This window comes from Gigantopelta aegis, chromosome 6 (genome assembly GCF_016097555.1).
Source record: "Gigantopelta aegis isolate Gae_Host chromosome 6, Gae_host_genome, whole genome shotgun sequence".
Classification (NCBI taxonomy): Eukaryota; Metazoa; Mollusca; class Gastropoda; order Neomphalida; family Peltospiridae; genus Gigantopelta; species Gigantopelta aegis.
In genome coordinates this window covers 920,268-1,202,936 of record NC_054704.1, presented here as the reverse complement: position 1 = coordinate 1,202,936, position 282,669 = coordinate 920,268, and the positions used below count along the sequence as shown (strand labels likewise).

The 282,669-nt window shown below is 39.2% G+C and overlaps 6 protein-coding genes and 1 long non-coding RNA gene across 12 annotated transcripts; 3 read left to right on the top strand and 4 right to left on the bottom strand.

Moving 5' to 3' along the window:
* Positions 1–6,913: 6,913 nt before the first annotated feature.
* Positions 6,914–10,874, bottom strand: LOC121376421 (uncharacterized transmembrane protein DDB_G0289901-like). Its single transcript, XM_041504284.1, has 5 exons — positions 10,725–10,874; positions 9,470–9,728; positions 8,972–9,172; positions 7,408–7,653; positions 6,914–7,086 (listed from the first exon to the last, which is right to left on the bottom strand). The coding sequence occupies exons 1-5, from the start codon at positions 10,872–10,874 to the stop codon at positions 6,914–6,916; spliced, it is 1,029 nt and encodes a 342-aa protein (XP_041360218.1).
* A 13,229-nt stretch (positions 10,875–24,103) lies between these two features.
* Positions 24,104–30,068, top strand: LOC121375314 (membrane progestin receptor alpha-B-like). Of its 2 annotated transcripts, none has more exons than XM_041502708.1 (2): positions 24,104–24,290; positions 29,010–30,068. In XM_041502708.1, exons 1-2 carry the CDS (start codon positions 24,267–24,269, stop codon positions 30,060–30,062), a joined length of 1,077 nt encoding a protein of 358 aa, XP_041358642.1. In that variant the 5' UTR covers positions 24,104–24,266; the 3' UTR covers positions 30,063–30,068. The 2 variants fall into 2 exon arrangements, with proteins under 2 accessions (XP_041358642.1, XP_041358641.1); XM_041502707.1 differs by having other exon boundaries at positions 24,105–24,290; positions 29,007–30,068.
* A 9,575-nt stretch (positions 30,069–39,643) lies between these two features.
* LOC121374861 (regulator of chromosome condensation-like) lies at positions 39,644–116,212 on the bottom strand. The gene is made up of 11 exons (XM_041501968.1): positions 116,079–116,212; positions 94,743–94,821; positions 86,819–87,006; positions 70,449–70,628; positions 66,403–66,550; positions 62,673–62,744; positions 55,513–55,671; positions 47,220–47,336; positions 46,610–46,768; positions 46,024–46,132; positions 39,644–45,149 (listed from the first exon to the last, which is right to left on the bottom strand). The coding sequence occupies exons 2-11, from the start codon at positions 94,816–94,818 to the stop codon at positions 45,080–45,082; spliced, it is 1,278 nt and encodes a 425-aa protein (XP_041357902.1). The 5' UTR covers positions 94,819–94,821; positions 116,079–116,212; the 3' UTR covers positions 39,644–45,079.
* A 122-nt stretch (positions 116,213–116,334) lies between these two features.
* Positions 116,335–124,371, top strand: LOC121374336 (splicing factor 3B subunit 5). The gene is made up of 2 exons (XM_041501404.1): positions 116,335–116,490; positions 123,393–124,371. The coding sequence occupies exon 2, from the start codon at positions 123,400–123,402 to the stop codon at positions 123,655–123,657; it is 258 nt and encodes an 85-aa protein (XP_041357338.1). The 5' UTR covers positions 116,335–116,490; positions 123,393–123,399; the 3' UTR covers positions 123,658–124,371.
* A 21,570-nt stretch (positions 124,372–145,941) lies between these two features.
* On the bottom strand, positions 145,942–179,600 carry LOC121374880 (TATA box-binding protein-like 1). Of its 3 annotated transcripts, none has more exons than XM_041501999.1 (6): positions 179,378–179,600; positions 173,164–173,427; positions 164,591–164,673; positions 156,078–156,245; positions 150,432–150,526; positions 145,942–147,147 (listed from the first exon to the last, which is right to left on the bottom strand). In XM_041501999.1, exons 2-6 carry the CDS (start codon positions 173,413–173,415, stop codon positions 146,900–146,902), a joined length of 846 nt encoding a protein of 281 aa, XP_041357933.1. In that variant the 5' UTR covers positions 173,416–173,427; positions 179,378–179,600; the 3' UTR covers positions 145,942–146,899. The 3 variants fall into 3 exon arrangements, with proteins under 3 accessions (XP_041357933.1, XP_041357932.1, XP_041357934.1); XM_041501998.1 differs by having other exon boundaries at positions 179,382–179,600; XM_041502000.1 differs by lacking the exon at positions 156,078–156,245 and having other exon boundaries at positions 179,382–179,600.
* A 24,140-nt stretch (positions 179,601–203,740) lies between these two features.
* Positions 203,741–256,239, bottom strand: LOC121375136 (acyl-protein thioesterase 2-like). Of its 3 annotated transcripts, XR_005958278.1 has the most exons (9): positions 256,020–256,236; positions 243,629–243,660; positions 237,485–237,550; positions 223,202–223,249; positions 218,881–218,951; positions 215,547–215,725; positions 210,686–210,844; positions 204,170–206,019; positions 203,741–204,117 (listed from the first exon to the last, which is right to left on the bottom strand). XR_005958278.1 is itself a non-coding variant. In XM_041502392.1 (8 exons), exons 1-8 carry the CDS (start codon positions 256,089–256,091, stop codon positions 205,981–205,983), a joined length of 666 nt encoding a protein of 221 aa, XP_041358326.1. In that variant the 5' UTR covers positions 256,092–256,239; the 3' UTR covers positions 203,741–205,980. The 3 variants fall into 3 exon arrangements, 2 of the variants coding, with proteins under 2 accessions (XP_041358326.1, XP_041358325.1); XM_041502392.1 differs by lacking the exon at positions 237,485–237,550 and adding an exon at positions 237,366–237,431 and having other exon boundaries at positions 203,741–206,019; positions 256,020–256,239; XM_041502391.1 differs by having other exon boundaries at positions 203,741–206,019.
* Positions 256,240–256,780: 541 nt separating this feature from the next.
* Positions 256,781–262,565, top strand: LOC121373891. Its single transcript, XR_005958150.1, has 3 exons — positions 256,781–256,973; positions 261,890–261,955; positions 262,349–262,565. It is a non-coding gene; the product is annotated as an uncharacterized LOC121373891 (long non-coding RNA).
* Positions 262,566–282,669: the final 20,104 nt, after the last annotated feature.

The following is a 282,669-nucleotide window of genomic DNA, read 5'->3' as shown; positions in this document are numbered from 1 at the left end:
TGAAGCTGTCTGTATTAGCAAGGTAGCAATTTGTATTATTGTAGCTTGTGGTATGGGTGAGTGAATAGATGAGTGATAAGCTGACTGGGTGAATATAGTGTGGAACTGGGCTATTGAGTGGATGATTTGTCATTAATCGCTGAGAGAGAATCATTGAACATTCAGTTTGGGAAAGACTTGGTAGAAGTGTAAGAGACTTTGTGGAAGTTCGGGTTATTGTTTAACCGTAAGTAAATTAAATATTTTACACATGTATTGTGTTACAGAGGTGTGACATATGAATGTTATTTTGGTCTGTATTTAGTTTGCTATATTAAATGTATATATTTAGCAAATGCTCAGTGTAACTTGTGAATGCGGACATTGTGTAAAGTAATGAAATTGTTTGCTATATGTATTTATGTGTTTATTAAATGTATAATGTGAATTGAATTATGCACATGAAGTAAGTTGTACGTGTTATTAACGTATACGTTGTGAAACCTGTATAATGTGGACCTCCCATCACTGGCTCCTAGCACTCTCCCATCACTGGCTCCATCACTCTCCTATCACTCCCATTACTGGCTCCTATCACTCTCCCACCACAGGCTCCTATCACTCTCCCATTATAGGCTCCTATCACCCTCCCACCACTGGCTCCAATCACTCTGTCTCTCTCACCACTGGCTCCTATCACTCTCCTATCACTTCCATCACCGACTCCTATAACTCTCCCACCACTGGCTCCTATCACTCCCATCACTGGCTCCTATCACTCCCATCACTGGCTCCTATCACTCTCATCACTGGCTCCTATCACTCTCCCATCACTGGCTCCTATCACTCTCCCATCACTGGCTCCTATCACTCTCCAACCATTGGCTCCATCACTCTCCCATCACTGGCTCCTATCACACTAACATCCCAGGCTCCATCACTGGCTCCTATCACTCCCACCACAGGCTCCTATCACTCTCCCACCACTGGCTCCTATCACTCTCCCATCACTGGCTCCTATCACTCTCCCATCACTGGCTCCTATCACTCACTCCCATCACTGGCTCCTATCACTCTGTCATCACTCTCCTATCACTCCCATCACTGGCTCCATCACTCATCACTGGCTCCTACCACTCTCCCATCACTGGCTCCTATCACTCTCCCATCACTGGCTCCTATCACTCTCCCACCACTGGCTCCATCACTCTCCTATCACTCACATAACAGGCTCCTATCACTCTCCCATCACTGGCTCCTATCACTTCCATCACTGGCTCCTATCACTCTGTCATCACTGGCTCCTATCACTCTCCCACCACTGGCTCCATCAGTCTCCTATCACTTTGCCATCACAGGCACCTATCACTCCCATCATTGGCTCCTATCACTCTCCCACCACTGGCTCCATCACTCTCCTATCACTCACATAACAGGCTCCTATCACTCTCCCATCACTGGCTTCATCACTCTCCCATCACTGGCTCCTATCACTCTCCTACCACTGGCTCCTATCACTCACCCATCACTAGCTCCTATCACTCTCCCACCACTGGCTCCTATCACTCTCTCATCACTGGCTCGTATCACTCTCCCTCACAGGCTCGTATCACTCTCCCATCACTGGCTTCATCACTCTCCCACCACTGGCTCCTATCACTCTCCCACCACTGGCTCCTATCACTCTCCCACCACTGGCTCCTATCTCTCATCACTGGCTCTTATCACAGGCTCCTATCACTCTCCCATCACTGGCTCTTATCACTCTCCCATCACTCTCTCATCACTGGCTCTTATCACTCTCCCATAACAGGATCCTATCACTCTCCCATCACTGGCTCCTATCACTCTCCCACCTATCACTCTCCCACCACTGGCTCCTATCACTCTCCAATCACTGGCTCTTATCACTCTCCTATCACTGGCTCCTATCACTCTCCTATCACTCCAACCACTGGCTCCTATCACTCTCCCACCACTGGCTCCTATCACTCCCATCACTGGCTCCTATCACTCTTCCATCACTGGCTCCTATCACTCTCCCATCACTGGCTCCTATCACTCTCCCATCACTGGCTCCTATCACTCTCCCATCACTGGCTCCTATCACTCTCCCATCACTGGCTCCTATCACTCCCACCACTGGCTCCTATCACTCATCACCACTGGCTCCTATCACTCTCCCATCACTGGCTCCTATCACTCCCATCACTGGCTCCTATCACTCTCCCATCACTGGCTCCTATCACTCTCCCATCACTGGCTCCTATCACTCTCCCATCACTGGCTCCTATCACTGTCATCACTGGCTTCATCACTGGCTCCTATCACTCTCCCCTCACTGGCTCCTATCACAGGCCTATCTATCACTCTCCCATCACTGGCTCCTATCACTCTCCTATCACTCTCCATGGGATTCCTATCCTCTCCCATCACTGGCTCCTATATCATCACTCTCACTCACTGGCTCCTATCACTCTCCTATCACTGGCTCCTCACTCTCCATCACTGGCTCCTATCACTCTCCCATCACTGGCTCCTATCACTCTCTCATCACTGGCTCCTATCACTGGCTCCTATCACTCTCCCATCACTGGCTCCTATCACTCTCCACACTGGCTTCTATCACTCTCCTCACTGGCTCCTATCACTCCCATCACTGGCTCCTATCACTCTCCATCACTGGCTCTATCACTCTCCTATCACTCTCCCATCACTGGCTCCTATCACTCTCCCATCACTGGCTCCTATCACTCTCCCATCACTGGCTCCTATCACTCTCCCATCACTGGCTCCTATCACTCTCCCATCACTGGCCTATCATCACACCATCACTGGCTCCTATCACTCTCCCACCACTGGCTCCTATCACTCCCACCACTGGCTCCTATCACTCTCCATCACTGGCTCCTATCACTCTCCCATCACTGGCTCCTATCACTCTCCCATCACTGGCTCCTATCACTCTCCCATCACTGGCTCCTATCACTCTCCCATCACTGGCTCCTATCACACTCCCATCACTGGCTCCTATCACTGACTCCATCTGGCTCCTATCTCCCATCACTGGCTCCTATCACTCTCCCACCACTGGCTCCTATCACTCTCCCATCACTGGCTCCTCCATCATCACTCTCCCATCACTCCTATCACTCTCCCATCACTGGCTCCTATCACTCTCCCATCACTGGCTCCTCCCATCATCACTCTCCCATCACTGGCACTGGCTCCTACTGGCTCCTATCACTCTCCCATCACTGGCTCCTATCACTCTCACTGGCTCCCATCACTGGCTCCTATCACTCTCCCATCACTGGCTCCATCACTCTCCCATCACTGGCTCCATCACTGGCTCCTATCATCACTGGCTCCTATCACTCTCTCCCATCACTCTCCTATCACTCTCCCATCACTGGCTCCTATCACTCTCCCATCACTGGCTCCTATCACTCTCCCATCACTGGCTCCTATCACTCTCCCATCACTGGCTCCTATCACTCTCCCACCACTGGCTCCTATCACTCTCCCATCACTGGCTCCTATCACTCTCCCATCACTGGCTCCTCATCACTCTCTCCATCACTGGCTCCTATCACTCTCCCATCACTGGCTCCTATCACTCTCCCATCACTGGCTCCTATCACTCTCCCACCACACTCTCACATCACTGGCTCCTATCACTCTCCTATCACTCTCCCATCACTGGCTCCTATCACTCCCACCACTGGCTCCTATCACTCATCACTGGCTCTTATCACTCTCCTATCACTCCCATCACTGGCTCCTATCACTCTTCCATCACTGGCTCCTATCCTCTCCCATCACTGGCTCCTATCACTCTCCCATCACTGGCTCCTATCACTCTCCCATCACTGGCTCCTATCACTCTCCCATCACTGGCTCCTATCACTCCCATCACTGGCTCCTATCACTCTCCCATCACTGGCTCCACTCTCTCTCCTGGCTCACTCTCCCATCACTGGCTCCTATCACTCTCCCATCACCTATCACTCTCCTATCACTCTCCTATCACTGGCTCCATCACTGGCTCCTATCACTCTCCCATCACTGGCTCCATATCACTCTCCCATCACTGGCTCCTATCACTCTCCCATCACTGGCTTCTATCACTCTCCCATCACTGGCTCCTATCACTGTCATCACTGGCTCCTAACACTCTCCCATCACTGATCCCATCACTCTCCCATCACTCTCACATCACTGGCTCCTAATACTCGCCCATCACTGGCTTCTATCACTCTCCCACCACTGGCTCCATCAGTCTCCTATCACTCTCCCACCACTGGCCCCACCAGTCTCCTAACACTCTCCCACCACTGGCCCCATCAGTCTCCTAACACTCTCCCACCACTGGCCCCATCAGTCTCCTATCACTCTCCCATCACTGGCTCCTATCACTTTCCCACCACTGGCTCCATCACTCTCCCATCACTGGCTCCTATCACTCTCCCACCACTGGCCCCATCAGTCTCCTATCACTCTCCCATCACTGGCTCCTATCACTTTCCCACCACTGGCTCCATCACTCTCCCATCACTGGCTCCTATCACTCTCCCATCACTGGCTTCTATCACTCTCCCATCACTGGCTCCTATCACTGTCATCACTGGCTCTATCACTCTCCCACCACTGGCTCCACCACTCTCCTATCACTCTACCATCACTGGCTCTATCACTCTCCCATCACTGGCTCCTATCACTCTCCCATCACTGGCTCCTATCACTCTCCCACCACTGGCTCCTATCACTCTCCCACCACTGGCTCCTATCACTCTCCCATCACTGGCTCCTATCACTCTCCCATCACTGGCTCCATCACTCTCCCATCACTGGCTTCTATCACTCTCCCACCACTGGCTCCATCACTCTCCTATCACTCTCACATTACAGGCTCCTATCACTGTCATCACTGGCTCCTATCACTCTCCCATCACTGGCTCCATCACTCTCCCATCACTGGCTCCTATCACTCTCCCATCACTGGCTCCTATCACTCTCCCATCACTGGCTCCTATCACTCTCCCATCACTGGCTCCTATCACTCTCCCATCACTGGCTTCTATCACTCTCCCACCACTGGCTCCATCACTCTCCTATCACTCTCACATTACAGGCTCCTATCACTGTCATCACTGGCTCCTATCACTCTCTCATCACTGGCTCCTATCACTCTCCCATCACTGGCTCCTATCACTCTCCCATCACTGGCTCCTATCACTCTCCCACCACTGGCTCCATCACTCTCCTATCACTGGCTCACATCACAGGCTCCTATCACTCTCCCATCACTGGCTCCTATCACTCTCCCATCACTGGCTCCTATCACTCTCCCATCACTGGCTCCTATCACTCTCCCATCACTGGCTCCTATCACTCTCCCATCACTGGCTCCTATCACTCTCCCATCACTGGCTCCTATCACTCTCCCATCACAGGCTCCTATCACTCTCCCACCACTGGCTCCATCAGTCTCCTATCACTTTCCCATCACAGGCTCCTATCACTCCCATCATTGGCTCCTATCACTCTCCCACCACTGGCTCCATCACTCTCCCATCACTGGCTCCTATCACTCTCCCATCACTGGCTCGTATCACTCTCCCTCACTGGCTCCTATCACTCTCCCATCACTGGCTTCATCACTCTCCCACCACTGGCTCCTATCACTCTCCCACCACTGGCTCCTATCACTCTCCCATCACTGGCTCCTATACCACAGGCTCCTATCACTCTCCCATCACTGGCTCTTATCACTCTCCCATCACTGGCTCCTATCACTCTCTCATCACTGGCTCCTATCACTCTCCCATCACTGGCTCTTATCACTCTCCCATCACAGGCTCCTATCACTATCTCATCACTGGCTCTTATCACTCTCCCATCACAGGTTCCTATCACTCTCCCATCACTGGCTCCTATCACTCTCCCACCACTCGCTCCTATTACTCTCCCACCACTGGCTTCTATCACTCTCTAATCACTGGCTCTTATCACTCTCCAATCACTGGCTCCTATCACTCCTATCACTGGCTCCTATCACTCCTATCACTCCCACCTCTGGCTCCTATCCTTCTCCCATCACAGGCTCCTATCACTCTCCCGTCACTGGCTCTTATCACTCTCCCATCACAGGCTCCTATCACTCTCCCGTGACTGGCTCCTATCACTCTCCCATCACAGGCTCCTATCACTCTCTCATCAATGGCTCTCTCCCATCACTATCACTCTCCCATCACAGGCTCCTATTACTCTCCCATCACTGGCTCCTATCACTCTCCCATCACAGGCTCCTATCACTCTCCCACCACTGGCTCCATCAGTCTCCTATCACTTTCCCATCACAGGCTCCTATCACTCCCATCATTGACTCCTATCACTGTCCCACCACTGGCTCCATCACTCTCCCATCACTGGCTCCTATCACTCTCTCATCACTGGCTCGTATCACTCTCCCTCACAGGCTCCTATCACTCTCCCATCACTGGATTCATCACTCTCCCACCACTGGCTCCTATCACTCTGCCACCACTGGCTCCTATCACTCTCCCATCACTGGCTCTTACCACAGGCTCCTATCACTCTCCCATCACTGGCTCTTATCACTCTCCCATCACAGGCTCCTATCACTATCTCATCACTGGCTCATATCATTCTCCCATCGCTGGCTCTTATCACTCTCCCATCACAGGCTCCTATCACTATCTCATCACTGGCTCTTATCACTCTCCCATCACAGGTTCCTATCACTCTCCCATCACTGGCTCCTATCACTCTCCCACCACTCGCTCCTATTACTCTCCCACCACTGGCTTCTATCACTCTCTAATCACTGGCTCTTATCACTCTCCAATCACTGGCTCCTATCACTCCTATCACTGGCTCCTATCACTCCTATCACTCCCACCTCTGGCTCCTATCCTTCTCCCATCACAGGCTCACAGGCTATCACTCTCCTATCACTGGCTCTTATCACTCTCCCATCACAGGCTCCTATCACTCTCCCGTGACTGGCTCCTATCACTCTCCCATCACAGGCTCCTATCACTCTCTCATCACTGGCTCTTATCACTCTCCCATCACAGGCTCCTATCACTCTCCCATCACTGGCTCCTATCACTCTCCCATCACAGGCTCCTATCACTCTCCCACCACTGGCTCCATCAGTCTCCTATCACTTTCCCATCACAGGCTCCTATCACTCCCATCATTGGCTCCTATCACTGTCCCACCACTGGCTCCATCACTCTCCCATCACTGGCTCCTATCACTCTCTCATCACTGGCTCGTATCACTCTCCCTCACAGGCTCGTATCACTCTCCCATCACTGGCTTCATCACTCTCCCACCACTGGCTCCTATCACTCTGCCACCACTGGCTCCTATCACTCTCCCATCACTGGCTCTTACCACAGGCTCCTATCACTCTCCCATCACTGGCTCTTATCACTCTCCCATCACAGGCTCCTATCACTATCTCATCACTGGCTCCTATCACTCTCCCATCACTGGCTCTTATCACTCTCCCATCACAGGCTCCTATCACTATCTCATCACTGGCTCTTATCACTCTCCCATCACAGGCTCCTATCACTCTCCCATCACTGGCTCCTATCACTCTCCCACCACTCGCTCCTATCACTCTCCCACCACTGGCTTCTATCACTCTCTAATCACTGGCTCTTATCACTCTCCAATCACTGGCTCCTATCACTCCTATCACTGGCTCCTATCACTCCTATCACTCCCACCTCTGGCTCCTATCACTCTCCTATCACTGGCTCCTATCACTCTTCCATCACAGTCTCCTATCACTCTCCCATCAGAGGCTCCTATCACTCCCATCACTGCCTCCTACCACTCTCCCACCACTGGCTCCTATCACTCTCCCATCACTGGCTTCTATCACTCTCCCATCACTGGCTCTTATCACTCTCCCATCACAGGCTCTTATCACTCTCCCATCACTGGCTCCTATCACTCTCCCATCACTGGCTCCTATCACTCTCCCATCACTGGCTCCTATCACTCTCCCATCACAGGCTCCTATCACTCTCTCATCACTGGCTCTTATCACTCTCCCATCACAGGCTCCTATCACTCTCCCACCACTGGCTCCTATCACTCTCCCATCACTGGCTTCTATCACTCTCCCATCACTGGCTCCTATCACTCCCGTCACTGGCTCCTATCACTGTCATCACTGGCTCCTACCACTCTCCCACCACTGGCTCCATCAGTCTCCTATCACTCTCCCATCACTGGCTCCTATCACTCCCACCACTGGCTCCTATCACTCTCCCACCACTGGCTCCTATCACTCTCCCATCACTGGCTCCTATCACTCTCCCACCACTGGCTCCTATCACTCTCATCGCTGGCTCTTATCATTCTCCCATCACAGGCTCCTATCTCTCTCCCATCACTGGCTCTTATCACTCTCCCATCACAGGCTCCGATCACTCTCCCACCACTGGCTCCATCAGTCTCCTATCACTTTCCCATCACAGGCTCCTATCACTCCCATCATTGACTCCTATCACTGTCCCACCACTGGCTCCATCACTCTCCCATCACTGGCTCCTATCACTCTCCCTCACAGGCTCCTATCACTCTCCCATCACTGGATTCATCACTCTCCCACCACTGGCTCCTATCACTCTGCCACCACTGGCTCCTATCACTCTCCCATCACTGGCTCTTACCACAGGCTCCTATCACTCTCCCATCACTGGCTCTTATCACTCTCCCATCACAGGCTCCTATCACTATCTCATCACAGGCTCCTATCAATATCTCATCACTGGCTCTTATCACTCTCCCATCACAGGTTCCTATCACTCTCCCATCACTGGCTCCTATCACTCTCCCACCACTCGCTCCTATTACTCTCCCACCACTGGCTTCTATCACTCTCCAATCACTGGCTCCTATCACTCCTATCACTGGCTCCTATCACTCCTATCACTCCCACCTCTGGCTCCTATCCTTCTCCCATCACAGGCTCCTATCACTCTCCTATCACTGGCTCTTATCACTCTCCCATCACAGGCTCCTATCACTCTCCCGTGACTGGCTCCTATCACTCTCCCATCACAGGCTCCTATCACTCTCTCATCAATGGCTCTTATCACTCTCCCATCACAGGTTCCTATTACTCTCCCATCACTGGCTCCTATCACTCTCCCATCACAGGCTCCTATCACTCTCCCACCACTGGCTCCATCAGTCTCTTATCACTTTCCCATCACAGGCTCCTATCACTCCCATCATTGACTCCTATCACTGTCCCACCACTGGCTCCATCACTCTCCCATCACTGGCTCCTATCACTCTCTCATCACTGGCTCGTATCACTCTCCCTCACAGGCTCCTATCACTCTCCCATCACTGGATTCATCACTCTCCCACCACTGGCTCCTATCACTCTGCCACCACTGGCTCCTATCACTCTCCCATCACTGGCTCTTACCACAGGCTCCTATCACTCTCCCATCACTGGCTCTTATCACTCTCCCATCACAGGCTCCTATCACTATCTCATCACTGGCTCCTATCACTCTCCCATCACTGGCTCTTATCACTCTCCCATCACAGGCTCCTATCACTATCTCATCACTGGCTCTTATCACTCTCCCATCACAGGTTCCTATCACTCTCCCATCACTGGCTCCTATCACTCTCCCACCACTCGCTCCTATTACTCTCCCACCACTGGCTTCTATCACTCTCTAATCACTGGCTCTTATCACTCTTCAATCACTGGCTCCTATCACTCCTATCACTGGCTCCTATCACTCCTATCACTCCCACCTCTGGCTCCTATCACTCTCCCATCACTGGCTCCTATCACTCTTCCATCACAGTCTCCTATCGCTCTCCCATCAGAGGCTCCTATCACTCCCATCACTGCCTCCTACCACTCTCCCACCACTGGCTCCTATCACTCTCCCATCACTGGCTTCTATCACTCTCCCATCACTGGCTCTTATCACTCTCCCATCACAGGCTCCTATCACTCTCCCATCACAGGCTCCTATCAGTCTCCCATCACTGGCTCCTATCACTCTCCCATCACAGGCTCCTATCACTCTCTCATCACTGGCTCTTATCACTCTCCCATCACAGGTTCCTATCAGTCTCCCACCACTGGCTCCTATCACTCTCCCATCACTGGCTTCTATCACTCTCCCATCACTGGCTCCTATCACTCCCGTCACTGGCTCCTATCACTGTCATCACTGGCTCCTACCACTCTCCCACCACTGGCTCCATCAGTCTCCTATCACTCTCCCATCACTGGCTCCTATCACTCCCACCACTGGCTCCTATCACTCTCCCACCACTGGCTCCTATCACTCTCCCATCACTGGCTCCTATCACTCTCCCACCACTGGCTCCTATCACTCTCATCGCTGGCTCTTATCATTCTCCCATCACAGGCTCCTATCTCTCTCCCATCACTGGCTCTTATCACTCTCCCATCACAGGCTCCTATCAGTCTCCCACCACTGGCTCTTATCACTCTCCCATCACAGGCTCCTATCACTCTCCCACCACTGGCTCCATCAGTCTCCTATCACTCTCCCATCACAGGCTCCTATCACTCTCTCATCACTGGCCCTTATCCTTCTCCCATCACAGGCTCCTATCACTCTCCCATCACTGGCTCTTATCACTCTCCCATCACAGGCTCCTATCACTCTCCCGTGACTGGCTCCTATCACTCTCCCATCACAGGCTCCTATCACTCTCTCATCAATGGCTCTTATCACTCTCCCATCACAGGTTCCTATTACTCTCCCATCACTGGCTCCTATCACTCTCCCACCATTGGCTCCTATCAGTCTCCCACCACTGACTCCAATCACTCTCATCACTGGCTCTCATCATTCTCCTATCACTGGCTCCTATCACTCTCCTATCACTCCCACCATTGGCTCCTATCACTCTCCCACCACTGGCTCCTATCACTCTCATCACTGGCTCCTATCACTGGCTCCTATCACTCTCCCATCACTGGCGATAAACATTCACTAGTATAAAACACACAATCCACTAGTGTATAACACAATCCACAAATGGACAACACACAATCCACTAATTTATAAGACAATCCATTAACGTACAACACACAATCCACTATCCTACAACACACCGTGCATTATCTTACAACCCCCCCCCCCCCCCCCGCACACCCACCCACCCCAGATGACTTTTTTTTTATTGTTTTACTGTATTACATTTTATAAAATCTAACAGAATCACACCCCCAAAAAAATCCAGTTGTTTGATGTTTGCCGCATCCCCATATAAAATCCTGGCAGTGCACGCGTGGACAGTGGTTTTGCTGAAACACGTGACACGTGTTCGTACTAAACAGTTAGCGGTCATCGGATAACATGTGTCGAAGCGGGTGTGGATAACTAAAAGGGATAACTCTGATCGCGGCTTTGGACATCATATATATAAAAAGAAGTGATGTTTAGGCGGACTACCCCTTTTTTGTGTATACTATAGGAAACGATACGAGGCGGACTACGTGACAATGGTTACGGTGATTCGTTGAATCATGGCTTGTATTAGTGGTGTCAGCACGCTCATCTTACCTGGTGCTTGGTCGTGGGTCCACACAGCCTTTTAACTACACTTTATTTTAGAGCCTTCCCACACTGTCGCTTGCAGATACTCACACTTATAAACATCCAACCTGGCCGTTGTTCGGTCGTTACCGTCATGCTTTCTGAGCACAAACGTAACCATGTATATGGGTTTCCAAAATAAAGTCCTCGTGACGACAGAGGTCAGCGATGTTTACCAAGCCGTCATTCACAAGTCCTACTCACGTTGGTAGTCTACGTACAACTTGAATTCTTTACCATAGATAATAGCTGTATAATGAGGGATTCATTTAAATATAGATGGATCATGCATTCTATATTTCGTATGTTAATAGATAGTGCTATAATCAGGGTGAATCCTGTCCTGGACGGGGGGGGGGGGGGGGGGGGGCGGTGTAAGTCGACACCTGCGCCCATATCAGGTGTGCGCTACAACAGTTGCTCAGACTGTGCGCTACAACAGTTGCTCAGACTGTGCGCTACAACAGTTGCTCAGACTGTGCACGTTAAGTCCTATCACCTGACCTGACCTGATCATTGTGAATCCTGTCCTGGACGGGGGGGGGGGGGGGGGGGGGCCGGTGTAAGTCGACACATGCGCTCATATCAGGTGTGCGCTACAACAGTTGCTCAGACTGTGCGCTACAACAGTTGCTCAGACTGTGCGCTACAACAGTTGCTCAGACTGTGCACGTTAAGTCCTATGACCTGACCTGACCTGATCATTGTGAAAAAGGCAATGAAACTAATTTTTAATCTCACCTAAATTACACAATTACATCTCTTAGATAAGTACATATTAATTAGAAACTCACCTTGAAATGTTTTAGCACACAGGCACCTGAAATTATTAAAGGTCGACATTTATCAAAAACGTTATTCACTATTGTTTGGTATCTACGTATACCTTTTACAATATATATGAAGTATCAATAAAATACATTTTAACAAATTTACCCGTTTTTAATATATTCGCAATAAAAAGTCGCGTTTTTCCCACCGCTTGCCAAAACGCCTGTCGACTCGAAGAGCCAAGTGACTTGACCCCGTGACTTGCTAACCGGCTTAAAGTTACAGGGTCTGGTTACCATATTATAACATCATGTACAAATATGAAATACAAGCTCAAATGCATTTTTTTAAAACTCGTGTGTGTTCGCTATGAACGGCGATCGTCAAAAGTATACGCTCGATTCGTCGCCTGTGGGGCCATTGCTCGGCAAAGGACAAACGACAGCCTGTTGTCAGTTACAGTTCAAAAAATGAAATGAGAAATCTTGCGCTGTACAAAGAACGTTCGGTTGAGGATACGGTACTAGAGTCTTTCGTTAAAACCGGTTTGATCTTGACAATGTATTATCGACAATCGTACCTTCCTATTTCAGAATTAATATTTTATATAGATCTTTTAAATCAACTATACTTTTAGAAAAACGTTTGGATTGGAATATACATCATTTTAGAACAATCTAATTAAAATTAGCTCCACTATTACATGTGGATCTAACAGCAGCCAGTTGTAGCTCATGTCCACCAATCAAAACCTTACTTGCAGAATCATGCCAGTGATTTGAAAATAATTTGAAAACTTTCCGAATTATCCTGAGGGTATACGACATGTTTTGTGTGAATTACGAATGCCTTAAAACATGTTTTATTTTATAAAATAAATAATTTGTAATGTAAAACTGAAGACTGATTTAGTTGGGGTTTTTTTAATAAATAAATAAATAATTTTTAATGTAAAATTGAAGACTGATAACCCATCCCGTACGTATTGGTATGGTTCGCTGTACTGCGGCCACTAAAATAGACTCGCCCGATATTTTTAGAATTTGTATGCTCCCAAATAACGTTATAAAAGGCGAAGTGTGATTGGTCAATATTTAAATTATTATTTACAGACGAAATGTTACCTGGACATTGGAGACTATGCAGTGTTGTTAGCAATCTGATTAAAATTTGTTCTACTGGTCTAAATAAGGCATTCGTAATTCACATGAAACATATCGTATACCCTCAGGATAATTCGGAATATTTTCAAATTATTTTCAAATCACTGGCAAATCACTGAACGAACTATACCGTCAGTTATAATTTAAGATTTAACAACACAAAGTGTCACGTGACACGATTCGAACCTGTTGCACCGATTAGCAGGTATGTGACGGCCCCCGACATTAACCACTCGGCCAACGGAGACCTCCACAAAAAGAAAGCAACCTACTACCATGTGTTTCGTCATTTCACTTACAATATTACCTGTAATGTGTAGTGGTTCGTTTGCAACACTATATAGCTGTTTGGCAATACGAATAAATGTTATCCAGATTCGGGCATTTTTGTTTAATTCGGGCAAAGATCGGACTGCCCCATCCCCCGACAAAAATGGGAGCCCGTACGCCTATGATAGTAGGTTCCAACCCCTGATTTTAACATACAAAAAGATCAAGTTGCCCGTACACTGGGATTTTCTCCCATGTTAAAACCGCCGTGTAGATAGTCAGCCCTGATTTTCCAAGGCTATATACACGGCCAAAACAGCCCAGCTACTAAACTACAAGTCAAAACAGTCCAGTTGTAATTCATATTGGTACTAAACTACAAGTCAAAACAGTCCAGTTGTAATTCATATTGGTACTAAGCTACAAGTCCAAACAGCCCAGTTATAATTCATATTGGTACTAAACTACAAGACAAAACAGCCCCGCCGTAATTCATATTGGTACTAAGCTACAAGACAAAACAGTCCAGTTGTAATTCATATTGGTACTAAGCTACAAGACAAAACAGCCCAGTTGTAATTCATATTGGTACTAAGCTAAAAGACAAAACAGCCCAGTTGTAATTCATATTGGTACTAAGCTACAAGACAAAACAGCCCAGTTGTAATTCATATTGGTACTAAGCTAAAAGACAAAACAGCCCAGTTGTAATTCATATTGGTACTAAGCTACAAGACAAAACAACTCTGTTGTAATTCATATTGGTACTAAGCTACAAGACAAAACAGTACAGTTGTAATTCATATTGCTACTAAACTACAAGACAAAACAGTCCAGTTGTAATTCATATTGGTACTAAGCTACAAGACAAAACAGCCCTGTTGTAATTCATATTGGTACTAAGCTACAAGACAAAACAGCCCAGTTGTAACTCATATTGGTACTAAGCTACAAGACAAAACAGTCCAGTTGTAACTCATATTGGTACTAAGCTACAAGACAAAACAGCCCTATTGTAATTCATATTGCTACTAAACTACAAGTCAAAACAGTCCAGTTATAATTCATATTGGTACTAAGCTACAAGACAAAACAGTCCAGTTGTAATTCATATTGGTACTAAGCTACAAGACAAAACAGTCCAGTTGTAATTCATATTGGTACTAAGCTACAAGTCAAAACAGCCCAGTTGTAATTCATATTGGCTGAAAATCCTACTCGATATATGATTGGCAAGACCATTGTAATATCAAAGAGAGATTACTTTCTTGTGGGAACAGTACGTTTTGCTTTGCATGTTTCAACACTGTTTAACACTCCACATCCCCCTTCCACCTCAAGAGACAAAGGAAGAAGCTGAAAAGTCCCATTACCATAAGATACTATACTGCTTTCACTGTTCACACATGAGCTCAACATCAGCGGGGTTTTGTTTTATGTTTTGTTTTTGTCTCATGGGCTGATGGGAGTGACAAGCCAGGTTTGGTCCCTTGTCAGATCTAAAGATTTTACTGGCAGCCTTCAGAGGCGCAATACATATTTGATGGTGAAACGCTGAACAGCAAATCCTACACAGAGCAGTGATAAAAGCAAAAGCACGGCTCAAGTCAATGGTCATTGCACGAAGGAACAGATAGGAAAGTGCAGCATTTGCTCCTGGTATGATAATGAATTTAGAGAAACAGTTCCTTGAAAATTCCACAAATAAAATGTTGGCGGAGACAATGATATCAAGACAGAATAGGCAAAGGGACAGCTGTCATATTTGCAATGTTCAGCAATGGGTGTAGGAGAGAAGACAAAGTATGTTAGTATTACTCCAACATACAGAGTAATGTTATAAGTATGTAAGGGTTGGGGTAAAACGTATGATAAAAGGTTTGGAACATTAATGCAAAACAGGAATAATTTGGTGAGTGTGTGTAAGGATAGTTTTATATATCCATGCTATGTTAGGATACGACACAATTTCGAGGATGCATGGCATTGGAAAAGGTCCCCGAAAGAGTTCAAAACTGATACAATGTTTTGAAGTCATGTCGGAGCCATTAAGTGTGTCTAGTTATAAAAGAAGGTATTGGTGATGCAGGACATAATACTTTAGGTAGTTTGCATTGTGGAATTTCTGAACACTATTAGAATTAGTAAATTCACTAATAAAGTAGACATAGGTGTAAAGTGTGTAAATCGTTATATTAGGTGCAGATGTGGAAATAAGATCGGATTGCACATGAATGGTATAGTCAGTGAACCAACAGAAGCTAATTGATTGTTCAAATCAAGATAACAGCTCCAGGCGGTTTACTATTAGCGGGTGTAAAGCAGGTTGTCAATCAACACGATGAATGTGCAGAAAACTTGGGAGTATTTTGTGATGATTGCTTAATTATGTTTTATGAATTTGATCAAATGGACCTCAAAGTGAACAGCCATGTAAATTAGTAGTAAACAGAGTAGTATTTAATTACAAAATATAATAACAGTTTTATGGCTTTGTAATAGTAGTATATTTCACCAGAACATATAGTTTATGCATTCTGCCAGCATACAAGACGATAAATGCAAGGGCAGATCTATGATTTGTGAGGGCTGAACATTATAAAAAGGGACCCCATGAATCCCTGAGATCTGTAAGACTATTTCAGCCTGATAATCTAAACTATTACGAGATGTACGAAAACTCTACGTTTAAATGCAAACTGGAAAGTGTCAGCGTTTCAGTGAAAGTGAACTAGGAGTGAATCCTGCATAGCGTCTTCTATATGGAAAGTGTCAGCGTTTCAGTGAAAGTGAACTAGGAGTGAATCCTGCATAGCGTCTTCTATATGGAAAGTGTCAGCGTTTCAGTGAAAGTGAACGAGGAGTGAATCCTGCATAGCGTCTTCCATAGGCCCACTCAAGTGAGGGCCAGCACTGCTCATATACTATATAATCATTATACAAGTGATATATGGCATTATGACCAGGGTGGTGGCAAAATTGGTTTGTGTGTATTTTCAACAGTGTGATAGGCAAACGGGATTCGTCATCTCGGGTGGTGGTCTAATTACCCATGTCACCCCTTAGATCCGCACCTGTTACGGATAATTTTCTTTACATTATTTCACACTTTTTCAATATTGATATACTTAAATTTTATTCTAATGAGCACAAAATAGCTAATGTTTGGCACCCAATAATAATGTGGTACACTTACTGGCAGTGAAAATGGACGGCAGATTTTCCGGACAGGGGTGTTATAAAAAGGTAAAAAACTTGACTTTCCCATTGTCAGATTTTGGTAGACTTTTAGTATGTTGTTTGTAAGATAATACCATATATTAAACAACCCCACCAACATGTTTCTGTTGCAATTTTATCCGGGTTCGGCGTAGATTGACTGGACTATAAATATAGAGAGAGGCCTTAATATAGGCATTGGGCTGTTGGCCAGTGTTAAATGTGGGGCCTGTTGGCCAGTGTTAAATGTGGGGAGAGGCCTTAATATAGGCATTAGCCTGTTGGCCAGTGTTAAATGTAGGGAGAGGCTTTAATGTAGGCATTAGCCCGTTGGCCAGTGTTAAATGTAGGGAGAGGCTTTATAGGCATTAGCCCGTTGGCCAGTGTTAAATGTAGGGAAAGGCTTTATAGGCATTAGCCCGTTGGCCAGTGTTAAATGTAGGGAGAGGCTTTATAGGCATTAGCCCGTTGGCCAGTGTTAAATGTAGGGAGAGGCTTTATAGACATTAGCCCGTTGGCCAGCGTTAAATGTGGGGAGAGGCTTTAATGTAGGCATTAGCCCGTTGGCCAGTGTTAAATGTAGGGAGAGGCTTTAATGTAGGCATTAGCCCGTTGGCCAGTGTTAAATGTAGGGAGAGGCTTTATAGGCATTAGCCCGTTGGCCAGTGTTAAATGTGGGGAGAGGCTTTAATGTAGGCATTAGCCCGTTGGCCAGTGCTAAATGTGGGGAGAGGCTTTAATGTAGGCATTAGCCCGTTGGCCAGTGTTAAATGTGGGGAGAGGCTTTAATGTAGGCATTAGCCCGTTGACCAGTGTTACATGTGGGGAGAGGCCTTAATGTAGGCATTAGCCCGTTGGCCAGTGTTAAATGTGGGGAGAGGCTTTAATGTAGGCATTAGCCCGTTGGCCAGTGCTAAATGTGGGGAGAGGCTTTAATGTAGGCATTAGCCCGTTGGCCAGTGTTACATGTGGGGAGAGGCTTTAATGTAGGGATTAGCCCGTTGGCCAGTGTTAAATGTGGGGAGAGGCTTTAATGTAGGCATTAGCCCGTTGGCCAGTGTTACATGTGGGGAGAGGCTTTAATATAGGCATTAGCCCGTTGGCCAGTGTTAAATGTGGGGAGAGGACTTAATATAGGCATTAGCCCGTTGGCCAGTGTTACATGTGGGGAGAGGCTTTAATATAGGCATTATTCTTTTCGCCAGTGTTAAATGTAGGGAGAGGCTTTAATGTAGGCATTAGCCCGTTGGTCAGTGTTAAATGTAGGGAGAGGCCTTAATATAAGCATTATCCTTTTGGCCAGTGTTAAATGTGGGGAGAGGCTTTAATGTAGGCATTATCCTGTTGGCCAGTGTTAAATGTGGGGAGAGGCCTTAATGTAGGCATTAGCCTGTTGGCCAGTGTTACATGTGGGAAGAGGCTTTAATATAGGCATTATCCTGTTGGCCAGTGTTAAATGTGGGGAGAGGCCTTAATATAGCCATTAGCCTGTTGGCCAGTGTTAAATGTGGGGAGAGGCCTTAATATAGGCATTAGCCTGTTGGCCCGTGTTAAATGTAGGGATAGGCTTTAATGTAGGCATTAGCCTGTTGGCCAGTGTTACGTGTAGGGAGAGGCTTTAATGTAGGCATTAGCCCGTTGGCCAGTGTTAAATGTAGGGAGGCCTTAATATAGGCATTAGCCCGTTGGCCAGTGTTACATGTACGGAGAGGCTTTAATATAGGCATTAGCCCGTTGGCCAGTGTTAAATGTGGGGAGAGGCCTTAATATAGGCATTAGCCCGTTGGCCAGTGTTACATGTGGGGAGAGGCTTTAATATAGGCATATATATAATACATGTAATACATAATATTTTAAAAGCCACTTAACATACAGTTATGAGATACGAGATACAACCAAGAGAACATTAAAAATAGCTAGTAAAGCAATAAAATAATAAAATTACTAATTTTTAAATAAATAAACTGTTCTTTTTTTCTAAAATCTTCGCACTCTAAAATCTTGACAAGCAAAGGATCTTTTATATGCACTTTCACACGGACAGAAAACACATACCACGACCTTTGACCAGTTGTGGTTCACTGTTTGGAACGAGAAAACGCAATATTTAGCACGAAATATCCCCACTTGTGCAAGAAATGTATGACCGTGTAGATCACTCTTGCAACAAAGTTGGACAAGATGGGACAACCCGCAACATGTTGCAAGATTTAGCTGCATGCTTCATCTTTTGGACAAATGTTGCAGCTTGTCACTACTTACAATCAATCAGACACTTTTGATGTGCCATGTGACCAAAGTTCTACATCACATGATATCCAAAAAGGCAGTATTAACACAAGAGGAGAAAGCATGGTCTCACCAAGAAGTAATGAAAGTGATTAACTTTTATGGTCAAAATCCCTTCCTTTTTATAACGTTTTAGTACATGAACAGTCATAAATTTTAAGGCAGAGATGAATTTTATTTGTAGAACGCAGGAAATTGCATCTCGGGACATCTAGTTTTAAAATTTTTACTGGGGAGCATACCCCCGAATTCCCCTAGAAAATTTGCTTTGCGCCCTCTCAATCTCGGTCACCCCACCCCCACCACCACCACACAGACACACACACAATGTCTACTTGCTTCCACCGTGCCTGATGAATACAAAGACAAGAGAAAAATAGCTATAGCTTGGAATGGGGGATGGCTTGGTAATGATCAGTGTTTTCTACGAGTGTTGTTTGTTTTAAAAAAAACAAAAAAACATGCTGAATGCCCTCTATATTTTCCGTTATCATGCCAACATGCTTCCTATAGACCTGATAACCCCTACCTGATAATTCGAATCGTTATCATGTTACTAGGAAATGAGTTGTGCGCATGACGGGTATGTGCTCAATTTTCAGGTAGGTTGTTTTCTCATTTTTCAAACATCCATTTACAGCAATAATTGTTGAACTGCATAAATAAATATAACATTTACATTTCCTGTAACGTCAAATTACCTATTATTTTTTTAATTCTCCATTATTTGCTCCCATTCGGACCTAACCAGCGTTTTGAATTAAACATTTTGAAACAAAAAAGCAAGTAGCTTCCTGCAAAGAATGTTTACACTGGAACAGCGTTTGACGTCACAGTCACTAGCAGCCAGTGGTGTAGATCTCACACATAAAGTTGAGTTTATTTTCACAGAAAAAGGTACAAAAAATTATAATGTTGTGTATATAATCAAAATATTTATTTAAAATTTTTAGGTTCGCTATGCTTTCGGGCACCTACTATTGTCCGACTTCCGGTAGTATTTTCTACACGATAAAACTAATAGTATATGGGAAAATAAACCAGAACAAATAAAACGTGAAACTATAATTGAAGATTATCGAAACGTAGGATTTAGAATGATTAATATTTCAATCTATATAACAGCTTTAAAATCAACATGGATAAGAAGATTACTTACAAATGATTCAAAATGGATACATCTTTTTTCATCCATCACAAATGTATCAGTACAGGATTTAATTATATATGGAGATCAATTTGTTAGTAAGAAAATGCAAAATATAAATAATCCTTTATGGAAAGATGTTCTTGAAAGCTGGAGAAAAATTCAATGTGAAGAAATCATAAGTGTCGAAGACATAGTTAGTATCAATATTTGGTACAACAGTAAAATATTAAAACTACATTCCCTGGAATATTTTTATTATTTAATCATATAGAACAGAAAATCCAATTACGTTTGGTGCATATATGACGCCGCACTCCGCATTGGTTTCACTACGCTGGCTTATCCAGGTCAAAAACAAAGCCATGATTTTGAAAGTGGAACACTTTTGACGGGCTCGTACCGATCTCGGTTTTCATTGGCTTATCACAAGTATAGAATTCCCCAACAAGAGATCACGTGAGATTTCGCAATTTTTGAACAAATTTAACTGTCTTAATTGAGGGGTCGTCTCATATCTCCAAAACATATTTATATCCATAGAGGTATGGTACAACGCCTTTCCAGGGGTCGGTGAGTGGGGGATTTGCCTTGAAATTTTGACAGTGGCCAGCTGTGGGCATGCGCGTTACATGTAAGGGGGTGTTACTAATTACGTAACGCTCTAGGGGTAGAGGAAGAGGGCACTGTGTTCGATTTACGTAAAAAAAATTAAGACTATATGTTATTTTTATTCATTACTTAGACCTAAAAAGGTGTTTTTTGGAAATGCGCGGTCAGTCTAGGATCGATCCCCATCGGCGGGTATACAAAAAGACCATGGTATGTGATATCCTGTCTGTGGGATGGTACATATAAACAATCCCTTGCTAAAAAAAAATGTAGCGGGTTTCCAAGGCGCGTGTGCAGGGATTTCAGCGGGGTTGGGGTTATAGACTGTGTTAAGCGAAGTTTATATGGGGCCATGCTCGCCCAAAAAATACATAAGCTTGGGCAAGTAAGGGTTTCGACCTCCAATACCCTCCCCCTGCACATGCACCCGATTCCTCTCTAAGATTATATGTCAAAATTACCAAATGTTAGACATCCAACAGCAGATGGAAGGAAGGATAGGATATGTTTTATTGAACGACGCACTCAACACATTTTATTTACGGTTGTATGGGGTCGAATGATTATTAAATCAATATGCTTTACTTTGTTGTCGTTAACCCCCCCCCCCCCAACTTTACCCTTTCCAAACGAAATAATATTTATTTGAATTTGTCGATTTTAACACGTAAAATTAAGAAGTGAAAACGTTCATTGTCTACTTTAGTATATTTTATTTTAAAAATATATTCATGATTAATGTGTTACTAGTATACAAACTAAACTTTGAAAGTTCTACTGATACTTTATAAAATATCAATTCTGAAATAGGAAGGTACGACTGTCGATAATACGTTGTCAAGATCAAACCGGTTTTAACTAAAGACTCTAGTACCTTATCCTCAACCGAACGTTCTTCGTACAGCGCAAGATTTCTCTTTTAATATTTTGAGACGAACCCTACAATTTGAAATCGGCAAACGCACGTGTTAACTGAAACTGACAACAGGCTGTCGTTTGTGCTTTGCCGAGCTATGGCGGCACAGGCGACGAATCAAGCGTATACGTTTGAAGTTATCCATTCATAGCGAACACACACGACTTTTTTAAAAGTGCATTTGAGCTTGTATTTCACATTTGTACATGATGTTATAATATGGTAACCAGAGAATGTAACTAAAAGATTTTTAAAAAAAACTATTTTCTACAAAACGTATGCCGAAAAAGGAATTATTTTTATAAATGATTTAATTGGAGTATATGGCGGCTTTCTAACTGTTGACGAATTTATGGTGAAGTATAATATAATAACGAATTTTTTAGATTACACGCCTTTAATTAAAGCAGTAAAATGTTTTATTGAAAAATATGGAAAATTAAATTGTCAAACTCTGGATTTGTTTTCCTAATTATAAACCAGTTTACCCCCAAAAGTTAAAGCAGATTTTAAAAGAGAAACAAGGTTGCAAGGGACAATATGCTATGCAATACATAAAAAAATCCAAAATTACAATTAAAATATCAGGAAAAATGTTTTAACTATTCATTAAGGGAATGGAAAATATATTATAGCATACCCTTTAAATGTACCAGAATACTATTCACTATAAGATACCAATAAATGTACTTTCTGTAAGCTGCTGCCAGAGACCATAGAACATTTATTTCATGATTGTCATTTTGTTAAAGAACTATGGAAATCTATTGCAAATTGGATAACAAATACTTTGGGTGAACATATTACTTTTGATAAACATACCGTTATCTTAGGTTTGCCTAATGAAGCAAACAGCAGTGTAGTAAACTGGATGATTATTAATATAAAATATTATATTTATTCTATAAAAATGCAAAAACAAAAGTTGAACTTACGATCATTACAACGGACAATTAAAAACAAATTAGAAATTCAAAGGTGTATTCTGCTTAAAAACTGAATACGAATATTTAGAAAAATATTGGAAGAAATGGTATAATTTATTTAATGACAATTTTTCGTGAACTTTTTCAGCTGTAGTTCAACATACTGGCTTAGAGACAAACATTAAAGGAGAAAATTTGCTGCACCGTTATTATTTTCTGACTCTTCTGATATTTCTTGTTTCCCCTTTCTTCTTTGTCTTCTAATTACTGACAGGTATGAAACTGATGTACATGAATATTTGTGTGGGGGTCACTAGGTGAGTAGGTGACTAGGTGAGTAGGTGAGTGGATGAGATAGTTTTTGAATGCAATAGTATATATTTTAAACATGAACATTGTGTACATGTAAATAGTCTGTATGTATATGAAATATATTTAAAATATGTGTAAGTCAGTGAGCTCAGGGCTCCTCAAACCTGACATTGACAAGTATTCCTGGGGACAATAAAATTTACTTAAAAAAAAAAAGCAAAAACAAAAAAACACACAAGAAACCCCACGTAGTAAAACCTGATATTCTATATTTAATGGCTTATTTAGGATAGCATATACAACGGCTTTTGATATACCAGTTGTGGTGCACTGGCTGGAACGAGAAATAGCCCAATGGGCCCACCAATGGGGTTGAATCCCAGACCGACCGCGCATCAAGCGGGCGCTTTACCACTGGGCTACATCCTGCCCACAACATTGAAAGGTAAACATCGGGTCGTGAGTCGTGACGTGCAGTTGAGACCCTAACCCTGCCCACAACATTGAAAGGTAAACATCGGGTCGTGACGTGGAGTTGAGACCCTAACCCTAACCCTGCCCACAACATTGAAAGGTAAACATCGGGTCGTGAGTCGTGACGTGCTGTTGAGACCCTAACCCTAACCCTGCCCACAACATTGAAAGGTAAACATCGGGTCGTGAGTCGTGACGTGCAGTTGAGACCCTAACCCTAACCCTGCCCACAACATTGAAAGGTAAACATCGGGTCGTGAGTCGTGACGTGGAGTTGAGACTAGCAACAACAGCCCTTCATACTGACATCGAGCGACAATGTAGTGTGACGTCACAGGTATGGTTCACTAAGGTTCGCCGACTATTTGATTGGTTCTCGAGCGATGTAGTAATTCCGTTTGACGTTAAGTGCATCAACCAGTTCAGCGAACGTTGTCCGCTCTGTTTGGCTAAAACGTGACAACTCGGAGACATTTGAATAACAGACGACTCAAGCCGACCTCAGTGGGAGCATGTGACAACAGTGCGATGAGCGCTCACGTGACACACGAGGTGAGTTGTACATGCTTGTAATGTGGCTACGAAACGTCTCTAAAAACCACACACACCCTCAGTCAGTTGTTTGTTATTTGAGTCGTAACGACGCGCGAGCTATTCATCCTGAACGGGCGCGTTTCCCTGGCCAGGTAATACGTATGCCGAAGCATTGTGAAAATTCCTTTTGAAAACGTAAATGTGTATTTTAAAAATAAAGTTCTCACTGTATACAAATTGCTGATCAGTCACAGACCTATAGTTTACAACCGACAAACACTGTTATCGATTGTTGTCAAAGAGATAGCCGTAACGGGAAATGTTCAGGGCACTGTTGTGTCACTGTTTGCCTCCAGTCAGTGACCTTAGTTACCAGGAAGTATTAAGTACCGTATTTCCTCCAATACGCGCCCGAGCGCTATTTTCTTAAAAATAAAGTTTGTTTAAAGTTTGTTTTGTTTAACAACACCACTAGAACACATTGATTGATTAAACGTCGGCTATTGGATGTCAAACATTTGGTAAGTTTGGCATATAGTCTTAGAGAGGAAACCTGCAACCGTTTTTATCGATTAGTAGCAAGAGATCTTTTATATGCACCAATCCACAGACAGGATAGCACATACCACGACCTTATATATACCAGTTGTGACGCACTGGCAACTTTAAAAATGGTCCCAGAACCGACGTTTATAATATTAATGTATTCAAGCACATTTTAGAAATAGAAAATATAATTATACAGCTTTATTTATTTCGAAACAATACATTCAAAGTGAAATAAAAATCCAAACGGTAACCAACAAAAACAAAAGATGAATGAGTAATATCTGTATGAGAATTTGTTTTGTTTAACGACATCACTAGAACCAGGGTTGCAGAAATAGAAAATATTTCACTAGCCCGCAGAACCAGAGTCAACTAAAATTTATTCGCTCGCCAGAATTTCTACTATAGTAGTGTCGGAAATAGAATAAAACTGATTTTCGTCGATTATGTCTTTCATGTCTTTGGGTTCTCATTGATGTACAAGGTGGTGGTTACTCTTGAAATTAAAAGAAAGATGTTAGTAAGCAGGTGATTTGTGCACTTTATTGGAACAAACTATAACACATTTTGATCGGCATGTGTCAATTTCATTGCTGTTGCAATATGTGAGGGGCTGTCGCTGATGACGGTTTACCCCTTTCCAAAACAAAAGATTTGTAGACATTTCTAAGTAACTTTTGAGCAAAACTGTCAAATACCATTCTGAGTGTGTGATCTATTATACCGGTATTAAAAGTGCTATGTATTAAAGGAGCTATCTCCAAGTTCCATAATGACAGCTATTGCAAATAATTTGTTTAAACTAAATTTTGCTTTAAAATTTAAAGACTACACCTTCAACTATATCCCCATAAATGATTCTAACAAAATAATTTTATCTACTAGTAGAAAATACATTTTTATTGGAGAATTTTTATCACAAACAGATGCTCACATATATCTATGATATTGCACCTTTAAAGGGACACACCCTAGTTACGGCTATTTGTTAACCATTACGGCGTTGTTTTTCGCTATTAAACCCCATTTTTCACAAATAAAATTGCACTTTTACTTACATTTTATTATTTAGAATACACATTTCCATTCACCTGAAGTGCTTTTTGGTAATCCTGATGTTTGTAAAACCACGAAATTCATTTGCATTTTTTCACAAGACGTGCTGTCGAGAAAAAACCGTTAAGCAAGCGAGGTCCAATCTATTTTTAGAGGGGATATTTCTATTTCAATGTCACAGACGTTGGTATATCACGTGACCGTTATCATTTTGGTTCGGTTTGTTTTCTCGTGCACGGTTCGCGCAATCAACATCCGATTTGTTGTTCATTTGTGAGATTTATCTTCACAGTTCGTGAATATTTTCAGTAACAATAAAGTTCAGACAAGTAAGTGTCTCAATACAAAACGTTACAAACCCTTAAAACCAATAATTTTGCTAAGTCTTACGATATCTGGAGAGGGGATACAACCAGGACAGAACAGTTGGAACATGTCCAGGAGAGGTGAAACGAACGCACCCCAAGTCTGTGAAATTTGTCGTGACGTAGGCATTGTGCTTCGAGCGACATCTACCGGTGACATCAGAATACTAACTTTCAAAATTATTTCAAGCAATTGGGACATGGGGATTCCCATGGTATTTATCGATATAAAACCTGCTTTTTCACTCCATTTGATAAAAACGTGATCTAAGTGTGTTACAGGTTTGTAGATTAACCAAATTATAATTTATTTTCGCTGGATGGAACTAGGGTGTGCGGCTTTAAGTGGTTGCAAGATTGTGTAAATTTCTAATGTACTTATATGGAATTTATATTCACTAAATATGCTGATAATAATTAATAATTTATGCTGCAATTCAAAATACTCAGCTAACTTGAAGTTTTAAATTAAAAGTTTGTTTTAGGGTAAATGAAACTGACACATGTAGGTAGAGTATCATTAAATAGATGTTTATAAAACATTTACCTGCTAATTTAATATGAAAGAAATAATCGACGAAAATCATTTTTATTCTATTTCCGACACTACTTTAGTCGGCCTGCCTATATAATAATATAATATATATATATATATATTCTTAAAACAAAGTAGGGGAACCTGAAATATTAAAATATTAATGTTAATATCAACTATTAGACCGAACACACGTTTTGACCGCAGACATCCTAGTAAAGAACGTTCAGGTCTGTTTATCAACACACCGAAACACATTCCATAGTTTGCACACGCATCACGCAGTTGCCCCGTACACGTGCGTGGGGTGTCATTCTTGATTTTGCCAATTTCCAGGAAGGTCCATTAATGACCGTGGAACATTATTTCTGTCAATCTATTCATTCTGTTGATCATATAGTTGTTACTGTTTTTGTTTTTAGTCATTTTTTTTGTTTGAATTTGCGATTTACTGATAAAAAAACGTCAACTTTCAAATTTCACTTCTGACCCCAATCGTCTTTCAAGATCTTTGGTGGTCATAAAACCTACTGTAATACTGAACACAGACCACATAATGTTTACGTTAATTACTGCTTGGGCCATACTCATTGAGTCCTTCGGATCACATAGTGTTTACGATAATTACTGCTTGGGTCATATTCATTGAGTCCTTCAGACCACATAGTGTTTACATTAATTACTGCTTGGGTCATACTCATTGATTCCTTCAGACCACACAGTGTTTACGTTAATTACTGCTTGGGTTATACTCATTGAGTCCTTCAGACCACATAGTGTTTACATTAATTACTGCTTGGGTCATACTCATTGATTCCTTCAGACCACACAGTGTTTACGTTAATTACTGCTTGGGTCATACTCATTGAGTCCTTCAGACCACATAGTGTGTACATTAATTACTGCTTGGGTCATACTCACTGATTCCTTCAGACCACATAGTGTTTACGTTAATTACTGCCTGGGTCATACTTATTGAGTCCTTCAGACCACATAGTGTGTACGTTAATTACTGTTTGGGTCATATTCACTGAGTCCTTCAGACCACATAGTGTTTACGTTAATTACTTCTTGGGTCATCTTCATTGAGTCCTTCAGACCACATAGTGTTTACGTTAATTACTGCTTGGGTCATGCTCATTGAGTCCTTCATACCACATAGTGTTTACGTTAATTACTGCTTGGGTCATGCTCATTGAGTCCTTCAGACCACATAGTGTATACGTTAACTATTGTTTGGGTCATGCTCATGAGTCCTTCAGACCACATAGTGTTTACGTTAATTACTGCTTGGGTCATGCTCATTGAGTCCTTCATACCACATAGTGTTTACGTTAATTACTGCTTGGGTCATGCTCATTGAGTCCTTCAGACCACATAGTGTTTACGTTAATTACTGTTTGGGTTATATTCATTGAGTCCTTCAGACTACATAGTGTTTACGTTAATTACTGCTTGGGTCATGCTCATTGAGTCCTTCAGACCACATAGTGTTTACGTTAATTACTGCTTGGGCCAAATTCATTGAGTCCTTCAGACCACATAGTGTATACGTTAATTATTGTTTGGGTCATATTCATTGAGTCCTTCAGACCACATAGTGTTTACGTTAATTACTGTTTGGGTCATATTCATTGAGTCCTTCAGACCACATAGTGTTTACGTTAATTACTGCTTGGGCCATATTCATTGAGTCCTTCAGACCACATAGTGTATACGTTAATTACTGTTTGGGTCATATTCATTGAGTCCTTCAGACCACATAGTGTTTACGTTAATTACTGTTTGGGCTATATTCATTGATTCCTTCAGACCACATAGTGTTTACTTTAATTACTGTTTGGGTCATATTCATTGAGTCCTTCAGGTATACATGCGGCGAAAAATGGGTTACACCTGCTGGACCACTTTGTACTCCCCCTATCATGGGATATTTCCACAGCGACAAGACGGAATATTTTCTTAGATGGCCAGACTTACTGTCGCCATTCCGCTAGGAATACAAGGTCGTAAAACAGAACTCGCGGAGGTATTACGTAACCACTGGCCACATGGCCTCCACATCTGGTCTGGGTGTGTATTGGGAACAGCTCGACCACCGTCGCGCGGGGGTATTACGTAACCCAGCCGCACACGGCCCTCTAAAACAATTAACATCGCCACAGGCGAAAAGATAACAGCATGTTCCGTCACAGTTTGTTTTGTGACTACCTGATTATTTTATTTCAGAAGATGAAGCATCCACACGGTGACAAGTTATGCCGACCGATGCATAAGTTGGAGTTGATCAAACAGGGCCTGTCCTGGCCGGGGAAACAGAGGACTCTGCACGTGAGCCGCGTGCCCCTCGTGTTCCGAGAACCGTACGTTGCCACTGGCTACCGACCGCCCGACAAGCCGTGGAGCTACTACCTGGTGAGCGTGTGTGAGCTGCACAACGAGTCGGTGAACGTGTGGACGCACCTGCTGGCCTTCGTCGCCGTGCTGGCTCAGCTATACCGCCTGTCGGGCCGCGTCCACCTCACGCAACACAAAGACGCGCAGACGCTCATCGGCTTCAGCGTGGGCTGCCTGCTCAACACTCTGCTCAGCGCAGCCGCCCATCTCCTGCACAGCAAGTCTGCGTGGTGGCACTACGTCTGGTTCCTCATAGACTACGCTGGAGTCACCTACTATAGCTTCGCAACAGTCCTAGGCTGTGTTTATGTGTCGTCACATCCGCTTGTGTACAGCGTCATCGAGCCGTGCGTACTACCAATCAATATTGCGTTAAGTTCATTTGGATTCCTAACATGCTGCCTCGCAAAGCTGCGCTTCAGTGACCCCTACCAGCCCCAACGACAGCGACTGATGGTGGCTGGTCTGGGCGTGCAGGCGCTGGTGGGCGCCTCGCCGGTCCTGGCTAGATTCGTGCACTGCCTCCACGATGACCACTGCAGCTTGTCCTCGCTCAACCACATCTCGGTCGTCTTCCTGCTTCTTGCCGTGTGCGCAGTCACCTTTTCTGCACATCTGCCTGAAAAACTATGGGTCGGTCAGTTTGATCTGTTTGGACAAGGGCACCAGATTTTCCACGTGGTCAGCATGGTAACTATGGTAATGGAACTAGAAGGCATGTACATCGACATAAAAAATGGTGCTGCACAACACACATCGCCGGATCTGAAGAAAATGCTAGCAGCTTACCTCGTGCTTGTCATCATACATGTAGCTATTTTAGTGTCTTTAAAAGGACACATACAAAACAAGGTCAATGATGTATTGGAACACATTAAAGATGAATAATATCGACCCGTGATGTCAGTTTGTTTTTAAAGATTTTGTTTTGTTTTTGTCTCTTCCCCCCCCCCCCCCCCCCTTTTTGTTTAACAACATCACTACATCACATTGATTAATTAACCATTGGGTATTGGTTGTCAAACATTTGATAACTCTTCAGAGCAAACCCACATATATACTTAGCCCAAAATGTTTAGCAATTTGGTAAATGTGTTTAAAAAGGGAGGACACGCCAAATATGAGCCTTATGCGTTGGAAAGATGCATACCTGAACCACCAACACATACTGACACTTTAAGAAATTAAAAACGCGTAATTTTAGAATGTAACATGGGGCAGCCATTTTGTTTCTTTTTCGTTGCGTCCGGTACTCTAGCTTGGAAGTGACGTCTGCTCCTACCAACTCCTGTATGCAGTGTAAATAAACGCAGTAATCTACGACAAAGCGCCTCCCTTCCTGTTGACTTTATTTTCCCCCTTGTGATAGGGCCCCACCCTCGTCTGAAATAGGGTATATATTGTATAGTAGGGTATATAGTGTATAGTAGGGTATATAGTGTATAGTAGGGTATATAGTGTGTGTGTGTGTATATATATATATATATATATATATATATATATATATGTATATATAGTGTATAGTAGGGTGTATAGTAGAGTATATAGTGTATAGTATTGCATGGGAGTGTATCGATACCCAAACCCAATATGGTTTAATAAATATAAATATAATATGAGTTTTATGCAGGTCTTCGGAATACACAACAGTTTTAACCAATCAAAACGGCTATAGGTCGTGACGTCACGGTTTGTTGACAAATACACTGTACATGCTTATACAAATCTGAACATGTTTCATCTTGTTCAGTTTTTAACAGCCGGAAAGTATATAAATTCGAGGTTTTACCCTACATTAGCATTCGATCGTCGAACGTGCTAGTCGCAAGTCACACAGAATCTTACAGCATCTTACAACTCATATAGGGTGTATATTACCAAATCAAATCCCATAGACAACAATAGTAACATATTTGGCTGAAACTCCTACCTGCAGCGGATCAGTCGACATAAATGCCACAGATATAAATACTACCACCCCTCACCCTTGAAGTGAATCAGAAAAAAAATGTGGGTCAAGTTGCTCATTTCTGAGATAACGAGTAGCGTCTATGACTACCCTAGTTCCGCACAAAATTCGAGTACTTTTTGTTACAGGTACCCCATACATGTTTCAAGTACAAGGCTACTTAATACAGTGGTACTTGTTTAAATAAAATTGCATACATTTGTTGCCCCGATGAAACTATTTTGTTTTTACAACCAACACACTCACATTTATCATCAATCACAGGACTTGTGGCGTTCACTTCTCTATCAAAAGTCCGGTGCACCTCGAACTTTGACCCAGCCGGACGTTATTTGGTTTAGTACTACCTATAGACTTAAATATAGCGATTTTTGTCTACATTACCTGTGACATAATTATAAGACGTCTCCTCTATGATGTTGACAGCTTGACAGACAGTTCAAAATAGTCCGGAGAGACGTAGTAAGTGTGGTTTTTACTACGTCCGGATCTTGTTACATGCCTATATATAGCCTGTATTCAAAACTTGTGGCACCATGTTTCAACAGTTTTTCAACCGAAATAGTGCAACACATGGACACACAAACCAAAACTGTTTAACCTAGCGCCATACGGCATATGATTGACACTAGTCTTATAGTTAACAGTTATATTATGTTTGTGTTGGTTTTGTCATTCACTTCTGTTCTTCACGGCGGGACGTAGCCCAGTGGTACAGCGCTCGCTCGATGTGCGGTCGTTCTGGGATCGATCCCGGTAGGTGGGCCCATTGGGCTGTTTCTCGTTCCAGCCATTGCACCACGACTGGTATATCAAAGGCCGTGGTATGTACTATCCAGTTTGTGGGATGGTGCATATAAAAGATCTCTTGCTGCTAATCGAAAAAAGTAGCCCATGAAGTGGTGACAGCGGGTTTCCTCTCTCAATATCTGTGTGGTCCTTAACCATATGTCTGACGACATATAACCGTAAATAAAATGTGTTGAGTGCGTCGTTAAATAAAACATTTCCTTCCTTCCATGACATTGGTGAGCCAGTTTTCACGATAACTGGTTGATGAATAATACAGCACGTACAGGTGGTTCAAAATTAATTATTAACAATATTTCATTCAGTGACTCAGTATGGCAAACGTCCGTGCACCAAAGCTGTGGTCGTTGAGTAAAAGGGAAACCATTACTTCTTTCGAGGCTCGGCGATAAAATCTTCAAAACATTTTGTCTTTGGACCCAGACTTTGCAGATTGTTTGGTAGATGGTTTCGTATGAATGAAGAAAACCAACCAAACCTCATTACGTGGCCTTCTAGACGATAATGATGATGTTCCACAAGCACACAGACGTATGGCAGCCCAAAAAGTTGCTAATTTAGATTTAATGCTGGGACAGATAGCCAACTACTGCCCTGCTATTTCTCGCAATACAATAGTTAAAAAGTCTGTATCTCTGACTTCCATTTGGCAATCTATTCGTCTCCATTACGGATTCCAAACAACTGGAGCACATTGTTTGGATTTCAACAACATTCACCTTGAAGCTGGAGAACGTCACGGAGATTTATATCAATGCCTCATCAGTTTTGTGGAAGATAACCTCTTAGTAGCAAATGGCACAATCCAACACCATGGTGCTGTTCTTGTTCACGATGAAGAATTGTCTCCTTAGCTGGAAAATATTGTTGTACTTACCTGGTTACGGCTGATACATTGTGACCTACCAAATCTTGTTAAACAGCGTTATGGAACAGAATTACGTTCACAAAGATTAGGCACTTTAAAACCAGAAATATTACAGGCTCTTGGTAGTCTTTTGGAGGAGATACATGCATCAGCTGATGCCAAAGTGTTGAGATCTTCTTTCAGACAATCTGTATATTCAGATCCTCACCAAGTAACACAGATATACCAAAATCGACGTCAGGACTTGCCCAAACGTACACTTGCAAAAACTTGTCCATTCTGCAAGCAGGCAGACCATGCTCATTTTCAACATTATTCAAGTCGGTGTCCATTTCTTCTCAAAGAAAACAAACGTTATTTTACTAACACGGCAGATATTTGGGATTGACAACTTTATTCAAAATGAGTGTTCTGAAAATACTGATGCACATAATGTTCAAGAACTTTATGAAGAACAGAACATCACCATTTTCCACAACTATCCTGTCATTCCTTCACGTCGTGTCTCAATCAAACATTCACCTCGACTAAAGGTCTTCTACAGACACCATCCACTCCAGTTGACACTGGATACCAGAGCCGAAATTAGCATGATCAGGACATCTACTGCCAAACTCATTGGAGCACAAATAAGAACAACAAATCAAAGTGCCCTTCAGGCAGACGGTGTTACACCTTTGTCAGTCAAAGGAGAGACCCATGTCATTGTTACCAAAGACAACACTGGTCTTCAATTTGATGCATTAGTTGTTGATAATCTGGATGTTGATGTCCTTGCTGGAACCCCATTCATGGTTGCAAATGATATTTCAGTTCGTCCTGCACAACAACAAATAATAATTGCTGGTTCTACCACTACATACTATGGCTCAGTGACATGTAATACATCCGAGGACAACATTCGGCGTCCTCAGGCCACAGTCTTACGCCCATCTGTGTCTACAGTTGTTTGGCCTGGAGAATACTTAGAGGTCGAAATACCCTCGTTGACTAACAACACTGCAATTGAGCCACGTTCTGATAGCACAAAATCTGACCATAGTTGGCCATCTCCACAACTTGATAGAGACTGTTAGTGGAACAATTCGTATATTGATTCCTCTGTGCCACATTCCTTCAACAAATATGATAATTTCTGCCAGGTTCGAGCCACTTGCATTCTGAACCTTACAGAGTTGGCATTACCTACGTGCTGTTCTACAAATGCAAAACCCAGAAATAGCGCTATGTCCCTCCACTCTGATGCTGTCAGGTTAGATCCAGATAGTACACTACGGGCAGAAACACACACAATGTTCAAGAATTTGTTACATGAGTATGATGATGTATTCCAACCCAATATAGATGGCTATAATGGTACTGTTGGGCCCTTCGAAGTGGTTGTGAACATGAGTCCTGTACAGCCACCTCAGCATAAGGGGAGAGTACCGCAATATGCTCGTAACATGCTGATCGAATTGCAACAGAAATTTGATGACAAGGAGTCTTCAAACGTCCTGAAGATGTTGGTATTACCGTTGAATGCTTAAATCCGTCATTTATTGTTAAGAAATCATCTGGTGGACATCGCCTTGTCATTGCTTTCACCGATGTTGGACGACATAGCAAACCACAACATTCCTTGATGCCGAATGTCGACTGTCTTGCGAACAATAGCTCAGTGGAAATACATTATTGCCAGTGACCTGACAAGTGCATTTTATCAAATACCTCTTTCCAAGTCATCCATGAAGTACTGCGGTGTCGCCACTCCATTTCGAGGTGTAAGGGTGTACACCAAATGTGCTATGGGAATGCCTGGATCTGAAACGGCGCTTGAGGAACTTATGTGTCGAGTGTTGGGAGATTGTATTCAAGATGGCATTGTTACTAAACTAACGGACGACTTGTATTGTGGTGGTGGTAACTCTCTTGATGAGCTTCTACATAACTGGAAGTAAGTTTTAAGTTCTCTTCAGAAGTGCAATATTAAATTATCTCCATCCAAAACAGTCATATGCCCACGGTCCACTACAATATTGGGTTGGGTTTGGTCTGAAGGTCGGCTATCAGCAAGTCCTCACCGTATTGCTCCATTGTCTACCTGCTCGCCACCTGACACAGTGTGCGGCTTATGGTCTTTCATTGGTGTGTACAAAGTTCTTGCTCGTGTTCTGCCTGGATACCGTCACCTCTGGACAACGCTATTGCTGGACTACAATCCCAAGATAAACTAGCATGGAATGACTCCTTATATTACATCAACATTTCTATCAAGTCCAGAAGTATTTGAAGTCTCACGGATCAATTGTCCTGCCACAACCTGGTGACCAACTATGAATTGTTACAGATGGTTCAGTATCCAAACAAGGTATTGGTGCCACGTTATATGTCACAAGGCATGATAACCCCTCATTAGCTGGTTTCTTCAGTGCCAAAATCAGAAAACATCAAGTCGCCTGGTTACCATGTGAGATAGAGGCCCTGAGTATATCGTCTGCAATCAAACATTTCAGTCCATGTATCATACAATCTACTCACTAAGCTTGTGTCCTCACTGAGTCAACCATGTGTACAGGCCATTGCAAAATTATGTAGAGGAGAGTTTTCTGCTAGTCCTCGTATCACATCTTTCCTGTCAGCAGGTTGTCAAGTCAACGTACGCCATCCTGCTGGATCAGCAAATGTACCATCTGACTTGTCCAGTCACAATGCTCCAGACTGCAATGAACCCCATTGTCAAATCTGCTGCTTTATCATTCGTACAGAGGAGTCGGTGGTTTGAATCTCAACAGTACAAGGCATTAAATACCTGCAATACTTGCCATTCACAACTAGATCTGCATGGTCCAACATTCAATACCTGCAACACCTGCCATTCACAACTAGATCTGCATGGTCCAACATTCAATACCTGCAACACCTGCCATTCACAACTAGATCTGCATGGTCCAACATTCAATACCTGCAACACCTGCCATTCACAACTAGATCTGCATGGTCCAACATTCAATACCTGCAACACCTGCCATTCACAACTAGATCTGGAACGAGGAAAACGTCCTTCAAAGAAACTCACCAACATTAAAGATGTGAAACGTTATCTTACTGTTGCATCTATTGCCAAAGATGGTCTACTAATAGTCCGTCATGATGAGCCGTTATTTCCATCCACAGAACTAATAGGTGTTCCTCGTTCTGTTCTTGGTGGTCTAGTCACTGCATTGCACATAAAGTTGGATCATCCATCCAAGCATCAGTTACAACAGGTCATGAAGCATGTCACATATGTACATCTCTCTGGAAGTTTCCAGATTCCCTCGTCAAACAATCAACAGATGATTCGCCAGAAGTTCTGGGCATCTCTTTCGCAGCTGATGTATTAAAAGCAATTACAAGCAACTGATACTGGTTCTTCGTGAAAGCAACATCATTCACATCTGCCTGTATAATATCTGATGAAAACATAAAACACTTCGTGATGAACTTGCAAGCCTATGTGTTGGTTTATATCCATCGGATGGTCCACCTGCTGTCATACGAGTTTATCCTGCACCAGGATTCGTGGCCTTGAATGATGACACTACACTAAAACAGTTCCGAATTTGCCTCGAGTTTGGCCGCATCAAAACAAAAACAAGAACCCTGTTGCTGAAAAAGCCATTGGGGAGTCAAGAACTTGGAGGTGGTCCAGTTACCAGCCTTGGTTTGGTTATAGCTATTGCCAGATTGAATTTACGTATTCATGGTCATGGATTGTCATCACGTGAGTTATGGACTCAGTGTACTCAGTTCACACATATTCATCTACCCCTCAATGACAGAATGAATGAATGAATGAATATTTAACGACACTCCAGCACAAAAAAATACACATCGGCTATTGGGTGTCACAAATGGTAAGTATATGAAACTATTATTTATATATATTTATGTAAAACCACAGTGTAAGGAGCTGTGGGTGAAAAGTATAATACAATACACAAAATCAACGTAAGTATATTTTAAAACTCTGTATACAAGTCAAAGTGTTTTAAAAACTTTACAATTAATTCTGGATGGAATATTGAAACAACATGATCAACGGATTCGTAATTATCCATACAGTGAAAAGTAAAAAAAACATAATGGTGTTGCTTCGCCCCAGCCTTCAATACAGGTTGGAGACTTGGTATACTTGTATTCGGATCGTGACAAATCACGCGCTCGCAACAGATAATTAGTTGTTTCCATTGACGGTGAATGGTGTTTCATAAAGAAGTTCTCTGGCAACCAACTCCGTGCTTCATCGTACAAAGTTAAATTAGAGTGAGTGTCATTTAGTACCAAGTGATGTCTTACCTCGATCCTTACCAGTTTGCGGTAACGACGATGATCTTACCAATATGAGGTCACCACCTCATCTACCTGAACGTGCACCGATACCACCAACATTGACATTACCTATGCAACATACAAAGATTGTTCAATCCCAAGAAGTGACTTCCAGTACCTTTACAAAGACTCCTTTGGGTCATGATAGAGACATTGTAAACAGTAACAGTGACCATGGTGTGCCTTCAATCACAACGCCAGATATTCTGGCTACTGATGTGCGATCTGAATCTAGACCTCAACGCTCTCACTGACCTCCAAAATATTTAGAGGATTGTGAAACATAAACATTTGTAACATAAACAGTTATATTATTTTTGTGTTATAGTTAACAGTTATACTATGTTTGTGTTATAGTTAAAAATTATATTATTTCTGTGTTATAGTTAACAGTTATATTATGTTTGTTATATTATTTCTGTGTTATAGTTAACAGTTGTATTATTTTTGTGTTACAAATCTCGGGAGATGTGAGATTTTGGTTTTGTCATTCACCTCCGTTCTTCACGGTGTGTTGGCCAAAACGGTTATGTCAATAAATGACAATTCATTTCACCAAAGTTATCTTGTCTTCTACTGGCGTACCGTACTCACAAAATCTTGCATCATTATTAACAAAATAAATCTTCAAAGACAACCTCAAAAAATATTCCCGCCATAATACATTTGCTAAGCAGAGGGAAGCAACTCGCCATGCACGTTAAGAAAAGTATTGATTTAACGTGCCCCGTGCACTAAGTTCACAAATGAGTTCATTTTGATAAGACTTCCCATATTTGTAGTTTCTACTGCAAAGCATTCTGGGTAATTCTCTAGAGATCATACGCCAGACTGGTCACCCCATCGTCCAAGAGATATCATCAAATGGAGAGAGAGCCCTAGCTTGTTGAGATCAGTGTTGTACAGTTGGTGTCTGTAATTCTCCAGTGATCATACGCCAGACTGGTCACCCCATCGTCCAAGAGATATCAAATGGAGAGAGAGAGCCCTAGCTTGTTGAGATCAGTGTTGTACAGTTGGTTTCTGTAATTCTCCAGTGATCATACGCCAGACTGGTCACCCCATCGTCCAAGAGATATCATCAAATGGAGAGAGAGCCCTAGCTTGTTGAGATCAGTGTTGTACAGTTGGTTTCTGTTTCTGCATGTGGACAGAAGCTATTTCTCAACAGACCCATCTACGCTGGTCTCACCATTCTTGACATTTCGAAAATCTTGATGTATGACTTTCATTAGAACTACATCAAGGCAAAGTATGGATATAAAGCCCACCTCCTGTTTACGGACACCGACTCTCTGTGCTACAGCATCCAAACAGGGGACATCTATGAAGACATGTTAGGTGACTATCACTTGTTTGATACCTTTGACTATATTAACCATCCACTCTCCAGTACAGCAAACAAGATGAAAGACGAAATGCATGGCATCCCCATTTAAGAATTTGTCTGTCTTAAATCAAAGATGTATTCTCTCATCTACGAGAAGGGTCATGTGATGGAGAAGAAGACTGCCAAAGGAATAAAGAAAAGTGTCATAATGAAAAAAAGAACACGAGGCACAAAAACAAGCAATGTCGGTTTAACCGACAGATCCATATGTTGTCCATGACTCGGATCAGGTGCTATGGTCACCAGTTGTTCAACATCCAACTCAACAAGCATGACCTTTTTGTCAGACTTTAAACCTTTGTTTATTTTTTGTTATAAGTAGTCAGACACTCTTATTTTTGGCAGTCCGTCTAAATTGCTCCAATCACCTTCGAACTTAGGATGAACAGTCTAATTTTTTTTGTTTGGCCAGACATGGTCATTCTCAACTTCACAAAAAGTTTCAAAATTCCGTCCACCTCAAGGTCTGTAGGATGTGATGCCACTAAGGTGTTTAGGTCAGGATATTATTGAAATTAATAGAAATGGAGGGGGGGGGGGGGGGGTAATTATGGTTTGGGGTTATGTGGTCCATGGATTGCAATTTTAAAGTTTTTTATACTATGAATTTGTGTTACATGGTTGGTTTTATTATATATTTATATTATTTCTGGTTAAGAGTTTAATCAGTTTAGATTGCAGAATACTCCCATACATTTGATTAAAATAGCTATACATTTACCACAATACCCTAACGATAATAGTGAAAACAAAAATAACATGTCCAGGTCAGAATTTAGTACCCTACCCTGAATAGTTTCAGGTGGTGACATTGTATTCAAAATGCATAAAAACATTCTGCAGCTTTCCATATCACGTATATCTCAAAAATGGGTTCTGGAGCTTGGACCAATATGGAAGAAACCTGGAGCACAATATGTACATGTAGTTATGGAATTCAAGGGCAGACATGAAGCAACATAGTAAGTGTGTGACAACCGGAGCACAATATGTACATGTAGTTATGGAATTCAAGGGCAGACATGAAGCAACATAGTAAGTGTGTGACAACCGGGTAATATATAAAAATGAAACCAGGCTTTTTGATTCATTGCATCACCAGTACACATACAGTAGAGGTGATGGGACTTTATTAAAATATCATACAATGGTCATTAATAATGGTCAGTGAACAGGAGCAACAAATTAAAAAAAGAAAAAAAAGAAGAAAAAAAAGAAAGAAAGGTAACAAACAATACATTTAAATGACCAGATAAAACCATTTAAGATATAGTATACATCAAATATGAGAAATCATCAAACAGAATGGTGCAGATGTTTTAAAATATGGTACTAATCAGTAGGCCTGATACTAAAAGATCATCATTACTATGGGCCTCAAACAGAATTCCTATATTACTGTAGACTTAACACTCAAAGATAATTTCTATATTACTGTAGTCTTGACACTCAAAGATAATTCCTATATTACTGTAGACTTAACACTCAAAGATAATTTCTATATTACTGTAGTCTTGACACTCAAAGATAATTTCTATATTACTGTAGACTTAACACTCAAAGATAATTTCTATATTACTGTAGTCTTGACACTCAGTGATAATTTCTATATTACTGTAGACGTAACACTCAAAGATAATTTCTATATTACTGTAGTCTTGACACTCAGTGATAATTTCTATGTTACTGTAGGCCCGACACTCAATGATAATTTCTGTATTACTGTAGTACTGACACTCAATGATAATTTCTATATTACTGTAGTCTTGACACTCAATGATAATTTCTATGTTACTGTAGGCCCGACACTCAATGATAATTTCTATGTTACTGTAGGCCCGACACTCAATGATAATTTCTGTATTACTGTAGGCCCGACACTCAATGATAATTTCTATGTTACTGTAGGCCCGACACTCAATGATAATTTCTGTATTACTGTAGTACTGACACTCAATGATAATTTCTATGTTACTGTAGGCCCGACACTCAATGATAATTTCTATGTTACTGTAGGCCCGACACTCAATGATAATTTCTGTATTACTGTACGCCCGACACTCAATGATAATTTCTATGTTACTGTAGGCCCGACACTCGATGATAATTTCTATGTTACTGTAGGCCCGACACTCAATGATAATTCCTATATTACTGTAGTCTTGACACTCAATGATAATTCCTATATTACTGCAGTCTTGACACTCAATGATAATTCCTATATTACTGTAGTCTTAACACTCAATGATAATTCCTATATTACTGTAGTCTTAACACTCAATGATAATTCCTATATTACTGTAGGCCTAACACTCAATGATAATTCCTATATTACTGCAGACCTGATGTTAAACCTTAAGACTACCGCCGTTTGATTACTAGTAACATATCGATGTCAATGCCTACCTTGGCTGTTCAAGCATTTTGTCTTTCATCCATTTAGTGAAATTAAAATTTAATCTATACAATTTGATAATTTGTTAAAAAAAACATTTTTATTTACATAATGTTTTCTCTCTATTTCTGGTAAAAAATGTTATGAGAGTTGATATGGGTTTATGATGAAATGTCAATATTTGTAAAGAAGAAACAACTTGGGAGTACAGAATGCAGTATTCAAGACAATAGAAATGCTCTTCTGCAGCTGTATCAAACATGATGTGAAAATTACCACTGTCATATTAACTATTACAATTTTAAAATAATAAATAAAACTACAAAAATTTAAAATAATAAAAACGATTTACAGCATCCCCCCAACCAAAAAATAAAAAGAAATAAAAAATAATTATAATTTTTTTTTAGATAGTATGTACAAATAAAAACTGAATATTAAGTGTATAAGACTGTGGTTTCAAAAGATACCTACACCAAGTTCCAGAAACAACTGTACTTGTTGCACATGAACACCCATCATGACATTAGGCTCATTAAAACATTACTAAATACTGAGTACTCTTTTGAGGTCAGTTGCTAAATACTGGGTTCTAGAATGTAGTGTAGAAATTAAGTGAATAAAATAATAAAATAAAACCAGTTTGATACATATAAAATGGTTACTTTCATAAAACATAATTTTCCCACTGTCAGTGTTCTATGAATTAACTCAGGGTTCAGTATTAGACCTAGCTGTTCTGAAGAACTTCTTAAAACAAATGTTTGTAAACATTATACAAAGACTGAGTAAACGAAAATACATCTAAACATAAAATAAAATGTGGAAGTCAAATGACATTCTATTATTGGTAAAGTTGTGTAATATTTAAATGTATTTCATTAACAAATTGAAAATCTACCTAACGACCACCCCGGTTCTAAGACCACTCTGCTATAAAGACCAATATTTTAAAGACTGCAATATTTTATGATTATTTTATAGAAACAAATATTCCGGTGCTAAAATCACCTGGTTATTACATTTTGAGCCCAAAATGCAACCACAACCATGTCAGACAAGCAACAAACAATAAATAATGTATAATACTTTGCATGGTGGTCCTCACCATGGTGTTAAGTACATGTATTGGTCAAACAAGTAATTATATCGTATGTTTATTTAGCTTTATACAAAGAAGTAATTATATAGTGTAGGTTTGTTTAGCTTTATACAAAGAAGTAATTATATAGTGTATGTTTATTTAGCTTTATACAAAGAAGTAATTATATAGTGTATGTTTGTTTAGCTTTATACAAAGAAGTAATTATATAGTGTATGTTTGTTTAGCTTTACACAAAGAAGTAATTATATAGTGTATGTTTGTTTAGCTTTACACAAAGAAGTAATTATATAGTGTATGTTTGTTTAGCTTTACACAAAGAAGTAATTATATAGTGTATGTTTGTTTAGCTTTACACAAAGAAATAATTATATAGTGTATGTTTGTTTAGCTTTACACAAAGAAATAATTATACAGTTGTATGTTTATTTAGATTTACACAATGAAGTAATTATATAGTGTATGTTTATTTAGATTTACACAAAGAAGTAATTATATAGTATGTTTATTTAGATTTACAAATAACCATGGTATACTTAATTTCATAATGTACAGCAGTCTTTTACTGTATACAACTTACTGAAAAGTAGCAATTACGCAGAGTAACATGTTTTTACTGTATACAACTTACTGAAAAGTAGCAATTACTCAGAGTAACATGTTTTTACTGTATACAACTTACTGAAAAGTAGCAATTACTCAGAGTAACATGTTTTTACTGTATACAACTTACTGAAAAGTAGCAATTACGCAGAGTAACATGTTTTTACTGTATACAACTTACTGAAAAGTAGCAATTACTCAGAGTAACATGTTTTTACTGTATACAACTTACTGAAAAGTAGCAATTACTCAGAGTAACATGTTTTTACTGTATACAACTTACTGAAACGTAGCAATTACGCAGAGTAACATGTTTTTATGGAAGCATTGTAGGGCTTTGTTTCACAGAAACTGTCCACACATGCAATGATTAGCAGAAATCAGTTATGTGATCCACATGTCAGGAGTATTTGTATTGTCTTTTGGCAGTGAATGCTCTAAATACTGGAAGTGCCATTTGTCCAGTCAATAATGGGCGAGTCTGACAAATAACTGAAGTAGAGTTAACACTCAATTGTTCTTGCACTTCAATGTAAATACCAATACACTGTCATCCCCATCAATGTTATCAGTTGAGATAATGTTGACGACAACCAGGAAGTTGGTGGGAGTAGGATGCAAAGTACATAATATTTACAAAATAATCATCATCCTGAATTTTGTTAATTCAGTATTAGGACCACCTCACTGTTAAGACCAAATTAATAGTGCCGCTAATGGTCGCTATAGCTAAGTTTCATTGTGTATAGTTATAAAAGATTCACATAAATGCAAATTTTGTCATGTCTATTAATGCACCTTTTTCGATTATGTAAAAATATTCAAACATTATAAAATACTTGTTTAAACTGGATATTCTTGAAATCTAGTCATACTCCAAATAAATGGAAAAAACAATACTTTAGGCAAGCATAATTTTTTTTTTTTTTAAAAAGACAAAAAAGAAACACAATTTTTAAAAATCCAGTTATAATGTTAATTGCCAAACAATATACATATCAATAAAAAGACACAAGTTAACATATATTAACTGAATTCCAACATAAAGATTATACTTTTACAATATAGAAGAGCAATTAAATTTGAAATTAAAAATGAATACATGGACAAAACTAATTGTATAGAATGAAAATTGTTATGTGTTTATATTTTATAACTATTTACAAATAGTTTATTTTTTAAAAATATACAGAAAGAATTTACAGATTTATGTTGACTTTACGTCACACAGGAGAGCCTTTATACCATATTAATACATTCTTGCAGGTTTCTTATATCAACACGTTTCTATTGTATTGTGCATGCTGTATATTCCAAGGGAAAAAAAGGTCTGTAGCCAAATTCAAGTTTGAGTTAGTCAAAGAAATGATGAGAAAACTAAATCTCTATAAAGAATAGGTTTAACTTCATTTCCAATTTAGCATTTTGGCAATTTAAAGGGACTGTGCCGAGTTTACAGCACTTTTAAGATGTTTCCAACCAACAGTCATGTTGACGGCTAAAATTAAACATTAAATTCATGTTCTTGTTTAAAATACCAGTGTCAATGTGTCTGCGGCCATGAGCTAATGTTTGTAGCAGTCACTTTTCATTTTACTTCATAATACATAATTGTTTGTACATAACAAGTATTACAATGACACCAAACACCTTGTTTATAAATACACTGATATTCTAAACAAGGAAATCTGTTTAATTTGTCATGTCCGTCATCAAAACGTCTTCATACGTTGTATTCAGTGGCGGAAAACGCAGGAGAATCACTCAATAATAAAAATATAGGTCAAATTCAATGTAAAGGTCAACTATAACCATTGTAACTATGATCTGCACGATTTAATCTATTTTATGGCATTGAGTGGAGTTCAATGTATGACATTAGCTGTTTGTGACAAGACAATGGGCTATTCTTGTACATGGCACTTTTGTGTGATGTCGCCTTTACTGTATACTTTGTATTCCCAATAACGAGTCAAAAGTCTTACTCCTACTTATGCAAAGTGCCATACCAAATGTTGCCAACTTTATTACAAAATAGGGTTGACTTATCGTTATTTATGTGTGTTGTCGTTCTAGATCACTTTCACTCTGAATGCAATCGAAGTGACATCAGTCACACATTACTGAAATAATTTATTTCCCGATATCAGAGCAATAGAAGTGACACCACTGACGTATACATTACACGAATAGTTTGTTTCTTTGTATCAATGTCAACAATGCAATCACACCAATGTGATCCACATACACATTATTGAAATATCTCGTTTCTCCGGTATCAAGGCACTCTGTCTAGATCAATAATCGTGTCCATATGACCAATCATTCGTGTCCAGCAATACAACTGGGACAGTTACCCACAACATACAGAGAGAGAGAGAGAGCAATTTTTTGTTTCTTATCCACAGATGGGTGTCAGTGTCCATTCTTGTCTCGAGCGAGTAGGACCATGTGCTGCCCTCCAGCGTCCACCATCACCACACATCTGAAAGAAAACGGAAAAAACATTAAAAGACAGAAAAACCTCCATGATAAGTACCTGTCTGAAAGCTGTGAGGTACCTGTCTGAAAGCTGTGAGGTACCTGTCTGAAAGTTGTGAGGTACCTGTCTGAAAGTTTGTGATTTTGAGTTGCCTGTCTGAAAGCTGTGAGTTTGAGTTACCTGTCTGAAAGTTGTGAATTACCTGTCTGAAAGGTGTGAGTTACTTGACTGAAAGTTATGGGTTTGAGTTACCTGTGTGATAGCAGGGAGTTACCTGTCTGAAGGGTGTTAGTTACCTGTCTGAGAGCTTTGAGTTACCTGTCTAAAAGGTGTGAGTCTGAGTTACCTGTCTGAGAGCAGTGAGTTTGAGTTACATGTCTGAGAGCTGTGAGTTACCTGTCTGAAAGCTGTGATTTTGAGTACTGTGAGTTACCTGTCTGAAAGCTGTGAGTTACCTGTCTGAGAGCTGTGATTTTGAGTGCTGTGAGTTACCTGTCTGAAAGCTGTGAGTTTGAGTGCTGTGAGTTACCTGTCTGAAAGCTGTGAGTTACCTGTCTGAGAGCTGTGATTTTGAGTGCTGTGAGTTACCTGTCTGAAAGCTGAGTTTGAGTTACCTGTCTGAAAGCTGTGAGTTACCTGTCTGAGAGCTGTGATTTTGAGTACTGTGAGTTACCTGTCTGAAAGCTGTGAGTTACCTGTCTGAAAGCTGAGTTACCTGTCTGAGAGCTGTGATTTTGAGTGCTTTGAGTTACCTGTCTGAAAGCTGTTAGTTACCTGTCTGAAAGCTGTGAGTTACCTGTCTGAGAGCTGTGATTTTGAGTGCTGTGAGTTACCTGTCTGAAAGCTGTGAGTTACCTGTCTGAAAGCTGTGAGTTACCTGTCTGAAAGCTGTTTTCCTTCCACTTGTTTGGGCACGTACACATCGTCCTCCTCTTCGCCTGTCCCCAACTGTCTACTGGTGCCCATGCCCCAAGCATAGACAGATCCTAAAACAACAAGTTATAATTACACATCTGTCTACTGGTGCCCATGCCCCAAGCATAGACAGATCCTAAAACAACAAGTTATAATTACACATCTGTCTACTGGTGCCCATGCCCCAAGCATAGACAGATCCTAAAACAACAAGTTATAATTACACATCTGTCTACTGGTGCCCATGCCCCAAACTATAAAATTAATTATAAAATACACATGCTACACCACGATACTGATTAATTATAAAATACACAGATCCTAAAACACTATACTGATTAATTATGAAATACACAGATCCTAAAACACTATACTGATTAATTATGAAATACACAGACCCTAAAACACAATACTGATTAATTATAGAAAACTACTTTATGATGCCAATGACCTGTAAATGCTGTACACAGATCCTCAAACACAATACTGATTAATTATAGAAAACTACTTTATGATGCCAATGACCTGTAAATGTGCGACAGATGTACCTTGTGAATCAACAGCGAATGACACGCAGCCGCCCGCACCGACCTGCACACACCGCTGGTGAGCGAGACTGGACACCAGTGTGGGAACATCAGCCTCTCTTGCATCTTCGCCAATTCCCAGTCGACCATAGTCCGCTCGACCCAAGCAATACACTTTACCTTAAGGTAGAACAACAAGAACAATAACTACCATTTTAAATCTCTTCATATATGTCCTGGAGACTAACAAACCTTTCAGGTCGAGTAGAACCATCCCCCAGATATTAATATATAACTAACAAACCTTATTAATATAGGACTAACCAACCTTCAGGTCGAGTAGAACCATCCACCAGATATTAATGTAGGACTAACCAACCTTTCAGGTCGAGTAGAACCATCCACCAGATATTAATGTAGGACTAACCAATCTTTCAGGTCGAGTAGAACCATCCACCAGATATTAATGTAGTACTAACCAACTTTTCAGGTCGAGTAGAACCATTCCCCAGATATTAATCTAGGACTAACAAACCTTTCAGGTCGAGTAGAACCGTCCACCAAATATTAATGTAGGACTAACCAGATATTAATGTAGGACTAACCAGATATTAATGTAGGACTAACGAACCTTTCTGGTCGAGTAAAACCGTGTGGTGCTGTCCACCAGAGATCTGAAGCCAGGTCTGACCAGAGTTAAAAACATCCACTCGTTCTGGATGGAACCGGTTTTCCATGTCTTTGAATCCTGAAAGACACCAAACCCATTCTGTTGTTAATAATCATATTTATCTCGGATACAGTTTACCGTATACGCAAATATGTTTGCGAATAAAATATACCGCGAAAATCCCGAACACGTTGATAGCACCGCAAATTTAATTACACGTGAATTTAATTACGCACGAACTTATTTCAGATTTGGTATAATATTATTTACCTTATAATATATAGTGTTATCTCTACACGCCCAACCCATATCAGAATCAAGCAGTCAGAGGTCCACAAGGTCACGTGATTCTGTAAACCTGCCTGGTCACGTGGATTTGATTGAAATGACATATATTTGGGTGCAAGTCTGTTGTTACGTAATCTCAGTTTTGTTCGTTTTCTTTGTAACCTTGAATGGAAGTTTGTGGGTACCACCAATAATGAAAAGGTATTTCTTATGATATTTACATTTTTCAATGTTCTGTATCGTACGTGCGTGTTCTATCGATAACATGACAATAGTTTTATCAGACATACATACAACATTGTCTCGTTGACAGCATGGTGAACATGTCCAAGTGTGTGCGTGAAATCATCATTGAAATGTGTTTGGCAAATGAAATATGGGTAATTTTGATTTTATTATCGGGGGACACTGTCGCGAAAATAATTCCTCGCAAAAAGTAAAATGAAAGCCCGATCGTGAATTATTTTAGCCGCGAAAATATTTGCGTATACGGTAATATAATTATGGTCTTTCCATTTATCAGTAACATTACCAGTGTAAATATGTAACTCACAGTAGTTATATATGTAACATATCCAACTGACAGTAATTATATATGTAACATACCCAACTGACAGTAGATATATATATGTAACATACCCAACTGACAGTACATATATATCTAACATCCCCAACTGACAGTAGATATATATATGTAACATACCCAACTGACAGTACATATATATCTAACATCCCCAACTGATAGTAGATATATATGTAACATACCCAACTGACAGTAGATATATATATGTAACATACCCAACTGACAGTACATATATACTGTGCCAAATAAGTTTAGCAATTACGTACAAGATATGAAATACAGACAACCTGATTGGATGTTGAATTTATTTGTACACATTATTTCATTGATACAGCATTTCTGAATGTAGCCAGCAGTAACACGTTGTCAACGTCGTCACTTTAATGTCAACTGATGAAACAGAGGAGTACATCTACCAAAATGTTGAGAGAGGCTCAATAATGTGTGTGTGCACCAGTGGCATTGATGGCAGCAGTACATCGTCATCTCATGCTTCTAATGAGACCATTAATCTCAGGAACAGTAATTGCGTTCCATTCCTGGTTGAGAGCAATTTGTAGGTCATGGACATTAAGGATATGAGGATTGTTTTCGCGTACCCTACGGCCCAGTAGGTCCCATGCATGCTCAATTGGGGACAAGTCAGGGGACTTTGGTGGCCAGTTCAACACTTGGATGTGGTTCCACTCAAGAAGATGAGTGGTTAGCCTAGCGGTATGTGGTCTAGCGTTGTCATGTTGAAACAGAAAGCCAGGATGCTGCTGCAGGAATTGAATGACCACTGGTGTAATGATCTCGTCGCAGTAACGTTGAGCAGTCATGTTTCCGTGAATAAAAACGAGATCTGTTTTACCTCCACCATGAATGCCAGCCCAGACTATGACGCTGCCACCGCCATATTGGTCATGCTGAATGACGTTGTCTGCATCATATCGTTCTCCCCGTCGCCTCCATACACGACGCCTACCATCTGCAAACTGAACACAAAACCTGGATTCGTCTGTGAATAATGTCTGATCCCATTGTCTGCGTTGCCAGTGTTGGTGTATTCTGGCCCATCTCAGACGTTCCTGAATGTGACGCGCTGTCAGGGTAACAGCAACAACAGGGCAACGTGCATGTAATCCAGCAGCATGGAGACGGGTACGGACAGTTTGAGCATGAATTAAAGTGCCTGTGGTTTGCTGCAAAGTACGGGCTAAACGAGGAGCACTTTCGAACCTGTGACGTCGAGATGACGTCACTAAATACCTATCTTCCCTTGGAGTAGTTAATCGTGGTCTACCAGAACGTGGTCGATCTCGCACTTGCCTAGTTTGGTGTACGTGTTGTCGGAGTCGTGATATGGTACTGTCATGAACACGGAAGTAGTGAGCGACGTCGTGTACGCTTTGGCCGGCGTTAAGCCGTCCCATTGTTTCATGACGTTGATTATCCGTTAAGCCTGGACGGCGACCCATTATAACCCTTTTGGTTTTGGATAATGTTGGTTCAGTGCATCAAAATGTGATTTCAATACATCCGTATTGCACGCTCTTCTGCGACAGCACGAGCGCACCGCGTTTGCACGTGCAGTACACATAGCGGTGTGCGATATGACAAATGGTGTTCTTTTCATTACCCAAAGTTTTATCACTTTATTTTAATTTATTTGGAAGCAAGTCATTTACAAAAACTTGCTGAACTTTTTTGGTTAAGTATATATATCTAACATCCCCAACTGACAGTAGATATATATGTAACATACCCAACTGACGTAGATATATATCTAACATACCCAAATGACAGTAGCTATATATATGTAACATCCCCAGCTGACAGTAGATATATACATGCAACATACCCAACTAACAATATTTATATATGTAACATACCCAACAGACTGTAGATAAATATATGTAACATACCCAACTGACGTAGATATATATCTAACATACCCAAATGACAGTAGCTATATATATGTAACATCCCCAGCTGACAGTAGATATATACATGTAACATACCCAACTAACAATATTTATATATGTAACATACCCAACAGACTGTAGATAAATATATGTAACATACCCAAATGACAGTAGATATATATGTAACATACCCAACTGACAGTAGATATATATACATGTAACATACCCAACTGACAGTAGATATATATACATGTAACATACCCAACTGACAGTAGATATATATACATGTAACATACCCAACTGATAGTAGATATATATACATGTAACATACCCAACTGACAGTTGATATATATGTAACATATCCAACTGACCGTATATATAAATGTAACATACCCAACTGACCGTAGATATATATGTAACATACCCAACTGACCGTAGATATATATGTAACATACCCAACTGACCGTAGATATATATGTAACATACCCAACTGACCGTAGATATATATGTAACATATCCAACTGACAGTAAATATATACATAGACAAAACTACATATATGTGGTTTTCTGAGTTCTGTATTCTATGAGTGTATTTCCTGTAGGAAACCCTGATGCCACAGGCAGAGGGGTTTCCAGCAGGAAATACACAAGTGGAACACAGAAATCAGAAAACCATATGTATGTAGTTTTGTATTTATTACATACCCTAAATTGGAATTTTGTTCCCAAATAATAGTTTAAAAATTGTAACACTGCTAGCTAATGACGGGGATTTCTCAATTTACACAACTGGGTCAGCTGTGTTACTACCAATTATTACACATAGGAATATAGTTCTATTTAAACAATAAACAGAAATAAGAAAGAATGAGTGAAAGTACCTGTAATTTTAATGATATTGTTTGAAATGCCTTTTAAAGACAATGTATTAGCTAAAATTCATGGACAATGAAATATTTAATTTGCTCGTAATATGTCACAAAACCTTCAGCGCACCAGTTTTATCAACGAAGAAAAATGTCAAGAATTGTTCTGTCAATGTCTGTGTCGTCATCGGTGTGTTTTCTTTTATTGATGTTCATGGAATTATTCATTGCTGAAAAGTTGAAGTTTATATTAAATGTGCCTCCATAAATCATCGCTCCATTGAATAATCCGGTTGTCAATTGATCCAAATTTTCTACGTGAGGAGATGGTGCATATGACGTCATTGTTGCTAAAGTCAACGACAGTCACTTTTTGCACCCTTGTTTTGGCTTCGTACATAATAAATATAGCATATCTTACTGTAATTTCACTATCAATCCATATTTTGTGAAAGGCACAGCTTTTTAATCACAAGATTTTGTTCAAACACATTCAGGTGCATTAGAAATATTAAAAAAACAAAACCAATTGGAATTTTTCCTTAAAAAGGAAACGTCATGTTCCCAGTTTATGGTTATTGTAAGGAGATGCAAAGTGACATCATTGAAATTGGAGAACACTTGGAGTGTTTTCTCTTTTATAGAGATATTACCTGTCCTCAAACAAGTACATTTCCCCCCCACGCTAGTGGACCAGTATTGAAAAGAAAACTGACGTCATTCAAATTCAAAATTAGCTATATTACAATGCTTCGCCACATTAAAATAAAAACTGGTCCACTAACCTTGACCCCTGTCAAATTTCTATAACAAGCAGACAACGCTGTTTAAAGGTTTAAAAGATGAAAGAAATAAAAAGTACCTTTTGTCAGATATATCATATCACAAAATTACCATTGGATATGTTTTATTTATTGTGTATGAAGCAAAAACAAGGATCCAAAAACTGACTGTTGTCAACCTTATTCGTGGATTAAAAGCTCGTTGGTGAGTAGTGTTCCCATCTAGTTTTGGTATCGCGCTCATTAAATTGTAAATATTCGTCACCGTTTTCATCTGTTTTCAGTTCAAATGTTCCACAAAATAGCATTTTAAAAATGCATAACAGTTAACTGCTTTAATAGGCAATTCAAACCAAGCACCAACTTTGTTTACATATCGCTAAGGGCATTCCCGGTAACCATGTGCTATAAATAGTAGCGTTGAATACGGCATAGTTCCGGCAGTTGAGTTGAATATGGAAAAGTGTATTTAATTTTTGTATTCAGGGCTGTATTTATATAGTAAGATTTAATGGGTATGTAATAAATGTAACATACCCAACTGACAATAGATATATATGTAACATATCCAACTGTCAGTTGTAACATACCCAACTGACAGTAGATATATATACATGTAACATACCCAACTGACAATAGATATATATATGTAACATACCCAACTGACAGTAGATATATATACATGTAACATACCCAACTGACATATCAAACTGACAGTAGATATATATATATGTAACATACCCAACTGACAGTAGATATATATGTAACATCCCCAGCTGACAGTAGATATACATGTAACATACCCAACTGACAGTAGATATATATGTAACATACCCAACTGACAGTAGATATATATGTAACATACCCAGCTGACAGTAGATATATATCTAACATATCAAACTGACAGTAGATATATATATATGTAACATACCCAACTGACAGTAGATATATATGTAACATCCCCAGCTGACAGTAGATATATACATGTAACATACCCAACTGACAGTAGATATATACATGTAACATACCCAACTGACAGTAGATATATATATATGTGTAACATATCCAACTGACAGTTGATATATATATGTAACATACCCAACTGACAGTAGATATATATGTAACATTCCCAGCTGACAGTAGATATACATGTAACATACCCAACTGACAGTAGATATATATATATATATATATATAACATACCCAACTGACAGTAGATATACATGCAACATACCCAACTGACAGTAGATATATATACATGTAACATACCCAACTGACAGTAGATATATATACATGTAACATACCCAACTGACAGTAGATATATATACATGTAACATACCAAACTGACAGTAGATATATATACATGTAACATACCCAACTGACAGTAGTTATACATGTAACATACCCAACTGACAGTAGATACATATACATGTAACACACCCAACTGACAGTAGATATATATATATATATATATATATATATATATATATATATATGTAACATATCCAACTGACAGTAGATATATATACTCTTCAAAAGAAGAAACGCAAAACCACATTGTCGTAACATTTGGAGAATTTATTTAATTATTGAATGGTGAGTCCGATAATTACCAAATGTTGCAGGATTGTTCACAATTCACTCTAGTCCATTGTGAGTAAGTGATAGGACACACCACCAAGGTCAAGGTCATCTGGAGTCAATACCGGGTGTGGCCTCCGTGTGTGTTGACAACTGCCTGGCACCGCCTGCCCATTGAAGCAACCAGAGTACGGATGACGTCCCGGGGGATGGTGGCCCACTCGGCCTGCAAGGCTGCTGCCAGCTCGGGCAGGGTCTGGGGCTGTGGTTGTCGCTGTCGGAGGTGTCGGTCCAACTCGGCCCATAGATGCTCAATTGGGTTCAAATCCGGTGATATCGATGGCCAAGGAAGGACATTAATGTTGTTGTTCTGTAGGAAAGCCGTTGTGAGACGTGCTGTGTGACGCCTGGCATTGTCATGTTGGAACACTGCGTTGGCGTTGGCCATAACTGGAACGATGTGTGGCCGGAGGATCTGGTCAATGTAGCCCTGTGCATTCAGGTTGCCCTGCACGTGGACCAGGTCAGTTCTGCCAGTGTGTGAGATGGCTGCCCACACCATGACACTACCCCCGCCGAATCTGTCCACTTCCTGCACGCAGTTTGCCGCATAACGTTCACCACGACGCCTATACACGCGACATCTTCCATCATGACGTCGGAGCAGAAATCGGGACTCGTCACTGAACCACACCTGTCTCCATCGCAGTTGAGGCCATTGTCGATGAATCTGGCACCACTGCAGTCGGAGTCGACGGTGTTGTGGTGTTAAGATGACACCTCGAACTGGACGTCTGGCACGAATTCCTACCTCACGTAGGCGGTTCCGTACGGTCTGGTCGGATATCCTGCGCAAACCTGGTATTGCTGCGGCTGTGGAGGTGGCAGTAGTCAATCGTTCCCGAAGGTGGCGTACCCGGATGTAGCGGTCCTGCCCGGGGGTAGTGACCCGTGGTCGACCGGATCTAGGGAGGTCACGTGTTGATCCATGTTGCTGGTAACGGTCCCACAGTCTGGAGATGGTGCTTGGGGACACATGGAATGCCCTGGCAACGGCCGTTCTGGATTCGCCTGCGTCTAGTCGGCCGATGGCATTGTTTCTCTGCGGTTCACTGAGACGTGGCATGTCCTGGATTGTCAACTGTCGGCCAGATACAGAGGCCAGGCAAGCGAACACCCTGCACTTTTATACTGTCGGTGTTCATGTTGCACGTGCAGACAACGCACGTGCAGTGGTGACATGGTTTGCAAGTGGCTGCGTTTTTGCGAATATTCACATTTTGGAACTTTATTGTACAGTAGCTGCGTTTTATCGAATGTAACCGTGGGAATGTGTTTGGGACATGCAATGACCTTATATTCACAAAGCATGAACCGGTAGGAAACATAAAATCGGAATTATAACCCATTTGTACCCTTTTGCGTTTCTTTTTTTGAAGAGTATATATGTAACATACCCAACTGACAGTAGATATATATATGTAACATTCCCAGCTGACAGTAGATATACATGTAACATACCCAACTGACAGTAGATATATATATATATATATATATATAACATACCCAACTGACAGTAGATATACATGCAACATACCCAACTGACAGTAGATATATATGTAACATACCCAACTGACAGTAGATATACACATGTAACATACCCAACTGACAGTAGATATATATGTAACATACCGAACTGACAGTAGATATACATACATGTAACATACCCAACTGACAGTAGTTATATATGTAACATACCCAACTGACAGTAGTTATATATACATGTAACATACCCAACTGACAGTAGTTATATATGTAACATACCCAACTGACAGTAGTTATATATGTAACATACCCAACTGACAGTAGATATATATATGTAACATACCCAACTGACAGTATATATATATATATACATGTAACATACCCAACTGACAGTAGATATATACATGTAACATACCCAACTGACAGTAGATATATACATGTAACATACCCAACTGACAGTAGATATATATACATGTAACATACCCAACTGACAGTAGATATATACATGTATTACATGTATTCCTGATTCACAGTAGATATATTAATTTGAATAAATACAAGTATATGTGTAGTATTACTCTTTTAAATTTTAATTAGCTTAATGAGATGTTTTTGGAATGAAACTGAAAATTTCCTAATTTTGCTAAAACAAGTCAAAGCCATGGATGTCAAATAAAATTTGAGAACTAAAAGCCTGCATACCCAACTGATAATAGTTATTGAGTCCCCAGGCGTAGATCTCGCCCGAATCTTTCTCCTGTGCGTATGTTGCATACTGTGCCGTCCACACATCAGAGAAGCAAACCATCTTCCTTGACTTGTGTTTCTTGCACCTGACCAAACCTGGATTCAAGATGAAATCTGAAACACATCAAAACATAAAATTATAAAAATGTGCATATTGTATAATTATAGAGCATAAACACATGTTATCAGCCCTCTACATTGCCACCGATTTGGTTGCATATACAATCATTTTGTTTTCATTTGGTAACTAAAACATTTCATAAAGTCGGCCCACTGGGAACCGAAACAAAGCTTATAAAAAAGATCAGCAAGGGTCATGCTAGGGTATAATTAAGGCAAAATTCATTTCGCAAGTCAAACATCATCAAATAAATATTATCGGGTTAAAGATATCTCAAAATTGTACATTTTAACATATAAGAAATAAAAAGCCTATAGCTAGCCATCCATTCATAAGTGATCCATGTCCACATCCGTGAAAAATTGCTACATTGGGAAGACGTTGCCAAAGATCCATTGATCTGCTCCGTGTCCGTGAGAAATCGCTACATAGGGAAGACATTGCCAAGCATCCACTGATCCGCTCAGTGTCTGTCAGAAATCGTTACATAGGGAAGACGTTGCCAAGCATCCACTGATCCACTCCTTGTCCGTGAGAAATCGCTACACAGGGAAGAAGTTGCCAAGCATCCATTGATCCGCTCCGTGTCCGTGAGAAATCGCTACATAGGGAAGACATTGTCAAGCATCCACTGATCCGCTCAGTGTCTGTCAGAAATCATTACATAGGGAAGACGTTGCCAAGCATCCACTGATCCACTCCGTGTCCGTGAGAAATCGCTACACAGGGAAGACTTTGCCAAGCATCCACTGATCCGCTCCGCGTCTGTCAGAAATCGCTACATAGGGAAGACGTTGTCAAGCATCCACTGATCCGCTCCGTGTCCGTGAGAAATCGCTACATAGGGAAGATGTTGCCAAGCATCCACTGATCCGCTCCGTGTCCGTGAGAAATCGCTACATAGGAAGACGTTGCCAAGCATCCACTTATCCGCTCAGTGTCTGTCAGAAATCGTTACATAGGGAAGACGTTGCCAAGCATCCACTGATCCACTCCGTGTCCGTGAGAAATCGCTACACAGGGAAGACGTTGCCAAGCATCCATTGATCCGCTCCGTGTCCGTGAGAAATCGCTACATAGGGAAGACGTTGTCAAGCATCCACTGATCCGCTCAGTGTCTGTCAGAAATCGTTACATAGGGAAGACGTTGCCAAGCATCCACTGATCCGCTCCGTGTCCGTGAGAAATCGTTACACAGGGAAGAAGTTGCCAAGCATCCATTGATCCGCTCCGTGTCCGTGAGAAATCGCTACATAGGGAAGATGTTGCCAAGCATCCATTGATCTGCTCCGTGTCCGTGAGAAATCGTTACATAGGGAAGACGTTGCAAGGCATCCATTGATCCGCTCCGTGTCCGTGAGAAATCGTTACATAGGGAAGACGTTGCCAAGCATCCATTGATCCGCCCCGTGTCCGTGAGAAATCGTTACATAGGGAAGACTTTGCCAAGCATCCACTGATCCGCTCCGTGTCCGTGAGAAATCGTTACATAGGGAAGACGTTGCCAAGCATCCATTGATCCGCTCCGTGTCCGTGAGAAATCGCTACACAGGAAAGACGTTGCCAAGCATCCATTGATCAACTCTGCGTCTGTGAGCAATTTTTCACTGACATGGATGTGTTATTTTGAAGCTTAGCATGACCTCAATGACATGACGGTGGGACATTTTTTTCTTTCTTCATTTTTACACAATACAGGGAGAAAAAGGGCGTTTTCACATAGTTGAACACGTATTTATGGATGTTCAATTCATGCACATATGGACACGGATCACATATGAATGGATGGCTAGCTTATCACAACAGTAACATAGACCAAGACTTCGGTCAACCTTTTATATGCAGTACACAAAAACTCTATGATGTAGAAAACCAGTTAATTATGCCGATGAGTTTCTTATACTAGTATCTAGGAGACCTGCACCACTACAGTACTTTAATGGGGTTTATTACCATCTAGGTCTTATGATGGCTTTCAGTCTTATGGTAGAGACTTACAATCTATTTCTAGGAGACCTGCACCACTACAGTACTTTAATGGGGTTTATTACCATCAAGGTCTTATGATGGCTTTCAGTCTTATGGTAGAGACTTACAATCTATTTCTAGGAGACCTGCACCACTACAGTACTTTAATGGGGTTTATTACCATCAAGGTCTTATGATGGCTTTCAGTCTTATGGTAGAGACTTACAATCTATTTCTAGGAGACCTGCACCACTACAGTACTTTAATGGGGTTTATTACCATCAAGGTCTTATGATGGCTTTCAGTCTTATGGTAGAGACTTACAATCTATTTCTAGGAGACCTGCACCACTACAGTACTTTAATGGGGTTTATTACCATCTAGGTCTTATGATGGCTTTCAGTCTTATGGTAGAGACTTACAATCTATTTCTAGGAGACCTGCACCACTACAGTACTTTAATGGGGTTTATTACCATCTAGGTCTTATGATGGCTTTCAGTCTTATGGTAGAGACTTACAATCTATTTCTAGGAGACCTGCACCACTACAGTACTTTAATGGGGTTTATTACCATCAAGATCTTATGATGGCTTTCAGTCTTATGGTAGAGACTTACAATCTATTTCTAGGAGACCTGCACCACTACAGTACTTTAATGGGGTTTATTACCATCAAGGTCTTATGATGGCTTTCAGTCTTATGGTAGAGACTTACAATCTATTTCTAGGAGACCTGCACCACTACAGTACTTTAATGGGGTTTATTACCATCTAGGTCTTATGATGGCTTTCAGTCTTATGGTAGAGACTTACAATCTATTTCTAGGAGACCTGCACCACTACAGTACTTTAATGGGGTTTATTACCATCTAGGTCTTATGATGGCTTTCAGTCTTATGGTAGAGACTTACAATCTATTTCTAGGAGACCTGCACCACTACAGTACTTTAATGGGGTTTATTACCATCTAGGTCTTATGATGGCTTTCAGTCTTATGGTAGAGACTTACAATCTATTTCTAGGAGACCTGCACCACTACAGTACTTTAATGGGGTTTATTACCATCTAGGTCTTATGATGGCTTTCAGTCTTATGGTAGAGACTTACAATCTATTTCTAGGAGACCTGCACCACTACAGTACTTTAATGGGGTTTATTACCATCTAGGTCTTATGATGGCTTTCAGTCTTATGGTAGAGACTTACAATCTATTTCTAGGAGACCTGCACCACTACAGTACTTTAATGGGGTTTATTACCATCAAGGTCTTATGATGGCTTTCAGTCTTATGGTAGAGACTTACAATCTATTTCTAGGAGACCTGCACCACTACAGTACTTTAATGGGGTTTATTACCATCAAGGTCTTATGATGGCTTTCAGTCTTATGGTAGAGACTTACAATCTATTTCTAGGAGACCTGCACCACTACAGTACTTTAATGGGGTTCATTACCATCAAGGTCTTATGATGGCTTTCAGTCTTATGGTAGAGACTTACAATCTATTTCCTCATGTAATACCGTATTTCCTCTAGAATTTCAATTCAATTATTTTTCAAAAACTGACTGCTCATAATTTGTTCCCCAGCAAACATAAAATTTGCTAGTGGGTCCCAATTTTCTAATTTGGCCAAAACCAGACGATCGAGGGCAATCAAACGATTCCGTTATTTGTAATGTGTTGTGTAGGCATTAACTATTTCCATTACTTAATGTTAATTCAGCCTTGTCTTCTAAATATTATCATACTATTCACAATATATTACTTGCAGAAAGAACCACGCTTTACCGTTAAGTAAACTGTTCCACATCCCATTTCTTAATTACAGACTACACATCAGTGGGTAGTAGTAAACCCAACGTATTGGTCTATTTATTCATCTAGCTAGGGCAGCTAACATAATGCAGTGTAATTTACTTCTGAATCAATATTAATAGGAAAACCCCCAAACTGATTTAGATCTTCGCCATATTACACATTGTAGGCTACAATTATGAGTGCTTGACACAATCTCGCCTGTAGGAATGGGAGGGAGACTGGGCATGTGCCCCCATTGAAGACGAAAACGTACATTTGTTTGGTCCTGGCATTTATTTATTTATTAACTTTTAAATAATATAAAAATCTGACTTGTGTCCTCCACCCCCCATTAGAAACTGCCCCCTCAATTAGATTTCCCCTCCCCCAACCACCACTCCAAATACCATTCCTACATCGTACAGGCCCCTTACCTGGCCATCACAGCTTTACTTTTGCTGCTTTGTCAGCTTGTAATTCATGTGATGTTTGTTTGTTTTGTTTTATTCCATATTACACTGTCTTGAAGCCCACGAGAAACAATATATTTAGCAATAGAAATGTTTTCTTTATAGAGAAGTGACAAGTCTGATAAACATATGCATATGTTATCTTTATAGAGAAGTGACAAGTCTTATAAACACTTGAATATCTTTTCTTCATTCTTATTAACCCTGACATGGACTTAATGGCTGTGGGTTGTGCTCATGATACATGCCACCGGTGGGGCAGGATATAATCACCTTTGCGAACACATGAGTGCATGCCATCACAGTATGCAGTCATCGAAATAAGCATTGTGTCTGGTAACCACAAAATATAGCCTGGTAACCTATAGGTTACCACAACTATATAAAAGTTAGAATTTAATTCCTGTTACTACTACTTTTAACGCCCTTACATGTGTGCCAGATGATTATTGTAATATACATGTTTTATGTTGAAATGTTTGTCCAGAACGAAACACCATTCTTGACTTTTCTTACATGTGGTAACCTCCCGGTAACCTCAACGACCGTTCTCGACTTATTTTGATGCCCGAGTATGCCAATGGTATGTGATACATACCTAATCTTTTCATGTCACACTAGCGTATGTGATATGTACTTAATCCCTTTCTACCACCTTAGCGGTATGATACATACCAAATCCTTTCCTACCACCCTGGAGGCCTGAGAAAGAAACCTAATCCCTACCAACCGTCCTAGCAGTACGATACATACATAATCCCTTCCTACCACCCTAGCAGTATATGTACCAAATCCCTTCCTACCGCCGTAGCGGTATCATACGTACCCAATCCCTTCCTGCCGCCCTAGCAGTATCATACGTACCAAATCCCTTCCTACCGCCGTAGCGGTATCATACGTACCCAATCCCTTCCTGCCACCCTAGCAGTATCAAAGGTACCAAATCCCTTCCCACCGCCGTAGCGGTATCATACGTACCAAATCCCTTCCTGCCGCCGTAGCGGTATCATACGTACCAAATCCCTTCCTACCGCCGCAGCGGTATCATACATACCTAATCCCTTCCTGCCGCCCTAGCCGTATCATACGTACCTAATCCCTTCCTGCCACCCTAGTGTACCCAATTCCTTCCTATCGCCCTAGTGGTATCATACGTACCTAATCCTTTTCTACCGCCCTAGCAGTAAATGTACCTAATCCCTTCCTGCCACCCTAGTGTACCTAATCCCTTCCTGCCACCCTAGTGTACCTAATTCCTTCCTATCGCCACCCTAGTGTTATCATACGTACCTAATCCCTTCCTGCCACCCTAGTGTTATCATACATACCTAATCCCTTCCTGCTGCCCTAGAAGTAAATGTACCTAATCCCTTCCTGCCACCCTAGTGTTATCTTACATACCTAATCCCTTCCTGCTGCCCTAGCAGTAAATGTACCTAATCCCTTCCCGCCACCCTAGTGTTATCATACATACCTAATCCCTTCCTGCTGCCCTAGCAGTAAATGTACCTAATCCCTTCCTGCCACCCTAGTGTTATCATACATACCTAATCCCTTCCTGCTGCCCTAGCAGTAAATGTACCTAATCCCTTCCTGCCACCCTAGTGTTATCATACATACCTAATCCCTTCCTGCCACCCTAGTGTTATCATACATACCTAATCCCTTTCTGCCACCCTAGCAGTAAATGTACCTAATCCATTCCTGCCACCCTAGTGGTATCATACGTACCTAATCCCGTCCTGCCATCCTAGTGTACCTAATCTCTTCCTGCCACCCTAGTGTACCTAATCCCTTCCTGCCGCCCTAGCAGTATCATACGTACCTATTCCCTTCCTGCCATCCTAGTGTACCTAATCCCTTCCTGCCACCCTAGTGTACCTAATCCCTTTCTGCCACCCTAGCAGTAAATGTACCTAATCCATTCCTGCCGCCCTAGCAGTATCATACATACCTAATCCCTTCCTGACACCCTAGCAGTATCATACGTACCTAATCCCTTCCTGACACCCCAACAGTATCATACATATGTAATCCCTTCCTGCCACCCTAGTGGTATCATATGTATCTAATCCCTTCCTGCCACCCTAATTCCTTTCTATCACCCTAGCAGTATCTTACGTACCTAATCCCTTCCTGCCACCCTAGCAGTATCATACGTACCTAATCCCTTTCTGCCGCCCTAGTGTACCTAATCCCTTCCTGCCGCCCTAGCAGTATCATACGTACCTAATCCCTTTCTACCACCCTAGTGTACCTAATCCTTTCCTGCCTCCCTAGTGTACCTAATCCCTTCCTGCCACCCTAGCAGTATCATACGTACCTAATCCTTTTCTACCGCCCTAGCAGTATCATATGTACCTAATCCCTTCCTATCACCCTAGTGTACCTAATCCCTTCCTATCACCCTAGTGGTATCATACGTACCTAATCCCTTCCTGCCACCCTAGTGGTATCATACGTACCTAATCCCTTCCTGCCACCCTAGCAGTATTATACGTACCTAATCCCTTCCTGCCACCCTAGTGGTATCATACGTACCTAATCCCTTCCTGCCACCCTAGTGTACCTAATCCCTTCCTATCACCCTAGTGGTATCATACGTACCTAATCCCTTCCTGCCACCCTAGTGTACCTAATCCCTTCCTGCCACTCTAGTGTACCTAATCCCTTCCTGCCACCCTAGTGTACCTAATCCCTTCCTGCCACTCTAGTGTACCTAATCCCTTCCTATCACCCTAGTGGTATCATACGTACCTAATCCCTTCCTGCCGCCCCGGGTTGAGAAGCATTGCGCTACACGTCCTAGTTGTCCTTGCTCAGCACACCCTGTAAGAAAAAAAAATTCTTATTGAACGTCACACCCTGCAAGAAAAAACATTTCTTATTGAACATCACACCCTGCAAGAAAAAACATTTCCTACTGAACGTGTGATGAACTGTGGAATCAAATTGGTTCCAGTTGTACGGGGAAAAAAGAAGAAAACTGCAACACTTTTGGTTTTCTTCTCCCTCAATTAAAAGTGACTGAAACATCAATTGCTTCAAACATACAAAGAACATGGACCCAACCTGTTTATAATATAACTGCTTTCATACTTTGAATGTGTATATGTGTGTATGTGTGTGTGTGTGTGTGTGTGTGTATATATATATATATATATATATTTATTAATATCTTCAAAAAAAGTAGGGGAACTCTAATAAGAATATATATATGATATAATTGTAAAGTATATTAGCTGTGTGGAACGGTTGTGGGGAATGGTTATATGATAATAGTGAATTAATTGGGCAAACATTACAACAGGTAGTTCAGTATATTTATATGTTATTTAATTACAGCAATAATAGACACACACATGAGCCCCCGCCCCAACCCACATACACACACATACTATCACCTAACCAACTACCAAATTTCAATCAAATCGGCCCAGAACTTAAATTAACAAACAACAATAAACAGCCTGGTCGGGCTGCTTGTTTTTTTATATATCTATATATTCTTCAAAAAAAAGTAGGGAAACCTGAAATATTAATGTTAATATCAACTATTAGACCAAACATACGTTTTGATCACAGACATCCTAGTAAAGAACGTTCAGGTCTGTTTACCAACACACTGAAACACATTCCATAGTTTGCATATACATCACGAAGACCTTAGTAACATCAAGTGGTTGTAGATTCAGTTGTCACTGTGTAGTGAGACCTTAGTAACATCAAGTGGTTGTAGATTCAGTTGTCACTGTGTAGTGAGACCTTAGTAACATCAAGTGGTTGTAGATTCAGTTGTCACTGTGTAGTGAGATCTTAGTAATATCAAGTGGTTGTAGATTCAGTTGTCACTGTGTAGTGAGATCTTAGTAATATCAAGTGGTTGTAGATTCAGAGTTGTCACTCTGTGTAGTGAGACCTTAGTAACATCAAGTGGTTGTAGATTCAGTTGTCACTCTGTGTAGTGAGACCTTAGTAACATCAAGTGGTTGTAGATTCAGAGTTGTCACTGTGTAGTGAGACCTTAGTAACATTAAGTGGTTGTAGATTCAGTTGTCACTCTGTGTAGTGAGACCTTAGTAACATCAAGTGGTTGTAGATTCAGTTGTCACTGTGTAGTGAGACCTTAGTAATATCAAGTGGTTGTAGATTCAGAGTTGTCACTGTGTAGTGAGACCTTAGTAACATCAAGTGGTTGTAGATTCAGTTGTCACTGTGTAGTGAGACCTTAGTAATATCACGTGGTTTGTAGATTCAGAGTTGTCACTGTGTAGTGAGACCTTAGTAACATCACGTGGTTGTAGATTCAGTTGTCACTCTGTGTAGTGAGACCTTAGTAATATCAAGTGGTTGTAGATTCAGTTGTCACTCTGTGTAGTGAGATCTTAGTAATATTACATGGTTGTAGATTCAGAGTTGTCACTCTGTGTAGTGAGACCTTAGTAACATCAAGTGGTTGTAGATTCAGTTGTCACTGTGTAGTGAGACCGTAGTAACATCAAGTGGTTGTAGATTCAGTTGTCACTCTGTGTAGATGTATTTTACCGAGGTTCAAAGACAACAACCAGGTACAAACAGTTTTCTTATCTTCTAAGCTCATGGGCAATGCATGTTCCCTTCCGGGCACAAACAGGTTTTTTTTATGTCTTAAGCTCAAGGGCCATAACTCTGTGAAAATGGGTTATTGCCATTAAAGTCAAGATTTATTTGTAACAGTACATTATATAGGTATCCTCAATATCTTGAGGCATTGTGAAAAAGTCGGGAAAACTATTTGTGGGACTACTGGAAAGATGTAGACAAAACAAAAAATCCCCACGGTGGGACCGGTAGGAGACTAAGACTAATAATAATAATAATAATAAATATTATAATAATAATAATAATAATAATAATAAATATAATAATAATAATAATAATAATAATAAATAATAATAAATATAACCGCAAGCGGTAATAAAATATTCCCAAGCTATAATAGCTGTATATTACTCAAACATATTTATATGTTATTTAATTACAGCAATAATAGACACACACATGAGCCCCCGCCCCAACCCACATACATACACATACTATCACCTAACCAACTACCAAATTTCAATCAAATCGGCCCAGAACTTAAATTAACAAACAACAATAAACAGCCTGGTCGGGCTGCTTGTTTTTTAATCATAGTGAACACTGAACATACTGGGGACATTTAATCATAGTGAACACTGAACATGCTGGGGACATTTAATCATAGTGAACACTGAACATGCTGGGGACATATTTAATCATTGTAAACAATGAACATGCTGGGGACTTGTACAACCATAGTGAACAATGAACATTCTGGGGACTTGTACAATGATAGTGAACAATGAACATGTTAGGGACATATCTAAATAATGAATATGCTGGGGACATATTTAATCACAGTAAACTATAAACATGCTGGGGACATATCTTCCCATCGTAAACAATCAACACACTGGGAACATATCTACCCATTGTAAACAATGAACACGTTGGGGACATATCTACCCATCGTAAACAATGAGCATGCTGGGGACATATCTACCCATCGTAAACAATGAACACGCTGGGGGCATATCTACCCATCGTAAACAATGAACACGCTGGGGACATATCTACCCATCGTAAACAATGAACACGCTGGGGACATATCTTCCCATCGTAAACAATGAGTACGCTGGGGACATATCTACCCATCGTAAACAATGAGCATGTTGGACACATATTAGTGAGAAATGAAAATGCTGGACAATCCCAGGCATTGAAATAAGTTGAGAACAGTCGTTCAAGTTACATTTACCAGGAGGTTACCACATGTCAAGAAAGTCGTGAACAAAAACAACATCATATTTGGATCAATTGTGTGCCGTTTATATAAACAAATACAACAAGACTAGGCAGGAAGGAAATGTTATATTTAACGACACACTCGACACATTTTATTTATGGTTATATGGTGTCGGACATATGGTAATGGACCACACAGATATTGAGAGAGGAAACCCGCTGTCGCCACTTCATGGGCTACTCTTTTCGATTAGCAGCAAGGGATCTTTTATATGCACCATCCCACAGACAGGGTAGTACATACCACGGCATTTGATATACCAGTTGTGGTGCACTGGAAGGAATGAGAAATAGCCCAATAGGTCCACCAATGAGGATCGATCCCAGACCGACCGCACATCGAGCAAACGCTTTACCACTGGGCTATGTCACGCCCCTCAACAAGAATAGATGTATGATGTAATAACAAAGTATACATATGTGCATGTCTATCAAATTAATAATGGCAATTGAAAACTTTATGAATGTATCGTATCCTATGCTTGACTAATGATAGCCTATGGGTAACCAATAATTCACGGTAACCTGCACATTGTTACCAGGCTCTATGCTCATTTCGATGCCTGCAATTTCCAGACTGTGACCAACAAAAGGATAAGAAGACAAAAATGCTACAGACCCATGCTGTACAGCTCTCCTTGGCTGGATAGACAAACAAGATGGTCACTTCCAGACACAATTTTCACAACCACTACATCAGCCAATATTAAAACTGGACTCTTCCGGATTCCTCCTTCACTTGACAAGCCTATAGAGCCGTTGGCATCCTGTAAAGATGAACAGAAAAATACAATAATCCTGTACACCATCAACATCCTGTAAACATGAACAGAAAAATACAACAATCTTATACATCATCAACATCCTGTAAACATGAACAGAAAAATACAACAATCCTATACACCATCAACATCCTGTAAACATGAACAGAATACACCATCAACATCCTGTAAACATGAACAGAAAAGTACAACAATCCTATACACCATCAACATCCTGTAAACATGAACAGAAAAATACAACAATCCTATACACCATCAACATCCTGTAAACATGAACAGAATACACCATCAACATCCTGTAAACATGAACAGAAAAATACAACAATCCTATACACCATCAACATCCTGTAAACATGAACAGAAAAATACAACAATCCTATACATCATCAACATCCTGTAAACATGAACAGAAAAATACAACAATCCTATACACCATCAACAACATCCTGTAAACATGAACAGAATACACCATCAACATCCTGTAAACATGAACAGAAAAATACAACAATCCTATACACCATCAACATCCTGTAAACATGAACAGAAAAATACAACAATCCTATACACCATCAACATCCTGTAAACATGAACAGAAAAATACAACAATCCTATACACCATCGATACCGGATTCCTTAAAAAAATTCAGTTGCCACAAATGTCTTTATTTAGTATGTACCGGTAGTTATTTGTCTCGTTACATTGTGACATCATCATTGTAAATATGTGTTGTTGACATCACTATTGAATGTACGTTAATTAATGCTGAGAATTCAAAATACACTGCGAAGTACAAGATAATCTCGCGACATTTGATGCCGTTACCATAGTCAAGGATAGAAAAACTCAAGGCTATGAGATCTGGACATAGAATAACAGACCCGCACACTGAAAACATTAGAAACAATTTGGAATTCCGAAGACAGAGACATGGAAGTCATCTTTAACAGTATCAACAAAAAGAAAGTAATAACAGAAAAACTAGACAATCAAATATTGAAAGCGAGCAAGGCAGAGGAAATGAAAAAGTAGATCATCAATACGGATGAAAATAATTCTGATATAGACTTAGAAATTACCCGCTTGAAGGGACACACCCTAGTTACGGCGTTGTTTTTCGAGTTAAACCCATTTTTTCACAAATAAAATTGCACTTTACTTACCGTTTATTATTTAGAATATACATTTCCATTCACCTGAAGTGTTTTTTGGTAATCCTGGTAATCCTGGTGTTTGTAATACCACAAAATGCATTTTTCGTATTTCTGAAAAACGGACGCACGTTTGAGAAAAAAACATTGAGCAGACAAGGTCTAATCTATTTTTAGACAGGATATTTCCATTTCAATGTCACAGACGTTGGTATACCACGTGACCGTTATCATTTTGGTTCGGTTTGTTTTCTCGTGCACGGTTCGCGCAATCAACATCCGATTTGTTGTTGTTCATTTGTGAGATTTTTCTTCACAGTTCGTGAACATTTTCAGTAACAATAAAGTTCAGACAAGTAAGTATCTCAATACAAAACGTTACAAACCCTTAAAACCAATAATTTTGCTAAGTCCTACGATATCTGGAGAGGGGATACAACCAGGACACAACAGTTGGAACATGTCCAGGAGAGGTGAAAAGAACGCACCCCAAGTCTGTGAAATTTGTCGTGACGTAGGCATTGTTGTGCTTCGAGCGACATCTACCGGTGACATCAGAATACAAACTTTCAAAATTATTTCAAGCAATTGGGACATGGGGATTCCCATGGTATTTATCGATATAAAACCTGCTTTTTCACTCCATTTGATAAAAACGTGATCTAAGTGTGTTACAGGTTCGTAGATTAACCAAATTATAATTTATTTTCGCTGGATGGAACTAGGGTGTGCGGCTTTAACAAAGCAATTTCCAGACAGAAAATGACATCAGCATTAACTCTCAGTTTTCAGGGGATATATTAAAGTGGCAGATTTTCTGGTCTTTTTTGAGACTACAGTTCATTTGAATAATGCCTTTACTGATGTTAAAAAAATTCTCTGGTAAGAGATGCTCCCAGCATTACCACAGGTCTCTCACTGACAAATATTAACCAAACAACAGCCATACTCCTCCTCAGAAAACGCTATGGACAACCCCACAAGTCTCAAAAACATTTATGATCGATCAGAAGCATTCATCTGTGTTTTAGAATCACTTGATCAGAGCCAAGAGATTTATGGACTCCTTATTGTCCCGGTAATTCTCAGCAAACTGCCAATGGTCACACGTTTGAATATCACATACCAGAATGGAAGCAACAACTGGAATCTCGAGTGACATGTTATACTTGTTAAAAATAATTTTTTAACGATACCTGAAGCTGGAACTTCTGAGTCCAACTACACTCCAATCTTAAACTTTTAAATGGCAGCTTCAAAATCAAAGTCAAGCAATAGAACACAGAAGGTAGGGCTAAAAATTTGGCTTCTTTCACGAGAATCCATGTGGATTCCCATGGAAGCAGTCCACTGGAATCCTCCAATTCTAAACATTTTCTGAGAACTTTATCAACAATGTTAGTATATAGAATTATGTGTCATATGCTACTAACTGTATAACTTAACTTTATCAACAATGTTAGTATATAGAATTATGTGTCATATGCTACTAACTGTATATGGATTAGTGTATATAAAACAACCCTTACTATTTACTGGAAAGAATAACTAATTTGTCAGTAACAGTATACCCAAGTTTAAAGCAAAAAACCAACCAAACAAACAAAAATGTTTTTTTACTAACAGTTTGTTTAGTTGTTGGTTCCATTTTTCTTTACAGTCAGGTTTTGTTTTAGGTGTCTTACCAGCCCCAAGTTCAACTAGCAAACGTTTCGCTAACGTTGGCAAACGAATTGATTGGTTCCCAACGTGGCCATTTGGTTTACTGTGAAGCGCATAAACCAGTCTAGCGGATGTTTTTTCACTCGGTCTGGCTGAACGCAGCCCAGGTTACTTTTCTAAGATTGCTTATTCGTAAACAGCTCATGGGATATTTTTGCCAATGTATTTTACACATTGGTTCAATGTTTGTATGGATATTACTGAAGTACGTTTCCACTCCCTACAAAACGATCTGTTGATTAAAAAGAGCAGGTAATTCAAGGTTAGGAACATAATATCAGCGAACTAATAGAAATGTTTGATGTATTACTAAAAGTGTAACACTCCTGTCTATTGTTATTACGTAAGAATTGAACAAACATGTTGCTTTCGGTTCTCTTCGTTGGCAATTTGGTTCATAGAAATGGACCAACCGCTTGGCTCCAGGTCAGACTACATGTATTCTCGATAAACCTCTGTTTCGCACATGCAGATTCGAATGAAAATATTTCACGCGAATCCAGTACATTCCATATCGAACAATCAATGAAATAAAAACTCGGATGACAAAACGTGCATTTTGTGTGATAGGCCCCACCTGAGTATTGATTGCCAGGCATCACTGAGGCCAAACTGATTATGCTTTAACTGCCTGGGTCGTTACAGGGTTTCCAAGTGTAAATCGCAACACAATTGTAAGAAAAGACACCACACATCTTTATACATGGAGAATGGAGCAGAATTATGCGATAATAGGATACATAACACACCGCTTTACGTATTGTCACAGGATGGACAATACACCACTGAGAATCCCACCAACCGATCGGCCGACTACAAGGTAGTACTAAACCAAATAACTTCCAGCTGGGTCAAAGTTTGAGGTGCACCCAACTTTTGATAGAGAAGTGAGCACTACAAGTCCTGTGATTGGTGATAAATGTGAGTGTGATGGTTGTAAAAATAAATAGTTTCATCTGGGTAAAAAAAGCAATTTTACGAGTGTCCGACTCAAGAGGAGGAAGCTACTCACTCTAAATGTGCCCCATGCATACACTCTTCCATCATCAGTGAGTGCCGCCGAGTGGCTGTCGCCCGCACTGACTTGAACTATCTTGTAAGGCAGGTCCACTCTGCCGGGCCACGTCTCGCTCCCCTCCCTGCTGGTGTCGCGGCCAAGAGCCCCTTCGTCATTACAGCCAAACGTGTACACCTGTAAACAACTCAAGTTACATTGATAAACCATCTAATGACATCTATATAATATACATATTTATCATATAATATCTTACATTTTCAGTGCAATCAAAGTATGTGATTTTTTCAGATCACTTACTTTAAGAATTTGATAACTTTGCAAATTAGATGTAAATTAGTCGGTCTCGGCACTAGGTTTATTGACATTTAAGCAAACGTACTTTGGTGACACTCCATGATTGATGTATGCATTCATAGTCATCAAATAAAAACATTTCAATGGCAATTTGACACTGAAAGCTGTCCAGCGTTCAGAAAACAAAAAACGTTAGGCATAACTTTATTTTGATGTAAGGACATCCAAAATGACGTCATTCGAGTTTGACGTCATTTCCATTCAAAAATACACCGCGCCACATATTCTTACATCATTTAAATATCTAGTAATGGCGGACTGGAATTAAAGTTGTGTGTACAGTATACAAAAACACGTTGTATTAAGCTTGAGCTTATATGATAAAGAGATTATTACCCTCGTGTATTTCGGTATCGTCAATATCATATATTAGGAATAAAAATAATACAATTTTTATTCCTAATATTGACGATACTGAAAAACACTCTGGTAATAACCTCTATGTATCATATACGGTCACAACAGCTTTTAATACATCATCAAATGGATGTTAGAAACAAAATGCATTCAGTATTGTAAACACTTCTTCTAGAGTGCAATATATGTACAGAAGTGAAACAAAAGCTTTTAATGCATCACCAACTGCTTAAATTGGTTAACTTTCACTTTAAAAATCAACAGCAGGCTGTATGCCCTTAGAACATTATCACGAAAATACATGTATACAATATATGTACTGTATACTACATACAAATGCATAAACACTGCATTTTACCACCAAGTATGCATACTTTGATTTGATTTTACAGGTTAATAAAAAATATTATATATCAATTTTTTTTTATATTATGTAGAAAACATGTAGGGCTAAATTCCTGATTTCAAGGTCACATGATCCACAAGGTCAAAGTAAAGGTCAAAAGGTCATCACCCTTCAAATTACCCAAATATAAAAAATTAATAGCTGATTTGGGTTCCTTGTGAAATTACCTTTCCAAAAATACCAATTTCAATTAGCAATGGTCACTTGAATATTGGTGGTCAAGCCCATTTTGGCCACAATTGCCAAACTTGAATGTGCCATATCTTGGAAACCATTAGTCTGCTAAAACTTGAAATATCAACATTTTCAGTGACAATAACCGTATACAAGAAAGAAAGAAAGAAAGAAAGAAAGAAAGAAAGAAAGAAAGAAATGTTTTATTTAACAACGCACTCAACACATTTTATTTTCGTTTATATGGCGTCAGACATATGGTTAAGAACCACACAGATTTTGAGAGAGGAAACCCGCTGTCGCCACTACATGGGCTACTCTTTCCGATTAGCAGCAAGGGATCTTTTATTTGCGCTTCCCACAGGCAGGATAGCACAAACCATGGCCTTTGTTGAACCAGTTATGGATCACTGGTCGGTGCAAGTGGTTTACACCTATAACCGTATACAAATTACAAAATCAAAGGTTTGGTTTAACCCATTGGGTGAACTGACACTGAATAACCCCATAATAGTTAGTGCGTTACAACCAAATGTGTAAATCTGTAAACACACCTAGTTACCTTGATAAACCATCTAATGACATCTATATAATATATATGGGCAAGATCAAGCAAAATGTCACATTTAAGAAAATACATTATTTGTGAATTCAGTAACTTGTGTGGTATAATCAGAAAGATATTTATGTCTAGTTTCCAAAACTGTTTACAGTTCTTAGATACACCTAGCCATCAATAAGTTATGCCTATTTGAGTAAATCACATTTTAGACTTCAACAAGAGTACATTTTTGTCAAAAATGTATACCTTTTTTCACAGTATTAGAAAGTAAAACATTATCTAGAAGACATATTAAACAACTTTAACTTGTAAAACATACTTTACATATTTTGCTGAATATTTTCCCTTTTAAATATTATCAGTAATTAGTTAGCTTGATTTCTGTTGTACTAGTTCCAATGTTGGATTCCTAGCACCACAGATACAACAAAACAGCGACAAGTCAGTTTATGTGATGTACATTTTAGGTCCCTCCGTTACCGAATATTAAAGCTCCATTTATGATATTTAAAATAAAGTTGCATTAAATATTTTTATGCAGCAGTGTAAAAGGCCTGTCACACCTAGCCGATTTGGCTCGCCGGAGCTATACCGGAGTACAAATTTGGCGATTTTCGAGGATCTGTACTAGTACGGCAGCGCAACGGTATCACATCGCTAAGAACGGTAGTACTTCGTCAGGACATCGTCGAAAAAATTAGCAACGGCAGGCGACAGTATAAATTTCTGAACATACTAAAACATTTCTGCCGTTGCGCTGCCGGAGCGAGCAACGGGACTACAACGGCAGTACTCCGGTATGGCTTCGTTAATGTCGGTAGAGCACCTGTAGCGCCCCGTAATGGATCGGCGGCTCTCCGGTGGCCTCAATGTGTACCGTACTGGTACAGATGTGATACTGTAGTCCTGCAGATGTACTAACAATGTACTACCGTTCTTAGCGATGTGATATCGTACTACTACCATACTAATACCGTAGTACTACCGTACTGCTACCATACTAATACCGTAGTACTACCGTACTGCTACCGTACTAATACCGTACTACTACCATACTGATACCGTACTGCTACCGTACTGCTACCGTACTGCTACCGTACTGCTACCATACTAATACCGTAGTACTACCGTACTAATACCGTACTACTACCATACTAATACCGTACTACTACCGTACTGCTACCATACTAATACCGTAGTACTACCGTACTGCTACCATACTAATACCGTAGTACTACCATACTAATACCGTACTACTACCATACTAATACCGTAGTACTACGTACTGCTACCGTTGTGCATTTTGCATATAAATTGGGGCACAGATTACCAGCCCGTCATTCCTTCATTTGTCACCGAGGATGGCGGACCTGTGGCTACACGATTATCAAATAGCCGTGCTCCAACACCAGAACCTGGCGACTCAGTTGGCACTTCACCAGATCCAGGCCAGAAGCAGAAGAAGAAGAAGAAGACCTCAAGTACCTTGAGCAATCTGGGTGAGACCATGGATCAGCAGGCGTCGTCAGTTTGGCATGTATGACCAGCTGCTGGTGGAGCTCCGCAGAGAGGACCAGAGGGCCTTCAAGAATTTCCTCAGAATGCCCCCAGAGATGTACGATGAGCTGGTACAGCGAGTTGGTCCGAGGATCACCAAACAAAGAACCTGGTACAGGGAGCCCCTGGATCCTGGTCTGAAGATTGCCATCACTCTGCGCCACATCGCCTCTGGGATCAAGTACGCGGCCATGAAGTTTGGTTGGAGGGTACCCCACATCACCCAGTCACTGGCCGTGAGAGAAGTCTGCCAAGCCATCATTGACGAGTACCTGGACGAGGCGATGACCTGCCCCACAACCCCTGAAGGCTGGCGTGAGATCTCAGACCAGTTCATGGAGAAGTGGAGGCCACTGAGGCGTTGGAGCCCGCTGAAGATTGGGAGGCCACTGAGGAGGACCGGGACTCAGGAGAAGGTTCACGGGAGGAGACATGAAGAGGACTAGGCTATCTTGGGGCAGGTTCATCAGCAGCAGCGTCAGCCAGGGGACCAGGGGCTTGGGGTGTTGTTGAAGTGTTCTTGCCACAACATCGTCGGCCCTTGGGAGCCGGCTTCGCCTTCTTCTTAGGAGGTGACTTAACAGGTCCCTTTCGCTTGGATGACATGACCTGAAAGTAGTAGTTGTAGTAGTATTAGTCACTGTTGTCAGCTCGGCGTCTACGGCAGGAATGGTGAGGTTCTCCAAGAGGGGCCCATATTTATACAGATTGGTCACATAGCCGTGGCGACACTTCAGTATCACATCGGTAGCACTTCGGTAGTGCATCGGCAGTACAACGGCAGCGCCTCGGTATAACATCGGCGGCGCATCGGTAACACTAAGGTGACAGATAAGTGGTATTCGGTAGCACATCGGCTCTTACATCGGTAGGACAACGGTTTCACAACGAGGACAACGGTATCACAACGTGAACGCCGGTACTACATTGGTATTGCTACGGCCAATTGTGATTTTTCAAGTGCTTTCTCGACGGAGCTCTGCCGATTTTCTTGCCGTTGTTAATTGTGCGCTCCGGTTTAGTCCCGGCGAGGTACATCGGTAGTGTGTGACAGGCCCTTAAAGGAACCCATCACCTATAAAACCAATCCAAAAGTAAGTTATGACAAAACCTTAAATCAGTATGAACAATTTTATGTGTAAAAGTTGTTAAAATGTTTCTCCATTACTGGTAGTAGTCTACCAAATAGCATCTCGTCCAGGTCAGAGTTCGAGGTGAACCCAACTTTTGATACAGCACTTCATGGTTCCTTGAATGCCATTGGTGACATATGTGACAGGACTGTTGTAATAAAGTGTTGTTTTATGTGACCAAAAACTTGCTGTGATTTGATTTGAACCAGTGTTAGTGTACCACGTACTGTGATGCTTGAAAGATAGGTGGGATGTCATACAAATAAGCTTGTAAATTTTTGTGTGGGACAGCGGTTGTGAAGGACGCTTCCCGTTATCTCAGAAACTAGCAGCTTGATCCCCCATTTTCTGTGATTTATTTCAAGGGTGAGGTGTTCTAGTATTTATATATGTTGTGTGTATGTTGATTGATACGTTGCATGTAACCGTTATACCCCCATATGTTACTATGGTCGTCTATGGGATTTTATTTGGTGTTATACACCCTATACAGGAATTTCACATTTTGTTGTGGTACATAATTATAATAATTTATTCTGGTTTTCCTTTTCACTTGAAGCAACATTGTTTGTGTCACTTATTATGGAGACTTTTTTCAACACTTGCAATATCTTTTGGATAGGAAAAGCGATTTTCATGTCAGAAAATATGACTGTACAGTATGGTTAGGATCTGTGAATGAAGTTGGTTATGGCAGACAGAAAGTTAATTGGCCTAAAATGGACAAACCAAAAATAGAGAAAGCTCACAGACTTGCCTATCTGATCCGTAACAAGCTACTTCCTTCTGACATGGCTGCATATGCCGGTGTTTTAGAAGTTTCCCATCTGTGCCATAATCGGCGGTGCATTAATCCTGAGCACTTGGTATTGGAGAGTCATGCAAGTAACAGTGACAGGGTACATTGTAAAGACCAGGGTGTGTGTCACAAAGGGCACAGGCCACACTGTCTGCTATGAAATACTAAATTATACTATTTCCATTGTATGTACATTAAGATTGTACATTATTTATTTTATTTTTTTATTATTATGAAATACTAAATTATACTATTTCCATTGTATGTACATTAAGATTGTACATTATTTATTTTATTTTTTTATTATTAATTTTATTTTTCATACTATTTTGTGCGGTTTTCGGAACGAGATTTCGCATAAGGCTATTTTTTTCATACAGTTCATCATTTTGGTGTCTTTCATACATTTTGTAGAGGGCCTTTCTCTTTTCACATCGTTTAATTTTGTGTGGGGGGGTTCTTTTCAGTTGCAGAGTTCGCAGTGTTTCAACTTAGTGAGATCTGCAACAACTTTACTGCCGGCAGAAAACGTATAGCCCATGTCTTTTGAAAGTAAGAGTAAAGATTCTGCAGGCCCATTGTTAATGGTATGGACTGCACTGTGGGCCCTAGCTGCGAAATTCCTGCTGAAGGTGGTGTGTCTGGGTAAAGATTTTCGAATGCATTTGTTCACGGCTTCACATTTTTGTGTGTTTGTGTTAAATTTTGTAAGGTGCAACATTTTTGGGCCGAGACGATAATCAATGCACTTCCTAACGTTTGTGTTGTTTTGTATGGATTTAGGAATTTTGAAATCAGAATTTAGAAAGCTACTCTTTGTGAGCCAGTTTTTGTTTTTGCAAACAAATGAGTGTCTCTTACATTTGTTGTGTATGCTTTGACATCACTAATGTACCTTAATGCATGCATACATTTTTTAGTGTTTCCAGCATGTTGTTTGTAAGCTTGTTCAAACTGCTTGGCACCTCATGGCAATGTCAATGGAGAATCTTATTTGCAGTTTCTTTCTATTAGATGTCTGTCCTGGCATCATGCTTTCGACAAATTTAGAATTTTTTTTACACATTTTCTGTGATTTTCGGACAGATGTCCAGTGTCTAGTAACATCTGAGGTTTTATCTCGCAATTGTTTTCGTTGTACATTTAGAGAGCTCCTTGACATCTGGGTCGGTTGTCATGTATTGTACTTTGAGAGAAACATTTCTTAATTGTGCCAAACAGTCCGTAGCCCATTTTTCTCATCTCCAATAGACATGGGGATGTTACAAGAGCATGTTTCAGAAGTACTAATGTTGTGATGTTTAGAGCATAATTTGTTTTTCGTAGAAATTGCCAACACTTGCTTTTTGTGTGTGTTGTGTTCAACTGCTGTATACACGACCTGGGTCACAGGTTGATAAGGTGTCTTACCAACCCCTGAGTACAGTGGATTGTTGTATATTCCATCGCATTGTAGGTTGACAGTGTTAGGTTTGGAGCCCCTTACTTTGTTGATGTCCCTTAGTGTCTCTCTCCTGGCTTTCATGTCTGCGGTGTTTGATGTTACTATATTTTTACAAACTTTATTTGCAGTTTTTTGGCATCCACTGGCTGATGATGCAGGGATATTCATGCACAAACACAACAGATGGAAGTTTTCAGCACCTATGCGCATTTTTGTTAGCCCAACCTGAACTGTCACATTTGGCTGAGCTGCCCTCTGCCCCCTGGATCTTGCTTCAGTTTTTTCCACTTCGTCATACAAAGTAAATGTATTGGAGAGGTAACTGCATTTCTCACAGAAAACATTCAACCGTGTACAGATGCCCCTCCGTTCTTCCCTATCAAAGTCGAAGCGAAACACACCGCAGCAATTAGGGGACGAGTCGGCATGTTTGACCTGACTGGTGTTAATAAGCTCCTCCAACCTCCCCATATGCAGTACTCTGTAGGTGTTTGACCTGATTGGTGTTAATAAGCTCCTCCAACCCCCCCCCCCCCCCCCCCATATGCAGTACTCTGTAGGTGTTTGACCTGAGTGGTGTTAATAAGCTCCTCCAACCTCCCCATATGCAGTACTCTGTAGGTGTTTGACCTGACTGGTGTTAATAAGCTCCTCCAACCTCCCCATATGCAGTACTCTGTAGGTGTTTGACCTGAGTGGTGTTAATAAGCTCCTCCAACCCCCCCCCCCCCATATGCAGTACTCTGTAGGTGTTTGACCTGAGTGGTGTTAATAAGCTCCTCCAACCTCCCCATATGCAGTACTCTGTAGGTGTTTGACCTGACTGGTGTTAATAAGCTCCTCCAACCTCCCCATATGCAGTACTCTGTAGGTGTTTGACCTGAGTGGTGTTAATAAGCTCCTCCAACCCCCCAACCCCCCCATATGCAGTACTCTGTAGGTGTTTGACCTGAGTGGTGTTAATAAGCTCCTCCAACCTCCCCATATGCAGTACTCTGTAGGTGTTTGACCTGACTGGTGTTAATAAGCTCCTCCAACCTCCCCATATGCAGTACTCTGTAGGTGTTTGACCTGACTGGTGTTAATAAGCTCCTCCAACCTCCCCATATGCAGTACTCTGTAGGTGTTTGACCTGACTGGTGTTAATAAGCTCCTCCAACCTCCCCATATGCAGTACTCTGTAGGTGTTTGACCTGACTGGTGTTAATAAGCTCCTCCAACCTCCCCATATGCAGTACTCTGTAGGTGTTTGACCTGACTGGTGTTAATAAGCTCCTCCAACCTCCCCATATGCAGTACTCTGTAGGTGTTTGCTTCAGGTCTGTTAAATAAAACAATATTAAAAATTGCTTTTCTTCCTGCAGTGCTAAATGTATTTTAATTTACATTGCATTGTCAAACTAGATTATCTCCCTTTGTCCACTTGCTAGATTAGTAGCATGTTACTGTAATCTGACTTCAGTGACAAATATTTGAGCGACAGTTGTTGGGTTTGTGTATGGTTACAGAGAAAGTGTAGTTATCACAAAGAAACAGAAACAGCATGTGACAAGCATTGCAAATAATTTCTTAGGCAAAATGTTACATTTCGGTATAAATTTCCCTATCATTTTGTTAATTGTTTTAGCAATTTTCACCTATAGAATGTAAATAAGTACTATTACATCAGGTATATCAAAATTTGTAGTGTGTCTACTCTAAGACATGAAATCAGTTACCTTGAGCCGGGTACTTTCTTTGAAGTTTTTTCCAATTCAGTTGGTGGGTCTGGTACGGAACGTAGAAGCCGATAGGCGATACGGCTCACCACTCGACATTTCACTCACTTGCACTCCATGGGCATGGCAGTTGATAACCTTTTCAGTCATTGACTTGCACAGTCTGACTGTCCTCCTACTTTTAGCATTAGTTGTTGTTAGTTTCCTACAAGTTCTGTATTTGTTGTTTGGGAGATATCTCGTTTTGAAACCACATTTTCCTTTCGTAATAAGTGGCGGCATTTTTAAATTACTTTTAAGACAATATGGATGCAGTTGTTTTCAATCAAGTACTCTTTGTGAAATGACTGGGGTTACCTGCTTACAACTAATAAACTTAGAGCAGCTGACTTAATTACTAGTGATTATAATTAATGTGGATAGGGGCAGCCATTACTGGGTCAGTGTTTTCAGACTTATCCTGTTGATGACAACAATCTGCCATGCATGTTTGAAACAGACATCGTTTCTCAATTTAGTGTGCATTCCAGCAGTACTTGGTCTTGTACGAGTCAGCACAAGAGAAGTGATCTTTGACACTGGATTAATTGTTTGATTAATATAGGTTAATTTGATCCATTTTTGCCGATTTTTCTCATTTCTGGGTTACTAGAGTAAATTCGATTCTGTTCTGTTAGGAGGTAATGTAGTGCATTCAGTATACACCCTATAGCTTGATCTTGCTCTTATATATTTATCATATAATAGATAGTGTGTTACAGCCAAACGTGTGTACCCATGATACACTCAGCTAATTTGATAAAGTAATCTGAGTAATGGTGGGTTCCATGGAGTGTGATCATTAGAACCCATCAGAAACTGTCTTTCAGTAATCGGGGTAATGGTGGGTTTCATGGAGTGTGATCATTAGAACCCATCAGAAACTGTCTTTCAGTAATCGGGGTAATGGTGGGTTCCATGGAGGGTAATGGTGGGTTTCATGGAGGGTAATGGTGGGTTTCATGGAGGGTAATGGTGGGTTTCATGGAGGGTAATGATGGGTTTCATGGAGGGTAATGGTGGGTTCCATGGAGTGTGATCATTAGAACCCATCAGAAACTGTCTTTCAGTAATCGGGGTAATGGTGGGTTCCATGGAGGGTAATGGTGGGTTTCATGGAGGGTAATGATGGGTTTCATGGAGGGTAATGGTGGGTTCCATGGGAGTGTGATCATTAGAACCCATCAGAAACTGCCTTTCAGTAATCGGGGTAATGGTGGGTTTCATGGAGGGTAATGGTGGGTTTCATGGAGTGTGATCATTAGAACCCATCAGAAACTGTCTTTCAGTAATCGGGGTAATGGTGGGTTTCATCGAGGGTAATGGTGGGTTTCATGGAGTGTGATCATTAGAACCCATCAGAAACTGTCTTTCAGTAATCGGGGTAATGGTGGGTTTCGTCGAGGGTAATGGTGGGTTTCATGGAGGGTAATGGTGGGTTTCATGGAGGGTAATGGTGGGTTTCATGGAGGGTAATGATGGGTTTCATGGAGGGTAATGGTGGGTTCCATGGAGTGTGATCATTAGAACCCATCAGAAACTGCCTTTCAGTAATCGGGGTAATGGTGGGTTTCATGGAGGGTAATGGTGGGTTTCATGGAGGGTAATGGTGGGTTTCATGGAGGGTAATGATGGGTTTCATGGAGGGTAATGGTGGGTTCCATGGAGTGTGATCATTAGAACCCATCAGAAAGTGTCTTTCAGTAATCGGGGTAATGGTGGGTTCCATGGAGGGTAATGGTGGGTTTCATGGAGGGTAATGGTGGGTTTCATGGAGGGTAATGATGGGTTTCATGGAGGGTAATGGTGGGTTCCATGGAGTGTGATCATTAGAACCCATCAGAAACTGTCTTTCAGTAATCGGGGTAATGGTGGGTTCCATGGAGGGTAATGGTGGGTTTCATGGAGGGTAATGGTGGGTTTCATGGAGGGTAATGATGGGTTTCATGGAGGGTAATGGTGGGTTCCATGGAGTGTGATCATTAGAACCCATCAGAAACTGCCTTTCAGTAATCGGGGTAATGGTGGGTTTCATGGAGGGTAATGGTGGGTTTCATGGAGTGTGATCATTAGAACCCATCAGAAACTGTCTTTAAGTAATCGGGGTAATGGTGGGTTCCATGGAGTGTGATCATTAGAACCCATCAGAAACTGTCTTTCAGTCATCGGGGTAATGGTGGGTTCCATGGAGTGTGATCATTAGAACACATCAGAAACTGTCTTTTAGTAATCGGGGTAATGGTGGGTTTCATGGAGGGTAATGGTGGGTTTCATGGAGGGTAATGGTGGGTTTCATGGAGTGTGATCATTAGAACCCATCAGAAACTGTCTTTCAGTAATCGGGGTAATGGTGGGTTTCATGGAGGGTAATGGTGGGTTTCATGGAGGGTAATGGTGGGTTTCATGGAGTGTGATCATTAGAACCCATCAGAAATTGTCTTTCAGTAATCGGGGTAATGGTGGGTTTCATGGAGGGTTTCATGGAGGGTAATGGTGGGTTTCATGGAGGGTAATGATGGGTTTCATGGAGGGTAATGGTGGGTTCCATGGAGTGTGATCATTAGAACCCATCAGAAACTTGTCTTTCAGTAATCGGGGTAATGGTGGGTTTCATGGAGTGTAATGGTGGGTTTCATGGAGTGTGATCATTAGAACCCATCAGAAACTGTCTTTCAGTAATCGGGGTAATGGTGGGTTTCATGGAGTGTAATGGTGGGTTTCACGGAAGGTAATGGTGGGTTTCATGGAGTGTAATGGTGGGTTTCATGGAGTGTAATGGTGGGTTTCATGGAGGGTAATGATGGGTTTCACGGAAGGTAACTGTCTTTCAGTAATCGGGGTAATGGTGGGTTTCATGGAGTGTAATGGTGGGTTTCATGGAGGTTAATGATGGGTTTCACAGAAGGTAATGGTGGGTTTCACAGAGGATAATGGTGGGTTTCACGGAGGGTAATATTGGGTTTCACGGAAGGTAATGGTGGGTTTCATGGAGGGTAATATTGGGTTTCACGGAAGGTAATGGTGGGTTTCATGGAGGGTAATGGTGGGTTTCACGGAAGGTAATGGCGAGTTTCATGCAGGGTAATGATGGGTTTCAGGGAGGGTAATGGTGGGTTTCACGGAAGGTAATGGTGGGTTTCAGGGAGTTTTCACGGAGGGTAATGGTGGGTTTCACAGAGGGTAATGGTGGGTTCCACGGAGGGTAATATTGGGTTTCACGGAAGGTAATGGTGGGTTTCATGGAGGGTAATATTGGGTTTCACGGAAGGTAATGGTGGGTTTCATGGAGGGTAATGGTGGGTTTCACGGAAGGTAATGGCGAGTTTCATGCAGGGTAATGATGGGTTTCAGGGAGGGTAATGGTGGGTTTCACGGAAGGTAATGGTGGGTTTCAGGGAGTTTTCACGGAGGGTAATGGTGGGTTTCACAGAGGGTAATGGTGGGTTCCACGGAGGGTAAAGGTGGGTTTCACGGAAGATAATGGTGGGTTTCATGCAGGGTAATGGTGGGTTTCAGGGAGGGTAATGATGGGTTTCAGGGAGGGTAATGGTGGGTTTCACGGAAGGTAATGGTGGAGGGTAATGGTGGGTTTCAGGGAGTTTTCACAGAGGGTAATGGTGGGTTTCACAAAGGGTAATGGTGGGTTCCACGGAGGGTAAAGGTGGCTTTCACGGAAGATAATGGTGGGTTTCATGGAGGGTAATGGTGGGTTCCACGGAGGATAATGGTGGGTTTCACGGAGGGTAATCGTGGGTTTGACGGAGGATAATGGTGTGTTTGACGGAAGGTAATGGTGGGTTTCACGGAGGGTAATGGTGGGTATCACGGAGGGTAGTGGTGGGTTTCACGGAGGGTAATGGTGGGTTCCATGGAAGGTAATGGTGCGTTTTACGGAGGGTAATGGTGGGTTTCACAGAGGGTAATGGTGGGTTTCATTGAGAGTAATAGTGGGTTCCATGGTGGGTAATAGTGGGTTTTATGAAAGGTAATGGTGGGTTTCACGGAGGGTAATGGTGGGTTTCGCGGAGGGTAATGGTGGGTTTCTGAGGGTAATGGTGGGTTTGACGGAGGGTAATAGTGGGTTCCATGGAGGGTAATGGTGGGTTTGACGGAGGGTAATGGTGGGTTTGACGGAAGGTAATGGTGGGTTTCACGGAGGGTAATGGTGGGTATCACGGAGGGTAGCGGTGGGTTTCACAGAGGGTAATGGTGAGTTTCATTGAGGTTAATGGTGGGTTCCATGGAGGGTAATGGTGGGTTCCATGGAGGGTAATGGTGGGTTCCCTGCCCTGTGATTATTAGAACCCACCAGAAACTGTCTTTCAGTAATTGGGGTAATGGTGGATTTCACGAAAGGTAATGGTGGGTTTCAGAGGGTAATGGTGGGTTTCAGAGGGTAATGGTGGGTAATAGTGGGTTCCATGGAGGGTAATGGTGGCTTCCATGGAAGGTAATGGTGCGTTTTACGGAGGGTAATGGTGGGTTCCATGGAGGGTAATGGTGGGTTCCAGAGGGTAATGGTGGGTTTTATGGAGGGTAATGGTGGGTTTCATGGAGGGTAATGGTGGGTTTCATGGAGGGTAATGGTGGGTTTCAGAGGGTAATGGTGGGTTTCATGGAGGGTAATGGTAGGTTTCATGGAGGGTAATGGTGGGTTTCATGGAGGGTAATGGTAGGTTTCATGGAGGGTAATGGTGGGTTTCACAGCAGGTAATCGTGGGTTTCAGAGGGTAATGGTGGGTTCCATGGAGGGTAAAGGTGGCTTCCATGGAAGGTAATGGTGCGTTTTACGGAGGGTAATGGTGGGTTCCATGGAGGGTAATGGTGGGTTTCATGGAGGGAAATGGTGGGTTTCACGGAGGGTAATAGTAGGTTCCATAAAAGGGTAATGGTGGGTTCCATGGAAGGTAATGGTGGTTTTCACGGAGGGTAATGGTGGGTTTCAATGAGGGTAATAGTGGGTTCCATGGTGGGTAATAGTGGGTTTTATGAAAGGTAATGGTGGGTTTCTGAGGGTAATGGTGGGTTTGACGGAGGGTAATAGTGGGTTCCATGGAGGGTAATGGTGGGTTTGACGGAGGGTAATGCTGGGTTTCACGGAAGGTAATGGTGGGTTTCACGGAGGGTAATGGTGGGTATCATGGAGGGTAGCGGTGGGTTTCACAGAGGGTAATGGTGAGTTTCATTGAGGTTAATGGTGGGTTCCATGGAGGGTAATGGTGGGTTCCCTGCCCTGTGATTATTAGAACCCACCAGAAACTGTCTTTCAGTAATTGGGGTAATGGTGGATTTCACGAAAGGTAATGGTGGGTTTCAGAGGGTAATGGTGGGTTTCAGAGGGTAATGGTGGGTAATAGTGGGTTCCATGGAGGGTAATGGTGGCTTCCATGGAAGGTAATGGTGCGTTTTACGGAGGGTAATGATGGGTTCCATGGAGGGTAATGGTGGGTTCCAGAGGGTAATGGTGGGTTTCATGGAGGGTAATGATGGGTTTCATGGAGGGTAATGGTGGGTTTCAGAGGGTAATGGTGGGTTTCATGGAGGGTAATGGTAGGTTTCATGGAGGGTAATGGTGGGTTTCATGGAGGGTAATGGTAGGTTTCATGGAGGGTAATGGTGGGTTTCATGGCAGGTAATCGTGGGTTTCAGAGGGTAATGGTGGGTTCCATGGAGGGTAAAGGTGGCTTCCATGGAAGGTAATGGTGCATTTTACGGAGGGTAATGGTGGGTTCCATGGAGGGTAATGGTGGGTTTCATGGAGGGAAATGGTGGGTTTCACGGAGGGTAATAGTAGGTTCCATAAAAGGGTAATGGTGGGTTCCATGGAAGGTAATGGTGGTTTTCACGGAGGGTAATGGTGGGTTTCAATGAGGGTAATAGTGGGTTCCATGGTGGGTAATAGTGGGTTTTATGAAAGGTAATGGTGTTTCACGGAGGGTAATGGTGGGTTTCGGAGGGTAATGGTGGGTTTCACGGAGGGTAATGGTGGGTTTCTGAGGGTAATGGTGGGTTTCACGGAGGGTAATCGTGGGTTTCATGGAGGGTAATGGTGGATTTCACGGAAGGTAATGGTGGGTTTCACGGCAGGCAATGGTGGGTTTCATGGAGGGTAATGGTGGGTTTCATGGAGGGTAATGGTGGGTTTCAGAGGGTAATGGTGGGTTTCAGAGGGTAATGGTGGGTTTCATGGAGGGTAATGGTAGGTTTCATGGAGGGTAATGGTGGGTTTCATGGAGGGTAATGGTGGGTTTCATGGAGGGTAATGGTGGGTTTCAGAGGGTAATGGTGGGTTTCATGGAGGGTAATGGTAGGTTTCATGGAGGGTAATGGTGGGTTTCACGGCAGGTAATCATGGGTTTCAGAGGGTAATGGTGGGTTCCATGGAGGGTAAAGGTGGCTTCCATGGAAGGTAATGGTGCGTTTTACGGAGAGTAATGGTGGGTTCCATGGAGGGTAATGGTGGGTTTCACGGAGGGCAATAGTAGATTCCATAAAAGGGTAATGGTGGGTTCCATGGAAGGTAATGGTGGTTTTCACGGAGGGTAATGGTGGGTTTCAATGAGGGTAATAGTGGGTTCCATGGTGGGTAATAGTGGGTTTTATGAAAGGTAATGGTGTGTTTCACGGAGGGTAATGGTGGGTTTCTGAGGGTAATGGTGGGTTTCACGGAGGGTAATGGTGGGTTTCATTGAGGGTAATAGTGGGTTCCATGGTGGGTAATAGTGGGTTTTATGAAAGGTAATGGTGGGTTTCACGGAGGGTAATGGTGGGTTTCTGAGGGTAATGGTGGGTTTCATGGAGGGTAATGGTGGGTTTCATTGAGGGTAATAGTGGGTTCCATGGTGGGTAATAGTGGGTTCCATGGAGGGTAATATAACATAACTGGTAACAGACTACACACTACCAACTTGCAACCAGAAAGGATGCTTTCTATGAAATCCTGTAGCTTGATCAACACATAAATGCCAAATGATCAAGCTCTGTATCATCAAAGATACACAGTAGTATTAGTACCTTGTTTAAAGCATTGATATCGTACCTTTGTTAAAACTGTGTAAGGAAAACAATATCAGTGATACATAGTACCTTTAGGAAAACACTTATACGGTCAGTAAGCTTTGAGTATTGAGACTGTGAGACACCTACCCGACTGTGAGACACCTACCCGACTGTGAGACACCTACCCAACTGTGTGAGACACCTACCCAACTGTGTGAGACACCTACCCGACTGTGAGACACCTACCCGACTGTGAGACACCTACCCAACTGTGTGAGACACCTACCCAACTGTGTGAGACACCTACCCAACTGTGTGAGACACCTACCTGACTGTGAGACACCTACCCGACTGTGTGAGACACCTACCCGACTGTGAGACACCTACCCGACTGTGAGACACCTACCCAACTGTGTGAGACACCTACCCGACTGTGAGACACCTACCCGACTGTGTGAGACACCTACCCGACTGTGTGAGACACCTACCTGACTGTGAGACACCTACCCGACTGTGAGACACCTACCCAACTGTGTGATACACCAACCCGACTGTGTGATACACCTACCCGACAGTGAGACACCTACCCAAACGTGTGAGACACCTAGCCAACTGTGTGAGACACCTAGCCGACTGTGTGATACCTACCCGACTATGAGACACCTACCCAACTGTGTGAGACACCTACCCAACTGTGTGAGACACCTACCCGACTGTGAGACACCTGCCCGACTGTGAGACACCTACCCGACTGTGAGACACTTATTAAACGATAAGACAGCTATTGGACTATTCAAGATTTGTTGTTGATGAGACACCTACCTGACCCTGGGTTGTCACGGTGACAGTATGCATTCCTCCAGCACACACCTGCATGATGGGGTCTGGGATTTTAACAAGCGCGGGTCGACCTCGCTCCAAGATGTCCTCTCCCAATCCAAGCTGCCCCACGTCTCCCTGGCCCACCGCCAGAACGACTCCTGCCACACTGCCATGAGACCGGTGCTCCACTAAACAAATCAAGAAAGTCAGATAGGTCACATCAAGCTGCATACAAAACAAACTAAGACAGTTAGGTCATATCAAGTTTCGTGCTAAACAAACGAAGACAGTTAGGTCACATCAAGCTGCGTACTAAACAAGTGAAGACAGTCAGTCAGGTCATATCGAGCTGTGCACTAAAAACAATCAAGAGTCAGTTAGGTCATATCAAGCTGCATACTAAACAAGTGAAGACAGTCGGTTACATAATATCAAGGTGCGTACTAAACAAACCAAGACAGTCAGATAGGTCACATCAAGCACATGATTACAGACACAGCTACACATAAGAGAGAGTAATATGTTACAAGTAAAGACAAACCATCTAGTGTAGTAAACACTAACCATCTAGTGTAGTAAAAGACAAACCATCAAGTGTAGTAAAAGACAAACCATCAAGTGTAGTAAAGACAAACAGTCTAGTGTAGTAAAGACAAAACCATCAAGTGTAGTAAAGACAGAGTATGACAAATATTTTAAAGTCACTAGCCACAGACCAAATTCTTGATCAATTATAACTGAATTTTTATCTAATTTTTGTAAGATTACACATTTACGAGTATAACAGTAAAATGAAACAAGCACTTAAATTATGTTGTAACTTTAAGTTTTGTCGTGTTGTACGTTTGGTCTTTTGTCAAGTGTGATCTATCGTCATTGTCCCGTTTTCGCTTTTGCCCTTCCCCGGGGAAAAATAATTGATTAAACTCATGGTTGGTATCTAAAACCACTATCAAAATAATTAAATTTAAATGAGGGTACGACAGTGTGACACACGGTAATAGATGGTTCAGTGTATCATACTTTTAGGGCCTACTATTCATGTCGCCACGAACGGTACTGCCAATTGCTCAAATACAGGGCATTATCCCATGTCAGACCGATATCAAAAGAATAGAACGGCGACATCTAATCCGTTGTTAATTGATGAACAAAAAAGGTATTATCTTATATCGGCAGCTGTGAGACATTATCCAAACGTAATAGGCCAAGCCGAGTCATTGCATGTGCGGTTACCATTAAAGTAAATTGTTTTCCTGGTTGCCGATAACCATATGTAAGCGATGTGTTAAATTAGAAAACAATAGGTAAATAAAACAAACACTGAAATTCAAAGCATGACTGGGGTTTACTTGATTGAGATTATCCTGTCGTCGCGATTGGTGATTTCCAAGTTCTTAGACTAAAACATAATTATGTGCGAGATTAACTACCACGTGACGTGTCCAACCGATCAAAACACGCATGTCATTAGACTTATTTCCTGTGCCAGAAACTTCAAAGGGAAAAGTAAATAATGCATGCTGTAACTGTGACGATATAGAGATATCATGTTACTGCAGTTTGCAGACCTAGTTCAAGTGGTTTATTATTATATACTGATGGTGTTGTTGATATTATTCTATGACAAACGTCACAATCAAATTTATTAAACGAAATTTCAGCCGAGAGAAAAAGAAAGAAAACAAAAACAAAAACACGATCGAGCGATAAGGAGAGGGGGTGCGTTTCTCACTAGCCCGAACTTAAAAACCACTAGCCACGGGCGTCAGGCTAGTGGATTTGTCGACCTCTGGTAAAGACAAACAGTCTAGTGTAGGAAAGACAAACCATCTAGTGTAGTAAAAGACAAACCATCTAGTGAAGTAAAGACAAACCATCTAGTGTAGTAAAAGACAAACCATCTAGTGTAGTAAAGACAAACCATCTAGTGTAGTAAAAGACAAACCATCTAGTGAAGTAAAGACAAACCATCAAGTGTAGTAAAGACAAACAGTATAGTGTAGTAAAGACAAACCATCTAGTGTAGTAAAGACAAACCATCTTGTGTAGTAAAGACAAACCATCAAGTGTAGTAAAGACAAACAGTCTAGTGTAGTAAAGACAAACCATCAAGTGTAGTAAAGACAAACCATCAAGTGTAGTAAAGACAAACCATCTAGTGTAGTAAAGACAAACCATCAAGTGTAGTAAAAACAAACCATCTAGTGTAGTAAAGACAAACCATCTAGTGTAGTAAAAGACAAACCATCTAGTGAAGTAAAGACAAACCATCAAGTGTAGTAAAGACAAACCATCTAGTGTAGTAAAGACAAACCATCTAGTGTAGTAAAGACAAACCATCTAGTGTAGTAAAGACAAACCATCAAGTGAAGTAAATACAAACAGTCTAGTGAAGTAAAGACAAACCATCAAGTGTAGTAAAGACAAACCATCAAGTGTAGTAAAAACAAACCATCAAGTGAAGTAAAGACAAACAGTCTAGTGAAGTAAAGACAAACCATCAAGTGTAGTAAAGACAAACCATCAAGTGTAGTAAAGACAAACAGTCTAGTGAAGTAAAGACAAACCATCAAGTGTAGTAAAGACAAACCATCAAGTGAAGTAAAGACAAACATTCTAGTGAAGTAAAGACAAACCATCAAGTGTAGTAAAGACAAACCATCAAGTGTAGTAAAGACAAACCATCTAGTGTAGTAAAGACAAACCATCTAGTGTAGTAAAGACAAACCATCTAGTTTAGTAAAGACAAACAGTCTAGTGTAGTAAAGACAAACCATCTAGTGAAGTAAAGACAAACCATCTAGTGAAGTCAAGACAAACAGTCTAGTGTAGGAAAGACAAACCATCTAGTGAAGTAAAGACAAACCATCAAGTGTAGTAAAGACAAACCATCAAGTGTAGTAAAGACAAACCATCAAGTGAAGTAAAGACAAACCATCTAGTGTAGTAAAGACAAACCATCAAGTGTAGTAAAGACAAACCATCAGGTGTAGTAAAGACAAACCATCTAGTGTAGTAAAGACAAACCATCTAGTGTAGTAAAAGACAAACCATCTAGTGAAGTAAAGACAAACCATCAAGTGTAGTAAAGACAAACAGTATAGTGTAGTAAAGACAAACCATCTAGTGTAGTAAAGACAAACCATCTTGTGTAGTAAAGACAAACCATCAAGTGTAGTAAAGACAAACAGTCTAGTGTAGTAAAGACAAACCATCAAGTGTAGTAAAGACAAACCATCAAGTGTAGTAAAGACAAACCATCAAGTGTAGTAAAGACAAACCATCTAGTGTAGTAAAGACAAACCATCAAGTGTAGTAAAAACAAACCATCTAGTGTAGTAAAGACAAACCATCTAGTGTAGTAAAAGACAAACCATCTAGTGAAGTAAAGACAAACCATCAAGTGTAGTAAAGACAAACAGTATAGTGTAGTAAAGACAAACAGTATAGTGTAGTAAAGACAAACCATCTAGTGTAGTAAAAACAAACCATCAAGTGTAGTAAAGACAAACCATCTAGTGTAGTAAAGACAAACCATCAAGTGTAGTAAAGACAAACCATCTAGTGTAGTAAAGACAAACCATCAAGTGTAGTAAAAACAAACCATCTAGTGTAGTAAAGACAAACCATCTAGTGTAGTAAAAGACAAACCATCTAGTGAAGTAAAGACAAACCATCAAGTGTAGTAAAGACAAACAGTATAGTGTAGTAAAGACAAACCATCAAGTGTAGTAAAGACAAACAGTATAGTGTAGTAAAGACAAACAGTCTAGTGTAGTAAAGACAAACCATCAAGTGTAGTAAAGACAAACCATCAAGTGTAGTAAAGACAAACCATCAAGTGTAGTAAAGACAAACCATCTAGTGTAGTAAAGACAAACCATCTAGTGTAGTAAAGACAAACCATCTAGTGTAGGAAAGACAAACCATCTAGTGAAGTAAAGACAAACCATCTAGTGTAGTAAAGACAAACCATCAAGTGAAGTAAAGACAAACAGTCTAGTGTAGTAAAGACAAACCATTAAGTGTAGTAAAGACAAACCATCAAGTGTAGTAAAGACAAACCATCAAGTGTAGTAAAGACAAACAGTCTAGTGTAGTAAAGACAAACCATCAAGTGTAGTAAAGACAAACCATCAAGTGTAGTAAAAGACAAACCATCTAGTGTAGTAAAGACAAACCATCAAGTGTAGTAAAAACAAACCATCTAGTGTAGTAAAGACAAACCATCTTGTGTAGGAAAGACAAACCATCAAGTGAAGTAAAGACAAACCATCTAGTGTAGTAAAGACAAACCATCAAGTGAAGTAAAGACAAACAGTCTAGTGTAGTAAAGACAAACCATCAAGTGTAGTAAAGACAAACCATCAAATGTAGTAAAGACAAACCATCAAGTGTAGTAAAGACAAACAGTCTAGTGTAGTAAAGACAAACCATCAAGTGTAGTAAATACAAACCATCAAGTGTAGTAAAAGACAAACCATCTAGTGTAGTAAAGACAAACCATCTAGTGTAGTAAAGACAAACCATCTAGTTTAGTAAAGACAAACAGTCTAGTGTAGTAAAGACAAACCATCTAGTGAAGTAAAGACAAACCATCTAGTGAAGTCAAGACAAACAGTCTAGTGTAGTAAAGACAAACCATCAAGTGTAGTAAAGACAAACCATCAAGTGTAGTAAAAGACAAACCATCTAGTGTAGTAAAGACAAACCATCAAGTGAAGTAAAGACAAACCATCTAGTGTAGTAAAGACAAACCATCAAGTGTAGTAAAGACAAACCATCAGGTGTAGTAAAGACAAACCATCTAGTGTAGTAAAGACAAACCATCTAGTGAAGTAAAGACAAACCGTCTAGTGTAGTAAAGACAAACCATCAAGTGAAGTAAAGACAAACCATCAGGTGTAGGAAAGACAAACCATCAAGTGTAGTAAAGACAAACCATCTAGTGTAGTAAAAGACAAACCATCTAGTGTAGTAAAGACAAACCATCTAGTGTAGTAAAGACAAACCATCTTGTGTAGTAAAGACAAACCATCTAGTAAAGTAAAGACAAACCATCAAGTGTAGTAAAGACAAACCATCTAGTGTAGTAAAGACAAACCATCTAGTGTAGTAAAGACAAACCATCTAGTGTAGTAAAGACAAACCATCTAGTGTAGTAAAGACAAACCATCAAGTGTAGTAAAGACAAACATCAAGTGTAGTAAAGACAAACCATCAAGTGTAGTAAAGACAAACATCTAGTGTAGTAAAGACAAACCATCAAGTGTAGTAAAGACAAACCATCTAGTCTAGTGAAGTAAAGACAAACCATCTAGTGTAGTAAAGACAAACCATCTAGTGTAGTAAAGACAAACCATCTAGTGAAGTAAAGACAAACCATCAAGTGTAGTAAAGACAAACCATCAAGTGTAGTAAAGACAAACCATCAAGTGAAGTAAAGACAAACCATCTAGTGTAGTAAAGACAAACCATCAAGTGTAGTAAAGACAAACCATCAGGTGTAGTAAAGACAAACCATCTAGTGTAGTAAAGACAAACCATCTAGTGTAGTAAAGACAAACCATCTAGTTTAGTAAAGACAAACAGTCTAGTGTAGTAAAGACAAACCATCTAGTGAAGTAAAGACAAACCATCTAGTGAAGTCAAGACAAACAGTCTAGTGTAGTAAAGACAAACCATCTAGTGAAGTAAAGACAAACCATCAAGTGTAGTAAAGACAAACCATCAAGTGTAGTAAAGACAAACCATCAAGTGTAGTAAAGACAAACCATCTAGTGTAGTAAAGACAAACCATCTAGTGTAGTAAAGACAAACCATCAAGTGTAGTAAAGACAAACCATCAGGTGTAGTAAAGACAAACCATCTAGTGTAGTAAAGACAAACCATCTAGTGAAGTAAAGACAAACCGTCTAGTGTAGTAAAGACAAACCATCAAGTGAAGTAAAGACAAACCATCAGGTGTAGGAAAGACAAACCATCAAGTGTAGTAAAGACAAACCATCTAGTGTAGTAAAAGACAAACCATCTAGTGTAGTAAAGACAAACCATCTAGTGTAGTAAAGACAAACCATCTTGTGTAGTAAAGACAAACCATCTAGTAAAGTAAAGACAAACCATCAAGTGTAGTAAAGACAAACCATCTAGTGTAGTAAAGACAAACCATCTAGTGTAGTAAAGACAAACCATCTAGTGTAGTAAAGACAAACCATCAAGTGAAGTAAATACAAACAGTCTAGTGAAGTAAAGACAAACCATCAAGTGTAGTAAAGACAAACCATCAAGTGTAGTAAAAACAAACCATCAAGTGAAGTAAAGACAAACAGTCTAGTGAAGTAAAGACAAACCATCAAGTGTAGTAAAGACAAACCATCAAGTGTAGTAAAGACAAACCATCTAGTGAAGTAAAGACAAACCATCAAGTGTAGTAAAGACAAACCATCAAGTGTAGTAAAGACAAACCATCAAGTGAAGTAAAGACAAACAGTCAAGTGAAGTAAAGACAAACCATCAAGTGTAGTAAAGACAAACCATCAAGTGTAGTAAAGACAAACCATAGTGTAGTAAAGACAAACCATCTAGTGTAGTAAAGACAAACCATCTAGTGTAGTAAAGACAAAAACAGTGTAGTAAAGACAAACCATCAAGTGTAGTAAAGACAAACCATCTAGTGAAGTAAAGACAAACCATCTAGTGAAGTAAAGACAAACAGTCTAGTGTAGTAAAGACAAACAGTCTAGTGTAGTAAAGACAAACCATCAAGTGTAGTAAAGACAAACCATCAAGTGTAGTAAAGACAAACCATCAAGTGAAGTAAAGACAAACCATCAAGTGTAGTAAAGACAAAACATCAAGTGAAGTAAAGACAAACCATCTAGTGTAATAAAGACAAACCATCAAGTGTAGTAAAGACAAACCATCAAGTGTAGTAAAGACAAACAGTCTAGTGTAGGAAAGACAAACCATCAACTGTAGTAAAGACAAACCATCAAGTGTAGTAAAGACAAACAGTCTAGTGTAGTAAAGACAAACCATCAAGTGTAGTAAAGACAAACCATCAAGTGTAGTAAAGACAAAGTCTAATCAAGTGTAGTAAAGACAAACAGTCTAGTGAAGTAAAGACAAACCATCAAGTGTAGTAAAGACAAACCATCTAGTGTAGTAAAGACAAACCTAGTGTAGTAAAGTCAAGTGAAGTAAAGACAAACCATCAGTGTAGTAAAGACAAACCATCAAGTGTAGTAAAGACAAACCATCTAGTGTAGTAAAGACAAACCATCTAGTGAAGTAAAGACAAACCAGTCTAGTGAAGTAAAGACAAACCTAGTGTAGTAAAGTCTAGTGAAGTAAAGACAAACCGTCAGTGAAGTGTAGTAAAGACAAACCATCAAGTGTAGTAAAGACAAACAGTCTAGTGTAGTAAAGACAAACAGTCAGTCTAGTGTAGTAAAGACAAACCATCAAGTGTAGTAAAGACAAACAGTCTAGTGTAGTAAAGACAAACCATCTAGTGTAGTAAAGACAAACCATCTAGTGTAGTAAAGACAAACAGTCTAGTGTAGTAAAGACAAACAGTCTAGTGTAGTAAAGACAAACCATCAAGTGTAGTAAAGACAAACAGTCTAGTGTAGTAAAGACAAACCATCAAGTGTAGGAAAGACAAACAGTCTAGTGTAGTAAAGACAAACAGTCTAGTGTAGTAAAGACAAACAGTCTAGTGTAGGAAAGACAAACAGTCTAGTGTAGTAAAGACAAACCATCAAGTGTAGTAAAGACAAACAGTCTAGTGTAGGAAAGACAAACCATCAAGTGTAGTAAAGACAAACCATCAAGTGTAGTAAAGACAAACAGTCTAGTGTAGTAAAGACAAACCATCTAGTGTAGTAAAGACAAACCATCAAGTGTAGTAAAGACAAACCATCAAGTTTGAGTTTCTTGTAGGGACTCGTCTGGTTCGATAAGCTGCCTCCGATCTTCTTCCTCCGCACAGGCATTATCTGAAAGAACAATACATAGGCATCATCTGAAAGAACAACACATAGGCATCATCTGAAATAACAACACATAGGCATCATCTGGAAGAACAACACATAGGCATCATCTGAAACAACAACACATAGGCATCATCTGGAAGAACAACACATTGGCATCATCTGGAAGAACAACACATTGGCATCACCTGGAAGAACACAGGCATCATTTGGAAGAACAACACATAGGCATCATCTGAAACAACAACACATAGGCATCATCTGAAACAACAACACATAGGCATCATCTGGAAGAACAACACATAGGCATCATCTGAAACAACAACACATAGGCATCATCTGGAAGAACAACACAGGCATCATCTGGAACAACAACACATAGGCATCATCTGGAACAACACATAGTAATAGTCATAGGCATCATCTGGAACAACAACTCAGGCATCATTTGGAAGAAAAACACATAGGCACCATCTGAAACAACAACACATAGGCATCATCTGGAAGAACACAGGCATCATCTAGAAGAACACATAGGCATCATCTGGAAGAAAAACACATAGGCATCATCTGAAACAATAACACATAGGCATCATCTGGAAGACCAACACATAGGCATCATCTGGAAGAAAAACACACAGGCATCATTTGGAAGAAAAACACATAGGCATCATCTGAAACAACACATAGGCATCATTTGAAACAACAACACATAGGCATCATTTGAAACAACACATAGGCATCATCTGAAACAACAGTGGGCTATTTGTCGTTCCAGCCAGTGCTCCACAATTGGTGTAACAAAGGTCGTGGTATGTACTATCCTGTCTGTAGGATGGCGCATATAAAAGATCTCTTGCTGCTAATCGAAAAGAGTAGCCTATGAAGTGGTAACAGCAGGTTTCATCGCTCAATATCTGTGTGGTCCTTAACCATATAACTGTAAATAAAATGTGTTGAGTGCATCGTTAAAACATTTCCTTCCTTTTTAGCGATATTTGCTGATCAAAAGTTTGGGTGTAAACATTTTAAACATTATACATCAGAAAGATATGTTTTGAGTATCCAAATTTAAACTTTATTGACCCATGAGGAAGTGAATTGTGCCCTTTATTGTAAAAAAAAGCCAACCTGTATGAAGTAATGACTTAATAGTTAATGTCCAGGCTCCATATTCATAAACGTACTTAAGTGAATGCATGATACTTATCTATGTACTTTAAGTATGTATTTAGGTATCATACATTGACGTAAGTATGTTTATGAACACGGAACCTGAACATTAGTGTTGGGGGGAAATCCTGTATGCTGTGTGTGTGTGGGGGGGGGGGGGGGGGGAGGATTCAAGTCATCAAGTGTGGGAATTTCAAATCCATCAGCCATGCCGATTTTCATAATGGACCATCAAAACCATTGTCAGATACCAATAGTCCTGACTATATTTTATTTATAGCCTACTGTAGTTGGAGGTTTTCCATATTTGTGAGGAATTATCATCCAGCTTTCACATACATATTTTTTATTCATTACTGAAAAAAACCCTGTTTATAAATGATATACAATGTATTTACCCGAACATCTATTTTCTTGTATTATTTTCTAATCTAGTTGAATACAATATGTATATTGGATGTATTTATACAATCTGTAATCCAGTATATTATTTAGCTAGTAACATTGGGCAATTTACAGCTTTAACAATAAAAACAATTATTAGCTTACTCCAAGGCAGATAATTAAATCTGGAAAAATTGGTTCTGAATCTAGTATAAATTTAAAATGCACTTCATGAGAGCAAACTAAGTGATTATTAAAATATATATATTTGATCTGGGAACGCTTCTTTTCATACTATGGAATTTACTACAAGTCATTTATTTCTGCAAAAACAACATTTATCTATTTCCAAAACACTTTTACTTTTCTTCTTACGTCAAACTAAACTGAAATTGTTTTTAAAAAAACACATTTTTGTAGCAGGATGGGAATGGATTATAAACAAATTTGTTACACCTTTTTAGAGATATGCTTATAAAGTAATTTAATTTTATATATATATATATATATATAGTGTCTTATATATATATATAAATATATATATCGAAAAGAATATATATATATATATATATATATATAGTGTCTTAATTCTGTGACTTCCATTACATAAATGTTGATAAACATAATTTCGAAAAGAAAAAAATGCCAACCTCAGATGAAAACAAATTTGTTAACAAATGAAAACAAAGTTTGATACAATTTAATCACACTGATGCAATGTAATCACTGTGCTACAATGTAATCACACTGATACAATGTAATCACTGGTACAAATGTAATCACTGGTACAAATGTAATCACACATACAATGTAATCACACATACAATGTAATCACTGATACAATGTCATCACACCCATACAATGCAATTGCTCTGATACAATGCCATCACACTGATACAATGTAATCACTCTGATACAATGTAATCACACTGATACAATGTAATTGCTCTGATACAATGTAATCACACTGATACAATGTCATAACATTGATACAATGTCATCACACTGATACAATGTCATCACTGACACAATGAAATCACACTGATACAATGAAATAACACTGATACAATGAAATAACACTGATACAATGAAATAACACTGATATAATGTCATCACACTGATACAATGTCATCACTCTGATACAATGTCATCACACTGATACAATGTCATCACTCTGATACAATGTCATCACTCTGATACAATGTCATCACTCTGATACAATGTCATCACACTGATACAATGTAATCACTGATACAATGTCATCACACTGATACAATGTCATCATCACACTGATACAATGTCATCACACTGATACAATGTCATCACTGATACAATGTCATCACACTGATACAATGTCATAACACTGATACAATGTCATCACACTGATACAATGTCATAACACTGATACAATGTCATCACACCCATACAATGCAATTGCTCTGATACAATGCCATCACACTGATACAATGTAATCACTCTGATACAATGTAATCACACTGATACAATGTAATTGCTCTGATACAATGTAATCACACTGATACAATGTCATAACATTGATACAATGTCATCACTGATACAATGTCATCACACTGATACAATGTCATCACTGATACAATGTCATCACTGACACAATGAAATCACACTGATACAATGAAATAACACTGATACAATGAAATAACACTGATACAATGTCATCACTGATACAATGTCATCACACTGATACAATGTCATAACACTGATACAATGTCATAACACTGATACAATGTCATAACACTGATACAATGTCATCACACTGATACAATGTCATCACACTGATACAATGTCATCACACTGATACAATGTCATCACTGATACAATGTCATCACAATGATACAATGTCATAACACTGATACAATGTCATAACACTGATACAATGTCATCACACTGATACAATGTCATCACACTGATACAATGTCATAACACTGATACAATGTCATCACACTCATACAATGTCATCACACTCATACAATGTCATCACTGATACAATGTCATCACTGATACAATGTCATCACACTGATACAATGTCATCACACTCATACAATGTCATCACTGATACAATGTCATCACACTGATACAATGTCATCACTGATACAATGTCATCACACTCATACAATGTCATCACTGATACAATGTCATCACACTCATACAATGTCATCACACTCATACAATGTCATCACACTCATACAATGTCATCACTGATACAATGTCATCACACTGATCAATGTCATCACACTGATACAATGTAATAACAGTTTGTTGTTGTGGGTTTTTTAACAACACAACTAGAGCACATTGACATATTAATCATCAGCTGTTGGATGTCAAACAAATGTAATTTTGACATAGACATAGAAAGAAACCCCGCTTTCATTTTTCCATTAGAGGCAAGGGATCTTTTATATGCATCATCCCAGACAGGACAGCACATACCACAGCTTTTGATATACCAGTCGTGGTGCACTAGCTGGAATGAGAAATAACACAATGGGTCAACCAACAGGGATCAATCCCAAACCGACTGTGCATTAAGTGAGTGCATTACTACTGGGTTACATCTAGGGAGAGTAGTTACATCTAGGGAGGAGACGGTTCAGGGTTTTTATTTTTGGTTTGATTTTTTGTATTTGGTCCACGGTTCGATTTATTTACGATACTTTTCACAAGTAGTACAAGTACGCCAATCATACATACATTTTTATCAACTATTTTAAGAACAAGACATTTTATTTTTAATGGTCATTTGTAAAATAATTGTAAATATAAAATTATATCTGGACTAGAAAACAAAAATTGCATTTTTACCATGCCATGTTAGCGTGTTGGGACTGGGATACTTGAGCAATGTGTTCCCCAGGATTTGTGTTCAGAGGGTTGGCAAAATAATTTGGGTCGAGAATGCTAGGGGGTCCAGGGATAGCCTCTCCGGTATTTTTCTTTTTTAAATTCAGTTGTGTTTAGATGCATTCTGGAGTACATAATATATGGGTGTCATGTACACAGTACAGAAGTCTAAAAGAAAGATATTTGTCAAGACATATTTCTGTAATTATTATTATTTTGATAATGTCAAATCTTTGATGAGAAGTATGGATTACTCGATATAAGCACAAATACATAATATATTAGCCTACAGCTGATTATTTAACTCAACACCAGTTACATAAAAAGGTATCATTGATTAAAAAAAGAAAAAAAAAGATAAGCAGACACAAATACATACACATAATATATAATAGTGAATTATTTAACTAGTTATTTATTTATTTTTTTTGCTCGTGCTGAAAGTGAAAAAAAAACAATCTGCAAAGATAAAAAGACAAATTTTAAATAAAAAAATGTGTACACTGCAGTTCTGGAACTGCAGATTTCGTCTCGATAAAAACTTACAGAAATTAGCGATGTCGAATTGTTTTAATATGACGGAAATTTGGCGCCATTTTATAATTCTTGAAGTTAACACGTGTTTACTTTTTTCAAGTTAGACGTCTGGGACGAAACATACTTAAAATGTTTACTCTCTTGGTGGATTAATCACCAGGGCATAAAATTTGGCACGTACGATTTTGTCGTTCGTCGGTCGGTTATGCAAAACTAATATCGACACGAACGACGGATTGTTTATGCAAAAACTATAATCGCTCGTCAGAAAATGTAAACTGACATGTTTTGGCTAATATAACTATCTTTGGAATAAAATAATAAGAGAATGGGCCTAGCATTGCAGGTGTGAGAAAAAAACAATGTATCCGTTTGAACTCGCCATCGCGGTCAATTACAAAATCGGCACTGTCATTAGAAGTGTCAATAACATTTAGTAACATAGTTGCACGTTCCCTTTGATCATTTCGCTACGTGCGGAAAACAATACGCGGTTTGGAAATTAAAGTGGTTTATGAGTATTTATTAAAAGTGACATCACCTTAGCCCGGCATTTAGTTATAGAGTTGTAAAATGTCAGGACCTAATGCGAAAAAATGCAAAAAGGACACCGTTAGTGAAAAAACTTTTTAAAAATGGTGGTTTTCCGATGATTTCACAGTTAATACAAACAAGAATGGCGACGTATGTACGGACAATTTTGTGGCTACGCGGTCTCGTGGTAAATATTCTTGCGCAAAAGTGTTCCGATTAATAATAATAATAATAACTATATTTAATGATTTACTCCAGCGACAAACTGGCCTTGTAGAAATTTAGTGACCTTCTGATAAACTAGGGGAGGGAATGTTTACCGATACTGATGGAGTTTACTGCCAAATCAAATGATTAAATATGTCAGTAAGATCTCGATACGTTTCGTTATTTTTTGTAAGTGGTCACTGGGAACTTCGCGGGTTTCCGCTAAAAACAGTGTCAGAATGACCATGTGTTTGACGTCCAATAGCCGATGATATTAAAGATAAAAATCAATGTGCTCTAGTGGCGTCGTTAACTAAAACAAACTTTACTTTTCAACATTCATTTGAGCATCCTGATCATTTGCACTGCATTTCTATTCACTGGACCAATTGATTGCTTCAAACCAAATGTGTACTTTAATACCGAATGCATACAGAATAAAACTAATATTGCAAATTATAAAATTGGTAAGTCTACCATTTCTTAGATACACTAGTAAAGATAATATTCATAACATTTTTTAAAAATGTTATTGTTGGACAGATAAATATAGAACCCTTCTTTTCAGTTTTCATTAAAAGAAATTGTTATAACTTATTTACTGGTTTCTATCCAATTAAGGTTCAACCAAGTCTGTCCTAGACCAGTACAGAAGTTAAGTGTTAGTATGAGAGTAAACCTTCTGGCTATTATTAAACAGCAAGGGGTCTTTTGTATGTACTCTCCCACAGATAGGTTAGCACCATGTTGCCCTCAAAATCAAAATGCCTTGCCTTTTATAAATTTATAAGTTGCCCATGTAAAAAGAAGCCTTTAAACACACCTATGTGAATAGTACTACACATTTCCTTTTTTTAAATTAAGTTATGAAATAGATATAGAAAATAAAATGGCCATAAGGTTTTTGTCCTTTTGAAAATTGTATAATGGAAACAAAAGCCCTTATATTTAAAACTGCACATAAAATATGCCTCCAAAACGTCACTTTACCATGCCTTATTTCATTTCTAGGGAAAACACTGTGATGAATGGTATTGTTGGTTTGATTAATGCATTTCTATACATGCAGAGGTTATTTTGGATACCGGTAGTCAACACCTTTATTTAATATCCATAAATAAAATTATTTTCCAAAATAAAATGTTTTTCCTACCTACCTACCCTATATTTTTCCAGCATGTAATAGGAAACAAGTAAAAAAAAAAATTACGGCCTATTCAATGTTGGGCTAGTAAATAACTACTATTGACATGCCAGACAGGACTTCTATATTATGGTAGCCCCACTCCCATGGCTAGTGATATTCAATGTTGGGCTAGTAAATAACTACTATTGACATGCCAGACAGGACTTCTATATTATGGTAGCCCCACTCCCATGGCTAGTGATATTCAATGTTGGGCTAGTAAATAACTACTATTGCCATGCAAGACAGGACCTCTAGATTATGGTAGCCCCACTCCCATGGCTAGTGATATTCAATGCTGGGCTAGTAAATAACTACTATTGCCATGCCAGACAGGACTTCTAGATTATGGTAGCCCCACTTCCATGGCTAGTGATATTCAATGTTGGGCTAGTAAATAACTACTATTGCCATGCGAGACAGGACTTCTAGATTATGGTAGCCCCACTCCCATGGCTAGTGATATTCAATGTTGGGCTAGTAAATAACTACTAGTGCCATGCCAGACAGGGCTTCTAGAGTATGGTAGCCCCACTCCCATGGCTAGTGATATTCAATGTTGGGCTAGTAAATAACTACTAGTGCCATGCCAGACAGGACTTCTAGAGTATGGTAGCCCCACTCCCATGGCTAGTGATATTCAATGTTGGGCTAGTAAATAACTACTAGTGCCATGCCAGACAGGACTTCTAGAGTATGGTAGCCCCACTCCCATGGCTAGTGATATTCAATGTTGGGCTAGTAAATAACTACTATTGCCATGCCAGACAGGACTTCTAGAGTATGGTAGCCCCACTCCCATGGTTAGTGATATTCAATGTTGGGCTAGTAAATAACTACTATTGCCATGCCAGACAGGACTTCTAGAGTATGGTAGCCCCACTCCCATGGCTAGTGATATTCAATGTTGGGCTAGTAAATAACTACTATTGCCATGCCAGACAGGGCTTCTAGAGTATGGAAGCCCCACTCCCATGGCTAGTGATATTCAATGTTGGGCTAGTAAATAACTACTAGTGCCATGCCAGACAGGGCTTCTAGAGTATGGTAGCCCCACTCCCATGGCTAGTGATATTCAATGTTGGGCTAGTAAATAACTACTAGTGCCATGCCAGACAGGACTTCTAGAGTATGGTAGCCCCACTCCCATGGCTAGTGATATTCAATGTTGGGCTAGTAAATAACTACTATTGCCATGCCAGACAGGACTTCTAGAGTATGGTAGCCCCACTCCCATGGCTAGTGATATTCAATGTTGGGCTAGTAAATAACTACTATTGCCATGCCAGACAGGGCTTCTAGAGTATGGAAGCCCCACTCCCATGGCTAGTGATATTCAATGTTGGGCTAGTAAATAACTACTATTGCCATGCCAGACAGGGCTTCTAGAGTATGGTAGCCCCACTCCCATGGCTAGTGATATTCAATGTTGGGCTAGTAAATAACTACTAGTGCCATGCCAGACAGGACTTCTAGAGTATGGTAGCCCCACTCCCATGGCTAGTGATATTCAATGTTGGGCTAGTAAATAACTACTATTGACATGCCAGACAGGACTTCTAGAGTATGGTAGCCCCACTCCCATGGCTAGTGATATTCAATGTTGGGCTAGTAAATAACTACTATTGCCATGCGAGACAGGACTTCTAGATTATGGTAGCCCCACTCCCATGGCTAGTGATATTCAATGTTAGGCTAGTAAATAACTACTATGGCCCTGCCAGACAGGACTTCTAGAGTATGGTAGCCCCACTCCCATGGCTAGTGATATTCAATGTTGGGCTAGTAAATAACTACTATTGCCATGCCCGACGGCTAGAGAAAAACATTTGTCAAATGTTGCTGTTAAGTATATTTTGTAAATATGAATATCCTGCCCCCACCTCAACCCACCCCCCAATGTTAGTGTTTTTAAGCTCTATCTCCCTCTATAGATGAAATATTTGATTATTGCTAGTATTTAGTAAAATTGTATTAACTTAAAGTAAAGTAGGGCTAGTGAATTTTTAATCGTTGGCTAGTAAATTTTTAAAATCAATTATCCCATGGCTAGTGGATTTTATAAAAATAGGGTAATCGAATGCTGTGATGTACAATTTCAAAACAAAAAAAAATCTAAAAATAACTGTGGTTTGCAAATAGTTGAAACTGGGAAACGGTGCACTGAACTGTGGGCCTAAAACTGTGGTTTTCAGTAACATTGAATAATCGTCCCATCCCTAACTTTCAATACTCATGCTAGTTTAGGGCCGAAAAGCAAGTAGGCTATCCCAAGCAGTCAGTGTGAATATAGGTCACACTTTAGTCAACTGAGACTGCATGTGTCAAGAGACATTAAACAATAAGATTATGCACAAGTAAATCATGATATAAATTTGTAAAAAAACAAAACAATAGTTGTTCACATCAATGAATACTTAACTGCAGTTTTGTTTATGCCTTGTAGTTGTTAATTTTTGCACCCATGGTCAAGAGAAATCAAAATGTATGTAGTATTTATACAAATTAGTTAAACGTACACTGAATAAAATTAATTTACAATTATCAGATATTAGTTAGATAAAATTTTATATTTGTAAGACTGAGGTGATATCTCAAAAGTTAGTTGGATTTTAAATAGATTATAAATTTCAATTTCATTATCTTTTTTTTCTTCTTTTTTTCAAAACTGACGTAAATGGAATAGTTGTAAAGTTAAAGTTTGTTTTACGACACCACTAAATAATATTGATTTATTAATCATTGGAGAATATTTGTAATCACATATGAAGTTAGCATTCTCAGTTGGTATTTCATGGCGCTCAAATCGACAACAACATGGCCTAAATTACAAAACTGTTGGTGTGGAGAATTGATAGGATACTTTATTATAATAATAAGCAATTCAGAGCAACATAAACAATTCTACTTTAAAGAAATAATGAGCTCTATTTGGAAAAATTATTAACACTCAAATTTTTATTTGGAAAAAAGGAAAGAAGGAAAGGAAAAAAACACCCTCCATAAACATCCACTCCCCCCCATATTTGTGTATGTTTGTTGATTTAATGTCATAGGACTTAGAAGCAGAAGTGGGTGGTTGTAGGGGGTACTAGCCTCCAACTCCGAAGATAGTGCACCCCCTTCTCCCCTACTGAAAAATCAAAGTGTTCTCGCTGCTCCTAACCCGCTATTGCATTTTGCCATCCTCCTTTCACGTTCTGCGCCCCTCTTTATTTTCCCGCACCATACTATACTAAAAGGCAAAAGTTATTATGACACACAAAAGACAAAGATAATTGATAAGTTTTTACGCTGTGTATGAAATGTTGTAACAAGGAAAGAAAAATGTCCAAAGATATGGAAACAAGCAATAGTCCATGAAAAGGGCGCACCTGCCATATCATATGCAAGTTAGCCACATCACTTGAGGGGGTTCAGAGCAAAGTTCACAGTCAGTAGCGAGTGTGTCCACCTTGAGCACTGATACAGGCCTGGCACCGTCGTCTCATTGAGGCCACTAAACGCTGGGAAAAGGGATGGTACAGGCTGTGAGGGTTGATGGCTGGAACCTGTTTCGCAGATGCGTTGTTCGGATCCATGTGTCTTGGTGAGGGGTTGTCACGGGTGGTCGGCTGCTACAGGGATGGTCCCTGACCTGGTTGTTTTGTTGATATCGTTGCCATAAGTGCCATATGGTGTTTCTGTGGACGTTGAATTGGCTTGCGACGTCAGGCTGCGAGGTCCCAGATTCAAGCATCCCTATGACTCGCCATCTGTAATTTTCACTGAGGCGTGGCATGAAGAAATTGCATCAAACAGTTGACTAATGGTGTTTTTCTGACTTCTGAAGGCTGCACAGAGTGGCAATGATTTGCAACTGAATGTCTGGCCTTTTATGGTGAACACTGGACAGCACTTCTCCCAAATATTCCATGTTTCTTGCACAAAGCATGCAATCGCTGCAACAACTGCTTGGTTGCATTTCTTTGAGCTGTTTCGTGCACATTTTCTCTGGTTTACATCAATAAATCCATTCACAAATTTATTACTCCAAACAATCCATGTCACAATAACTTTTGGCTTTGAGTATATATTTTACAGCACCTATCTCTGTTATTTCCAAATGCGCACTTTTTCCACACAAAAATAATAGATCAGTATGCACGCCAGACAAGAAAACAAGCAACTCCCATGGCTAGTGATATTCAATGTTGGGCTAGTAAATAACTACTATTGCCATGCCCGACAGCTAGTGAAAAAAATAATTGTCAAATGTTGCAGTTAAGTCTATTTTGTAAATATGAATATCCTGCCCACATCCCAACCCCCAATGTTAGTGTTTTTAAGCTCTAGTTCCCTCTCTAGGTGACATATCTGATTATTACTATTATTTAGTAAAATTGTATTAACTTAAAGTAAAGTAGATTTTAAAACAATTCTAGAAACCACATATTAGGTGCCAAATTTGTCATGTGATCAGAACGGTCATTCTGTCTTTTGTTTCCACTATCATCTGATATTTTGTTTCCACTAACTATCATCTGATATTTTGTTTCCACTAACTATCATCTGATATTTTGTTATCATCTAATATTTTGTTATCACTATCGTCTGATATTTTGTTATCACTAACTATCATCTGATATTTTGTTTCCACTAACTATCGTCGGATATTTTGTTATCACTAACTATCGTCTGATATTTTGTTATCACTAACTATCGTCTGATATTTTGTTTCCACTATCATGTGATATTTTGTTTCCACTAACTATCATCTGATATTTTGTTTCCACTAACTATCATCTGATATTTTGTTTCCACTAACTATCATCTGATATTTTGTTATCACTAACTATCATCTGATATTTTATTATCACTAACTATCATCTGATATTTTGTTTCCACTAACTATCATCTGATATTTTGTTTCCACTAACTATCATCTGATATTTTGTTTCCACTAACTATCATCTGATATTTTGTTATTAATTGAAGATTTAATTGGTTTAACTGATGATTTTTACTTTGTCATTTCTGGGAGGATATCACCGCTTATAAAAACAATGGAAGTGGTAGTGTTTGTCATTAAAATCATTTATCTTTGGTGCCAAATAATATATACACCGCCTTTACAAAAACAAACTACTTTTTTATCAGCTGGCGACATCAAAGCGATTGATTCATTCAATGAATGTCTCGTTTACAAAAATGTCTCTTTTCTTTTTTACGTCTATTATTTTTCTTTTTTTTATCTTTAAAACAATCAAATAATACTAATTTAAATATTTGTATTTCAGCCAGAGGTAAATGAATGTACATCTGTTATTTATATATTATATATGTACAGACTATAATAACAGTAATCATAGCTGACCAGTGCTCTACAAAGCAAGTTCAAATTTACTCTTCCCTGGCCAGTAAAGTACAATATTTTAGTCGCCAGCCACTTATATTTAGTAGCCAGCTAATATATACTTGTAATTAAATTGATTCATCTGCCATTTTACGGCACGTTACTAATGCCGTAATTGTTATTAGGATTGCATTCGAATGAACTCGTGAAGAGGCGATTCCTAGTTGTTAAATAGAAATTACAAGTTACTGTTTGTGTCTGGTTCCACTAAAACAGTGAACGACTATTAACTATCATTATTAAATTCCATACCCAATAATTGTATTAAACGAATTTAAGCGAATTACTATTTTAACAGCACTGCTAAAATATACATTTAAATTGCAGTACTCATTAAAAGTTAAATAAAAGCATTGTGATAATACCTACCAGGCTTCAACGTGTTACTAGTAGTTATCAATTGGCTACCTTACTTTTGGTTTAAATAATATTTATTTTCGTCACATACTGCCTTGTAAATCCATAAATAATGTTTTGTAAATAGTTGTGTCTTTAAAGCCGTTTAAAGTGGAGTCATGAAAATAGAAACATGTTTTCATCCTCCACTGGTGAACATGACTTCCGACGTGATTAAAACGACATTCACGATTGGAGACGCCATTATTGTGGAGGGACCCGTTATCACGATAAGCACAAGATGCAGCATAACACATATACAAATCGACATTTAAAATACTAGTAATTAACATTTGAGTTTCAAACAGACAAGTAAAGACACAGTACTAGTGGCTCAAAAATGTCATTTTAATACATAAATAAAATCGGGCTCTAAATGGAACAGGACCTGGGGCCGAATTATTTCCAAACGCTTGATATTCAAGTTAAGGGAGATAACATCATAACAAAGTATTACCTCCCACTTAATGACACCGTGTTTACTCTTGAATACTGGAAAATCGTTATTCATAGTCCGATTAACATGTCTCAAACTTTTATTTTCAAACAAATAACCGATAGAAAACACGTTTTATGGAAGATAAATTGCTACTGGTCCACAGTGTTTTCCGATGTCCAGTTTTGTTTACAGATTAAAGTCAAATTATTGGACAGTCGCCAACTGGCGAATGTGATTTTATTTTTTAGATGCCATGACAAGTATTTTACTCGCTTTGTAGAGCACTGCTGACTATTTAAATTTTGTTTGTTTCAATACGTTTATCAGAAAGTCACAGACCACCGAGACTGGAACATGATTTGATGCGCAGTACTCTGTGGCATTTTGACCAATTAGAGCTATCGGGGTCAGATTATTTTTACTCTTGGAACTCTGGCTGCATGCACATGCTGGTCTACTTGACAACTTGTTATGCATTTATGATGGTGTCTAAAATTATGGGGTTGGGTTTAAAATTATCTTTATTATGGCATGCCACGTTTGGAATAAAATTCTTGGTAATGACAGATTTTGTCGGAATTTGTATATTTCTTATAAACAACTTTGGGACCATTCTAAATCAATAACGTAATGCTGACTTGGCATCGATATCAGAGCCCTTCATAACTGGTAGTGGTAGCTAGGTCAAATGATGTCTTACAACGTTTTGAGAGAAGAAGACTGTTTGCGTAATTGAATATTTGGTAGTATTATTATGTTTGAGGTGTCGGATAGATTATGTAACCGTTTGTTCACATCAGAAGACAGAAAATGGCTTAGCCCAAATTTTAGCCACTTGCAAATTTTATTAGCCATTTTTTTGTAAATATTAGCCAATGGCTAATTTGGCTACCGACAGCGCGAGCCCTGACTGCCTATGTTATTTATTTTATACTGAGTGAATGAAGGATTTGCAAAAATAAATGCCTGCAAATTTACTCGACAGGACTTTCCTTTGGCACCGTCACGTATAAAGAATATTATAAATACTTAAATAGTTAGGGTTAGTGACAGTGCCAAAGGAAAGTCTTTCCATTTACTCATGTTTATTAAATAGCAAAAATTAAATGCAGCAAAATTAAAGTATTTACAGTATTACTATTACAGGGTTCATACACTTCAAATGGTTTCATTTTCCAGGACTTTTTTCGTTCATTTTCCAGGACTATTTTACCTTTTTCCAGGGGTCTGAATATATGACTTGGAAAGAAGTTTTTGTTTAACGACACCCTAGCAGATTGTTTAGTCAGTGGCTGCTATGTCTCCAACATACAATACTTGTTACACACGGTCTACAGTAGTCACACCCCACTCTGGATATAACTTTTGGATAGTAAAGTTGTAAACTAAAACTGTTGAAATAAAATATTTTATTAACTACATTTGTTGTACATTGTACAAAATAGTGATATAAACATGTATCTAATACTCAAATAGAATACATATATACACACACATATATATATATATATTTATTATATATATATATATATATATATATATACACACACAAACAAGTATGAAACAGCTTGGAACGTTTATAATTATTGGTGTGATCTAAACCGGTCTTGTCCACGCCTCATGTAAATTAGTTGTCAATTATATCCTTGCAGCTAAAGCTCAGCTGCTAAATCAAAGCGTGTTGCACGTGCGCCTTCTGAAATATACATCTCCTTTGTTTTGGCTTGGCTCAAGTAGATCGAATAAACATAGGCGACACCACCAAAAGAAACAAGTGTAACAATGTTACGATTGTTGAAAGGAGACCTTTGCAAATCTCTATGGTGTTAAACTCATTCTTAATCTCACGTTACATCGATGGGATTTATTTAAAGATATGGGCTTCTTTCCGGTCAAATGATTAATCATGGTCACGACTCGCCGCACAGGATTCAGACCCAAGCGGTGGGCCGTTGTTAAAGCGATAGCTCACTTTGCGAGGTGTTAATTCCTACTTAATTATACACTGTTTAATTAACGTTTACAAGCGAAATGGATTTATTCAGTTACTCGAATTTTGTCGGGATTTAACAGGTCCATAAAATTATTTACATGCAAGTAGTCAACTTATATGACGTCAGACGCGTGCTTGTTTTTCTAAAAATAACATTTTTTAGCCACCTGTCGTTAAACGTACACTTTCCGTGATTTACACATCTACCCGTTTTTCTTTTTTTCAATGTCATACTGGTATATATTTTTTATCCGGATTCCATGCTTGAAGAATTGTGTCGCCATCTCAATTAAGATTATCTACTCGTGCTCTAACAAGCACCACTACGCCTATCTATAGACCAAATAAACCAACACAGTATTACCTGCTCAACAACTGACCAATGGCAGTCGACCTCATTATAATCATCGATGCATTTAGGTATTGTTTTTGTGTGGGGTTTTCTTTCTGTCTTTTGGGGGAGGGGTACCTAAGTCAAATGCGATTATTTATGTATTTGTAACATCACTAAAAAAAAATTAAAAACAAAATTTCAAATTTCCAGGACTTTTAAGGACTTTCCAGGGTAAAAAAAAAAAAAAATTAAGCACTTTCCAGGATGCGTGTGAACCCTGTATTAGTAAATGCACTGGTGTAGCTAGTTCATCAAGATTAACTTTGGCTACAAGTGCAAGCACTACCAAAGTTAATCCTGGGGATGAACAACAGCATTAGCAGAGCTCCGAGCAGTTTTGCTCGGAACGGAATTTAATCCCAATTGCAGTCAAACTAAAAGAAAAAGGACTGTCATCACGTTTTTCCACCCAAATCGTGTACTGTGATCTATTTCGAGCATATGGACCAGGGGTGCGGAAAAATAAAATTGTCAATCGGTCCCACTTGATGTCGTCACTACCAGGGGGGGGGAGAGAAGAAACGAATAAAAAAAATAAAAAAACCATTTAAAAAACGATATTTGCCAAATAGTTTTTAAAAAAATCATAGTGATATTTGTATAGTTTTATCTTGAATCATGAATGCGAAACGATAAACATGAGAATTTTTTTTTTTAATCACTTAATAATGATCAGTGAAAAACCCCACAAATTGTATATATTTTACATAATAGAATAAATAATATTAAAAAGGAATAAAAGAATTTTAATTCCCATATATGTATAAAAAGTACGAGTATTCAGTACTGTGTCCTGAAAATTAATAAAAGATGGCACCGTTCGAAACATTTGACAGCCTAAGCTAGCACATGTTTAGACAAAGAGAGTAATAACGTCATCATTGATTGGATGAAATTTGACCTCTACTGGCTCTTGAGATAACAGTACATGTAGCTGTTCTGCTTACTCCCACTTGTTAAAAAAAAGGTGGAAACCTTTTGTTAATTTTAAAATCCTTTATAATTATTGGATACACTACATTGAACAGTCAACAATAAATACATTTATAGATTATTTCATTATATTTTATGCTATTTTAAGCAGTTTGTATTGCACAAAAGCCTCTTGCTTCAGACTAGTAACTAGGACACTCGACCCGACAGAGCTCCGTACACAGGTGTTGACCAGACCTGTCAACCCTCCCGGATTCCGCGGGAGTCTCCCGGTATTTATCAAATCTCCTTTCACCTGTGCGGGAGACAGTTTCTCCTGTTAAATGACATTTTTGTAAGCGTAAAAAAAAAATCGATCCTCTTTTGTCAAAATAACATAAGGGAAGTAACTCTACCTTTTTTTTCTCATTTGGAAAATGTTGACTACTTTCGGTTTCTGAGAATGTAACAGGCCGAATTGTCCCGACTGTTTAACCTTTGCCGAACTGAGAATTGTGGGATAGCCTATTTATAGTGTTAAAAAAGCACATGGAGTTTATAAAATGACGTTATTATAATGTTTGTTGTCATCGTAATGGCTACGAAGCGTGTTGCCGCTAATTCAACAGGCTGTGTATTGACATTCAGTGTTGCATATATAAAATAAAAAAAACTATCCAATTTAGTTCTAATAACACCTCTGAATTGTAAAATGTCTTCCCACTGGATTACATAATGCAACTATGACGAATCTGAACTGCCAGACTCCGAGTTGACAGCGATACACACGATGCATGTTAAAATCACATGTCACAGCAAGACAACGAAAAGACCAATTAGCTGTATAAACATACTTGTGTCAGTTAATTTTGTATGTTTGTGCAGTAAAATGTTGGTTATACGCCGATAATACGGGTACTCTTCAAGAAATTATTTTTGTACAATTAAAAAATGTTGTGTCTGACATTGACATAAAGTTACTCACGGAAATGGGTATAATTCCGGTATATTTCACGCGATGTCCGTAATGAGGTTTTACTTATGATTAATGAAAATACAATGTTTATTGCATCATTATAATGATTTTAAATAAGTACCACGCCACCGTTCCTCATTATAGTAACAACTGAATATTAATTTATAAGATTTATATAAATTTGTCTTTGGTACTTAGGTACACTAACCACAAATAATGTAACGCAACCTTAACTGTAAGGCTGTAAGTGTAATACCGTATATGTACTAATTAAAATTTTTATTTCTTGTTCATGTTCTTAACATTTTTGGATAAAATATTATAATTTTTTTAAATATGTATTAAATCATAATAATATTTAAACTTTAAAAAAAAAAAAAAAGTTTTTATTTTTTTTATTTTTTTTTTAATGCCAAGATCTAAGGTTAAGAAGTATATATGACATTATATAGTATTCATATAACTTATTGTAATAATGTTTTTTTTAAATCTTGCGATTTTGGGTTAAATTGTGTGAATTAAAAAAATCTCCTGCTTTTTGACAAAATCTCCTGCTTTTTCAACACACACCTCCTGCTTTCTCTTGACTAAAGGTTGACAGGTCTGGTGTTGACAGGTGTTGATTGTAACCAGTTGCAAATTCTGGGTCCTTTGTTTTAATTGGAGTGTAATACCTTGATGGCTTTCTAAACCAAGAATGGTGCTATCGTTAATGTCTGTTTAATCTCTTGACCGGCTCTGCGACTTTGATAAATGTCTAGCCTAGTGGCAGTCGATTGACACTACTGTAGGTCCGACTTCAGTGACTGGCAATATACTTAGGCAGACTTTAAAATCATAAACGTCTGAAACACCAGCCATATTGACCACTATTTATTTATTATTTTAAATCATGCACGAGATACCGATATCTGGGCTGGCTGGACCACTTGACCGATAGGAATTTGTTCCAATAATAGAAATGGACAGGTGCTTCGGACCGACAAGAATGACAAAAGTGGGACCGGCAAACGTGCGTTTTTCAAAAATAATTTTGGTCTCAGAGATCAAGAATCGGTCCCAGACCGGGAAAAAAGGGCTTTTCCCCACCCCTGATATGGACACTAAGAAATACTTACTTTGAAACGATCTTCACTTTGAATTAAAGGAAAAACGACCGACTGTATGACTTGTGTTTAAAACGCGCGGTGCATTATGGGAGGAAAATGAAACTGAACAATCTTGTATGTGGAAAAGGATCGGTGAAGTCATTTCTCGTTCCATAATGAATAAAACAAAAACCATAAAACTAAAAATAAATTAAAGTTAATAAAATAACTTAAAAGTAAAAATAAATTAAAGTTAATAAAATAAAATAAAATAAATGAAATTAAAGTTAATAAAAAAAATAAAATAACATTAATTAATAGAAATGAAATAAAAATTATGATTCGGATTGCAGTGTTCTCCAACTTTTATGCGACCAGGTTGGCGGACAAGTGAGGCCTCACAAATGAGTGGACGAAGTCCACATGGGGGGGGGGGGGTTCGCTCGAGAGGGGTTCGCCCCCTCTCGCACCGGAAAATTTTGAAAATCTTAAGTCACAAAAGGTGCTTTTTTTCTGGCATTTAATAGTTGATTTAAATAAAGTTAACAATAATCTATCTCATGATCTGCCGCACCGGCACCGGTCACGCTAAGTAGTAGGGCCTAACCGCAACAGGAATCTGCATGGCGCAGAAAGCCACGTGGTCATTCTTCATTCATAAAACTTTGGCGCCAAAAATGTGTATTTCTTCTGCATAGATTGTTTATTTTCTAGACGCTAGGTACTAAGGCCTATAAATTGTTTCAAACAACGTAGGGTAGGGGATGAATCATTTAATAAAATGATACAATGCACACGGCCTGTTCCAACGCTGCACAGTCCATGCCACCCGCTACCGTATTTTGCGGAAAACACTTTTTTTTCAAGAATAAACATCTCAAATGCATGTTATTATCTGGTGCGTCGAAATTTCAGATGAAAACTTATTTTTTTACTATCATTTTAGTATACAATGGCCTGTCCGGCGAGATCGGCCAGCCAGCAACCTAATGCAAATAAACCTTAGCAGGGGGTAATTAACAATTGTTGAGCACAGTGACACTAATGAAACTTGTTAATTACCGATTGCTATGATTTTGATAATAGTTCTGGAGGCTTTAAAAATCTAAACATCAATCAAGAAAACCCAATGATGAATGGCATTTGAGTGCGACTCAGTTAATTTATCAACAAAATATCCAAGCGGAGCTTACTTTGGTAAAAGATAACCTGACCTCTGGCTTATAACGTTAATTTTAGCAGCGGTTCAACCATCCGCCATGCCCGCCAGTGTTTCCGTGATGAAAGTGCATCTATCGGCCGATGTCAAAATAAAAGAAATGAGGATGAATGTCATTTTTTATGTACATGCCCACAATTCACCATTATACGGAACTAATTTTTAAATTCAGTGTGGCCCCGCCTCCATTGACAACCGCATCAGATTGGATACAGTGAGAAAGGTCGGCAGGTCAGTGGCCACGCGCCCAAATGCTCATGCTGCACGTGGTACTTTGTGGGCTGGGCTTTATTAAACTAGACCTACGTCAAATTTCACACGAAGGCTAGAACCATCACAGAAATCGGTTAAATCGGCGATTAATATCTATGTTATAAAATCAATAAATTACGTTTGGTATCGAATTCGAAATAAAAATATTTTAAATAGGGCCTAGGCTACATGTATACCTTCATCACGGCCTTTATAATCTATCCAGGGGTACTTCTTACGGTAGGCATCTGAAAATGTTGTCCGATGTTTCCTGACTGTGGGGTCTTCTGACGAAGGTCGTTTAGTGCCGGTATTAGGGAGGGGCCTTGAAGCGTTATCGTTGGTACATGTAGGCCTACGGATAAATCCGAAAGCGGACAAATCTTTCTTCCCTGCCATGATTAAATATTACGTCGGTATAAACGATCAGGACGCAATGCGCTTGCCTGTGCAGGATTTTATAGGGAATGGTCGTGACGTCATATCGCGGTAAACTGCATGCTGACGAAACAAACCAGGGATCGTATAGCCTATAGGCCTTGGAGTAATTAGAGGAGGGTGCACAACGCTAATCGCAGTACAAACAATACACTACGAGCATTCAGACATGAAGCCCGAGCTCCTTTGATGTCTAACTTCATGCAATAAATTTTCTAACGTTATTTAGGGGATAACCCTACTGTGTTTTCCGATTTGCGGACGTATACCGGTGGTTTTAGTTAGTTTTATTGGCGACGCGTTAGCAAATCGGAAAACACAGTAGGGTTATTCCTATTCTAATTAAACTGTTTGCTGGTTGATTTTAAATAGGAAATTGTCACATTTGTAGTAAGAATAAGCCTATACCAGCTGGTGACGTCATTAGGCAGCCCATTAACAGACAATGGGTGGTCGGACAGTTAGCTGCTCGAACATAGATGTGTAATTTGACATATATAATCTGTTCTCATGATTAGATAACGACTAATAAAGAATAATATGTTCATTTTTGACATAAAAACTTCTCAAGTAGCCAAAGTTAATCTTGATGAACTAGCTAGGTGGCAAAAAGGGGGGGGGGGGGGCTTTTATATTTATACACTTTTACACTATTATAAAGCAAAATATCTGAAAAGTGGGTGGAACATGTCCCCTCCCCGCTTCCTACGCCAGTGAAATACCAATAAAATGAAAATGTTATGATCCTTTCTTTCTTATTGAACTTAGAAGTGGTCGAATACTGGGGCTTTATCTTCTTCCAAGCTCCTCCACTGTCTTATTTTTACAATTTGTTGTTTTGGTTCAGCAATCAAACTTACCTATATTATAACAAGTATTATCTTTTAGTGATCGAAGCTACCTTAAAAAGAAGTACTAAATTTTGTTTTGTGACTTTGTCGAAATAATACTGCAACAAACGTGGTTTACGAATGGCGCCAAGCTAGACTGTCACTTACTCCTTACTTTTCAAAACGAAACGTTTATATACTATGGCGTATCTTCGCCAATAAAACCAGTTCTGCACACTTTGTAGACTGACTCCCGTGCTGTCACTATTAAACATTAAAGGACATAATGTTAATGTCATTAATTATAGAAAACACAGTCTAAACACTGACTGTGTTAGCTTTAAAAAATCATGTAACAAGCGAATTAAATTGTATTCATATTTTTAAATCCATATAGTTTAAGGGGTGCAAGTTAGTCTGTAAAAGTCAGTCATTGTCTACGGTACGTACGGTAATATTATTATTATGTTAAAGAATCATAGTCACTTCGTACCCAAGTCATATATATAATTATATACTCTCACCCTGTTGAGTGGTTATCTCTACTATTGTCCGAACCAAATTGTTAACAACTACAAACAATTACTCTCCTACCTTTAATTGCTGTTAGATTTCCTCCAAAGTTTGTCCAGACACAAATCGCAAAAAACCCACTACAAATATACAGATTCCACACACGAGACTGCAACGATGTCGCCGATATTGTCTTTGCTGAGATTGCATAGGGAAAAATACATGCAGTTTTCTGCCGTCTGCCATGTTGCTTGTTTATGGAATACTCTTCAAGAGGGGTGAAAGCCTCCAAAGTATGTGACACAATTACTATGAAATCGATGATCTTTAGTGGTATCATTAAAATAATAATAATAATTAAAATAAAAAATATGACGTCATCACGTTTGCTTTTATATCATAACATGTTATGACGTTGTTAGATTAAGTCCTATCCTTTCACCCCTTTTGAAGAATATTCCATAAAAAGTCAAAATGGCAGCTGATACAAAATTACATGCTTTTTTCCCTATGGGCTCTCAGCGAAGTCGATATAGGTGACATGGTTATCATCTGGTATGTGGAATATGTGTCATTGTAATGGGTTTTTTCAAGATTTGTGTCTGGACAAACTTTGGAGGAAATCTAATGGCAATTAAAGGTAGGAGAGTAATTTTTCGTAGTTGTTAACAATTTGGTTCGGACAATAGTACTACTATTATCCCGAGTACTCTGACTGTAAGAGAGCTAGACGGACATTTGGACATAAACACGCTCTCATTACAGTCAGAGACCAAGCTATGTATTTTTTTGGCAATTGCCGACAACCAAAAAGTTGGCAAAGATTTCCGCTCTAATACCACAACAATCCTATGTTTGACGTTAAATACCTTTACATCGATCATTTTCGAGTTAACTGATTTAAAAAACCCCACATATTAATCACTAGTACACATAGTACAGAAAGAAATCCAACAGCATCCACATTCAGCTACGCTTCGTGACACTCCGTCGCAAGAATTACAAAGCTCGGTGACCTATTTCGTGATGTAGATCACGTGATCGCCCACTGGGCGATTTTGCCTAGTAGACAGAATGGCTGAGTGGGCGATCATGTGATGCAATGTCACGATATAGGTCGGCGAACTTAGAATTCTGCTGTCCGGAGTTTGCCGAAGCTTAGCTGAATGTGGGTGCTGTCGGGTTTCTTTCTGTAGTGTGTGTATTAGTGATTAATATGTGGATTTTTTTTAATCAATGAACTCGAAAATTATCGATGTAAAACTATTTAACGTCAAACATAGGATTGTTGTGATATTAGAGCGGAAATCTTTGCCAACTTTTTGGTTGTCGGGAATTGCCAAAAAAATACATAGCTTGGTCTCTGACTGTAATGAGAGCGTATTTGTGTCCAAATGTCTGTCTAGCTCTGTTACAGTCCGAGTACTCGGTCTATACTACTAATAAAGTTACATTCTCTGGTTAGGCCAAGAGAATGAAAGTTATAGATTTGCATCCGAACAATATTAAAAACACATGAGGCTTTTTTTCATTATTCATTATTTTTATTGATCTATTATTTCCATAGTAGATTCAAGTCCAAATGAGGTTGACACATTAAGAGCTCGGCAATTTTCGTCAATGTTTGGAATATAATCCTTCCTGCTTGAGGATTCAATGCTCTACTGGGCTACACTTCAGAATTTATGACGGAGATGGCAGTTTTGGCGCGAAGGACCTCATAGACATTACCACTATTAACGATTTGGAACTTGAATTTGTGTGATGATCATTAAGTGCCTTTTTTGTGCAAATAATGAAAATTTTCAACGGTACCTTTCACGGCATGCGGGCAGTGGACGCAAATCTATAACTTTCATTCTCATGGCCATACCATATTATAACATCATGTACAAATGTGAAATACAAGCTCAAATGCACTTTTAAAAAAGTCATGTGTGTTCGGTATGAACGGATATCGTCAAAAGTGTACGCCTGTATTCATTGCCTGTGTGGCCATAGCTCGGCAAAGCACAAACGACAGCCTGTTGTCAGTTTCAGTTAACACGTGCGTTTGCCGATTTCAAATTGTAGGGTTCGTCTCAAAAAATTAAAAGAGAAATCTTGCGCTGTACGAAGAACGTTCAGTTGAGGATACGGTACTAGAGTCTTTCGTTAAAACCGGTTTGATCTTGATAACGTATTATCGACAGTCGTACCTTCCTATTTCAGAATTGATATTTTATAAAGTGTTAGTAGTGTTTGTACACTGGGCTAGTAACACATTAATCATGTCTATATTTAAAAATAAAATATACTAAAGTAGACAATCAACGTTTTCATTTCTTAATTTTGTGTGTTAAAATCAACAAATTCAAATAAATATTCTTTCGTTTGCAAAGGGTAAAGTTAGGGGGGAGGTGTTTAACGACATCAAAGTTAAAGCATATTGATTTAATAATCATCCGACCCCATACAACCATAAATAAAATGTGTTGAGCACGTCGTTAAATAAAACATATCCTATCCTTCCTTCCTTCCATCTGCTGTTGCTAATTTTGACATATAATCTTAGAGAGGAATCGGGTGCATGTGCAGGGAGAGGGTATTGGAGGTCGAAACCCTTACTTGCCCAAGCTTGAAATTTTTTAAAATGTATTTTCTGGGGGAGCATGGCCCCATATTAACTTCGCTCAACACAGTCTATAACTCCAACCCCGCTGAAATCCCTGCACACGCGCCTTGGAAACCTGCTACATTTTTTTTTAGCAAGGGATCATTTATATGTACCATCCCACAGACAGGATATCACATACTATGGTCTTTTATATACCCGCTGATGGGGATCGATCCTAGACTGACCGCGCGTTTAAAAAACCCACCTTTTTAGGTATAAGTAATGAATAAAAATAATATATAGTCTTGAAAAATGTTACGTAAATCGAACACAGTACCCTCTTCCTCTACCCCTAGAGCATTACGTAATTAGTAACACCCCCTTACATGTAACGCATATGCCCACAGCTGGCCACTGTCAAAATTTAAAGCAAATCCCCCACCCACCGACTCCTGGAAAGGCGTATGGATATAAATATGTTTTGGAGATATGAGACATCCCCTCAATCAAGACAGTTAAATTTGTTAAAAAATTGCGAAATCTCACGTGATCTCTTATTGGGGAATTCTATACTTGTGATAAGCCAATGAAAACCGAGATCGGTAGGAGCCCGTCAAAAGTGTCCCACTTTCGATATACTGGCTTTGTTTTTGACCTGGATAAGCCAGCGTAGTGAAACCAATGCGGAGTGTGGCATCATATATGCACCAAAGGTAATTGGATTTTCTGTTCTATATGCTTAAATAATAAAAATATTCCGGATACTGCCACTTTTAACTAAATATATTTCAAGTTGCATTAACGGAACGAAATGGGCTTATAGTATTTTTCTCTGTTAAATAATCCAACAGAAAAATTTACACTATTAGTTTAGGCCTATTGGTATCCTACGTTGGAGCAAAAATGACCACCCACGATAACCACATGATAATTTTCTTTTCTTTGGGACTACGTAATTGGTCAGTTCTGTGCTTTTAGATGGGGAAAGTCTACTTAATCCTTAGTTTTACAGAACTATTTACAGTAATAAACCATGTCCATTATCATTTTAGGGGCGACAGGTTATTACACAATAACGGTATGTATATTTATGGTGACCAGTATATAGACTAGTTACATATAATTAGTTTTTATCAGGTTACTTGCTGATGAAACTATTCTCTTTATTGCATTTTCAATGACCATACTTCTACAGCCGAAACGCTAAATGAAGACTTAGAATCTACACATGAGTGGTCAACTAGCTGGGGAGTTGAATTTAGTATAGCTAAAACCAAATCAATGTTATTCACAAGAAAACCACATATTGATATTCCTAAGCTATATCTTAATGGAATTCCTCTTGATAATGTAACCTCCCACAAACATCTAGGGCTAACTTTAAACTCCAGTGGTAGATTGACAGATCATATTAATGATATATATATATACTAAAGCTTGCAAACGACTTAATATTCTACGTATGTTAAAATATAAATTAAATAGAAATTCCCTAACTGAATTGTATTTTGCATTTATAAGACCAATCTTGGAATATGGTAATATAATTATGGTAATATAATTTGGGATAATTGTACAGCAGAAGAATCCAGTACAACTGAGTCAGTGCAACTTGAGGCTGCCTGTATCATTACAGGACTTAGGGAAGCAGACCTTCGTTTTTGATGGGCGCAAATGCTATCACGCCCGTGAACCCCCGTTAACTCAATCTGACGGGCGCGAAATAACACACCCCTAAATTGAACCAATCACGCTTGTATTATTGTTTTTAACTCTGCCATTTTAATTGTTTATTGAATCCAAGGCACAACGCCACAACTCTTTCCATTCTGTTTACAATGAACTTCCTAGAATACTTTTTATAAATTGAAACATGATTGGTTGGTTATCTTTACACTGAGCCAATATATATGCATATAATACATAAGAAATCGATAAATGTGTGTTCATGGTGTTTCTTTTTCTTGTGTAAGACTGCAATGGCCCATTCCTTCATCTTTGAGAACAACCATCATATTAGTTAAATTAGGATATTTATTTTGAAACACAAAACATTAACTCTTATGGTATTTAATTTAAAAAGCATTACTCCTCAAACTTAATCATGTTCATGCATGGGAGCAATTCCTCTCGGTCTCTTGCCTCAAATTCTGATTATTTTGAGGGGTGCGATTTTTCCCTCTGCATTTTGAGGAGTGTGATTCCCCCCCCCCATAAGCATTTTGAGGCATGTGATTTTTAGCATTCCTGGGTTTTTCAAAAACGAAGGTCTGTGAAAGGAACATCTGACAAACTATATCATGAACTTGGTTGGGAACCTTTATATAAACATCACAAAAATAGTAAATTAATTCTAATGCTTAAAGGCGAAACACTTCAGTATCTTCTGGATGAAATATTACCATATGTTAATCCCAATAATTGTTTCACACTCGGAAATCAACGTCCATTCACTCCACCAACATGCCATACTAATTTATATAAAAACAGCTTTATTCCTAATATTTTGGAGTTGTGGAATGATCTTGACAGTTTAACTCAAAAGAACCATATCTGCTTACCTATAAACAAAATTAATAAAAAAGGGAAATCCCAATCCTTTATCTACTCTCTATCTTTATGGAAATCGTAAATGTAACGTTATCCATTGTCAGCTTCGTAACTCTGCTAGCAACCTAAACTATCATTTATTTTTAAGCCATCTTTCAGATAAACCAAACTGTGCATGTGGAGAGAACTGTGAAGATAATTTTCATTATTTTTATGTCTGCCCTCTGTTCATCAGACAAAGATATGATTTATTTGCATCCTTAAGGAATTACCGTGATATCTTAGACATTGATCTACTATTATCCAGCTCAATAAACCTACCAATTGAAGAAAACTATTTAATTTTTAAAGCAGTGCATAAATATATAGCTGAAAGTAAGAGATTCAAGTTGAACTAACTTATTTTAGCTCCAACAATAGGATCATCACTATCATAATTGTTCTTGACTATCCCATTTCTATTCTATCTAGCTACCTTTTATTACTATATATTAAATATGTTAAATACTTTATGCCATTGGACATTATGTTAGTATGTTTTATATAGATTGGCTGCGCCCTTAAAGAAAAATATCAACATTCCTAACCTATATAAATTATTAATATAATATATTTTCGGCGCAAATTTAGATGGGCTGGTCTAAAATTAATAATAATTCTTAAACAATATTCGTTAAGCCCATGGGAGGTTAAGAGGAAAGGGGCTGCCAGTCATATTTTAAACATTGGTGTGACCAGGTGAGGGTCGGGAGGGAGGGGAACCTAAGGCCGAACCGCCTACGCATATAGCCCCAAAGAATGCCCTAACTCCCGGCATCCCATCACCCCCACCCCCCACCGTGTCCAACTGCAGTTCAGTCCAATCTGGGCAGCCTACTAGTTGTTTAGGAAGTTATTATAACTTCCCAAACCGACGTCACTTGAAGAGTGACGCCAAAGGGTTGTAAGAGTTTAATCGCTGGTGCCTCTAGGGGAGTGGCGCCAAAAATCCAGCGATGGTTAATTTAGTGTTTCGCTTGTTTAGGAGAGCACTTATACAGGCTCTGCCTGCTGTGCAATCCTAGCTTTTGACTTTTTTTCTGATCAATAAAATATCTCAAAACAAAAAACTTGATTGTGATATGTGAATAATGGGGGACCAGTATATGTAGTTATATAATTAGTTTTCACCGGGTTACTTGTTTGTGATATCACTGATATGTGAACAATGGTGGACCAGTATATAGAACTTTATATAATTAGTTTTCACCAGGTTACTTGTTTGTGATATCACTGATATGTGAACAATGGTGGACCAGTATATAGAACTTTATATAATTAGTTTTATCAGGTTACTTGGTTGTGATATCACCGATATGTGAACAATGGAGACCCAGTATATAGTTATATAATTAGTTTTTATATATAGATATATAATTAGTTTTTATCAGGTTACTTGGTTGTGATATGTGAACAATGGGGACCAGTGTATAGTTATATAATTAGTTTTTATCAGGTTACTTAGTTGTGATATGTGAACAATGGGGACCAATATATAGTTATATAATTAGTTTTTATCAGGTTACTTGGTTGTGATATGTGAACAATGGGGACCTGTGTATAGTTATATAATTAGTCTATCAGGTTACTTGGTTGTGATATGTGAACAATGGGAGACCAGTATATTCATGTGGTTTGTTTTTCAGGTGAACAATGGGAGACAGGTACAATATTCACAGTCAGTTAGAGCACCTGCAGTCGAAGTACATCGGGACGGGTCACGCGGACACCAACAAGTGGGAGTGGCTCACCAACCAGCACCGAGACAGCTACGCATCGTACCTCGGCCACTTCGACACACTCAATTACTTTGCACTGGCAGAAAATGAAGCGAGAGCACGAGTGAAGTTCAACATCATGGAGCGGATGTTGCAGCCCTGTGGACCTCCGCCAAAACGGCCCGAAGATTAGGACACTGTGATCTGGCCCACTCTGACCGGAACTCTGGCACCCTGTGACCTGAGTGACCACAAGACTGGCACTGTTTATTAATTCGCCAGCAGACATGTCTTTTAAACTGTACAACTCTCAGGTAGGCATATGCCTAATTAAGTGACGGCCCACTTGTATAATATTTTGTTAATAAATTCGACATTTCTCAGTTGTCCAGGCTCATACCATCTTGTGGATCACAGTAGACATCATTGCAGTTAAATTAATTGTGTGCTCTATAATTTAGGAAAATCCAATACAGCTGCTAGGGCTCGACCTTCACGGTAATTTCATGGTTATAATCTTAAAAAATACTTGTTTTACAATAATGTTAGCATGTGTAAAGGTTGTACTCTTTGAAAGAAAAATGGGGCTGTTCGACAGTTATGCGACTCACAAACTTGGCCATTGTTGTATACCCACATCCCACTTAACATGCTAAGATTGTTCGGTCTCTTCGAAAATTACGAAATACTATTGTTAACACTCCTATCTCTCTGTGTACTGTGCCTGGTATAATTTGTCCAATAAAATTGCAGGATTCATACAGATTTGAAAAGTGTTTTAATGTGAGTGATTATAATGAAAAGCCCTTGAATTTGTGAAAACTGCTTGAATTTGAGAAAATCGTGAAACGTTCTTAAATCATGGCATATATTACCATTGATAAATATTAAACTTTACCTTCCTCAAGTTTGTTTCCTTGTAATTCCAAAATTTGTCAGCTGGTATTAGGCCTATTGACAGTTTTTACTAGTCGGCAATCACAAATATCAAAATATTTTAATATGCTGTTACGAATACTGACAAACCTATATAGTATTCTACTCAAAGTTTGCTAAGCAATATGAATTCCAGATCCTTTAGCATTGTTGTGTTCAACATTAGTTCAGTCAGTTGAGTGCTCTCTTAAGGTACTTGCGTCGCAGGATCGAACCACCTCTTTGGATCCATTCAGCTGATTTGTTTTTCTCGTTCCAACCAGTGCACCACAACTGGTCAAAGACTCTGGTATGTGCTTTCCTATCTGTGAAAAAGTGCATATAAAAGATCCCTTGCTGTATAGGAAAAATGTAGCATGTTTCTAGCTGATGATTAATCAATCAATGTGCTCCAGTGTTGTCCTTAAAACAAACAAACCTTTTGTGGTCAACATTAATCACCAAATAATATTAACACTAGTATTTAATGAATTTCCAATTTCTCCCACAATTTCAATCTGTATCAACCTTCATCTGTCCACACCATCACCTACCCGTCTCAACGGGTGCAGTTTCTGTGTAGTTCCTTGCACCCACCTTTCCAAAGTGGTCAGATTAAGCACACAGCAAAAATATGATGGAAAATGGCATGCGTGTGGCACAGATGCCCATAAGAGAATCGCCTGTCGTGGTTAGAAGCACAAGGATCTGGATGTGAAGGTGGACAGTGAAAGAAGTTGTAGGATAGGAGGAGCTGCCAGATCGGCAAGAAATAAGATAGATTTAGAAGAGAAAAGAAAATGGGGTGGGGAAGTTTAATGAATGGGGAATTGCAAGAAACCTGTTTAGAGCGGTAAAATTATTTCTGTCCATTATGTCTTTCATATTAAACTGACAAGTAAATATCTATTTAATGATACTCTACCTAATTTAGCATTTACTTGTTTGGGCTCTCATTGATGTACAAGGTGTATTCACTCTTGAAATTAAAAGAAAGTAAACCGGTGATTTGTGCACTTTATTGGAACACTTTTAATTTATAAATCAGTGTGCTCGAGTGGTGTTATTTAAAGTCCCATGCCCTAGTTTCAGCCCACGCCCTAGTTTCAGCCCACGCCCTAGTTTCGTCCCACGCCCTAGTTTCAGCCCGCGAAAATTAATTCTAATTTGGTTAAGCTACAAAACTGTAACACACTTTGATCACGTTTTTATAAAATAGAGTGAAAAAGCAGGTTTTATATCGATAAATACCATGGGAATCCCCGTGACCCAGTTACTTGAAATCATTTTGAAAGTTAGTATTCTGATGTCACCGGTAGATGTCGCTCGAAGCATAGAAATGCCTGTCACGACAAATTTCCCAGAGTGCACACAGACTTTGGGTGCGTTCCTTTCACCTCTCCTGGGCATATTCCAACTTTTCTGTCCTGGACAGCGAAAGGAATGAGTTTGGAACAGGAGGTTACTTTACCAACATGGGTGCTTCTGTTGAGCAAGTGGCTGCTGCAGCAAACATGATACTTGAATCGGAATAAGACGACAATAATAGTCCGTCACTGACCATGTTGACTATACTACAATGTTTGAAATGATAAATTTTATATATAAACCGCAATTAGCCTATATTTGCTATTCGGAACCGGGCTAACCTATTGTTATTAGCAATTTGATGCACCGTTTATTATTATTGTTGGTAGTAGTAGTAGTAGTGGTAGTGGTAGTAGTACAGTCTGTAGGAACCAGAGGTGGGGAGGCATTTCCCCTCCCCAGGACGAAAATGTAAGATTTTTTTTTTCCTACTCTATTTAAATAAAGGTAACAATATAGCTTGTGGCCCCCCCCCCCCCCCCCCCCCCCCCCCAAGGTTGTATCCCCTCTCCAGATATCGTAAGACTTAGCAACATTATTGGTTTTAAGGATTTGTAACGTTTTGTATTGAGATACTTGTCTGAACTTTATTGTTAATGAAAATGTTCACGAACTGTGAAGAAAAACCTCACAAATGAACGACAAGCAAACGACAACAAATCGGATGTTGATTGCGCGAACCGTGCACGAGAAAACAGACCGAACCAAAATGATAACGGGCACGTGGTATACCAACGTCTGTGACGTTGAAACGGGAAGATCCCCTCTAAAAATAGATTAGACCTTGTCTGTTCAACGTTTTTTTTCTCAGACGCGCATGCGTTTTTAAGAAATACGAAAAATGCATTTTGTGGTATTAACAAACACCAGGATTACCAAAAAAACCACATCAGGTGAATGGAAATGTATATTCTAAATAATAAAATGTAAGTAAAGTGCAATTTTATTTGTGAGAAAATGGGTTTAATAGCGAAAAACAACGGTGTAATGATTAACAACTAGGGAGTGTCCCTTTAACAAAATAAACTTTAACTCAACTGACATAACTTCAGTTGGTGGATCTATGCAAGGCGTATCCCGTGACTATATTTGCATGCTGCTGTGCAAGGTTGTCTAATGTCGAGACATGAGCACACCAGGATGTTCAGCAATTGTGGATCAAGTAATGCATCAGTTTTGATAAACCCTACTAATCCAGTGGCAGAAGAGAAAAGCATCTTTTAGGGTATATACAATGGTTTATCATTGTGTCTGGTAGACTGGACCTTGCTGAACATATTGCAGCCGGGTGACAAGCTGTCACCCTTGAGCAATTTCTTCTACAGCCTAAATTCAAAATGGCCACCACGAAATATTTGTTTTTGCCATATCTGTGCTAATAATAGACATAGAAGGCTGATTTTTTAGGCAAACTCCAGGTTTTTATATGCTCGAAACACAATAATATGATTATATAGGGTCTATAATAAAAGTTTCATTGGTACATTTGCGAAAAATATATGAAACAAATGCCCGAAAACAAAATCATAATCATGATTTTGAAGATTACCTTCAGTATGGCAAATGAAAGGATTTAACTACTTTCCAAAACTTCTGAAAGATTTATTTTTCATCTTATCTTACATCTTAAAATACCAGTGAATAATAATAATAATAGTACATGGAATTTATTCCATTGCAGGATATAGCTTGAGTTTAAGCAATGACCTAAACAACCCGGAGGTTAATAAATATGCATATCCATCTCACTGATGCTATTATATTCTTGGTGGAGGCTAATGATATGTACATAGAGTCGACTTTCATGCAGTACGGTCATGGACCTGGTGGCATCATAGGTATCACGCTGAAACCAACTCTAAAAAGATGGGCTCTTGGTCTTCACATCTGTAGTCAGCTAACCAATGATGTAGCAGCAATGAGAGAAGGTGATGACCAGATTACTGTGACAGCTCACAAGGAAGAAATGTCATGTAGGAAACAGGCTGATGTGGCTGATAGACAACACATACTAGAAAAGCTACCTGTGTGCATCGATCCTTTCCAACCAGACAGTCACCCGAAAGGTCTCAACATTGTGACTGGTAAGATTGCTCCAGATAGTGTAAAATGCTGATACCTCAGTTGTGATAGGGAAACAACAGATGAGAGAATATGAAGAGGGTTAGCCTGGCAGTTTTCACAAGCCCCTGACAAAGCAGGTAATCACCATGGCAGCATCAAGGAAGCAGATCAAACTTGGTCAAGTGCCTGTATATGATACCACACTGATATATCCCGATGTCTTAGGTCAACACAAAGTGAGGGATATTGATTTAGAGAGTGTTCTGAAGTACGAACTGGCACCTGTACTCGCCTCCATTTTTGACAACAATGGTGACATGAGGATACCCAAGTCCAAATCAACTCTTAAGAAGAAGTTACGGGTTGAAATATCTGACAGGACATCCCATCCCCCAGACAGCATTATACTGGATGCATGTGCAGTGTTATGGGTGATCAACTGGCCATCACATGGAACTGTCCAGGATTATATCCATACTCTGCTCAGTTACCTTGCACAGTGCCTAAACAAGTGGCAATTCCATGGTAAAGTTGCATTTACACAATGTTTTAATATTTAGTTCACTGGCAAATCACGCATATAAATGAAATGTATAATTATTCCACTTTCTGAAACAAATATCGTGTTCAGTTCATTTTTAAAAAGGCATACTTGAATATTAACACACCATATGCATATGGTTTTTATAAGTATAGCACCTCGTCAGTCACATGTTTTTGTCCCATCAGTTACACTAGAAAATTAAGCAGTATAAACAGTGAAGGAGATATTTCTCTCAAAACTGATCTTAAAGGTAGGGTCAACTCAAACAAGAGCCTTATGTGTTGGAAAGATGCATACCCGGACCACCAACACATACTGACACTTTAGCAAATGAAAAACGCGTAATTTTAGAGTTAATAAAAAACCATGATTATTCCTGCTAACTGGGGGCAGCCATTTTGTTTCGTTTTTGTGACGTCCGGTGGGATAGCTTGGGGCGAAGTGACGTCAGCTCCTGACCATCTCCTGTATGTACAGTGTAAACAAAAGCAGTAATTTTCGACAAGGCGCTTCTCTTTGATCAACCTGACTTGTAAAACAGCATAAATGACGTAATAATATAATAAACTATTTAACTAAATATATTTCAAGTTACATTAACGGAACAAAATGGGGTTATAGTATTTTTCTCTGTTTAATAATCCAAAGGAAAAATGTACACTATTAGGCCTATTGATATGCTACATTGGAGCAAAAACGACAACCCACGATACCCAAGTGATGATTTTTTTTTCTTTGGGACTAAGTAATTGGTCAGTTCTGTGGTTTTAGATGGAAAAGTCTGCTTAATCAATAGTTTTACAGAACTATTTACAGTAATAAACCATGTCCATTACAATTTTAGGGGCGACAGGTAATATTCCACAATACCGGTATGTATTTTTGATTGTAGGAAAGAAAGAAACAGGAAAAAAAAGAAACAGGAAAGAAAGAAACGGAAAAAAAGTAACAGGAAAAAAAGAAACGGAAAGAAAGAAAGAAACTACATTTTTACTAAAATTCCTTTTTTTTTAAAATTTATTTATATATAATATTTCCCAATTAACTTACCCATTTGAGTTTTAATTGTCATTGAGTCCTTGACCTATCCAATGGGTTCTTTAAATGTCTCAATTATCATTGTCTTTAAGAAGCCCTTTAAGAAGCCATTCTCTAATTGACCCATTCAAAGGATAATCCCTTCTCTTTATGTCCTCAGATCTATCTCTTTATCTTATCCCATATATGGCCTCCCAGATGGCTTCCAACTTAATTACCCATGATATCAATATAAAAGATGTGAGGGAGCACCATTCCTCAGAATCATTAGTGCCATCATTAGAATAAATAGCACAAATATATGAAAATTTTACAATGGAGGTCATCAAGAATCAGAAAGGTGGATCAAAAATCCACTGTACGCACCATTCTTCAACAGGATGCAGTTGGCAACCCCCCGAAGAAGCGCAAGAACAAGGGTCGGATTCGCCTCCAGAGGAGACTCAAATCCTTGTGCCAGGACCGTGTCAATGGTTCCAAGTCTATTCCTGAGTTTTTGCATGGAGTCGGACACAACATTCGCATTACCAAGTGCTTATGACCTAAATTATACAAAGAAATTCATATATGAGATAAAATTGTCAACAAAGTATGAAATAAAACTGTTTCTTTCTTTCCGTTTCCTTTTTTCCTGTTTCTTTTTTTCCTAGCCAAAATTGTTTCTTTCTTTCCTGTTTCTTTTTTTCCTGTTTCTTTCTTTCCATTTACCGTATTTTTGTGTCTAGACAGCGTCAATTAATTGGCTCGTCTGGTTACCAATCAAATACACACCTGCCAATCAGGAATTACAGGTACAAGCAACTAACAGCATAGACCAATCAACTAAGAAAACACTCCGTGTATCATTTCAGTACGTAGGTTAATGCATGGGCAAAACATTGTTAATTGTTTCGACTTGTGTAGCCGCTTTGACAATGGTATTTTATTTTGTATTGAATAATAATATATATAGTACTGGATATACGTGTATTATTACAGAACATTGCAATGTATGACTATTTATCATCCCGCAAAAACCAGGTAGATTGTGTTTCTCTAGTTCTAAGGCTCATTCCTGACGTGACGCGTTAAGTATTACGTAACCACCAGCTCGCCAGAGGGCGTACTCACTGAGATGGTACCAAATGGCTGCGCCCGTTATATATAATAGCCGTCACATTTAACCGTTTTATTAATTAACTATACGATTATACGTGTTGATATTGAGCAATAATGTGCATTATATATCGTTAAATATGCATACCAGGCCAAATGCCTTAATTGTCCTCTCGTTTAATGCAGTTGCAATCTGTAAAAAGGTTGTAAACGAAAACCATAGCCTTCAAAGTTGAGATAGTTATTATAACTTGGTACACTCTGTCAAAAGACGTGGTTTGTAATCGTCCATTGAGTCACAATAAGGTTCTAGATGTCTTCTGGACAAGACGAATCAAGTTACCATAAGTTTTTTTCGTCTTTATAAGGTTCTAGATATCATCTTGATAAGACGAATCAAGTTACCCATAAGGTTTTGTCATCTTTATAAGGTTCTAGATATCTTCTTGACAAGACGAATCAAGTTACCATAAGGTTTTATCATCTTTAGAAAGATAAATACTACCCCTGTTAATATGTGATAGACCGCACCATTTTTTTTTTTTTTTTCTCCTACAATTTGGGAATTATTTATCAAATACCCTATAAGTTACGATGGAATTCATCAAATAAGCTACCCAAAATGAAGACAGCTTTAACCCACACAACAGTAATGACACTACATGTGGATACGAGGACGGTAGTATACATGGCACTGTGTACTCAATTTATATATTACTCCCAGGGCTTTTTGTGTTGTGGATTTGTTAACAGTTCATTCATTCATTCATTCATTATAGATGTATAATGACAACAATGTTTACTAATTAAGCAACGATTTGATCAATGGTATATTGTATGTACCTCATCTTGATTTATCATTTCAGATGCACATTTACAATTTTAGGTTAAATTGTGTTTTAGTATTCTTCAAAACATGCCAACCAAATTTATAAACCATCAAACTTTAATATTTAACATAAAAGGTATCTTTCAACACAAATTATTAGATTTTCATGCTAAAAAACCCGCCATTTTCGTCAACCATTGTAACTGCTTAACAACCAATTATCTGACAGTATAACAAACAGTTTTAACGGACTTGCTGGCTCTAAAAACATCAGTTTTGACACCAAAATCACATTTCTAAGTGTTGTAGTTCTAAAGATATACAATTCCGGCCTCTGCTACAGGACTATACACGGCGTATATTGAACGCACCTCTGAAAACTAGTTTTGGCCATCATACTTGAAGATAAATAAGACAAGGAACAACAATGGAACGTCTCCGACTGGTGCACCACAATGTCAATGGAGTTGAATATGCTGATTCCAAAAATTTCCAGCCAAAATTTTTAAATTCAAAATGGCTGCCACAAATACCGTTTTTGTCCATAACACGGCTGCAAGTGCCCCGATTACCACGATCATGGTGTCTATATCCATGTTTTTGAGGTCAAGGAATTGAACAGGACACATATGAAATATAATATAAATCTTAATGGTAAAAATTAAAATAAATTCTCATAACATTATATAATTTGTCACATCAATTTATGTATTTGCACTTCACACTTTGTTCCATTTCAAACCTCGATAACATAGATCACAACCAGTCATCCACTTAAAGTCATGATTCTTTCATCGGCACAGCATTATCAATTACACAGCATATCACAAATGACAATCCTGGTGTTGTTAGGGTACTTAGAAGATTCCTGAAAATGGAGCCCAACCAAAGTCGAAAACTATCAAGTCATTACCAAAGTCGTATATTAATGTGCCACCGATCTCGCTCCCTGATAATATCTTCCAACTGTAACTGATGACCAAGTAACTCCAATATCTGCTGACATGGATAAAGATCAAATGCAAACGCTTTGGTTTGAAAAAGTGAGGACAGCTTTGGCTAATGAAAACCAAAATGATCTGGTGAACATGAACATGTCATGGTCAGCCTACTTTGCCAGCTTACAGTAGTATGTACCCAAGCTTCCTGCAATTATCGCTCTACTTCCATTGTTTCGAGATGGTGCACACTCACCCGCTATGGTTAAGCATGGAATGAACATCATCCAACAGATCACGGTTCGTGTCAATCCAGGCCAGATATAGACTGGTGCATCCCAGAACCAAACTAAGTATTTTTTAGGTCAAACTTCTGTAAGTGGATTACTGTTCATATGGTTATACTAATCAAAATAAGCCTTGGGGCCACCTGGATTTCGACTCCAAATTCAAGATGGCCACCAAAATCCAAAATGGCCACAATACAAAGTTTCTCGTCTTGGAGATTACTTACAAATGAACATTTGGTGTGTATTTAGGGTTTTTCGGGGTCAAGGAAGTCATTTATGAAGATATTAAAATTGTTGGAAGCAAACTGTAGATATTAAATGCCGATTTGCAGCTGTTAAACTGTTTAACAGCTAAAAAAATAGTTCACTATTGACATACTAGCAGTTAAATAATTGAAAGACACATGTACTTAGATATCAACCGTTTATTCTTTATTCAGTAGTACATTATTACAATTTAGTTGACAGAAAAAAGATAAAGATTGTTTATAGTTAGTGTTTTGGTTTTAGCATTCAAACTAGGATCAATATGCTGTATGCAAAGAATGTACTCTAATGAAGTTTTACTTTAAACTAGATCTACTAATTTGAATTAATCTTTGATACAGAGTCAAACACAATTTTAGCCCTAGAAATAAATGTCAGAGTCGGAATCTAAGCATTCTGATTGGCTATCATTCTCAATGTTGGAGGTACTTGAAGTTGTGTTAGTGCTATCACTGTTTTGTAGTTCATCTTCATGTTCACCTAATTAACCAATCGAATCATCAAGAGACTTTACAGTTTCGTGTCTTCTCTTCTTCTGACGAGGTCCAGATAGGTCTCGCGCAACATCTTCTTTGTCTGCTTCATATCCGCCATCCGGTTTCTGTTTTGGTCGTCTGCTGGCCTTAGTCAAAGATGGAGGAAATTGAGGACCAGTAAACCATATTGGTCTGATGCTGTATTCTGTTTGTTGCCAGCCTCGGTCGTCTAGAGCAGGTTGGTAGATGTTCTGCTCCAAGCATTGTCTCCAAATAAAAGTTTGCAAATCACTTCTTTTGACATGCTGTACACAACTGCTCTCATCAGGAATAAGAGTATTGCTGGATTTTATCTTTTGTTTTTCATACATTCTGACACGGGTACCAGCAAATGTTTCACCTTCCCTTCCACCATACATAATTGTTTGCAAAAACTGTTTTGCTGAAGAGAGATCATTCACAGAAATATCGGAAGTTCCCAAAGTAGACAGGAGACAGCCCTTCTTCAGATTCATCATTCTTTTAAATGGTTTTACCTTTCCAATACCAAATGGAAAGGAAGTTGTGTCACAACCTGTTATACTGTGATAGGCTGGCAACAGCCGGCATAACTCATCTTCATAATAGCTATGGATAGTAGATATGTTAACATACCGTTGGTGGTCAATTTTCATCATCTAGATATTGTCAGGCTTGCTGCATGAATACGCATAGCAGAGAAGAATCAAAATATCTGTGTCTGTTGCTACAACAATGACTGGATTTACCGACTTGGAAGCTTCAAGAATCAACCTTGTATCAGCTTCAGGGTGGTTGCATGAAGGCAACTGCTCAACAGCTGAAGGAGTTATTAGCCAAGTCTTTTCTTCTTCTGTTAGCTTAAGTGGAATATGTACACTGCTGTTTTTATAATGGTTAACTAGAAAACTTATCAACTGTGTTTTGTTTTCACTATTTCTCAAAAACGAATCCCAGTCTTTTCCTTTTGGCATACTTTGAGCAGCACTTGTGATGTAGATTCGTCTACCAGGTTTACCACGTATACTTTGAGTCAATTGCTTTACTGTGTTCATGTTGTATGAATCAAAGATGATTCCTACACCCAGTGCATCTACGGTATCCAGTGGCATTCAAAATTTCAGAAGAGCATTTGCATAGTCTCCCCAAGTGTCTTTGGGTGGCACAGATTTTATAGCGGCCATACCATCAATTAACAAATCACATTTCTTTAATGGTTTATTGCAGACAGAATCTGATTCTTCTATCAAATAATTTCTCAGTGCAGCTTTGGACCCCTGCCTTAAGTCATTCTCTGGTGTTGCCAAAGCCAGTGGGATAGATGTCAGTGGATAGGAATGTGCTTCCTCTGGGGAAGTTGTTTTTCCAACTAAAATTCCGAATGCTTGTCTGTCTTCTTTCAGAATGTTGACAACGCTTGAAGCTTTCTTCACTTTCTCCATTCCAGTCTTTATATTTTGTTTGGGTATCTTTGCAAATATGCTGACCTTATTTTCTCCGGTGGTTGTAAGTCTTTGATCAACAAATTCTTTGTAGCAGCCTTCTCCAACATCTGTTGAAGATAATAGTCCTGCAATTACTTTAGGTTCAATTTCGGCTCCAGATTTCATGTGACGGGCAGCACCATCCATAAATGGGTCAAAATACTGTTTCAGCTGAAGAACAAGACTATTAATCCAGTGTTCGTGTTCCCTTCGAGCACTAAGCGTAGTTTCTCTGTGAACTGATGATGTCATGACATCAAGTTTTGCTTTCAGTTTAGTTCGTATTGTGGCCATTAAATGGCTGGTCTTAATGAAGGTATCTGTTGCTGTGTCATTGGTGCTGTAACCTCCTTGCATTGGTCCTCCTCTGACCTGTACTTCTCTGTTTATTGTTGTTTCGGTTATCAGGTCTCCATGAATTGTAGAAAATGGCTCTCCAGATAATGATCCGCCAAAACCATTTTTTACCAGATCATTACATGCCGCATTGTTACTAATTTCACACATTTCAAGATTGACATACTGGAATGTCAAATATCTAGCATAATTCATGTGACCAAATGCAAAACATTTAGGTAGCAAAGCCCGTTCTGCTGCCAAATGTCTTTCAATGCAATTTTCTCGAACAGAGCTAATGAGACATAACATCGATGAAACATCCTTTAGGTACTCAACAACCATCTGTGATTGAGTTCCCGTTGTTTTCATTAATAACAAGCACAGGTTTTAAAATTCTTTATGCTGATGCACAGCCTGGAGTGTTTCTGCAGATGAGTGGTGTCTCAAGTCGGTCTGTAACTGGAGTAACTCAGTGTTAATGCTGTCAGAATTCGTTTGAATTCTAATTCGAAGAAGCGCATTAAATGGCTGCTTGTGAAGGCGGACACTTCTGTAATAGTGACGACCTTCTATTGCTTGATCTACAGAACCATCGGCGATAACTCCTGCATCCACCCACCAGTCTCTGAATCCAAGGCAACCATATTTCTTGTACATTATTTTCAAGCACACAAGAATTGTATGGAATCCGCCAATAAGAGGAATTATCTTATCATATTTTCCATCAAACAGCCACGAAATTATCAACATCTTGCTATTGATAGCTTCATCAGCATGAACAAAGATATGTCCTACTTCAAGGTCATTTGTCATTTCCATTATCATGTCCATGTACCATTTGACGACATAGTCATGTGGAGGCGATGGAACAACAGGGAGATATTCTAATTGGCACTTGGCAGTAACACTATCAGTGACGGACTTCATAAATGCTGTCCATGATCCAACCGGATCCCCTTCACAATCATCACAAGCTACAGAATCCAGCAATACCCAGGCAATGTCACGTGTCAAAGCTTCGTCAAGCAAAGGTGAGTTAAAATACTTATCTGTGAAATTGGAAAATGCTGGAGATATCTTTTTTCTTGGGATTTTATATGACCCATAGTCATTCTGTTCCTCATCTATGATATCAGAGATTATAGGTGTTGTATTCCGACTACCGTCATCATCACAGTTTGGGTTACCAACTTGAAATACAGTACCAGTGGTATGATGTGTTGTGTGAGCGCCTGTCAATGTTTGTTGTCTACCGTCTGAATTGTCAAATGTGACGTGAATACTTTTTCCTTTGGCAAAGCCAGGAGGTAACATTCTTTTGTGCTGCATAGTGACAGTCTTGGCCCATGTGTTATTCAGTAATCTGATATCAGTATATGATATTCCTATGCCACAATGATGAAGCAAAGAGATGGCCTCTTTGCTACCAGTTATTCGATGGAGTGTTAAACTCAGTGCTGTGTTCAGGGATGGGCGTTGGTGGGTAATCAACATTTCCCAGCTATGGCTTATGGCAGATATTTTCTCTGCCTGTGATATACTTGGGATTTTGACATATAAGAATGTGTTTTTGGATCTTTTTGGATCTACTGACCATGCTATTGCATTATAAATGCAGCAAAGAGGACCATTGCTATCGAGCTGATTTAAAAATTCGTCTGGTTCTGGTGGCCATTTGTGTGGTTCTCGTGTAGATATTTTGCGTCGAATTAGAGCTGTAAATGCTTTTGTTAAGTCATCTTCTCGCAGACCGTGTCCCTCGAGTGTAGCTACTGAATACATTAATGGATTAACGTCACTTGAATGTACAACAACACGATTGCCTACCAAGTACAAATCTATTTGAGGACCAAATGTTTCTCTCAATGTTATTTTAAGCTGGGACGTGTGTTTAAATCCTATTGGTGATCCATCAAGGCCATGTTCTTCACTTAATTCTGCAATGTCTTTGATAAGCTCAGTCAGAAAAAAAGCTTCGCGATCCTTAATGACTCTGCGTTCAAACATCTTCATGAAATTATTTACCACTTGCTTATTCATCATATCTCTATCATTATCAAATTGTGCGGGATTATAGGAATAGACAAAACAGTTATAACAATGTTTATGGTAATACAGATCTAGAGCAAATATGTCACAAGCACCATGAAGCAATACATTTAAACGTGTAGCAGCTTCATGGTACTTGTCATCTTCGTTTAACATTTTCATTTCCATTTGGCGTTTAATTTTATCAGCTGCTTTATCTTCGGAACATCGGCCAAGACCACCTTTATTATACGGTTTATTATCACATATCGACACTTTATGGCTTTAGCGTTTTCTTTTGAGAAATATCTTTAGATATATCATCTGTAGAGCTGTCCGACGGCTGGATTTTTTTATTTAGAGCTTCTTTTCTTTTAATTCTATTTCTGAATGTAATTCGGCATGTTTTATGAACAAATGCATGTTCCCTTACGTTAGAAAGTCGAGCCTTCACTTCCCGGAACTCATTATATGGTGGTTCAGAACATAAACTTTCTTCAATACTGAACCATCTATCAGCAAGTTCCTGTAATGAGGTGGTGTCTTCTGCATTTATAGTAGTACATTTTTCAATTCCTTTGCTCCTGTCATTGCACAGTAAGCAGCTTTCTTTCTCAGCCAATCCAAGATTTAGAAATGGCTATTGAGACATTCTGCAATGAAATATCTAGATTAGCAGTTTTGCTAAACACATTCAAGTGCCATATTACCAAATTAACTGAAAGAAACATCCAATAAAATATGCTGATAATCGACGTTTAGCTTTCTGTGTATTCGTACTTCTTGACACTGATTACACCTAATGTTTCAATATGTAACAACAAACTGTCGACGTTAATATTTAAAATTTCTTTCTAAAACTATTAAAATGCTTATAAATGACATCACTGACCCTCAAAACCCATGAAAAGACACCAAGTTTACATTTATATGACAATTACAGGTCAAATCAATGTAGTATAGCAGCCATTTTGGATTTTGGCGGCCATCTTGAATTTGAAGTCGAAATCCAGGTGGCCCCAAGGCTTATTTTGATTAGTATAACTGTATGAACACTAATCCACTTACAGAAGTTTGACCTAAAAAATATTTAGTTTGGTTCTGGGATGCACCAGTCTAATACCAGTGCTCACTGTTAATAAGTCATTATATGCTATCGCCAAGAAAATTCTGTGGAAATGGCCAGATGAGTATGGGGGAAAACAATATGTTGTACTGATGGGGGGTCTCCACAAGGAAATGGCCATGTTGAAAGTAATTGGTGACTGGCTTGACTGAAGTGGTTGGACCTATGTGATAACTTCAGCCAATGTTACAACTGAGGGGCGTGCAGCTGGTATGCAGAAAGGTTCACACACATCCAGAGGTCAATGGACCCATCAAGTAACAGCAGTGGCTCTGTTCACTCTTCTTCACAGGTCACATGCCGAGTATTAAATTAATACAACAGATGATGAACAACTACTCTATGATGAGTGGTGTAAGCAGATGGCGTCGGAGCATCCTCAGTTCGATTACTGGTACAACGTTTGGCGGTTGAACTCCTCTTCCTACAGTTGCTTAGATCACAGTGTGAACAAAGATTTGTTCCGTATGTGGAGTCATTTGGAAAGATTATTCCATGGATGTTCGCTCTTGACCACTATCACTATGCTCGCTGGATGGCGGTTCATGTAAGAGATATACTTGCCCTCGAGGTTAACTGCCCTACCACACATGCACAGTTCCTCAAAGGCAACTTTGTTACACAGAAAACCAGGCACAGGTTCTCGGCGACAGCACATGGTCAAGTTTATGAGCAGCTGAATGCAATGGTGAAGGGGGTGGAGGCGTAATAGGTATCACTGAAAATGAAGTAGCACTGAGGCGGTGGATGGTGGAAGGCTCAGAAAAATCTAGACTATTAACGGAGTATGATGACAAACATTCCACGAAAAAGAAGGGTACATGATGTCACCATGAACACATACCAAGTGTGCAGAAGACTTTCCAATCTCAATTCAAGAGCATCACAGATGTGATGGAGGAACTTGGCAACCCCTTTGCAGACCTCTACACACTTGATACCAAACTGATAATGCCCGACAGTGTGGTACATAACATAAGGACCGCAGAAGACATAGGCAAAACACAGTACCAGAAATTTGTTGTGGAGTGTGTCAATGACAATATCACTGTGTTCAGTGTTATATGGTTAAAGACCACACATATATTGAGAGAGGAAACCTGCTGTCGCCACTTCATGGGCTACTCTTTTCAATTAAAAGCAAGGGATATTTTATATGCACCATCCAACAGACAGGATAGCACATACCACGGCCTTTTATGTACCAGTCGTGGTGCACTGGCTGAAGTGAGAAATAGCCCAATGGGCCCATTGACGTGGATCGAGCGCTTTACCACTGGGCTACGTCTCGCACTAATTGGAATGAAGTCCGGACACCAAACTGGCCACTCCACTGTGGTTTCTTAAAGATATTTATTAACGACCCTACTATACACGGACATCAGTTGAAAACACGATCTAAAGTCTAGATTACATTAGACGACGCAACTTAACGGTAGTGTGTATTGAAAAAACCCCAACCCCAGGTGCCTGCGACTGATCTTTAGTTAGCCATACGGCATTTGACGTGTTCGGTCGCAGTCTTCAATTTCCAGGTGGATGACTGCTCGTCACCCTTGAGCAATTCTCTGGATTAACCCTTTTGTGTTGGAAGCACAAAATAAAAAATTGCCATAAAAATGGGGGCAAGGAACACAGAAAGTCCTCTAGAACCGTTGTTGCAGAAGATAATAGAGTTCAATAATTAGGTCACCAGAGCTCAAAAGGTTACAAATTTTTGGCCTTGCCCAAAATCTCAAATGCTGTTATAAACATCCTTACGTAGGCCAAGAACAAACCTATATTAAAAGACAAAAGTTATTGTGACATGGATTGTTTGGAGTAATACATTTGTGAATGGATTTATGGATGTAAACCAGAGAAAATGTGCATGAAACAGCTCAAAGAAGTGCAACCAAGCAGTTGCAGCGATTGCATGCTTTGTGCAAGAAACATGGAATATTCGGGAGAAATCCTGTCCAGTGTTCACCATAAAAGGCCAGACATTCAGTCGCAAATCATTGCCTCTCTGTGCAGCCTTCAGAAGTAGATAAACACCATTAGTGAATTGTTTGATGCAATTTCGTCATGCCACGCATCGGTGAAAATGACAGATGGCGAGTCATAGGGATGCTTGAATCTGGGACCTCGCAGCGTGACGTCGCACGTCAATTCAACGTCCACAGAAACACCATATGGCACTTATGGCAACGATATCAACAAAACAACCAGGTCAGTGACCGTCCCCGTAGCGGCCGACCACCCGTGACAACTGATCCTTCCTCAGATCTGGAATGGTATTCCCAGGAACTTTCTCCAGCGTTTAGTGGCCTCAATGAGACGACGGTGCCAGGCCTGTATCAATGCTCAAGGTGGACACACTCGCCACGGACTGTGTGAACTTCGCTCTGGACCCCCTCTAGTGATGTGGCTCATTTGCATATGGCAGGTGTGCCCTTTTCATGGACTATTGCTCGTTTCCATACCTTCGAACATTTCTCTTTCCATGTTATAACGTTTCATACATGGCAGTAAAAACTTATCAATTATCTGTCTTTTGTGTCACAATAACTTTTGCCTTTTAGTATAAATTGTCTCTTTTACACCTGAATCTGTTTGATTAGAGAACCTGCTATGATTTTAACCCACCTATGTTCAAATATATTACATAATGACCGCCCTGTATGAAACGAAAGACAACCTATGTCCAAAAAATGCTAAAATTGCTATTTTTGACAGCAAAAAGGAAAATGCCCACACTAATGCAGCCAGACAACCTAGAATAACAAATGACCCCTTTCAAATACTTGGATTGGGGAACTCAGAAAGGTTCATCCCAAATTGTGACGTTCAAGGTCAAATTTTCAAGGTATGCGTAGGAAAGATAGTTGTGGTAAATTGAATTAATAAAATCAAGCAGCAATTAGTAACACACTAAAAACAAAGATGGCAGCACTATAACTATACTTGTGACATTGTTTTATACTTGTGACATTGTTTAGCTCTAATGAGCAGACCTTACTCCAAACAGCTTTCTTTGTTAAATATTTTTTTTACCATAGAAAAATTGGCCCAAACTGGACAAAAAACCCGTAAAATGTATTTACAACATATGCTGGCACTGTTGAGGACTATGTTTCATATGTAAAGCAACGTCTTCAAAAACTATTGCAGGACTATGAAGTGTACGTTAATCTGGAATCAGGCGTGCAAGAGAGGCCGGAGCCAGTCGAGTCCACCAGACTACGCTGTCAGCCAATCAAGTTGGACAAACTGTAACGGCGAACAAGAAGCAACTCATCCAGAGTCTTTGAAGAATTGTGTCAGTACAGACTCTTCTACACGGAAAGCACCAGTCTACACAAGCTAGTGGTCACTGCAGAAAGCAACTGCTTCACATGATAATTGACTTAACAATGTCTGCTAAATCTTTTGACATAGATTGGTTCTGAAAACGAGCATTCTGAGAGTATGATTAAAGCAATACTTCCCTACCAGGCACAACAAATGTTAGTATCTCCTAAATTCAGGAGCCATAACTGTGAAAAATAAGTAAATTGTCATGGAAGTCAAACGTGATCTGTAACAGTACATGCTAAAGCTATACACAAAATGTCTGTTCATTATCTAAAGACACTGTAGAAAAACATCCGGAAAACAAATGTTCGTATCTTCTAGGTTCAAAGGCCATAGCTCTGTCAAAAATAGGTAAACTGCCATGAATTTCAAATTTGATCTGTTACATTACCCATGCCCCCCCCCCCCCCGAAAACAATCAAACTTTTTTTTAACCTGAATTAAATTTTATGAAATCATACATACATACATACAATATGGGTTGGCCCCCTAATAAAACCCTGGCTATGCTGACACACACACACACGCACGCAGAGAGGGAGAGGGAGGGGGAGAGGGAGTGGGAGAGGGAGTGGGAGAGAGAGAGAGAGAGAGAGAGAGAGAGAGAGAGAGAGAGAGAGAGAGAGAGAGAGAGAGAGAGAGAGAGAGAGAGAGAGAGAGAGAGAGAGAGAGAGAGAGAGAGCGCGCGCTAGCTAGCTAGAGCTTGATCCTGTTTATGTAGGTCTAGATAGCTCAGAACAGAACATGGCAAGTTGCGGGCAATTCAGTTCCATAGGTTTGACACCCTGCAACGGCATGGGAAAATTTTTTGAGGCCAGAAAGAATTTAATTATCCTCTGCACCAGTGCATTAATATCTATGTATGTAATAGTCAACCTCGACATACATACAATATATAGATATTCATACATCAATACATACTAGCCAGTGCCAGGTCTGCCCACTGTTTCATGCACGTAAGCGGGATTGACCGCGTAGCTTGTAGGCCCCATGCATATGAGTTAAAGAGCATCCTTTTTATGGATGCCTCAATAGCTCAAAAGGTATTGTGACAAGTCTGCAAGTTGTAAATTACGGAGAATCTTGATATGAAGCTCAATTTATCTCAAATTAATGTTTGAAAATTTTTAGAAATTTTTATCTCAAATTAATGTTTGAAAATGTTTAGAAATTTTTATGTACCATTTAATGGCATTTGGTTGTGTTAGTAATGGGTAACCATGATTATTAACATCTATATAGGGTAAGGTTTAAGGAGAGGGTATGTACTTACATGATGTTGACATTTGAAGGTATGTAAGGTCAGAGTTATACTGACTATGTTTCCCTATAGGCAATGTGACCATTAGTGTTGCTGTATTATTATACTATGTAAGCACGAATGTACGCACACAAATACACTCACACAAATACACGCACAAACATGCATTGTGTGAAGGCTATGTCATGTTCATGTCATCTTTTTGTCATGTCAGTCATTTTCAACATCATCATCATCATCAGAATTATCCTAATTATCATCATCAATGCCTGTTTATCTATAAGACCGTCATCGTGTCTGTCCTCAAGTCCATTCACAAACACTTCACTACATTTATCATACAGATGGATTTTGAACACATGTATAAAGCATGTACAAGAAAGAAATTCATTGATTGCTTCAGCAGCTGGCCAGTAGTCCACTCATCCAGTCAGTTGGCAGTGCACTCGTCTGCTGTGGGTTTTGTTTTATATCCTTGTCCATTTTGGCTGACAATATCTGAACATTGACAAAAGCAGAGTTTCCAAATAAAGATTTAGTGATTAGGTCAATGGATGTTTTTGGAGGTTAATACGACTCCTTGATAGTGGGACCGGCCTCGGTGGCGTCGTGGTAGGCCATCGGTCTACAGGCTGGTAGGTACTGGGTTCGGATCCCAGTCGAGGCATGGGATTTTTAAATCCAGATACCGACTCCAAACCCTGAGTGCTCCGCAAGGCTCAATGGGTAGGTGTAAACCACTTGCACCGACCAGTGATCCATAACTGGTTCAACAAAGGCCATGGTTTGTGCTATCCTGCCTGTGGGAAGTGCAAATAAAATATCCCTTGCTGCTAATCGGAAAGAGTAGCCCATGTAGTGGCGACAGCGGGTTTCCTCTCAAAATCTGTGTGGTCCTTAACCATATGTCTGACGCCATATAACTGTAAATAAAATGTGTTAAGTGCGTCGTTAAATAAAACATTTCTTTCTTTTTTTTCCTTGATAGTGGACAGTTAGTTTTGACAGATCCCTAGTCTGAAAATCAATTCATATGATTCAGTAATACGACCGATTACATTTTGTATCATCCGATGCCAACAACTTAAAATGTTCCATAAACTGAACAACTGAATATTTCCAATTTGTTTTCTTCCTTTTGAAAACCAAAATAGAATTGTTTGGGATTCGTTTTTCTTAAGAGATGAAGAATATCAATTATATAATTTAAAAGCTGATGATTTTCTACCGACTTATTTCAATTAAAAACTCTGGTTGTATAATTTCAAAATGAACATACTGTGGGGGGAAAAAGTTGAGGAAAACTGATTCTTCATTTTTCTTAATCATTATACCCCATAGTGTCTCAGAAAAAACCCACTATGTCTGGGGCTTGGGGAATTTTTTTCACAGCACTTTGAAATTAGGTAGCAAATAATTGTGAATCTACAGCTGAGATTTATGCCTACCAGCCCATGACATCCTAAATGCCCGCCTATGGTTTACAAATAAGGAAAGATACAGGTATTTTTAGTCTCAAACCTTGCAAAAACCCTCGTTTGAATAAAGGTTTAGCTATTCAATTTTTCACAAAATCGGATTGTTTAAAAATTACCCAAAATTATCATGCCCCACTTTTGTCACAAGGAAAACCTGGTGTATGAATACCAAGCATCATTAGAGCTAAACTGTTTGCACTACTGGTGACAAACCAATTGTCATTTTAAAAAATATTTCTTGCATCCCTGGCTATCACTAAGCTTGAGAGAATTTACTTCCCATTACATATAATTAGCCTTCAAACATGGATCTGTGCAAAAACAAAACGTGAACATGAGGGAACTAACTGTAGGCCTATATTGCTACCTTAGGGCCAAGATACAGGGTAGGGCTAACATATTTAATGTTTTGGTCACTTATAGTCTATGTCAATGAAAACTGGCGAAAAGTTATAACAATAATGACCATTTACTGTTGTCTATGGAAGGACTTGATGTGATAGTGATATCATGATAAAATCCAAGATGGCTGCTATTTTTAGGGGAAAAACGAAAATATTGTTTGGTGGTCAGGTCAGTTTTATTTATTTCTATTTCTTAGGTAATTAGATCTGTAGTGATCACTGGTAACACCAGGATTTTATGGGGGGTGGGGGGGGGGGGAAGCAACTCACACTGTGTATATATGTATGAATGTATGCATGCATGCATGCATGCATGATTTTATAAAATTTAATAGTTGGGGCCAACATCTACACGTACCTCGGTGGGGCCAACATCTACACGTACCTCGGTGGGGCCAACATCTACACGTACCTCAGGTGGGGACATCTACACGTACCTTGGTGGGGCCAACATCTACACGTACCTCAGTGGGGACATCTACATGTACCTCAGTGGGGCCAACATCTACACGTACCTCGGTGGGGACATCTACACGTATCTCGGTGGGGACATCTACACGTACCTCGGTGGGGCGAACATCTACACGTATCTCAGTGGGGCGAACATCTACACGTACCTCGGTGGGGACATCTACACGTACCTCAGTGGTGGCGAACATCTACACGTACCTCAGTGGGGCCAACATCTACATGTACCTCGGTAAGGACATCTACACGTACCTCGGTGGGGACATCTACACGTACCTCGATGGGGCCAACATTTACACGTACCTCAGTGGGGACATCTACACGTACTTCAGTGGGGCCAACATCTACATGTACCTCACTGGGGACATCTACACGTACCTCAGTGGGGACATCTACACGTACCTCGGTGGGGCCAACATCTACACGTGCCTCAGTGGGGACAACATCTACACGTACCTCGATGGGGATATCTACACATATCTCGGTGGGGCCAACATCTACATGTACCTCAGTGGGGCCAACATCTACACGTACCTCGATGGGGCAACATCTACACATACCTCGGTCGGGCCAACATCTACACGTACCTCGGTGGGGACAACATCTACACGTACCTCAGTGGGGACATCTACACGTACCTCGGTGGGGACAACATCTACACGTACCTCACTGCTAATACACACTCCACTTTCTAAGACGGGACACGTGAACTGTATTGAGACACTGTGTTTATTACAGACATGTACAACATATCACATGAACATGGCAATGTCACAAGAATCTCACTGAACTGTGTTTGAAAACAAGTAATTCATGTAGTCTGGGTTCGGTAACAGATTTACACAGTCTGCCAAATGCACACAGAGATCCATTGTTTGCTTATACATTTCAAGTCCACAATTTATAGACCACATGTCTGTAACATTTTAGATGTCCATACAGATTTCTAATGCAGTATATACATGTAACTAAATCCATGCCATTTGTTCACAAAGCACAGAACTTTTAACAACTAGAATTATCTACAACACATATGGCAGTTTCCATTAATTCTTTCCACACAAAACAAGTTAGTAACCAGACTGGGTGTATTGTAGTGTGACATCTAACTAGTCGGTAACCAGACTGGGTGTATTGTAGTGTGACATCTAACTAGTCGGTAACCAGACTGGGTGTATTGTAGTCTGACATCTTACTAGTCAGTAAGCAGACTGGGTGTATTGTAGTGTGACATCTAACTAATTGGTAACCAGACTGGGTGTATTGTAGTGTGATATCTAACTAATCGGTAACCAGACTGGGTGTATTGCAATGTGACATCTAACTAGTCAGTAACCAGACTGGGTGTAATGTAGTTTGACATCTAACTAGTTAGTAACTAGACTGGGTGTATTGTAGTGTGACATCTAACTAGTTTGTAACCAGGGTGGGTGTATTGCAGTGCAAGATGGTGGTCAGTAACCACATTGGGTGTATTGCAGTGTGAGATGGTGGTCAGTAACCACACTGGGTGTATTGCAGTGCGAGATGGTGGTCAGTAACCACACTGGGTGTATTGCAGTGCGAGATGGTGGTCAGTAACCACACTGGGTGTATTGCAGTGTGAGATGGTGGTCAGTAGCCAGTGTTAGATGGTGGTCAGCAGCAGTGAACAGAACACAAGACTCTCTCAGTCTTGACTCTCCTCACTGTCAAAACTTTCATCCTCACAAGAATCCGAGTACAATTCTTCCTCATCAGAATCCACTAATAATGCTGGGTGGGTTGGTCGGTGAATTAAATCTTTTGGTGACTTATGACGAAACCTTTTTTCTGCTAACAATGTACTGGCTGGAATCTGTCTTTTTTCTGCTTTGAATTCTGACACAAGAGGATAAATGTGTTCGATAGCAGACTGGACGTTCCCCACACTAGGAGCTGTAAACAGAGAGAACAAACATTGACAGACTGGCATATTAAACTCACTTTCCTTTTTAGAATGGCAATATCTGTATCAACACACTGTTATCAACACTGTTATCAACGCACTGTTATCAACACACATTTATCAACAGTTATCAACACACTGTTATTAACAAACTATTATCAACACTGTTATCAACACACTGTATTCAGAACAGAACGAAACTATTAGTCAGGCTGTTCTGCAACGGCATAATATGTAGTCAGATTACGATAAGATGGTTTACAGGAGGATACAGACAATAGTGAATACATTTCTTGATACCTATATAAATACATTTCATGGTATTACAATATAGATATGTGTATTGACAAGATAAACACATTCTGTGATTTAATAGTCTAGAGAGATATTGTAAAATTAGAACTGTTTTCTACTCATTTTCATTATTATTCATATTTACAAAATGTACCTAGTGCTAGCACAATACCAAAATACTATACAGCCCAGATGTTATAGATACATTCCGTGATGTAACAGACTAGATATATTGTAAAATTAGAAAAAAAATTCTTCCCATTTTCATTATTATTCATATTTACAAAATGCACCTAGTGCTAGCACAATACCAATGTTACAGATGTTACAGCCCAGATGTTTGACATCTAATAGCCGATGGTGAATAAATCAATGTGCTCTAGTGGTGTCTGTGAACAAAACAAACTTTTTAACTGTGTGGATAACAGTGTGTCAGTATCTGTGTGGATAACAGTGTGTTAGTATCTGTGTGGATAACAGTGTGTTAGTATCTGTGTGGATAACAGTGTTAGTATATGTGTGGATAACAGTGTTAGTATATGTGTGGATAACAGTGTGTTAGTATATGTGTGGATAACAGTGTGTTAGTATATGTGTGGATAACAATGTGTTAGTATATGTGGGTGTATTGCAGTGTGAGATGGTGGTCAGAAACCAGACTGGGTGTACTGCAGTGTGAGATGGTGGTCAGTAACCAGTGTGGGTGTATTGCAGTGTGAGATAGTGGTCAGTAACCAGTTTGGGTGTATTGCAGTGTGAGATGGTGGTCAGAAACCAGACTGGGTGTACTGCAGTGTGAGATGGTGGTCAGAAACTGTGTGGATAACGAGTGTGTTAGTATATGTGTGGATAACAGTGTGTTAGTATCTGTATGGATAACAGTGTTAGTACATGTGTGGATAACAGTGTGTTAGTATCTCTATGGATAACAGTGTGTCAGTATCTGTCTGAATAACAGTGTGTTAGTATCTGTGTGGATAACAGCGTGTTAGTATCTGTGTGGATAACAGTGTGTTAGTATATGTGTGGATAACAGTGTGTTAGTATATGTGTGGATAACAGTGTGTTAGTATCTGTGTGGATAACAGTTTGTTAGTATCTGTGTGGATAACAGTGAGTTAGTATCTGTGTGGATAACAGTGTTAGTATATGTATGGATAACAGTGTTAGTATATGTGTGGATAACAGTGTGTCAATATCTGTGCGTATAATAGTATGTTAGTATCTGTGTGGATAACATTGTGTATCTGTGTGGATAGCAGTGTGTCAGTATCTGTGTTGATAGCATTGTGTATCTGTGTGGATAGCAGTATGTTAGTATCTGTGTGGATAGCAGTGTGTTAGTATCTGTGTGGATAACAGTATGTTAGTATCTGTGTGGATAGCAGTATGTTAGTATCTGTGTCGATAACATTGTGTATCTGTGTGGATAGCAGTATGTTAGTATCTGTGTGAATAGCAGTGTGTTAGTATCTGTGTGGATAACAGTATGTTAGTATCTGTGTGGATAACAGTATGTTAGTATCTGTGTGGATAACATTGTGTATCTGTGTGGATAGCAGTGTGTTAGCATCTGTGTGGATAGCAGTATGTTAGTATCTGTGTGGATAACATTGTGTATCGGTGTGGATAACAGTGTGTTAGTATCTGTGTGGATAACATTGTGTATCTGTGTGGATAGCAGTATGTTAGTATCTGTGTGGATAACAGTGTGTTAGTATCTGTGTGGATAACAGTATGTTAGTATCAGGTGTGGATAACATTGTGTATCTGTGTGGATAGCAGTGTGTTAGTATCTGTAGATTACATTGTGTATCTGTGTGGATAGCAGTGTGTCAGTATCTGTGTTGATAGCATTGTGTATCTGTGTGGATAGCAGTATGTTAGTATCTGTGTGGATAGCAGTGTGTTAGTATCTGTAGATTACATTGTGTATCTGTGTGGATAGCAGTGTGTTAGTATCTGTGTGGATACCATTGTGTATCTGTGTGGATAGCAGTGTGTTAGTATCTGTGTGGATAACATTGTGTATCTGTGTGGATAGCAGTGTGTTAGTATCTGTGTGGATAGCAGTATGTTAGTCTCTGTGTGGATAACATTGTGTATCTGTGTTGATAGCAGTGTGTATCTGTGTGGATAACAGTGTGTTAGTATCTGTGTGGATAACAGTGTATCTGTATGGATAACAGTGTGTTAGTATCTGTGTGGATAACAGCATGTTAGTATCTATGTAGATAACAGTGTTAGTATATGTGTGGATAACAGTGTATTAGTATATGTGTGGATAACAGTGTTATTATCTGTGTGGATAACAGTGAGTTAGTATCTGTGTGGATAACAGTGTTAGTATATGTATGGATAACAGTTAGTATATGTGTGGATAACAGTGTTAGTATATGTGTGGATAACAGTGTGTTAATATGTGTGAATAGCAGTGTGTTAGTATCTGTGTGGATAACATTGTGTATCTGTGTGGATAGCAGTATGTTAGTATCTGTGTCAATAACATTATGTATCTGTGTGGATAGCAATACGTTAGTATCTGTGTGTATCTGTGTGGTGTGGATAACAATATGTTAGTAGCTGTGTGGATAACATTGTGTATCTGTGTGGATAGCAGTGTGTTAGTATCTGTGTGGATAGCAGTGTGTTAGTATCTGTGTGGATGACATTGTGTATCTGTGTGGATAGCAATATGTTAGTATCTGTGTGGACCGATGGGGACTGATCCTAGACCGCCCATGAATCGGGTGATAACAGTTCTTTAACACTGGACTAGGATCCTGCCCTATACCAGTCATAGTGCACTGGCTGGAATGAGAAATAGCCCTATTGGTCCACCGATGGGGACTGATCCTAGACCGCCCATGAATCGGGTCATAACAGTTCTTTAACACTTGACTAGGATCCTGCCCTATACCTCATTAAAGTAAACACCATTTCAATATTACATATATTTTGTACATTTCTCTTTTCCTACCAGTAACAGTAATACTTCCTGTTGAAAATATCTTCAGAGTTGCTTTGGGCTCTTTTATTCTGTACGTGACACCAGGGTGCAATTCTGGTTCATAACTGTAAGAAAAAAACTCAATGTTAGTGTCCCTCAACACACAATTCTGGTTTCTAACTAAGAATAAAACTCAATTTTAGTGTCCCTCAACACACAATTCTGGTTTCTAACTGTAAGAATAAAACTCAATGTTAGTGTCCCTTAACACACACTTCTGGTTTCTAACTGTAAGAATAAAACTCAATGTTAGTGTCCCTTAACACACACTTCTGGTTTCTAACTGTAAGAATAAAACTCAATGTCCCCTTACAAAGTTACATACAATTCTGGTTGATAACTGTAAGGACAGACTCAATGTAAGTATCCCCCTACATACAATTCTGGTTGATAACTGTAAGGACAGACTCAATGTAAGTATCCCCCTACATACAATTCTGGTTGATAACTGTGATCTTGGTGTGAAATCCCAAGTTTATGGAGTCAGTGAGTTCATTAAAACTATACGGTTGCCAAACACTCAAATGTGGTCTTTAAAAGACATTTTTTTAAAACATTAGGTTTTGATGGTTGATTAGTGAACACATTTTGAAGAATACTAAAATACAATATAACCTCAAGTTGTAAATGATTGTCTAAAACGATACATCAAGATGAGGTACATGTGATATACCACTGATCAAATGATTGCTCATTGATTTAGCATTGCTGTCATCATATAACTATTAGCACTCACTAGTTATCATAATTAAAATATCAAACCAAAAATAAATGAATGAAAGAAAGAATTAATGAATTATTAGAACAAACAAAGAGTACCGGTGAGGTACATGATACGCCCATCAGGAGTTTGATGGAAAACCATTGATATTAATAAATATGTTACGGGTATGATGCAATTCTAATTATGTGAAATTTTTGCAAAGTAGTGAGGTGGATATGTGACCGGGATATGCACTTCCGAGAAGAAGCATGAAACTTTGCCCTAGGGGGGTTTTGAGTATGAGTTCAAAATTTCATTCTAATGGTTCCTGCCAAATATTTGAAAATTCAAAATGGCCATCACAAAACATGTTTTTGCCAACAAAACTGCTCTAAGTACCCTAATTACTATGATCTTGGTGTCTATAACTATGTTTTGGGGTCGAGGAATCCAACAGAACACGTGAAATAGCATAACATACATCTTCATGGTGAACATTTAAAAAAAATGCTTATAACATTAATTTGTCACATCAGTGTATGTCTTTGCACTTGCCACTTTGCTAACCTAATGTGTTTCGTGTTATCTTCCTGTTCTCTTTCAACAGAGCCCAACTGTAGTATATGGCTGACATTAACATGCATTTTAGGTCATTCACCATGTCTATATAGTGGCACATATCAGTAATAGTGATGTTTCCCGTCAGCAGGGCCCTAAGCAGAAGAACTAGATTTAACTACAAAAATGATACCAGATAATCTTGAAGTATTCAAGGTTTACATGCATCACATAGCAATGATGTACATTCAAGAACTTATATTTTCTGGTTTTCTGCTGACATGGATGAAGATCAAATGCAAACGCTTTGGCTTCCAAACGTAAGAACAACTTTAACTAATGAAAACCAACTGATCTATTGAACGTGAACATACCATGGTCAGCCTACTTTGCCAGCTCACAGTTGTCTGTACCCAAGCCTCCTGCAATTATCGCTCTACTTCCATTGTTTCGAGATGGTGCACACTCACCCGCTATGGTTAAGCATGGAATGAATATCATCCAACAGATCACGGTTCGTGTCAATCCAGGCCAGATACCAGTGCTCACTGTTGATCAGCCATTATATGCTATCACCAAAAAAATGCAGTGGACATGGCCAGATGAGTATGGGTGAAGACAATATGTTGTACTGATGGGGGGTCTCCACAAAGAAATGGCCATGTTTGAAGTAATTGACTGGCTTGACAGACGTGGTTGGACCTATGTGATGACTTCAGCCAATGTTACAACTGAGGGGCGTGCAGCTGGTCTGCAGAAAGTAACAGCACCAGCTCTGTTCATTCCTCTTACAGTTACTTAGATCACAGCCTCAATATGTTGGCTGGGTGACGGTTCATGCTTAACTGCCCTACCACACATGCACATTTCCTCCAAGGCAACTTTGTTACACAGAAAATCAGGCAAAAGTTCTCGTCACTAGCACATGATCAAGTGCAATGGTGAAGGGAGATGGAGGCGTAATAGGCATTGCTGAAAACGAAGCATCATTTAGGCGGTGGATGGTGGCAGGCCCAAACCAGGTAGACTATTAAAGGAGAGTGACAATGGTATACACCCGAGATAACCTTCAGCCATGGTGACAATGGTATACACCCGAGATAACCTTCAGCCATAGTGACAATGTATACACCCGAGATAACCTTCAGCCATGGTGACAATGGTATACACCCGAGATAACCTTCAGCCATGGTGACAATGGTATACACCCGAGATAACCTTCAGCCATGGTGACAATGTATACACCCGAGATAACTTTCAGCCATGGTGACAATGGTATACACCCGAGATAACATTCAGCCATGGTGACAATGGTATACACCCGAGATAACCTTCAGCCATGGTGACAATGGTATACACCCGAGATAACCTTCAGCCATGGTGACAATGGTATACACCCGAGATAACCTTCAGCCATGGTGACAATGGTATACACCCGAGATAACCTTCAGCCATGGTGACAATGTATACACCCGAGATAACCTTCAGCCATGGTGACAATGTATACACCCGAGATAACCTTCAGCCATGGTGACAATGGTATACACCCGAGATAACCTTCAGCCATGGTGACAATGGTATACACCCGAGATAACCTTCAGCCATAGTGACAATGTATACACCCGAGATAACCTTCAGCCATGGTGACAATGGTATACACTCGAGATAACATTCAGCCATGGTGACAATGGTATACACCCGAGATAACATTCAGCCATGGTGACAATGGTATACACCCGAGATAACATTCAGCCATGGTGACAATGTATACACCCGAGATAACCTTCAGCCATGGTGACAATGGTATACACCCGAGATAACATTCAGCCATGGTGACAATGGTATACACCCGAGATAACCTTCAGCCATGGTGACAATGGTATACACCCGAGATAACCTTCAGCCATGGTGACAATGTATACACCCGAGATAACCTTCAGCCATAGTGACAATGTATACACCCGAGATAACATTCAGCCATGGTGACAATGGTATACACTCGAGATAACATTCAGCCATGGTGACAATGGTATACACCCGAGATAACATTCAGCCATGGTGACAATGGTATACACCCGAGATAACATTCAGCCATGGTGACAATGTATACACCCGAGATAACCTTCAGCCATGGTGACAATGGTATACACCCGAGATAACATTCAGCCATGGTGACAATGGTATACACCCGAGATAACCTTCAGCCATGGTGACAATGGTATACACCCGAGATAACCTTCAGCCATGGTGACAATGGTATACACCCGAGATAACCTTCAGCCATGGTGACAATGGTATACACCCGAGATAACATTCAGCCATGGTGACAATGGTATACACCCGAGATAACCTTCAGCCATGGTGACAATGTATACACCCGAGATAACCTAACCTTCAGCCATGGTGACAATGGTATACACCCGAGATAACCTTCAGCCATGGTGACAATGTATACACCCGAGATAACCTTCAGCCATGGTGACAATGGTATACACCCGAGATAACCTTCAGCCATGGTGACAATGTATACACCCGAGATAACCTTCAGCCATGGTGACAATGGTATACACCCGAGATAACCTTCAGCCATGGTGACAATGTATACACCCGAGATAACTTTCAGCCATGGTGACAATGTATACACCCGAGATAACATTCAGCCATGGTGACAATGTATACACCCGAGATAACATTCAGCCATGGTGACAATGGTATACACCCGAGATAACCTTCAGCCATGGTGACAATGTATACACCCGAGATAACCTTCAGCCATGGTGACAATGTATACACCCGAGATAACCTTCAGCCATGGTGACAATGTATACACCCAAGATAACTTTCAGCCATGGTGACAATGGTATACACCCGAGATAACCTTCAGCCATGGTGAACGAGATAACCTTCAGCCATGGTGACAATGGTATACACCCGAGATAACCTTCAGCCATGGTGACAATGGTATACACCCGAGATAACCTTCAGCCATGGTGACAATGGTATACACCCGAGATAACCTTCAGCCATGGTGACAATGGTATACACCCGAGATAACCTTCAGCCATGGTGACAATGGTATACACCCGAGATAACCTTCAGCCATGGTGACAATGGTATACACCCGAGATAACCTTCAGCCATGGTGACAATGTATACACCCGAGATAACCTTCAGCCATGGTGACAATGGTATACACCCGAGATAACCTTCAGCCATGGTGACAATGGTATACACCCGAGATAACCTTCAGCCATGGTGACAATGGTATACACCCGAGATAACCTTCAGCCATGGTGACAATGTATACACCCGAGATAACTTTCAGCCATGGTGACAATGTATACACCCGAGATAACCTTCAGCCATGGTGACAATGTATACACCCGAGATAACCTTCAGCCATGGTGACAATGGTATACACCCGAGATAACCTTCAGCCATGGTGACAATGGTATACACCCGAGATAACATTCAGCCATGGTGACAATGTATACACCCGAGATAACCTTCAGCCATGGTGACAATGTATACACCCGAGATAACATTCAGCCATGGTGACAATGTATACACCCGAGATAACCTTCAGCCATGGTGACAATGGTATACACCCGAGATAACCTTCAGCCATGGTGACAATGGTATACACCCGAGATAACCTTCAGCCATGGTGACAATGGTATACACCCGAGATAACCTTCAGCCATGGTGACAATGGTATACACCCGAGATAACCTTCAGCCATGGTGACAATGTATACACCCGAGATAACCTTCAGCCATGGTGACAATGGTATACACCCGAGATAACCTTCAGCCATGGTGACAATGTATACACCCGAGATAACTTTTAGCCATGGTGACAATGGTATACACCCGAGATAACTTTCAGCCATGGTGACAATGGTATACACCCGAGATAACCTTCAGCCATGGTGACAATGGTATACACCCGAGATAACTTTCAGCCAACTATATATTTAAATATTTAAAGAGGAAACCCAGTGCTGCCACTCTAAGGGAAACTCTATGGGGCTACGTCACGGCCCCAGTGAAGGAAAAAAATGAAAGAAATCATTTTAAAAGCTGTCATATTGTTAAAACACCTTTATATATGTGGTCCAGGGTGTTCAGTACAATTTTAGCATTGACAATTAAATGATAAAAAAAAACGAAATAACGAAATGTTTTATTTAACGATGCACCCAACACATTTTATTTATGGTTATATGGCGTTGATGATAAAAAAGAAAGAACATTTTCACATCAATGCATTAAATCTGTACTAAAAATGTTACTGAAAATGGCCAGCACCATAGTGTAAATGCCAGGTAGTAAAATACTTATCCACACAGTTACCTTGCACTGTTTTTATGTTCTTTTGAAAACAAGGTAATTTTTATTCCAAACGGCATACTGCACGTGCCCAAGACATTGACGACCCTGAAGTTAGAAAACCTCACATTGTAGCCCATCCTCTGTAGACGGCGAGCAAACCGGCGGGCCGCGCGATGGGCATCGTCCTCACTGCAAAACAAACACTTGCTTTAACACACATTCTGTTGAGCTGTGTGGAGCAATTACGGCTGTAGTGTATCTAATAACTTCAGTACAAAACAAACACTTGCTTTAACACACATTCTGTTGAGCTGTGTGGAGCAATTACGGCTGTAGTGTATCTAATAACTTCAGTACAAAACAAACACTTGCTTTAACACACATTCTGTTGAGCTGTGTGGAGCAATTACGGCTGTAGTGTATCTAATAACTTCAGTACAAAACAAACACTTGCTTTAACACACATTCTGTTGAGCTGTGTGGAGCAATTACGGCTGTAGTGTATCTAATAACTTCAGTACTTAACAGTTTGTTTTATTTAACGACACCACTAGAGCACTCATTTATTAATCCAACCCCTGCAGTTGCCCTTAGCAATCGGCAATGTCATGGAGATTTGTTTTGCCATAGACTATATTGGATGTTTTTTTCAAGATGTATTTTTTCCTTATTTTCAAAAATACAATATACTTTGTTAACTGAAAACAGAGTAAAAGTAAATATTAAAACAGAAACTGCACTGTTATTACTATGTATCAGAATCTCAGCACCATCGAGCATGATTGAAAATACATGTAAATTACTAATCGAAAGTTAAGCCAGCAAACATTCCGCTAACTATTTGATTGGTTCCAGACAGAGCTATTTGGTTTACTGTGAAGCTCTTGAAGGTCCACGTTTATCAAAAAAGTAATTCACTATTGTTTGGTATCTACATATACCTTTTACAATATATATGAAGTATCAATAAAATAAATTTCAAAACATTTACACCGTTTTTAATATATTCGCAATAAAAAATTGCTTGCCAAAACGCCTGTCGACTCCAAGGGCTAAGACACATGACCCCGTGACACGCTAACTGGCATAACATGAAAGCGTGATTCGCAGCCTTTCAGACATTTTACTGGGAAGGTGGAACACGTGTATTTTTAAAAGACAAAATTTTTATTCTATTGAATTGAATTGTATGGATGGAATATTCTTTTGGAGATAGTTTTCAAATGTAAAATATGGTGAGTTTTCAAATGTAAAATATGGTGAACCATTGTTTAGTGTTTGGATGTATCAAAGCAGCAGTTTTTCCGAACTTTAAATAAACCGACAATCACAGGGTTTGCATTGAAGTGGTTCTTAAACAGAACCCGTGTTTAATGGAAAGGACCATCACAATGGGATAGGATCTGCAGTGACCACTTCATCCCTGGGAATTACGACAATTATTTAAGGTGGTTGATAAATATGATACCTATGGGTTTTTTTTTAATTTTTAAATATATCTGTTCCAAGCCTGTATTCCCACCGGCACATGTTCTACGATTGCGCATGATACAGCAAACAAGAAACCATGAGCTGAAAAGGGTGAGGGTACCAGAGCAGGGGCGGCAGTGTAAAATATAGTGGTATGGCTCAAGGTTGCCAGACTCTTCTTTCAAATTCAATGGAGGACATTTTCACAGATACAACAAATATAACCCACAAAAGTGCCTGTTTGAAAAGTGTTATGGCCATGCACTGTCCCTGCAGTGGTGTAGGGAGGGGGCACACAGGAACACGCCACCACCCATGAAACTTTTTTTTTTTAAACTATTAAATTTTATAAAATCATACATACACATGTACAGTGAAACCTCTCAAAACCGGACCGTTTGTAAACCGGAATTCCCTCAAAACCGGACCCTTTGTAAACCAGAATTCCCTCAAAACTGGACCCTTTGTAAACCGCAATTCCCTCAAAACCGGACCCTTTGTAAACCGGAATTCCCTCAAAACTGGACCTTTGTAAACCGGAATTCCCTCAAAACCGGACCCTTTGTAAACCGGAATTCCCTTTTTAAAAACCAGTACAGAACGTAACCTCTTTAAACCGGATCCCTCTTATAACCAGACATTTTTATTGGTCCCTAGGGTGTCCGTTTAGAGGGGTTTCACTGTATGAACAGTGTGGGTTATCCTCCCCACCCCAATCCCAATAAAAATCCTGCTAATGCCAGTGGAGGGTACCAAGCCTAGAATGATAAAAAATATGGGGCTTGTATTTCATAATTAAATACAAACTTTTTGTGCATGCTTGTGTGTGTATATATATATATATATATATATATATATACACACACACACAAAGTTTGTATAGATACACACACAGAGTTTTGTGTGTGTGTGTGTGTGTGTGTATGTATACAGAGAGAGAGAGAGAGAGAGAGAGAGAGAGAGAGAGAGAGAGAGAGAGACAGACACACACACAGACAGACAGACACAGAGGGAGGCATTCAGTTGTGGTGATAAGATTTCCAAACAGAAATTATGCCATTATTAAGGAAAATTATTTTAATTCTACATCGCATTAAATATATTCTGCCAGTTTGATGTAATATAATTAAAAGGCAAAGACTGAACTGGGATGTCAATGCGGACTGACAACACTGTATATATAAACTTTCAACCCCATTGTTCTTGATCGTACATGTGTCATTCGCAAATTAACTGTTACATCACTTTCAGTCAACGAATACTGTCACTGGTTTAAATGAATCTTACAGCATATTGGCAAGCAAAACAAATAACAAACACATCATTCAAATTTCCACAGTTGCAAACATGTTAATGGTAAAATTGCTGTGGAAAATGCCGTGGACACTATTTTTCTATGGCAAATTTTTTGCGTGGTCATTTTCTTAAATGTAGTGGTTGTTAATCATCGGCTATTAAAAGCAATACATGTCTCCTACCAGGCCTAACAAATTTCCGTATCTCCTAAATTCCAGGGAGATAACTCTGTGAAAAATGAGTAAATCACCATGAAAAGTAAACATGATCTGTAAATAGTACATATATGATAAATAGTCCATGGGCCAGACCAGAATTTGGTACCACCCAGAGGGACAAAGGTTCATAGGCCTTTTTTGATAGGTCTATGCATGTAGATAATAAAATGAGGTGATAGCCTTCTGTATTGAGTAGCTTTCTGTCATTTTCATCCTGAAAACTGAATAGTGTGCCCAAAAAATTCTGAAGCAAATTTTGGGGGATGGTGAAACTTAATTTCGAATAACTTTCCTTAGAATCACCCTATCATAGCAATTCACGACTCAAAATGTGTTTTGAAGCCCTCTAACGATTACATATCACAATATGAAATGAACCACAAACGTAGGTCATCAGAGGTCAAAAGGTCACCAATTTTGCCTCCTCATCTATTGGGACATTTGCCAAAATCAGGCCTAGAAATGGCTGGAAACTGTGTCAGAATGAATTTCCAACCATTTAAAGGCACCCATGTTCAGCCATCTAGAAAAATATTTAAACGGAAACAAATGAGCCAAGGTCAGGTTTTGCAGAAATTTGATACTTTTATGATATATCAAATTTACCAGCAACATTAACTAACACAACACCCTATTAGAACAACTAAACACTCAAATTGTTTATTATGAAGTGCTCTTGTTATCTGATGTCTTTTTGAGAAAATTATTATTGGCATGTATAAAAGTAGGTCATCAGAGGTCAAAAGGTCACTTTTCAGTTTTCTATGATTTGATGGTACCAACCAAGCTCATCCTGAAAAATAAGTATGGAAACAGCAATGAGAAAGTAATAATAAACACCCGTGGTTGTGTCTGAGCACCCTAATTCAGTTTTTGATTTCAGATTGAATAGGTACAGGCTAGTGGAAATCTTGAAATTCCATCAAAGTTTCATTGAACTGATCTTTAAAAAATGATTACTCCCCATTCAAACTATTATCAATAGATAACACTAGCTGTCTGTTTCACTTTCACCAAATGGAGGTGGAATGTAATCCTTTGTATTTAGTTCAATTTTTAAGTATCTTTGCATCTTTGGCCACATATACTTGGCACTTGCACGCCTGAAGAACATTGCATTGGTGGTGTCTTGTTTGTCTAACACAGAATGTCAAAGTGTCAGTAGTTGGATTGACTATAATATAAAACTCTGGTGTGGCAGGGACGTTGTAGAAGACAACACTGCCTACCTCCCAACAGTAAATGTCTCTGCAACAGACTTGACAACTGTCTATGAAGTACTGAATCGATCCCTGAAAATCATGCACGCTTTGAGACTGAATGTGACTGTATGTGTATTTGATCAGGCACTCTACGCTAAAGCCTCAGAGGTTGCATGGAAACACCAAGATACATTCAATCCCATTGTCTTGCGATTGGAGGTCTTCCACACAATATGTACAATGCTGGCAATAATAGGGAAGCATTTTGGTGATGCCGGGTTGAGAGATGTAGCTGCAGAATCTGTGGTTATTGCGGATGGTTCAATATCTGGGTTGCTGGGTGGTCAAAAGTACAACCGTGCAATTAGGCTAAACAAACTGATGTACGAGGCACTCATGCGACTAGCATGGGGTGGCTTTGAAGCATGGTTAGGGGATAATGAAAAGGATAACCTGACCCAAGCACTGATTATTGTTAAACATTTTGCAGAGGACATATCTGGAGAAAGGTTGGAAAGTTGGAACAGGTGCCATCATATGTGCATATACTACAGCTATTTCAACAATACCTAAACCTTCTCAGAAATGACAATGGCAAGCTGTCTTCATTCTGGTTGTCGTATGTGGACATGGTAGCGATTACCCTCAAGTTGCTGCTTTCTTCAAGGGAAGGAGATTTTCAGCTTCATCTTGCCTCCATCAGGGCCTTAATTCCATGGTGCTTTGCTTATTGATAGGCTGAATTATGCCAGATACCTTCTCCTTTCTACTATGCCCAGATGTCCAATCTCAGCACCGACCATCCTGATGTGTATGATCACTTTATGCAAGGGGGCCTTTCAATCCCGCTTGGAGCCATCAACCCATTTGGGAGAATTCCAGTGGACCAAATCATTGAAGAGACAGTTAACAAAAACACTCAAGCCCCTGGCAGAACTAAGGGCTTTAGCCTGAAACCTGGTGCAGTACAAAAGTACTATCTCAATGCTGAGTACAGAATCGTTTTCCTCAGACAGCTCAGGGAGATGGTGGGGCTTGGGAGCTCTAGGTTGACTCACCCGGATTTGCAATGACCAAGGATACTCAAGGATGAAGCTGACGTTCATGCATTGGTCAGACTAATGGACAACAGCTGGATCAACCCTTCAGGGAGGATCAGGATAACCTTGTGAATCTGGCAACTGCAACTATGGCAACCATGGAAATTGCTAGTGATCTTGTGAATGGTTCCAAAATTGGTGAGGTCGCATATCAGGAATTCAAAATAAATCGTCTAGAAAAGGATGAAGCAAGTCAAGTGGACTTCTTTGCAACAATGAAAAAGCAAAAGCAGATAGAGACTTGTTTGGAAACATAATTGTTGTTGCTCAGAGTAGAGAACTAGATATGAAACAAGTTCTCAGTCAACCAGTCGGCCCAATACCATGGGCTTTGACTAATGGAGATGGGTCACTTAGAAAAACTGACAAGGCAAAGTTCATGAATGACACTGCGCAGAACGTTCCAGTTGCTGAAATGCTTCCTGATAGTCAGCCTGTATCGTAGATGCAATGAGCATATTTCAGAAATTTGAAGGCAACGATAAAACATTCCGTGACTTAGCCAATGCTGCACTGAAGAGGGTTCTTAGAGAAGGACAGAGTTGTCAGAGTTGTATTTGATGTGTATCGAGAACTTCCATCAAGGACACAGAATGGGTGAACAGGGGCGCCGGGTCTGGTGTAAGATTCAACAATATTTCTGCAGGACATAGGATTAAGCAGTGGAGAAACGTCCTCTCTGAAGCCCATAACAAGACCATGCTGATTGATTTCATCATGGAGGAATGGAAGTCGGATGATAGCAAGGCAATAATTGCAAACAAAACGCTGTACGTTACATGTGGTGAAAAGTGATGGAACATAAAGCGTGGCGATACATCCCTGGTCGATGAGTTACAATCGTCACAGGAAGAAGCAGACACTAGAATGCTGCTGCATGCAACGCATGCATCTGACCACGGATACAAGTCTGTCGTTGTTGTCTCTGAGAACACTGATGTTTTTGTTCTTTGCATTGCATTTGCAAAGGACATCAAAAGTTCCCTTTATCAGAAAAAGGGAACTAAAATGAAGACAAAGTACATGGACATAAAACAACTGAGGCCCGTCTTAGGTGATAGGTTGTTACAAGGATTTCACGCCTTTACTGGTTGTGATTCCGTGAGCGCACTCTCAGCATGGAAAGACAGGACCGCTGAAGCAATTGAAAAAGGATGAACAAGCCACAGACACATTCATCAACCTCGGCAAGTCGTGGGATGTTATACAACCAGTGAATGATACTCTGCAGGCCATATGTTTGCATCTTCGTCAAAAACAACCAAAGTGAATGTCCTGTGACATGACATTTGTTTAACCAAGAGAGGTATGTCCTGTGACATGACATTTGTTTAACCAAGAGAGGTATGTCCTGTGACATGACATTTGTTTAACCAAGAGAGGTATGTCCTGTGACATGACATTTGTTGAACCAAGAGAGGTAAGTTAATTCCCGCACTTTTCCACCTTGTGAGGACAGTTCAGCAGCACATACAATGAGCAAATTATCAAGCAGGAGTATGACGGTGACGAGGCATTGGAGTATGATTTAGATCATTCTGATTTAGATGAAGCGGAGGATTAAGAAAATCCAGGACAATTTGCTTTTTAGCATATGTACGTCGGCAAAATATTGCTGTGATAAGTCGCGATATCAAACAGTTTTCTGGGAGTAATGATACTAATTAAGAACAGAGGGTGTCAACTATCTTGACTGAAATGTAATAACATATAGGTAGGAATCAGTATATCAGTACATTGTTTCAAATAGTTTTAATGAAAGCTGCTCCATGTAGGGTCACAGTTCTATGCCACGGGATGAGAATATGGTACTATTATCAGATTTTTATCATAATGTAACTTACACGGCGGCTACAAACCATTGAACCATTTTTTACTAATCCAATTCTTTTTGAAAATTATTAAGTATGGTTTCCGTAGATGTGTCCCAAGCTATTTTGAGTTATTATCTTAAAGGCTGGCCAAATACATGATACTAGCGTGCTGAACATTGACAATTTTCAGCATGACCGAACATAGGTGACCTTTTGACCTCTTTGACCTGCTTCATGCTTCAGTTACTCAAAAAGATACACAACTGCTTTGTAATAAATATTTTGTGAAACTTATTGTCATTACAGTGTGATTTATGGTTGATGTTGGTGTCAGTACTAATATATCATAAAAGTATCAATTTCCGCTAAAACTGACCTTGGCTCGTTTGTTTCTGTTTCAATATTTTTCTAGATGGCTGAACATGGGTGCCTTTAAATGGTTGGAAATTATTTCTGACACAGTTTTCAGCCATTTCTAGGCCTGATTTTGGCAAATGGCCCAAAGGATGACGAGGCAAAGCTGAAATCTGCAAATTTTCAGCTCGACCCAAAATTGGTGACCTTTTGACCTCTGATGACCTACTTTTGAGGTTCATTTGCATATTATGATGTGTATTTGATAGGGGGCTTCAAAACACATATTTTGAGTGGTGAATTGCTATGATAGGGTGATTCTAAGGAAAGTTATTCCAAATTAAGTTTCCCCAATCCCCAAAATTTGCTTCGGAATTTTTTCTGCACACTATTCAGTTTTCAGGGTGAAAATGACAGAAAGCTACCCAATACGGAAGGCTATCACCTCATTTTATTATCTACATGCATAGACCTATCAAAAAAAACCTATCAGCCTTTGTCCCTCTGGGTGTTACCAAATCATGAAAATTTGGCCTCTGGCCCATGGACTAAAAGTTATATACAAAATTTCATCTCAATATCATGATTATGCACAAAATTCTGGGGCGTAGCCAGAGAGGAAAAAACGCAGAGGCAAGCCCAGACCTGTAAAATAAATACCAGTGTCATGGGGAAAATAAAATAAATCTGGGGAAATTCCAGACGAGGCAAGCACCTCGCGTGCCTCATGCTGGCTACGCCCATTGAAATTTCACCTCCATATCTTGAGGCATTGCAAGAAAAAAGTCCAGAAAACAAATGTATGTCCTAAGTTCAAAGACAATAACTGTCAAAAAGGAGTAATTCATCATGAAAACTATAAAAGTATATGTGGGACTTTGATTACTGGTTGTCCTTAACCTGTAGTCAATTATGTATCAGATTATGTTCAATTATCCATTTCTGTTATTACTACTACTTGTTTATATGAATGTATTGGTTTTAAATTCTGTGTAGTTTGGTCCTAATGTAGACTTAAGCCTGTCGACCAATCCCACATCAATAAAGAAAGACTAAATAAATAGTGTTTAAAAGAAGCACCTTGTGGAGCCAGTACAGGTGATCTTCCCTGAGGACCAGATACTCGCGGTGGCTTGAGGACGTCGGATCTTCATGTTGAGCATCTGAAACACGTGAAAACAGGCCTGACCAATGGACCCACACAAACACTGACATGACCAACGGACCCACACAAACATTGACACAACCAACGGACCCACACAAACATTGACACGATCAACGGACCCACACAAACATTCACATGACCAACGGACCCACACAAACATTGACACGACCAATGGACCCACACAAACACTGCCACGACCAATGGACCGACACAAACATTGAAACGATCAATGGACCCACACAAACACTGACACGACCAATGGACCCACACAAACATTGACACGACCAACGGACCCACACAAACACTGACACGACCAACGGACCCACACAAACATTGACACGATCAATGGACCCACACAAACATTGACACGATCAGCAGACCGACAGAAACATTGACACGATCAACGGACCCACACAAACATTGACACAACCAACGGACCCACACAAACATTGACACAACCAACGGACCCACACAAACATTGACACGATCAACAGACCGACAGAAACACTGACACGACAAAAGGACCCACACAAACACTGACACGACCAACGAACCCACACAAACACTGACACGTGCACTGCACTCTTACAACCAACAGAACCACACACAAACACTGACACGGGCACTGCACTCTTACTACCAACGAACTACACACAAACACTGACACGGGCACTGCACTCTTACTACCAACGAACCACACACAAACACTGACACGGGCACTGCACTCTTACTACCAACAGAACCACACAAACACTGACACGGGCACTGCACTCTTACTACCAACGAACTACACATAAACACTGACACGTGCACTGCACTCTTACAACCAACAGAACCACACACAAACACTGACACGGGCACTACACTCTTACTACCAACGAATTACACAAACACTGACACGGGCACTGCACTCTTACAACCAACAGAACCACACACAAACACTGACACGGGCACTGCACTCTTACTACCAACGAACTACACAAACACTGACACGGGCACTGCACTCTTACAACCAACAGAACCACACACAAACACTGACATGGGCACTGCACTCTTACTACCAACGAACCACACACAAACACTGATACGGGCACTGCACTCTTACTACCAACGAACTACACATAAACACTGACACGTGCACTGCACTCTTACAACCAACAGAACCACACACAAACACTGACACGTGAACTGCACTCTTACTACCAACGAACCAAACACAAACACTGACACGTGAACTGCACTCTTACTACCAACGAACCACACACAAACACTGACACGGGCACTGCACTCTTACTACCAACGAACTACACACAAACACTGACACGTGCACTGCACTCTTACTACCAACGAACCAAACACAAACACTGACACGTGAACTGCACTCTTACTACCAACGAACCACACACAAACACTGACACGGGCACTGCACTCTTACTACCAACGAACTACACACAAACACTGACACGTGCACTGCACTCTTACAACCAACAGAACCACACACAAACACTGACACGGGCACTGCACTCTTACTACCAACGAACTACACACAAACACTGACACGTGAACTGCACTCTTACTACCAACGAACCAAACACAAACACTGACACGTGAACTGCACTCTTACTACCAACGAACCAAACACAAACACTGACACGTGAACTGCACTCTTACTACCAACGAACCACACACAAACACTGACACAGGCACTGCACTCTTACTACCAACGAACTACACACAAACACTGACACGTGCACTGCACTCTTACTACCAACGAACTACACAAACACTGACACGGGCACTGCACTCTTACTACCAACGAACTACACAAACACTGACACGGGCACTGCACTCTTACAACCAACAGAACCACACACAAACACTGACACGGGCACTGCACTCTTACTACCAACGAACCACACACAAACACTGACACGAGCACTGCACTCTCACTACCAACGAACTACACATAAACACTGACACGTGCACTGCACTCTTACAACCAACAGAACCACACACAAACACTGACACAGGCACTGCACTCTTACTACCAACGAACTACACACAAACACTGACACGTGCACTGCACTCTTACTACCAACGAACTACACAAACACTGACACGGGCACTGCACTCTTACAACCAACAGAACCACACACAAACACTGACACGGGCACTGCACTCTTACTACCAACAGAACCACACACAAACACTGACACGGGCACTGCACTCTTACTACCAACGAACTACACACAAACACTGACACGTGCACTGCACTCTTACTACCAACGAACTACACAAACACTGACACGGGCACTGCACTCTTACTACCAACGAACTACACAAACACTGACACGGGCACTGCACTCTTACAACCAACAGAACCACACACAAACACTGACACGGGCACTGCACTCTTACTACCAACGAACCACACACAAACACTGACACGAGCACTGCACTCTCACTACCAACGAACTACACATAAACACTGACACGTGCACTGCACTCTTACAACCAACAGAACCACACACAAACACTGACACAGGCACTGCACTCTTACTACCAACGAACTACACACAAACACTGACACGTGCACTGCACTCTTACTACCAACGAACTACACAAACACTGACACGGGCACTGCACTCTTACTACCAACGAACTACACAAACACTGACACGGGCAATGCACTCTTACAACCAACAGAACCACACACAAACACTGACACGGGCACTGCACTCTTACTACCAACGAACCACACACAAACACTGACACGTGCACTGCACTCTTACAACCAACAGAACCACACACAAACACTGACACGGGCACTGCACTCTTACTACCAACAGAACCACACAAACACTGACACGGGCACTGTACTCTTACTACCAACGAACTACACATAAACACTGACACGTGCACTGCACTCTTACAACCAACAGAACCACACACAAACACTGACACGGGCACTACACTCTTACTACCAACGAATTACACAAACACTGACACGGGCACTGCACTCTTACAACCAACAGAACCACACACAAACACTGACACGGGCACTGCACTCTTACTACCAACGAACTACACAAACACTGACACGGGCACTGCACTCTTACAACCAACAGAACCACACACAAACACTGACACGGGCACTGCACTCTTACTACCAACAAACCACACACAAACACTGACACGGGCACTGCACTCTTACTACCAACGAACTACACATAAACACTGACACGTGCACTGCACTCTTACAACCAACAGAACCACACACAAACACTGACACGTGAACTGCACTCTTACTACCAACGAACCAAACACAAACACTGACACGTGAACTGCACTCTTACTACCAACGAACCACACCCAAACACTGACATGGGCACTGCACTCTTACTACCAACGAACTACACACAAACACTGACACTGCACTCTTACTACCAATGAACCAAACACAAACACTGACACGTGAACTGCACTCTTACTACCAACGAACCACACACAAACACTGACACAGGCACTGCACTCTTACTACCAACGAACTACACACAAACACTGACACATGCACTGTACTCTTACAACCAACAGAACCACACACAAACACTGACACGGGCACTGCACTCTTACTACCAACGAACTACACAAACACTGACACGGGCACTGCACTCTTACAACCAACAGAACCACACACAAACACTGACACGGGCACTGCACTCTTACTACCATCGAACCACACACAAACACTGACACGGGCACTGCACTCTTACTACCAACGAACTACACATAAACACTGACACAGGCACTGCACTCTTACAACCAACAAAACCACACACAAACACTGACACGGGCACTGCACTCTTACTACCAACGAACTACACACAAACACTGACACGTGCACTGCACTCTTACTACCAACGAACTACACAAACACTGACACGGGCACTGCACTCTTACTACCAACAGAACCACACACAAACACTGACACGGGCACTGCACTCTTACTACCAACGAACTACACACAAACACTGACACGGGCACTGCACTCTTACTACCAACGAACTACACACAAACACTGACACGTGAACTGCACTCTTACTACCAACGAACCACACACAAACACTGACACGTGAACTGCACTCTTACTACCAACGAACCACACACAAACACTGACACGTGAACTGCACTCTTACTACCAACAGAACCACACACAAACACTGACACGGGCACTACACTCTTACTACCAACGAACTACACAAACACTGACACGGGCACTGCACTCTTACTACTAACAGAACCACACAAACACTGACACGACCAACAGAACCACACAAACACTGACACGGGCACTGCACTCTTACTACCAACGAACCATACAAACACACAGATTAGTACTGTACTGATACCTCACATACTCAGACTGAGTCACTGATTAGTACTGTACTGATACCTCACATACTCGGACTGAGTCACTGATTAGTACTGTACTGATACCTTACATACTCGGACTGAGTCACTGATTAGTACTGTACTGATACCTCACATACTCAGACTGAGTCACAGATTAGTACTGTACTGATACCTCACATACTCGGACTGAATCACAGATTAGTACTGTACTAATCCCTCATACTCAGACTGAGTCACTGATTAGTACTGTACTAATCCCTCACATACTCGGACTGAGTCACAGATTAGTACTGTACTAATCCCTCACATACTCGGACTGAATCACAGATTAGTACTGTACTAATCCCTCACATACTCGGACTGAATCACAGATTAGTACTGTACTAATCCCTCATACTCAGACTGAGTCACTGATTAGTACTGTACTAATCCCTCAAATACTCGGACTAACTCAGTGATTAGTACTGTACTGATACCTCACATACTCAGTCAATTTCAATTCTTTATTATTTGCTTATTGGTACAAACAATATACATGTATAATATAGACCTTGTACAGCACACGCAATTTCAATCTGGCGAGTGTGAAAAATAATGCACGTTATACTTAACAAACAGCGCACATAAAAATAATTTTGTATATAGATTGCTACTATATACCTTATGTAGCTGATAGAAAGAGTAATACCATAAAAATAAAATAAAGTGTGATGAGAACGGTAGCGTCCATGCAAGCTTTTAATATATGACTGGTACTTATCTTTGTTATACAAATCAGAAAACACTTGTTTTATAGACATCTTCGAAACGTACCAATCTGATCAAAACTCCTTTGCCTATTTAGTTTATTATTAATTAGAAACAGTCCACTTTATACGGTAATAGATCAGGTCTAATAGGGCTAACTCATTTATACTGTTGATATAGTTATGAAAAAAAGGAATTGAATTAAATAGTGGTTTCTGAGCCTACACAAATGAACTCATTACGGAAATCAGCGAAGTCGGTAAAATTGTCTCGATTAGTTCATAACTGTTAGCCTACAAAACTTACTTGAGGTCCCGAATATGGCAAACGTGTAACTTTCTACATTCTTTAAAAAGAAATTAAATTTAGACAAAGACAATTCAAAAGTAGACGGAATAATAAAAAGAAAGAAAAAACATTATAATAGGTATGCAGGAATAGGCGTACATATAGGTCTCGTTTAAAATTAAAAACATTATAATAGGTATGCAGGAATAGGCATACATATAGGTCTCGTTTAACATTATAATAGGTATGCAGGAATAGGCGTACATATAGGTCTCGTTTAAAATTTAAAACATTATAATAGGTATGCAGGAATAGGCGTACATATAGGTCTCGTTTAACATTATAATAGGTATGCAGGAATAGGCGTACATATAGGTCTAGTTTAACATTATAATAGGTATGCAGGAATAGGCGTACATATAGGTCTCGTTTAAAATTTAAAACATTATAATAGGTATGCAGGAATAGGCGTACATATAGGTCTCGTTTAAAATGTAAAAAATTATGTCTATTATTTATTTTATTTTGTTTATCTTTAAAAAAAAATCAAATAAAACTTCATTTAAATATTTGTATTTCAGCCAGAGGTTAATGCATGTACATCTGTTATTTATATGTGTATATATGTACAAAATATAGTAACAATAATCAATGATCATAGCAGACTATTTAATTTTTGTTTCAATACGTTTGTTAGAAAGTCACAGACCATGTGACTGGAACATGATTTGATGCGCAGTACTCTGTGACATATTGACCAATCAGAGCTATCTGGGTCAGATTATTTTTACTTCTTACTTGAAACTTTGGCTGCTTGTCTACATGACAACGTGTTTTGCATTTATGATTATGTCTAAAATTATGGGGGTTTTTCGGATTATCTTTATTATGGCTTCCTACATTTGGAATAAAATCCTTTGTAATGACAGATTTTGTCAGAGTTTGTATATTTTTTTATCAACAACAATGGTACCATTCTAGTTCAATAGCGTAACGCTGACTTGACACAGATGTCACAGCCGTTTGTAACAGGTAGTGCGAGGTCAAATGACATGTTACAAAATGTTGAGGAAGAGAGACTGGTTGCGTAAATGTTGAGTTAAAAATGCCACGTGAATGTCAACGCCCCAACCAACACTAACAACTGAACTAACTGTAGGCCTACGATTAACGAGTTATTAAAATAATAATAATAATAATATGAGAGATCTAATTCAGTCGGTAGTGCACACCTGAGATGCTTGAGTCGTAGTTACTCTGAACCAGTGGGGTTTTTCCATCCCAACTATCCTAATCATGTTTGTTGCACACAAGTTTAGCTGCATGTTCATCAAACCATCTAACACTAAAAAGGTATCTATAATTGTGTGCATCAAATTAACTGAATAGTACATATTGTAATTAAAAAATCAAACTGTCTGCATCAGTGCATGTCATAATTATATTTTTTAGCACTGCTACTGAAACTTTTGAATAACTCCATTCCTGAAAGGGAAAAGAAATCAGACTATGTCACTACACTATTTTTCACTCGCCATGGTTTTTCAAAACCCAAGGACTGATAATACATGAGCAATCAATCATGACGACGACGACGTATGGCTAGTGGAGAATATAAACAGACAATTGGAGCAAGATATCTTAATCAATTATTCAATTACAAAATTTCTGTACTTAAACTTAAAGGCTTTGACCAAATATTTTCACAGATTACAAAGCATTTTTAAATTTTAACAGTTAAGCAACTCTATAATGAAACATAGAAGGTCTAGAGCAGTAATAGCATTTTATATATAGTTTTCTTATATCACTAAATGCAGATTTAAACTATCCACCAAGTGGAACATTTTACAGATATAGTCAGCTGATAAAAAAGATTCTGTTTAGTATCTGTACCAAGATATTCCTGATTATCCCATATGTATCCAGAAACCTAATTAATATAATAATGTTCTAACAGATGTCACCCAATTATTCTTTTTAATATGTGTATTTTTTTAACTCACTATACATAATATGCAAAATACAATTTTTAACCAATATTTAATCATATGATAATTATGTTCATAAAGCAGTGGATATCTTCCTAATTCAAAATATATCACAATATTTGTTGTAGATTATTTAACTTTTAGAACAATAAAAAAACGTCTCGGTGTAATTTCTCAATTACCTCTGCTTTCTGAAGTCCCCATATCTCATAACCATAACACAATACACTAGATACATATGTATCAAATAATGACACTAATAACCTGTAGTTCAAAAACAAAGCAATTGATTGACTGAGATTGGTATTGTAATCCCCTCACACACCCTGCCTGAGATTAGTATATAGTAATCCCTCACACACCCTGCCTGAGATTAGTACAGTAATCACTAACATACTCTGACTCATATTAGTACAGTAATCACTCATATACTCTGACTGAGATTAGTACAGTAATCACTTATATACTCTGACTGAGATTAGTACAGTAATCACTCATATACTCTGACTGAGATTAGTACAGTAATCACTCATATACTCTGACTGAGATTAGTACAGTAATCACTCACACACACTGACTGAGATTAGTACAGTAATCACTCATATACTCCGACTGAGATTAGTACAGTAATCACTCATATACTCCGACTGAGATTAGTACAGTAATCACTCACACACACTGACTGAGATTAGTACAGTAATCACTCATATACTCCGACTGAGATTAGTACAGTAATCACTCACACACACTGACTGAGATTAGTACAGTAATCACTCATATACTCCGACTGAGATTAGTACAGTAATCACTCACACACACTGACTGAGATTAGTACAGTAATCACTTATATACTCTGACTGAGATTAGTACAGTAATCACTCACACACACTGACTGAGATTAGTACAGTAATCCCTCATATACTCCGACTGAGATTAGTACAGTAATCACTCGCACACACTGACTGAGATTAGTACAGTAATCCCTCATATACTCCGACTGAGATTAGTACAGTAATCACTCATATACTCCGACTGAGATTAGTACTTACTCCCTGCTCACGGCGGTACTCGACGTTTGCACCAGCTAGCGCAATCTGTTTCAGGTTGAGATGACAGCGCGTGGTGAACGTGCACACCACGTTGTTGATGACAATGTCGATCACAGGCTCAGCCGCTTCTGCCTCACCTGACGCTGTAGAGTCAAACGCACCAGAAATGACATTTTCTTTGTTGCTTTCATTCACTGCTGTTTCATGCACAACTTTGTCTATCAATGAAGAGCACAATGCTTCGGTTGCCATGGTGTCAAGTCGCTGAAAAAAGAACATATTTATTAGAATATTGAAATACACCAAATGTAGAATGTTTTTCTGTTTCAATCATCATCGCATCAATAAAAAGTACAATAAAAAATACCCTGGAGTCCGGTGTGTGGGCATACCCAATGAGATAGCGTACTGTTATTTTGCATGTTGACATTGTCATGTTGTCAGTGATTCATAGTCAGTTAAAGATCAGATCATATTCACATTGTCAGTGATTCATAGTCGCTTAAAGATCAGATCATATTCACATTGTCAGTGATTCATAGTCGCTTAAAGATCAGATCATATTCACATTGTCAGTGATTCATAGTCGCTTAAAGATCAGATCATATTCACATTGTCAGTGATTCATAGTCGCTTAAAGATCAGATCATATTCACATTGTCAGTGATTCATAGTCGCTTATAGATCAGATCATATTCACATTGTCAGTGATTCATAGTCGCTTAAAACTCAGGTCATATTCACGTCATTGTAACATTGTCAGTGATTTATAATCACTTAAAACTCAGATCATATTCACATTGTCACATTGTCAGTGATTTATAGTTACTTAAAGATCAGATCATATTCACATTGTCACATTGTCAGTGATTTATAGTCACTTAAAGATCAGATCATATTCACGTCATTGTCACATTGTCAGTGATTTATAATCACTTAAAGATCAGATCATATTCACATTGTCAGTGATTCATAGTCACTTAAAGATCAGATCATATTCACATTGTTAGTGATTCATAGTCGCTTAAAGATCAGATCATATTCACATTGTCAGTGATTTATAGTCACTTAAAACTCAGGTCATATTCACGTCATTGTCACATTGTTAGTGATTTATAATCACTTAAAACTCAGATCATATTCACATTGTCAGTGATTTATAGTTACTTAAAACTCAGATCATATTCACATTGTCACATTGTCAGTGATTCATAGTCACTTAAAGCTCAGGTCATATTCACATTGTCACATTGTTAGGGATTTATAATCACTAAAAGCTCAGATCATATTCACATTGTCACATTGTCAGTGATTTATAGTCACTTAAAACTCAGATCATATTCACATTGTCACCGATTTATAGTCACTTAAAACTCAGGTCATATTCACATTGTCACTGATTTATAGTCACTTAAAACTGAGGTCATATTCACATTATCACTGATTTATAGTCACTTAAAACTGAGGTCATATTCACATTGTCACACTGTCACAGATTTATAGTCACTTAAAACTCAGGTCATATTCACATTGTCACCGATTTATTCTACCATTTGAGATGTCCTCGATGAAGACGACCCTTAACTGCCAATAAGGAATCACAAATGGAGGCAACTAAATGATAGACCAATTAACTAAAAAAACACTGTTTATCATTTCAGTACATAGGTTAAAGCAAGGACAAAGCACGATCGTTATTTTGACTTGTTTTGTATTGAAAAATAATATATACTTATTGTTGACTTACTGGGATGGATATTATTAAAGAACATTGTGATGCATGCCTGTTTCATCATCCCACAAAAATCAGGTACATTTGTTTCTTCAGTTCTAAGACTTAATTCCTGACGTGATGTGAGGGCGTATTCACTGGGATGGAACAAAATGGCTGCACCCATTATATAAATATATAATAACCATCACATTTAATTGTTTTATTAATTAAATATAATAATATACTTGTTGTATATGCACACCATTCCAAAAGCACGAGCAATCCTTTAATGGCATAAATAGTACTAATACATATAATGCTGCCCACACAAATCACACATAGAAACATAAAAGTAACAAAATAAATAATCAATTCCATTCAGTTCCAATATATTTCTTTTCATCCGATGGACATAAATTTGATGGTGCGAATAAAGGGAAATGAAAGTCTGCATAACCCAAATATGGGTTACACAATTCTTTTTTCAGCTAACCCATTTCATTTTACAGAACTTGTTACAAAAATATCATTATGTCAACAATAACAAAAATTAACAAACAACTAAAATGTAATATTTTGATGATACTACTGTCAGCAATGATCAATGTGGTAAGCAGGCCTCTGGAAATGACGCGAGTATATAAATTCATGCTATAACGTAGAAATGGACTATTAAACACTGCTGGAAGTGAGTTTTTCTACTGGTCTCAATCTGACACACCTAAGCCTAACAGCCTAAGCGAATAAATTAGCTAATATTTACTGTCACACCAATCAGTTTCATTATAATACAGAATAAAACTAATAGATATTATTAAATCTAAAACTGACCAAACGATAGTGTAAAATATTTTTAATGTCTAGTTTTCTCCTCTCTTTTTTTGGCAAGAACGTAAAATGGGTTATGTAAAATTAAACTTGCAGCGCGAGCGATAGATCGTTGGTGCAATTTTCAGAGTCCTGCAAATACAATTCTGGGTTAGGGTTAGCGATAGCTAATAGGGAGGGTTAGGTTAGGTTAGGTTAAGGTTAGGTTAGGGTTAGGGTCTGGGTTAGGGTTAGCGTAGCCCGAGTACTCTGACCGTAAGAGAGCTAGACGGACATTTGGACATAAATACACTCTCATTACAGTCAGAGACCAAGATATGTAATTTTTTGGCAATCGTTGACCACCAAAAAGAAGTCAAAGATTTCCGCTCTAATACCACAACAAACCTATGTTTTACATCAAATACATTTACATCGACCATTTTTGAGTTACTGATTAAAAAAAATTCAGATATTAATCACTAATACACAGGCTTGTGGTATGTGCTATTCTGTCTGTGGGATGGTGCATATAAAAGATCACTTGCTACCAATGATAAAATGTAGCGGGTTTTCTCTCTAACACTATGATAAAATTACCAAATATTTGACATCCAATAGCCGATGATTAATGAATCAATGTGCTCTAGTGGTGACATTACACAAAACAAACTTTTTTTTGTGATTGTCGGGCACTTCTTGTTTTGAGACGGCCCCTGGAAGACGGAATGGCTGAGTGGGCGATCATGTGACGCAACATCACGATATAGGTAGGCGAACTTAGAATTCTGCTGTCCGGAGTTTGCCGAAGCTTAGCTGAATGTGGGTGCAGGGTTGAAAATTAACATGAAAACCATGATCGCCAGCAGGGCCAGTTGAAGAAAAATCTTACTGGCCCTTCTCAAATTCAGCTAGCCCTGCAATTATCACATTGTAATTTAAATCCACAGCCAAAATCAAAACTAGAATATTCTTTGTTGAATAATAATCATGTGATCAATGTACATAGTCTGTTTCCTTCAAAAGGAAACTGATGAATTGGCATTTAACTTCATAATGAATACAGTTAAAATTCATATAAAAACATGTTATTAAGTTTTAAACCCATACCAACTCAACTTCTTTTTTTTTTTAGAAAAAAAAGAAATCTAGTAAAAATAAAATGAATTTTTACAAATTAACATTAAATTATATGTTATTTTTAATACAGGGGTGAAAACAAAATGCTAGAACATCAGAGGTATACAGCTTGACTTGCATTATCTCTGAAGTAAAATACTAAAAACAAATAATGCAATACAAAGAAAATAAAGGAAAAATCACGCATGCTTTAGTATATAAACCTAAATGGGGTGGAAGTCCTCTTTGTGGCGATGCAAGAAGGGGTACGATCTGCAATATCGGATTTCCCCGGGAATGGACGAAGCACACACAGGTATGCGTTTAATTCGGATATTTTAAATGCTCCAGTAGTAGGCTACCAATAAAATAAATATCAAAAGAAAAATAAATCTGTAAAAAAAAACCCAACATTTTACCAAAATATATGATGTACTCAATTATATTACTTAGTATAACGGTGTACTTATTGTTTATTACAGTAATATTTGGACAGTTATGTCATTATGTAAGTCTTGGTATCAAGACTTTAGATCTGATATGTTCTTATTTAATGCAAATCGCTTAAATCTAAAACAATATCAACAACAACAACCAGTTAACTGACCTTTGGAATAAGCCCTGGGCTGTAGTAATGGAAAAGGTCATTGTTATTTGTATATATGTGCATGCGCTCACCTTAGTTTGAGTTAAAACTACAAGGTAGATTTTGATTTTGTCCCAGAATAATGTAAGCTAATTAAATATGATTCCTTTTTGCCATACCATTGAATAACAATTGTCAAATAGGAATCCATGACGTTTCGCTCCCCCAGCCAGTTCGCCCCCAGTTTGACCTGTTCGCCCCATGTACCAGTTCGCCCCAAAGACGATTCGCACCCAACCATTTGCCTGTTCGACCCCAAATATTTGTCAGTTCGCCCCCAACTTTTAGTCAGTTCGCCCCCAATTATTTGTTACTTTTAAACAATTATTGTACTGGGTTTTTTAGAGGATGTTAAAGTGTGTTTGTCATTGTGTGTGTTTCTTTTCTTAGAAGGGAGGGGTTGTTGTCCTTCCACAATTTGGACTGATCATGAATCATGAGAATTGTAATACAGGGTTATATTTTTTCAGATGTAATTAAACGTAGGGTGCTGAATAAGCGTAGACACCGACATTTTTTCACAAATTCACAAACCACATCATCAACATTTATGAAAACATCCATTCCTGCCAGATATGATCTGTTTTAAGAAGAAATAAAACAATGGTTAATCAGCTACATAACCTTGATGATGATTATGCATCTTCGGCTAACACCTAAGAGGGCTTTGAACAGCAATTCGATATGGCCTCTTCTGGTGAGCATTATTCTAATTGAGGGATTATTGCGGGGGTTCTTTTGGCCACTAATTAGTAACCATGAACATCAAAAAAGATGATCATCTTCTAAAAACACTATGACTGATTACAGTTAACAGGTTATCACGTGATAATGGCCATAAAAGCGCGTACGACCAGCCTAGCTTGTTCTGAATGTGCACATAAAACCCTATGACCTGACCTGACTTGCCTAGCCTGGCATTCGTATTCAACACAGAACAAACACTCATGGATATATCAGAACAGAACTTTATTACACTCAGGCCGTTCCATGACCAATATAAAAATTTCATGACTTTCCAGGCCAGGAACATGACCCGAACTGACTGGGGGCAAACTGGTACCTTTTATGCACGTGGGGGCAAACTGACATCCTATTTGGGGGCGAACAGACATCCTATTTGGGGGCGAACTGACTGGGGGGCGAACAGACCTGGGGGCGAATTGACTGGGGGCGAATTGGCTGGAGGGCGAAATGTCTGGTACCCGTCAAATAGTAGCTCTACTAGATAATTATTGTGTATCCAGTCCATTCTAATAAGCCGACGACTTCTATATTTAAAAATACATACAATGTCTTCAATATGTTTTGAGCTCTATTTTAGAAGACCCGGCCCAAAGCCATAGAAGCTGAATCTGGCAGTGTTAAAATATACAGCATGTTCTATGTCTTCTGCTGCTGTAGTTCGCGCCAATACAGACACGATGTGTTTTGTCACATTCGATTCACTTTCAGTGTCTTTGTTTTTTAACTGGTACCATACTCACCAGACCCTAATATCGATGGTCACCTAACGGACTACATTTGTAAAATTCTTAGTCGCCTATAGCCAATAACGGTCTGTGGGTGCTGCCGGGTTTCTTTCTGTAGTGTATATATTAGTGAAATCTTTGACTACTTTTTGATGGTCGACGATTGCCAAAAAATTACATAGCTTGGTCTCTGACTGTAATGACAGCGTATTTATGTCCAAATGTCCGTCTAGCTCTCTCACAGTCAGAGTACACGTAACTCGGGCTAGGGTTAGCGATAGCTGACGGGGAGGGTTAGGTTAGGCTTAGCTTTAGTGTTAGTGTTAGCGACAGCTAACAGGGAGGGTTAGGTTAGGGTTAGCGATAGCTAACGGGGAGTGTGCGGGGGGGGGGGGGGGCGGTCAGAACTCTTTCCGCAGTAATTTCATAACCAAACAAAAACAAAATAAACCCAACCTACTCGCTACTCGTTTGTACTGGCAGTGTTGGTCAAATCTCAACGTCTGGTTCGAACAAATTGCATTGCAATAATCGAAAAGTCTGATAGAATAAATGCTAAACAAATATAACGCCAGTGTAATGTATTTAGTGACCCAAGTCAATCAATTTTAGATTTCACACCACAAACACCAAACTTGTGTCGCCATTAAGGTTTTCTTTTTTAACCTCCGTTCTTACAAGATTTAAAAGGGAGGTAACTATTAAGCTTGTCCGCGTCCAACTGGCCTCGGTGGCGTCGTGGTTTAGCCATCTGACATAAGGCTGGTAGGTACAGGGTTCGCAGCCCGGTACCAGTCTCCAACCCAGACACATCACACACGCACATATATAAGTCATACACACACACACATACACACACACACACACACACACACACAGACGTCATACAATGGGTGTAATACAATTTTAACGTACTTGGCCTCATAGGCGGTTGTAGCTCTCCTTAATACAGGTTTTAAGGGTCATTATCAGATAAAGTCCAAATTCAGGTTTTTTATTTCAAAAATAAAAGTCACGATTTTTGTTTCAATTATTGGGTGACTTGACAGAATAAACATCAGGGGATCATATTATATCAATACAATACAATAACTTTATTTCCATGTTCATATATGTATAATAAAAACATAGTCTGGTTGACCAGCAAAAATAAAGTACATAAAATATTAAACGCTAACATAAAAAACACAAAATTAAACTACAACTCTTGTTTAATAAAGTACATGTAGTGTAACAGGTTCTATTGTCTTTTGTCTGTTCTTCGATATTTGGTTAATTAAAATAAATAAATATTATTAAGTGGCAGGGGGTCTAGTTAGAAGGCTAGTTCGTGCTGTGTCCAAATCTGAGCAGAGTTGTGCGACTGTAATGAGTTGTGTTTTAGGGCAGTTGATGATGTAATAACATTTTTCGTATTTATTTAGTGTTTGGAATATTGGGAATTCTTGTGCGAGTGTTTAGAGAATAACTAACGAGCTACGAGGAATTACGGATTATCTGTCCCGAGTGAATTAATGTTGTAAACCCGAGCCTCGGGGTAATATTTTTTCAATCTCTGCACAGTGTGCAGATTGCTTCTACAGTCACTGATTGGCTAGCTTTAAAAAGACAAGATTTGATTGGCAATTACATACTGCCGGGACTACTTTTTATTCATTCATGATTCCATTTATCGGTCAAACTATTACTACGAACTTCAAATATTTTTATACGATACGAAAATTTACGGAATTAAAAATCAAATTATATGTACAAATGTTTAAAAATATTTTTATTTTATTATTTTGACTGGGGTTTTTTTGGGAACTATTCTTTGGTGGATACTGTTGGGTGTGCACCGGTAACGGCGCGTATGAATATATTGTTATGGCTGGTAGAGTTTGTTAGTTGTTACAGCAGCGAGAACGTAAATATACTTTTAAAATCGTTAAAGATTGATAATGGGTAATAAAGAGAATAACCAACTCACTACGAGGAATTACGGATTATCTGTCCCTCGTGAATTAATGCTGTAAAACATTAATTCACTCGGGACAGATAATCCGTAATTCCTCGTAGCTCGTTAGTTATTCTCTAAATATATCTGGGGAGGCGGAGGTGATCCAGAAAAGGATTTTTGGAGTCTGAATAGGGTTTTAAGTCCTTTAGTTGCAAGATCTGTTTTGGTTGTACTTAAGTTTCCATTGGTGTTAATGGTACAGCCCAAATAGATATATGTGTGTGTCTGTTCGATTTGCTCCATGCCGTACTGAAATGCTACATGTTTTGGTTTTCCTTTCTGTATAACCATGGAGTTTGTCTTTTTTAAGTTGACTGATAAGTGCCATTGTTGGCTATATGTGTGGAGTTCGTCTAACGCTTTTTGTAGACCTTGTTGAGTTTCTGATAAAAGTACTAGGTCATCTGCCCATAATAAATGCGACACACTTTCATTTAGTAGGTGGGGCGAGTGGCAGTCGCTGGAGAATGTCATATCGGCTAAATATATATTAAACATAGTGGGACTTAAATTATCTCCCTGTTTCACTTCTACTGTAGATGGGAACATGTCAGTTATTTGATTGTTAATTTTGACGGCTAGTTTGGTTTTGCTGTACATAGCTTTTAAGATCTGAAAGAATTCTCCGCCAATACCCAGTCTAAGTAATTTTAGGAGTAAGCCGGTTCTCCAAACAGTGTCGAATGCTTTGTGGAAATCAATGAAACAGAGATAAAGCTTGCTTTTTTTGTGTTCAATGTATTTGTTAATCAGCGTTTTTATGATAAAAATGTTATCTGTAGTTCTTCTATTCTCTCTAAAGCCAGTTTGGTTGTCTGCTATTAGGTTTTCTGATTCAATGTGACGTGTTAATCGTTTATTTAATATGGAGGAGAATATTTTCCCTAGACAGCTTGTAATGGTAATTCCCCTATAGTTGTTTAGATCCCTTTTTGTGTATTGGTGTGATATAACCAACTGTCCAAGAGGACGGTAGTGTCCCATACTGGAATACTGTGTTGAATAATTTTGCTATGGGTTGTATGATGATTTCATTTCCATATTTTAACATTTCGTTTGTAACTTGGTCTAAGCCACATGCCTTGTTGTTTTTCAGTGATTGTAGGGCTGTTTTAATCTCTTTGATCGTGATACTTTGGTCTAGGTCATTGTTATTAGTTTGGGTGGATTCCGTTATCAAAAGTTCATCGAGCAATCTAGCATCAGATTCTATATTCACGGTTGTGTGTTGGGTAGGTTCAGCATTTATATCTCTAAAATGTTCGTGTATTTTCTTTGCCATATTTTCTGGCAGGTTGATACTTTTGCTGGTTCTTTCTGTTAGGTTATTTATTATTTTCCAATAGGCCTGTGGGTTACTGTTGTGTAGGTTTTGGAGTTTGTCATACAACATGTTTTTTTCCGATTGTTTGTGTGCTTTCTTTGCTTTCTTTAGTTGTTTTTTATATTGGATGTATTTTCCCCTAATTCTAGTGTTATTAGGTTCCTTAGATAGTGATTTAACAATTTCGATAAATTTACTCTTGAGGTTTTGGATGTCTATTGGCATTTTTTTTAATTTTTAGCTTTTTTGTTTTGTTATTGCAGATGCGAGTTTTGGGACATGATCTAGATGCTGCTCCAATGAGTATGTTGTTGAACTTGTTTACTGCTGTTTCTATATTTGTGTAGGAGTTATTGATAGGGTCATTCATAAAAGTTTGTATTTTGTATTGTGCTTCATCACCTAGGAGACTGTTTATATATGCCATCTTGTTTTTTTCAGACAGTTGATATTTTGTATGTATTGGATGAAGTGGAATAGTATCACTACTGGTATGGGTTATGTTACTGTGTCGGAAAAAGCTCTTAAATTTGTTTCGCCTGTGGCGATTTTAATTGTGTTAGAGGACCGTGTGCAGTTCATTGCACGTAGCCCAGGTGGGCAACTTGTTACGTAATACTTCGCGCGATCGGGCATTCCAATATGCACTTAGTCCAGCTGTGGAGGCCATGTGGCGAGTAGTTACGTAATACCTCTGCGAGTGCGGTTTTTACAACCGTGATTTGGCGACGATGGCGTCAGTAAGTCTGACGATCAGAGAGAATAATACCGCTTGGTCGCGGTGGAAATATCAGATGATAGGGGGAGGTACCGCCTTGTACCCCCAGGCGAATTCTGATTTTATAATAAATAGCTAGTTTTTAGAGATATCGAGAACGAACTAGGAAGGCTCCAGGGGATCACGGACGTCGTCCACTGAACGACCTATATTAGTTCAGACGGGACTTTGGTAATTATATATTTTCTGCTCTGTGTATAACCTTGATGTGATTGATGTGACTTTTAATATTTTAATACTGTATTATACCAATATTCTTTAGACAGTGTCTTCGGTCATCTGACGAAGTAAATCGTAGACTTTTTGTTCTAACATTAGACGAGTATTTGGTAATATAAAGCTTAGCCAGTCATCCTAGAAGACCTAGGTAAACTGTAGGTTATTTTCTTTATTGTGATAGGTACCAGTATTAATTCTGTGTTACAAGGTTACTGAATGAGTAGTTAGGGTTAATTAAAAATTAACCCGTTAGGAATAGAGCTGTAATTCCTTTATTAATTAAGTTCCCCTGGAAGCGTTTCTAAATTATCACACGTTATTGAACGAGTAGTAAGGGTTAATTAAAAATTAACCAGTTAGGAATAGTGTTGTATTTCCCTTATTAATTAACTTCTCCTAGAAGCGTTGCTCAATTATCACACGTGTGGGTGTTGTGTCACGCTGAAGTGATTCGCATATTGTGTAACTAGACACCTAGAGATTAACTAATTAAGTGATCAGTTCTGGGTTGTTATTATTGTTGTTATTAATTAACTACTACGGCTGTACATTTGTCAGCGTAGATTAATACAGATTCCAAAGTGTATTGTGTTTTTGTTGTGTTTTCTAGAGAACTAACGTGCTATAATAATATATACTTTATATAAGATCGTATCTCTGATCATACCTAGAGACGAGCCAAAGCGGGTAAATACCGCCTGTTACAGAGAGATCTAATAGATATACAGTTAGGAGAGATATTTTGATAATCGTGTTTTATTCAGTTACGGGAATTAAAGAAAGTGATAGGACACACCACCAAGGTCAAGGTCATCTGGAGTCAATACCGGGTGTGGCCTCCGCGTGTGTTGACAACTGCCTGGCACCGCCTGCCCATTGAAGCAACCAGAGTACGGATGACGTCCCGGGGGATGGTGGCCCACTCGGCCTGCAAGGCTGCTGCCAGCTCGGGCAGGGTCTGGGGCTGTGGTTGTCGCTGTCGGAGGCGTCGGTCCAACTCGTCCCATAGATGCTCAATTGGGTTCAAATCCGGTGATATCGATGGCCAAGGAAGGACATTAATGTTGTTGTTCTGTAGGAAAGCCGTTGTGAGACGTGCTGTGTGAGGCCTGGCGTTGTCATGTTGGAACACTGCGTTGGCGTTGGCCATAACTGGAACGATGTGTGGCCGGAGGATCTGGTCAATGTAGCCCTGTGCATTCAGGTTGCCCTGCACGTGGACCAGGTCAGTTCTGCCAGTGTGTGAGATGGCTGCCCACACCATGACACTACCCCCGCCGAATCTGTCCACTTCCTGCACGCAGTTTGCCGCATAACGTTCACCACGACGCCTATACACGCGACATCTTCCATCATGACGTCGGAGCAGAAATTGGGACTCGTCACTGAACCACACCTGTCTCCATCGCAGTTGAGGCCATTGTCGATGAATCTGGCACCACTGCAGTCGGAGTCGACGGTGTTGTGGTGTTAAGATGACACCTCGAACTGGACGTCTGGCACGAATTCCTACCTCACGTAGGCGGTTCCGTACGGTCTGGTCGGATATCCTGCGCAAACCTGGTATTGCTGCGGCTGTGGAGGTGGCAGTAGTCAATCGTTCCCGAAGGTGGCGTACTCGGATGTAGCGGTCCTGCCCGGGGGTAGTGACCCGTGGTCGACCGGATCTAGGGAGGTCACGTGTTGATCCATGTTGCTGGTAACGGTCCCACAGTCTGGAGATGGTGCTTGGGGACACATGGAATGCCCTGGCAACGGCCGTTCTGGATTCGCCTGCGTCTAGTCGGCCGATGGCATTGTTTCTCTGCGGTTCACTGAGACGTGGCATGTCCTGGATTGTCAACTGTCGGCCAGATACAGAGGCCAGGCAAGCGAACACCCTGCACTTTTATACTGTCGGTGTTCATGTTGCACGTGCAGACAACGCACGTGCAGTGGTGACATGGTTTGCACGTGTCTGCGTTTTTGCGAATATTCACATTTTGGAACTTTATTGTACAGTAGCTGCGTTTTATCGAATGTAACCGTGGGAATGTGTTTGGGACATGCAATGACCTTATATTCACAAAGCATGAACCGGTAGGAAACATAAAATCGGAGTTATAACCCATTTGTACCCTTTTGCGTTTCTTTTTTTGAAGAGTATATATATATATATATATATATATTTTTTTTTTTAAAGATAATTGTTCATTTAGATGTGTTAAGTTGAGTTTGGTTTATAGAAGACTACGGTTTTGTTCTATTTTGTTCCTCCATGATGTAGATGTCTGTTAATACATAGTAATGGAACTATGAAATATAGGTTATACATTGTTAAGTAACTATACTATGCTAGTATTCGCTAGTATACTAAGAGAAAATGTACTCCAATAAATATTTCCATAAACATGTCTATTACTAGTGTTAGCTAGTCCATAAATGTGTACAGGGCCAGCTCTGGGTTAACACAAGGTTTCGCCAAACTATCGATTAAACTTCAGTGTTAGCAGCGCACTTTTCTTCAAAAAAATTAATAAATGACCGTGAATGAATGAATTAATGTTTAACGATACCCCAGCACGAAAAATATATCGGCTATTGGGTGAAAATGACCGAGTCGAAACTAGGTTCCCCGCTCATTTTGTCAGTTCCGTAGCATGACTGTAAATCAATCACAAATTAATAACAAAATATGTAGCCTATACATCATCAACACTTTTTATCCTAACTTTGAAAGGTTTTCTAGAAGGTGAGCTTCTTGCTTGTTTTTCTAATGGCTTTAAATAATAAATAATGAATTTTGAATTTAAAAAGAAGAAGAAAATATGTTATCACTGATTTCAAGCATGCCACTAACTAGAATTGACTCCTCATTAGCAGACAAAATCTGCTTGGATGTATTATAATGTGCTCCCACTAAAACGACATCTAAAACGTCTCAAACTGTTTCATGAAAAATGTTTTAATAAATATCGACTAGCTGTTCCCCCTAGCCTTTTTATATCGTTTTGAAAGCGTTTTAACGTTAAAGGGACATTCCTGACTTTGCTGCATTGTAAGATGGTTCCGACTAATAACATATTTCTACGAGTAAACTTATATATTAAATATATTTTCTTGTTTAGAATATCAGTGTCTGTATATTCAATGTGTTTCTGGTCGTCTTAATATTTGTGCCCCTGCGTGTGCTGTAACCTCACCGTGGTGCAGGGGTGTAACATTCTCTTTGAGAATGGCCAATACAGCACAAAATTGAAGTTTTGAGTAAAATTCAGTATCCGTAAAATTCTGTGATATTTGTGTTTTTGCACAGTTCTTTACACTGTTTTTGTTTGTCTTGAATTTTTATATTGATGTTGATCATCACTTTATTTATTTGCATTACCATAGTTTGACACCCAATAGCCGATGTATTTTTCGTGCTGGGGTGTCGTTAAACATTCATTCATTCATTCATTCATTCATTCATTAATATTTGTGAGAAGCCCAAACTAGATTTTGTCTTCAAATAATTTCGTACGTACGAAAAAAAATGATATTTTAGGAAATAAAAGTAAATTTAACCTAGTACAAATATTAGAACGACCAAAAACACGTTTAATATTCAGACACTAATTTTTTACGCAGAAAAATATATTTGATATGTAATTTCATTCGTTAAAAAGTCTCCGTTAGTCGATAACATCTTAAAAACTGCAGCAAACTCAGGAATGTCCCTTTAACGCTCAATACGTTTTTAGTATTAGGTCACATTTGATTCCAAGATGCAAACCCATGGTTATACACCATAAGGCTTTCACATGCAATACCTAAACTGTTCCAGCTTATTCGTTTTAGCTTTAACGGTGTGAAACATTTCAGACGCTTTGGGCCGATTTCACACCAGGTTATATGAAAACCTAGGTCTAACACTGGTTTACATAATACACTGAAAACCATGACCAAGACCTACACCCGTGGTGCATTTCACATGTGTGTGTTTTACCCGTGTTTACAAAACCACGCTTTTTACATGGGTTACCCGCAGATCTAGAAAGGGACATAATATAAGCGAGGCTGCGAGGTATAGCTTACACTTGATTACTTTGTAGTTCAAACTCGTTGCTAGTATATTATTAGCATTCGCGTACAAGATGGGGGGGGGGGGGGGGGGGCAGCTATCTCCTCCTCCCCCCCCCCCCCCCCAGTCTGGGGCAAACCTTATTCGGGCAAAAATTATGGAGATGTTTGGCTTGAAAACGTTTCACTGTGTATTTCCATCATTCTACTCACAATATTAGTTATAATCCACGTAAAATGCGTACAGAACCCTACATAGCTGTTGGTAATCATGCACAGATTAATAAATGTTGTTACCCCGAATTGGGCATTTCTCTTTAATTGGGTCAAAAACCAGCCTCACCAACCCCCACTCCAAAACAAGAAAGGGACCCGTACGCCTGAGGGTAACGAGACGTTTTGCTAAAATTTCAAACCCGCCTTTTTCCCCCCCTTTATTGAGATGAGACAAACACGAAAGCATGTCATTATAAGATTGCAGTCTGTGATAGACGTTTAAAGAATTTGCGTTCATGACTGTTTTTAAGTGTCAAAATTATAACAAAATGTCATTTTAATGCAATTCATTATATATATTTTTAGCAGAATAAAGATAACTTTTGTTTTTGAAAATTATCTGTGAGTGTGATTAAAATACAAAGCAATAGCAATACTTAGAACAGTGTGTAAAGTGTTTTATATCGTTTTTATACATGTACGTGCATGTGCGTCTAAAATAAAGGCGTTTAAAGAAAAAATTGCTGGGGTAATAAATACAATAATAAATGAGATACCAGCTATTATCAAATTTATGTCCCTCGCTAAAGTTCATGACAACTAAAAATTATTTCACTCATGAATTTTTTAATAACTAGTTTCTTGTTTATTATCATCTATATATCTCAGGCGCTTTGTTATTCGTTCGCCACGAACATGGTGAATAATTGTTGTGTGAAGGGGTGGATCTAATTTTCTTACACACCCATTGGTGAGAACATGATTTGTTATTTTTTATAACACATACTTGTTAACATGTACGTATGTTAACAATTTCAAGACATATGATTGGCTGCTCCTAATAGGTGATGTCCAGGTCACCAATGCCATTCATCCAATGGAAAAACATCACAGTCGAAATCAATTACACTGTGATGTATAGTTAACTCATTTGTCTGTGACGCGCAACTTAGCTACAGGCGGAAGGGTTGTAAATAACTTTTAGTCCAAAAAGATGTTAAAATTTGCTTAAAACCTGATTTTTGTGGATATGTAAGAAATAAAATAATGCATTCGTGTCCGTTAGATACCATTAACTTACAACTTGCTGATTAAAAACGTATCCAACTCGCTTTCGCTCGTAAGATACATTTTAAAACAACTTGTTGTAAGATAAATGGTATCTAACGGCCACTCATGTATTATTCTCTATATATAGTCGTGCTAAAAGAAAATTAAAAAAAGACAAAAGGGCACCTTGTGTAAAAGAGGGGGGGGGGGGGGGGGTCGGACCCTTTATCTGCTACTGTAGTGGGTTAAAATGGTCTCTAAAAATACGTTCACATTTCATGGCTCTGCGATACTGATGTAAAACACCCTTTTGCTGGCGAAATTATCTATGAAGAAAAGTTATTTTGAGCAAACCCAGCGAAACACCACCTCAAGGGCAGGTTTAAACAAGCAATACAATTGCAACCCAGTGTTAAACTAGGGTTATTGAAAACCAGACATGTGAAATGCACAGTAAACATGACCCAGGGTTTAACCTAGGTTTAACCCATATGTTTCCAAAACCCACCGATAACCCAGACATATGAAATCGGCCCTTTTTGTTTGAAACATTTTCACAATGCTGTAAGGTTAACAGCACTGTAACAAGAACGACCTAACATTGTAACTCGTTAATAATCCACAAGACGAGTTAGGCAAGGAGTAGATATTAGACAGACGGAGGATAAAATAGTTTGGTACAGTGGAGAGCTTGACGGTGTAAATAAAGTTATGAAGGTTTGCGAACGTACTTTGTGTGGTGCCTTATGCCATTAGTTACCATTGATTTTATTGGCCCTCTCAGTCAATTTAATTTGAAAAGCCAAAACTTTGTAATCACATAAGCGATTTTGCCCGCGGTGCTCCTAAAATAGTGGTAAGAACAACTTTCAACTTATCAAATAGTGACCGTATAATCTAGTACATTATGTTCAAAATGTGAAAAATGTGAAAAAAGCGTGAAATGTTGAATACTGGTACAATTTATAATACTCTTTCATATTAAAGCAGGACACACGCGATCCAACCATAATTGCGGCCGCCATTTTGATTTTTAAAATGGTCGCCATTGAAAAACAAATTTGCTTCCAAGGCAAATACATACTTGATTTAAGTTGCTATTCCCATATTTTCACACCCAAGGAATTCAACAAAACTAACTAAAATACCCTACTATCACTTCTTGTATGTCAAAATTAACAATGATTAGCTTTTTGGCCGTTCAAAAAGATCTGAGTGAGGATTGAGAACCATATATATATTTATTGCTAATTTGTTCTGGCAGCAACCCCCCCCCCCCCCCAAAAAAAAAAAACCCCACAAAACAATAACAAAAACCCCCAAAAAGAAACAAAAAAACAACAAACGTGAGTGGGTTGTTAAGTATTCTTTATGTTGATTCGTCTATTCAGTCATAAGTCTGTCAGTCTTTAGAAAAGCCACCAAGTGGCACATAAATAGCAATCGTGGAACATTGTTTTTTTTAAAGAAAAAAAAAAAAGACAGAGAGATCCATAAGCATTTTCAGTGATCATCAGCCGGTTTTTTGGGGGTTTTTTTTAAAGTAATTTTTGGTATAGTCTGGTAATCACTTTGTTTATATCTGCGGATGTTTTTCTGAGAGAGAGAGAGAGAGAGACAGAGAGAGAGACAGAGAGAGAGACAGAGATATATATATATATATATATATATATATATGGGTGCCAGGATATGAGCTATTATATATAATACTAGTATATTAGGTCAGACAATATTAGACAGGCGTCTTGTAAAACTTGATTTGAACTCAGTTACAAAACACGACTTCTAATTGTTGTTTTTAGAAAAGGAGGTAAATTACGAGATAATGAGAAGTGGTACTTTAATGGATGTTAACTAGAGGTTGTAAATGAATTTATTTATCTTGGCGTTTTATTTTTCTATAATGGTAAATTGGCACGTACACAGAAACGATTTGCAGAACAAGGACGCAAGGCATTATTCTCAATATTGAATGTATGTAGGAACAATTTCTTCAATATGGAAACAATGCTTGCTGTGTTTGATACATATATTAACTCTATCCTTAGTTATGGTGCTGAAGTTTGGGGCTTTCACTCGGGTCATGATGTTGAAAAAGTACATATACAATTTTGTAAAATATTATTGGGTGTAAGAAAAGGAATTTGTAACGAATTTATTTATAGCGAACTGGGACGGTTTCCACTTCAAATAACAAAAAAACTGAGAATTTTTAAATATTGGATACAATTACGTAACACTACAAATTGTATTCTAAGGGGTATATATGAAGAAATGGCACACTATAACGATAATTGTTTAATTAACATTAGGCACGAATTGTATTCACTTGGATTAAACTATATTTGGAATTTATCGTATGTTGACGACAGTATCTACATTATAATCAAAGAAAGGATATTAGATACTTTTAAGCAATTATGTTACTGCAAAACAATGACAACGTCTAGAGGACTTTTATATCAACATTTATTAAATGAATTTAGATTACAAACATATTTAAGATTGCCAATGGAAACGCGTTATATAAAAGAAATATGCAAGATTAGAATATGCGCTTATAGATTAAATGTAGAATATGGCAGGTATCGAAACATTGAAAGATCAGAAAAAATATGTACTCTGTGTAACGCTAATGCCATAGAAGATGAATATCACTTTATAATTGAGTGTCCATAATACAAAGATTTGCGTTGTAAATATATAAAAATGTATTATTATAAGCGGCAAGTGTGTATCGTTTTATAGTTATTAACCACCGGTAACAATAAGGAATTGAATAACCGTGGCAAATATTTAGTGCAAGCGAATATAATTAGAGATCGGTTAATGCAGGATAATAGTTAATGTAATAAATGTAACTTATATCACTTCATTTGTCCATGATTATATACTCTTCAAAAAAAGAAACGCAAAAGGGTACAAATGGGTTATAACTTCGATTTTATGTTTCCTACCGGTTCATGCTTTGTGAATATAAGGTCATTGCATGTCCCAAACACATTCCCACGGTTACATTCGATAAAACGCAGCTACTGTACAATAAAGTTCCAAAATGTGAATATTCGCAAAAACGCAGCCACGTGCAAACCATGTCACCACTGCACGTGCGTTGTCTGCACGTGCAACATGAACACCGACAGTATAAAAGTGCAGGGTGTTCGCTTGCCTGGCCTCTGTATCTGGCCGACAGTTGACAATCCAGGACATGCCACGTCTCAGTGAACCGCAGAGAAACAATGCCATCGGCCGACTAGACGCAGGCGAATCCAGAACGGCAGTTGCCAGGGCATTCCATGTGTTCCCAAGCACCATCTCCAGACTGTGGGATCGTTACCAGCAAAATGGATCAACACGTGACCTCCCTAGATCCGGTCGACCACGGGTCACTACCCCCGGGCAGGACTGCTACATCCGGGTACGCCACCTTCGGGAACGATTGACTACTGCCACCTCCACAGCCGCAGCAATACCAGGTTTGCGCAAGATATCCGACCAGACCGTACGGAACCGCCTACGTGAGGTAGGAATTCGTGCCAGACGTCCAGTTCGAGGTGTCATCTTAACACCACAACACCGTCGACTCCGACTGCAGTGGTGCCAGATTCATCGACAATGGCCTCAACTGCGATGGAGACAGGTGTGGTTCAGTGACGAGTCCCGATTTCTGCTCCGACGTCATGATGGAAGATGTCGCGTGTATAGGCGTCGTGGTGAACGTTATGCGGCAAACGTGCAGGGCAACCTGAATGCACAGGGCTACATTGACCAGATCCTCCGGCCACACATCGTTCCAGTTATGGCCAACGCCAACGCAGTGTTCCAACATGACAACGCCAGGCCTCACACAGCACGTCTCACAACGGCTTTCCTACAGAACAACAACATTAATGTCCTTCCTTGGCCATCGATATCACCGGATTTGAACCCAATTGAGCATCTATGGGACGAGTTGGACCGACGCCTCCGACAGCGACAACCACAGCCCCAGACCCTGTCCGAGCTGGCAGCAGCCTTGCAGGCCGAGTGGGCCACCATCCCCCGGGACGTCATCCGTACTCTGGTTGCTTCAATGGGCAGGCGGTGCCAGGCAGTTGTCAACACACGCGGAGGCCACACCCGGTATTGACTCCAGATGACCTTGACCTTGGTGGTGTGTCCTATCACTTACTCACAATGGACTAGAGTGAATTGTGAACAATCCTGCAACATTTGGTAATTATCAGACTCACCATTCAATAATTAAATCAATTCTCCAAATGTTACGACAATGTGGTTTTGTGTTTCTTCTTTTGAAGAGTATATATAAACCACACCCACCATTGTTTTGCACGTGTCTATTTTTATAACTATGTTGTATTATTTATGTTATGTATCCAGCTGATGAGTTGTAAAACTCAAAGCAAATAAAGAACTTGAACTTGTAAAAAGAAAACCCCAAAATATTGGCATATTGTTTTTTCGATGATAGCCATTTTGAAAGTCACTTTTCGGCTTTGGGCAAGGATGTTTAGCTTAGTTTGCAGCAGTTTGGTGATATGGTCTGTGTGTTCTGATGAAAGTGACTGGAATGCAGACAGGGAGTCAGTGAGAAGCACTATGTTATGTTGTCCTTCCTCGGTTAGATGTTCTGTTAGATGCTGAGGGCTGGCACTTCTGCTCTGTTGTTTTGAGCTTAGCTCTCCAACTGGGGTAGAAAAGGAGACCGAGGATCCATCTGGATAACTGATATATGCTCCACATCCACCATTTCGTATAGCATTCTCTGCTGAACCATCTGTGAAGGCATGGATCCATGCATCTTCATAAATCAAGGCTAATATTCGTTCCTCGTATTCAGCCTTGATACATGTCGTCAAGAAATCGTGCCACAAAATGCTTAAATTTCATTGGATGCAATGAGATCCGATTGCAACGAATCGCAACGCTCCTTATAGATTCCCTTGTTATTGTAAACAAAGATGGCAGCGTCAGCGTCCGTGGAAACGTGTCGTGTTTCGGCGGTTAATTTTTGATATTGCTTTCAAGATTGTCACATGTTACCGATGCTGTGATTGGTCAGCGATGTTATCGTGTAAGGGACATAATCGGTGTTACACATTTTCTTCCAACAGAGGGCGCTAGTAGTGGATATAAGTAATCTTGACTACATGTATCAAGGCTGAATACGAGGAACGAATATTAGCCTTGATTTATGAAGATGGGATCCATGTTGACTTTGGATAACGCTCATGAATCATTTCCATGGTGAGGGCTGCTCCCCCTTTTTGGCAAGTTCTGGAATATCCAGCCTGATTTCATGAAGGCGTGTTTGCACCCAGACATTTGGGGACAGTTTTTCACACTGCAAAGCATTTTGGCTGATGCAATCATTTTTCTTTTGCAAGTTATATGTCAGGTGGTTGAGACTTTGTCGTTTTAGTCTGTTCTTTGGGGGGTTTTCTGGAGTCTTTGATGCAGTAGATGTGAATGCAGTCGTGTCATTGTTTCTCCCTGGCTAAGGACCTTGCATTGTTGCCTGGATTCCAGAGGTTCGAGGGCTGGGGTGGGTTTTTTTTTTACATTTTCGCTGATTGGAGCGCTTTTCAAGGCCCCAAGGATAATTCTGAGGCCCAAGTGTTGTACTTTATTTAACTTGTTCTTTTGTGTTTTGGAAGCTGTTATCAAAGTTGTAGAGGCATAATCCATTGTAGGTCGAATGGTTTCTGTATACACCTGCTTGAAGATCCTGGAGTTAGCACCCCAGTTGGATCCAGCAAGTTTTTTCATCAGGGAAATGTTTCTTAACAGCTCGTGTTTCCATGGTTTCAATGTGAGGCTTCCAAGTTAATCTCGTCTAATTATAGTCCAAGGAAGGTTGATGTATCTACTTGGGGCACTAGTTTGTCTGAAAGCTTGAAAATGACCTTTGTGGATAGGGAGAAGTGTTGAGACGGTCTTTGATTGGTCAAAGAAGACTGCTAGACTGTTGGAGATAGGATAAAGTTGGATTCTAGGTGCCAGAGAAGTCTTTTGTTGATGATTCTTTCCATCAGTTTTCCTACACAGCCGAGGAGACTGATTGGCCTGTAACTTTTGGCATCTCTCTTGTCCTTTCGCTTCTTGAGAATGGGTCTAATGTGGGCTTCTTTCCACTTTTCTGGAAACTTACCCATATGTCAGCTCTGGCTGAAAATGTACAGAAGAGTTCGCTTTGCTCCTGATCCAAGGTGTTTCAGCATTTCATTTGTGAATTCATCAGGACCCGGAGCCTTCTTCTGCTTTAGCTTTTTGAGAGCGTCTTCCAGCTCAAGGCGACTCAGGTGTTTTCCCACGTAAGGGCTAATCTCGGGGCCAGGCATGTTCAGGATTTCTCTGGCCTGATCTCTCACTTCCCTTGGTCTTCCAGTTGGGAGCTTGATTTCACTTTCTGCTTGGTAGACTCTGCCAAAGATGTTTGCAGCCGCTTTTCCTGTCGCTTCTCCTAGATCTGTTTTCAGTGTTATTTTGCTCCTCCGAGTGTTATCTTCATTCAACATGTTTGCCAATTGCCAAAGTTTTTTTGTGTCCTTTTCTAGATTCAAGAATGCAGGGTTTTTTAGTGTAATATATTTAGGAAAGTGCAGATATACATTTCAACTCGATTTATAATCCTTCTTGTGTGTACATGTCTAACTATTATTTACCTATATGCTAACTTAAATATTGTTGCCCTGACTGAGCATTTATGAAAACAATTTGTTCAGTAATTTTTAATGTGTTATGTAATGTTAAATACAACTGCCTCGTAACGCTACATAACGTTTGGACCTACACCCACCCACCCCGTCAAGCATTACGTAATATTTGAATGACCCCTTATATTCTCCACTAGACCTTCTGTCACGGTTGATTGCTCTATGTATTATATGCTGTTTGTAAAGAATTGAAAAATTGAATTAAAGTGTAATTAGCCCATGATCGTTGCTCTCCTAAATAAGTTAAAGTAACAGACCCTTGTTTATAAACACTACAGCATAGGGTCCACTATGAGAGCCTGATTTGATAATTGAGGTCAGATGTTAGATGTTCTGGATGGAGTGTTGACAGATAGTCTGAGTAGTCTGGATGGAGTGTTGACAAATGGTCTGAGTAGTCTGGATGGAGTGTTGACAGACGACCTGTGTAGTCTGGATGGAGTGTTGACAGATGGTCTGCATAGTCTGGATGGAGTGTTGACAGATGGTCTGAGTAGTCTGGATGGAGTGTTGACAGATGGCCTGCGTAGTCTGGATGGAGTGTTGACAGATGGTCTGAGTAGTCTGGATGGAGTGTTGACAGATGGTCTGCATAGTCTGGATGGAGTGTTGACAGATGGTCTGCATAGTCTGGATGGAGTGTTGACAGATGGCCTGTGTAGTCTGGATGGAGTGTTGATGGTCTGCATAGTCTGGATGAAGTGTTGACAGATGGCCTTTGTAGTCTGGATGGAGTGTTGACAGATGGTCTGCATAGTTGGATGGAGTGTTGACAGATGGTATGCGTAGTCTGGATGGAGTGTTGACTGATGGCCTGTGTAGTCTGGATGGAGTGTTGACAGATGGCCTGTGTAGTCTGGATGGAGTGTTGACAGATGGCCTGTGTAGTCTGGATGGAGTGTTGACAGATGGTCCGAGTAGTCTGGATGGAGTGTTGACAGATGGTCCGAGTAGTCTGGATGGAGTGTTGACAGATGGTCCGAGTAGTCTGGATGGAGTGTTGACAGATGGTTTGCGTAGTCTGGATGGAGTGTTGACAGATGGTTTGCGTAGTCTGGATGGAGTGTTGACAGATGGTCCGAGTAGTCTGGATGGAGTGTTGACAGATGGTTTGCGTAGTCTGGATGGAGTGTTGACAGATGGTCCGAGTAGTCTGGATGGAGTGTTGACAAATGGTCTGAGTAGTCTGGATGGAGTGTTGACAGACGACCTGTGTAGTCTGGATGGAGTGTTGACAGATGGTCTGCATAGTCTGGATGGAGTGTTGACAGATGGTCTGAGTAGTCTGGATGGAGTGTTGACAGATGGCCTGCGTAGTCTGGATGGAGTGTTGACAGATGGTCTGAGTAGTCTGGATGGAGTGTTGACAGATGGTCTGCATAGTCTGGATGGAGTGTTGACAGATGGTCTGCATAGTCTGGATGGAGTGTTGACAGATGGCCTGTGTAGTCTGGATGGAGTGTTGATGGTCTGCATAGTCTGGATGAAGTGTTGACAGATGGCCTTTGTAGTCTGGATGGAGTGTTGACAGATGGTCTGCATAGTTGGATGGAGTGTTGACAGATGGTATGCGTAGTCTGGATGGAGTGTTGACAGATGGCCTGTGTAGTCTGGATGGAGTGTTGACAGATGGCCTGTGTAGTCTGGATGGAGTGTTGACAGATGGTCCGAGTAGTCTGGATGGAGTGTTGACAGATGGTCCGAGTAGTCTGGATGGAGTGTTGACAGATGGTCCGAGTAGTCTGGATGGAGTGTTGACAGATGGTTTGCGTAGTCTGGATGGAGTGTTGACAGATGGTTTGCGTAGTCTGGATGGAGTGTTGACAGATGGTCCGAGTAGTCTGGATGGAGTGTTGACAGATGGTTTGCGTAGTCTGGATGGAGTGTTGACAGATGGTCCGAGTAGTCTGGATGGAGTGTTGACAGATGGTTTGCGTAGTCTGGATGGAGTGTTGACAGATGGTTTGCGTAGTCTGGATGGAGTGTTGACAGATGGTCCGAGTAGTCTGGATGGAGTGTTGACAGATGGTTTGCGTAGTCTGGATGGAGTGTTGACAGATGGCCTGTGTAGTCTGGATGGAGTGTTGACAGAAAGAAAGAAAGAAAGAAATGTTTTATTTAATGACGCACTCAACACATTTTATTTACGGTTATATGGAGTCAGACATGGTTAAGGACCACAGATTTTGAGAGGAAACCCGCTGTCGCCACTACATGGGCTACTCTTCCGATTTGCAGCAAGGGATCTTTTATTTGCACTTCCCACAGGCAGGATAGCACAAACCATGGCCTTTGTTGAACCAGTTATGGATCACTGGTCGGTGCAAGTGGTTTACACCTACCCATTGAGCCTTGCAGAGCACTCATTCAGGGTTTGGAGTCTGTATCTGGATTACAAATCCCATGCCTCAACTGGGATCCGAACCCAGTACCTACCAGCCTGTAGACAGAGGCCTGTATGAGAGTGTTGACAGATGGTCTGCGTAGTCTGTATGAAGTGTTGACAGATGGCCTGTGTAGTCTGGATGGAGTGTTGACAGATGGTCTGCGTAATCTGGATGGAGTGTTGACAGATGGTCAGAGTAGTCTGGATGGAGTGTTGACAGATGGTCCGAGTAGTCTGGATGGAGTGCTGACATTAATGGCTGCATGACCAACAGTTTCAAGTGGCCAGGTCGTGATGAAATTAATGGTTGCATGACCAACAGTTTCAAGTGTTCAGGTCGTGTTGAAATTAATGGCTGCATGACCAACAATCTGAAGCTGTCAGGTTGTGTTAAAAATTAGTAACTTGTTACATTCCATCAGACTTGACCAGTATGATTTTCTCTCACAGTGACTTGCTACATTCCATCAGACATGACCAGTATGATTTTCTCTCACAGTGACTTGCTACATTCCATCAGACCTGACCAGTATGATTTTCTCTCACAGTGACTTGCTACATTCCATCAGACATGACCAGTATGAATTTTTCAGTGACTTGCTACATTCCATCAGACATGACCAGTATGATTTTCTCTCAGTGACTTGCTACATTACATCAGACATGACCAGTATGATTTTCTCTCACAGTGACTTGCTACATTCCATCATACATGACCAGTATGATTTTCTCTCACAGTGACTTGCTACATTACATCAGACATGACCAGTATGAATTTTTCAGTGACTTGCTACATTCCATCAGACATGACCAGTATGATTCTCTCTCAGTGACTTGCTACATTCCATCATACATGACCAGTATGATTTTCTCTCACAGTGACTTGCTACATTCCATCAGACCTGACCAGTATGATGTTCTCTCACAGTGACTTGCTACATTCCATCAGACATGACCAGTATGATTTTCTCTCACAGTGACTTGCTACATTCCATCAGACATGACCAGTATGATTTTCACTCACAGTGACTTGCTACATTCCATCAGACATGACCAGTATGATTTTCTCTCACAGTGACTTGCTACATTCCATCAGACATGACCAGTATGAATTTTTCAGTGACTTGCTACATTCCATCAGACCTGACCAGTATGATTTTCTCTCAGTGACTTGCTACATTCCATCAGACATGACCAGTATGATTTTCTCTCAGTGACTTGCTACATTCCATCATACATGACCAGTATGATTTTCTCTCACAGTGACTTGCTACATTCCATCAGACATGACCAGTATGATTTTCTCTCTCAGTGACTTGCTACATTCCATCAGACCTGACCAGTATGAATTTCTCTCAAAGTGACTTGCTACATTCCATCAGACATAACCAGTATGATTTTCTCTCAAATGACTTGCTACATTCCATCATACATGACCAGTATGATTTTCTCTCACAGTGACTTGCTACATTCCATCAGACATAACCAGTATGATTTTCTCTCAAGTGACTTGCTACATTCCATCATACATGACCAGTATGATTTTCTCTCACAGTGACTTGCTACATTCCATCATACATGACCAGTATGATTTTCTCTCACAGTGACTTGCTACATTCCATCATACATGACCAGTATGATTTTCTCTCACAGTGACTTGCTACATTCCATCAGACATAACCAGTATGATTTTCTCTCAAGTGACTTGCTACATTCCATCATACATGACCAGTATGATTTTCTCTCACAGTGACTTGCTACATTCCATCATACATGACCAGTATGATTTTCTCTCACAGTGACTTGCTACATTCCATCATACATGACCAGTATGAATTTCTCTCACAGTGACTTGCTACATTCCATCAGACATGACCAGTACGATTTTCTCTCATAGTGACTTGCTACATTCCATCAGACCTGACCAGTACGAATTTCTCTCAAAGTGACTTGCTACATTCCATCAGACATGACCAGTATGATTTTCTCTCAAAGTTACTTGCTACATTCCATCAGACATGACCAGTATGATTTTCTCTCAAGTGACTTGCTACATTCCATCAGACATGACCAGTATGATTTTCTCTCAAGTGACTTGCTATATTCCATCAGACATGACCAGTATGATTTTCTCTCACAGTGACTTGCCACATTCCATCAGACATAACCAGTATGATTTTCTCTCAGTGACTTGCAATATTCCATCTGAGGCAGCTAACACTGGGATGCTACATATAAAATATCTGAAACACAAGCAAACCATTCTGCTCCTATAACGCAGTTGTTTATTAGTTTTCATAATGTCCACTATGAATCATAGGGAATGTTTGTGGTTTGAACAATACATGCATGCTTTCTTTCATGTTTATTAATCCTAATAGAAGGTATGTACATGAATTGCATACACTTTGAAGACAGAGTACAAATTACTGCAATAAATCCCCTTTTGGGATATTATATTAATTTGCCTTTCAGATGTGAGGGCCAATATATAATTTGGACACCTCAGTTTCAATTTGTTTGTTTTTATGTTTTTTGGAGGTAGCAGAGTAAAATGTGTGTGGCTGTCCCTCCTCCCACTTCTGATGCCCATCAATTCACAAATTACTGAAAATAAATTACTTGTTTTTAAAAGTGCACTCTAAAATAGTTTTTGAATTACAAAACTATTTTAAATTTAAAATTAGCAGGTCAGTAAAAATGCCTGCAAATATCTACCAGGTAACAAGTGTGGGATTTATTTAGAATACTGTAGTTTAGCAGGACCTGATGGGATTGGCAAATTAGCACAAGTTAATCATGGGATGTTTTTGAGGCACTGAATGATGCAATGCATCATTGTTAAATTAAGTTATCAAATGAGACATGATTACAACAATATTTACAAGTCCAACAGACTGTTTTCAGTGCCACTTGCTTTAGAGAAGGGGCTATATGTTCGATCATTCCTGTAGTACTTACAAAATGTATGAAGAATCACACTGATATGTAAAAATTATTTTTTCAGGTATTACTGACCAATGGGCTTCCACAAATAATAAAAAATAGCATATTGTTACAGTAACTGTACCAACAAAATGCTACACTTTACCAGCTTGTATCTATTAGCATGTACATAGTGACACAGTGATGTGACCAACATGTCACAGTTGTAAGATATTGGGAACAGGTATACACCAGAAATGGACTTTATTTGGCAACACACTAAGGTCGACGACAGTCTCTTTTCACACACTTGTTTTGGTTTCGTACACAATACATATAGCATATCTTACCGTAATTCCACTTGAAATCCATATTTTGTAAAAGGTACAATTTTTTAATCACAAGATTTTCTTCAAACACATTCAGGTGAGTTAGTAATGTTCAAACAAACAAATTTCAATAGCAATTTTGCATTAGAATTATTCCAGCATTCTTAAAACAGAAACATCATGTTCCCAGTTTATGGTTGTTGTAAAGAGATGCAAAATAATGTCATTAGAATACTGACGTCATTCAAATTCAAAATTAGCTATATTATTACAATATTTCACCACATTAAAATAAAAACTTGTCTATTAACCTTGAGCCCTGTCAAATTTCTATAACAAGCAGATAATGCTGTTTACAGGTCGGTGGGGTTTTTTTCTTCATAATTCTGGAAAAAAATATTAATTAGTTTTAAAAAGTACCTTTTGTTAAATATATCATATCAAAAGATTACTGTTGAATATGTTTTATTTATTGTGTACAAAGCCAAAACAAGTGTCCGAAAAGTGACTGTCGTCGACCGTAACAATAACATGACTAACACTGGGATCCTACACACTGAAATATTAGGCTTGAATTGAACAAAGTTTATACTCTTCAGTGTTCTTGCTGGGTGAAAATTAAAGGAGGGCGGCCGCGCAGCACCACACTCTTAAAAAAACAAAAAAAAAGACCCTAAAAGAAAAACAAAAGAGAGAGAAATAAAGGGGGGAGAGGCAGCTTGGTTACCATGTTGTTGTGTGTTTGGTAGACTTTGTGGAAAGACATACTCCTTATTTTGCCTACATAAAAGTGCAAAAAAGTTTATACAAAATACAAACAGATTCGTCTTTTAATTGAACCGAAGATGTTATCGGAGTGACATTCAAGGGCAGTTCCGGTTTTGCTGAACCGATCAAAGTTTTAATATTATTATTTTAATAAAGATTTCAAGATATACGAAAAATAATAAAGATGTTTGTAAAGGGATCCCCTAATGTCGGATACATTTTTTGTTATTTCCATCTTCATCGAATGAATCGATCGCTGTGATAAAATATTATCACCAGCTGATAAAGTAGTTTTGTTTGTGTAAAGGCTGTGTATACATTATTTGGCACCCAAGATAAATGATTTTAATGATACACACTACCACTTCCGTTGTTTTTATAAGCGGTGATATCCCCCAAAATTTTAAGTTTACAGTATTTTATAAAGAACTGCTGAATAAACAGAATGACAGAAAGTAAAACTCACCAGTTGCAACCAATTATATCTGTAATTGAGGACAAAATATCAGACGATAGTTACTGGAAACAAAAAGAGAGAATGACCATTCTGATCACGTGACAAATTTGGTGCCAAATAATGAGGGTTTTTCAATCGGAGATTGCCGAATCCGTAAAAAATAAAAATGTTTCCATTGCTCAAATAAAATATAAGTTTTAGTGTGTATTAAACATACAAATGGATACAGGTATGGGACAAAATAGAGGCTGTTAAAAATACTGTTAAATTACGTTACGGTAACTGTCATAAATGTCTCAATTGCTTTTTCATACACAACGCGTTATGCGGCTTGTTTCCTTTGATGTCCAGTGTGCAGACTGATCGTTGTGGGGTTTTTTATGTGTGAAAAAAAGTGTGCATTTGGAAATAGCGGAGACAGGAAAGAAAGAAAGGTTTTATTTAACGACGCACTCAACACATTTTATTTACGGTTATATGGCGTCAGACATATGGTTAAGGACCACACAGATTTTGAGAGGAAACCCGCTGTCGCCACTACATGGGCTTCTCTTTCCGATTAGCAGCAAGGGATCTTTTATTTGCACTTCCCACAGGCAGGATAGCACAAACCATGGCCTTTGTTGAACCAGTTATGGATCACTGGTCAGTGCAAGTGGTTTACACCTACCCATTAAGCCTTGCGGACCACTCACTCAGGGTATGGAGTCGGTATCTGGATTAAAAATCCCATGCCTCGACTGGGATCCGAACCCAGTACCTACCAGCCTGTAGACCAATGGCCTAACCACGATGCCGGTAGCGGAGATAGGTGCTGTAAAATATAGTAGGGTGCTGGAAAATAAAGAGGGGCGCAGAAAAATAAAGGAGGGCGGAGAACGTGAAAGGATGGTGGCAAAATGTAATAGCAGGGCGAGCCGCTCTGCTTAAATGGAGCAGCGAGAAAAAATAAAAAATAAAAAAATAAATAAATAAATAAAAAACATCCAAGATTCTCTCTTTTTTACAATACTTCTTATTTGAGAGAGCACTTGATCGTTACATAGTTACATAAAGTTAAGCTTGTTTTTCATTAAGATAATGTACAATTATACATCTTACCAGTAAACATTTTAGGCATTTCTGGTAAATATATGTCATTTCATTTTGGCTCAACTTAAATGAAAAGTGTTTTGGGAACAAACAATTTCTATTTTTATGTGCGATTTGTAGAAACATTTGTCAATATATAAATAAATTAGTAGTACCCACCAACAGTAAAAACTATCAGCTCATAAATTGTAAAATGATATTTTCATAATTAGCATATTTTACTATAATTGATTTTTTTTTTTTAATCCATTTCTCCTGGTGGGAGATCCATTTTTTAAAATTTACAATCCATTGAACTGATTAAGTTTTTTTCTTATTCCAACTAGTGCATCACAACTGGTCAAAGGCCAGGGTATGTGTTTTCCTGTCTGTGGGAAAGTGCATACATATAATTTATAAGATCCCTTGTTGGTAATGGAAATATGTCAAAATTACAAAATGTATGACATCCAATTGCTGATGATTAATTAATCAATGTGCTCCAGTGGTGTCTTTAAACAAAACAAACTAATGTTATGTACAATTAAACAAATTTAGAACATTAGTTTTTGGTTCAAGTCGACAGTTTTTCTGACACGAGTCTAAAAAAGTAATCAATCATTATTGTGATCAGTCATAATATATCATAATTATTGTGATGTCAGTCTTAGAATACATCATAATTATTGTGATGTCAGTCTGATTATATGAGCATAATTATTGTGGTTAGTCTTATATTAGCATAATTTTTGTGGTCAGTCTTTTGTTCAGCTCATGTATGTATTATGTTACGAGAAGGAATGTATGCAGTGTTACAGAATGTATGCAGTGTTACATATTACGTGACATCACATACTACCTTGCTTACAGAATGTATGCAGTGTTACATATTACGTGACATCACATACATGTACTACCTTGCTTACAGAATGTATGCAGTGTTACATATTACGTGACATCACATACTACCTTGCTTACAGAATGTATGCAGTGTTACATATTACGTGACATCACATACTACCTTGCTTACAGAATGTATGCAGTGTTACATATTACGTGACATCACATACTACCTTGCTTACAGAATGTATGCAGTGTTACATATTATGTGACATCACATACATGTACTACCTTGCTTACAGAATGTATGCAGTGTTACATATTACGTGACATCACATACTACCTTGCTTACAGAATGTATGCAGTGTTACATATTACGTGACATCACATACATGTACTACCTTGCTTACAGAATGTATGCAGTGTTACATATTACGTGACATCACATACTACCTTGCTTACAGAATGTATGCAGTGTTACATATTACGTGACATCACATACTACCTTGCTTACAGAATGTATGCAGCGTTACATATTACGTGACATCACATACATGTACTACCTTGCTTACAGAATGACATAATCAACAGGTAGCAACGTCGTAAATAATAAGACCAATTAACCAATGAAAAAGGTGCATTACCATCTAGGGATGTGTGCCAGATGGTTTCCTAGCACAGCGTTCTGGCACCTTTCTACTGGCTGATAGAACGAGAAAACATGTTTCCTAGCACAGCGTTCTGGCACCTTTCTACTGGCTGATAGAACGAGAAAACATGTATCCTAGCAGAGCGTTCTGGCACCTTTCTACTGGCTGATAGAACGAGAAAACATGTTTCCTAGCAGAGCATTCTGGCACCTTTCTACTGGCTGATAGAACGAGAAAACATGTTTCCTAGCAGAGCGTTCTGGCACCTTTCTACTGGTTGATTGAAGCAGAAAACATGATTTCAAACTTAGTACATAGATGATATTAGACTGAACTATGGGACAGTAGTGCATGCCATCACACTCACAGCTGTATGTGTTCCATTGAGGTCTAGCCTGTGCTAGTTTGGGGTTTCTAAACTAGTCTTGAGAGTGACAGTCCTACAGGCAGTGTAGGAGGGATGAAACATGTTATGGATCTGCTAGAGTGGCGGTCCTACAGGCAGTGTAGGAAGGATGAAACATGTTATGGATCTGCTAGAGGAGTGGCGGTCCTACAGGCAGTGTAGGAAGGATGAAACATGTTATGGATCTGCTAGGGGAGTGGCGGTCCTACAGGCAGTGTAGGAGGGATGAAACGTTATGGATTTGCTAGGGGAGTGGCAGTCCTACAGGCAGTGTAGGAGGGAATAAACATGTTATGGATTTGCTAGGGAGTGGCAGTCCTCCTAAGGACTAGCACCTGATAGTGTATCATGGAAGTAATCACAACTTTGCCCAAGACATTCTTTTGACTGCCTTGTGCAGAGATATGATTTTGATCACAGAATACGGTTTTGTAATTTCGATTTATATACATATTGACCAATGTTTTTATAAAGTGCACTTAAACAATGTGTACAATACAGTACAGGTGTCAACATAAGATCGTTTGTCCCGTCATTGTTTTTGTGTTCAAGAGTACAACACCACTAGTTCCAACTCTTCGCCATACCGAGCAATGATAAACACGTCATATTAACAAATTCCTCATGGATGTTTCTTCTAAGAAAACACTGTTCATGACTAACACACATTCATTTTGTTTAAGATATATTCTCTCCCTGTATCTCTATATCATAAAGCATGTGACGTAACTAAAAGATGTTGTCCACCTGCATGGAGCAAGTGAACATAAAAAGCCAGTGTCTGCCATTGTTGTGCATAGTCCAATGTAACAGTCACTGACAGTACAACACTTAATTGCATTCTTCAGGTGCAACTCTTGTTAAAATCTACTTTTTCCAGTTGGTCAAAATTTGGATAAAAATTCTTTCACACATTCCATTTCCTGCAAAAGAAAAAAACACAATGAGTAAATAAGACCATTAAAAGAACAAGATAATGGTTAGAAAAACACTAAGATGACTGTACCAAAACACATTAAATAATGGCAAATATTGATGCAACAAAACATATTAAATGAGGCCCAATAACTGTTATAACTGCATAAAATATATAAAATTATGAAAATTGTTATGACTAAAAAACAAATTAAGAGGAAGTCTTACAATCACATGCAGCACCACTATACCGATCATTGGTAGGATCGCTTACTCGTAGAGTGACAGTGGTGCTGTACCGATCATTGGTAGGATCGCTTACTAGTAGAGTGACAGTGGTGCTGTACCGATCATTGGTAGGATCGCTTACTAGTAGAGTGACAGTGGTGCTGTACCGATCATTGGTAGGATCGCTTACTCGTAGAGTGACAGTGGTGCTGTACCGATCATTGGTAGGATCGCTTACTAGTAGAGTGACAGTGGTGCTGTACCGATCATTGGTAGGATCGCTTACTCGTAGAGTGACAGTGGTGCTGTACCGATCATTGGTAGGATCGCTTACTCGTAGAGTGACAGTGGTGCTGTACCGATCATTGGTAGGATCGCTTACTAGTAGAGTGACAGTGGTGCTGTACCGATCATTGGTAGGATCGCTTACTCGTAGAGTGACAGTGGTGCTGTACCGATCATTGGTAGGATCGCTTACTAGTAGAGTGACAGTGGTGCTGTACCGATCATTGGTAGGATCGCTTACTCGTAGAGTGACAGTGGTGCTGTACCGATCATTGGTAGGATCGCTTACTAGTAGAGTGACAGTGGTGCTGTACCGATCATTGGTAGGATCGCTTACTCGTAGAGTGACAGTGGTGCTGTACCGATCATTGGTAGGATCGCTTACTAGTAGAGTGACAGTGGTGCTGTACCGATCATTGGTAGGATCGCTTACTCGTAGAGTGACAGTGGTGCTGTACCGATCATTGGTAGGATCGCTTACTCGTAGAGTGACAGTGGTGCTGTACCGATCATTGGTAGGATCGCTTACTAGTAGAGTGACAGTGGTGCTGTACCGATCATTGGTAGGATCGCTTACTCGTAGAGTGACAGTGGTGCTGTACCGATCATTGGTAGGATCGCTTACTAGTAGAGTGACAGTGGTGCTGTACCGATCATTGGTAGGATCGCTTACTCGTAGAGTGACAGTGGTGCTGTACCGATCATTGGTAGGATCGCTTACTAGTAGAGTGACAGTGGTGCTGTACCGATCATTGGTAGGATCGCTTACTCGTAGAGTGACAGTGGTGCTGTACCGATCATTGGTAGGATCGCTTACTCGTAGAGTGACAGTGGTGCTGTACCGATCATTGGTAGGATCGCTTACTCGTAGAGTGACAGTGGTGCTGTACCGATCATTGGTAGGATCGCTTACTCGTAGAGTGACAGCACCACTATACCGATCATTGGTAGGATCGCTTACTAGTAGAGTGACAGTGGTGCTGTACCGATCATTGGTAGGATCGCTTACTCGTAGAGTGACAGTGGTGCTGTACCGATCATTGGTAGGATCGCTTACTAGTAGAGTGACAGCACCACTATACCGATCATTGGTAGGATCGCTTACTAGTAGAGTGACAGCACCACTATACCGATCATTGGTAGGATCGCTTACTAGTAGAGTGACAGTGGTGCTGTACCGATCATTGGTAGGATCGCTTACTAGTAGAGTGACAGTGGTGCTGTACCGATCATTGGTAGGATCGCTTACTAGTAGAGTGACAGTGGTGCTGTACCGATCATTGGTAGGATCGCTTACTAGAAGAGTGACAGTGGTGCTGTACCGATCATTGGTAGGATCGCTTACTAGTAGAGTGACAGTGGTGCTATACCGATCATTCGTAGGATTGCTTACTAGTAATGACAGTGGCGTGACGTCACTAAGGATGGCTCTATCACTGAAACATACACAGTGATGCTATACTGATCATTGGTAGGATCGCTTACTAGTAGAGTGACAGTGGTGCTGTACCGATCATTGGTAGGATCACTTACTAGTAGAGTGACAGCACCACTGTACCGATCATTGGTAGGATCGCTTACTAGTAGAGTGACAGTGGCGTGACATCACTAAGGATGGCTCTATCACTGAAACATACACAGTGATGCTATACCGATCATTGGTAGGATCGCTTACTAGTAGAGTGACAGTGGCGTGACATCACTAAGGATGGCTCTATCACTGAAACATACACAGTGATGCTATACCGATCATTGGTAGGATCGCTTACTAGTAGAGTGACAGTGGCGTGACATCACTAAGGATGGCTCTATCACTGAAACATACACAGTGATGCTATACCGATCATTGGTAGGATCACTTACTAGTAGAGTGACAGCACCACTGTACCGATCATTGGTAGGATCGCTTACTAGTAGAGTGACAGTGGCGTGACATCACTAAGGATGGCTCTATCACTGAAACATACACAGTGATGCTATACCGATCATTGGTAGGATCGCTTACTAGTAGAGTGACAGTGGCGTGACATCACTAAGGATGGCTCTATCAATGAAACATACACAGTGATGCTATACCGATCATTGGTAGGATCGCTTACTAGTAGAGTGACAGTGGTGCTGTACCGATCATTGGTAGGATTGCTTACTAGTAGAGTGACAGTGGTGCTGTACCGATCATTGGTAGGATCGCTTACTAGTAGAGTGACAGTGGCGTGACGTCACTAAGGATGGCTCTATCACTGAAACATACACAGTGATGCTATACCGATCATTGGTAGGATCGCTTACTAGTAGAGTGACAGTAGCGTGACGTCACTAAGGATGGCTCTAACACTGAAACATACACAGTGATGCTATACCAAGCAGTGATAAAATCGTTTACTAGTAGAGTGACAGTGGCGTGGCGTGACGTCACGTCACTAAGGATGGCTCTATCACTGAAATATACACAGTGATGCTATACCGAGCAGTGATAAAATCGCTTACTAGTAGACAGTGGCGTGACGTCACTAAGGATGGCTCTATCACTGAAACATACACAGTGATGCTATACCGATCATTGGTAGGATCGCTTACTAGTAGAGTGACAGTGGCATGACGTCACTAAGGATGGCTTTACCACCGAAACATACACATTGATGCTATACCGAGCAGCGGTAGAATCATCAACAAACGTAGGGGGAAATAAAAAACAGTTTTAGCCACACAAATAAAGAGGGTTAAATAAAATTCTATGAAACATTATATGATTAAAGGAGATAGATAGTGTGTTGGGTCTCAGCCCATACAAAGAACTGAGCACTGTGATGGGCCTCAATGCCTCAACGGAATTCCCAATTGAGTGCAAGCTATGGAAACATTGATACATGTACCATTTCAAAATTGTTTTAAAAAATAAACCAATTCATATTTCCAGCCATTTTCACATGACACTGACCAGAAGGGCAGGACGTAGCCTAGTGGTAAGGCGCTCGCTCGATGCGCAGTCGGTGTGGGATTGATCCCCGTTGGTGGGCCCATTGGGCTATTTCTCGTTCCACCCAGTGCACCACGACTGGTATATCAAAGGCTGTAGTATGTACTACCCTGTCTGTGGGATGGTGCATATAAAAGATCCCTTGCTGCTAATCGAAAAGAGTAGCCCATGGCCACAGTGGGTTTCGTCTCTCAATATCTGTGTGGTTCTTAACCATAAGTCTGAAAGAAGTGTTTTATTTAACGACGCACTCAACACATTTTATTTACGGTTATATGGCGTCAGACATATGGTTAAGGACCACAGATTTTGAGAGGAAACCCGCTGTTGCCATTACATGGGATACTCTTCCGATTAGCAGCAAGGGATCTTTTATTTGCGCTTCCCACAGGCAGGATTACACCTACCCATTGAGCCTTGCAGAGCACTCACTCAGGGTTTGGAGTCGGTATCTGGATTAAAAATCCCATGCCACGACTGGGATCCGAACCCAGTACCTACCAGCCTGTAGACCGATGGCCTGCCACGACGCCACCGAGGCCGGTAAACCATAAGTCTGATGCCATATAACCATAAATAAAATGTGTTGAGTGTGTCGTTAAATAAAACATTTCTTTCTTTCTTTCTGACCAGAAATAATAGACCAACACGGAATAGATTAATGAAGATTATGGCGGATTTAGTTTTTCAATGGAAAATACTTGGGAATTTTAAGTTGAAAGTCGTTTTCGACGAGTATTTTCGCTTAACAACAATTATGGAACATCGCAGTCATTTGAGGAATTGATAGCTCATTGTGACAGCCAATTTTATAATAAATTTGATCGTTTTACCAACAACAAAATTTATGTAATTTTGGGATATGAATCATAATAGTTTGTTTCCAAAGAACATTGTGGTCAGCAAAACACAGTGATTTGTAATAATTATGGCCATACATGTAAACACTGGACAGCTAACCCCAATATTGTGCAAGTAAGTGTGACTTCATTGAATTTGTGCAATATTTAAACCATTAATATTAACCAATCTAAAATATATTTTTTTTTTTTTAGAAAACCCCACAAAAATAGTACTTACCTTTTCACATACAACTCAACATGATTTCTGTCAAAAATTACTCCAGTAGTCTGAAGGTTAAATGTGGAATAAATACTGGTATTACTGTATGAATGTACTAGTACCTGCTCACAGGTGGTGTGTCCCATTGGGAAACTTTTAAAAGTAAGATTTGGGTTGAACGATGTGATCAGCTGCTTGGTCTTCTCACCCCACTTGTAGGACACGAGTGGATCCATTGTTCCGTGACACTGCAGCATAGGGATATTCGTGTTGTATTTATTCTGAAACAAACCACCACACTTGTATTTATTCTGAAACAAATCACCATTCTCGAGTTTTAACGGGGGTATTCATGTTTTATTTATTCTGAAACAAACCACCACACTCGAGTTTAACAGGGATATTCGTGTTGTATTTATTCTGAAACAAATCACCACACTCGAGTTTAACAGGGATATTCGTGTTGTATTTATTCTGAAACTAATCACAACACTCGACTGGAGCGTAAACATGCCGGAAGTAATTCAGTGGATGTTTGGACCGTTTAGCGCACATGCAAATCAAGGGCAGATAAGTATGTTTCTAATAGAGGCTATAGCGAGGGTGTAACAAGAATCTGCTATCTGCTATGCATTGAGAATGAGTGAACACTGCAGTGACTAATGGTGTCTGGCGTGACACCTGCAATGCACTGAGAATGAGTGAACACTGTAGTGACTAATGGTGTCTGGTCTGACACCTGCTATGCACTGAGAATGAGTGAACACTGCAGTGACTAATGGTGTCTGGCCTGACACCTGCTATGAACAGAGAATGAGTGAACACTGCAGTGATTAATGGTGTCTGGCCTGACAACTGCAGTGATTAATGGTGTCTGGCTTGACACCTGCTATGCACAGAGAATATATGAACACTGCAGTGATTAATGGTGTCTGGCCTGACAATTGCTATGCACAGAGAATGAGTGAACACTGCAGTGATTAATGGTGTCTGGCCTGACAACTGCTATGCACAGAGAATGAGTGAACACTGCAGTGACCAACGGTGTCTGGCCTGACACCTGCTATGCACAGAGAACGCGTAAACACTGCAGTGATTAATGGTGTTTGGCCTGACACCTGCTATGCACAGAGAATGCGTAAACACTACTGTGATTAATGGTGTTTGGCCTGACACCTGCTATGCACAGAGAATATGTGAACACTGCAGTGATTAATGTGTCTGGCCTGACACCTGCTATGCACAGAGAATGCGTAAACACCGCAGTGATTAATGGTGTCTGGCCTGACACCTGCTATGCACAGAGAATGAGTGAACACTGCAGTGACCAACGGTGTCTGGCCTGACACCTGCTATGCACTGAGAATATGTGAACACTGCAGTGATTAATGGTGTCTGGCCTGACACCTGCTATACACAGCGAATGCGTGAACACTGCAGTGACTAACGGTGTCTGGCCTGACACCTGCTATGCACTGAGAATGAGTGAACACTGCAGTGATTAATGGTGTCTGGCTTGACAACTGCTATGCACAGAGAATGAGTGAACACTGCAGTGACTAACGGTGTTTGAGACTGAGTGAACACTGCAGTGACTAATGGTGTCTGGCCTGACAACTGCTATGCACTGAGAATGCGTGAACACTGCAGCAACTGTTAATTTCTTGAACTATACTGTTCATGTATTTGATGAGGTTCTGCTGAATTTACAAGCTGAAGATCCAAAGATTCACTTGCTCAGAAGGTCTCTGCATTCTCTTGTTAGAAAAGTGATGATCCACTTTGTCAAGCCATCTGCTCTTGTTGGCAAGTCTGTTAACAAAGTTGAATACAAACTGAAATATAATCAGAAGACCAACGAGGAGCTAGTCATTGGAGAGGCAGCCAAGGAGTATATAGCAAATAAGGGAAATGATCATCTGTGAGAGAGTAGAATTGCAGAATTCTACACATGTGTCCGGATGTATTTTCAAAATGCATGTGACTACTTCATACAGAAACTGCCACTGAATGAACCCATACTGTGCCATGCTGAGGTAGCAGATGTCACTCTGCAAGCGTCTTCGCTGTCATCCAGTATTGCACTGAGATATATTTTGGATAAATTTCCATGTTTACTTCGAAAAGGAATTTCCAAGGATTTGGTGATGGAAGAGTTCATAGCATATCAGTGTCAAGACGTCAAACATTTGATAAAAGAGAGACTGGATCAAACTTGGATAGCCATAGGTAAAATGCAAGATGCGAACGGACATCTACTGTACAAAATGTTATGTGTGGAATTTTGTGCATTCCACACAGTAGTTCTCACTGTGAGCGAGTGTTTTACACAGTTCGGAAAAACAGAACAGACCAGAGAGCTTCTCTTGGGGACAGCACACTGGAATCTCTGTTGGTGTTGAAATCAAGACCAGGACATCCTTGTGACACATACAGACAGCATTCCGACAAAACTCTAGATCATCTGAAAGGGGCTTACTTATAGGCAACTACATTGTTAAATTTAATGCTAATGCACTGTGTTTGAGACTGAGTGAACACTGTAGTGACCAACGGTGTCTGGCCTGACACCTGCTATGCACTGAGAATATGTGAACACTGCAGTGATTAATGGTGTCTGGCCTGACACCTGCTATACACAGCGAATGCGTGAACACTGCAGTGACTAACGGTGTCTGGCCTGACACCTGCTATGCACTGAGAATGAGTGAACACTGCAGTGATTAATGGTGTCTGGCTTGACAACTGCTATGCACAGAGAATGAGTGAACACTGCAGTGACTAACGGTGTTTGAGACTGAGTGAACACTGCAGTGACTAATGGTGTCTGGCCTGACAACTGCTATGCACTGAGAATGCGTGAACACTGCAGCAACTGTTATTTTCTTGAACTATACTGTTCATGTATTTGATGAGGTTCTGCTGAATTTACAAGCTGAAGATCCAAAGATTCACTTGCTCAGAAGGTCTCTGCATTCTCTTGTTAGAAAAGTGATGATCCACTTTGTCAAGCCATCTGCTCTTGTTGGCAAGTCTGTTAACAAAGTTGAATACAAACTGAAATATAATCAGAAGACCAACGAGGAGCTAGTCATTGGAGAGGCAGCCAAGGAGTATATAGCAAATAAGGGAAATGATCATCTGTGAGAGAGTAGAATTGCAGAATTCTACACATGTGTCCGGATGTATTTTCAAAATGCATGTGACTACTTCATACAGAAACTGCCACTGAATGAACCCATACTGTGCCATGCTGAGGTAGCAGATGTCACTCTGCAAGCGTCTTCGCTGTCATCCAGTATTGCACTGAGATATATTTTGGATAAATTTCCATGTTTACTTCGAAAAGGAATTTCCAAGGATTTGGTGATGGAAGAGTTCATAGCATATCAGTGTCAAGACGTCAAACATTTGATAAAAGAGAGACTGGATCAAACTTGGATAGCCATAGGTAAAATGCAAGATGCGAACGGACATCTACTGTACAAAATGTTATGTGTGGAATTTTGTGCATTCCACACAGTAGTTCTCACTGTGAGCGAGTGTTTTACACAGTTCGGAAAAACAGAACAGACCAGAGAGCTTCTCTTGGGGACAGCACACTGGAATCTCTGTTGGTGTTGAAATCAAGACCAGGACATCCTTGTGACACATACAGACAGCATTCCGACAAAACTCTAGATCATCTGAAAGGGGCTTACTTATAGGCAACTACATTGTTAAATTTAATGCTAATGCACTGTGTTTGAGACTGAGTGAACACTGTAGTGACTAACGGCGTTTCTGGCCTGACACCTGCTATGCACTGAGAATGCGTGAACACTGCAGTGACTAATGGTGTCTGAGAATGAGAAAACACTGCAGTGATTAATGGTGTCTGAGAATGAGTGAACACTGCAGTGACTAATGGTGTCTGGCCTGACACCTGCTATGCACTGAGAATGAGTGAACACTGCAGTGGCTAACGGTGTCTGGCCTGACAACTGCCATGCACTTCTCTATTAAAACTTTGACCCAGTAGGAAGTTATTTGGTTTAGTACTACCTGTAACAGCTTAAGTCACATACACACAGTGTAGCAGTCTGTGTCACATACACATGGTATAGCAGCTTATGTCACATACAAAACAGTTAACAGCTTATGTCACATACACAGTATAGCAGCCTATGTCACATACACACGGTATAGCAGCTTATGTCACATACACATGGTGTAACAGCTTATGTCACATACACACGGTAAAGCAGCTTATGTCACATAGACATGTTGTAGTAGTCTATGTGAATAAACCCCACCAGAACACAATATTCTATGAGAATATAACCCTACCTCAATACACGGTATTCCATAAGAATAAAACCCCATCTGAATACACAGTATTCTATGAGAATAAAACTCCACCTGAATACAGTTTTCTATGAGAGTAAAACACCACCAGAATACACAGTATTCTATGAGAGTAAAGCCCCACCTGAATACAGTATTCTATGAGAATAAAACCCCACCTGAATACACAGTGTTCTATGAGAATGAAACCCCACCTGAATACACAGTATTCTATGAGAATAAAACCCCACCTAAATACACAGTGTTCTATGAGAATGAAACCCCACCTGAATACACAGTATTCTATGAGAATAAAACCCCACCTAAATACACAGTATTCTATGAGAATAAAACCCCACCTAAATACACAGTGTTCTATGAGAATGAAACCCCACCTGAATACACAGTGTTCTATGAGAATAAAACCCCACCTGAATACACAGTATTCTATGAGAATAAAACCCCATCTGAATACACAGTATTCTATGTGAATAAAAACCCTACATAAATACACAGTATTCTATGAGAATAAAACCCCATCTGAATACACAGTATTCTATGTGAATAAAAACCCTACATGAATACACAGTATTCTATGAGAATAAAACACCACCTGAATACACAGTAGTTTATTAAGTAGTTTTAAAAAGAAATTACCGATGAAATCAGCTGCTTGTGTAGAGGCATCCATGAGCTAAGGGCCACGACTCCGCCGAGAGGTTTTGGGTAGGTAAAGGCTGTGTGAAGGGCCACTGCTCCACCCTGGGAGAATCCGCCAATGATCACTCGGTTTGTGGGAATACCAAGATGTTCTTCTTCCTCTATCAGTAACTTCACTGAAACACCAATACAACAACCTCAGTGTAACACACATATTTCACTGAAACTCACAAAGTCAATACTTCACTGCTACACACCAACACAATACCTCAATGAAATGCAACAATATTTGACTGAAACATACCAGTACAATACCTTGAATGGGCATTTGACAAAATAGTGGATGACTCTATCCAGTGCCTCATTTACAGGAATATAGGACTCGTCTATGTACTTCGCTGAAGAACACCAATACAATATTTCACTGATACACCAACAGAATGACTCAATCAAACAATATTTCTGTCTCACACCTACATGTACTAGATGTGTATCTTACACCTACATGTACTAGATGTGTATCTCACACCTACACCTACATGTACTAGATGTGTATCTCACACCTACACGTACTAGATGTATATCTCACACCTACACCTAAATGTACTAGATGTGTATCTCACACCTACACCTACATGCACTAGATGTGTCTCACACCTACATGTACTAGATGTGTATCTCACACCTACACCTAAATGTACTAGATGTGTATCTCACACCTACACGTACATGTACTAGATGTGTGTCTCACACCTACACATACTAGATGTGTATCTCACACCTACGTACACGTACTAGATGTGTATCTCACACCTACACGTACTAGATGTGTATCTCACACCTACATGTACTAGATGTGTATCTCACACCTACACGTACTAGATGTGTATCTCACACCTACACCTACATGTACTAGATGTGTATATCACACCTACATGTACTAGATGTGCATCTCACACCTACACCTATATGTACTAGATGTGCATCTCACACCTACACCTACATGTACTATATGTGTATCTCACACCTACACCTAAATGTACTAGATGTGTATCTCACACCTACACGTACATGTACTAGATGTGTGTCTCACACCTACACATACTAGTTGTGTATCTCACACCTACACGTACACGTACTAGATGTGTATCTCACACCTACACGTACTAGATGTGTATCTCACACATACATGTACTAGATGTGTATCTCACACCTACATGTACTAGATGTGTATCTCACACCTACATGTACTAGATGTATCTCACACCTACATGTACTAGATGTGCATCTCACACATACATGTACTAGATGTGCATCTCACACCTACACGTACTAGATGTGTATCTCACACCTACATGTACTAGATGTGTATCTCACACCTACATGTACTAGATGTATCTCACACATACATGTACTAGATGTGTATCAAACACCTACACATACTAGATGTGTATCTCACACCTACACATATTGATGTCTATCCCACACATACACCTACACGTATTTCATGTCTATTTCACACCTACACATATTGGATGTCTATCTCACACCTACACATACTGGATGTCTATCTCACACCTACACCTACACATATTGGATGTCTATCTCACACATACAGTACAACTATACATACTGGGTGTCTATCTGACATCTACACCTACACATATTTGATGTCTATCTCACACATACACCTACACGTACTCGATGTCTATCTCACACATACATGTACTAGATGTGTATCTCACACCTACATGTACTAGATGTATCTCACACATACATGTACTAGATGTGTATCAAACACCTACACATACTAGATGTGTATCTCACACCTACACATATTGATGTCTATCCCACACATACACCTACACGTATTTCATGTCTATTTCACACCTACACATATTGGATGTCTATCTCACACCTACACATACTGGATGTCTATCTCACACCTACACCTACACATATTGGATGTCTATCTCACACATACAGTACAACTATACATACTGGGTGTCTATCTGACATCTACACCTACACATATTTGATGTCTATCTCACACATACACCTACACGTACTCGATGTCTATCTCACACATACAGTACAACTACACATATTTGATGTCTATCTCACACTTACACATATACGATGTCTATCTCACACCTACACATACATGTATTGGATGTCTATCTCACACCTACATCTAATGTATGTCTATCTCACACCTAGACATATTTGATGTCTATCTCACACTTACACCTAGACATACTGGATGTCTATCTCACACCTACACCTATTGTATGTCTATCTCACACCTATACATATTTGATGTCTATCTCACACTTACACCTATACATATTTGATGTCTATCTCACACTTACACCTATACATATTTGATGTCTATCTCACACTTACACCTATACATATTGGATGTCAATCTCACACCTACACCTACAGGTACTGGATGTTTATCTCACACCTACACATATTGGATGTCTATCTCACACCTACACCTACAGGTATTGGATGTCTATCTCACACCTACACCTACAGGTATTGGATGTCTCACACCTACACCTACAGGTATTGGATGTCTATCTCACACCTACACGTATTGGATGTCTATCTCACACCTACACCTACAGGTACTGTATGTCTATCTTACACCTACACGTATTGGATGTCTCACACCTACACATATTGGATGTCTATCTCACACCTACACGTATTGGATGTCTATCTCACACCTACAGGTATTGGATGTCTATCTCACACCTACACCTACTGTATGTCTATCTTACACCTACACATATTGGATGTCTCACACCTACACATATTGGATGTCTATCTCACACCTACACCTATACATATTGGATGTCTATCTCACACCTACACGTATTGGATGTCTATCTCACACCTACACATACAGGTATTGGATGTCTATCTCACACCTACACCTACAGGTACTGGATGTCTATCTCACACCTACACCTATACATACTGGATGTCTATCTCACACCTACACCTACATGTATTGGATGTCTATCTCACACCTACACCTACATGTATTGGATGTCTATCTCACACCTACACGTATTGGATGTCTATCTCACATCTACACATACAGGTATTGGATGTTTATCTCACCTAGACATGTTGGATGTCTATCTCACACCTACACATATTTCATGTCTATGTCACACCTACACCTACAGGTACTGGATGTTTATCTCACCTAGACATATTTGATGTCTATCTCATACCTACACCTATACATATTTGTTGTCTATCTCACACCTACACCTATACATATTGATGTCTATCTCACATCTACACCTACAAATATTGGATGCCTCTTTTACACCATTTTCATCTTCAGGGGCATCGGGTGACAACCCTTTGATGTCAAACCTACAAAAAATAACACAAAACCTTTCTGTGTAAAAAGCAACAAATATGTTTTTTAATTTTAAAATAACTTTCTTTACTCATGCACATTTATCAACAAAGGCAGGACTGGTAGCTTTAAAAGTGCTATGAAAAGTTGTGTGACCCGGTGCAATCCTATCTGGTGTACTGTTTGTTACCTCTAACTGGAGGATAAAGGGTGTGTCCCCAAAAAGCAAGCCCAAATCAAGTACAAACATGCTAACCTAAAAACATTTCACATAAAATAAATGGAATGTTAAGCTGTAATTACATTAATAGAACTTAAAATGTATTACTGAATATGTACAACTCTTTTATCAGCTATTATTAGCATTACTGCTCAAAGAGGACCTTGGTATGCTCAGAACAGACAAATTGCCTGTGGTGCCAAAATTAGTCAGACGTAAAGCCCTGCAAACCACAAACCATGCCAAACTGGCTTAGCTGTTTGTAAAATGAAAAATTTACCAATCACCATTTCAATTATCCCCCATATCAGTGTAACAAAGTTAGTTATTTTCCATTAAATACTGGTTTTCATTTCATCAACAGTTACCAGGCTGCACATTTAGCACGATTCTCATTAACCAGAGTATGACAAATATTTTGAAAAGTCACTAGCCACAGGGCTAGTGGGTTTGTGAAAACCACTAGCCCACCAAGATAAAGCACTAGCCCAAATTCTTGATCAATTATAACTGGATTTTTATCTATTTTTTGTAAGATTACACATTTACGACTATAACAGTAAAATGAAACAAAAACTTAAATTATTTTGTAACTTTCAGTTTCGTCGTGTTGTACATTTGGTCTTTTGTCAAGTGAGATCCATCGTCATTGTCCCGTTTTCGCTTTTGACGGAACCACAGGTTTGGGGTCGGAAGTGTAAGATGAAGAGACGGAACCACAGGTTTGGGGTCGGAAGTGTAAGATGGAGAGACGGAATCACAGGTTTGGGGTCGAAAGTGTAACAGGGGTTCAAAAATCCCATCGCCCGACGCCTGTGCCAAGTGGAATTTTCATGCCGGGCAAGTAATTATGTTAACTGCATATGCCCGATGACAAGTGACAAATGTAACACCTAAATCATTTTTAAAATTTTGTTACAAATCTTGGTAAAACCTTTGGAAAGTGTTCAAAATCGTACAAACATTTACATAGCTCTGAGGAGAACTAACCCTAACCCTAAATGCTGGAACGATCGGAACTCTTGCCAATGTGTTGACACACCAAAACGGAAAACAATGTGTTGAAAAGTTCGATAACAACTTTAGAGTTATTCCCCTTTTACTATCGACTAAGATCGGTAATTTCCGCCACTGAACGTTCGACTGAATTCATACAAATATTCAGTTCAATGATCTTCAGAGAAATAGCGTCCAATACGCTTTACAGCTTATATAAAAATAAAGTATACATGCCTTGTGTGTGCAATCATAATGTTTAATCCTTGCAAACATGGTAAATGAGGTGGGATACAGTTTAAAATTGTCATATTCAAATTAAATTAGACGTTAACGTGCTTCTGGAATCTGCTCTTTGCAAATGAATGGGGGCGTAAAGCAAGTTTATAATTTCCGAGTTTACTTGAACAGAGCATACATATTATGAACTGTATTCTTATAAAAGTTGCAAGATATTTTAGTTTAGATATAATAAACCTTGTAGCAGAACATACTTAATGGGGGTTTTCAGTACTTTACAAATTTAAATCTACGTTTGTGTAAAATGAACGGGTACGGTGAAGTTATATTTCATTAGTTCTACGTCATAATCGTGACAAGGTAGATTTCATTAGCCCTACGTCATAATCGTGATGGTGTGATGCCCTCTAAGCATACATGAATATATTCATTGTTTCTGCATTATTAATAGTTTTTAACAAATAAATTATGCTCAGTAAGTTAAAAATACAAGGCTGCAATCAATGAACACCCCCTCCCCGGCTGCTGTTTACCAAGCCTGCACTATTTAAAAACATTTCCAAAGTAAGAGCTCATATTTACTCTGAGCCCAGCCACGACTGTTTGCAAGAGACTTTTCTCGGCTATGAACAAGGTAAAAACACCCCAAAAAAAGGGGCAAAAAATGTTAAATAATATATACACAATAATGACACATGGGCCAAAATCTCTAAACATTTTTGAACCAATGCCAGCCATAAAAGAATGGCTCACGAGTGGAACAGGATCTCACAACATCCATGGCCATACAAGTGGTAACTAAGGCATACATTAACACAATAATTATATTTAGATGAACAAGTGGACACTACCAAACAAATAACAAACTTTAAATCAACAAATGGACACTATTTAAAAAAATAAAGTTTAAATCAACAAATAGAGAAGACAGTTGATACTACTGGACATATACATTTAGTACTTCCTGGGTAAGAGTTGTAACCTATTGGCAAAATTCTTTATTTGTGCAATTAAACCAATTACTTTCAAGATTATTACACTATTAAGCACTGTATTAAATTAAATAGGAGTAACACAATTGGTTACCTTAAGAAGTATGGGCAAGTGGAAAAATATATAGGGCACTTGCCCTGAGGCAAGTATTTTTTTGGAAAATTGTTGAACCCCTGTGTAAGATGAAGAGACGGAACCACAGGTTTGGGGTTGGAAGTGTAAGATGAAGAGATGGAACCACAGGTTTGGGGTCGGAAGTGTAAGATGAAGAGACGGAACCACAGGTTTGGGGTCGGAAGTGTAAGATGAAGAGACGGAACCACAGGTTTGGGGTTGGAAGTGTAAGATGAAGAGACGGAACCACAGGTTTGGGGTTGGAAGTGTAAGATGAAGAGACGGAACCACAGGTTTGGGGTTGGAAATGTAAGATGAAGAGACGGAACCACAGGTTTGGGGTTGGAAGTGTAAGAGACGGAATCACAGGTTTGGGGTTGGAAGTGTAAGAGACGGAACCACAGGTTTTGGGGTTGGAAGTGTAAGAGACGGAATCACAGGTTTTGGGGTTGGAAGTGTAAGAGACGGAATCACAGGTTTTGGGATTGGAAGTGTAAGAGATGGAATCACAGGTTTGGGGTTGGAAGTGTAAGATGAAGAGATGGAACCACAAGTTTTGGGGTTGGAAGTGTAAGATGAAGAGAATGAATCACAGGTTTGGGGTCGGAAATGTAAGACGACGAGACGGAACCACAGGTTTGGGGTCGGAAATGTAAGATGATGAGACGGAACCACAGGGTTGTGGTTGGAAGTGTAAGAGACGGAATCACAGGTGTGGGGTTGGAAGTGTAAGATGAAGAGATGGAACCACAAGTTTTGGGGTTGGAAGTGTAAGAGACGGAATCACAGGTTTTGGGGTTGGAAGTGTAAGAGATGGAACCACAAGTTTTGGGGTTGGACGTGTAAGAGACGGAATCACAGGTTTGGGGTTGGAAGTGTAAGATGAAGAGATGGAACCACAGGTTTGGGGTCGGACGTGTACGAGACGGAATCACAGGTGTGGGGTCGGAAGTGTCAGATGAAGAGAATGAATCACAGGTTTGGGGTCGGAAATGTAAGATGAAGAGACGGAACCACTGGTTTGGGGTTGGAAGTGTAAGATGAAGAGATGGAACCACAGGTTTGGCGTCGGACGTGTAAGAGACGGAATCACAGGTGTGGGGTCGGAAGTGTCAGATGAAGAGACAGAATCCCCTAATTCAATGCCTGGTTAAAATTAGGTAAGTGAATTTTTAAGCTTGGTCGGTGAATTTTCCAATACTATAATCTGTACGGTAAATATACTATAGTCTGCATTGTGAATACATGTGTATACTATAATCTGTGAATATACAATGTACTATAATCTGCATTGTGAATAAACAATGTACTATAATCTGCATTGTGAATATACTATAGTCTGCATTGTGAATATATTATAGTCTGTATTGTGAATATAATATAGTCTGTATTGTGAATATACTATAGTCTGCATTGTGAATATGCTATAGTCTGTATTGTGAATATGCTATAATCTGTTTTGTTAATATACTATAGTTTGCATTGCAAATATATTATAGTCTGCATTGTGAATATAATATAGTCTGCATTGTGAATATAATATAGTCTGTATTGTGAATATACTATAGTCGGCATTGTGAATATACTATAGTCGGCATTGTGAATATACTATAGTCTGCACTGTGAATATACTAAAGTCTGCACTATAAATATATCCATAAATATGTAAATCAGACTATTCACACAGAAATCATTACTTACCAAGACGGCATGTGCATCCCTCCATTTAGAGTAACAGGTTTATGTGGCCTGAAAACACAAACATAACACAATATACTATAATCTGTATTGTGAATATACTACAGTGAAACCCCTCTAAACCGGACACCCTCAGAACCAAATAAAATGTCCGGTTTTAAGAGGTATTTGGTTTAGAGAGGTTAAGTTCTGTACTCATTTTAAAAAAGGACCATGAAAAATGTCTGATACAGGGGGAATTCCAGTTTACAGAGGGTCCAGTTTTGAGAGGTTTCACTGTATATTATTACCCATATGGGCTCAAATATACAGGCTAATATTGTTTTGATCTCTGCAGGGTGCAGATTGCTTCTATAGCACTGATTGGCTGGTTTAAAAATCACGACGTTTGGTTGCTTGCTTGCCAAGGCCAGAACTTCACTTTCATTCATATGTTTCCATTCATGAGTCAGATTACACATACGTTATACAATCTACATTTCATAAGCAGTGGCTTTAGTAATATATAAAAAATTATTATTTTTTAATGCAAATACAGCTGTATTATTTTGTACTGTAAACATTTGGCTATAAAAAGAATGCCGTTGTGCTATGATGTCACTTACATTACGTCGTGTAATGCGCGTAAGAGTATATGACGTAATGGCTGATGGCTTTGTCGTAGACTGCAGAGGAATTTTTAAATTAAAAATCAGTTGAAATTGACAATGGGTAATAAAGAGAATAACTAACTTGCTACGAGAAGTTACAAATTATTTGTCCCTCGTGAATGAATGTTGTGAATGAATGTTGTAAAACCCTCGCCAAAGGCTCGAGTTTACAATTATTCATTCACTAGGCACATATAATTCATAAGTCCTCGAAGCTCGTTAGTTATTCTCTAAATTTGTATTGTGAATATACTATAAATTTGTATTGTGAATATACTATAATCTATATTGTGAATATACTATAATCTATATTGTGAATATACTATAGTTTGCATTGTGAATACACTATAGTCTGCATTGTGAATATACTATAGTCTGCATTGTGAATATACTATAGTCTGCATTGTGAATATACTATAGTCTTCATTGTGAATATATACCGACAGAAAAAACAAATGAAAGTTGTTTTTCGGTGGTATATATTTGAAATGTTTTATTGATGATTATATTATTGTTTGGATTCATTACTGAGTAAATAATGACAAGTGTTGTGTTATCACAGAAGGCGTTTGCATGGATAACTTTGAAATGTCGGTACCCTATGCCATTTCCTGATCCAAATCAATAGCGTGTGTGTCCACCCCGAGCTGCAGTAGTTGCTCTAACTCTCCTTGACCCAATCAAGTTGTTTATGGTCCTATGTGGGATGTTATTCCACTCATCAAGAAGGGCCCGCGTGAGCCGAGCGACGTTGTTTAGGATGTTGACACGCTTCCTGACCCTCCTGTCCAGCTCGTCCCACAAATGCTCGATTGGGTTCAAATCTGGACTGTAGGGTGGCCTATCGAGCACTGGGACATTGTTTTGGTTGAGGAAGTTAAGACAAACCCTCTCAATGTGCGGCCTCACATTATCCTGCTGCAACCTAAGGTTACGAGCATGGATAGGTGGTAGGACATGAGGCCTGATGACTTGATCCCAATATCTTACGGTTGTAAAATTGCCCTGGATGACCACGAGAGGCGTGTTCATGCCATGAGAAATTCCCCCCCCCCTCCAAACTCCCCCAAATTTGTTGGTTTTCCTTAACGCATGCATCTGAAATATGGCTCACATCGACATTGATAGATATGTTGTCATTCATCTCCGAGCTAGCTATAGCGAAATAATTTTATGTAATAATTGACATTGACATTTAAAAAAAAAAAATTGATTTGTGCAATTTATTTGGCGAAATGTTTTGCTCACCCAGAGCTAGCCCTGCATGTGACCCGTAAAGCGAGAACTAAGACTGGTCAGTGAATAACACACGTCTCCAGTGGGCCAAGTGAAACCGATTTAGTGCATGTGCACGCAGCCATTGCAGTCAAGGTACACGTTACCTGGGTGTAAGTTGCTGACCAACGTAGGGACATCATGGCCTTAACTTCAACTCCCATAACCGATCGTGGACACACTGGGCGACCACGAGTGCCTACAACCTGACTCGCTGTCTCCGTAGCCGTCTGAAATCGGTTACGGAGGTGTGTTAGACGTATGCCTCTATCTTGACGTGGCAACGTAACGTGCAGATATCCGCTCCTGGAACGGTCATTTACTAATGTACCCCAAATTGCTGGGTGACACGACGTTGCGATTGCCCCTGCATGATTAGAGCAATAGCCCTACCCTTATCAACTTGTAACAATTGCGGCATTTTGCTTTTCATGTTGAAATGAAATAATGTGCAATCGATGTGTATTGTTCAAAATGTTTATTTGGTATAGAGTTCAAGTCCATAGCACGCGACAGTGGCCCAGATGTACGCTTTCTTGACAAACTGATAAAAAGCATGCAGCTTCGCACATGCTCACGGTTGATCCAGTTTTAACCAAAGATTCTTTAGACAGTACAATGAGGTACCTAGGTGTCAATGTTACTACATTTGGTATACGGATAAAAATGTAATATTACCGAAACAGAACTTGCGTTTCTTTTTTCATCAGTAAACCTCTGAACACCGAACAAAATTATTGGTCCCATGGATGTCCGGTTCAGACTAGAGAAGTTTCATTTTACTATATACTGTATCGTGAATATACTATAATCTGCACTGTGAATATATTATAATCTGCACTGTGAATATACTATACTCTGTATCGTGAATATACCATAATCTGCACTGTGAATATATTATAATCTACACTGTGAATATACTATAATTTGTATCGTGAATATACTATAATCTGCACTGTGAATAGATACTCAAAGGCAAAAGTTATTATGACATGGATTGTTTGGAGTAATAAATTTGTGAATGGATTTATATATGTAAACCAGAGAAAATGTGCATGAAACAGCTCAAAGAAATGCAACCAAGCAGTTGTTGCAGCGATTGCATGCTTTGTGCAAGAAACATGGAATATTCGGGAGAAATCCTGTCCAGTGTTCACCATAAAAGGCCAGACATTCAGTCGCAAATGATTGCCACTCTGTGCAGTCTTCAGAAGTCCAGAAAAACACCATTAGTGAACAGTTTGATGCAATTTTGTCATGCCATGCCTCAGTGAAAATGACAGATGGCGAGTCATAGGGATGCTTGAATCTGGGACCTCGCAGCATGATGTCAGGCCACACATTGCTAGAGTTGTGCAGCAGTATCTGAATCAGAACAATTTTGATGTGCTACCCTGGCCTGCCAGGTCCCCAGATTTGTCACCAATCGAACATGTCTGGGATAAAATGGAGCGATGCTTGCGACATCTTCCAAATCCTCCAACAACACTGCAGAAACTCCAGCTGATCCTTCCTCAGATCTGGAATGGCATTCCCAGGAACTTTCTCCAGCATTTAGTGGCCTCAATGAGACAACGGTGCCAGGCCTGTATCAATGCTCAAGGTGTAAACACTTGCTACTGACTGTGTGAACTTCGCACTGGACCCCCTCTAGTGATGTGGCTCATTTGCAGGGCTTGCAAAAAGTACTCATCCGCTCGCCCCAGACGAGTAAAAAAGGTGCTCGGGCAAGCAAAATTTACAATTCAGTCGTCCGTCGGGCAACCATAATTTCCAAACACAAAGTGCCTGTTTATCCCTTTTGTACACTTGCAATTTTGTAATTCTGTAGTCTGCAGCAAGCATGTGTGTGTCCGTGTAATCGGAAGTAGGCCCACATCTCTGAATAGGCGCCCCTCCATTTTGAAGGCATTTAAGAAATTAGGCATTTATTCGTAAATCATGGTATTTTATGTAGATGTCTGTGAAGTAAATTGCTGAAAATGTTGAAGAATCGGGAAAAAGCTGTTTAGAACATTACGATCCAGCACGTTACTAAAATTGATAAGTAGACTCTTTGTAAAGTTAGTTTTCACTTTATCTATGTGAGCTCGCGCAACACACGTTTCACATAAAACAAGGTCAGGGAATTTCCACTGCACGGTCGGTTTTTCACTAATATAGTAGCTTTTCATATTACAAAATTAGGTTGTCCATCTGCTAGTTTTCACATCTGTTTCCCAATTAAATTGATGTATTAAATATACATGCAATTAACATTTGATTGACTAAATGTTAAAGAACAGTGAGTAGGCGCGCATGCAGGAAAATTTGTAACGGGATCAAAGCAGTCTCTGACTGAGTCTATGTGTTGGACTCACGTCAAGAGCACCAAACGCTGGAATTTCTAAGAAAAACTGATAGTATACTCCCCCTGAAATTTGTGAAAATTAAATGTCCAGAAATGTAATGTCCTGCATCTACAAGTAAAATTCATCCTGAAAAATAGAGGAGTATACTTTTTTAAATATTTGAACTCATCCGTCATGAACCCTCCCTTAAAAACAACAACAACAAAACACAGAACCCCCACCTCCACCCCTCACACAAAAATAAATAAAAAATAAAATAATGTTATTCACTGTGAAATCATTAACCCAAAGTAGCATATTTTTTATGTTTATTCTAAAATGAAGTGCTTCATGCCGATAGCATTTTATTAAAAAAAAATTACATTCACAAAGGAAATAAACATATTTATTAATACAGGGCTTACAAATGCTTTGTATGATGTGAAATTGCTTGAAACAGTTTAATTTTGTTTTAAACAGCTAAAGTTTTGGGACGAGTTAATTTTATTGTGGGCAAGTGAATTTTGAGAGTTACTTGCCCGGTGGGCAATTGAAATTTTTTGAATATGGCCAACCCCGATTTGCATATGGCAGGTACGCCCTTTTCATGTACTATTGCTCATTTCCATACCTTCAGACATTTCTCTTTCCATGTTATAACGTTTCATACATGGCAGTAAAAACTTATCATCAATTATCTTTGTCTTTTGTGTGTCACAATAACTTTTGCCTTTTAGTATATTATAATCTGCACTGTGAACATACTATAATCTGCACTGTGAATATATGTATTGTATAAGGCCAAGCAAAATAATAGTTGTGGTTCTGATTACCCGTCCCTAGATAAAACGTGAAACCCATTCAGAACAGACAAAAAACGTGTTGTAGCCAAATTAGTGAGAACTAAAGCCATGGCATTATTTCAACTGTGTAAGCGGAAATATAGCGTTTTGTTAGGGGCAGTCTGGGGCAGCCCTTTTCACTTACCCTTTGCTACTTGTTTTTATGCTACATATTAAACAAAATAAACACTTGAGGAACCAGTCCAAATAGTTTGCAAACATTTAGCGGAAAACGGCTGGCTCAACTTCACCCTGGTCTTTATATTTGCCATCAGTTACTTCCCTTTAAATGTCCCAGAGGGATACAAAATCTGCACAATTCATATATCTTCATAATATGTGCTGAAATCCTTACAATTATTATTAGAAATAATCCAACTATTAAAGGCATAAATATAGATGGTGAGGAATATCTAATATCGCAATACGCAGATGATACAAGTTTTATTTTAGATGGATCCCCCCCCCCCCCACCCCCCCCCCCCCGAGTCCCTGTACAGTATATTTATGGTATTAGATTATTATGAACATATTTCAGGTCTAAAATAAACTACTCTAAGTCAAAAGCTATCTGGATAAGCAGTAAAAAGTTTTTCTAAAGATGTTTATCACCATACACGATGGAAGTTAGAATGGGGCTCTACTCAATTCAGTTTACTTGGTATCAACTTTCCTGTCAACTTGGAAAATATTAATGAACTTAACTTTAACCCTAAGCTACTAGAAATTAAAAGTTCATTGAAAAGATAGTCTATAAGAAAATTAACAGTTTTAGGTAGACTAACAGTTCTTAAAACATTAATAATACCAATTATTACACGTCTTCTAATATCATTACCGAACCCAAGAGAAATGTTCTTAAAAACTCTAAACACACTATTTTTTTAATTTATTTGGCAGAATAAACCTGAAAAGTTAAAACGTGATCTAATAACTCAAGACTATAAAGTAGGACGACTCAAAATGTTAAATGTAAGTAACTTCATGATCGCTTTAAAAAGTTCGTGGATACGAAGATTGTTTGTAAGTAATTCAAAGTGGGTTTATCTCTTCAAGTCTGTTACAAACGTATCAACAAATGAATTAATAATATATGGAGATTATTTCATTACGGAAAAAGCCACCCAAGTTCTAAATAAGTTTTGGATAGATACATTACTTTGTTGGGTAAAGATAGAAAATAAACATAATCCTGAAAGTGTAAACAATATTTTATGTACTAACATCTGGCATAATAGTGAAATACTTACAGATCGAAAACCATTTATATATAAAAATTATGCCAGCAAAGGCATTATTTTCATAAGTGACCTATTCGATGAACAAGGTGATATCTTGTCTTATGGTAAATTTATAAATATATATCATACAACAAATTTCTTGTACTATGTTTCACTGGTAAAAGCAGTAAAATCATACCTTAAAAATTTAGATACTTTGAAAGATGAGTTTCACAACAATAAATAAACCCATTCTCCCATTTAAACTAAAACTATTGTTAAAAAGCCAACGAGGATGTACAGATATGTACGATATAATAAACTTCAAATCAGTAACGCCAAAATCACGAATCAAGGATTTATTTTTACACCAAGTGACTGGGAACAGTACTATTTGCTACCTTTCCAATGCGTGAACGATTCAACTTTATTATGGTTCCAATACAGATTATTTCAAAGAATTTTAGCTACGAATACATTTTTACATATGATTCGCTACGTCGATTCGAATACATGTATGTGCAATTTATGTAGTAATTATCCTGAAACCGTATCACATTTATTTGTAGAGTGTAATGAGACCAAAAACTTATGGGATTCGGTACAAGCCTGGATATTAACTAAGACTGGGAATATAATTACTTTTAATAAAAATAATATGTTTGGTTTCATAAATAATGAAAAAGATAACTTTCTTAATTGGCTAATTATTAATATAAAATACTATATTTACTGTACAAAAATACAGAAAAAATGCTTAGAAACAACTGCCATTAAAAACATATTGCACAAAAAATTTGAAATAGAAAGATATATTCTATTTAAAAAATGCCATTATGAAAAATGTATTAAAGAATGGTCCCCATGGCTCAACCTCTTTAATGAGTGAGTGATAGTAATATAGATATAGATATAATTAATATTAAGAAAATATAATGTATACATATATACATGTAGCAATATATATTGTGACTGATTTAGTGCATGGCTTGTTTGGAGATTGCAGGGTTTCATGTCTTATTTAATTCAAAATAACTTCTTTCCTTCTTCTTATGCCATCTATATCTGTCTTGTATTTTTCTTCTTTTTTCTTCTTCTTCTTCTAAATCCTTTTCTGATTCTCATCCTTCTTATTCGATATTTTCTCTGTTCCCATTTAACTCTCGGATCTAACAATAGTTATATTATAGATCACTGTCCATGTTCATCTGTATGCATAAGTTGAACTTCACCCTGAATCAGTTTCTATTAGTTTTTGTTATTTTTAACACAGTTTGTTGCTGCTTAGACCATGGATACAAATGTAAAGCAGTGATTCAGGACTCCCAAACCTGACACTGCTATATGATCTGGGACAATAAATATGTATTTAAAAAAAAAAAAAAATAATAATAAAAAAAAATCTAATAATAAAAAATAAAAAAAAACCCCACAATTCCATGGATCCATGGAATTTTTTTTATCCTTGCTGTTATCTTTTAAGCCGACCAGGGTCTGATTTCATGAAAGAATCTACTGAAACATGTTTTATTAGTGTTCCACAAAGCAACCACAGGGTAGAAAGGCCAAATAAAAAACATAAAATTTATCAGATTAGAGCCAATCCATTGTTAGCACGTCTTGGCACAGGTTTCTTTGTGGCACAGGTGGTACACTGCGGGAAGAATCGTTTATTCTTAAAGGAACAGAGTGGTACACTGCGGGAAGAATCGTTTATTCTTAAAGGAACAGAGTGGTACACTGCGGGAAGAATCGTTTATTCTTAAAGGAACAGAGTGGTACACTGCGGGAAGAACCGTTTATTCTTAAAGGAACAGAGTGGTACACTGCAAGAAGAACCGTTTATTCTTAAAGGAACAGAGTGGTACACTGCAAGAAGAACCGTTTATTCTTAAAGGAACAGAGTGGTACACTGCAAGAAGAACCGTTTATTCTTAAAGGAACAGAGTGGTACACTGCAAGAAGAACCGTTTATTCTTAAAGGAACAGAGTGGTACACTGCGGGAAGAACAGTTTATTCTTAAAGGAACAGAGTGGTACACTGCAAGAAGAACCGTTTATTCTTAAAGGAACAGAGTGGTACACTGCGGGAAGAACAGTTTATTCTTAAAGGAACAGAAAGAAAGAAAGAAATGTTTTATTTAACGACGCACTCAACACATTTTATTTACGGTTATATTGAGTTAGACATATGGTTAAGGACCACACAGATTTTGAGAGGAAACCCGCTGTCGCCACTATATGGGCTACTCTTCCGATTAGCAGCAAGGGATCTTTTATTTGCACTTCCCACAGGCAGGATAGCACAAACCATGGCCTTTGTTGAACCAGTTATGGATCACTGGTCGGTGCAAACCGGCCTCGGTGGCAGGCCATCGGTCTACAGGCTGGTAGGTACTGGGTTCGGATCCCAGTCGAGGCATGGGATTTTTAATCCAGATACCGACTCCAAACCCTGAGTGAGTGCTCTGCAAGGCTCAATGGGTAGGTGTAAACCACTTGCACCGACCAGTGATCCATAACTGGTTCAACAAAGGCCATGGTTTGTGCTATTCTGCCTGTGGGAAGCGCAAATAAAAGATCCCTTGCTGCCAATCGAAAGAGTAGCCCATGCAGTGGCGACAGCGGGTTTCCTCTCAAAAGCTGTCTGGTCCTTAACCATATGTCTGACGCCATATAACCGTAAATAAAATGTGTTGAGTGCGTCGTTAAATAAAACATTTCTTTCTGTCTTTTTGGTCGGTGCAAATGGTTTACACCTACCCATTGAGCCTTGTGGAGCACTCACTCAGGGTTTGGAGTCGGTATCTGGATTAAAAATCCGATCCCAGTACCTACCAGCCTGTAGACCGATGGCCTGCCACAACGCCACCGAGGCCGGTCTTAAAGGAACAGAGTGGTACACTGCGGGAAGAACCGTTTATTCTTAAAGGAACAGAGTGGTACACTGCGGGAAGAACCGTTTATTCTTAAAGGAACAGAGTGGTACACAGCGGGAAGAACCGTTTATTCTTAAAGGAACAGAGTGGTACACTGTGGGAAGAACAGTTTATTCTTAAAGGAACAGAGTCAAGGCATGCTGCAGATCATTCTCCTGAAATGCTGCTAGACGAGAAATCACATGAAGTTTCAAATAAACTGTATTAAACAGTATACTGTAAAACGGGTATTATTTGCGAATGTGTAATTACACTTACGCAAATAATAAAATCCACTGAACAAAAAAACAAACAACAGTTTAGCAATTTGTCATGCTGTTCTGCATCATACAGTCCATATTTACCATGTTTTTGTTTACGAGTTGTAGAAGTGTTTAATGTATCAACGGCATCATTGGCGGCCTGTGTCGAATGAAATTCTTCGATCGTTAAACACGTTGAAGGGTCAGATAAACCAACAGCTTCAGGTTTGTTTGCACTTTTTAAACCACTGCAAAATTGAATCTGCCATCAGACTTTCGTTTTTAAAAACCCCAGGAGTGCTAAAAATTGCACTCCTCAAAATGCTTACGAGGGGGGGTGGAAATCACACTCCTCAAAATCGCACCCCTCAAAATAATCAGAATTGGAGGCAAGAGACCGAGAGGATTTGCACCCATGAACATTATTAAGTTTGAGGAGTAATGATTTTAAATTAAATATCTTAAGAGTTAATGTTTTGTGTTTTCAAAATAAATATCCTAATTTAACTAATATGATGGTTGTTCTCAAAGATGAAGGAATGGGCAGTCTACATAAGAAAAAGAAACACCAAACACAACATTTATCGATTTCTTATGTATTATATGCATATCATGTTGCATTAAAATTCTGAATCATGATTTCTCCATGGACACAAACCTGTGAACTGAATGTGAATTGACACTTTAACAATGGTATTGTTATTAAGAATTCTAACTGTAAAATGTCTAATAAAACTTACAAAAAGTAAGGCCATAGATTTGTAAATCATTTAAACTAAAACGAAATTAAAATTGTAAAAACCACATAGCATAGGGTTATCACATTTATCATATCACAATATACATGTTATGTACCTGCAAATTCTTTATTTAAAAAAAATAATAATGTCATAACAGAGAAAATGTCAACATCTATTGTTTTCTACCCAAATATATCTTACTGCAATATTTATAAATATTTATTTTTTTACAAGCAGGATTAACTTTCATTATCAGTGTACTTAAATCACGTGGCAGTATCGTGAAACAGAAAGTAGAAATGTGCGAATATGTCGCTATGCTATCAACAAAAACAAAACATGTTTTACTAAATTAGTTTTTTGTTTGTGTACGCGTTTACTGTGATATCAATATGTATAAACATTATACACATCATAGAATTATTGGACAATGCACTTATTATATTTTCTATATGTGATAAAAACGACGACAGTGTAAAATAAATTTTGCGAACATTACCTGCATTATACGAAATTAAACAAAACAAAACCGACAAGATCTTAATAATAAGTGAACTCCTAGCTGATTGGCTCAGTGTAAAGATAACCTACCAATCGTGTTTCAGTTTACAAAACGTATTCTAGGATGTTCATTGTGGACAGAATGGAATGGTTTGTGGCGTTGTGGATTGGATTCCATAAACAATTAAAATGGCAAAGTTAAAAATAAAAAAATACAAGCGTGATTTGTTCAATTTAGGGGCTCGTTATTTCGCACCAGTCAGATCGAATTGATGGGGGGTTCACGGGTGTGATAGTGCTCGCGCCCGTCAAAGATTAAAGTCTGATACATGTAGTTGATTCTTGGAACAGACATTCATACTGGTATTGTTAAGCTGTGAATAAATATTTAGAAATTAGTATAATGAGCCATTTTTTAACTGGCCAATCAAAATAAGGGACACAAATGGTTTTGTAAACTTCCGAAAAAAACGTCATCGACAAGTGACAAAAACAAAAGAGGTGAGACGTTTTTAACAACCAGTGTTTAAACATTAAAACAAGATTACTAGTACAAGTGTTTGTCTTTATTTCACACTTTCTGGAGAGTTGATTGAACCACATCCTGGATTACTTTCATTAATTATATACACAGTGTGGTCGCCGCTGGACATGTGGCTGCAGCACTTAGCGGAGTCGCTCAGAAAGGGATACTATTACGTATAACACTGTTGACCACTCTAGTGTTGATTTAATGTTATGTACAAAAGTATAGTTTTGTACGTGTTAGTAATTTAAAAAAACAAAAACGAACAAAACAAAAACCATGACATCGCGAAAATTAAAAACCACGAGCTGCCTGCACTTTTGATATCGCAAAAATTTACTGCCGCAAATAATACCCGTTTTACAGTAGTGCAAGGCCATAAATTCCCACTCCCCTAAAACTTTCCAGGTGAGTGTGGAGAGGAGCAGGGGTGATCACTCCACTTTCCTGGTGAGTGTGGAGGGGTGATCACTTCACTTTCCTGGTGAGTGTGGAGAGGAGCAGGGGTGATCACTCCACTTTCCTGGTGAGTGTGGAGGGGTGATCACTTCACTTTCCTGGTGAGTGTGGAGAGGAGCAGGGGTGATCACTCCACTTTCCAGGTGAGTGTGGAGAGGAGCTGGGGTGATCACTTCACTTTCCTGGTGAATGTGGAGAGGAGCAGTGGTGATCACTTCACTTTCCAGGTGAATGTGGAGAGGAGCATGGGTGATCACTTCACTTTCCTGGTGAGTGTGGAGAGGAGCTGGTGTGATCACTCCACTTTCCTGGGGAGTGTGGAGGGGCAGGGGTGATCACTCCACTTTCCTGGGGAGTGTGGAGAGGAGCATGGGTGATCACTCCATTTTCCAGGCGAGTGTGAAGAGGAGATGGGGTGATCACTTCACTTTCCAGGCGAGTGTGGAGAGGAGCAGGGGTGATCACTCCACTTTCCTGGTGAGTGTGGAGAGGAGCAGGGGTGATCACTCCACTTTCCAGGTGAGTGTGGATAGGAGCAGGGGTGATCACTCCACTTTCCTGGTGAGTGTGGAGAGGAGCCGGGGTGATCACTCCACTTTCCTGGCAAAGACTGTATCATATAAATTTAAGCCCAACAGCAAAACCCCACGAGACGAAGCTCCAAACTCTTATTTGAAATGTAAACAAAAAGTTTGTATCATTTAACGACAACACAAGAGCACATGGATGAATTAATCATTAGCTACTGGATGTCAAACATTTGGTAATTCTGACACAGCAAGGGATCTTTTATATGCACTTTTCCACAGATTGGAAAGCACATACCATGGCCTTTGTCCAGTTGTGGTGCATTGCTTGGAATGAGAAAAACCCAATTAGTTGAATGGATCCACCAAGGTGGTTCGAAATGTAAACAAAAACACAAAGCTGCCTACAATATTTTAGTGTAAAGCGTCCATGTATACATTAAAAACATACACTCTCTAATCTTTCACTACTGCATGCTTCAAATTGCTCTCTACATAAGTATACATCAAGACATTCTAGCAGACCTGTCAACCCTCCCGGATTCCGCGGGAGTCTCCCGGTATTTGAGCAAATCTCCTTTCACCTGTGCGGGAGACAGTTTCTCCTGTTAAATGACATTTTTGTAAGCATAAAAAAAAAATCGATCCTCTTTTGTCAAAATAACAGAAGGGAAGTAACTCTGCCTTTTTTTCTCATTCAGAAAATGTCGACTACTTTCGGTTTCTGAGAATGTAACAGGCCGAATTGTCCCGACTGTTTAACCTTTGCCGAAGTGAGAATTGTGGGATAGCCTATTCATATTGTTAAAAAAGCACATGGAGTTTATAAAATGACGTGTTATTGTAATGTTTGTTGTCATCGTAATGGCTACGAAGCGTGTTGCTGCTAATTCAACAGGCTGTGTATTGACATTCAGTGTTGCCATATAAAAAAAAAAAACTATCCAATTTAGTTCTAATAACACCTCTGAATTGTAAAATGTCTTCCCACTGGATTACATAATGCAACTATGAAGAATCTGAACTGCCAGACTCCCGAGCTGACAGCGATACACACGATGCATGTTAAAATCACATGTCACAGCAAGACAACGAAAAGACCAATTAGCTGTATAAACATACTTGTGTCAGTTAATTTTGTATGTTTGTGCAGTAAAATGTTGGTTATAAGGGTACACTTCAAGAAATTATTTTTGTACAATTAAAAAATGTTGTGTTTGACATTGACATAAAGTTACTCACGGAAATGGGTATAATTCCGGTATATTTCACACGATGTCCGTAATGAGGTTTTACTTATGATTAATGAAAATACAATGTTTATTGCATCATTATAATGTTTTAAATAAGTACCACGCCACCGTTCCTCATTATAGTAAAAACTGAATATTAATTTTTAAGATTTATATAAATTTGTCTTTGGTACTTGGGTACACTAAGTTAGTGTGACTAACCACAAATGATAATGTAACGCAACCTGTAAGGCTGTAAGTGTAATACCGTAAATGTACTAATTAAATTTTTTATTTCTTGTTCATGTTCTTAACATTTTTGGATAAAAAAAAAAAAAAAATTAAATATGTATTAAATCATAATAATATTTAAACTTAAAAAAAAAAAAAAAAAAATTGTTTTTTTTTAATAATTTTTTTTTTTTTAATGCCAAGATCTAAGGTTAAGAAGTATATATGACACTATAAAGTATTCATATAACTTATTGTAATAATGTTTTTTTGTGTGAATTTAAAAAATCTCCTGCTTTTTGACAAAATCTCCTGCTTTTTCAACACACACCTCCTGCTTTCTCTTGACTAAAGGTTGACAGGTCTGCATTCTAGGCCCTCTACACTGAGCGTTGGGCTTTGTTGACATTTCAAATAAGAGATTGGGGTTCTGTCCTCACATCACTTACTTACGCTGTTGGGCAGACACATTTAATAGCCGGCAGTCTTAAAGCTCGGAACATTTCTGCCCAACCATGTCTGGAATCAAATAAAACATGGCGTGAGTGACAACACAGAGGAAAGATACTCACGCTGTAGGACAAACACATCGCACATGTTGCAGCTCGAGATTGCGCAAACCTTCCGACCAGCCATGCCTGTAATAAAGCTATATAATAGACCAAAATGTAATCACAGTGTGTACCTGTAATAAAGTTATATAATACAACATCATGTAATCAGTGTGTGCAGTGTAATAAAGCTATATAATACATCATAATGCAATCACAGTGTGTACCTGTAATAAAGCTATATAATACACCATAAGGCAATCAGTGTGTGCCTGTAGTGTGTACCTGTAATGAAGCTATATAATACACCATCATGTAATCACAGTGTGTACCTGTAATAAAGTTATATAATACAACATCATGTAATCAGTGTGTGCAGTGTAATAAAGCTATATAATACACCATAATGCAATCAGTGTGTACCTGTAATGAAGCTATATAATACACCATAATGCAATCACAGTGTGTACCTGTAATCAAGCTATATAATACACCATCATGTAGTGTGTACCTGTAATGAAGCTATATAATACACCATAATGCAATCACAATGTGTACCTGTAATAAAGCTATATAATACACCATCATGTAGTGTGTACCTGTAATAAAGCTATATAATACACCATCATGTAGTGTGTACCTGTAATGAAGCTATATAATACACAATAATGCAATCACAGTGTGTAGCTGTAATGAAGCTATATAATACACCATAATGCAATCACAGTGTGTACCTGTAATGAAGCTATATAATACACCATCATACAATCACAGTGTGTACCTGTAATGAAGTTATATAATACACCATAATGCAATCACAGTGTGTACCTGTAATGAAGCTATATAATACACCATCATGCAATCACAGTGTGTACCTGTAATGAAGCTATATAATACACCATCATGTAATCACAGCGTGTACCTGTAATGAAGCTATATAATACACCATCATGTAATCACAGCGTGTGTACCTGTAATGAAGCTATATAATACACCATCATGCAATCACAGTGTGTACCTGTAATGAAGCTATATAATACACCATCATGCAATCACAGCGTGTACCTGTAATGAAGTTATATAATACACCATCATGCAATCACAGCGTGTACCAGTAATCAAGCTATATAATACACCATCATGCAATCACAGCGTGTACCTGTAATCAAGCTATATAACACACCATCATGCAATCACAGCGTGTACCTGTAATCAAGCTATATAACACACCATCATGTAATCACAGCGTGTACCTGTAATCAAGCTATATAACACACCATCATGTAATCACAGCGTGTACCTGTAATCAAGCTATATAACACACCATCATGTAATCACAGCGTGTACCTGTAATCAAGCTATATAACACACCATCATGTAATCACAGCGTGTACCTGTAATCAAGCTATATAACACACCATCATGTAATCACAGCGTGTACCTGTAATGAAGCTATATAACACACCATCATGTAATCAGTGTGTACCTGTAATGAAGCTATATAATACAACATCATGTAATCAGTGTGTGCAGTGTAATAAAGCTATATAATACACCATAATGCAATCAGTGTGTACCTGTAATGAAGCTATATAATACACCATAATGCAATCACAGTGTGTACCTGTAATGAAGCTATATAATACACCATCATACAATCACAGTGTGTACCTGTAATAAAGTTATATAATACACCATAATGCAATCACAGTGTGTACCTGTAATAAAGCTATATAATACACCATCATGTAATCACAGTGTGTACCTGTAATAGTTATATAATACAACATCATGTAATCAGTGTGTACCTGTAATAAAGCTATATAATACACCATAATGCAATCACAGTGTGTACCTGTAATGAAGCTATATAATACACCATAATGCAATCACAGTGTGTACCTGTAATAAAGCTATATAATACACCATCATGTAGTGTGTACCTGTAATAAAGCTATATAATACACCATCATGTAGTGTGTACCTGTAATGAAGCTATATAATACACCATAATGCAATCACAGTGTGTACCTGTAATGAAGCTATATAATACACCATAATGCAATCACAGTGTGTAGCTGTAATGAAGCTATATAATACACCATAATGCAATCACAGTGTGTACCTGTAATGAAGCTATATAATACACCATAATGCAATCACAGTGTGTACCTGTAATGAAGCTATATAATACACCATCATGCAATCACAGTGTGTACCTGTAATGAAGCTATATAATACACCATCATGCAATCACAGTGTGTACCTGTAATGAAGCTATATAATACACCATCATGTAATCACAGCGTGTGTACCTGTAATGAAGCTATATAATACACCATCATGTAATCACAGCGTGTGTACCTGTAATGAAGCTATATAATACACCATCATGCAATCACAGCGTGTACCTGTAATGAAGCTATATAATACACCATCATGCAATCACAGCGTGTACCTGTAATCAAGCTATATAATACACCATCATGTAATCACAGCGTGTACCTGTAATCAAGCTATATAACACACCATCATGTAATCACAGCGTGTACCTGTAATCAAGCTATATAACACACCATCATGTAATCACAGCGTGTACCTGTAATCAAGCTATATAACACACCATCATGTAATCACAGCGTGTACCTGTAATCAAGCTATATAACACACCATCATGTAATCACAGCGTGTACCTGTAATCAAGCTATATAACACACCATCATGTAATCACAGCGTGTACCTGTAATCAAGCTATATAACACACCATCATGTAATCACAGCGTGTACCTGTAATCAAGCTATATAACACACCATCATGTAATCACAGCGTGTACCGGTAATGAAGCTATATAACACACCATCATGTAATCACAGTATGTACCTGTAATGAAGCTATATAATACACCATCATGTAATCAGTGTGTACCTGTAATAAAGCTATATAATACACCATCATGTAATCACAGTGTGTGTACCAGTAATAAAGCTATATAACACACCATCATGTAATCACAGCGTGTGTACCTGTAATCAGCTATATAACACACCATCATGTAATCACAGCGTGTGTACCTGTAATGAAACTATATAATACACCATCATGTAATCACAGCGTGTGTACCTGTAATAAGCTATATAATACACCATCATGTAATCAGTGTGTACCTGTAATGAAGCTATATAATACACCATCATGTAATCAGTGTGTGTACCTGTAATGAAGCTATATAATACACCATCATGTAATCACAGCGTGTGTACCTGTAATGAAACTATATAATACACCATCATGTAATCACAGCGTGTGTACCTGTAATGAAACTATATAATACACCATCATGTAATCACAGCGTGTGTACCTGTAATAAGCTATATAATACACCATCATGTAATCAGTGTGTACCTGTAATGAAGCTATATAATACACCATCATGTAATCAGTGTGTGTACCTGTAATGAAGCTATATAATACACCATCATGTAATCACAGCGTGTGTACCTGTAATGAAACTATATAATAAACCATCATGTAATCACAGCGTGTGTACCTGTAATGAAGCTATATATAATAAACCATCATGTAGTCACAGTGTGTACACAAGGTGTAATATAAACTGTTTCACACAGGAACGAGTATTGTATTTTATCTATTACACCACATATCAATGCACAAAAAACGCACAAAATGACTTTAAAAAAACTAAACAAGACATGAATATTCACAGATTAAAGACTGGTTAAATGATGTTGCTTACCAAATGACATCATTTAGCAAAATGATGTCATGTTGTGGTTACTTCATTTAGCTATTTATCAATGAAACTTTGCATTCATATGCCACACATCTATCAATGAAGTTTACACAAACAATATTATATTATATTCCAGCCCTCTATGTTAACTTTTTCATCTAGAAGCCAGATGGTGCCTACATGTATTTTTAAATACATAGGTGTGAAATGTTTTAGTCGCCAAATGAAAAAAATTGTCACATATACGACCAAATCAGTCGCAATGTAGAGGGCTGTATTCAAGGCCAAACAAAATTATTAAAATATATATATTTTATTAAATAATGCTAATTCCAAGAATTGACAACAAGTATTTTTCTGATTTAAAAATATGAATAAAAAGATCAAAGCACACACTTTTTGCATGAAGATCTCTGGTATATGCACATTAATATAAATTTATTAATAAGATGGCCATACATTGTACATTAGACACATTGTTGGCTATTAAAATTGTGTTGGCTATTAAACTGTATAAAACAGTTTCAAACAATTTACTTGCTAACCAGCCTTTTCACTGTTTACAAAGTGTTTGTTATTTCGGCTACCTAAAAAAAAAAATTGTGTGTAAAACGATAAAAAAAAGTGTTTGTCAAAAGCAAAAACTGAAAATCACTACCAAATTTTTTCACTAAATGGACTTTCAGCCATGGACAAATTGAAATTCTATTTACCCCAAAAAGGGGTTTTGGTTTGTATATAATATATACCGGGCCATGGTGGCGTCGTGGTAGGCCATCGGTCTACAGGCTGGTAGGTACTGGGTTCAGATCCCAGTCGACGCATGGGATTTTTAATCCAGATACCGACTCCAAACCCTGAGTGAGTGCTCTGCAAGGCTCAATGGGTAGGTGTAAACCACTTGCACCGACCAGTGATCCATAACTGGTTCAACAAAGGCCATTGTTTGTGCTATCCTGCCTGTGGGAAGCGCAAATAAAAGATCCCTTACTGCTAATCGGAAAGAGTAGCCCATGTAGTGGCGACAGCGAGTTCCTCTCAAAATCGTGTGGTCCTTAACCATAAGTCTGACGCCATATAACCGTAAATAAAATGTGTTGAGTGCGTCGTTAAATAAAACATTTCTTTCTCTTTTTTTTGTATATAATATTTTATTTTTTTTCCATTATATAGAAATAATATTAATTTTGATTACATAATGTATAATGAAATCGTGAGACACTTGAAGTTAATATTGTTTTGCTGATTGTAATGTCACTTTGTTATCAAGATACGACCCAAATGGACTTATTGTAACTGTTTTGTACGTCTCGGGAACAAGGAGCTGTGGTTCGCAAACACATGTACATTGATATGAGTGCCCCATTTGCAGTTATCTGTAATAAATTTTACCCATGCACCTAATTAGGGACAGTTTCTTTCTACATCGAATGTTTTCGACTTTTCGTAATCTGTTTTAATTGGCATTACTCATAAAATGTCAGCATTTCCAAAACTATAACTTTACACAATCATAACCATAAGTTTTGTCGCATTTAATGATTTTCAGGGCAATATTCAAGTACTTGTCCAGGACAATACCAATAAAGGTAGTTTTCCAATAAATTCAAAACCAACCATGATTTGATTCATTGAGAGGCATTGTTGGCAAGAAGGGATGAAGGGCACGGCAAAACATTGAAATCGGAATGGCTTTACGGCAAACGTAGGGGGCATGACAGCAATTGCCATAATCAGGGATGAGAATGACAATTTGTATTTTCAGTTGAAATTAGCTGGGGTCCAGGGGGCCGCAGGTCCAGGGCAGAGCCCTGGTCAGAGGGTCAGGATGGCGAAGCCCCCCTGAAGCTATAGTTTTTTTTTTACAATTGCAATGCAAAAATCTGCATCAGGAGACACATACATCACAGAATTACTTATATAAAAGCGCTCGATTACGACTGCAGAAAACAGCCGAAAATGGCGGTTGTTTTGCACATAACGGCCTAGAACTGTAAGGGCTACGCTGATTGGTCTCAATATCTCTGACGTCTCAATTTTAGCCAATCACAGTGGTCATAGTAAACAGTATTAAACACATACACACAAAGCTAGTTTTGTTTTATTTTCGTATACACACAGTGTGTCGAAATAAACATGGTGGCCGCTACATTACGATAGCAGCTGCACGACGACCTCAACTTTAACTGATATTTCCACAGAGTGCAAGCCATATACGTATATTCTACCCCCACCCCCAAATTTTCTCAACGAATTTATACGTTTCACAGGATCGACCCTGGGGGTCCAAAATCCGCGGAAAATTCTCATCACTGCATAATGCAATTGTCTAATTCAAACACTGTAGTATGGTACAGTTTGCATTTTAAGAAACATAAATTTACACTGAAGCCAATCGTGGTCCTATACTCACCCCGTGTCTCCCAAGCCATGCAAGAAGATCAACTGAAAGGAAAAAAAAGAAACAAATCAAATACACAATCCTACACACGGGTTCTCGAATACGGTGGCCCGATGCCCGAGGCCATTGGTTTTTGGATTCAGGCCAGTGCAATCCCAATGGCAAGTGGTAAAAAAAAAAAAAAATTCTACAACACTACGTCATAGAATCATACAAAAACAAAAGAAACATCTACAAGTCACTTCTCAGGGATAGAAGCTAACGCTCACCCCAGGCGAGTAGAAATCCCTGGGGGCGAGTACAATTTAAATGGCGCTAGTCCCCCGGGCGAGTAATACTGAGCAGTTATGACCAAGATTCATGATGCAGACAGTCAAACTATTTTGACAATGAAACCTGTTAAATATACAAACTGTAGATTTTATTTATGAAAAATAAATTGACATGACAGATTGACAAAGTCAAAAAGTATCGCAGTTTCGTTTGGTCTCGATAAATCCATAATATTTACTGCAAACACAATCGGAACTTTCTGTTTTTTGTTTCTGAATATTGCGATTATAGATGAGGAATGTTCGGAAGGGAAAATGTTGGTGCTTTGTGTTCGTTTCGTTGGTAATAAATAAACGCATTGTAATAAATCACGTTGGCATCGATCGATTTTAACTAGCTGCTTCCAAACATCTCAAGGAGAGAGAGAGAGAGAGAAACAATGAAAGTCATCATTTACTGGTGAAGTTAAGTAACAGTGTCATCCAGGTTTGTTATGGTGTTATTTATGAATTTCATTTAAGTGGGATACTAAATTCTCAGGTGGGATACCAGGTTTTAAAATGTTAGTATCCAACTGGGATACTGCCCCAAATTTTTAATCTCGAACACTGATTGCACCATTAAAGATAAAGTACAAGAATGTGTGCTTAGGCAGTTTTATATATATATATATATATATATATATATATATATTGTGTGTTCAATCCTTGAACAACTTGCTAGATCCCATAATGATTTCGTCTTCTCAAACTGCTTCACTAATGACATGGGGGTGGGGGGGGGGGGGGGGGGGGGGGGGGGGCGCTAGTGATTTTTCCTGGGGACTAGTAACTTTCTTCAGCTACTAGTCCCCCAGGCCAGTGAAAATATTTCCTAATTTCTACCATGCTTCTTTCGATTTTCTATCACATGCAATATTTCACAAACAAATATTTGGCCACCAGTAATCTTTGACCCATCTATGACATCAATATACCTACCGATATAACTTTATTAAAGTTATAAAGTGTAAACATTGGAAAAACAAACGTTTACCAGTGTTCGAGATTAATGGTATCCCGATATCCCGGGGATACCAGAATTCAATTTTGGATACCAGACTTCAATAACCCAGTATCCCACCAGGATACCATATAATGTTTTTTTTTTTTAATCCTGCATTTTTATATTTTGCTGAAACGATGAAAGTCGTTATTTACTGGTGAAGTTAAGTAACAGTATTTTCGAGCTTGTACTCAGTCTAATCCTATGCCATAACAATAACTATGCCTCAACTCCTTACCCAGTCTAATGCTACACTGGAGCAATAGCGACATAGAAATAGACTGGGAACAGCTATTGTTTGTTTTTATTTGAGATATTGATTCCACATCTGCAGAAAATTTATACAGGTAGGTTTATCATTAGTAATTTCAGAAACACTTATATATTACCACGGCAGGTAGCTAGCGGGAGTAGGGTGGAAAAAATCCGGAAACCATTATAGAAACTTAAAGAAAATTCTCTTCTTGACTGTTTAAGGAGTTTTAGACTATTAACTACTCCGTTGACCCCCCCCCCCCCCCCCCCCCCCAAACAAAAAATCCTAGCTACGGCCCTGATTACTGGTAAATATTAATTTATGTCGGTATTACTCAAAAATAGATGCAACAAATATTTTTGCTGATTCAGTTTGATTACAAATTTCACTAAATCCGCAATTTCGATTGCGGCGTAGCAATGGACTGGGAACGAGAACAGTGTCTTCCAAGTTTGTTATGTTATTTATGAATTTCATTTAAGTGGGATAGTAAATTCTTAGGTGGGATACCATATTTTGAAATGTTAGTATCCAACTGGGATACTGCCCAAAATTTTAAATCTCGGACACTGTTTACTGTGTTCTCATTCACATAATTACTAATACCATAACATACACAGAACTCTTGCAATTTTGCGATCTTGAAGTGCAATTGCAAAACAAATTCTACAGATGATGCAATGCTGTTTACTAGAGATTAAGAGAGCTGTGTTAGTTAGGCCTTTGGTGCCTCCACACTTGTGTAGACAGTCATAGAACAATTTTCACTTGTCCACCACACATATGTATCAAAAATTCTACTTTAAAATGTGTTGTTAAATAAAACATTTCCTTCCTTCCTTCCTTCTAAGAATCTACTTGTCCGCCAATATTTCTACTTGTCCAAATAAGTGAAAACTTTTAAGGTAGGAGGTGGATACAAAGGAAACGTTAAAGTCATGGGCTTGTCTTTTTAACTAAATTTGCTTGTTATCCTCCACTTCAGATTGCATGTAATTGCATTAGTAAGGTCACTGCAACAAATTGTAAAAAGACAGTTTAAGGACCCCCCCAAAAAGGTCATAAAAAATTAGAGGTTTTTTTATTTTGTTTGTTGTTTGTTTTTAAAGTCTAACGTAATGGGATACAATGGAAACCAGTTAATTTGTTCTCAAGCACATTCCCTTCAACTGTCACTGCATAGTAACTAGAACATTGTTGAATGCGGAAGGTGGGGACGGGGTGATGTTGGATTTCCTGCTGTATTAGTAGTTATTGTGTAAAATATTTGTTACTGACAAACTCGAAAATGATCAATGTAATGATATTTAACGTCAAACAAATGATTATTCTTGTTTTAGAATGGGAAACTTTGCCTAATATGTGGTAGGCATAGATTCCATGTTTTCGATATAGTTAACTCTGACTGAGAGAGTGATTATAACCATCCAAATACCTGTGTAGCTCTCGAATGGCAGATATGGTAAAAAAAATTACTTTAAATTTCTTTTAAAACTTACTTCATCACACTGCTTCAACACAAACATACTTCGTTGTGTGTCGGACAAAATAACATCTAATATTAGGTGTGTGGCTGTCATTGTTTGATAAATGACAAATTTGTACCAGACGTCTTTGACCAGAACTTATTCAGGCCTGAAGGAATGAGATCTGGAAGGTTGTGTGTGTGTGTGTGTGTGTGTGTGTGTGTGTGTGTGTGGAATGGGGGGGTGGGGGTGGGGCGGCACAACCTCCAGTGGTGGTGGTCACATTCTCTATATTGGGGGACAAGCCACACATTTCAAAATAATCTTTATATATATATATATAGGGAATATGCCTGGTATTTCCACTTGTTCTGATAACAAATCAACAAAAAACCCAAAGGATTGGCCGTATCCTGACTTTTACCCCAGGGTTAATTCAGCCAACGACACTAATTTCTATGCTATACAGTAAACCGTTTTTACCAGGAGTTTGTTCAGCCAGCGACATTGATTTCTATGCTATACAGTAAACCATTTTCACCAGAGGTTAGTTCAGCCAGCGACACTGATTTCTATGCTAACCAGTAAACCGTTTTCACCAGAGGTTAGTTCAGCAAGCGACACTGGTGTCTATGCTATACAGTAAACCGTTTTCACCAGGGGTTAGTTCAGCCAATGACAATGGTTTCTATGCTATACAGTAAACCATTTTCATCAGAGGTTAGTTCAGCCAGCGACAGATTTCTATGCTATACAGTAAACCGTTTTCACCAGAGGTTAGTTCAGCCAGCGAGACTGGTTTCTATGCTATACAGTAAACCGTTTTCACCAGAGGTTAGTTCAGCCAGCGAGACTGGTTTCTATGCTATACAGTAAACCGTTTTCACCAGAGGTTAGTTCAGCCAGCGAGACTGGTTTCTATGCTATACAGTAAACCGTTTTCACCAGAGGTTAGTTCAGCCAGCGAGACTGGTTTCTATGCTATACAGTAAACCGTTTTCACCAGGGGTTAGTTCAGCCAGCGAGACTGGTTTCTATGCTATAAAGTAAACCGTTTTCACCAGGGGTTAGTTCAGCCAGCGACACTGGTTTTTATGCTATACAGTAAACCGTTTTTACCAGGGTTAAGTTCAGCCAACGACACTGGTTTTTATGCTATACAGTAAACCGTTTTCACCAGGGGTTAGTTCAGCCAATGACAATGGTTTCTATGCTATACAGTAAACCATTTTCACCAGAGGTTAGTTCAGCCAGCGACACTGGTTTCTATGCTATACAGTAAACCGTTTTTACCAGGGGTTAGTTCAGCCAGCGACACCGATTCCTATGCTATACAGTAAACCCTTTTCACCAGGGGTTAGTTCAGCCAGCGACATTGATTTCTATGCTATTGAAGTAAACCGTTTTCACCAGAAGTTAGTTCAGCCAGCGACACTGATTTCTATGCTATGCAGTAAACCGTTTTCACCAGGGGTATTTTTTTATTTAACGACGCCACTAGAGCACATCGATTTTTTATCTTATCATCGGCTACTGGACATCAAACATATGGTCATTCTGACAGGTTTTTAGAGGAAACCCGCTGTCACCATACAGGCTACTCTTTTACGACAGGCAGCAAGGGATCTTTTATTTGCACTTCCTACAGGCAGGATAGCACAAGCCATGGCCTTTGTTGAACCAGTTATGGAGCACTGGTTGGTGCAAGTGGTTTACACCTACCCATTGAGCCTTGCGGAGCACTCACTCAGGGTTTGGAGTCGGTATCTGGATTAAAAATCCCATGCCTCGACTGGGATCCAAACCCATAGACATTTCTGTGCTTCGAGCGACATCTACCGGTGACATCAGAATACTAACTTTCGAAATTATTTCAAGTAATTGGGTCACAGGGATTCCCATGGTATTTATCGATATAAAACCCGTTTTTTCACTCTACTTTATAAAAACGTGATCTAAGTGTGTTACAGTTTTGTAGATTAACCAAAATTAGAATTAATTTTCGCGGGCTGAAACTTTAATAGATAGGACCAAGTCACCAATTCCAAATATTACTAAGGGTGATAAATATTTCTGAAGTTATAATTATCACATACATTTTGAACGACAAACCAAAATCTGTAAGTTAAACAGGGCTTCTAGAATTTTATAAAAATCCACTGGCCATGGGATCAGTGATTTTAAAAATGTACTAGCCCTACTTTAAATAAATACAATTTTACTAATCGTAATAATCAGATATGTTGCCTAAAGAGGGAGATTGAGCTTAAAAATCCTTAGATTGGGGTGGAAAGAGGGGGCAAGATATATTAACAAAATATGTAAATGCAGCATTTAACTGACAAAGAGTTTTTTCCACTAGCCGTCGGGCTAGTTATAGTAATTATTTACTAGCCCAACATTGAATATCACTAGCCATGGGAGTGGGGCTACCATAATCTAGAAGCCCTGTTAAATCAAAATGGTATTTCTACACAAGGCAGAGTTGAAGGTGCATCGTTTATAGGAGAACTGGCACTCTACAGAAGATCTTTTAAAAGACGTTACATCCTTCTCAGTGCTCTACAAAGTACGTTCAAATTTACTCTTCCCTGGCCAGTAAAGTATAATATTTCAGTCGCCAGCCACGTATATAATTTAGTAGCCAGCTAATATATAAACCACATGCTTTTAATGCCATTTTACGGCACATTACTAATGTCGTAAATGTTATTAGAACCACATTCTAATGAACTCGTAAAGGGTAATTCCTAGTTGATAAATAGTAATTACAACTGTTTGTGTCCAGTTCCACTAAAACAATGAACAGCTATTAACTTTCATTAGCAAATTCCGTACCCAATAATTTTATTAAACAAAATTAAGCAAATTAATATTTTAATGGCACTGCTAAGATATACATTTAAATTGTAGTACTTATTAAAAGTTAAATAAAAACATTGTGATAATAATTACCAGGCTTCAACGTGTTACTAGTAGTTACCAATCGGCTACCTTACTTTTGGTCTAAATATTTATTTTCGTCACATACTGCCTTGTAAATCCTAAATACAGTTTTGTAAATAATTGTATTAAAGCCGTCTAAAATCGAGTCATTTAAATAGAAACATGTTTTCATCCTGCACTGGTGAACATGACCCGTTATGACGATGAGCACGAGACGAATGGAGCGCAGCATAACACAGATACAAGTCGAACATTTAAAATAAATAATATTTGTGTTTCAAACAGACAAGTAAAGACACACAGTGACTCAACAACCTCATTTTAATACATAAATAAAATCGGGCTCTAAATGGGACAGGACCGATTTGGACCAAAACTGATCTAGGACCGAATTATTTTCAAACACTTGAAATTCAAGTTAAGGGAGATAACATCATAACGAAGTATTACCTCCCTTAACGTATTTACTCGTGAATACTGGAAAATTGTTATTCATAGTTTGATATAACTTGTCTGAAACTTATTTTTCAAACAAATTACCGATAGAAAACAAGTTTTTTAGAAGATAAATTGCTACTGGTCCACTGTGTTTTCCGATGTCCAGATTTGTTTACAGATTAAAGTAAAATTATTGGACAGTCGCCAACTAGCGAATGTGATTTTATTTTTTAGATGTCAAGGAATTTTTTTAGTCGCCATGGCGAGAATTTTACTCACTTTGTAGAGTACTGCTTCTTGCACTGCACATAATTAAGTACAAGTAGCACTTGCTGTAGGTTACGTAAGATCAACTTTGTATATTTGTAAAAAATATTGTATTAATATATATATTTAATTTGTACATTCATGTGCTTACAAATTTTCTATCATATGTGAAATGTATTTTATCTTGATGGGCGAGGTTTTTTCCCTTAAGATCATAAAAAGAACAATTAAAATAAAACTAATGACACAAATACAATGTTATATTGACGCTGTAAACCTTTTTGTTGTTACTTTTATGAGGTTATCGGACATCTAAATAAAATATGTATGTGCCATGAATGAGAGGGGTTGAATATAACACACAAAGAGCATATGGGAGGGAGGGAGTTCTTGACATACTGTCAAAATGTACCAGTGTAACCAGTCCGGGTTAGGGTAAAATAAAAAATAAAAATGAAATTTGTTTAAAAAATTAAATAAGGCCGGAAATTTGTTTTTTTTACTTGTTTCCTATTACATGCTGGAAAAATATAGGGTAGGTAGGTAGGAAAAACATTTTATTTTGGAAAATAATTTTATTTATGGATATTAAACTGGTGTCGACTACCAGTATCCAAAATAACCTCTGCATGTATAGAAATGCATTATGCAAACCAACATACCATTCATCACAGTGTTTTCCCTAGAAATGAAGTAAGGCATGAAGTAAGTGACGTTTTGGGGGCATATTTTATGTGCAGCTTTAAATATATGGGCTTTTTCTCTCCATTATACAATTTTCAAAAGGACAAAAACCGTATGGCCATTTTATTTTCTAGATCTATTTCATAACTTAATTAAAAAAAAGGAAATATGTAGTACTATCCACATAGGTGTGTTTAAAGGCTTCTTTTTACATGGGCAACTTATAAATTTATAAAAGGCAAGGCATTTTGATTTTGAGGGCAACATGGTGCTAACCTATCTGTGGGAGAGTACATACAAAAGACCCCTTGCTGTTTAATAATAGGCAGAAGGTTTACTCTCATACTAACACTTAACTTCTGTACTGGTCCAGGACTTACTTGGTTGAACCTTAATTGGATAGAAACCAGTAAATAAGTTATAATTTCTTTTAATGAAAACTGAAAAGAAGAGTTCTCTATTTATCTGTCCAACAATAACATTTAAAAAAAATTTTATGAATATTATCTTTCCTAGTGTATTGAAGAAATGGTAGACTTACCAATTTTATAATTTGCAATGTTAGTTTTATTCTGTATGCATCCAGTATTAAAGTACACACTTTAATCAATTGGTCCAGTGAATAGAAATGCAGTGCAAATGATCAGGATGCTCAAATGAATGTTGAAAAGTAAAGTTTGTTTTAGTTAACGACGCCACTAGAGCACATTGATTTTTATCTTTAATATCATCGGCTATTGGACGTCAAACACATGGTCATTCTGACACTGTTTTTAGCGGAAACCCGCGAAGTTCCCAGTGACCACTTACAAAAAATAACGAAACGTATCGAGATCTTACTGACATATTTAATCATTTGATTTGGCAGTAAACTCCATCAGTATCGGTAAACATTCCCTTCCCTAGTTTATCAGAAGGTCACTAAATTTCTACAAGGCCAGTTTGTAGCTGAAGTAAATCATTAAATATAGTTATAATTATTATTATTATTATTAATCGGAACACCTCGCTACGCTAGATGTAGAGTAAATCGGTAAAGATCGCATATATTCGTGAAAACAATTTTCCGACTCTTCGCCCGATTTCTCACGAAAGTTACCGAACTTCAATTTAAAGGGAAGTAACTCCATCAATCAATTGTTAGAAGAAAACATTTCGTGGCTAACGGGTCGCCAATAAAACTAAATTTGCGACAGTAAAACCACCGATATACGTCCGCAAATCGGAAAACACAGTAGGGTTATCCCCTAAATGACACCAAATTAGTGCTTGTGATAGTTCTGGAATGTTTTCGTGGAAATCGTTGTTATATTAAAAAAAACATTTTTGGATATACAAAAAATGTTTTATGGTTGGCAAGTTCAAATTAGGGTCGGTCGGGTAACCGGAAATAAACAATATTTTATGATACGGCTAATTGTATTTCGGTGTAGACCTGTACATGAGAGGGCAGGATGGGTAGTTATGAATGATTCCTGTTTATCATATGCAATAATAAGAATATGTTTAAAGTTTAACGATACTAAGCCAATACTTTGAGGTTTTTTTTTTGCTAAATTGGTTCCGTTTTCGATAACAAAAAGGGTTAGTTTTTTGTAGTGGTTCCATTTTATCCTCATCCCATTGACTAAATTTCAGCCAACCGTTTGTGGCTTACGTTTGCTAGACTTGTTTTATTTCATTTAACTCAACATGTGAACCCAAATGACCTTTTCGAGAATAGTCAAAATAGTTCGGGAAAGTTTCCATCATTCGCTGTCGCTGAATGTAGCCTACTTCATGAATAATTGGACAATTAGTTCAAAAATATGAAGGCAAGTTTATAAATTTCCTGCTGACTGCTACATTTGTCATTAATTTTCCTACGACCAGCCTCGGTGGCATCATGGTTAGGCTATCGGTCTACAGGCTGGTAAGTACTGGGTTTGGATCTCAGTCGAGGCATGGGATTTTTAATCCAGATACCGACTCCAAACCCTGAGTGAGTGCTCTGCAAGACTCAATGGGTAGGTGTAAACCACTTGCACCGACCAGTGATCCATAACTGGTTCAACAAAGGCCATGGTTTGTGCTATCCTGCCTGTGGGAAGCGCATGCAAATAAAAGATCCCTTGCTGCTAATCGGAAAGAGTAGTCCATGTAGTGGCGACAGCGGGTTTCATCTCAAAATCTGTGTGGTCCTTAACCATATGTCTGATGCCATATAACCATAAATAAAATGTGTTGAGTGCGTCATTAAATGAAACATTTCTTTATTTTCATTCTCCTATGAAACATGGAAAATATCACCATGAACTGGCCTGGATTTCAGACTCCAAATGACGGGAAATCGCTTCTCCGGACATCTACAAATACATTTGGGGGGAGGGGGGGGGGGGGGGGGGGGGGGTGAGGCCCCAGACCTCCTTCCAATAAGGTCGTTCGGCTAGCATGGCAGGCTCCACGATCACAAACTCATAAATACATACCCAAATTGTTTTTGGGGCGGAAACCCTGTATACAGTAAACCATTTTCACCAGGGGTAAGTTCAGCCAACGACACTGGTTTCTATGCTATACAGTAAACTGTTTTCACCAGGGGTTATTTCAGCCAACGACACTGGTTTCTATGTTATAGAGTAAACCGTTTTTACCAGGGGTAAGTTCAGCCAACGACACTGGTTTCTATTCTATATAGTAAACCGTTTTCACCAGGGGTTAGTTATGCCAACGACACTGATTTCTATGCTATACTGTAAACCGTTTTCACCAGGGGTTAGTTCAGCCAGTGACACTGATTTCTATGCTATACAGTAAACAGTTTTCACCAGGGGTAAGTTCAGTCAGCGACGATTTGTTCACCGTACAATTCATCCACTCACATCTGACAATTCGTCCACTCGATTACAACATTTAGACCACTAAATCTAAAATGTGATTTCTTAACCATTGAAATTGTTAATTATTTTTGTTTTGTGGTAAATTACTAGTATATGTAACAAATTAAATTTTAGTGGCACTATCAACTTGTTATTGTCTGTCTGTGCCCATTATAGTACTTTATTGATATGTTATTATTCAAATTGCTTTTCAATTACACCTATAATTCTGACATACTATTTAGAAAACAAAGCTAGTAATTAAACTTTTGCTAAATTACCATTTCTACATTGGAATTGCTGTATTACAACACATATTTCGTCCACATGCGCGTATTTGTCCATATGCTCGTAAATGATTTTCGTTGTTTCTACTAGGAAGTTTGCGTCGGAAAATAATAGTCACTGCACACCAGATGAAATTTTTTTCAATTTATGTTCAAAATACTCTTTCCAGACGGTTCGTCCACAGGACAATTCGTCCAGACAATTTGTCCACTCACCTCGGACAATTCGTCCACTCACCTCGGACAATTCGTCCACTCGACTGCATTTTTTTCAAACATATTAATAGTTATTTCTTTGACATTGTAATCGTTTCTTAACATTATTTTGTGGTATACTATAACCAAAAAAGTAAAATAGAGTTAGAATTCAACATTACTATCCAGTTTTTATTAACTGTTTGTATTCATTATCATGCGGATGATTCGTCCACGTCGGAAGACTCTATCACCCCTCCGTCCATACACCCCTGAGCATGCTGTAACCTCACTGTGGTGCAGGGGTGTAACATTCTCTTTGAGAATGGCCAATACAGCACACATTGAAATTTTGAGTAAAAGTCAGTATCTGTGATATTTGTATTTTTGCACAATTCTTTACAGTGTTTTTATTTAAATCTTGAATTTTTATATTGATGTTGATCATCACTTTATTTGTTTGCATTGCCATAGTTTGACACCCAATAGCCGATGTATTTTTCGTGCTGGGGTGTCGTTAAACATTCATTCATTCATTCCGTCCATACAGGTAGTTAGCGGTGCCGCTTTGAAATAAGGTGTGTTGTTTTAGACGCTACTGGATCCAACTTGGTGAAACAAGCTTAAGCAGTAATGAGCCTGCATTGCTAATTACTTCACGATATCACAATAGAGGACACCTGTACACTTAATTGGTAAAGCAAACAGAATCCAAACAAGTTGAAAGGGAAGGGCTAAAGATTATCTTTACTGGGCATATTGTACTAAAAACATCCTACGACATGTAGCGTGAAAGGCGTACATTATAGAAACAAATAATAACCGAATAAATAGAAACACCAAAGAATTATGTCTGCAGAGCATTGTTACAAACACATCTACCAAGCGTAATCTAATACAATATCATTTATTTTCACTTTTGTAAATTTATGACACAGCAAAAAAAAATTCGGGGTAAAATATATCTAATAATTTATTTAGCCCCCACGTACATGTAGTACACATTATTTAGGCCGTGGACGAAATGTACTGGGGAAATAAAAACCCAGTGGACGAATCGTCCGGAACTGATTTTGTGTAGTGGACGAATCGTCTCGAGTTCCTCAGTGGACGAATTTTCAGTGGACGGATCATCCGTGGACGAATTGTCCAGTGGACGAATTGACTGCATCCCCAAAATACCATATATCCTATTTTAAATACAATATTATAACTATAATAGACTATCATCACTATGTCTATCAAATTGTCCCCATCATACAATGTCAGAGATATAGGCATGGCAAAGCTGTTAGGTTAGGTTACAATCTGCACTTTTTTGGCAATTTTCTGTGTCGATATTCCACTAAAATAAAAAAGTGTCTGTACATTTATTTAGTCCGTGGACGAAATATACGATCTGAGTTCAATAGTGGACGAATTTTTATTGGATGAAACATCCAGAGGATGAATCATCTGCATCCCAGCAGGGCCTAGATAAATAAATAATTGCCAAAATACAGTAGGCTAAATAATATTTATTTTATTGTGATTTTCGGTTACACGTCTTTACATTACTGTTTTTCCTTATGTGCGTTACTATTGATTACTCCAGTATACATATTGTTGCCCCAGTCGACGTATTAACCAAAACGGGTTCCCCACCGAAACACAATACCTGACGATAATTATGGTCAAAACGCTACTTACCGATGCTGTATGCTGTGCCCGAGCAGCAACAACTATTGGCTGTGACATCGTTTGAGAAGAAGTTTGGCCCATAAACTGACTACAAGGTAGACATGCACACAACAGATTTATAAACAACTCTAAACAGAAAATAAATGACGTTTTCGTGATTACGTTTCTCAATGATCACTAGATCAGTAGATGGTGAAAGTGCACGTGATTTAACGAGATTTTACTAAAACTATATGCTACACACCATGGCCCAATTTCACAAAACATAGTAAGCATAGTTTTGCACATAAACATAAATTTACGACTAAACCACAATTCTTCTTAATATTATAATTCAACAAATATAGTTAGAAGAACAGATGTTTCATTTTCTTTTGTCTTTAAAATACTCCACCTTCCGCAATGATTCAATTTTCTGCGTGAAATAGACGCCAAACATGTTTAAACGCACCATCAGTATAACTGCTAGTAGCAGACGTAAACTTACGATGTTTCGTGAAATAGGCCCACATCTTGATGTCGGTGCATAACCTTTATTGATACATTGATCTGGGTAACGGACAAAATAATTCCCGTTTATATTCCCAGACAAAAACTATTACATTCAATAATTCCTGAAATAAAAAGCCTTCAAAACGTTTTATGGTTAACGCACAGAGGCCATATTCTCGGAACCGAACATACGGGTACTTCGGCCCTATCCGCCATTGTTTATCACGTGACGCGGTGAAGCTTCTCCTTAGTTACGTATGGTTTGATAGTGAATTTAGTCAATTTCAGTTGATCATTTACATCAGCTAACGGCCAAGATGCCTAAAACATGTTGTGCATAAACCATAAGTTGATGTTATATCGTTTTACAAATTTCGAAAAGAAGAGACCAGACGCCGCTTCTGGGTAGAGGCACTAAAACGTGACAACCGGCCTCGGTGGCGTCGTGGCAGGCCATCGGTCTACAGGCTGGTAGGTACTGGGTTCGGATCCCAGTCGAGGCATGGGATTTTTAATCGAGATACCGACTCCAAACCCTGAGTGAGTGCTCCGCAAGGCTCAATGGGTAGGTGTAAACCACTTGCACCGACCAGTGATCCATAACTGGTTCATCAAAGGCCATGGTTTGTGCTATCCTGCCTGTGGGAAGCGCAAATAAAAGATCCCTTGCTGCCTGTCGTAAAAAGAGTAGCCTATGTGGCGACAGCGGGTTTCCTCTAAAAACAGTGTCAGAATGACCATATGTTTGACGTCCAATAGCCGATGATAAGATAAAAAATCAATGTGCTCTAGCGGCGTCGTTAAATAAAACAAACTTTACTTTTTTTAAAACGTGACAAACCTGATGCAACGCCATGGCTTCCCCCACGCAAAATCGACTACGTTGATTTTAATGTGGTTGCTTGTCAACAATAACCGACGTTAAATGCAACCAAAATGTTTAAAGCATGTGCATTGATAACATTTCCACATTATACTGTAAATAAAATACACAATTCCATATAATTTCATGAAAAAAAACAAAAAAACCCGGATGCATCCAGTTCTTTTTATCATCAAATTTGTGTGGTCTTCATTTTTCATTTAATCTAATTTTAGTTCAATCAAGACATTCTCTATACTTGTATTTATTTTGCCATCTTCGGCTACTACATCTATTTATTTATTTTTATTTTTAAAATAAAAAGTATGTACAGTTAAATTACACACATACACACACACACACACACACAATAATAACAATTTATTATACAAGTTGTTTTTTAAACATTTTTTTTTTTTGTGTGCAAATGTGTGTAACGGGGACTAAATATTTGGCCGTTTGTATATAAATAACATATTTTATCTATTACTATTACTATTTATTTTAGGATTCTATTTATTTTATTATAGGATATTCTCAATCTGCGTTGAGAATATCATATTGGTGTATTAGACAAAGCCTTTTATGGTTGTTTCTCGCCATACTGGCTAGGGACGAGTCATTGGTTGATTCTATCCAATGGTTATGCGTATTTGGTGTCACGTGATCGTGAGTAAGGTCCGTGCAGCGCTGAGTGTAGACATTGACACTACACGTTACATACTTACGACTTAGCAGTTGCCTTTTCCTTTTCCTGAGCCTTTCGTTATCTTCAGACTTCCTTTTGGCACTTACAGGATGAAGCCCACGTACATGTAATAGTGTTATCATCCTATACAGTCCATCGCCCACAGCGAATAACCACGCGTATGGTGTGATCGAGAGAATAAACCCTCGAACCCTTCCCAGCCTTGTTGTGTTTCTTTTGGGGGAATTTCCCTATTAGCTCAGTTGGTAGAGCAATGGACTCTCGTACTGAGAGTCTGTGGTTCGAATCCCTTCAGTGAAGGTTGATATTTTTCTGTTACATGTGTCTGTAGCTGGCCTGCAGTACGAACATATAAGTTTTCAGCTACTTTATATAAATATGGCTTCTCCCCCTAACAAGATTGTCCCTACTACTCGAGATTCTGCACCCCTACCCCACTCCAGATAATACATTTGGGCTATTGCACGTCCGCTGGTACAATATTATTGTACCTGCGGACGTGTAATAGCCCAAATGTATAATGTATTAAACAATAAAGGTATACTTGTATCTCGGATACATACATACATACATACATACATACATACGCAATACATATGTATATATCCTATATATATATATATATATATATATATATATATATATATATATATATATATATTTCTGGGGTTTTTTAAAATTTACTCCGTTATAAATCAATGTAATTGGTGGTTGTGGATTTGTAGATTTTGCTTCTGTTCAAGTTAAAGGACTTACCTTTTTGAATCTACATGTCGTTTTATGGTATTCTGCAGTTCTTCGGATTGTGTGTGTGTGTGCACACAATCTGTTTCAGCAATTATCTGCAATAAAATGAATGGTCATCGCCATATTTGATATTTGTTTTCCTTTCTAAAAACACTGTTTCACATGGATAATAATATGTATTTAACCATCTCATTCATACATTTTCCTTTAATATGCTACATAAGTGCATCAATACAAGAGGTAATTTAACCCAGGTTAAAAGCAACTTAGGTGTAGCAGAAGGCATATTGATGCAGATCAGTTTACTAACAGTCATGATATTTGCCCCATCTCCTTTCTCCACCTGTATCTTAGTTTTGTACATATTACTTAAATTTAATTGCAATAACAATTCCAGTACAGCCCAAGACAAAATCTGCAATATCCACTGACTAGGTATAAAACAACACACTAATATATATATATATATATATATATATATATATATATATATATATATATATATATATATATATATATATATATATCTGTGTGTGTGTGTGTGTTTGTTAATCATTATTTACTCAGGTAAGTTTTTGTGTTTTATTAATAAATATACCATGTTGAACCCTATTATTAAAACAGTTATATGTTTATTCGATGAGGTAACACTATGTTTTAGTAGATTGTAGACCGTGACATGAAAATAATATGGGAGTTATTAATTGCTACCGTAACTTAGATTATGGGGGGCAATTTAAAATATTAATATTCACATGCCAAAGGGAGCTATATATTATTCTCCTTGAACTAATCTCAGGGGAGTGATGGGTAACTAGAGAGAGATATAACTCCCCTTAGGTCTGAGGTTGGCTATATTTTATTATTGGTATTTTCTTTTCGCCTGCATTCAACCGGTAAGGAAGGCCAACATCATGAGATATTTTCACAATCTGTAAAAACAAAATCATTTCATTAATTCAAGAAACTGGGTTTTTTTTTTAAAAGAATAAAAGAATGTATTCAGTGGAACATTTTCACTGTTGCTAATACATCTATATAATAAGAATGACAATAATAATACTGTAATTTAAAGTTGTAAAGTAACAACTTTGCAATTTGTGACGGAACATGCTCTTAAATTCTTTTCGCCTGTCGCGATATTAATTGTTTAGAGGGCCGTGTGCAGTTCCCAATATGCACTTAGCCCAGGTGGGCACTTTGTTACGTAATACCTTCGCGCGACCGTGCATCCCAATATGCACTTAGTCCAGATGTGGAGGCCATGTGGCCAGTAGTTACGTAATACCTCTGCGAGTGCGGTTTCGACAACCGTGATTTTAGCGACTAGGCGTCAGTAAGTCTGGCGATCTAAGAAAAATATGCCGCGTGGTCGCTCTGGAATTTCTCACTTGATAGGGGGAGGGCCGCGATGTACCCCCAGACAAGATTCGGATTTTTTATGATAAATAGCTAGGGTTTTAGACATATCGGTGAGAAACATATTGGAAGGCTTCCAGGGAACGTTCGTCCGTTTGGACTTGGTAAATATCATTTCTGCTCTGTTGTATAACCTTGAGGTGATTGATGTGACTTTAAATATTTTAATACTGTATTATACCAATATTATTTAGACGGTGCTGCCGGTCATCTGACACAGTATACTGTAGGCTCACTGTTCTGTATAATTATTAAGGCTTAGCCAGTCATCCTAGAGGACCTAGGTAAACTGTAGGTTATTGTCTTTATTGTGATAGGTACCAGTATTAAGTCTGTATTACAAAGTTATTGAATGAGTAGTTAGGGTTAATTAAAAATTAACCAGTTAGGAATAGAGTTGTAATTCCTTTATTAATTAAGTTCCCCTGGAAGCGTTTCTCAATTATCACACGTTACTGAATGAGTAGTCAGGGTTAATTAAAAATCAACCAGTTAGGAATAGAGTTGTAATTCCTTTATTAATTAAGTTCTCCTGGAAGCGTTTCTCAATTAACACACGTGTGGGTGTTGTGTCACGGTGAAGTGATTAGCATATTGTGTAAACTAGACACCTAGAGATTAACTAATTAAGTGATCAGTTCTGGGTTGTTATTATTTGTTGTTGTTAATTAACTACTGCGGCTGTACATTTGTCAGCGTAGGTTAATACAGATTCCAAAGTGTATTGTGTTTTTGTTGTGTTGTCTAGTGAACTAAACGTGCTATAATAATATATACTTTTTATAAGATCTTATCTCTGATCATACCTAGACGAGCCAGCGGGTATAACTGCCTGTTACAGAGAGATCTAATAGATATTCAGTTACGGGTATTATAGGATCCCCGTGACACAATTGTTTAATTATTACATTCTATTTGGAAATAAAATAATTATGTCAAATAATAAAAATACTTATCTTGAATCATGCATATAAATTTTATTATTATGTGGCAGATATGTACTTTCTGTAATTATAACATGGTAAACTTAGTTTTGTATTTCATGTCCCATAACTTCTTTTCTTCAGTATATTTCTTTCTGTACTTGGCTTGTGTGGTCAATTTCAAATTGCATGTTTTACCTGTGTGGGCAGTGAATACCTGTGACATCTCTTTGTTTCTTGTAAGGACTATTTTCATGTGCTGTCTGTGAAGACAGTGTTTTTAGTTTTGATTGGGCTGCTGACCATGACATGATCAGCTGATGTTAGAAGGTAGCCATTCTGCATTTATTGAGTTATACTGGATGGTGGTTTCTTTTGGGCTCCGGATATTTTGGTGTCCTGCATCTTAATATAATTTATGTAAAGGTTAGTCTAACTTAATATATTAAACACATGTTATATTAATATTTTCTAAATATAATGCAATAAATATAATTAAAGTTATAAACAGTAACATTAGTAATGTTATTAGCAATGTTTGAAGATAAATTTATAAGTTGGGTATTCTGCTTAATATTTAAAGTAACTTATTTGTTATTAAAGTTATTCCCTTTATATTATACATGTTTCTTTTCCTTTGAGTATTTGGAATTAATAATTGTAAAAGGGTTTATCTTAAAATATGTATTTTATTTACTCCGTTTAAAAGAAGTTATTTTAACTTCAGGTTTACAGTAGTCTATAAGTGACGGTGGATATGGTTGAACGGAAAATCTTAAACCTCACGGGTTTGGTAATATTATCTCATTTTATAGTATCAGCTAGTAGTAAAAGTATTTTTACTATAATTACATTTACCTATTTTGTCATTTTTATTGACCAGAATGTTATATATCATTGTATTATCATGTTTATATGTCAGTTATGGTAAGATTAATTCGTAACAGTTTAAATATGCATATACAGTTTAGATAGTCGTATGTCAGTAATGTTTTAGATAGTCGTATGTCATTAATGTTTTAAATGAATGATTGTATGTCTTTCGCATAATTTTTTACCTTAATGTATTTTTTTAATACATATAATAATAGTATGATTTTGAAATGAATTGTTGTAAATACGTATATTTTCAGAATGATAATGGTTATACTGTATATTTATTATATATTGTTATTTATTATTGTAGAGATGGGTTTCGTCTTCGTGATCTGCAATAAACTGTGCAAAGCTTCATAACCAGTTGTTGTCATTTCGTGTACCGAGCACCCTGTTACATTTGGAGCCGACGTAGGGACATCTACAGTTTTCAGTGGATCAACGGAACATTTCAAAGTTCATTTCGACGAAAGTGGAAGTGACTGTTTAAATTATTTGGTGACATTAACATTTATATTGTGATTGTGTAAAATAGTTTCACTGAGCTCAGTCTGTGTTATCTGAAGGTAGTTTATTTATTTTATTTTTTTGTTCTCCTTGTGTCCACACACACACACACACACACACACACACACACACACACACACACACCACCACCACCACCACCACCACCACACCACCACACACACACACACACACACACACACACACACACACACACACATTGTTACCTTGTTTCTTTCAAAAATGTAAAATTTGTATTTATTGTTTGCACTTTGCACTTGCACACTTTGTATTTGTGTACATAGAATCATGGCTTGAGAATTAACTGAAGAAGAAAAGGAAGATTTAGCATATATTCATATTGTGAAGAGGAGGGATTGGTTAGACCTAAGTTTGAGGGGAATGGCAATTCTTCTACTTTAGGTTTTCCTCAAGTTCCTCGTTTGTCTTTATTTTCAGGAGATGTATCTTCTGCAGGTAAAGGGGACACGCTTTATGATCAATGGGAATATGAAGTTTCTTGTTTGTTACAAGAGGGTATATATTCTCAGTCTGCAATTAGTCAAGCTGTTAGGCGATCACTTAAGGGTGAGGCTGCCAGAATAGCTATGAGGTTAGGTGCTGATGCTGATCTTAGTTATTTTGAGAAAGTTTCAAAGTGTTTATGGTTCAGTCGAACCATCGGAAAGTCTTGTAGCTCAGTTCTACGGTGCCAGACAAGAAGAAAATGAAGATGTTTCTTCTTGCGGGTGTAGAATTGAGGATCTTCTTACAAAAGCTGTCAGACAAGGAGATGTTCATCATTCAGATACTAATGAGATGCTTCGATTCGTTTTCTGGAGGGGACTACGAAAAGAACTTCGTGATATTTCTGGTCACAAGTATGATAGCATTGGAGATTTTGATGAATTGAGGGTCATGGAAAATTATCAAATGCAACAATCTGGAAAGCCAAGATCAAAACCACCACATCCTGTAAAACAAGCTTCAGTAAGTACAGAGACATCTGAATTGCAGCAGATCAAAGATATGATCAGATCGCTTTCTTCCGAAGTATCAGATCTGAAGAGAAAGCAGGAACAATCTTGTTTAGCTGCACAGCACTAAACATCGTTTAGGGATAATCGTCAACCTTTCATGCCAAACTCCAGGACATCCCCTGCATCTGCTGGTCGAACTATGCCCAACCAAGATTATACTCCAAGAGGACAAGGTAGAGGCAACAGTCGGGAAAGTGAAGATTACGTACCAACTTGTTATCGGTGTGGTCAGCTTGAACACATTGCTGTTGGATGTCGAATTCGTTTAGATCATAGACGGCGTGGTTTAAACTTGAATCGGCCTATGGGAAGAGGTCGTCTGTAGGTGTTTGTAACAAAAGATCTCATGATACAATTGATGATGTCCCAAGTGGTTTGTTGGGTTCATCTAATGAAGTAGAAATTGTTGTTGAAGGTGTTGTTTGTCATGCTTTATTGGATACAGGGTCTACAGTATCAACTGTTAGTGAGTCATTTTGCAAGAAGCATTTTGCAGAAGTTTCTATTCGACCATTAGCACATATTCTGGATATTGAATGTGCTGATGGTTTATCTTTGCCTTGTTTAGGGTATGTTGGTGTTGATATTTCTGTGAAAGGTGTTTCTGGAGTAGACTCAAAACACTGATGTTAGTAGTTCCGCACAGTCGGTATGCTGACAAGATTCCTATTATCTTAGGTACTAATATACTAACATATTTTTTACAGGATTGCAAGAAAAAGCATGGTGAAAGATTTTTGCAGAATGTCGATATGCATGTACCATGGTACTTAGCATTTTGAGTCATGGTATTGAGAGATAGATATTTGTCAAGACAGAAATGGCAACTAGCTGTGGTGAAGAGTGCAGAGCGAGAGAATATTATTATTCCAGCTAATTCAGAAGTTGTTGTTAAAGCTTATTTGGATAAGGAGGTAGATTATCCTGCTAGTTGTGCCATGTTACAGCAAACCAAAGATGCAGCAATGCCAGATGATATTGACATTGTCCCTGGGTTGATTTCGTACAAGTATCGGGATACTGGGGATATACAAGTTTGTTTATCAAATATCACTACTAGAACTGTTGTTGTGTCCCCTAGTGCTGTTATTTGCGAGATTCAACCCGTAACAGTAGAAGATGCCTCTTTAGTAGAAACTGTACAGGGAGCAGATTCCATACTTAGCAGTATTGATTTTTCCTACTGATCTGGATCCAGAACAGTTGGAAAAAGGTGTTGAACTCGTCAACAAATATCGAGATATTTTCTCAAAGAATGATGAGGATATTGGTCTTGTTGATTTAGTGAAACATAAGATTGAATTGATTGATGAGATCCCATTCAAACAACGCCATCGTCGCATTCCACCATCAATGTTCGACGAAGTGAAGACACATTTACAGCAGTTATTGACAAGCCCATTGTCGTCGAATATTGTTTTATGCAGAAAGAGAAATGGAAAACTACGTATGTGTGTTGATTTCCGCCAGTTAAATCAGAAGACCAAGAAAGATTTTTATGCTTTGCCCCGCATAGATGAGATTCTAGATTTATTGTCTGGTTCTTTTTATTTTTCAGTTTTAGATTTAAAAAGTGGCTATCATCAGGTGGAAGTTGAAGAAGATCACAAAGAAAGAACTGCATTTACAGTGGGTCCATTAGGTTTCTACGAGTTTAACCGTTTACCTTTTGGTTTAACGAATGCTCCTGCAACTTTCCAGAGATTAATGGAACAGTGTTTGGGTGATCTTCATCTAAATATTTGTTTGATCTATCTGGATGATTTGATCATATTCTCATCATCATATGAACAACATCTAGAAAGGTTAGAACGAGTGTTTGCTTGCATTCGACAATGTAAGATGAAGTTGGCACCACAGAAATGTGATTTCTTTAGGATTAAGGTGAAGTATGTTGGACACATAGTTAGTGAGAAGGGCATAGAGGCAGATCCAGAAAAGATTGAGAAGGTTATTAATTGGCCAACTCCATCCACTGCTGAAGAAGTCCGTACATTTTTGGGATTTGTTGGATATTACAGAACATTTATCAAGAATTTCTCCAAGATTGCCAAGCCACTAACAGAACTCATGCCAGCACCAAAGTTGTCGAAACATACCAGAAAGAAAACCAGTAGTTCCAAGATATGGGAATGGGGACTATCTCAGGACCAAGCATTTAAAGAGTTGAAGCACCATTTGACGACGCCACCGATTTTGGCATATGCTGATTATAGCTTGCCTTTCGAGTTGCATACAGACGCCAGTGGAGAAGGTCTAGGTGCCGTGTTATATCAAGTCCAAGGTGGGTCTAAACGAGTCATCAGTTATGCTAGCCGTGCATTAAGTAAATCTGAAAAGAATTATGCTGTGCACAAGCTAGAATTTCTTGCTTTAAAGTGGGCAGTAAGTGAGAAGTTCCACGACTATTTATATGGTCATACTTTCACTGTATACACTGATAACAATCCTCTCACGTACATTTTGACATCGGCAAAACTTGATGCAACAGGACATAGATGGCTTGCGGCGATAGCAGCATATAATTTTGATATTATCTACAGACCCGGAAAGAGTAATGCTGATGCAGATGCATTATCATGATATCCAGAGTTGAAAGCTGAAATACAGACAGAGATCAGAAAACAGGTGACAAATGAGTGTGTCAAAGCTATTTGTAACCTTCAAAATGTTCAACCTTTTGTTGAGATTCTGTTGTTCAGCTGATGTGCTTGATTCAACACATGTTGACATTTCCAGTTTTCATATTGATGGTTTTACTACGAGAGATTGGCGGCACGCTCAGTCGGTGGATCAGGAATTACGCCCCTGGATACAGATAGTGAGAGAGGGGAGGAAACCTAGATGGAATACCTTGAAACAAACTCCTACTAACCATTCCATGTTCAAGATTTTTCATACTTTAAAATTGAAGAATGGGGTCTTGTATCGTGATGTAAAGGTAGATGAACATTTATGTGAACAGTTGGTTTTGCCACTGTCTTTTGTGTCAAAGGTACTACAGATTTTACATAATGATTCTGGACATCTAGGTAGAGATAAAACCTTATCTTTGGTAAGAGATAGATTCTTTTGGCCAGGAATGACTAAGGCAGTGGATGAGTGGATAAAGGGTTGTGATCGTTGTGTCAGGCGGAAAGTTCCAACTAATATCAGAGCTCCCTTGGTTAACATCACCACAAGTCAACCGCTAGAACTAGTCTGTATGGATTATCTCACGTTAGAGACATCCAAAGGTGGATACCAAAACATTTTGGTTCTAACAGACCATTTTACACGTTACGCATGTAACCCTCACTCAGTTGAAGTAATGTTAACAACACTTCGGCGTAGGTTCAGCCATTTTTATTCAAGAGAATAAAAAAAAAACATAAAGAAAAACCTAAAAACAAAGCATGCTTAACATTTAGTTTGTAACACATATGGATGCGAGACAATATATAAAAAGTACAATTTACACGTCGTCGCGTGCACACATAAAAACAATACAATTTCCTCACCAGAACATCTTGTTCAGCTCGCACCAAACACAGCACTCGAATATATATATAAACAATTAACGACTTTGCAGTCTGTTAAGATCTACAGTTTAGTTTTCACTTCATGTAGCTCTACATTTGCATCTCGATGTCCCAAGAAAAAGATGGAAGTGCCCAAGATGTGGTTATTTTTGGCGTGGAAAAAGATAGGATTTTTACCAGCATGCATTGCTACCTGTCATGTGTCAGAGTGTTCAGTCAAGCGTAACACACGCAACTGCATAAAACACAACACAGCTAACCAACTGATAGACAACTGATAAAATAATTATGCAACCTGTCGTGACACTATTAAAAAGTGTAACTGAAATAAATGTAGGATATATAAATATTAACAACAGGTATTAATATAATATTCATATGCGATAGTTATTAATTACAAAACTACCCCTGGTTACATACTTCCCCTCTTGAAGGAAAAATGTCTCCTGGCATTTAGTCTCTGCAGAAACTATTAGACAGTTAATCCTAATAAGATAAGAAAATTGGTCTAAAATTATGTACAAGTTTAAATTGGTAACCAGTTACATCCAGGTGTTCATATTAATCGTCGACGCCTGAAACTATTGCTATGTTAACAATATGCTAACAGCAATGTTATTCAGTACTCCTGTAAAAAAACAAACAAGATAAAGCATTCACATTAGCTCTGATACTCATAATAATAAAATGCATCCAGGTAAATTCCTGTGATGAAAACATCAAAGGATTAATATTTCCCACTCATAAAAATAAGTTTTGTGAAATAGAACACATTTTACAATGTGATACCATGATTGCAATGTGCAGCAGCACAAGACAACACAATCAAAAGATGAAATCTTCAATTCTCCCATCATAAAGCAGCACAATACAACACAATCAAAAGATGAAATCTTCAATTCTCCCATCAAAGAGCATCAACCATAATCACCTTAAAAACAGTTAATACTGATACATTATATACACATTATAAAATATGACTGACACACAATCTAAACAAACACTTCATCGTGTACCTGTTGGCAATAAACCCAGTCTCCAAATCTATCAAGCTTTTCCAACCCGTAACCAAACTGCCAGGACAACAGCTGACGTTTTCTTTCATAATTTCGTGGTACACTATGGTTTTCCAAAGAGGATCCATAGTGACCAAGGAGCGAATTTTGAAAGTAAGTTGATGAAGGATCTTTGTGAGATAGCAGGAATACAGAAATCCAGGACTACTCCCTACCATCCCATGGGGAATGGTATGACAGAGAGATGTAATCGCACACTTTTGGATATGATTGGAACACTTGATGCTGACCAGAAGAAGGATTGGAAATCTCATGTTGCACCATTAGTCCACGCTTACAATAGCACTCGTCATGATTCTACACAACAAACACCTTTCTTTTTAATGTTTGGCAGAGAACTACGTCGGCTCCAAATGTAACAGGGTGTCCATTGTTGTAGCATTTGGTCTTTCAGGTAGCACTCCAAGACATAATTTAACATCTTATGTTGAATCTCTTTGCGATAGATTGAAGAAATCTTATGAACTGGTCTCTACTTCAGCACAATCGGCGAAAGAAAGACAAAAGAAGGTGTATGACCAGAAAGTTAGAGGAGCTACATTACAGACAGGTGATAGAGTACTGGTTAAGAGATTGGCGTTTGAAGGTATACACAAGCTTTCGGATAAATGGGAAGAAGAGGTTCATGTCATCATAGAGCAGCCAAATTCTGATATACCAGTTTTTGTTATTGCTAGAGAGGGTGGAATTGGCAAGAAACGTACCTTGCATCGAAATGTCCTTCTTCCTATTGGAGCTGTTCCAGAAACAGTACCAGTAGTCCCATCGGTTCCATTAGTGAAACCGAGAAAGCGAACGGTGATGATCCCTTCATCAGTTTCTGTCAGAGATTCTGATGAGGATGAGTCAACTGAGGAGGAGGAGGAAGATATCTTCATGTATATTGACAAGCAGCCTTCACCTTTAACTGTGGATGACAGTGAATCCATGGAGGAAACAGAGGTATCTGTATTTGGTGGTGACGACCCCATGTTGAGTACAGATGAGGTTAGTGAAGAGGGTGATGGTGGGCTTGAAGAAATATCAGAACAGTCAGATGGGATTAGTGATGATGAAGCATCGATGGATCTCTCTGGTGCGCAAGATGAAGAGACTGGAGTAAAGGTTGTTGGAATTGACCTTTCAGCAGTACAAGCCAGTACACCACCTACGGCTCCTCCTCGTGTGTTATCAAGAACACCACCAGTACCACCCCACCAATACCACACCACCAGTACCACCCCACCAATACCACACCACCAGTACCACCCCACCAATACCACACCACCAGTACCACCCCACCAATACCACACCACCAGTACCACCCCACCAATACCACACCACCAGTACCACCCCACCAATACCACCCCACCAGTACCACCCCACCAATACCACACCACCAGTACCACCCCACCAGTACCACCCCACCAGTACCACCCAACCAATACCACCCCACCAGTACCACCCCACCAATACCACACCACCAGTACCACCCCACCAATACCACACCACCAGTACCACCCCACCAATACCACACCACCAGTACCACCCCACCAATACCACACCACCAGTACCACCCCACCAATACCACCCCACCAGTACCACCCCACCAATACCACACCACCAGTACCACCCCACCAATACCACACCACCAGTACCACCCCACCAATACCACACCACCAGTACCACCCCACCAGTACCAATACCACCCCACCAGTACCACACCACCAGTACCACACCACCAGTACCACCCCACCAATACCACCCCACCAGTACCACCCCACCAATACCACACCACCAGTACCACCCCACCAATACCACACCACCAGTACCACCCAGACTCCTCCTCGTGTGTTATCAAGAACACCACCAGTACCACCCTGACTCCTCCTCGTGTGTTATCAAGAACACCACCAGTACCACACCACCAGTACCACACCACCAGTACCACCCCACCAGTACCACCCAGACTTCTCCTCGTGTGTTATCAAGAACAACACCAGTACCACCCTGACTCCTCCTCGTGTGTTATCAAGAACACCACCAGTACCACCCAGACTTCTCCTCGTGTGTTATCAAGAACACCACCAGTACCACCCAGACTCCTCCTCGTGTGTTATCAAGAACACCACCAGTACCACCCTGACTCCTCCTCGTGTGTTATCAAGAACACCACCAGTACCACCCAGACTCCTCCTCGTGTGTTATCAAGAACACCACCAGTACCACCCTGACTCCTCCTCGTGTGTTATCAAGAACACCACCAGTACCACCCAGACGTACGACACGGATATCCAAAAAGCCATCTTAGATGTCCTCGGGAGATTTTAGCATGTCTCAAGTAGCGTTACCAGAGTGGCAACAAAAGGTAGAATGTTTAACTCATCTCATGAAAACAAATATTTTAACTGATAAATGCAAAGTGAGCGATGCAATTTTGAATGTTTTAATTAATACATAATTATATATTGCAATGATAGGGACATTATTCACTGTGGGGGGAAATGTGTGGCAGATATGTACTTTCTGTAATTATATCATGGTAAACTTAGTTTTGTATTTCATGTTCCATAACTTCTTTTCTTCAGTGTATTTCTTTGTGTGCAAATGTGTCTCTAGCAGGCCTGCAGTACGAACATATAGGTTTCCAGCTACTTTATATATAAATATGGCTTCTCCCCCTAACAAGGTTGTCCCTACTACTCAAGAGTTTGCCCCCCTATCCCACTCCAAATAATACATTTGAGCTATTACACGTCCGCTGGTACAATATTATTGTACCTGCGGACGTGTAATAGCCCAAATGTATAATGTATTAAACAATAAAGGTATACTTGTATCTCGGATACATACGTACATACATACGCATACATGTGTACAATATATATATATATATATATATATATATATATATATATATATATATATATGTTTCTGGTTTTTTTTAAATTTATTCTGTTATAAATCAATGTAATTTGGTGGTTGTGGCACATTTGTAGATTTTGCTTCTGTTCAAGTTAAAGGACTTACCTTTTTGAATCTACATGTCGTTTTATGGTATTCTGCAGTTCTTCGGATTGTGTGTGTGCGTGTGTGCGTGCATGCATGTGTGCACACAATCTGTTTCAGCAATTATCTGCAATAAAATGAATGGTCATCGCCATATTTGATATTTGTTTTCCTTTCGAAAAAACACTGTTTCACATGGAGAATAATATGGCATTTAACGATCTCATTCATACATTTTCCTTTAATATGCTACATAAGTGCATCAATACAAGAGTTAATTTAACCCAGGTTAAAAGCAACTTAGGTTAAATATGTGTAGCAGAAGGCATATTGATGCAGATCAGTTTACCAACAGTCATGATATTTGCCCCATCTCCTTTCTCCACCTGTATCTTAGTTTTGTACATATTACTTAAATTTAATTGCAATAACAATTCCAGTACAGCCAACATTTGCAATATCCACTGACTAGGTATAAAACAACACTAATATATATATATATATATATATATATATATATATATATATCTGTGTGTGTGTGTGTTTGTTAATCATTATTTACTCAGGTAAGTTTTTGTGTTTTATTAATAAATATACCATGTTAAATCCTATTATTAAAACAGTTATATGTTTATTCGATGAGGTAACACTATGTTTTAGTAGGTTGTAGACCGTGACATGAAAATAATATGGGAGTTATTAATTGCTACCGTAACTTAGATTATGGGGGGCAATTTAAAATATTAATATTCACATGCCAAAGGGAGCTATATATTATTCTCCTTGAACTAATCTCAGGGGAGTGATGGGTAACTAGAGAGAGATATAACTCCCCTTAGGTCTGAGGTTGGCTATATTTTATTATTGGTATTTTCTTTTCGCCTGCATTCAACCGGTAAGGAAGGCCAACATCATGAGATATTTTCACAATCTGTAAAAACAAAATCATTTCATTAATTCAAGAAACTGGGTTTTTTTTTAAAAGAATAAAAGAATGTATTCAGTGGAACATTTTCACTGTTGCCAATACATCTATATAATAAGAATGACAATAATAATACTGTAATTTAAAGTTGTAAAGTAACAACTTTGCAATTGTTTAATTATTACATTCTATTTGGAAATAAAATAATTATGTTAAATCATAAAAATAATTATCTTGAATCATGCATATAAATTTTATTATTATGTGGCAGATATGTACTTTCTGTAATTATAACATGGTAAACTTAGTTTTGTATTTCATGTCCCATAACTTCTTTTCTTCAGTATATTTCTTTCTGTACTTGGCTTGTGTAGTCAATTTCAAATTGCATGTTTTACCTGTGTGGGCAGTGAATACCTGTGACATCTCTTTGTTTCTTGTAAGGACTATTTTCATGTGCTGTCTGTGAAGACCGTGTTTTTAGTTTTGATTGGGCTGCTGACCATGACATGATCAGCTGATGTTAGAAGGTAGCCATTCTGCATTTATTAACTGGATGTTGGTTTCTTTTGGGCTCCGGATATTTTGGTGTCCTGCATCTTAATATAATTTATGTAAAGGTTAGTCTAACTTAATATATTAAACACATGTTATATTAATATTTTCTAAATATAATGCAATAAATATAATTAAAGTTATAAAGTTATTAGCAATGTTTGAAGATAAATTTATAAGTTGGGTATTCTGCTTAATATTTAAAGTAACGTATTTATTATTAAAGTTATTCCCTTTATATTATACATGTTTCTTTTCCTTTGAGTATTTGGAATTAATAATTGTAAAAGGGTTTATCTTAAAATATGTATTTTATTTACTCCGTTTAAAAGAAGTTATTTTAACTTCAGGTTTACAGTAGTCTATAAGTGACGGTGGATATGGTTGAACGGAAAATCTTAAACCTCACGGGTTTGGTAATATTATCTCATTTTATAGTATCAGCTAGTAGTAAAAGTATTTTTACTATAATTACATTTACCTATTTTGTCATTTTTATGACCAGAATGTTATATATCATTGTATTATCATGTTTATATGTCAGTTATGGTAAGATTAATTCGTAACAGTTTAAATATGCATATACAGTTTAGATAGTTGTATGTCATTAATGTTTTAGATAGTCGTATGTCATTAATGTTTTAGATAGTCGTATGTCATTAATGTTTTAGATAGTCGTATGTCAGTAATGTTTTAAATGAATGATTGTATGTCTTTCGCATAATTTTTTACCTTAATGTATTTTTTTAATACATATAATAATAGTATGATTTTGAAATGAATTGTTGTAAATACGTATATTTTCAGAATGATAATGGTTATACTGTATATTTATTATATATTGTTATTTATTATTGTAGAGATGGGTTTCGTCTCCGTGATCTGCAATAAACTGTGCAAAGCTTCATAACCAGTTGTTGTCATTTCGTGTACCGAGCACCCTGTTACAATTATACATACAAATTATATATTTTGTAGCCCACATCATAATTATTATAATATACTCTTCAAAAAAAGAAACGCAAAAGGGTATAAATGGGTTATAACTCCGATTTTATGTTTCCTACCGGTTCATGCTTTGTGAATATAAGGTCATTGCATGTCCCAAACACATTCCCACGGTTACATTCGATAAAACGCAGCTACTGTACAATAAAGTTCCAAAATGTGAATATTCGCAAAAACGCAGCCACGTGCAAACCATGTCACCACTGCACGTGCGTTGTCTGCACGTGCAACATGAACACCGACAGTATAAAAGTGCAGGGTGTTCGCTTGCCTGGCCTCTGTATCTGGCCGACAGTTGACAATCCAGGACATGCCACGTCTCAGTGAACCGCAGAGAAACAATGCCATCGGCCGACTAGACGCAGGCGAATCCAGAACGGCCGTTGCCAGGGCATTCCATGTGTCCCCAAGCACCATCTCCAGACTGTGGGACCGTTACCAGCAACATGGATCAACACGTGACCTCCCTAGATCCGGTCGACCACGGGTCACTACCCCCGGGCAGGACCGCTACATCCGGGTACGCCACCTTCGGGAACGATTGACTACTGCCACCTCCACAGCCGCAGCAATACCAGGTTTGCGCAGGATATCCGACCAGACCGTACGGAACCGCCTACGTGAGGTAGGAATTCGTGCCAGACGTCCAGTTCGAGGTGTCATCTTAACACCACAACACCGTCGACTCCGACTGCAGTGGTGCCAGATTCATCGACAATGGCCTCAACTGCGATGGAGACAGGTGTGGTTCAGTGACGAGTCCCGATTTCTGCTCCGACGTCATGATGGAAGATGTCGCGTGTATAGGCGTCGTGGTGAACGTTATGCGGCAAACTGCGTGCAGGAAGTGGACAGATTCGGCGGGGGGTAGTGTCATGGTGTGGGCAGCCATCTCACACACTGGCAGAACTGACCTGGTCCACGTGCAGGGCAACCTGAATGCACAGGGCTACATTGACCAGATCCTCCGGCCACACATCGTTCCAGTTATGGCCAACGCCAACGCAGTGTTCCAACATGACAACGCCAGGCCTCACACAGCACGTCTCACAACGGCTTTCCTACAGAACAACAACATTAATGTCCTTCCTTGGCCATCGATATCACCGGATTTGAACCCAATTGAGAATCTATGGGACGAGTTGGACCGACGCCTCCGACAGCGACAACCACAGCCCCAGACCCTGCCCGAGCTGGCAGCAGCCTTGCAGGCCGAGTGGGCCACCATCCCCCGGGACGTCATCTGTACTCTGGTTGCTTCAATGGGCAGGCGGTGCCAGGCAGTTGTCAACACACGCGGAGGCCACACCCGGTATTGACTCCAGATGACCTTGACCTTGGTGGTGTGTCCTATCACTTACTCACAATGGACTAGAGTGAATTGTGAACAATCCTGCAACATTTGGTAATTATCGGACTCACCATTCAATAATTAAATCAATTCTCCAAATGTTACGACAATGTGGTTTTGCGTTTCTTCTTTTGAAGAGTATATTAATAATAATCTTGTCATTTCAAAGTTGTTAAAATTTATAACAAAAATTGTTCTGCCCAAACTGCCTCTAGTCAGGTCCCATCGACAATATAAGCTATACGGAAACATGTCGGTAATAAATATAGATTGTACTAATTCATATTCCCGTTGTTCGCTTCTATTATATGACAACCCAAGCTGCTATAATACTCATAAGACATGCTGCAACTATGTGTTAGCTACAAAAAATAAATGACATTATCTCGCCTTCATGTAAAATTCTTTGATCTCATTGGTTGTTTGCCGTTGGACAAATCCCTTATCCCCCTGTGGGCGGAGCCAAATTCTCTTATACCCCGTCTGTAATTTCCAACAGTTTCTATTTTTATTAATATCTGTTTCAGACAATTTCGTATTACAAACATTTGAAGTTAAAAACTCGTTTATCGATGGAACTATTTTTCGTCACTGGCAAGTGGTTTCGTTCGCGTCCGCGTGGTACTGCTCCGTTAATAAATTGTTAACAATTATTGTCTGGCGTTATTTTGATTATTTGGCTATATGCTTTAGCATGTCGGCAAGATAAATTCGTTGTAGAAGCATCTCTCGGGGTATATGGCTTTTTATGTACCCCTGTGTGCTCTTTTACCCCCTCGCCTTCGGCTTATATTGTTCATCTTTTTGGTGAAAATCTCGTACATTTCAACTACGGACTTGATATCAAGGCTGTGGGTTGTACACGCGACGGGTGCCACCGATTAAGCAGGATATGATCACTATTCCCGAACACCTGAATCAGATATGATCACTATTTTAAAGGTTAGACATATACTAGGGAGTGGCAGTCCTCCTACAGGCGGTGTACGAGGGATGAAACATCCTATTGCCACTAGCCCAAGTGTCCTCTAGCCCTCCCCTGATTATATGTTGTTGGGGAGGGGATGGGGGTGGGAGCAGGGATCGCCTGCGCTGCCATGTGCAAGGGAGCACAAGCGGCCCGATCTAATTAAAATTAGCTCCACTGCAGGGCTGTAGCTAGGATTTTTTGTTGGGGGGGGGGGGGGGGGGGGCTGAGTAGTTAATAGTCTAAAACTCCTTAAACAGTTAAGAAGAGAATTTTCTTTAAGTTTCTCTAATGCTTTCCGGCCCTGCTCCACTGGTTAATTACTAGACCAGTAGAGCTAATTTTAATCAGATTGATAAGCGGTCCAACATGGGCCCGTATTTTCGAAGCCATCTTAGGTCTCACTACACAGATGTCATCTGTCATTGAAACCCATGTTAAACTGCCCAACTTCAAGCGAAGATTGCCCATAGAACGGGTTCTCGTTGGCACTAACAACATACACCATTGCGAACATACATTATATAAGAATTTATATTCACTCCAAAACATTGAGAACATTTCCGTCTCAGTTTTTAGCTAAATAACCGCATCTGGCTGTAGTACCGGTCCGAACAGGTGGTTCATTAACCGATTCACTCCGGCTGTCACTTGCGCTATATACCCATGTCCCAAAAGGTCAATGCACAATATTACAAAATAACATGGGCAAAATGCAGCCAGAAGGCTTACCATTAAACATACATATTGTTTTAATTCTTCACCATTTCCTAGAAGTGAATATGTGAACCATAACATGTGTCACAATTAGGAACTATAGTGGACCGTCATCAATGAACTCTCACCCGGAAGTGATCTGTGTAGTGAGACCTTAGTGTAGCAGTCGGTATTTTGTGCGTGAAGCTAGGTTCAACAAAGTTCACAACACCAGCTACGGGTTAGGGCATCATCTTTTATTCATGTAAACATAATACACAAGACACACCCTGCAAGGATTAAAAACACAAACGTTAACAATATGGTAAAAACAATACAAATATATCACTATCGAGGTAAAACAAACATTCAGGCATATATTAATGAAACACATTGCAAATCATAGAAAACCGTCATTAATCATTAATTATAATTCTGATGATTATGAATCATCATCCTCTTTATCCTAAATACTGTCATCACGATTATTAATCATGTTAACATACATGTATATATATATATATATATAATAATCATTTCGTGACCACCAATTATAATCATTGATTATAGCAAAGGGGAGATAATTTATAGTAAATAGGGTTATTTAAATGATTGTAATTATAATTATTATTTGACGTAATAAAGCTTTATCATTAATGAGTTTATGAAAGAAAGGATATAAATTACAAGAGTATATTTAAAATTACAAATATATAAATATTAGACTTAACCTGTAGCTTAACATACCATATGAATTACACGTAGGCATTGTGTTGATATATTCCATAACAACTGGGGAAACCTGCATAAAAATAAATTCATAATACCAATTGTTTAGTATATGGTTTCCATATATCTATTATACATTCAGAACTAAAACATTTAAACTAATTCATTCCAAAACCAATGCTTTGGTGTAGTTCGTCATAAAAACAATTGATTAAACGTAGCTAAATTATTAACTCACATAAGCTAACAACTAAAATAGAAACTTCACTTAAATCATAAAATATATAGTTTTGACAGCAGAAAACAAAGATGGCTGACATTCATTATGTCACGCCCTGTAATCCATAATAATTAAAAGGCAGATTTATTATTAAATATTATATGTTGAATTATTCATTAATCATTACCAGGAATAGAAAATTAGGCATTTACTATTATTATTTAAGTTTATCTTCTATAACAAATTAATACTAACCTTTAAATTAAACTTCTACTATTTCTCTCTTATCTGAACTTGTTTCTTCAAATACTAAATAATTCTGTCCTGTCTTGTCAGTCCAAAGAAAGCATGCAGATACATGTGAGTGTTAATTATCCAATGGGAGAGAAAGAGACAAGGGTCAAAGTTTAAAGATAGGTTGGGTGTTTGTATTGTGTGTTTGTATTGTAGCTATGGCTACCAACAGAGCTCACACTGACTGCACTGATGTGGTCACGCGTGGTTGACCAGCATACACGAACACATCACAGGTACAGGGCAATACTAGAAACAGGTGATAAAATGTTAATTATAGTGATATGTTGTTCAACCTGTAGTTGTTACAGCCTGAAAATAAACATTAATGAAATACATACTAAATACCATACTTAAAGGTACATACTCCTCTAAGAACCTGAAATTAAACATTAATTACATAAAACCTATATGCTTAAAATACACGTGTACTACATTAGCTACGACATATTGTTGGGGGGTGGGGTGGGGGGTGGGTGGGGGGTTTGGTGCTATTGAATATGCAAGTGTCTCGCAGGATTCAGCCAAATAGAAATTGTTGCGTATTTATTTTATTTTTATTTTTTATTATTATTATTATTATTATTATTGTTGTTGTTTTGGTGATTTGACGCAAAATTTTGAAGGGTTCACCAAAACTGAAATAGAGCTAATTTGGTTGGTTTAATTTAGTAGATCGAAAGGTAGCCTAGCTCGTTGCTGGAACCTTGCCTTTGTGGAGGCTGTGGTGGTTTGATTTCCATAGGTGCCCTATGGTTAGTCATACAAGCACAGCAGATTGGTGGGAGGCACCCTATGGGAGTCTCGTGTCCGGTCTTATTAGGAATTAGGTCAGGTCAGGTCATAGGGTTTTACGTGCACATTCAGAGCAAGCTGGAAAGGTGGGGGGAGGGGAAGGAGGGACCGCCTGCACTGGCAGGTGCAAGGGAGCACCAGCAGCCCGATTGAATCGGTAGCAGGCGGGTGGGGGTGGTGGTGGTGCTATGGAATTTGAATGGAGCCGTTAATGCCAAAGAGAAAGTGGTGCGCAATTTTGATGAGGAAATTTTGGCGCAATTTTGAACGGTCGGTCGAAAGGTAAATGGTCGAGCTAGTATAGGTTTTGTATCGAGAGTAGCTCGTTAATTATAGACCTTCATGATGCTGGTTGTCTCCCTAGGTTACCCGTTGGGTCCTTATAAGGACCTGACCTCTTCTGGTCGTGGCATGACAACCCAGGGGAGACTCGTGCAATTATGTAGGCACTGGTAGGCAAGGCGATTTGTTCCGGGGTGGTTGACGTGGTGATGTTGGCGTAGTCCTCCGTTTCCTCCTTAGTGACACCAAGTGCTTGCTATTTCCTCAGTTGCCCTAGTTGACTTACCGTAGTCAATCATGGTTTCATGCATCAGTAATAAAGAACATGGTGCGAGTGCAAAACACAATTGTGCAGTTTATTTACATGTGAGGTTCCTTGTTCGTGATTGGCTGGATTGGACCAATGGAAATCATGTAAGAAAAAAGTGGTAATTAGTGGAATCCTATCTTGTTTGACTGCTTAATGCTGTTGATTGGCTAATTAGTTAACCAATTGGGTAACTATAATTTCGGTCCTGTCTAGGTAGATAAAAGGGTTGTTAATTTGCTAATCTGCGTTCAGTATGGGGAGAGTAGCCATCTTTGGGAGCAGCTACGTCAGACGGCTGGGGGAGCATACCCGGGGTGGCATGCGTGTACCTGCTACTTGTACATTTTTTGGCAGGGTGGGGTGGGGCATGCGTTCTGACCGCATACCCGAGGATTTAGTACAGGAGCTGTTGAACTTTAGGCCAACTTTGGCTATAGTACACCTTGGTGGAAATGATATCTGTCCGGACACTAATCCTAAGGATTTGGTTGCACGCCTGCTGGCGCTGCGGCAGCGTTTACTATCCGAAGGAGTGGAGCGGGTGTGCTTGGTGGAGATCTGTCGGCGGGGGATTTTTAAGAAGTCCCCCCCCCCCCCCCCCATGTCTATCGCCTTCTTTGATACGCTGAGGAACGCGGTACATCGAAGCTTAAAGAAGGCTATAAGGCGTGACCTGGTGCCCCTGTCTACGTGGTATCCAGATGACTTCTTGGCTGACGGCGTCCATTTCAACGCTCGAGGGATGCGGAAGTACTTTTTCCGCATACGCGAGGCTATTAAGCCCCGGTAGTGTTTCCGAGGCCCTTTTAAGGGCCACCAAAACGTTTGGGGGTGGTATATACCAATTGCCAAACACGATTTTAGAACATATTAAACATATTAAATATTTACATTAAAACTATTAATTGTTATTAATCATTCGCTACCGTCCCGCCGTTGATCCCCGGGTTGGAGTGCTTGTTTGGTCGGGTTCTTACGGTCGCTCTTCCATCCAGGGGATGTACAGGCGGGTGGTTTTGAATGATTGCTAATTTGGTTAATATCTAGTGGTTTATTCAACTACTCTTTTACCTTCCCGCCGTTGACCCCCAGGTTGAAGTGCCTGTTCGGTCGTGTGCTTAAGGTCGCTCTTCCATCCAAGGGGTGTACAGGCGGGTGGTTTTTGAGTAGTTGGTAGCTGTTATCATTGTTTCTAGTTTTAGTTATACATATTGCTATTGTCGTTACGCCGTTCTCTCCCCGGGTTGGAGTGAATGTTCGTGGTCGAATGCATAAGGTCGCTCTTCCGTCCGGGGAATCACAGGCGTAACGAGAAGCGGTCTATATCTTTGCTCATCTTGGTTGAGATCGCCACCTACCCTCCGTTGGTCCCCCTGGTGGGAGTGCATGTTGGTCGAGTGCATAAGGACGCTCTTCCCTCCGGGGAGACGTACAGGTGGGAGGTTTTGATAATTTCCTCTATTTTTATTAGGAGCCCAGTGGGTGAGGGTCACGCATTCCCATCCTGCATGCGATCGGTCGGGTTGGTTGCCCGCGTCGACCGAACCCTGGCAAGTCGGGTGGTGCGTGTTTTTATACTTTTGGTTTGGTGGACTGGACGAATTGATAAACTGCTTTGAAGGTTTTGTGTTTTAAGTATTTATCCGGGTTGAGTAGGAAGTTAGGCGTGATTTGTTTATTATGGTTGGCTTCGATTATTGAATTTAACATTAGTTTTCTCTGATTGTTGTGTAGCGTGCAATCCAGGAGACAGTGTTTCATATCTTCCCGGGTGCCACAGTCGCATTCAGGATTTGGTTTGGTAAAGGAGCAGTTGTTGAGCTGTGAAGATTTACCTAAGCGTAATTTAGTGATTAGTTTATCCACATGAGTGTTTAGGTCTGATGGAGTTGACTAGTGGCTTGATGTTATAGTGCCATGTATTGGTGGTAAGGTCCCAGTTTGCCTGCCATTGATTAATGTAGTGTTTTTTTGCTTTTGACATTAGTTCTGATATTCCTAGCGGTAGTGCAGTAATTGTACTAGTGATTGAGAGTGCAGTTTTGGCTCCATAGTCTGCTATTTCATTGCCAGTTATCCCTACATGAGCCGGGACCCATTCAAATACTACTGTTAGGTTAAGTTGGTTTAGTTCCTGAAGTTTATTGTGGATAGCTGCGAGGATGTCTGGTCTGGTGGATTTGTTAGTTTGAAGAGATTGGATAGAGCTAAGACTATCTGAGAAGATAACGTTTTTAGAATATTGTTTATTTTTAATCCAGATTAGTGCCTCGTAGATGGCTGTCAGTTCTGCTGTGTAGACTGATAGATTATCTGACAGCCTGGCGTATTTAACTAGTTTAAAATGTTTAGATATTTTTTCTTCAACTATTGTGAAGCCAACCCTACCGTTATCTGGGGGGTTTTTAGCCATCCGTGTAGATATGGATGTGCTCGGGGTAAATTTCGTTGGCTTCGGCTTCAAACAGGACTTTCTTAAATGGCGGAAAGGGGGTTTCGTCGGTAGCTTTTTAAAAATTAGATATGGAGTGTGGCAGTCCACTGGTTGGTTGAGATGGTATAGTGCCACTGGTGTATTATCAATTCCTACCTCTATTTCAAGTTTACTAGCCCTAGTAGCGAATGAATCGTTAAGGTTTTTATTTGTTTTAAATTCTAATCCTGGTTTAGCTATTATGGGAGTAAGTTCCCGAACTAGATGATCTAAATTAAGCGAATGGATTTTAAGGTGGTAGTTGAGATGTTGAAGATTGCGGCGGTATTTAAGTGGCATAATGTTAAATTCTACTTCTAGGCTTTGACCGCTAGTATTAGCTGGAACTTTAGCTATTGTTCTGAGAGCTTGGTTTTGGATAATGTCTAGTTTTAGCAGGAGTTTTGGGGAGGCGCAGCTGTAAGCCTGGGTTCCATAGTCTATCCTGGAGAGTATACATGCTTTGTAAACCATAAGCATTGCTTCCGTTTGCGCTCCCCAGCTGGTGCCTGAAATTGCTCTTAGTAGGTTTAGAGTATTTTTAGATTGTCTGACAATATCATTAATATGAACCCTAAAGGTTAGTTTTGAGTCGAAGGTGACTCCTAGGAATTTGAATTTGCTAACTCTTGGGATTGGTTTATTGTTTGAGGTTATCTGTAGGTTATCTGATGAGTTGACTTTATTAAATAGCATACAAACTGTTTTAGTTTCAGATAATTTAATGCCCCAGTCCAGGGCCCATTTATTTAGTTTGTCCATATCATTTTGCATTAGATTAAATAGATTTTTGATTACTCTGCCTGTGCGCCAGATGGCGCAGTCATCGGCAAACAATGCTGTTTAACGGGGTGGTTGATTTAATTTTACTTTTAGCATTGAGAGCTTTAGTTATAT

Coding starts and splice junctions, on each gene's coding strand:
- LOC121376421 (XM_041504284.1), bottom strand. CDS start 10,874: ATGAGAGTGATTGGAGTCAGTGGTGGGAGACTGATAGGAGCCAATGGT. Junction 9,729..10,724: donor TAGGAGCCTGTGATGGGAGA/GTGATAGGAGCC, acceptor GCCAGTGATTAG/AGAGTGATAGAAGCCAGTGG. Junction 7,087..7,407: donor GAGAGTGATAGGAGCCTGTG/GTAAGAGCCAGT, acceptor GGAGAGTGATAG/GAGCCTGTGATGGGAGAGTG.
- LOC121375314 (XM_041502707.1), top strand. CDS start 24,267: ATGAGCGCTCACGTGACACACGAG. Junction 24,291..29,006: donor GCGCTCACGTGACACACGAG/GTGAGTTGTACA, acceptor ATTTTATTTCAG/AAGATGAAGCATCCACACGG.
- LOC121374861 (XM_041501968.1), bottom strand. CDS start 94,818: ATGCCTGTGCGGAGGAAGAAGATCGGAGGCAGCTTATCGAACCAGACG. Junction 47,337..55,512: donor CAATAACTATTATCAGTTGG/GTATGCAGGCTT, acceptor GGTGTCTTTCAG/GATTCAAAGACATGGAAAAC. Junction 46,133..46,609: donor ATTCGCTGTTGATTCACAAG/GTACATCTGTCG, acceptor TTGTTGTTTTAG/GATCTGTCTATGCTTGGGGC.
- LOC121374336 (XM_041501404.1), top strand. CDS start 123,400: ATGGGAGACAGGTACAATATTCACAGTCAGTTAGAGCACCTGCAGTCG.
- LOC121374880 (XM_041501999.1), bottom strand. CDS start 173,415: ATGGCAACCGAAGCATTGTGCTCTTCATTGATAGACAAAGTTGTGCAT. Junction 164,674..173,163: donor AGTACCGCCGTGAGCAGGGA/GTAAGTACTAAT, acceptor CACGTGTTTCAG/ATGCTCAACATGAAGATCCG. Junction 147,148..150,431: donor AGGAAGTATTACTGTTACTG/GTAGGAAAAGAG, acceptor CTCTGTTTACAG/CTCCTAGTGTGGGGAACGTC.
- LOC121375136 (XM_041502392.1), bottom strand. CDS start 256,091: ATGGGCCAAACTTCTTCTCAAACGATGTCACAGCCAATAGTTGTTGCT. Junction 243,661..256,019: donor GGGCACAGCATACAGCATCG/GTAAGTAGCGTT, acceptor TTTTCCTTTCAG/TTGATCTTCTTGCATGGCTT. Junction 223,250..237,365: donor AAATGTGTCTGCCCAACAGC/GTAAGTAAGTGA, acceptor TTGTGTTTTCAG/GCCACATAAACCTGTTACTC.